The following is a 227,159-nucleotide window of genomic DNA, read 5'->3' on the forward strand; positions in this document are numbered from 1 at the left end:
ATACAACCATCAGAGAGGTAGATCAGAGACAGATGTTTCCAAAGCCCCAGCTCCTCCCTGTGCAAAAAGCTCTTCTAAACACTAAGTGATGCTGGTTCCCCTTTGTACTTGTCTGAAGCCCAAATCATTTCTGAAACTCTAATCTTCTGTTTAGCTAGCATGAGACTTCTTAGTAAGGACTGAGGTTTCTTCCTAAATCTAAAACAGCTTAAATCACTATATGATCTTTAGATGGCAGAAATTTGCATCTAGACATTTGTACCTGCCAGCTGGTAGAGAAGCTCCTCTAACACTACATATAGTTAAAAAAAAAAAAAAAAAAAAAAGTCTTAACTAAGCTTCACAGTGCCTTTATTACAAATAAACATCATGCTTCACTATATCATCTTTCCCACCACAGTCCCCTTCCTTTCAGCTCAGTGGGACCCTTGAGTCCCTTCTGATACCCGATTCCTACCAGGAGCTGTAACTTACCATGTCACCCAGCTGGAACCCTGCTTAGGATATTAAAAAACAAAAATATATGCTTCTCAATAGCACTCTCTTGATTACCTAATTGATTTTTAGAAATTAACAATAATAATGCTAAAACACCCAGCAGCCTAATTATCAGCCGCTTTTCATTTACACTCCCATTAAATTCACAGCTGCTTTACAAAGTGACAGGCTGCTGTATGAAGACTGCCTTGTATGCTCTTACTCAAGCCCCTTCCATTTATTTCATAGAGAATGACGACACAAATAACTCAAATGTCTGCTCGGTATTTGGCAGATGCCATTCGCATATGACACACTATTCAAAAAGCAAACAGCAAGAATAACATGACGTTCTAAAGCAAAAAAAGAAGGGCATTTTCTTTCTCTCATGCTAGCAAATCAGTTAATTTCAAGTATTTGCTAATCTCTTCCCTATCCAAAGGAATTTTACTTCGAGCCAAACCTGGCAGCTTACCTGTCTCGTAACAAACCATAGCTGAAAAGTGGCTAGCTGTGAATACAGCAACTGCTGTTGAAGGGTGGGTGGAGAAGAACCGACGACAAGTGAGGTGTCTGGCATGACTGGCACACTCTAGATAGGACCCTGAGGTGTTGAAGTACCATCTTCTAAAACCCACCCAGCTGGGTTCCTTGGCAGAACACCTCAGAAAGATGAAAGAACCTGCAATTACATTTTGTTGGCTTTGAAACATGCTAAGTTGACTGAATATGTGTCAACTTTATGCAGTGAGATGCTTCAGCATCTTTAAAATGCATTTGCAGGTGTACTTCTAATTTGCCAGGGCATTCTCACGCCAAGCATGTGGGCATTTAACTGACAACACAATCTACACCAAGAACAAGTCTGCATCATCTCAAACTAAGAACTTGAGTAGTTTTGCTAGACAGAACTAGGCCGATTTCAGGCTGGACGTCACAAAGAAACATAGAGAAGTGCATTACGTTATCCCATGCATTACACAGGTACAGCCTTGGTGTAACTCAATCTGCTGCTGCTTTGGCCCCTGAACTACTGTTGCCCAAAAGATGGTCCATCAAAACTGATTCAGTTTTTACACAGAAAATCCTGTCCACTAAGACACAGGCTGGGATTTGCCTGCCTGTTTCAGGTTTAGCAAAAGGCTCCCACTGTAAAATTTTACCAACTGTGTATTCCAGATGGAATCATGCAGATGACCTAAGCATAAATACTTTAAATAATGCACTGACACCCTGAGGCATTTTGTTTTCCAGGATCAACTAATCACACTCCGCTTGATAGCTTAATTCAGTGTCTCTAGTGAAAGTGAGAAGCACAACTGAGACATCTTCAAGTAATTACATATTCACAGCAACCAATTTTATCACCATATAAAATGAAGTTATTTCTATCTATTCACACTACTCATAACTAAAGAACCAGGAAAAATACAGAACATACGAAATACTGTTTTTAGAGCAGCCATTAAAGGCCAAACACAACCTTCGGACTCAGCTGATGTTTGTCTATTCCTGATTTAAAACAGTGAGAAAATGTGATATTTGGGCCATATTTGGTTTGAAAGTTCTCTTAAACAGACTTGATTCTTCAATGCCAGTCAGGATGGAAAACAAAACATATAGGCTAAAATGTTGGACATGATCAATTTCTGAAGACATTGATTGTATTTAAAGAAACGTCTGCCATGAAAGAATGAAGAAAAGGTGCTGGACTCGAGCAGGATAGAAAGTAATAAATGAAAACAGTCTGGCAGTATCAGTTGAGATGAGAGGTGACAATCCCACATTGTAGTGGTTTAAGAGTTGCATAAAAGCATCCTCATTTAGATCAGGGACCCCACACAGACAGCAACAGTTTCTGTACAAGCATCTGGAGCAGAGGTTGCTACATTTTTTGCACAAAGATCTTGGGACAGGTGCAGTTTATAAACCATAAAACAACCCTAAACAACATGGAGCCTTAAATACTAATCTGCTGTAAATGCCACAACCTGAGCTGAAAGGAAGGAGAAAGAAAACTTGCACTTGATATTTTAGGAGTTGACTCAGCCAAAAAGCCAACAAAATCACATTGAAACTGTGACTTTTGTTAAAATTTTTTTAATAACTCATTTTTGTCTTATGTTATTTTCAAAGACCAATTAAAAACCTGAAATAATAAAATATGGAAAAGCACAATAAACCTAACAGCCTTGCAGAAAATTGTGATAGGATCTGCATGCCTTGGTTCATGTTTTAGAATAAATCAGATGTCAAGTTTGGACTCAGCCTAGAATTTTGTGGGTTTTTTTTTTTTTTTTTATTATGGGGTAACCAAACTGTGAATAATGTACTTATTTTAAATTCTGTTAGCAAGTCCATCAAAAAAAGCTATGTGTTTTACAGTCTCTTTTAACTACCCTCAGCCAACATACACAGCTTACCGATGATATAAACCTGATGAATTACATATGGTTTCATCACCATGCAGTCCATAAACCACAAAACAGACCAAAAGCATGTTTTTACAAAATAATTTGGAGTCAATCAGGTTTCAGAGTTTTAAGATTTTGAACTTGGAAACAGAGCAAGAATCGAGAGGCAAACACATGTGAATTTAAGGCAAAGGGCATGTTTACTATAAATTATGTTCCCTCTCTTGCATGGCTATAAACATTTGGGTAGCTTATTTTGAAGGCATAAGGAACAGGCAATGAAATGAGATTCAATTATTCTGTTTGTTACAGAAAACAAGATGTTTTTATTTATTGGTTTATAACCGAGTGCTCTGAGATCTTTCCTGATAAATGCTTCACTAGCTGAGTCACAGTGTGCGCAGGATTAGTCACGGCTGTAGAAGTGTCCCAAGGTTTCATTTACAGAGCAGATTTACCTGATGTATATTTGTTTCTTCTGTAAGCTGAAACTCTCTGAAGTTGTGTGCTTCAGAAGCTCCTGGCTCCGTCATCTCCACATCACTGCGCACTCCACTTGCACCGTTTGAACACGAGGGTCAGCTGTGCGAGCACGCAAGAAGGAGGGCGATGTCTGACGGCCGTGGTAGGGAAGAGGAACGGAGGGCTCGCAGCTTGTACATCAACATATGCTATGTGGGCCACAACAGAGCAGAGCATGCGTCATGCTGACTTGATGCTATTTTAAGTGGCAATGGGTAAACTAAATGACTTAGATGAGTGAACAAGCACTCTCCTTTCATATATGCTCCAGCAGAGAAGTCTGAGTGTCTGGCAGTACTTCTGTGCGTGTTAGCTTCTACCCTGTGGTATTCCCACTCTGCAGATGGGGAGCAAGGACAAGAGGTAAGTAGCTTTGCCCAGGGTTAAACTGCAAATTCCTGGCAGAATAAAAGTCCTATCAATACCTCAGGCCTCTAGGTTTTAAGTTAATCTCTTCATGTAGCCTCTAAAAATCCTCTGCCTGGAAGATATGAACTAGCAAAGCCTGGCTCTTCTATGAGATGTGTCAGTAACTGCCTACATTGGAACACCAAACAAGCATCAGGCATCTTACCTCCATTACCTTTCCTCACAAACTTGACCAAAGTCTGGGCACAGGTTCCTGCACGAGTTAGCTGCATGTCCTCTGTTTGGAGAGGTGTGCATGAAGCAAAAGGAAGATCAAACCTGACCATGCAAGCAACACTACAAAACCAGAAACTTAGGATTCCTAAAAGGCTTAAATGCATAGCCAGACTTTGAAACCTTAAGGCACTCAGCTTTTCTGCACCTTACCTCCACCTTGTACATGGCATTATTTAGCCGCTGAGAGCTCTTTCAATAGTGCCCCCACCCTTACACTACCTATGTAAATGATGCATCTTTCTCAACGGGCAGTTCACTTTCTGCCCAAGGGACATCTCAGAGACTTGTCCCCCAACCAAGTGAACTACAGACAGACTTGAAGGTACCTCAAATGGAAGTCTATCTTAATAAAGATGATAATAAAAAACATTAGAAAATATAAACATATTTGAAAAGATAAAATTGTAAAGTAAAAATTATTTAAACATCACTTACATGGTATGTTATTACACGAAAAGCCCCTAAATAAACTTACAATCTCTGTTAAATAAATTTTTACACAAAAGCAAATCATAGTGAAGTCTAAATGATGGCAGTTAGCTGCTCTATTCTGGCTTACATTGCTTACAGGTTCTAAGACAAATATAGAGGCCAATTTGTCTAATGAAAACAAACAGCTCCACAGGACTATTCTGTTTCTTGTGAGGTGAATATACATTTTATTCAGTTTAGCATGTCCATGTGGTATGTGCTATACATTGACTCAATTCTGCATTTCTTCCTGCAGCAGAACCCAAGTTGCTAACTCTCATCTGTAGGTTAAACCACACCTAATTTCCTTCCTTCTATTATTCTATATTCTCCTTCCTCTCTTCCCGTTTCTGTGCTAAGGCTACTAATATCTACTTATGACAAAATTTTCCTCCTTATTTTCAACAATTTCTCCAATCAACAAATTGCCATGGAAGATTCTTAACTGGTCTTATTAGACACACAAGTCCTTTAATACCATGTAAATGCAAATATATTTTCTGAAAGCTTGACTAGCTCCAAAAGCGAAGTGAATCAATATATACAGAACATTCTGTACCAAAATCACTTATATTATTAATACAGCTGATGAAAGGACTTGTCCACAGAGACTTATGCAGTGATTTAGAGTTTCAAAAACAATAGTGTTTTTCTGCTCAGATCTATACAGATGTTCCAAGGAAATCTAGAAAGATTATTTCCCAAGAGGTTTCACTACCAAAAAAAAAAAAAACAACAACCAGAGATTAACATAGCTGTTCTAATATTTCAACCACTCTGCACCACAGATCCTGACAACAACTCCCTCAAGGTTAGCCTTAAAATTGTATCACAGCCTAATTTGGCCTTGTTTTACATTAGTCTGAAACCATGTCTATATTTTATTGAACTCTGATTCTGTTACTGGTTTTACATATTATCCAGATTAAATTTTTAAGATGGTTTCATGGTTTGAAAAGCATCATCATCTACTGGTAGGGAGTTTTTAGCTCAGCGGGAAATGGAATTAGTAAAGATCTACTGATTTAATTGAAGACACCACTAAAAGCTTTGTCAGCTGCAAATATTCTGCCCTTCCAAAATCAGCAGTGATCCTGGGAGGAGAGTGTGGAGCAAACTACTCTCCATGCACACAGCACCACCACTGTAGAGAAGTCTGTGATATAAAATGGGACTGCTTACGTACATCAGACCTAGGGGTGCATTTATTGCCTTTGGACCCACTAATGTTATCAATATGATTTTCGGATGTGCAATAATTTGATATGATAATTGTGTCATGTTGTGCTTGCTCTCTAGCTCCATCTCTGGAAGAAAAACATAATTCAACTCCACAAAACCCTCTACCTTCTCCACTGCTGCAATGTATATCTGAATCCCCAAAGTGACTAAAAAAAGGAGAAATGTACTATGAAAACTCAGCTAGAGGTATTCAAATGGTATTTCCTATGCTCACTATCCTGATTTACCAGGCAGTAACTGTCCTCATTCTGTTACAGAAGAGGGAGGTGGATAGCTCCAATGAATGCCCTAAACCTCGAAATACTAACACCATGAGTTTTAGTGAAATAAACCTGCTTGGAAATATCTCAAAAAAAAAAAAAAAAAAAAAAGGCAGAAGAAAAAAACCCTATGCTTGAGTTTTGCTACCATGTTTTCTCACTGTGGCTTAAGATATCAGTGTCATGACTCACTCTGAGGATTGAATTGCTCCCTGGGTGACATGACCTCCTCATACCAGCTTTGTTCCTCATACTAGTAGAAATTGGTCATCCACAAACACTGAATGAAGAAACTTCCTTATTAGTCATATCTGGATCTATAAAAGTAACACTAGAAAATTATGTTTAAACAAGCCCACTGCTGCTTCAGGTATGTGGCCTTCCAACATTTCAAAGCTAAATAGTTTCATCAGGTGTGGGAGGGAGGGTAGAAAAAGGAAAAAGAGTTAGATACACAAGACATCTGCTTTGTGGCTCTAGATAAAATCTGTGGATCAGCACTGCTTCCAGCAGTTTGGATACATATTTAGCTTTTCATGTTTATTTGCTTGAGTAGCAAATCCCAAGGAGATTTTGATAATGATGCTTAAAGAAATAAGCAAACATAAAAACCCACCAAGCCTTCAAACTCAGAAGGCTTAGCTCTCAGCTGCACTTTAGCTGATTAGCTGTCCACCCTTACTTATGCTGTAAAACACTGTGCCTTCCCATATCCAATTAAAAACTACACACTAAATTCTCCTGCCAAACACAGGAAGAAAGGGTATTTGCCTCCACGTGCTCTTGCCTGCACCTCTTCTGGGAAAGTTCAGTACATTACTGTCCTGGCACAAAACTGAAAACTCAGAGAAAAGCAGGCTGCATTTCAATAATTAGTGTGATTACAGGCTCAGTTGCTTAATTCAAGAGATACTGCAATAGTATCAAATAATACCTGTTATAATGGTCACTGACAATAAACATCATCTTGTTCCCACTGACATTGGTTGCTTTTAGTTTTAAGCTCTCTCTGCTGATAACAGTACAGGGTTGAGTGCCACTGAACAGCACATCTTACCCTCTCACCAAATTACATTAATAGGTTTGACCAAGATGAGGGCAAACATCTGCAAAATTTCAGGGGACCTAATCAGAATCCATCACCTATCCCTTAGTCAACAAAGTACTAAGCTAAATTCTAAATGCTCCTGCAGCTCTAAAGCTTTGGAAAGATTTTGGATCTGTAACTACACTGAAGAACTGAAACCTTCTCACAGAGGAAGTATGGCATGGGGAATCAAGGTCCTCATGGAAAAAAATCCAGCACGTAAAGCCAGCACAACGTATCAACTATACCTTTCTCCTTTGTAATTAAAAGATGTAGACAGCACTGCACTTAAAAAGAGTAAGATGAAAATGCTTAAACACTTGAAAGAAAAATTTTAAAAAACAACCAATCAAAAACCTCCCATAGATTTTTAGCCAATATACAATGAGTAAAAATTATCCCAGAGTCCAAACATGGTGTTGATACCTCTATGTGAACACGAATCATGCAGTTAGGCTTCCAAATCTCCCATACCTTAGTACACTCTTGATAACCTGTCATCTTGGTTTCCCCGTCACATTAAGATGAATACCACAATATTTTTTATATGAAATTTAGCATTTAAAGAAATCTGAACCATTAGCTCCCAATTTTTTTTCCTTCAAGTGACATATAAATAGCAACATTAGTAAAGACAGTTCTAAGTGCCCATCTGATATACTCTTCTTTTATTAGTAGCCTCTGCAAAGCACCACTTGCTGGCCAGGGATCCAAAGTGACTTCATTTGGGGAGAGCTGCAAGGATGGGCAAGACAATTACTGTAAGAGACATTTCAGTTTCATTTTCAGAGGAAACATCTGTAGAAGGACTTTCAGTTTCTTTAAGCATTGGATCAGCTGTAGGACATGAGACAACACTGATTACCAGGAACAGGATGCTAAACCACATGAGAGCAGTCTCACTGCTCAAGTAGTGACTAACATGATATAGAAGGGAACATTTAACAAGTTTGTTCATGCAACATGATGGGTGGTTGTCATCTCTCACCGCTACGTGCATACTCCAGAAATTCTCTCACTTCAGGAAAATGTGTCTGAAAGTCTGTCAGAAAAATGAAGGATGGAAAAGTTTGGAACAGGGATGTGCATATTTTGCATTTTATGCAAACTGTACATGTTGTTTATACTGGTAAAGAAAGCACATCGATGCATGTGAATTCTGAAGCTACTATAGCATAGTCAATGTTTTTAAAGGTTCATGTATAGTGTAGTTAGTAAAAATAACCTTACCATAGCTCAGCATTAAAACTGTGGGCAACTTCTAGGTTCACAGGATGGAAGTAGAACATGGCATGACAAAGTCAGACTTCAATAGTCCTTGACACTGCTTTGATCCCAGACATTCACAATCTGGTTCTACGTCAGCAGAACTCACTGTTTGCCATGGGCTCCTCAAATTCTGTTTTAAACAGAGAATTATTATTTTTCTTACTGGCTTTCATTTGATATTCATCAGTACTATGTCACAGCATTTTTTAAGTATTCATTTCTACAAGATAAGGTAACTTTATTATCCCTTGTTCTACAGGAGGGCAAAGAAACAGATAAAGAGGTCCAAAGGTGTCTGAGTGACTTCAGAAAAGGTAACAAATAATCAGAACCCTCTTTATAAATAAGTACCACTGTCTCAAGTTGCTTTTTTTTATTTTTGACCGTCCCCAAAAAACTACTCATATGGCCTAAGTAACGCTGATCAGGAACAGTAGCTGTCCCAAGCCAAGATGCTTTGATTTTTCAAAACCTAGGAATGTATGACAGTTCCTAAAAGCAATCTAACCATGCCCCAGTGGCAGTAAAATTATCTCCAGCTGAATCAGAGCTTCTTTGGTCAGTTTCCAGTAACAAGTCTCATGGGGCAATTAGCTCTAAGTTTAACAGCTGATCCAATGCTTACAGAAACTTTGAGTTTTCTTTTTCTCCATGCATAGCTCTACATTACTCACGCTATGCAGATACTCCTACACAGGAGAGTAAATTCAGATCTTTATAGTGGTATTCAGTAGCCCTCTCGCAAAGTTCTCTTCCTCTCCTTTCAGCTCACTTTCCTTTAAAATTCAGCAAGCAGAGATACAGGACCTACAAACAGCCTATTTTTAACTACACACCCTTGCTTACTGTAAATCCTGTGTTCTGAACAGAGCGCTTAGACCAGGAGCGTGCAGCTCCCCTGTGGATGGACCACTGAAGTCTGGCTGCCAGCACTGAGCTGCAGCTGCGGGACACAGCAGAGCGGCTCACCAGCGCAGAGCAGCCACCCAGCTCCTTGTGGGTGACTGCTAGCCGCCTGCCCCAAACCCCAGCCAGTGTGCCGCGCGTGGCTGGCAGAAACCCTGTACTGGGGAAAAGGCACATGGTCATCACTGCTGTCAGCTGCACCTAATATCCCCTTTCCCTCTCCTTTCATGTACTTATTACAAGTCTCCCTTTCCCTGCCGTACAATACACTTCCTTCTGTCTACCCTCACTACCACAGGCCTGAGGTAGGTCTCCTCTCCCCCACAGCAACCTCACAATCCATCACAGCAATCTGCCTTGTTCCTTACTTCCCAGGTCCCTCCCCACACACAAACACAAAATACCCCCACGCTGTTCCCATATTAACCTCAAGTTCCTGCTTCCCAAACCTCCCACACTGCTGGCTCGCTGCTTCAAGCTCCTCTCCCAATCCTCCCAGGCTCCTCTGCCCACTGTCATGGCCCTTGCTCCCTACTTTCCAAACTTCCCTCATCTTCTCAACTTTCCTGCCATTCTAACCCTTTCTGAGCATCAGGAGTCTCAGCAACAGACTTTCTGGCACCCCAATAAGAAGAACCAGCGTCTCCAGCTGCCGCCTTCTGAAGTCCCCAGCCCTCCAGCACTGACATGCTCCCTGACGCAGATGGCAGAATGCCTCAGAGAAAGAAGTCGCACCTTGACTTGGCATATTGCTCCCAACCGGAGACTCACGTTAAGCTGAAAATACCATCTGACAAACTGTATGTTGTGTAGGCCTGATTAAGACCCATCAAACCGACCTGCTGCTTGTGCCAGCAAAGTAAATGATCACACTGGCAGGTTGTCATTTCCCACGTAAGCTGGCATTTTGTCAGCTCTCACAAGCCGTCAGTTGCAGGGGAATGGAAATCCAAGAGCCTCAGACCCTTCTGAAGTGGATGACGTCCAAATGGACGCAAGCTTTTGGTCCATTCTTCCTAATTCTGACATTTTCTCCTTATCTCCACACTGCCCCACCCTGGCTCTTATTCCTCATCCAGTTCTGATTCACTTTTCCTCCTCAGTTTGAGTCACCATGCCTTTTTCACGGACGGGACATAATTACTGCAATCATTCAGAGCACAGAACATGTTTGAGCTCTCAGTTTCTTTGCTTAGCACCACAATCCATGTTGACTACCAGGGTTGTATAGAGTTAAATTATGTTCAGAAATGTACACACGCTCAACTGACTTCAGTTCCACACAAATTTCTGTGTAAAGGGATATTTCAAAACCTTACAGTTAGGCCAAATTTCAGGAGTAGAACAGCAAAAACTGAAGCCTTAGAAGAAGCGGAACTTCTCTAAGAAATTTTGAGCCCATGCTTTAAAACAAAGAGGCACTTGAACCTCTCAACAGAATAGCTGTATATTTTAATCATGTGCCTGGCAAACTGGCTTTTCTTCCTATAACTTGATTTTGTAAGTGTCCAAATGCTGAAGCTCTCCAAAGTTCAGCCAGAGACAAACAGCCAATGCAGAAAAATATTCAGCCTGTAGAAACAATTTTTGCAGGAGCAACAACAAAAAAATGCCTCATAATGGGAAATACCATGTAATTGAGTCTATGGACAAAGTTGACAGCTCAGCTCATGATGAGAAATGGTAAAAAAAAATTTAAAAACAAAGCCAATTTTGCTTAGAAGCACAAGTCAACTGAAAGAAAAAACCCCCCACATCTTCAGGAAAACAACCCTCAAAATTGAAGTATTAATCCAGTATTTTCTTGATGGTTTGATCCAAATGAATATACCAATGCCTTTGAAGCCTGACATACTGCCCTACGAACAGGACAATGCCTGCCAGGCAGGCAGCCTAGCAGAAAAGCCTAAAAAAATCCAGTGTCTCCATTTTGGACTAGACTTGGATTGCAATTTCTGTCATGAGGACAGACTGTTTTGTCTGCGGAAGCCAATTTTTTGCTGGTGACTAGGTTCCTATACTGAGCACAACAATCCATCCATACAAAGTTGAAAAACAGGGCATTAAACCATTTGGATATAATAATGTCTTCATGGCATTAGTTGTTGCTGAGCACTCCAGTAACTGATCCTTAGCTGCTTTAATTTAAATAATGCAGAATAATGATGATTTAAGTGTCCTTATTCACCTTAACTCATACGTGTTTCAAAAGACTGTATAGTCATAGCTATCTTCAAAAATAATATATATGTATTACGTTCCCATAAGCTCTAGCTATAAAAATAACACAGCAGACTGTAAAAAAGAGACATAGTCGTGGACCTACAACAAAGTTTCCTGTGTTGCCAGTTAAACATGGCTGGTGACACAGACGTCTTGTGCAGCACCACTACCACCTCCTGGACAAGCCAAGCACCGCTGTAGGATGCACCAGTGTCTCTTCCAACAGTAAATTAGTTTGCCTTAAAGACAGGTAGCCCCTTTACGAGCCCCAAGGCATGCCCAGCTATACAGGTTACTAGAAACCTCACCTTTTCAACAAGCTGTGCCATTCACTAGAGCATCAGCGCTATCGCTGCACTACCCGCCGCCCCACAGCACCAGCATGGCGAGAAAGTCCCCAGTTACGTCAGTTTTCTCTAGTTGTTCCCCAAGTACAGTCACATCCACCAAACGGCTTCCCACTGGGAATCACAGCTGAAAGCCTCAGTGCTAATAATGGCAACAGAGTTTTGCTTAGGTAAAAGCTGGTCGAGTTGCCTTTTCTTTCTGATACTAAGGTAGGGGAACACATTCTACAGCATTTGTGAGGAAATACTGTCTTAAATTTACATGCCTTCCTTTGGCAATAAACTACACTAAAATTCTATGTATCACGTATGCTAAAAGATGATAAAGTCCCGTAACATGGTATTGATTACGTTGTAGTAATTATATAACTGTAGTTTATAAATAATATGGCTCAAATTTATGAATACACTCTAATATCACACTACAATGTGTAAACATCTCATAAAAAGCAAGGACTTATGAAGAGATACAGTTCTGGTAGCTACTCTGCTGCCCATGAATAAGATGAAAGTACTGGATGCAGCTAGAAACATTCAGATACAGCACAAATGTACCTGAACTTGCTTTGGTCTCCTAACAAATATAGAAAGAACAAAATCTTGACAACAGCTGGATATATATTGTTTTAAATAGCGCTAATGTGCCGCTATGTAGATATCCCTCCAAGCACCTGCCATTTAATGAACTGTAAAACACTGTTTAAAAATTGCAATCTGTAAGATAGCAGGAAGACGTCCTGCTTATATTGTGTTTCTCCCCATAGTATAAAAGAGCTTATTTAGTCAAACATAGGGAAAAAAAAAATAAATCTCTATTTCTGGGTGAAGACAAATCCAGTTTTAAGGATTCAATTAATGAGAATTTCCAATTTATAAGAGTTAAATTTCAGTGGTTTCAAGATCTAACTTGTCTTCCTATATGTAGCAGCATGTGTTTGAATGACACCAAGTGTTTGAATGATAGCATGTGTTGAAATAGCATGTAAAAAGGCGCCACCCTGAGCTGAAAAAAACGAGGAAAAAACCCCCAAAACTCTTAAAGGTGATTGTACTGGGTATTGCAATGTTTTTATGTTTTGACTACTTCGTGTTATTTTCCTTTTAAATTAGTTACATGTTGTAATCAAGTCAGCTCTCAGTCTTCCTTTATGAGCTAAACAGATTAGGCATTTCAGCCTTGGTGTTCTCTCCAGCCATTAAATGTTGGTGGCTCTTTTTAGAAGTCTCCATAAAACTCCAGACTCTAGAACCATACACACTATTTCAGTATTATCTCTCACCAAAACTTTTATAGAAGTAAAATACCTCCTTGTGCTTGCAACCACAGAAATGTTCTCCTTTTTGCTGTTGTTGCCTTTGGACATACCAGGACACTGCATGCCTTCACAGTCCCTATCCATCACATCAGTCCTGCGGACACAGCCTACATTTGTTGTTCTGAGATGTGAAATTGAAATTGATCGCACTAACGTGCATTTTAACTCACAGGTACACTCACAAAGTCATTAAGATTGCACTGTAGCAATAAATTCGTATGCCTTTTCAACGGTCATGGATCTGTCCATGAAGTCTTATTGGAAAATGTTTTCTGTATCTATTTCTAGATTATTAATAAAAATACTAAAAAAGATACTGTTGCTATTGTTACACTTGCCCTCATCAATCAGTCTGTGAACAGTGTCTGCTATTTGATCTATTTTAATTATCAAATCATACACCAAGATACAGGAATGTGTTTTATCCTGGGTCAGGACACCCTCTGAGGCCATAAACCAAGTACCGCAGAACAGAGTAGATCTAATTCTCCTTTAATGTGTAAACAAACCCCACGAGTCCCGGTGAAGTATCTTCCTGTGAAGCCCTGCACGCTGACAACCACGAGGCGCAGGATGTTTGCCGGAGACACCAATCCCCCCGGTAACACTAAGAAGCCTTTCGGATGACTGCTTCAACTGGCTGGCTCACAGGCTCAAGGCCAAGGTAATGACTGGCTTTCCACCAGGAAACAGCTTTTTCTTCCTGCGACAGGCTCGAAGAAGCCACTGACCTTTTCCTTCCCCTTTCCTCTCCTGTTGTAGGACCCAATATCTTACTTACTCTCCTCTACACTGTGTGGCAGTGAGTTTTGCTTATGCCGCGTCAGGCCCGCGAGTGGGAGCGGCGCGCGGCCCCTTCCGCGCCAGCGCGAGCGCCGCAAGCCCCGCGCGGCTCTGAGGCGACCGCGTGCCCTTCCCCTCCCTTCCTGCCACCACCCCCCCCCCCTCACGTGACTCGGAGGCCACCGCGTTGCTGGGCGCCGGCGGCACGTGACCGGCAGGGGCGCTCTCGCGAGGGCCGGCGCGCGCGTTGGCCCTCGCCCCGCCCGCGGCGAAGGAGACGGAAGCGGCCGCGGCCCGACGGGACCCAGCGCGGCGCCCCCCGCCCGCCGCCCCCCCGCTCCCCGCTCCCCGGGCTCCGCACGCCCGCCCGCCCGCCGAGGTGAGAACTGGCGGCTGCCTGCCGCGCCACCCCCACCCCCCCGCGCTGTGCCTCCCGGCGGCCTCGCCCTTCCCGCTATGAGGGAGCCCGCGCCTAGGCCTCGGTGTAGGCCCCGAGCCTGGGCCCAGCCTCCAGCGCGGGCCCTTCCTCAGCCCCGCTCCCTCTCTCTGTCGCCGTGCCCCGCGTCTCCCGGCGCGGTCCGGCTGGTCCCGGGCCGGGCTCGGCTCCGGCGGCCCTGCTGCCGGGCGGTTGGCTCCCGGGAGGGGCCGGGCCTAGGGCGCCGCACAGGATTTCGCTGCTGTAAACGTGAAGACTCGGGTTTGGGGCATCGCGGGGGTGGAAACCGGTGCGCGGCAGTTTGCCAGAGATGCGGGTAATTATGAGGCCGCCTGAAGGGCCGCTGATCACGTACTGTAAGTTACGCGTTTTCTCTGTGCACGCGCAAAAAAAGCTTTCTCTTTTTGAACTTGCTTGGGAGCAGTTGAACACTACAAAAATTAAGGTGAGTGACTACTTATAGTCACATAGCGCGTTACTGAAACTTTGTGAGTTATATTCTTAATATTTTACTAACAGCTTTTCTTGTTACATGTTTATTGGTTTTGCTTTACTTGCACCACGAGAGGTGATTCAAAAGCAGCAAGCCTGGTGTTTTGATGTGATGTGTGTGAATGTTTCTTGCAGATGTCAGAAGACCTTGCTAAGCAGTTAGCTAGCTACAAAGCTCAGCTTCAGCAAGTTGAGGCAGCCTTATCTGGGAATGCAGAAAATGAAGATTTACTGAAACTGAAGAAAGACTTACAGGTGAGAACTTGAGGGTGTGAGTAGCTGAAACTTTAAGGTCTTTAGCAAGTGTTTTATCTTTCCTAAATATTTGCATTGCAACAAAAATATATACTTAGTGTATTTATTACTTTCTTTTCACATAATTTGATACAGTTATGGTAGGGTTGGTTTGAAAAAATCCAAAGTACAGCCTATTTCAAACCTGTCTTGTAGATTAGTAAAAAAAGATGAACTAATTTATATAGCAAACTCTTCTGCTAAAATCTTTAACAAGAGTGCTGAAAGATATGCCAGTGCTGTCTTTCCTATCTCTTTTTCTTTCCTTTTTTTTTAAGTATTTCTCAGAAAGTTGTTATTTTTTGTTGCTTTTACTATCCCGAAGCCTGATGCTTCAGCTTAACATTGTGCCTTTCTGCTTATTTTTGAGTTGTCAAATCACTTGATCCAGAATCTGTTTATTCATTGCATGCATTTGCAATGATAAAAGCTTTAGAGTGTAGTTCTGTATTCCTTGTACATCCAAGCCTTGATTGTGTTCAGGTTTTTATATAAGAAAGGAAAAGAATTGTGTTCTTGATTTGCCACCTGCAGTTTTTTTAAACATTTGAGAACATACCACATTCTTAAGAGCTAAAAAACATTTCTGGCCCTTAGGGTATTGTTTGGTCACAGGAAGACCACCAGCATAATTTGAAATTGATAAGTGGTCTCTAGGTTCTTATGTGTATACAGACACAGACACATTGGCATATAAAAAAACCCAGCAGTACTGTTAAAATTTGTCAGGAGAGTGCAAGATGCTGCTTCATTTCTGTTGTGGATTGCTTTAGCCATCCGATCTAAAAATACATAAAACTACCCAGTACAAGATTCAGTAACCACTATTCTGTATGGAAATAACAGCAATAAAAAATGATGCTTCAACCAAAATATGAGTAGTGCCTCAAATCAGTGATCTGTAGAATTCCTTTTAAATTACAAAGGCTTTGTGCCCACAAGGCACTTTATAGATCATCTTAATGTCCTTTGTTGTACACTGTTAAAAGCATGTGTATATTTTTATATTTTTAAAATGCACAGCAAAACCCATATGGGATGATATTTCCGATACCAACACGACCTCGGCTTTGATATGCAGAGATCATTGATGTGAAAGGACAACTTGCAGACTTTTTTATAAAAGCTTTCTGCACAGAATGGGGAAGATCTTTACACTTTCGTCCCCAAAAGGTTTGCTATCCATATGTTCCACCTTGAAAATGACGTACTGTTTTGCAGACTTAATATATGCCAGCCAAACAATTGTAAAAATGGGTTCAATGCTTCAGTGTGCCAACTAAACAGCTTTTTGTCTGTTCAAAAAGATTGCTACTATATAATTGAAACTTTTTTTTTCCCTGTTGTAAGTAGTGATGCACTAGTGCATTTCATATATTTAGCTTATTCCTGAGTAACAAGATTAAAATAAATACTAGAAGAAAATGTTATAAGTACTTAGCTTTTCACTTTTTATTTCACTGAAGCACTTCTGGGACAGTGTCCGTGCACCCAAGAACCAAACTTACCTTTTGTATCAAGTAGAATTGATGGCAGCTGTCATCCTCTGTAATTGGAGATGATATCTGTGGGTGTTTTGTTCTGGAGTGTAGAGTTCTGTCTGGCTTTGTAAAGAGCAGTTGGTCAGGAAGAATCTTGGCAAACTAGTGTTCTCTGTGGGTCACACCTTCATGTCACAGCGAGATGGCAGCGAGCCATACTGTTCAACCCATTTGGCTGTACTGAGCTGCCGTGGTAGTCTAACTTGTGCTTGGAAATTTTCTTTGAATGATCTGTTTTGCTGAAGACTAGAACCGTCCCGTGGGTTGCAATAAAATGAATGGTTCTATCTTGTGTGCCATGATACTTGAATATCAGATGAAGATTTTAACCAAAAGTTTGCTGTTTATAGCCTGGCGTGTAAGTGACTTTATCAAATTCAAAGAATCCTTGGTAGACTTGTCTGAAACTATTTTCATTGGAGTTCTGCAGTAAGCCATCTATGGCTACTACGTGTCAAGAGTAAGTCAACAGTTTCCTATTACTGGTAGTCTACATAGCCGAAACATTCTCAGGTAGCTTGTGCCTGATACATTGTATTTGACTTGCCCATTTCAAGATACCCATTTCAAACCATGATGCCTCTTGGATTTGCAGAATACAGCTATCTATATGTTGAGGAATAGTTAGAGAGGAAAAATTAGGCTCATGCTATGTTCTGCGGTGCATCCTCAAATTAGGTAACTTGATAATCAAAAACTGTTCTGATTCAGCTGTAGTACTATGGAAGATGGAGACGACAGTAGTAGAAGAAATTGTGAGCATGTTTCTGTGCTTGCAGTTGCAACCAATTGTGCTTACTGTTGCACTTATTAACTAGCAGCTCCTCTAAAATGAAGAGCGAAACTTTTGTTAGGAAGGTGTTGGAAATTCAGACATTAACAGCTGCAACAGAAACAAACTTAGGCCATTCATGCCAGATGTATAGTTTATCAGATAAAAATGCATGTAAGTTTATATTGTATTAACTTATTTGGGAATTGCTTATGAGCCTTCAGGTTCTTGAGGAATGAAGAACAGCTTCTTTACTGCTTTTTCCCAAGCTAGTCTTTGTATACCCATAGCTGAACTGGGATGTGAAACTGGGAGGAAAGTTCAGGCTCCACTGAGCCTCAGTTGAACATTGTTTATCTGTGACCCTCCCCTAATTTAAATATTTACTGTTAGTTAGAGTGACAGTGGTTCATGATGAGATACTGAAAGAACTGAAGACTTTTTCTTTAAGGACTGCAGAGTGGCTTTGTCTTACACAGAAAGTTTAAACGTCCTTTTAGTTGCTGGTTCCTTTCTCTTTAAACACTAGTGAAAACCAGTGGTCTTGATTGTGCAGAATAAGAATATGATATTGACAGGAAGTTGGGGAGGGTCTTTTGCATGCAGCTGTCTGTGAATTAATAATATTTAAAGGAACTGGAAAAAATGTTACTTGTCTTGTTGGATTAGCAAGGTAAGGCCTGACCTGAAATCTTATTAAGGTCAGGGAATTTAGAGAAAACCAAACACTTATATCAAAGTGACTTAAGGAAATCCATTTCTTTAGTATGCACCTGAATGCATTCTATAAATTAGAGGGTTTTACAGAGTGGCAGTTATGGAAGGTACTCTTCCACCCTGGCTCTGGGTGCTTCAGTTCAGCCAATCCACGTTTTCGAGTAAACTGAAAAATGTTTCATCACTTAGAAATGCTTCAATTATACTGTAGTTGTTGTGTATTTTAGAGCTTACTATCTATAATATAGCCAACCAGTCTGAAAGAGGAAGGGATGGAAGAAACTGCTAGCTACAGAGATAATAGAAGCATTCTTTCCTTTCACATTTTGTCTTCACAGCACTGTCCTGCTGAATACTTACTCTGTCACATGTTTTGTGATTTTTTTTTTTTTTTTTTTTTTTTTGGTCAATAACCAACATCATGTGCAGCCATGTGTACAGAGTCACAGCGTTGGTTGTTTTGGGTTTTTTTGTCTTGTGTTTTTTTTTTTTATTGAGACTGTCTAGCTGTGTCTTTGTATCTATTGATAAAAAATCTAGACAGAAATGCTATAAAAATAATAGGCTACTTTTTGAAGTTTTGAGGAGGGCATGAGCAACTTTACTGCAATACAGTGGTGACCATATATCTTTTTATCTACATTGGCAATGAGTGATTTTAGTTAAATGATTAAAAAACTAAAACAAACTTAGTCCACTTTATATCAGCTATGAATTTAATGCAGAAACTTCAAAAAACCCAAACCAGTAAGCTTGGGGTGAAAATATGCATGGTAACAGAGTTTGAAAAATTATTCTGTGGGGGTTTTTTGTCTTTTATAGGAAGTCATAGAATTAACCAAAGATCTCCTTTCAACACAACCTTCAGAAACTCTTGCAAGTTCTGACAGTTCTGCTTCTGCTCTGCCCAGTCACTCCTGGAAGGTTGGGGATAGATGTATGGCGATATGGAGTGAGGATGGACAGTAAGTGTAGAAAACTTCTCTAACAGTTACATGAAATAGTTCAATGGTAAGAGACTTTCATTCAGTTTGAACTGCCCCTAGGGTGACTGAAAGCAAAAAGAAATTAGGGAAGAACACAAATATTAGCTATTATTGTACTCTTTTTTTTATTAAAGGTTGGTATTTTGGGTAAAAAGCAAAGAGATGTGGGGTCATTTTCTAGTAGTGCCCTGCCTTGTAAAAGTGTAGGGTAGTGTCGGTAAATTACCATTTGCTAAAGTAATAAATGGCAGGCTTCCATGAACTGGACTGTCAGAGCAGTCTTTTGTAAAGGTTTTAGGATGTATAATTCATAATTTGTCATTGCATTCATATATATATGTAATTGATTGCCATCAAGAAAAATCCATGCTGTATCTCAGTTTGTGCCTCTAATTGGAAATTAATTTTTAATTGGAAATGCTCTGTTTTGGCTATGAAATAACTAGCTGTGTAATGTAACTATAGACTTAATCAACCTTTTGGATTTAGTCTCCATTACATTAATCTGTGAAGTTTTGGGAACCCGAGCAGTTCATTCTGACTTCATAATCTTTGAAATAAACATTCTGAAATTACTTTCCATACTGCAAAATGTCTAACTGTTGCAGCTTTTTAAAAATTACTGTTTATGTGAGGCTAATATCCCAGTCATTACCACTTAGAGAGAAGCTCTGTTCAACGAATGTGGATCTGTTAACAATGTAGTAACCGCATAGAGATTTTGGTATATCTGTTGATGTCTTGGGTAGAAAACAAACCTAAAAGTGAGCAGTTTTTCTGTCACAGATTGAGACAAATACTTTTATGTAAGAACTTAAAAATTTAATCTTACTTGTCTTAGGTCACCATTGGGTCATTCTCTGTGCTCTGATCTCTGGGTTTACAGGATCAGAGCTTGGGGAAGAATGTGCCAGAGTGTCCACTGAAGTGGATCTCACTGAACTTCACTGTATTGCTTTTTTTTTTTTTTTTAAATCCCTGCTGCTGTTGCAACATTTCTTAAGTTATCAGTGTTTCATTAACAGCTAGCTAGCGATTAATACTTTTTACCTCCTGCAGTTTGGGTTTTCATGTATTTTCATCTGGCTCAACTCAGGATGTTGTTGGCCCACTAAAATGGCACAAGAAATTAATTTAGTAAATGTTAACTAGAATATTGTCTATGAAACATCTAAGTCCTCTGTTTGTTTGAGATGTATCCCTTTGCTCTGAATTTAGACTCAATTATTTTAAGTATTTCTGGAAATGCCGGTTGTCTTTTCTTCCTCTTTCCCATTATGAAGTCAGTTTGACCAAAATGTTTCATACACATAAATATGAAATGGACTGATTTCTGCCAAAATTTCAAAATTGCTGTTTTAAATCATTAAGAGAACTTTTAATTTTGTAAGTGTCAAGAGGGAATATTTTGAAACCTTCAGTTTTTCTTAATTCTTTTTCATATGGAGGAAAATGGAACCAAAGCTTTGCTCTTGTGAGCTGACATTTTCCAGAACTCCTCAGTGAATTCCCTGAAAGCTGTTTTCTGTGAATGCAGTATTTTGTTGAGTCTTTTTTTTCAATACTATGACCTGCCAGAACCAGAATCAAATCTAGATACCTGATTAGGTTGGCCCCAGCATTAATCATTAGTCTTGATAACTGTGAGGCCATTGCTCATTGCTTCTTGATGCTAAAGGTTAAATACAGCAGATTCTGGCCTTTGTACTTTTGTCCCTTTGACCTTAAGAAAATAACCTCTTTGTTTGATTTGTGTATTAACCCTGAAAATGAAGTCTGACAGTTGCAAATTTTGTACTTAATGCCATTAGCTGGCTGACAGTATAGGTGTTGATGGGCTGAGTATTAAAGCTTTACTCACATGCTTACAGCCATGATATCTTTACAGGTGTTATGAAGCTGAGATTGAAGAAATAGATGAGGAGAATGGAACAGCTGCGGTCACATTTGCTGGATATGGCAATGCTGAAGTTACCCCTCTGTTCAACCTCAAGCCTGTGGAAGAGGGAAGAAAAGCAAAAGAGGACAGTGGCAACAAACCCATGTCCAAGTAAGTAATACCCAGGCAGAATTCTGAAAGCTGCTTTGTTGGGTTTGGTGTTTTTTCTTTTTTTTTTTTTTTTTTTTTTGTTGCTGTTTTTTGGGTTTTTTTGTGTTTTTTTTTGGTTTGTTTTTGGTTTTATTTTTTTTTTGTTTCTCCACAGCTATAAAAATTGATGAAAAATAGAAAAATGAATTACTTTTTTTTTATTATTTTACATCTCTAATATCATGCTTGCTTTGAAAAGGATCTTAAATCAATCTAGCATATAATGTTTGGTCGATTTTTGTTGCTGGTATCGTGTTTTATGTATACTGGCAAGGTAACGTGATAGACTTTGTTTTACTCATACTGTGCTATCTCAAGATATCAAGTACATAAGCAGCAGATTTTAAAAAAGTTAGTACTTTTTCATTGAGAGCAGAGACCCTACAAGTTGCAGCCCAGATCTAGTGCAGGCTCTTCTCAGAGCTGTGGTTTGGCTAACGACAAGTGTACTCACCAATATGAAGGACTTTGGCTTCTGCCCCATCCCTGTTAGGATAGCAGGGGTGACCCCATCTCTGGGGAGATGTGCTTTACTCCATATCCTGCTGTGTCTGACACAGAAAGGTATTTTTAAGGGCTGAAAATGTGGGGTTTTTGGGTGGAAAGGTGGTACAATTTCAGAGTTTCTTATAGGCAATGGTCCCTTCCCTAAGGGATTGTTCTGAGGGGCGCTGTGTTGTGGCATAGACTGACACCTTGAACTTCCTTATCTTTACTAAATTAACATAAGTTCTTTTCCTTCCATCCCTGTCCAATACTTGGTAGCATGAGAGTCCTGCAGACCTCTGAAAAAGTTTGGGCTTTTCAATTGAATGGACTATTTATATTTGCTAAAAGCTAGATGTTTCTGAAATGTAGAAGTGCTGATAGGTACCTTTTCAGAAATGAATTGCACCCAGTCCCATGGATTGCTGCATTTGTCGTGGTTTAATCAAGTGGTGGTGGTGGTTGTTCTTGTGCATAAATATATAAATAAGCAATGTAATGCTTATGCATGGAAAGACTTGTGGTTTTTTGGTTTGTTTTTTTTTTTTTTTTCCTGGAAGTAAGGAATATTTGCAAGCTTTGTTTTCTGTCACGGAAAACTACTGTGCATGTCTGTCTTACAGGGGTTTTAGCGTCTTACAGGAAAAGACACAAACATAAAATGTTTTTTTTTTCCCTTCTTTCCAGAAAAGAGATGATAGCCCAGCAACGAGAGTATAAAAAGAAGAAAGCTTTGAAAAAGGCTCAGAGAATTAAAGAACTTGAACAGGAACGAGAGGACCAGAAAGTCAAGTGGCAACAGTTTAACAATAGAGCCTATTCTAAAAACAAAAAAGGCCAGGTTGGTTTGGTTTTGTCAGTATGTGAATAACAGGGCACAGACTTCTATGCAGTGGTTTGGGAGAGAGAAGGAGGTGGTTTTTAGAGGGGGATCATCTTCGGGATTCTGGAGTGTGTGGTTTGGTATTTTGAACACTTTCAAAGCTTGGTTTTGTACTGGATGATTTTGAAAGAGTGCTTTTAAGAGGCTGAGCTTGCACTCCGCGTGGAGAGCTGGACTCGCTGTCAGTTGCCAGGTAGTGTTTGTTGGAGCTTAGAACCTGAGGGCCTGTCTAAACCTCCAGGCCTGACTTCTTGCTGTGTTATAACGTGGCAGACACAGTGCTGTCATGGCCCTGGAATAGCAAACATAGTGCAAAAAAGGTAGCATGGACATTTTAAAGCCTTATTTAATTTTTATCATGGCTTGACCAAGAGCTGCCAGCCATTGTGGTAAAGCTGCAGTCTTCCTTATGAACAGTTATTAGAGATCATCTTACGAGAGGTGAATTTTATTCATTATTGGCCTGACCCAAGGTCCCAAGTACCACGATCACATCCAGTACCTAAGCGCCAGGAAGTTCCCAACTCTGTTGTTTCCCTTGCTGGTAACATCTCACGGATGAGGTAGCCTTTAGAAAGTGTCTATAGAGTTAAGAACATGAGGATTTTGAAACACTTAAAAGGATAGTATTTGCTTGGTTTGGTTTTTTTTTGAGCAAGTTAGTAATTATTCGGAAATGTTGTTTTCTGTTTCATTTGCAGGTAAAGAGGAGTATTTTTGCTTCCCCTGAAAGTGTAACTGGCAAGGTTGGAGTTGGAACTTGTGGAATTGCAGACAAACCTATGACACAGTATCAAGATACCTCTAAATATAATGTCAGGCATTTAATGCCTCAGTAACAGGGGGAAAAGGTGGAACTTCATCTCTGCAGGGCTTTACACTTATCTTTTTATCATTATATTTTTCTAAAAGTAAATTATTTGTTGGCACATAGTGAGTAGTCCATTTTGTCACCATCACTTTGGCTTCTGCTGACATGAGCCTTAAATCTCCAGCTATTGATTTGACCCCTCCAATCATTAAACTTTTTGTAGTTGCATTAAAACACATTCTGCAGGTAAATGCTTTCATGAACTGCTGTTACCTGTTACTCTGAAAGCAGTAGTTATCTGCAGCTTTGATCTCTGGAACCTTCCATTCACACTAGTAGTGAAGTTTTTTTTCCTTAAGAAAAGTGGTGGTATAAAAATGGCACCTTAACAGCCTTCCTTGTTTCTGTAGTCACAGTGCTGGCGGAGTGACAAGCTCAGCGCTACCGAGCTGCTGCAGCTCTGGGAGAGCTAGGTGACACCGCAGCTTGGATGTCACAGGGAGTTGCTGAGGAGGTTCTAAATTATTCCCTTACAAATCCACTGAAGATCGATTTGTACAGCTGTAAATGAGGGCAGAACAGGGCCAGTAGGATCTTTACTACTGATTCATATGCTAGAAACAATAAATCTGACTTTAATTCCAGCCTGAATTGCCTGCACTAGAAGTTAAGCAGAGAAGATAATTTTTTTTTTTTTTTAAATAGTCATCAAATTTTCATAGGAGGTTATTGAAATGTAACCAGGAAACCACAGGACAATGTATTTAGACTCCGATTTCAAAGTAGAGAATTGTACTTAAAAATAGCCCCCCCATCCCGCCCCAAGGGTCGGCCAGTTGAGCAGAAACGGTTGTGCTTTGGGGAGGAGCCATCATCTCCTCTCTTGCAGAGTGTGTAGGTGATGGTACAGTCACAGACCTGGAACACACAGCGACAGCTTGTCTCTGGGCCTCCCTCCAGTCCAGCAGAACTGCAGCACAGCAGCTACAAATGCCTAGATCCCACTTAGTTGTGAGTACAGGTTAGTCTGAAGTTCCTGTCCTTAAATAACTGACTGGCCCTGGTATTCACTGTAACTTCAGCTGTATTAAAGTGCTGCTGAGCCCCTTCGATTTTATTCAGGAAACCACGTGTAAAAGCTCTTGCTTTCTTGTATTTTATATGTGATTTGCTTTCCTCTGTTACTTGTCTCTCACTTACGGTAGTGGTGCCATCTCTGAACCCGTAATGTGTTAAAGAAGTTAATGGGTAGCCCTGTATACAATGTAGATATTATTTTTGTAAAATCTAGGGCTGAGTTAATGGACAAGAGTACATCAGCTATTTCCCCCATTAAATAATTAAAGGGTGTTTCTTGTCCATTAACCCTGACCATTATTTCCCTGTATATTATGTTAATGTAGCTCATTTTGTAATTTGTTAACTAGATCAGGTCACGTCAGCAATTGTTGATGCACTGATTGGTGGAAATGTCCATCAATTACCTGAGTCACAACTCAAGCTAAACTCTACAACTGGTAGTTTAGAATCCATACATAGAAAAAGGTTTTCCCTATAATGGGAGAAGGTGATTTTTATGAATACAAAGTGTGTTAATTTCAGTTTTGTATGTTTAACTTTTATTAAATAAAGTGTTTAAAATCTGCTGGATATATTTGACAAAGTGAAAGTATACCTGGTAGGGGGGCAGTAAAGGATCAGGAAAACAGTAAGTATAGAATCTGCTGGGCAGAAGGTAAACACTCAGAAGTGAATCAAAAGTATTTCACTCTCACTGCAAGATGAAGTAGATGTTGCCTAATTCCTCAGCTTCACGGGTAGCAGGGGGTTAAATTTTCTTTTGCTTAGAAAGATCTTAATTGAAAGTAATCCAACCCTACTGCTTTTTAGAAAGGGAGCTTGTACTGCAGCCCGCACCCTGCGGGGACAAGTCTCAGCAGTGATGTTAAACAGGTGAGTCCTGAAACACACTAAAGTAGGCTCTACCTGTTCTTTAAAAAAAAAAAAAATAAAGTCTTTGGAGAAATAGACTTAATCCATACCTGACATGCATTACATTTGCCCATCTTTTGATGTAAAAGACCATTTATTGTATTTATCACAGGACCATTTGTTCACTAGTCCCAAAGAGAATTTAAGGTACAGTGAGTCAGACTGCAACGGGTGTGTGAGCCTCCCATATGGTAACAGACTTTCCAGCCCAAGTTAAAACCATTTGGTCTCATGGACTTCAATTTTGCTGAGCCTTTTAAAAAAAAAAAAATTTAGCAAAACCAGTATATTTCCTTTGAGTAACTTATTCTCACCTCTTAGAACATGGGTTGCTTAATGTACTTAGCTGTAGTTCTTCTGTTGGCCACTGCAACAAAATGCTGAAAGAAAGTTTTGGTAACGTAACTTTTCTTAAATGCCTTACCTGGAATAGGTAGTGACACAGTGATACCACTGTGGCTGGGGTGGTTGATCTATGGAAGAGAGAACACTTTGGAGACAACTTGTATAAATAAAAATGCCACCAAAACTGCCATCCTGGCCACACAGCAATTCCTTGTGCCACTGGATTTTGATGCTGTTTCTTCATCTACAGGATGGGGCCAGTTGGTGTGTAGTCTGGCTTTGGAACACTGCCTTGGTAAGGTGTCTTGAGACATTCACATAGGAAAAATAAATCCATCATGAGTTAAGCAATGCTGGTAATCACCAAAAAACCCCAAAAGTTCCTTATTTTACAAATGCTGATGTGACCTTAAATTTGTGGCTGAAAGCGTTTTGGTATTTTTTTTTTTCATAATTTATTTCCCACTTTTATTAGCTGCTCTAACCAGTAAGAAAGCTGATTTTTCAGAACTCATGCTGTGCAGTGACTTCTGGGCCTCTCAGCAAGCAGAATAAGTACCTGCCCCTGTGCTACCAAATGTACTATAGAGCAGACAGAACTTGGAAATACCGAAATGATAGAGGAAACGTAAATTAAGTGTAAAAGTAAAGAGTGTAAAACCACTAAGCTAGAGCCATCATGGAAAAGATATTTGTTAGAGAACACAGATTTGTTCCTTTCAGATAAGGATACTGTGCAAGATGACCAGTATGGGCAATATGTTTCCTCTTTAAGTTATTACAGGAAATGGTTTACTACAGCCTTAATCTTGTACAAATTATAATCTATTGTGGAAATTAAACCAGCACAAATCTGATTCCAATCTGGGACTGCTCCAGTCAGTTTAAGTATTTAGAACAGTCTTAAGAGTAGCAACTTTGAATTGTCATGGTTGTGGCAATCTATTTCTCTTGCTTTCTATTATGCCAGAGTGAATGTTGTGACATTTCTGCAGATGCTTGGTCTCAGATGTTGGTAAATACAAAAAAGTACTTTAGCTTAGAAGACTGCAATTCAATGCTGGAGATGTTTAGAAGGCAAAACCAATAGCAAACGTCTGTACTACCCATTGATGCTCCACTCACCTGCATCAGCTCTGTGGCAGTTTTTTGTGAAATAACCACCACTTGCATGTCTCTCAACAGTTACACTAATCTTGGGATTACAGAGACCATTCTTGGGCCAGGCCCAAGAGAAGGATTGCTACCTTGCAACTGGTGCTGCTCTGTCCGTTGCAGTTTGTCCAGTCTTTATCTGCTCCCTACAAAGCTTCACTTGGATTGCAAAATAAGGAAGGATGTTTGCATCAGGACTATTATGGTAAATACCCCTGCCATATACCCAAGCTAGTGACCTGCTAACATACAACCTGACTAAGCAATGGCACCGACCCGTCAAAACTCTGGTCTTCAGCTGAAGGCTCTGCTGCACAAAAGCGCTCACGTTATTTCCCCATGTAAAGCAATTACCCCTCTACATTGAACTCACAACACTTCCTTGGTCCGTACAGAACTGTGAAGGTTTCCCACGCTGGACGCTGACAGAAAACGTCTTGCTCTCACCTGGACTGAAAGGTGATGTTACTTCCCAGAGAGACGCTCTCTGAGGGATACAAGTGATGCTAAGTTCTAAGCCTTACATTTTTAGCAGACCTGCTGAACAGGTATTCCCTAGGGCGACGAGTTCTATTTTGTACAGTTGTTCACCACTCCAGGAGAGGAAAGAGCTTTTTATATTTCCCCATCAAGCCTCCCAGGAGGAGATCCAAAACAATGAATTGTTTTGAGACAAGTATTTTTGAAAAGAGAAAAGAATTTCCTAGCCTTAGCTAAACTGAGCACTATCTTAGAGTACTGTTAGCCAAGTCAAGTTATGAACTAGGTCTGTGTATATTCTGACTAGCAACCACAATGTTAAAGCCACCATAAAATGCTTTAAATTCCTTGATGGTTTATCTGCTTTGCTGGAATTTCCTTCAAGAACAAAATTAATCCCTGCTGAAATGCAGCCCTGCTGCAACATTCATGACCCCGATGAGACCTTAAGGAAGGGGTGAATTTGGCCCAAAGCTGACTGCATACACATGGCGTAGCCTCCTGGCTCACTAGCATTTCTTTCAGCAGGAATCACAGCGGGGTAGAACAGATGAATGCTCAGTCTGTCTTCTGTCAAACCAGCCCTCTAACTCTCATCTCGTGGAGGAGGCACACTGGAGCTATTGCCTGTTGGAAGGCAATGCCAGTGCCCTCCAGCCCCATACCTGCTACAGTCAGATCTGTGTGACGAAACATCCCAGGGGACCTTACTGCAGAAAATCCCAACCCAGGAGCATCCCCGGAGGGGAGATTAGCATTATTACTAGTGCTCAGAGCCACTTACTCATCGTTCCTGTCTGCCCGATTTCTCCGAATCACCACCTTTCCAGTATGTGAATGCTCTTCATGGTCTTAAAAGAGCTGGCCGGGGCCACCCTGTGCTCCCCAGGAACATACAGCAGCTGGCTGCCTTCCCTTGACCGGCTGAAGACCAACATCAGTCCTCTGCAGCACAGCAGACTACAAGCCAAGATGCTGAATTACTTGTTAAAGGTCAAATTAACCTGCTCACCCCACCAGCTTGCTCTGCGCCTCACTGGGGTACTACAAACTAAGGGGCTGATTTCTTCCAGTGTGGTAAAAATAAATCAAAATATTACCCACAGCCCTTACAGCATGGTTAACATTGAAGATCTTTCCAAAAGAAAATGACACTTCACAGCTTTGAGCTGCATCAGTCAGGCCAGTGGCAGTGTGGCTCAGTTGTTCAGGTCTGTATGACCACACCTCACGGGACACATCCACCCTTCCCAGAGGTGCCTCAGCAATTCCTGATCCTCGATATTTTTGAAGGGACCTCAACACGAGTGCCCCTCCTTATGAAGCAACTCTTTAGTTTTAATCAAACACAGCAACACCCTGAACATAAACCTCAATACTACTTATTTAGTACCACAGCCACAGTACCAATACCCACAGACTCCTTATTTCTGCTTCTGCCTAACAATTAAAGGATCAGTCCTCTTTTTGGGAGGAAATGAGCAGAGAAGCAGGGGTAAGTGCTGACGTTTTATCCCCAATTGAACAACCTGTCTCTCTCTAACGGGTCACTCCAAAGGAAAGCATTGTGTATGCAGATAACCACTCTCCTCCCGTGTTTATCCTCCCAAACATCACTCAGATCTGCTGGCCAATTTCAAGCAAATTTGACAGCACATCAGTATTTTCTAGGTCTTTTGTGCAGATTGGTGAACAGAGAGGAAGGAGGACACACTCCTCTTCCTGGGAGTCCCACAGGACAATCCAGAGACTGTATCATGGATGCAGGGGAGTTCCAGTCACTATCAGGTCACAGAATATATCACTCACCAGAGAATCTGTCCACAGGACAAAGCCCCTGGAGAACACATCAGACTTCATTCTGTTATTTATAGACTTATTTTTCATTATTAATATTATCACCCCCCTAACCTCAGGTTGAAGTCCTGGTTTTTACCATTCTCTTCCAGGAAGCGACCCCAATTTCTCTTTCCAATGACACATGGTCAGTGCCAGGAAGTATGCAACGAGAAAAGCTTATGATCCTGGGGAAAAAAAAAAAACAAAAAAAAAACCAAACACAAACTATCTTCATTTATTGCACACAATGGATCCTACTTCCACTGAAGCCAAATGTTTCATCCATTTCAACAGAGCAACACAGAAAGGCTACAAACAAGGAGCAGCAAGTACAAGAGAACAAAGAGTAGAAAAGCAGGAGGCTGGAGCTCACAGGCCAGAAAGAGATGGTAGCAAACAAACAAAAGGAAAACACAACCACAAAACCAGGAAAATTATAGGTCTGTATACTTAATCCCATTTCTACTGACCTACAGATTTCTTGAGACAGCCGGATTTGACAGCACCTTTGTCACTGACATGCCTCTAATGGACTGGACATTAAAATGACCTTCAAGTGACAACTCGCCACAGGATAACCATGACAAATGCAGCCAGATAGTCACCTGCACCTTGTCTGCAGACACGAGATGACATACTGTAATACACTTCTGTCAAAAGAAGGAAAATGCTGGATGGTCTTTTTAATGGGTTTGTCCATAGCAGAAGGGCCCACCTGGGATCTAATTTGCAGAGGGAGGACTTGACAGAACGAGCTTACGAGGGAGCTGTGCGTGTGCGTGCATGTGTCTGCTGCGTGGGCAAGTTGCCTAAGGAAAGCACATCCAATCCTGTTGCTGCAGAAAAAGTCACCGTATTCTTGTAAAATTAAGCAGATAATAGATTTAGGACTTCTGTTACTCTACAAACACAAAGCAGAAAAACAGTAGCACCCATAAAGAACACCATAAAACCACCTCCCGCAGTTTTGCAAAGATGAAAATTAAATGTGATTCCATGCCCAAATTACTGTGTGGTGAGAATAAGTGGTATTCTGGATGAAATCAGAGTTAATGAAGTGGGCAAAACCTAGGGCCACAGAGGAAACGACCAGGAGTGAAGTGTTTCACTTTACTCCCTAGTTGCAGAGGAGCAAAACGAGGCCTCAGAGGCAACACAAAACCCACAAAGTTGTGGATTAAAAAATGCTTCAGTTGGGAACCCAAACAGCAACATACTTTCAGTGTCTTCTATTTTGGGGTGAATGAAAATAACTCTACTTTCCCTTTTTTTTTTTTTTTTTAAGGACAGAGCTTGGACAAAACAGCCAGTAAGCTTCTATGAACACTTTTCTGAGGAAAACCAGTAAATCTGACTTACTGGACTGCTTAGAGTTCCGTAGTGTGAGGGACCATCTCAGCTTCCAAAGGGTAAGAGAGACTTAACCCTCAAGGGTTTGGATCTGCACCTTTGGATAATCACTCTCTTTTACAAGATTTCAGGGTGGCTAGTAGGAACTTTGATGGTACTTTGAAAAATAACATGACCTTAAAGCAGATCTGGCACATGGGACTATTCTGGCTTGCTACAACAGGGACAATTCAGGAAATTAATGCATTTTTAAGCAAAAGGAACTATTATGATCATCTAACTGATGTCTTGCATAACCATATGTACTGATCTGTACAATCATCTAGAAGTAACTTATAGCAACTTCTCTAAGCAAATTAGTCATCTTAAGCTTTTCGACCCAACAGACCAGACCAACGAAGGGCGATGTGAGGAGTGTGACAGGCCGGGCCGTGTGAGGTACAAGCACACAGCAAAGGCCAGAGTCCACAAAGCAGTAACTGAGTGGTGGAGGACAACCAACAAAGAAATGTTTCCATCACATGAGAAACTATCCAAACTCTAGCTGAAATCTGCTCAGACCTGCCACAAAGAACCCCCCAGTACCGGAGCAACCAACCCCACGTCTAGCAGTTATTATAAAGGCTCTTAATTTTCTTTTATCCCTGATCCTCTTCCTGGCTAGAGCACTGCTGCTAGTTGAGTGGTCAGGCAGGTGGCTAGCAATGGAAGCTCACCTCCTGCTATATTTTCCCCATTGTATTTTCTCCTGATATCAAGACCCCTTTGAGTCCACAATGCTAGAAAAGGTAGGAGATACCAAACTGGCCCTGGAGCATACAAGCAAACATTTCAGACACATTTATTCCAACCATGTTTTATACCAAGGAGGAGAGCCAAGCCATTCTCCACCCCTTGAACTTCAGTATTTCTCAGCTGTGATATTTCTTTCCCAAGTGGCCATTTAAAACAAACAGGAGTAACAGGAAGGAGGAGGTGCTGGGACAGCTACAGAAAAGGGGTCATAAATAAATAAATCCCACTGGTATTCAACCGTTCAGCACCAGGGCTGCCAATGGTCAATACTTTTAAGGAGAATAATAATGAATAAATAAATAAGGCCTTGCTAGAGCTGAAGTTTCCACTTCTCACCACTCAGAAGACTGTCCCAAACCTTGTGTCATCCAGAGATTATATGTACCCCAAGCATAAATCCAAGCAGCATTTCTTCTTTGAAAACCCTCAGGCCCCATTTGTTGACCCAGAGCTCAACTCAGTCTGTGGCAGACTCCTGCTCCCGCCAGGTCACCGCCCAGAAGGAGTAAGAACAGAGGTACTGAGCCACTGTATTACATACACACAAGTGAAAACAGATTTAACAACAGCAACCTGATCCAGACTTAGTAAGCAAATTAATTTTAAAAACCAAAACCAAACATAAACTGTTCATTACAGCCATGGAAAGATTACTTCTCTACTCAAGCATGTGTGCTGCGCCTCTTACAGGGGATGACACATTGCGGGGGAGAGTGGGGGAAACATCAGAATATTTAAACACAAGCAACTTATCATAATGCAAAAGTCTACAGCAGACTGGCTCAGGATCTTCTCATTGCAGGATCGAAGGGCACAAGAACAAAGAGTCGGCTAAAGTGATACGAGTGACCAGGATGGAAGAACACGACTCACTTCAGATACAGAAATGTTTAATGGCGTTAAAGTGCTACTTTAATGGGGACCATATGCTAACATTTAAACACAATTCCACTGCACTGCTAAATATGGTTGTCTTTATTTTTTTATTTTATTTTACCTCTTTTTGCCCAGCCCTACCTAAAACAATAAAATAAAATCTAAAGGACTGAAATTAACAACCCATTCAAATCAGCAATAAGTTATGAATTTTATAAAGCATTTTTTCCTCTTTTTTTTTCTTAGTAACGAGGGGTAGTTAAATTACTTAAGGATATACAAAGTTTCAAACAATGCCATAGGTGAGGACTCTATTAAGGTTTTTAAAACTTGGAAAACAAAATAATTCTGGCCATTAAAAAGACAAAAATAAAAAAGCAAAGCCCTCAAAGTGCAGGTTAGAATGCTCGTCTCCGAGAAAATTAGAAAACATTTGCTATAACAGCTCTTAACAGCACCTGCACAGATAAGATGGCAAGGCCCTTGGGAACAGGACGTGCAGTCAAAACATTACATTAACATGAGAGACGTGCTGAGCTTAACTAGGTTAACTACTGGACTGGAACTTCAAAAGTCAGCAAAGGGAATGATTCTAAAAAGAAAACCGAAGAAACCCCCACCAAACCTGGCCTCTTCCAGCAAGCACAGCCTTCATCCATTGTGTGCATGGCAAAAAGCATCTTTGCATTTCATTGGGTCAAGTGCTTCATCAAAACAGAGATCTTTTCATGGCATAAATTCATATAAAAGACATCTAAGGTTTCATATGGACAAGCTCTAAAAAGACGCATCAGACTTGGGGTGTTTTCCCTCCCAACACATTTACAAATGTTTATCAAAAAATCTCTTCAAATAAAAAGGTCATAGTGGCTCAGTATCTGGGCATGACTTTCTGGCATATCACCTCTCGTATGTGCTGGTTTCTTTCTGTCCTCAGCTGGTTTTGTGCCTGCGTATGAGCACGCATCTACCGGGAGATCTGCTGTCAGTGTCACAGCCTGAGGCATGACACAGCCCACGATGTGCTGGTAGATTACAAGTGTGTACCTCTTGCTTTAGCCACGCATCAGAGGTACTTGCTTTTTAAATGATGTCCAACAGAAAGCTGAGCTGAATGGTGTTCTCTCCTGAACATCTCTCTCTGCTTCCCCTCTCTCTCTGGGCACAGAATGAGATCTTAAATCATTATTGTCATTGTTATTCTGAGGCTATGTAAGCCACCTTAGATTTCCTAGTACATTACAACAGCATTGGATTGTGATAAACTGTAGGACACGGTTCTTTTAGGACCACAGAAGCTTTCCAGAAGGGCCTAAACTAGGTTGCTCAACCTGAATGCAATATAAGAAATTCTGACATTTCTCAGATCTCATGACAGAAAGAGAGGGATGAGTCTCTAGTATCCTCTTTCAAACAAATAAATTCAAAACAAAGTATTTCATCACTAAGGTCTAGATCCAGGTCCCACAGAAACAAACGGATTTCACTGACTTCAAAGGGACTAGTGTTTGGTCTAACTTTTTGCCAGCAGGAATTAGGATTGGTTGCATGACCAAATAAACACATGTGGGTTTCTGTGGAGGCTTCCCTTACCCCAAAAGCTTTATATACAGGTCTCTTCAAGACTAGCTGTCAATGTGTCATTTCTGAAAGAGGATACTGGCATCTAAGACCCAGTTTGATCACCCCAGTGAAATCATTCGCCCTGCACTGTTGTCTCACTTGGTTCTAGGAAGCAAACGAGAGCTTGACACTGGCGCTGGAGTAACCTTCGTCACTCCCAATACTCTGCAAGCTGCTGTGATCATCAATGTCACTGATGCTGGTTGTGCTGATATTGTCCACTTCTCCATGGGAGAACTCTGTGCTTTCAACGTCCACTTCAATCTCTTCTGAAAAGGAAAAGGAGAGAAACGCACACAGGTTAGCACCACAGACCCAACTTCTCCCTTCAAGTCAGTGAGCTGCTGGGGCTCCCCCGGTCAGGGATGAAGCAGCAGTCCAGCAGGAAGACTTTCAGTGTTCTCCCTGGAAAGGGATGCGCTGTGGACATGATTTATAGAAAGACTAGATACCAGCTTGGAATTTTTCTTAGGGACTTGGCAAAGGGGTTTGGCTCCTCCAGCATGCAGGCCACGCTGTCAGGATAGGTGGGCCACCCCACACACTGAATTTGTCCCGCTACCTTTCTTTGGCACTTTGCTACCCCAGTGTTGGAAACAAACAGATAAACAGCGGGCAACAGAGAAAATGGAGCATGAATTTACCCCAAAACATGATACTTGCTTGGTATTACGTTGCCAAAGCTGGGACTGCTCATACAGGGCATTACAATGCATAACCACGGGGATCTGGGTTACTCTCAGAGACACTCAGTAGACTTTAGAACACACATCTTATTTTTAAGAAAGACTTAGAAAGCAGAAATCTAGTTAACCAAATATCTTGGTTCCCATACTGTTTAGGAATTTTCCAAAAGGATTTTTTTTTTTTTAAACTACAGACTCACACCCAAATTATACAGCATCTTTGGGGCTGTCAGTAAATACCAAACCACGTAGTGTGCCTAAATATCCATCCACAGCAGAGATATTTTTAAAAAAGAAAATCATCTGTATTCAGTTAGCCATTCAGATCATCTCTATCCAGTTTTAACTGAGGAGATTAATTCTATAGGAAACTTAAAAAAAAAAAGGCATATGTGTGTGTGTAGAATGACTTCAGGAATTTTAAGAGGCAATCTGCTTGGTTCTGTTTGCTCAGTTATAACCATATCCCAAAGCCAGAATGAGAAGCTGGATTCTGCTTTGCAACATCCATTCCAGTCCCACTAGGATCTTCTTAAATTCACCTCTCTCTGTTGCCAAGAGATTCAGTTGACCAAAGAGCACAACCGATAGCTCAACTTTACCATCAAGTATTTAGCTACTGTCTTGTGATCACATTATTTTTCCTAACTAATGCTTTGGCATTTTGGAGAGCTTTTAAGAGAAACAGGTCACCTTAAACACCACAGAAATCAGCTCAAGTTGACAGTAACAACACTTCTTCCAGATTTAATTGGAACTCGTGCGAAATACTAAAATCTTCATATATATGTGTGTCAGTGTGTGCGTATGTGCATGTCTGTGAGCAAAATCAGTAGCCTAAATACCATAAAAAGTCCATAAAAAGGGGGTAGCCGAGACAAGAAATGGATGAATCTCATGCCCTCACTTTGCAGAGTCCTGGGGATGCAGTGCTAGTTCAGAGACACCCACCTCGCTCCGAGTCCGAGCGATCCGAGGAAATGGTAGATCCAATGCTGTCCATTCGTATTCGCTCTATCTCCTGAGGACCCTGTAATTGTTCCAGTCTTCTCTTTAGGAATCTTTGTTCTCGTTCCAGATTCTCAAGCTGGTGTTGGCTTCTCCTCTCAGCCTCTTCAAGTTTCTGACATGATCAAATATGACTCAGTAATTAGTTTCATCCTTTTTTCCCCTCCTACCTCCACTGCCCAGCCACCTGCTTTGCTTACACCTTCCCAGGGCCCAGAAGGATTTAAGCTGCAAGAGCCCTGAACCAAACTGCTTTGCAGTTTCCAACAACAGTGCCATCTCCTCACATATTTTCCACCTCCCAAGTCCTGATAAATCATATACACATTAGTATGAATATATACTAGTATATATATTATATATATATATACACACACACATGCACACACATTAGTATAAAAAGTCTCTGAGGACAGTCTCTCTCCAGGGCAAGCAATTTGAATTGTAGCAGTTTGTGGGCCATTCTACATGGGTTCATGCACTTGCATTACCAAATTTGTCCACAAAGTGGCCTCGATTCCCTTAACCAAATGAATTCAGGGTTTGTTATGATCTGCTGTAACATAAAAACGTGCCCTGGGAGTTCCGTGTTCCTTGCTGCATGGTTTAGTAGGATTTCTCAGAAACAGTTTTCTATTCAGTAAGTGATTCATATAACCTACTACAGATTTCTTTGATCACAGCTGGGAAATCTACCGGGGCACTGTTCTTTGTTTCCTACGACAACCACATTGCATAAGGAAGAGTCACTTCAGGCTAACTCTGTCCCTTTGGCAGTGGTTTTTCCTTCTTTACCACCCACCCTCCCTCCTGCTAACCTGACCTGCAACAAAGTATTTCCGCCTCTTCCAGCTACTGACAATGCTGCATTTTCCCTTAGTACTTCACTTTGCCAAAAGTGAATCTAGAGGAGTGCTGGGCTAGCTGGCAGGTTCACACATGAAACCCCAGCAAGCCAACCCTGTCTCATACTCTTGTGGTTTGTGCTAATGCTTTGACAGTGGAAATTCATTAGCATATCAGAAAAAAGCTGCATTTCCCATCAAAATGCAGTCATTCAATAGTAGGTATGTTTAAAGAGATGTGGCTGTCAACAAATGATCACAATACAGAACAAGACGCCTGCTCTCCAAATCAATCATTTCCGTACTCAACGGAGTTCATTATGGACTCTTATAACAATGTGGCTTGTAGCAATGATAAATGTTTAACCAAGGGGGAAAGGCTTGCTTGGTTTGTTTTTTTTTTTTTTTGTGATACTTTGTTTTGTTTTGTTTCTTTTTAAATTAAAAAAAAAAAAAAAAAAAGGTGTTAGTCTCCTTCAACAGAGTTACTTCTAGGCAGCAAGAGTGAGCGATTGAATTGCAGTTCCCAACAGCCCAGACTGAAAGCAGCTGGGAAAAGCAGCTCTTACCTTGATATGTGCTTTGGCTTTGTTGAGCAGCCCAAGAGTTGTGTGCCTGGTGCAGTCTGGTCCTAGTGGTATCAGAACTTTTAAGCGTTCTAGACACAGGCGGAGGTGAGCTCGGCTGCAAGGGGAGAAGAAGAGGATCAGAAATATGCTTTCAGAACAGGAATGTAATTTCCTTCTCTACTTCCCTCTTACAAGGCAGTTTTCATGCCTCCCTCTTTCCACACAAGATTTCCCACAGGTACCAGGACAGACTGCCACTAAACCATTTACACTGCAAACATCAGCTGCTCACCAATACCTGCATTATTGCTAACCTCTGACAGACACTGTTTATCTTCTTGCTGTCTGAACTGATAATCTGACTCATCTGGATGAACTTTGTGCAGGGGCAAGGCACGCAGGCCAATGGTACAAGTGGGTTTCCTCTCTCAGCTATTTGCTGTCTCTTGCTGAGAAGAACTTTTGTGAAACCAATTTTAAATGACTGCTACCCTCTGCACACTTGTGCATTGCTGGCTCAGGGCCATTTGCTATGAACTGATCTAAGCACTGTCTTTTTGCACAAAATTAAGATCAATGAGAAAAATGGTCAGCCCAAAACACCCAAAGAATCCCTGCTGGCAGTTAAAGGAGCTAGAGGCATGGTAGCACTCAAGAACTACACTTTTATTCCTTCCTGGGCCAAGGTCCGAAATGCTGCCAGGGGTGCAAGGTCTGTGGAAACAAGGGAACTCAAGACCTTCCCTTGGCAGTCTTCTGACCTTGGCTCACATCTACAAGAACAGGCTCGAGCATGACAGTGTTCCTGGTGATATGAGCCATTTTCTGCAGAATATGGAAACATGGGGAAAATGGTTCAGGCAGCACTTTCAAAGCACGTGGTCCTCAGGCTACACAGGAAAACTGTTCCTGTTTTCTCTTCCTCTGTATCATGTATGCTGGAATGAACAGCAGATTTATGGAAAACTATAAAGCGTGGGATGCCTTCTTCCCCTCCCTCTCTCTTTCCCAGACATTAATGATTTATGTCCAAAGTTGTCATCCCAATCAATAACACAATGACATCAGCTCCACCATTCACATGCAAGAAACACCGGTGCAAAAGAGTCCTGAAAGCCTATCCCAGCCCCTGCTCGTGCACAAAGAAACTGAATCTCAGCCTGATCCATCTCAAAGCAGGGGAATCAAAAAAAAAAAAAAAAAAAAAAAAAGAGCACAGACAGTTCATTTCCATTTGTTTTTCAAATTCACTACTGCGCTCAGTTTGAAAGAGGTGGGGGAGAAGAGTCTGTAATCAGGCAATTATGTCAGTGACAAGCAAGGATGATTAAGGGTGGAAGGGTCAGGGGTTTTGCTGATGAACTGTCAGTGCAGGGGAGTGTTCACTAGCAGTGCTGGAGTGTGAGTTCCTCACTGTTTCTATTGTAAATCTCTCTATGAAGGGTCCATCATTCTGTCTCAAGAACAGCCAAAGGGCTACATATGACCAGCAAGGGCCTTGAAGTACCCCCGTTTTTTTCATTAAATAGTAACAATGAGGGGGTGGGGAAAGGGAAATCATAATCCCAAAATCAAACTGAAAAAACAGTAATCACTTCAATCTTATCTTTTACTTCTCAGCTTGCTCTAGAGCAAACCCCACTGGCATTAAACCCATATGGCTGACATAGGGGGGATTTTTTTCTACCTGGGGGATTTTTTTTCCACCTGGAAGCCCATTTTCAACATCGAGCTCGATCAACAGGAGTTGTGTGCACCCGCTACAGCTGTTTGCCCCATGTTCCATGATGACCTGTAAGGCCACCAATGAAAAAGCACCACTGGTTGACACTGGCACTACAGTTCATGTCATCCCAGGGGACACTGGACACTTCTTGCAGCTTGAGAAAGGAAGAGGAGGAGGATCTTGTGGTTAACGACATTCTGTGTTTTGAACCCATTTTTCACAATGCTACAGGTTTCCTGAACAGCCACAGAGGCAAGTCACTAAGTTAGAGCTGTCAGAGCAAAGCCATCAAGCTACGGGACAGAGCAGCACGTGTCTCTTCACAGCACGAGTATGAGCACCAGCCGTACACTTCAGCTCTGGGATCAGCCCAAGTTAAAACTGCAGCTTGAGTGGAGCTGAAGACGTGTGCACAGATCAGGGCCAGTTCCACCTAACAGGGGACTTGCTACACAGCACCGCGCACAGGTGCCTGCCCAGCTGGGCAAGGACAGCTCTCAGCCCATGGTGAAGACAGAATTATTTGCGTAGCAGGAAACAAAAAGTTTGGGGAATCAACACCTTATCAGTGTAAAATGTATCACAGACTACTCCTGAATGCAGGGAGAAATGGATGACACATCTACAGCCTGAGCTTTGGGCTGAGTCTCAGCACTGGAGGTTTTACCAGGAACCAAGGAAGGTGCTGCACCAGAAACTGTGATTCCTGGAACCAGCGAGCAGCTCCGGGCATGAGTGAGCACTGGCGGATTGCTGAGACAGCGGTTAAAAGGATGGCACAGATCTGCCATGGCAAAAGCCAGGTTATGTACAGACTCAGTGAGATCAACTGTGTTAAGCACCTGAAAGCTATATGCAAAGATCCAGCCATGTAATAAAACCCTGGACACTGAAACACTTCCCACTGCACCCAGGACCGTGGTGGATCAAAGAAGGTTACTGTGCTCTGTAGGCCCAGGCAAAGGCAGGGAGAGGAGAAAGCAGCCAGAAGGTCTGTCCTCAGGAGGACACTGGAAAAGCTGCCAGAGAGTTACTTCCCCAGCACGCGTGGCCGAAGGGGACATTCCCTCAGCTCTGGATCCCCACACCCTGGCTCTCAAAGCCCAGAAGACTGGCCCAGGCTCATGCAGACGGTTTTCAGAGGAGCCACTCCTGCCAGCAGCTCTGCTGGCCAGTCGCCAAAGGCTGTGGCCCGCAGCAGGGGCGATGGCCTCTGCTGGCACACCAGGCATCGGGAGGGGACGCCTGCCTGTGACAGAGGGTGTGAGCACGAGCTGATAAGCTCAGACAGCACGTAGCATGGCTGGGACAACGAGCACACTGCAAGGGCAGGTGGCGTTGGCTGAGCCAAGGCAGGTTTGCAAGAGGTTTGACCAGAGCAATCACTTCTGTGCTGCTGTTGGATTTTCCCCTTATTTTGCACTCAGCTGAGCCCCACTGAGTTTTGACGCCACTGCAAACGTAAGTGCATTTATATCTCCTACTGCAGGCTAACCGAGGGAAATGCACAGGGCTTTACATTAGCAGAGAGCAGTGGGCCAGCCGTGGTGAGCAGGCTGGTGCAGACCAGGGACAGCCAGGCCCTGCAGCCCCAGCAGGCCCGGTGCGGCTGGGACAGCCCGCAAACCACCCTGGCACATGAGCCTGTTGCTTTCTTTCAGAGAGATCGAATCAAACAGCTTCCCCAGCTCTCTCTCCTCCACAGTGTTCAACATCTTGCCTTTTTATTTTTAAAATCTTAAGCCGGTCACAGTCCCTGACCTCTCTCAACTTCCAACAGCCTGAGCAGACCACGATGGGCTCTTAAACCACAGAGCACACCGGCAGGTCTGATGCACTGATGGGCGGCTTCCGTAAAACCCAGAAATAAAACTCCAGAGCCCAAAAGCATCACAGCAAACATAGCTAAAAGACCATTTCAGAGAGAAAGCAATCACAAACCTATTAATCTTCCTTATCAGGTTCCAGAGCTGTACCTGGACTGCTGTAATCCCACAGGTCAGGCCATGATACAAATGTCTTTTCCCCTTGTTTACCTGGACTCTGTTGCAACGTGGCTTTGACAACGCTGCAGGCTCTTGTATTCAATGAAAATACCAGCATTGTGCAGGCTCCAGACAGAGCCAGACGGCTTTCCATGTAAACCACTGGATTATGCCAATATTTGACGCATCTGCCAATATCTGGAAAAACAAGTCTAAATGCCCATATTGTTATATAACAGAGAAACAACCCGGGCTTGGCGCGAAGGGCTGCTGCCTCTCGCTGCCTTGATCCTGGGGAAAACAGAGGATGACAGAAGGAGAACTCCAGTTTCAGCCAAGGCCAAGGCCTTTGCATGCTAGCTGCAGGGGAGATTAGAGAAGCTGGAACCCTTTCTCCTACCTAAGTGGCCTTGGAAAAAGTCAGGCTTTCACAGCAGCATCCTGAGCACACTGTAGGTTCTGGATGTGCTGAAGAAGGAATCCATGGAGGATTTAAAAGGACGGGGCTCTCCTCTTCCTCAAGAGTTCACCCTGGCGCCCCCCTCCTGTTCAGCCTGATGAGGGGGAAGACTCCTGTCTGAGATTCCCATGTGGGCATCAGGGTAGTCAGAAAAGGAACAAAGCACCTGAGAGGCTTTGGAAAGCCAGAGCCTAACACACACCTCTCTGTCCCAAAGAGCTGAGGACAACCTTCTATCCTGTTCCACCTGGCAGCTCTGGCTAGAATAGGGCCCCTCTGCTGCTTCTGCTTTCTCCTAGAGGAGAGGAGCCTAGAAGCGAGTTCCTCTGGAATGTGGAGGGCAAGCAGAGCGGGGATGCCCTCTCTTCTCTGCCAGGAGCTGCTGTGGGGAAGGGTACACCAACTCCTAAACAGACAGGCTAGGAGACTGAAGCAGAAGAGGGATGAGTAAGCTCAACAGCCCCACAGCCCTGCCAGCTGATCCACAACATGCCGTAGGTGGCTGCATGTGGGAGAAGGGGGTGCTGGTCCCTGAAATGGCAAGACCCACTGCTGTACACTGGGCACATACTGTTTCCCCCCTCCACCCCCTCTTTCCCTTTGTGCCTGTGTGAGAGCTTCTGACTGCATTTGGATTATCTACTTCCACTCCCCCCCCCAGCTCCCGCTCCAAGCCTGAGCCCCTAGGCCCTCTGCCCTGAGCCTCTATCAGAGAGGAGAGCCTGGCCCTTGCTCCATGCGGCCCCTCCTTGCACTTGGCTCTGCCTGGCTGCAGAGGGCTGTAATTTCACAGCCTGCTCTCCTCTCTGGCTCCCAATGACATCATCCACTCTGATTATATAAAGCACAGGGAGGAAGCCTTTATTTATGCGTGCTTTTTGCTCATAGCTTCAGCTGCCTCACCGTACAACACACACCCAAATCCCACTGCGGGAACTGGGCTCCCTTTTGCCTGGATCAAAACTGCAGTGCTGAAAAAGATGTGGGTGCAAAAAAATTCCCCATTTCCTTCCCCCACTCCTCTGAAGACGTTTTTGAGGGCTTTGGGTAGGAATCAACCTACCCCACCACTCTGCACCACGGCAAGCTGGACACAAAGCCACCAGCCTCTTCCCTGCCTAGAAAGTCCCCAGAGAGCTGAGGGACCTGCGGTGGCAGCTGCAAGCCTTGTGTCTGCTGGTCACAAAGCGGCTACACAGGGGCTAGAAACCTACCCACCCTCAACACCCAAGGAGCCCCCTGTGAGGCCCAGCCCAGGGCTGGAAGGCCACTGGCAATTTCCCTCCCCGAAGCCTGGTGGGCTCAGGCAAAATCCTGTGCACCCCTAGCCAAGCGGGTAACACCCCCCTTGCTTGGGTCCATCCTCCTCTTGCAAATGTTACAGCAATGGCTGCTGGCATGACAGTCAGGGAGCCATCCCTGAATGTAAACATCCTTGGAGAGACTGCAGCTTCTTTGCTACCACAGGGTGTTGTTTTTTTTTTTTTTTTTTTTTTTTTCCCCAGCTTCAACCATGGGCAGAAGCAATGGAAAGGGAGACAAGAAACTTTCTCTGCTGAGGAGTCAGTCAAACACACGTGCACACTCAGCTCTGAAGCAGCAGGTTTACCAGATTCAGCACTATCCCCCCAGTCAGCCTCTGCTGATAGACTTTGCTGAATCAAGGCCCAAACATCTGCAACACACACACACACATACACACACTCTTCCCCATCTTTAAAAGATCAAGACTCCCTCCCAGCAGGAAATGACCAACTTGCCTCCAGCAGCATTTCAAAATGCTGAATTCTGATTTTTGTTATGTTGAAAGAAGAGAGCATCTGAAGGAAAAGAAAAGCATTTCCCAGGTATTTTTGTACTATGCCTGAAGGTCTATAGGGCTTGAATACAACAGTGGATTTAAGCATGTGCTCAGCATTAGGAATATGCTCAAGTCCCACTAAGGCTAAATCAGACACTTGATCTCCACGAGATGTTAAAAAATCAGAACCAAACCAAACCAAAAGAAGTACCAAAAGAACCAGCAGAATGAAGATCCTAACATGGAAAAGGTCATTATCATCCTTCCCCTTTGCCCTCCTCCTCTTCCCTCTACACCTTTTCAAAGTCGAGTCTAATTTAACCCTGAAATTAGAAACCACCAACTTTGTTTGGATTTCAGAGCTAATAGATTGCTTAAAAAATTCAGGAGGGATCACTGGTTAAAGAAAGCAGTTCCCGGAGAAACGCGAGTGACCCCACATCAATAATTCACTAGATGAAAATGATTTTGAGATAAAAGTAATGAGAAACACATGCAAAAACCACAGGGCAGGGAAAATGGGGGAAAATATGGTTTCCTTCTAAAAGCAATTCACAGGTCAGAGGTGTGCTTATTTCTAACAGCCACCATACAACTTGATGGTTTTTTCCTTACTCTCATCTCTGACTACCAGCTCACCGTTCTCTGCAATGGTATCTACCCCCTGCTTTACTGAACACTTGTCTTCAGCAAAGGAAGAGGTTTTGCCAAGCACCTGGATCAGACTGGGGGCTGAGCCCGTGCTTTCTCTGCTGCAGAGCGTTATGCAATTGCTGTGAGCCCTCCAGCCACGCACAATAAAGCTGCAGTGGCGTCCAGCCAGCCTGCAATAAACACACTCACACCCGCTCACCCCAATTCCACAGGACACCAGAGACGAGGCACATCTTTTAGAAGGAAATGTGGCTCAGAAATATGCAGTTAAAAGTTAATATTCTCCACCTGAGCTGTGAAATCATTCCAAACAAGGCTTGCTCTCTGATTTTAAATTGGGTCTCTTCTCAGTATCATTTATTTTCCTGCGTTTGCTTCCAGTTGAAGGAGATACTTGCTCATTTCATGCCTCTTTGTTTCCAGTCAATTTCTACCAATGGCTCCCTGGCATGTAGGAGTATTTGTATTCCAAATGCTAATAAAATGTACCGTGAAAAAGTAATTGAAAAAAAAAAAAAAAGCCTTTAGATCTTTACATTTTTTTAAGCCTTTCTATCATTTAAAATAAACAAAAGAAATGAAAATTTAGGACTGACAATAAAAAGACTTGACAACATATTATAAGTAGGAATTTAAAGGAACAAAAAAGTTCTATGGGCAACATTTTCAGCCTGATCTTAACCATACGAGATCTGTCTGCAAAACCTAAAAGATGAACATGCACCCAACTGTATTCTCAAATCAAGGGCAGATGAAAAACAAACCACAACTGAAGATACTTATGATTAAACAACAGTAAGAACAGTAATAGTAATAAAAACAAAACCGAGGCATTATAAAAATAAAAACAATGCAATGCAGCTTTTCGAAATCACACAAATCAATGCACCTGTGCCTGGTGACAAGCTACATAGCAGAGAGATAACGGGTGATACAGTGCTCGAGAGAGCAGCATCCTGATTCAAACCCGTAGGTAGACATGAAATACAAACAGCAACGTATTGATGCACTCTGCAACAGCAGCATTTTGTCCAAAGGCCATGTCAGTCACAAAACCAAGACAAGGTACACTGGGAAAGGAGGTATCTTACCAAACAACTGAAGTATTTGGAAAAAATGGCCAGTTTTGTAGCACACAAACCCTTCTCCACATCCACAACAGAAGCTGCAAGCCTTAAGGTAAGTGTAAAGCATGGATTTTAACTGAAAATACACTGCCCACACTCTCCATTGCAAACTTTGAGAGAGGCTGTCCTAGAAACCCTGCCCGGACTGTCCCTGAGCCCTGCGTGGCCTTCCACTGTCCAGCTAGCAGCACACCCCACAGGCACACAGAAGTTACTTCCATCCCCAACTCTCCTACACGGGAAGACTCATCACTGATTTCAACTTTGGAAGAGCTTCAGGCTCTTGGCAAATAGAGGCTACAAGATCAACTAACCTTGTGCCAAGTCGTCTGCTGCCATCCCTGCCACGTGTCAACATGGGTCCTTCAAGCTTACTGTTGCAGTCTGGAGGGAGACATGCTCTCCCCACCTCACAAATGGATCCCTTTCCTGGGATCCTTCTAAGTATAAAACTGAATATTACTGAGAAGGCTCCCCTAATTTCGTTATGATTTTGAAGGCAAATTAATTACTTCAAGGCTTTCAAAAATCTGAATAGGGGAAGAGAGAGTGGGAGAGAGGGGAAATCAGGCAGTTTCCAATCTCTTGGTGAAATATGGGGAATCTGGCTAAAAGATTTGTTTTTCCTGCAGGACAGGTGTCTCCCAGACAGCAATATGGAGGAATAACAGACATTTTTATTTACCTTTATCTCCCACAGGCTGATCAGTCTGTCCACACTGTTCAGACATTGTCAATCATATTCAGTGCATGCAGGGGTTGTCCTACAAACACCTGGAGTTTTGTGGATGTGTGAGAGCTTCCACTTACAGGATTCAAGGTCACAGCACTGCAGACACATCTGTGAACAGGACACTTCTGGAAGACTTAGGGTCCCACTCTCATCTCAGAGGGCACTTCAGGGAGTAAGCAGGCTTGCTCTCATCTCACACTGAGTCTCTATTACCTTCCTTTTCACTCTGTCCTCTGACCAGCACTGCAAAGGCTGGAATTCTCACTCTGCTCTGCTGTCACTAGCCATCATCCTTCAGCCTGCCTAGGTTTTTGTTTCTCTCTTCTTCTCCAACAGTCTACTGGATTGGAAACTCTTTGGAACTAGAATACACTTGCCAAATGCACTGATGTCTAAACAGAATCCCATGACTGCACTCAGAAATCCTAAATCAAGCAGATCCCAAACAATTAGTCTAAAGCAACGTTATGATTCTGAAGCTGAAGTGATATGTCTGGGGCTGTTTTTATTCACACAATAACTTCTGGGACTTTGGGTCCTATTTGTTGCATATCTTGAAGTTTTTCTCTTTGAACTAGAGGGCTAGAATACAGAGGCTTCATTTAAATGAATAAAATAATAAAAAAGAGACCTTCTCTAATCCCATGACTTCCCAAACTAGGATGCTTAAAGAAATTGCAAAAAAATTATGAATACTGATGCTCACAGTAATAAAAATGATACCATTTTGGAAAGTGCCTCCTCCAGAATGAACTCACAGCTGTTCAGTAACATGACTGCTCATCCTTTCCTAACCCCTTTGATCTTCAGAGGCACCAATGAGACAGACTACTTCAACTCTGCAGAAAAAGATCAAATATAACAGCCTGTGCTTCACAATGAAAAGGTGATGAGAGCAGGATAGGTGGCCATCTGCCCAGCAGAGGAATGGAGTCAGTCAATGCCTGCCATTTTCTCTCACCCCTTCATTTTCATCCAGATCTAGCACCAAGCTCAGTGCCTGTTCATCAGTTTCACCTCCCTCCTCCCAGCTCCTCCATGCCTTTCTTTGAAAGCAATTTGGACAGTTGTTAAGAGATGTCAAATAGCAACAGATGCTCTGGAGCAGTGTGTATTATTATTTATCAACATTAATCCCCCCTAAAATTGTATATTGAGGACCTACTATTATTGACCTTGGCCATTAGCCATAAAGTATTTTAATCCCGGGTAAATATAATTAACTGAACTTTACTATAACACAATACATGATGTTACCAGCTAAAGCCTACAGCCATCACAGGCCATAAATGCTCTACATCCCATTCTCCTTCTGACTTAAAAACATAGCCTAGTTGCCATCAGTATGGTCACATCCAGGCATGTCTTGCACAGTATCATTTGGCACCAACTTTCTAATCATGCTCACTGCAGACCATGCAGGTATCGCAGTTTTGCTACCCTGGCAGTCAGATATGGTTACAATCCTGCATTTAACTGTCAGGGAACATGCAAAGCAAGCTGTAAACATCAACATGCAACCCAGGCTGGTTAATTATAAAGCCCTGACTAGCCCAGTCTAATAAAAAACCCATCTTTGTTAAAAGGTGGTTAAAAATAGACCTGCTCTTTAAACAGCCAATGGTGTCCTGTGCCCTCATTCTCACTAATACCATTATAATCATCCTTCTAGCGATACGCAGTGTGCTCACAGCCGCAAAGTCTGGCGATGCTGCTCCAACCAGCGCAGTGTCCTCCTCCACACCACCAACATGCCTGCAAAGCAGCTGCGCCATTCATCACAAACCTGCCTCGCCGAAGAGGAGGCAGTAACCTGCTTTGCGGCGACCTACGGATTTTCAGCTTTACTGCTAGAATTAGGTCACCGGCAAAGATAGCCAAGATTTTCCAAACTCGCCAGCTATTCTTGATTATTCTGCTCAGAGGTTTCCTGGCTAAGCACCATGCCTTTGAAAAGAAATGAGGAGGTATTGCAGGCTCCTGCAAGGTTTCTGCAGTGAAACACTGAGAAGCAGGATGCTGCTCTCACCCCATAATCCTTAACTGCCTCTAAAATTGCCAGGCGATGGGAAGAGCTCTCCAGTTCGGATCTACTATCACCAAGTCCTCGCAGCCTCTCGAGGAGAAATCAAAGATGGTGCACACCAGAAACCAGATGAATTGGCAGGGGTCTGCAGAGACCCTTCAAGGCCCCCTGCCTGCAGTGAGACTGGAAGAACCCGAGATATCAGGCAGCTTCCCACCAGGCTGGAGAATGTCCCTGGACTGGGCTCCTGGCTACAGCAGAAAAGCTACCCATGGTCTGCAGGGTGTCACAGCAGTGCAGGCACAGACAGTACCCCAAATCAGAGCCTCTGTTTCTTCGTAATACTACTGAAAGAGACCCTGGACTTTGGTGACGGCCACATGTAGTCAGGTTTTAACCTAGTAACGCCACTAACCAGTTGAAAGAAGCAAGGATTTGCTTTGTAAGACAGATGGTTGTCCATCAGTGAAAGAGTAAAGGATGCTACCAACTTGCTATTTGGGAAAACATATTTCCTGTTTTCAAAGGAATGAGCGGGGAATATGCTGATATCAAGAATACATCCTGATATGGTACTATTCGTTATTTTTGTCACTAACATTTTTTTTAAACTACACAGATAAGCTACTGCTACTAAAAGATATTTTTACTGTTCATTAAAATAGGACAGTTTTTCCACCCATACATTTATTTTCTGAAGCTATATTCCAGTTTCCTCACCTAATGGAAGAAAATAATAATTCCTAGTGAAAAAATATTTTAAGAACGTGACCATTTGGAATACTTGTTTACACAAAACCTTTTATGCCAGAAGGAAAGCATGTGCTCTTCATCTAGTACGTCTTCACACTGTCAGAAATATTTAAGGAGTCATCAAATATCTACTGTACCTTTCAGGTATAGAGGGCACGCATCTGGAACAGAGGAAGCAGTGCATGTAATTTCACCTTGTAAAATTATTTTAAATTTAACCTCAGACTTCCCAGGAAAAAGGAGTTACCAGCCAAGGTCACTATCAGCTGTATGTTTGGAAAAAAGCACTAGAAAGGAGAAGCTAAGAGATTCTAGCACAATTTTTTCCTATTGGATATGGATTTTTGCAGAAAAAGAACAGCAATATTGTGTTTCAAAAGTCTAGGAGTTAGCTTATGTTAAGTGACAAACCGTTTTAACTCAAGTTAACTATATATGCTACTCAGCAGGGGAAACTGAACAGAGACACACAGCTCCCAGCACGATGACACAAGAGGAGTCACATTCTGATTTCATACTTGCAGAGGTACCAGGAAAGAATAGACATTTTGAAAGCAGGTACCAGGGAGCATGAGAACACACCTTGCTTCTGCTTAACTGGTGTGATGTGCTAATCTAAACTCATTGTCAATACAGTTCTTCCAAAAAGGAGCAGAGTTTATCACATAGAAAATTAAAACAATGTAAACTTCGGGGGAAAAAAACAACAACAAAACAAATCTCCATCTCGCCCTTTCCTTTTAAGTACCCTTGATGCCTTTGGGCATGTGTGAAGGCCAAGAGATGTAAGACTGCTCAAACCTCAAACAAGGAAAAAGCATGAAGCTAGCTACTTGGAAATCATTTCCTTGGGCAGGAAGCAAGACAAAATATACCCACAAGACATGAAAATTGATTGACTTTTTCAGTTCAACTACAAAATTCCTAGTGCTTCCAATAGGGCTCAAAAAGACATTATATTAAGCACAGGACATCCTACCTAGCGAACTCTTGATCAACTGGAGAAGCACATTATGACCCCTGCCTGGGTCAGCAATGCTACAAACGGATACAATTTTAATTCCCCAAACCAAGAACAGCTGTAGTTAAGTAAACTAACATTTGTGGGAGGATTAGCTGCCTTACACTCACTCCTTCCAAGTTACTTGGTAGTGCTTATGCCACCCAGAGAGCCTCATGAATTTAGGCAAGATAAATTACTGCTTCACGGTCAGGTTATTTTCTATACAGCGTCCCATTCTGGAACCATTCCTTGTTGGTTTCAAAAACGACTGGTGTTAAAAGTAATAATAATTAAAAAACAAGGGAAAACGACAAAAAAAAAAAAAAAATTCACTGTTAACCATTCACCTGGGGAGAGGCTGTGGTGAGTTTCCTCATCATGAGAGCCAAAGGCAAACCAGAAGCACAGAATTCTTGATTTTCCTAGTGCTGTGCCAGCCAGGAACTTGTAGAGTTTACATGTGCTGTCAGGAAGGGCGAAGTAGCAACCAAATGGAGCTGACATTTCAGCTCTCTCCACGAGCAGGAAAGGGTTATGCAGCAGGCAAGACCACTAAGTGAGAGTCAGGAGACCTGTCTGCAGACAGCTTGCATGACCTCAGGTAAATCCCCTGAACTGAAGCACGCACCACTCATCCACAAAATGGAGCTAATCCTAATTCCTTCACAGAGTACCGCACAGATAAATCCACTCTTGGTTTTCAGGTGCTCACATAGCTCAGCAATGATACTGGTATGTGAAGTGCCTAGAGAGTACGACACTTTGGGAAGCTAATTCATTCAGCTTTCTCTAATAGTTAGTAATGCCCTGAACACAAAATGGCCACATTTCTCAAAATGGATCAATAATCCCTCACTGCTCCCCTCATATATGAAAAAAAAAAAAAAAAAAAAACAAAAACCACCAACCAGACAAACAAAAAAAACCACCAACAAAACAACCCCAACCAACCAACCAAGCCAAACAAAAAACCCAACAAAACTATCTGAGGTCTCCTCTTACCTCTGTCGTAAGAAATTCCCAAGATGGAATTTCATTGACATTGAAAGTTTAGTCACAATCAGGACAAGATGAAGGCTGTATTACTGACTTTGCAATCAAGCAGTCATAAAACTTTTTAATTCTTTAAAACCTTTAGTTTATGTCCTACTGTTAATCCCATGCATCCAAAAGACTGCAATTTAGGCCCCATAAAAAAAAAAATACACCAGATTAGCTCAAACTTCACATCATTTAAAAAAAGCAAAGATAAACACCTACATAGGATGCTTCCTCCTCTTTCTGTTTTTTTTTTAAATACATAGGTTACACTGGCTTATACACTGGTTTTATGTGGGGGATAGAAAGCACTTAACTCTGAGTGCTAGGATTCAAGAATCACAGAATATCACCAGAATTGCACTGGAGATTACAAAACCTGCCAAGATTAATCATATTTTTCACTTTAAATAACAGAACGGTTTTAACAAATGCTCCTTTAAAAAGAAAAAAAACAACAACAACAACAAAACCCCACTTAAACTCATTAGGTCTGCTTTCTTTGAATAGCTGAGGGGAAATGCAAGGCAGCACTGTCTGCACAGACTTAAGAGTCAGTTTGGAGGTCTTATGGGAGTCCCCTACTTCTGTACAACATCCTTCTATTCCGACTGCTGCTAACCATTTGCAATGTGCCCAACCAACAATATAACCCCCTTCCCGCTCTGCTCTTTCACCACCACATGTATTTTTCTCAGAGATCACTAAGAAAAAAAAAAAAAAAATACAACTCGAAGAAACTCCAAGAAACACCCATGACTCCAGAGGGCCTTCACATATTTTTCTGAAGTATATGATACCAAATGTAAGATTTCTCTTCTTCTCCCCCTTTGCAATTCCTTCACTGAAATGCATCCCCATATGTGCGTTTTCCAGCGAACACCAGGCCTGTAAGCTGCTTTTCCAAGCCAAGAAAAGTTTAAAAGCGGTCATGACACAAAGAACAGGCTCTGCACATTTCCTAAGAGGGTCATATTACGTAGAATATCCACCAGAGACAAAGTGTTCCCATCCGGTTTCCCACTTCTTTTGGCATCGAAGTTGCTCTTCTGGATAGGTGAAGTGGCGAACACGTGCATTTGAGAAAGGAAAGATGAGTATCTCCCCCCCATTTGCTTATCTCTGCCAGAATTCCTCTTTATACTTCTAGGGTCTAACAGAGCAATTCTTGCTATGAAAGCTCATTACTATATTCAGCATTTGAGACTCTCCCCTTCACACACACACACGTGCCCAACTTTTGACAGAACAATGCAGAAATAATTTTCTCTCAGTTATGATTAGGAAAAACTTCCTAACAGTAACAACAGTTAATCAGGGCAATAGGTTGCACTGCCTCCCTAGGCAATCCTGCTGTCAAAGGCTTTTAAAGCCATCACTAGATCGGCATCTGTCAGGAAAGGTTTAGATAGAGCTTATTACGTCTTGGGGTGAGGGTACAGACCAAATGAGCACTGCAGGCCCCTCTCAGCCCCCATCTTTAACAAAACAGCACAGCTTCATTAAACACCACGTAAATCTGAAGACTGCAGTTGCTTGCCCTCCCTTAGGCTGGCTTCAGGCCTTTAGGGCCTGAGCCCGATGCTAGGGCAGCATGCTGAGTCTCTGGAAAATGAAAGGGAGTTTTCCTTCTCTGAGCTATGATCCTGGTGACAGAGCAAAAGATGTGCTCTAGAGTGGCATCTGTAGCTGCTGCATACAGCTCGAAAAGGACAGTAATGCCACACATGTGGGAGAAGGTAGGCAAAGTAAAAGGGAGGATCCCAAGGCATCTGCAAGGCACAGTTTTCACTACCAGAATGAGACAATCCCCGGCGTTCAGGTTGGCAAGGAAAGGACAGGAGCAAAGCAAACAACGGGAGGGGTTGCAGGAAAGAGGAACCCCCACCCCAAGCCGCTGAAACCAGTTACACCCCAGTCACCCCAGCGAGCTTCTCTGCATGCAGTTATGCAGCTGCAAACACAGAAAAGAGCAGCCAGCTCTGAGAAACGCCAGGATCCAGCCTATGAGAGACACTGGAAACAAACACAGATCAAAGGGAAACACCAAGCTGTATACACAGCTGGGGTTGTCTTCCCCTGTTAAAAAGAGATAGGCATGTAGATTTTAACTGCAAGCTCTTTGTGTGTGCTTGCACATAACTGCGTGCATCTGTGCAAATGCGAGTACTCACCCCACATTTGGCCTCTTGACATTACCGAAGGGTAGCTAATGAATGGTATTTTCTGAGATGTATGGAAGATTCACACACAGCTGGGCAAAATCTCACTGGGCAACCCACAACTCAACCCACCCCAGGGAACAAGACCAAATAGGTGGGAATGGAAGACATGGAAAATACAAAGCAACAAGTTTTTATCCTCTGATTTCTACAATAAACCTGCTACAGCACTTCCCTTTTCAGAGTAACTAATTTGAAGAATTTCTCTGAGTTTCCAGAAGGAGCAGAATGCTTCCCATCTAAGGGCTGGACTTTGGCCACGTGGAATTACAATGAATTACCCCAAGTGTTCAACAGACTGTGTCTTTAAGTAGCATTGGAAAGTCCCTCCTGCAAGGAAAGTGTGGAGGACGCATCACCCAGAACTTCCTGGGAGAGCCAGAACAATCCCTCCCGCACAATCCAGCTCTGAGTGAAAAGAGCAGAGGAACACACTGCGGTGGCAGATGAAAACACTGGCAGTTGCCTGGTCTCACGTCCTGAGACACTCCTGCCTGACCAGGCTCCTCTTCAACGCTAGGGACAGCTCCTCAGGGCTGATCTCACTGCTGAACCCTCCTGTTCTGTTCCTTTTCTCTCCTGGGCTGCTCACAGGGAGATCCCCCCATACACAAATAAGTAGTAAAATCAAGCCTGGCATCAACTTCCTTTTCCCTTCCACATATCCCCTCTGATGGGCGTGCAGCTTTGCCAGCCTTCACCCTTGTAGAAGGGTCCTTATCCTTTCTCTGCAAACACACATGCTCACTTATTCACATGAAAAGCAGCATCTATAAAATACCATCCTTTTGTTGTTGCATTATTCACTGTCCTGGACAGTAAGCTGTTTGGTGCAGGTCCCTTTGCACACCGAATGACTAGGAATAACTATAGCACTGTAGAGACAACTAGGGAGGAGCAACAGTCGCCCAAGTGAAGGAGCAAGTGTTCATTTGAGAGTCAGAGATGTGCTTCTAAATGATTCGGGTGCTTTTAGATATTCCACCCTAGCTCAGCAACCAGCTAACTCAGAGATAGCAGCCTCCACTTGACTTTATAAGCATGACTAAGTTTTGTGCAGCTGTTTACTACCTACCATGATAAAAACCACACCCTTATCATATGAACTGTTATCAGCCTAGACCATGTGTGAACCCACTGATACCATTTGGAGTCTACTTCTATGAAAGTAACACTGCATTTCAAGCTTACGTCCTGTTTCCACTGGAGATTTCAGTGCGTAAGCTTTTTTGTACCAATTCCTGTTATGCCTCTTTTCCCTCAGCCCTTCCTGGGCAGAAACCCTCACACAAGCAGTTACAAGATCACTATGCAACTGCTACATCCCCTTTCCTGCCTCAACTTCAGTGAGCTGAACATTCTCATTTGCAAAATCTCCCATTCACAGCAATCCCTTCTTCATCTGGAGTCTTAAGATACTCAAACTCCTGGGAAAAAAAAATAAGAGCAAAGACCATCCATCCTTTGCAAAAGCTTTTCATTTTTCCCTAAGTCATGTTGCTTTAAGAATGCACCCTCAAAGGTAAATAATTAACAAGCAACAGGGACAAAAAACCTTATTACACAGTTAATGGGAAGTGATGCTCAGGCAGCAGTGTACACATAAAGGATACCTTCAAAGGACAGCCTTTAATTTTTTTTTTAATGGAACATCGGGCAGAAGACCTGACTCATCCCCTTGCTCTGGGATCCAGGGATTCCTCTGTGTTCCTCCAGACTCAGAAAAATCCAAAACCTTTATGAGATTCAGCCTGCATCTGACAGATTCAAGTGCCACCTATGAAAAAGGGGATACTCCAATTTTGCAAATGCACTGTAAGGATTTACTGAAAGCACAAGGAGCACTAGGCAGAGATGACCTGTATTTCTACACAAATTCAAGCTTCCAAGGCACACAGAAATGGAGGCAGGTAGATGACACCACCTACTGCTATGTTCTGCCAAGATCCTGACTTAGCCTTGTCCACTTTACCTGATGGTTTCATGGGAGGACAATTCCTGATCCTTGATTGCACATTGCCCATTTAATTGTTTTATGGTTGTCACATGGACTGTTTGGGAGGAAACTTGCCCGGTCTGTTTGCCCACAGCTATCCAAACTGCTTGGGGTGACCAGCACCACTTGCAGCCAGGCAACAACCACAGCAACTGTGAGATGAAGCCCTTTGCTTTCGTTTCCCAGATGCGGCTATGAACGCCTGTTACAGACTTGCACTACCCACCACAGCACCCAAAACAAAGGGCTACCATACTCCACCAAGCACCACCAGCCACCCACAGGAGGACCTTCACTTTCTGCCCCTCTTCTCTTTTCAGACAGGAGAAGGTGTGAAGGCAGCAAGAGAGCATCACACAGCATGCCCTGGACTTGGGCAACAGTGACAGGGAGAACACTGAGGGGGACACATGGAGTGAGAGTGAAGTTTTGAAGGAAGCAGAGATGGGACAGGGGAAACCTGGGAAAGAGGGAAGAAGCAAGCAACTGACTGGAGATGTGGATCAATGAAGCAAAAGAGTGGGTCCAGGCAAACTTGGATCCCACTTGCCCATTACTCCAGGCACTGGATCCGTGTGTGTTTCTGCTCCTCACCTGTTAAATGGGGAGTCTGACTCTTTCCACCCCACCTTGGCATATCATAAGGTTACAGGTGATACTTCAGTAAAAATAGGCCACATACAGAAAGAAGAATGAGACACTTTCTTACCTACATTTCCTATCTCATGCCAAATTTCCTTTTGTTATCACAAGTCTGAATGGTCTATGTTGTTATAGTACCCTCAACATACCAGATATAGATCAGCACATACAACTCCAGCTTCTGCCTCAAGAGTACAAAGTCCTGAAATTTGCTGTTAACAGGTAATCTGTCTCCAAAATTATATTCCTATTACCTCATCTTCTCTAAGGCAGCAACTCCCCAAGTGGTTTTTAGCTAGTAATGCTTTCAGGCCCATGAGCAATGTTAGTCACTTGAACAAGAAAAGTTGTTGCATCAGAATTTTTGGCTCTCAGCACTTCAAACAGCAGCACCCCCCAAGACAGAAAATAAAAAAGCCTCCAGATTCTCCAGAGATGCATTTGGGAGAGAGATGGCAAGTACAGAGCCCTGACATGACTGAAAACTGAGCCAGGAAAGTTGAATGCTTGACTTCCTATCTGGAGCCAGATTCTTCCCCAGTCCAAGCTCACTGATTACAGAGGGGATTGGCCCAGTCTTTATTTTTTTTCAGGACAGCCATAAACATACAGAACTGGAGAGGGTTCAGCCTGAAAGAAAACTGCATCAACACACCCAAGTAGAAATTTGAGGATGGAAGTTTGGGAAGAGATTCAAGAACCAATGCTGGCCATGATGAACTCGAAATCTGGTATCATCAAGGTACATCGGACTGCTTTCATTACACACCCACAGCAGCTACCAGACCCCTCCTGGCTCCCTGAAAGCAGTAAATAACCAGTAATGCACCATTTGATACCTCTTCTATTCACTACTCTGGAAATCTTAAGTACAGGATGCTGAATGCAAGAATTCAGCCAGTATATGGGGAGACTTGACTGCAGAGCATGTATCTTTCTAAGATGAAGGTTTCCTCTAAAGTCACCCTTCTGGGAGGCAAGATGACAAAAGGATTCTCAGCATCAGACCATTATGGCAAAGCCAAGCAGATTGTGCTGGCAGTTCTTTCTATACTATAGGAAGAAAACACATCAGAAAGTGTCCCTAAAACACATCTTAGTTGAGAAGGGCTTTGTGATAAGTATCTGTTTCTGAAAACTGCCTTATAACAGTGATTTTATTGTGCAACACTGTTGAAATAAAAACATTTTGCTTTGTGACAGTTTATGCAAAATAGTAGTATTGTTCTTTTTCCTCTTCTTTCCCCAATTGCTATTGAATTCATAAGGGAGGTGCAGAGATCTGGGAGCAGAAAGGAAGGCAGGCATGCATTCGCTCTTCACTGCATCACTCTGAATAAAAAAAAAATCATATTGAAACTAGAAATTCCAATATGAGCCGTATTAAAAGACTTCTATCAAAACGAGCATCATTTTGTTTCCATCAGATTTTGGCATGGAGATTAACTGTCCCTTTTCAGCAGCTTTACTCAGAGTTCAAAATGTTCTGCTGTCCAGCCAATGTGAAATAAAGCCTTTACAGACTTTCGATTGCAAGTGAATCGAAACACTGCTCCTGCACAAGGAGGCACTTCACATGAACAGGCGCAGTGGTCAGCCAAAGAGACTGATCCCAGTTTTGTAGCATCTGACGGTCAAGTTCCCAGAGCAGTGCAAAGCAATAACCACAATATAGCAAAAGGCAGACTGACATGAAACAACAATGACTGAATCTTAACACATACAGAAAGAACATCTCCCCAATACACTTACTCGACAAACTACAGAATTCACTCACTCCAGGTTAAGCAAAACCAGGCACAACAGTGTAATAAGTTATCCAGATCTAAACTGGAGGAACATGCTTCAGCTCTGCTGAAAATTGTTAGTCCCAGTCAAAAACAGAGGCATCTGTCATCCAAGTGAAAGAGTTGAAGACAGCTAGCTACCTCCAGCTCTTGTTCCACACTGGCCATGGAGACAGGAGGGTTTAACTCTAATTCCCACAAGGAGCAAGCTGGATCAGTACATGCTCTGACCTTTGGATGTGTCAAAGAAAGATGCATGCTCGGCTGTGTTGGACATGGTTTGACTGTGGCAGAGAACATCACAGGTTCCAAGTTTTATTAATGAGGAAAACAATACGTACTGTCAACGTTTGCTACATGAAGTTAACATGAAAACAAAGCCCACTCCAGAAAACAAATTAAATTTACTGGATTAGTTTCTTGGTCCAGCTCTCCTGATAAATAGCACTGAACTCAACACCACATTGATTAGTTAGTTCAAGACAAACACTGATCAGATTGCCTTGGCAAGTATATATAGCACTACAAAAGCACAATCATCCATGTCTATTCAGAGTAGCAAAGATTCACTATACTTACATTCCCTTTCCCTCTATCTTTCCCAGCCTAGACAGCATGTCTGCACTATTTAAATGCCCCCTGTTAAATGCTTTCCCCTCCTTCTCTTACATTTTGCTAATAGACACACTCAAGCCCCTGTTCTGAAGAAACAGAACCAAACGGTGCCATTGCTGTGGAGCCTCAGAAGGCCCCACGTTTCAGTGCAAGCTGACCCAGGTAATGGTTTTCTCCTAAATGTTCAGCAGAGTTTTTCCTTTATCTCATCTGCTACCTCAAATATGCAACCCAGAGTAACAGTCAGCTCTTCATGAGAAAAAACACTCTGCAATAAGTCTCTCACACGAAAGAGAGAATGGGTGGGGAATCACAGAAGATAGACAGGGGATCCTGGTAAGAGTCAGAAAGTCTAAAAAACACACTACTCTATCATCTGTGTTTCTCTCTCGCTTTGTTTGAGATCATCTCAAGAGATATCGAAGGATCTGACATCACTTCACTCTGTGCCTTTACACTAAACACAACTCCTTAGCAACTTTGTTTAGAAGTTTTACCTCCTTTAGACTTTGTCCCTTTTCATTTTAAATGAGGTATTTTTGCAGAGCCACAAATTCTGTGGGTTCTTCAGAAAATTCTCATTTCAGTGATTATCCCATGGTCTCTTTTCTTTCTCAGATCTATCTTCTGTTTGAACTAAATTATTGTTACCATAAGCAAAATCTGCCCTAATAACTTATTCTTTACCAAATTATTCAGCTTTTTTTTCCTTTCTTCTGCTGTATTACAATGCAATCACTACCAAAACCAAATAGATATAGGATATACACAAAAACTTTTTTTTTTTTATTATCCGATCAATGGCTTTACAAACATCTTGTTCTATGAGGAGATGTAACTTTTCTGACAGACACCACCACCATGTTGGTCTACCAGAACTGCCACTTCACAGAGCAGTAGGAAAGTCATCTCAGTGTCATGTACCTGCTCTTTATACCACACCGACCACATCCTTCCAAAACTGGCATGTGTCTAAAACGTTCACAGACAACAGTTAATTCTGCTGTCTGTATAATACACACCATTTAACTTAAGCCTGAATTTTACTTACTATCCTTTTTGAGAAAATATTACACTAGCAAAGCTCATCTTTCAGTCACTTGATTTATCATGTTTTCATTTAGAAAATGATGGGGTGTTACATACCAATCAGTTTTTGGGTAGGTGTGTTAAAGGACTAAAAAGTATTGTTTTAGTGATGCTGTAAAGCAGATGAGAAGCAGAATACTGGTTTGTTGTTTAAATGCAAGCTATGACTCATCCTGGGCAGATAAACTGAAACACATACCCATTAAATAAAAAATACAAACAATTTTCCAACATGAGGATTAATGACAGATAATAACTATAAATTAACTTTAATCTTTTATAAATAAAACAAAGCCCCTTACATAAATGTCACTACAATTGCTTCAGATAAAAAAAAAAGGCAAATCAAAGCAGAAAGAGAAGTCACTTAAACATTATAGTTAATGTTCAGTACCAAACCAAACAGCTCCTTAGCAGAACCACTGGAGAGCTCATGAAATATTTCAAGACTAAGAAAAGGAGTGGACCTTAAACCATCGCTTTAATTTTTTTAATATATTTTTAGTTATTTTTTGACATCAAAGAGGTACAAGATTCTTAATCCTGATACATTGAAACATCATCAGCTCTGCAATATTGAGTCCCAAGTCAAATCATATATTCAAAAAGGAGGACAGCCTTTTGTTTTTCTAGTATGCACTTGCTACTGCTTGAAAGAAACTCTGTGTAATTGTTGAATGGGTTAAGACAAAATTTAACTGAATTTAAAAAGGCTGCTGTTCGCAGACAAGAGGGGAAAAACCAGAGTCAGAGACCTAATAGTGGACAATTTTGAAAATTATAGTGTATGTCAATAATGGAGATAACAGTGAGATTCAAAAGGAATAATCGCAAATAATAGGGAAAATGAGCACCTGCCAGCCACAAACCCATTAGTATCAGGGCTTTTATCTTTGTAACAGTTAAATCTGGAGACACTGACAAACTTAACGACACAGCAAATAAAACATGGCGAAAATCTAACTGGGAAGCTATCCCCTTCACTCCAAAAACACGGCTGTGGAGTTTGAAACTAAATGCTTCCAGTATAAAACTCACTCTCCAAATCATTGGTAAACACTGTGAACCCAACCTAGACACTACAGGGTCTGGCTGGGTTTGCAGATGTGTGTAGCTGATCAGGCCATAGCATCTGCATTAAGGGACAAATAATCCCAAACCAGAAGCAGCAGACTCCTGACCAAAGATCCCAGATACAGGAGTCTGCCTGTAGAGACCACCCGAAGTGATCAAATGTGTGCCCTTCCCAGAAGGATGAAACCCAAAGGCTTGTAAAACCGTGTCTGAGACACAGATGTGGAATACAGTGCCTCTGGATGGGAAGCCCTTGAGGAAAGACTTTGTTAAGGTTAGGCATCTTCAACCTGGGGCAGCTGAGGACTAGGGAGCATAACTGAGACAGGAGAGGGAGAGAGAGAGATGGTATTATACCAACTGGGAATGGGAATACAAATTCTGTAGCAAGCAAACAGCTTGTCAACGTTCAGAAAAAGGTGGTATAAAGGGAAGCACTGGTAATACTCCTCTCACTACTAACATATATAACAAAGTGCTGGACAGTAGTCAGTCCTCATGATATCCCCCCCCTGGTAGTATTATTGTCCTCAATTAAAGACAGGGAATCAAGGCAGAAACTTCCACAGCTCACATAGAGAGCTGGTATCTGGCATATCCTAAACCCACAAATACTTGCCAGTCCTCAGCCGGACAGTAAACACGTAATGCTCGCTGTTGAGATCTCACCCACAGAGAGTTTAAAGCTTCACTGCCTGACCCACAAGCCTGATGGTAGAAAAAGATGGTCACAGATCCACACAAACTTGGCCAGTGTGAGAGGACCAAGTTGGTATGGGAGAGATGGAGACAGCTCTGCTCTAAAGCTGTATTGAGGGCAAGCAGCATTTGCAGTAACAATTAGATATGCAAATGAGCACATTGAAAATTAGCGATGGTTTACTGTTGTCATGGAGAAAAAAAAACCCACCCTCCGTTCTGGGTCAGATCCAAGCACTGCATTTTCTTCTCCTTGTTGGTAAATAAAACTGTAGAGGGCACTGGAAAACTCAGGATCCAACACTTAACACAGGTCTACCTGGGACTGGAAAGGTTGAGACTTGGAGAGCAACACACCCCCCAAAAAAAACTCCCTGCATCACCCCAGAAAGACAGGACAATGCCAACTCTGTAGACCCTCAAATCTACCAGGAGGTAGAAGCACAGCCTGGAAGGGAACACCCACACCATGCAAAGGCCAAGCTGCTTCCCAGCACTGCCGCTGCTGCTGGGAAAGGCAGATTTGGGGGAAACTGAGGGCAACATGATGCATGAGATACTTGCCTCCCATTCCCTTGAAGCTACATGGGAAGACCTTGTCTGAATGGAAACATGCACTTGGCTTGAAGCCTCTGTGTATCTTTGGCCATCCTTATAGGGCTCCTAGCCCTTGTTAAATGATGGCTGCTAAGAGGGAAGTGAAGGCAATCAACCTATTTAGACTCAGCTTTCCCACCCTGGGGGTTTCTTCATAGGAGCAGGTGGCCAGAGCACTGCCTTTGTTCCAGCAGCCACAGAAAACACATACGCCCCCCCCCCCCGACCCCCCTAAACTCCCAAAGAAGAACCAAGATAAGTTTATAATGGAAACCCTGACACAACCTTAACTATAGCATCCTGAATGGAAGGTGATAATCTGATCTGTGTGTGAACTAGCTCCCCTTGTCTCAATGGTATTTATCTTACTTTAACTCCTGTTACAAAAGGGTTGAGTCATATAGCAGAGCTAGCCAAGTAACAAAACTGCAAGGCTTGCTAAAACTTCAGATTCAAGGATAAACAGATGCAATCCTAAAACAGGTTAGAAGAGAGAGTCTCCACAGGAGTGCTGGTAGCCAGACCTCCGAGCCTCTGGACAATGGTATTTTCTTCAGCGCCGCAGAGATTATCAAAGCCCAGCGGAGGGGTGGGAGGGAGAGGGTGTAGAGCACAGGGCTCTGCCCTTCGGTTCATGGTAACACATATTACCCTGGGCCCAAGAAACCTGATCCCGTAGCAACCTCATGTATGGAAAGTGCCCCAATCAGATTTCACTGTGTCAGGAGAACAACAGTATTTACTCTGCATACAGATTAGTCACAAAACTGGGTCACTTCTTGCCTTTTCAGAGAAAGAAAAAAACCCAACCAAAAACAAGGCTTCTTTTTCACATCTTTTTGTGTCTTCTCCCCTGACTTTTAAAACTACGTGATGCAGTGTGGTCATTCACAGCTGTCTAAATTGACCAAACAGCACCTGCATGTGTAGGGTTAAAATACTTTACACTCACTAGGCTTGCATTTCTTAGAATTCAGCTCATTGGCTACTTACCGGTTCTTTTCTAGTTCATTGTGCGTAGACCTGGAAGATAAACAAAAATTTGGATTAGCCACCTTTGACCTCTCAGCACAAAGTTCAATCGCTACAAGCTGTACACATCCCCAGTGGCACATCACACCATAAAGTCAATCAACTATATACGTTAAAATCTATAGCTATAACCTCAATCTACCTGCTGACAAGAGATTCCTCCCCTCCAGTATTTACCTGCTACATGCAAAGCTGGTACTTTTACGGGTGCTATAGAAAATGTTCCCTAGAGACTTAAATGCACACAAAATCCTGAAGTGAGGCAATGATTGCAACAGCAGACCAGAGTCAGACATTTCCAGGCTACTTCTGGCTCTGCCACCAACTGAGTACAAGACTGCAGTTACGTTTCTTTGTGCTTTAGTTTCTCCATTCACCATGTAAAAATACTGGTATCATCTGCTAACACAGGAGCTCATGGAATATTAATTTGTGCACATCAAATACATGAGAACCTTCCAGCAGAATCGGGTCTGTAAGGACAACCCTCGAAGCCCTTCAGTGGCCACATGCTAGATTTAGCAAACTTAGTAGAATCAGGTATGGCCAGCATTTGGACATGAAACAGGATGGCCAGTACTGCCATGTTTGCAAACATGAGCGGCACTGAGTAGCACTTTTAGGATGCCTGGAAACCCCCTCGGGGATTGAAACAGCACTGCCACAGTGCTAGCTTGCAGTGAAGCAAGTGACCCATAAAGTGGCACTGTGACCACTTGACAAAGGAGGGGGCTTTGTCTTTATACCTGCCTGCCACGCCAAGCATGCTGCCAGCACTCCCTAATTTAGAGCTCTCAGCTTGAAAATGAGACCGACTAGAAACAAAAGGGAATCAGGCAAGTTCATTCTCCTTGCCTCTGTGATGGCAGAACAAGTTGCAAAAAAAGCTTAAATCCTTTCAGGATTTCTAATCTAACAATGTTATTAGTAACCCAGGTAAGGTTGTTGAGGATTATTAAAAAAGGACAGCCATTTATCCAACATTTCTCTTTAACAGAAGGTCACCTTAAAATAAGAGTAAAAGGAGCCCAACAGCTTAATAAAAAGGATCTATTTTCTGTAATTTGGCATCACATTTCTTCCGGAGCTCTGAGAAGATTATCCTCTATCCTCCATCTGGAGAATCCCACAGAGAATTCTACAATTAGGGAACTGAATGGAGGATGTGCTCCAAGGGAAACCCTGTCATAATTAAATGTTTCTCCAAAAAAAGGGAGGAGGAGCACTTAACAGGTGTTAGAATCTCATTGAAGATGACGAATAAACCACGGATGTCTGCGAAAAACAAGGTAAATGAGTCTTAGCTAGCCGTGACTGACAGCTGCGGGTGGCCAGAGAAAAAACCAAAATATTACCATATGTCTGTGCAAGGTACCCTGTGCAGCAAGGTATGGGATACCCTAAAGGCAAGACACACTAGAGTCAAACTCCTAAAGGTGAGGGAACTCCCAACGCAAATCCTTCCCTCCCAAAAAGAGAGGATCCCTTAAGTCTGGTTCCCAGGAATAAGAAACATAAACGTAATATATAGTCCAGAAAATCTCCCAAATCAAACCTATGTCCCCCACAGAGTCTATATCAGCAAACCCCATTTGTCCAGGCAACTTGCATGCAAATTAACTGACCAGGGCTGAGCTGGGGCCCTTTAAAACCACAGCTCATATGTTCTTTGGAACACGCTTATTGTTCTTACTTACTGTATATTCCTGCAGGAGACTTTGCACTCTTCTTGGCTATGACATTAGCAGTTATAAAGCCAAAGATATGAAATGGCTTGAATTCCTATATTATATTGAGCCAATTATCAAGGCCAGCACTGAAAGAACAAAGTTTGGCCCACTGCTGTGAACAAAATTAAAACAGCAGGTTCTCCCTACTCTTCTCACACAGGAGACTCTTTATTACCTATCTGCCTTCTGATGAACAAGACAACTGAGAGGGGTCACAGGCTTTTCACCAAGTCAGGAAATTTATGCTGTGACTTTTAACCATATTGGTGGCAAGGAAAAAAGCAAACCCCAACCGCTCCTCCCCAATACTTCCCCACCGAAGCTGAATGCAAAGGAAAGAATCTCAGTAATGCTGAATGAATCCTATGGGGATGTTACTTCTCTCACCTGCCTATACTTTGTTTAGTCTTACTGGGGGTATTTGGAAAAGTTTTAATTTTTCCCTTATTCTAAATTTAGGAAAAAACCCACAGTACCGCTCCACACTACCACCATTCACTAACTCTTATTTTCTGTGCCAGCTTCCCTTTGCTTGGACAATGGATACAGAAAAAACCCCTCTCTTCTGTTCGCAATTCATTTCATTTTTTGTAGCTCCTGATCTAGAGATTAATTTTCTCTCCTCGTCTTTGCACTGCACATGTTACTAAGATTTATTTGGAGTTAAACAAGGACAGTGCTGTCAGTGAAGTGGAAAAAAGTACAGGAACCTTTATTGATACTACACTCAGAAAAAAAATCTTCTAAATAGGTTCCAGAAACAAATGTAACTGGACCTCTTTAACTGAGCTGGTCTTATCATCAACTGAGAACCTAGAGAGTTATCACCAGACTGAAATCAAAGCTCCATCCTTATATGCCGTCGTCAGCTTTTTGATGGGTACAGGATGAACGCCACAGCTGTGAACTATTGCAGCACTCGGGGAATGTTTCAGTGTTCCTTGTAATACTCTGCTTTTACAACAGCAAGGAACTGGTGCGTTCAGTGTGATGCTGCTTCGCTGCTGTTGATAGTCAGTCACAGCCTGTGTCACCCAGTGAAATAAGGACGCCACCACTGAGCATGGACCGCAGACCAGGAGCTCACATCCCCACTGTCAGGGGGATAGGGCAAGCCGGTATGGACATGTCCATAGAGGAAAACAAAAGCCCAAGCACACATATACTGGCACTGCTCAAAACCTCAGCTGCAGTTTAAAAGTAGTTCAAGCACAAAGCATCTGCAGGGTTCTCATTTAAAAGTCAGGTTTCTATAGCAGTCAGTTCTTTAACAATAAATTTAAAACATCCAAACTGATAACTACCCCTAAAAACTGAAGGAATATTATATAAGGAGGAGGATCCTGCTGCCCACATTTTGAAAACAGCTTGGGAAAAGATCAAGAAAGAGTTTTAGAGCTTAACAGAAATGAGCCAAGCAAACAACAACAAAAACAGCAGAGCAGTCCCCTTTCAACAAAAAGCTGAGAGGAAAAACGGAAGTTTATCCCTCTTTACCTCAGATACTTGAAACTGAGTACAAAACATGGAGTGACAGGGAAGCAGCAGTTGTCAGTCTCTCTAATGTCAGATGCAACAACCTTTTTGCACCAGTTACTGCGATTCTGCCTGCAACCTCGCTATCCAACACTGTAATGTGTTGCCGAAACATTAAGCTACACTGAAGTCCCCCAGTGAATGAGACACTGTAAATAATTTGTCACTTGATAACATTTCATCTAAATTAAATCTCTTCTACCATAGCAGATGCAGCCAAACTTTCCCTGCATGCAGGTAAGCCAACAAAACAAACTGCGTCAGGGAGGAACAAGCTCTAAAGAGCACAGAATTCATTTGTCATTGGGTTTTTTACTGTAATTAAAATCACAAAGCTGCCACATGACATTAAACACAGCTGACCTTTCTGGTTTACACATTTAATATTGATAAATACTCCAATAAGTGCATTTGCAGCATATCTGCATTTTTGTTTGACTTCTTAGTAAGGCAACTATTTTCTATTGGGAAAACATAGCAATCGAGAGTCCCTGTCCTCCGTGATACACAGATGGCATTTAGACCCAATGATCCTGTCATCCCCTTGTACGTGGTCATCCTCCTGTCTGCCTCTGGCACCAGCTCCTGGCTCCAGAGGAGCCGAGGACTCCAAGAGCTCCATCTCCATCACAGAGCTACTGGTGACTCAGGAGATGCCACTGGCCATAAGTATTGCCAGGTAAGGGGTCTGGGAGATACACAGATTACCTCTTCCAATATATGTCCTTAATGCCAACACAGAGCCAGTGTTTCTCCTCCAAATTCACTCACCCCACTCTGCTTTAACAGATTAATCAGGAAAGAAATATTCCATCAGCTTGTGCAAACTAAGGCAGAGTTACCTGAATCACGTTTAGCAAAACAGCAAGAACATTTATCCACAGATCAGGCCAAACACTTTCTTACTTCCCTCTACTGCTTATGCACCACCACATCACATCCAATTTCATTCTTCTTCATTTTACAAACCTTTTCCACCTTCTGGCTCTGTCAACACCCATTCACTTGGCCACCAAATTCCCCTGCAGGAAATGCCTTCTTCCCTTCTCCAAGCCAAGACCAGCCACCCTTCTAGAACCAGTGAACTACATCACCAGCCTTTTATGCGAGATTTTCCTCAGAAATGATTCCTATTCCAAACAGCCAAATGACAAAACGGAACAAACGAAAAGGTGATCAACAGCTTTTATCCACCTGAGTCCACAAAACAAAACTTACCGGCTGAAGAACCCCACTGTTTTGAGAAGGCTTCAAGCAGCAGTGCATCAACACCATAAGTAGACTATGAAACCAACTGCACAAACCAAGGTCTGGGAAGCCAATGGAGAAGCTCCACCAGTAGCAGCATGTGAGGCTTTCAGCCCAATGGTAAGACTAATGATAGATGTGCAAGAGTCAAATCTTCCTGCCCAGATGGAGCTACCCAAGGGCTGAGTTTTTAAGGGAGTTGTGAATCCACCTCACCTCTGGGAGGCCCAGGAGCCTGGCTCTGAGGGCTGCACATGAGCCTTGGGAACACTGCAGTTTATGGTACTCAGTGCTGCCATGAGCTCCTGCAGTGAGGAGCAGAATGCAGCTGAACAGGAAAGGGCATAGCTGGAATAGTAGTCCTTCTACTGCCATCCTTATGTCCTTTGCAAGTACCAGCCCCAAATCCAACAAGAGCTTCACTTCAGCCTTGCATATCAACAAAATCTAACAAAACATTTCCCTCCACTAAGTACTAGAGACAGAAGTTATCTTAGTCATTACTATCCCATGATCCCCTGACACTGTCTGGCCTCGAGGTCCAGAATAAATGCTTCTCCATGAGGAGCTGAGGTGGAGACAGAACAGATCGTTCCACCTTCTCACTGACGTCAATGGAGATGCACCAGATTACCCTGGCCCCAAACTCTGGCTAGTTTTTCTGTCGCTCTTAGATGGACATGGTATCAGATTCCTCTCAAAGCTCTGATCAAAGCTGTTTTCCCAGGATCAGGCCAGACCCTTTCCAAAGTTCACATTCTCTGACTCCAGTAGAGAAGGGGACACAGCCGTACTGGCATCTGTTTGTGTTTTTCATCTTTGGAAAAGGAGAAATGGCCCCACAGTCTGTTTTCAGCTCAATGAGGGGAAGAGCACCCCTTCATGCAGTTCACAACTACAGAAAGTCACCTACCCCTGGGTTTCTACACAGTATCCTGAAAGCCTCCTGCAACACTCAGTCAAAAACAACTTTAAAAAGTATACTGCATACATCCCTTGAAGAAGTAAATGTCTTGAAAGCCACGTACGGTATTTACACAGCCACTCTCAGTTTGATATCTGCTCCTCACAATCATTATTTCAGTTGGTAACATTTCAGAAATTAACTCTTCCCTAACACTTTTTACGCAGTGGGGACAACAGCAACACACAGAAATTCTAAATGGTTTTCCCAAAGTCACACAAGAAGCCTGTGGCAGAGCAGGGTACTTAACTTGGGTTCCCTGAACCCCAGGATAAGGCTCGCATAAGTGGGTTGCTGTTCTCAGGCATCCCAGAGAGACATCTAACAAGGACATTTGTGCCATCTGATTCTTGGGTCAAAGACAAAAAAAAATGACATAATCATTGTAAGCTGCAAGTGGGTAAGTGGAAAAAAGCCACAACCAACAAGGCAAACCTAAACCAGCCCTCATGTCTTGCCCACTGTCTGCCAAGTGAGCCAACCCTCTGCCAAAGACCACCGTATGAGGTGACAGAGAAGAATCTAAAACAGGAGCCAAGAGCAAAGTAATATTAGTTTACCAACAAAACTCATCCAATAGACACATCAGGCATAACGCTCAGGTGGGGAAGGAACTGCAGCTGCAGTCCCAAACAAGGCAAGCTGTTCTGTTTGTGCATGTTCTGCTTTTTCAGCACAAGGGAGGAAAGAGCAGGAAAAGAGCTCCTCCTTGCTGAGCACCATGGGTCTCTCCCAGTCCCAGCACTGGGCTCCTCCAAACCAGAGCAACACCATGTCAAACAGTACAAGGTGGCACTCTGCAGGGGAAGGGTTTTCCAAGCCAGGCCACACAAAAAGAATGTTGTTTTGCATTCAGTGCTGCAATCTGGGGCCAGCAAACAAGTCCAGAGCTGGCTTCCCTCCCTACTGTACAGGCTGGGAGCAAGCGTGCTGCTGTGGGTCCTCTCCTGTACCACCTGAGCCCCTATCATACAGAGGCTGGTCCTAGCCCCAAGTGCTAAGGGAAAACTGCCCCATCTCAAACTCTCTCTCACACAGAGCCCTGCACGGCCAAGAAGAACTGGGTTTGCTGAACAAGCAGCTATTCAATATTTTGTTTTCTCCTCATTGTTCAACGCATGGCCTCAAGCCAAGCCCTGCTCTGAATACAGAACCGGTGGTTTCCTTACAGGCTTTCTGACAGGCTCACCGAGAGCAGCAGCTAGGCAGTTCACAAGCATGTTTATTGTCAAGCATCCTCGCTTTCCAAATCAGAAGCTAAGAAAGAGGGAAGTCACAAGTTGCAGCTTCTGGTCCCTCCGAGTGCCTCTGTGAAGACCCCTAAGGGCCTGGTTTTCTGGGCCACTTTAAACCTTCAAGGCACAACTCCTGCTGGTGCCCCTTGCAGCTGTGCATCATCAGCACTTCCACAGCTCAGATCTCAGGCTCATACTTTGGAAAAAAAACAATAAAAGTCACAGTATGAGGAATAGACTATTTGGGGGTCTCCTATGACAAGCTGGTCTGAAAGGGACCTGCTGCATGTACACAGGGCTGCTGACAGGGACCAGCTATGAAGCAAATTTTCCAATGTGCTATTCACTGCTCCATTCATCTGCCTTCTAACTTCTATGGCAGGTGAGCAAAGATCCTACAGAAACCAACTCTTTCCCTTCCTAGCCCACAGTTAACCACATCAGAAGGGGCTCGTGCACACAAATCAGACACAAAGGCTGATGTATGTTCATTATGGGAGGTATCTCCCAACATCTATAGCCGACATCTATAATGATTCAGAACGTGGCCAAATTCAGGTAGATCCTCACAGGTCAGGAAAAAGTATATTCTTTGCCTTCACCAAGGTAAGATTCCTGTCTATGATCCATGATGCAAGGGAGTTTGAGCTTCTTCTAGATAAAGTCTTGACTTTTTTTTTTTTTTAAATACATTGACAAAATCATGTTTTCAGAACCTGGTGAGGAGAAATGTCAGGTGGCTTCACCATGGCACCTCCAAGCTTCCCCATGAGCTGAGAGGAGTATGGCACAGAATGACAACAACAAAATACAGACACTTCTTCACACTAATGTCAGGTGTGTGCTGTCCCCCAGGTCTCTCCCAAGTGCTACTTGGGAAGGACAACCTCCCTCCACAATCACCATAAACAGATAGCTTGAAGCAAAATGAATTATTTAAGTAAAATCAGGCACAGACTTCATCCATCCTCTGCTAGCACCTTAGTACCTCTGCTAACAAAATTTTTTCTGTAAATATTCAAGCTTCAATTCAACACGGTAAGGCTGCACAAAGCTCTATGCAGTCCCTGCCCCGCTGACTTCCAGCAGGCTCCATGAGGCCATGCTCAGGGACTCAGTCTCTTCCAAGGCCACACCAGAACCAGTATCTTAGTTGTTGGTACCTGCATGGTAGAGACATCACAGTGATTCACAAAAAGAGGATATAGGCACAGGAGGCAACTTTCAAATCTACCTAGAAAACCTAGGATCCAGTCTCCTCTTCTTTCAACAGCCACGAGCTCCAAAATACCGATTCTACTTCCTGACAACAGGATTAGAAAAGTGTGTGCATTACCCCAACGTACAGATGGTAGGAGCCATGTAATGTACAGATGGTAGGGCCCATGTAGGTCATCTGACGTGCCCAGATCTTGTAGCCTTTCGGCAGCAGACTCAGGAAATGATCCAAGGGCCCAGCATGTCAGCCCTCTGCCCTATACCATGCTTCTTCCCACACATAACGTTACCCTTTTGAAGAAGATGGTCATATCCAGAAATAGCCTTAGCAGTGTAATCTGCAGAGTAACAGTCTGTTTGGGGAACATGTACTTCTCTGCAACGCGCATCTTCTGACCTAAAGAAACTGCCTTCAGATGCACTGGGGGAAATGAGCTTTTTGAGTAAACGCCACCTGACTGAAACACACTTTGTTAGAGAAGAAACTGATGGCATTTGTATGGCTGTGGGCCAGGCCAGACTTTCTTCACTTCTATTTAGCCTTGTTAGTTATCGCTCATGTTACAACTATATTGCTGCAATACTGTGCCTGGAGACAAAGGGGAGGAAAATATACTTGAAATTACATTAACATCACTGTTAGCTACACACTGTATTAGGGAAACTGAGGCACAAAGACTTATACAGGCTGTAACAATATCAGGAAGAGAACCCAGATGTCCTGATGTTCAGGATTATATTCTGTCAACAAGGACATACTCATCTAGCATCTGCGAGATCCATGAAAAAGAAAGGCTGAGAAAAACAGAAGAGCTCTGATTTCTTCTGTTCTTACAGTTCTGGCTCATAAGCAAAAGCAACTAACATGAAGGCAGCAAGGTGGCTACCTCCCACTGCTCCCAGATGGCCAAGCTACTTGTGAAACAGTTCATGAACTGCTACAGCTTGTAGCCTAACTGTTAAAGGCAAACCATAACCGGTGTCATGCTACCTTACCATACATTACTTTACAACTACCCAAGCACTCAGGCAATGATGACTGGAGTAATAGTCTCAACAGCAATCCCAATGTCTTTTGCCCCTTCCCATAACTTCTCTCTTCCTGATGGCTTAACAGATGGAAGGAGATAAATGAGAAGTGTTCAGAAAATAATCGACTTATTTATGCAGAGGAACTTTAATCAAAACTGAGGCAAAAGAATTGCTTTCAGTCCACATGCCTGCTCACCACAGAGCAAGCAGCAAAGTATAAACAAGTAATTAAAATAATGTTGGAGATTGTCTAGGCTACTTCAAACTGGATATATGAAGCAACAGAACTGAAGCGAAATCACTTTCATATCAGAGAATGGAAGTACAGTAGGGAGCATAGAAGTGAGAGATGGGAATACATCCAGCAGGATGGAAAAAGCAGGCCTGTTCCCTTTGAGCTGATCAACAAGGCAGTGTCTCACAGAGAAGAGATCCAGGGAAAGGCCAGCCAAGTGCACAGCCCCAGAGACCCACAGCCTCTGATCAAGAGGGCCCAAAATAGTCAACAAAAATAAATCCTATCTTTGTTGGTTCAAAGGGGATAGGAAATAGGAGCCAACACTCTCAAGAGGAGAACAAACAGAAGCCAGTCTTTGAATTTGGGCAGAAGTTTGTCAGGAGGGATCAGGAGATGACCAACAGTAAGAACTCCCAACAGGCAAGACAATTAACTCAGCAGCATGACATGGACTGGTCTGTTTGGGTCAGAAAGAGAAATGGATTTGAAAGTTCAACCAGGAGCAAGAAAGGAGAGAAAAAGTCAGTCTTACCTACACACAGCTGAGCAGATGGAAACAGTGCTACAGGTGACAACCAATTCACTGTCAAAGGATCAGGTCAGGTTAAACAAAAACATGAAGGATAAATACCTGCATGTGTTGTGGATGAGGCATTACACAGAGAAGATAGAAATGGGATACAAACGTGATGAGAAGGGAAAGAAAGCCAAAACATCTGACAAATAACGAATACTACTTAAACCAGGAAATTGACTGTACACTGAATATAATGGGAAGAGAAAATAAGGGAATTCCAGGAACAGATGACCGGATTTGGCCCAAATATCCTCCCTACCAGATCTCTCTAAGAGCTGGGGCTAACAACCTTCATGTTTCAGTAGACCCTAAGCATCAAACTCTGAAGTTTCTTTTCACTGCACCAGCACTGCTATCAGTGATGCAAATCAGCTCATGGCAGTTGCAGAACAGTTCTACCTGGGTAGAATACTGCAACCTGAACAGCACAAGCCCTGATTAACAGTTCCACTGCCACAAAACAGCAGACAGATGCTGCAGCAGTGAATTATAGCGAAGTCGCAGATAACATCAACAACTGGGCCTGCTTCTAGTTTACACAAAGGCCTCTTTGCACAACTCAGAGACTATAAATTAAATTTTACACCTACTGAATGTATCAAAGTATAAATTCAGCCTAGAATCATGGGTTTCTGCCACACAGATCTCCCTATGCATGGCTATATTACTAACACAAAAAGGAAAGCATGAACTACAGCTCTGCAGGACCTTCCCACTTGGAAGGCTATAAAATAAACAGGGTGTCAAAGGGGAACACAGCGGGTTCCCTCATGGAAACTGCTACATCAGTCCTAGCACTTTTGGAGGCCTCATTCCTCATTAGGGAATAGGGTTTATGCTTCTCATGCCATTTGCTGGGTTTAGCCTCACTTTCTGTATTTTGCCTGTTAACCTGCCAATTGTAGTACTGCAAAGCCAAGCATCACTGAAAAGACACTGAGTACAAAACCTCACCTGCATGGGGTGGTATTGTTTTTGGGTTTGTTTTTTTGTTGTTTTTTTTTTTTTTTCCCCCAAATTGTTGGCTAGATCTCAGTTTCTGACATCGATCAGCAGAGATAAGGAAAGGCACAACCTAGTGCCAGCAGGTTCAGAAACTCCAGCATCACTGTGACTGCTTGCCTGCACTTGCAGACTGCATTGGGGCAAATTACATCAAATGGGCAGATGGGATGTGCTGAGGCTGAACTGAGCTATTTGAGTACAGCCCTACCTGCCAACCTGATCAACTGTACTCCAGTCCAAGCCTACAGAAGATAGTGAGATTTTAAGGTGATTCCGCCTCTCGTGCATGAACCAGCAATCCATTTTCCCAGCCTAACACTCTAAACTGTCATTATGCTTTTTCAAAAAGAAGTCATGCTCACACCCAACTATAGTCAATACTGCTGGCCAGTCCCTCTCAATGTCTCTAATAGAGAAGCAATCCCTAACAGCTCAGCCTTGTCTAGTTTTCCTTTCTTGAAAAATTAACTAGCACATTCAAGTATAGTCTTTACTGGAAGACAAGATCCCATCGCCAACTATTTCTAGACAAAATTTCAACAGCAGCATGAAGACCTCAGATAGTAATCACACTGTTTGTACATTATCAAGATCCAGCATAAATCAAAACATGGCCCAGCAAATCTCATCCATTCTCTATTTTACACATGTGGATTTGTACTCTGTGAAGCAAAGCCAAGTCCTGAGCCATGAATAGAGCAGCTCCCTGGCACTACAAGGCTTGACAGTCTCTATCCCCGGCATATTACACAAGGGCCAGATTCTAACCCACCTACACACAGCGAGCCAAAACTCAACTCCCACTAGCTGTGGAGTAAGGTGTGATCCAGCGTGATTGCAAGTGGCTAAAAAGAAATCCCACAAGCAAATAAACAAAGTATCATGCAGAAACAACTAACAACTGATAGAGGCTAGGAAACAGCAAAGCTGTCAACAAAAAGCCTCAGAAACCAGCTCTCAGGGATGTGAAGAAAGGGGTAGGGGCTTTGTGACGAAAAGTAGACCAACAGAGGCTGACACAGCAATTTGCTCTTTCAGGATTTTCCTACATAAGACAGGCAAACCGCTCAGCCCCCTGCACCTCCTCAGCCACAGTAAAATCAAAATTACAGCACTGTCCTAACTCTGGGGGCTATAGGAAAGACCGAAAATTTCCAGGTACTCAGTCATCAGCACAATGGGGGGGTAGTGAAATCCCTCTGACGCAGAAGACACGTTATATTTAAAACTGCGCTTAAGCAAGTGTTCACCAACCCCTCTACTCCTCCCCTGCACAGCACGGTACAGCTGCACAGCACTGCTGTTCTGGTAAATCAGGCTTTCTTGTGCACCAGCCAGCCAGGGTTGACTTGCAGCTACACATGCCACATCCTTTCAGCTTCTGCACCCGTGTTTGTGAACCTGTGGCACATGAGGTACCTAATATACACCTGCCTGCCCCCCCCGCCCCCCAATCCTTGCTCAGAGACACTGTGAGCAAATTAAGCTTAAAACCAAGAGTACCTGAGGGTTTCAACAGTACATCCCCCATTCCAACCCACAAAAAACAGCTTCAAAGGTTTTAAGAGTGGAGGGCTACAGAGAAGATTAAGCACAAAACCAAGTGATGGGATTTAGAAGTGTAGAAAAAAAATTTCAAATGGTGCAGAGGAGAGTGCAGCATCAGAGAAAATGAGGAGCTACATCACTAGAACAGCCAGAAGGGCAAAGAAACCCAGACACCCAGATTTTCAAGATACCATATCCAAAATGCCTTACCATACCCATTACAGCTGCTGATTCCAAGCTCTGCAGGCAACCTGCTACCTGACTGTAGATGTCTGAAAGGCCCTTGGGAAGCAGCCTCAGACACAAGGGAGGATAATGGGAAGAGAGGAAAATGAAAGGAAAAAGAAACTGGACAGAGATCAAACCCTCCCCCATGGAACTGAGCAATAGATTCTTCGAGTGCCCTTAACAACACAGGCCTCCCCGGAGAGCTGAGGGCTCCTAGCACCTCTGGGAGGGTGCCTGGCATTTCCCCAGGATCAGACCGAAAAATGACAGGCTTTTCAACATGCCTGAGGGTCTAAATAAAAACAAAATACAAATGACAATCTAATATTACTATATAATTTCAGATTCTGTTATAAATCTTAACTTCATTAAAATGATTGTATTATGGGGGGGGAATCATTTAGCATCCCTGCTGTTTATTTCCTGCTGACACAACGATTTGAATTGATTAAAAAGTCTTCTCAATTATCTTCCAAAATATATAAATATCAAACCAGTCTAATCCTAACTAACTACAATGAACCTTTCAAATAACGGGATCTATTTAGAACTGCATCTGTAGGGCCTGTAAGAGCAGTTTTCAGTGACATCAAATGCAAGTTAACGTACCCACAGAACTGTACTCCCAGCACAGACTACTTCACTCCTCTAGCAAGATTTCAGAACTCAGCTTCTGTCCCAGAAACATCTTCAGAAGGAACAAACATTAAATAAGTGATACTGTATGTAACAATAAATCTCTGCTAATTTTTCATCCCAGTCCAATAACCAGAAGATACTTTTGTCAAGAGCAAGTTTAAAAAAAGCAAAATTAAATTCTATTTTAATATGGGTTGGCTAATTAATTTGCTTGGTTTTTTGCTTTTAGCTATGTTTTAAATGGGATTTTTTTCAAAAAAGTTTCTCTTGTTTATTATGAACTTCAGGTCACAATGAATGTGATTCTCCACATACTTTTACAAGTGGGTAATTTTCAGTACCTAAATATCCCTGACTAAAGCAAGACTGCATATTTTTAATGATTTTAACCACAACATGCAACACTAGGTCTTTAAAATACCCATGCAAAACACTACACATACATATAGTTAAAGTCCAGAGGATTGCAGAGGGGAACCCCTCTGCAGTAATCTGCATTCTGTCACTTGCACAGTTGGGACAAATGAAGGAAGAGAGAACCTGAACCAAAACATCTTCCTTTAAAAATGCATCATGTAAATTAGAAACAATGAAGCAATGTTTTCCCTCTTATCTGCACACCCCTGTTTGGGGTAGAAAACCACTATTTTGCTGGGACTGGGAGACCTTCGTAGTTCCACTAAGAATAAGATTTACTCCACCACTTCCATCCAGAGCTGGGATGCCTGTTCCTCAGAACTTTCTAGGTGTTTGTGCCATGACAGCACAGAGCCTGCTGGGAAGAAATAGCTGTCATGTCTGGCCTGCAAATGCTGAAGGGAAATACTTGAATTTCAACTACGAATTAAAGAGCACCTAGGCTCTGTAAATACCCTGTGCCACATAATCGTGGATTATTTGGTTCAATAAAGACCAGCAACAACACACACACGTCAATTTCTAAGTGTATAAATAAATAAAAAAATCCCAACAACCAAACGGAAAACAACTGTGCTTTGCCAAGGTTGCTTGAGAGACATTTTTACAGGAGCCTTTTAAATGACAAGATCTGCACGAGATCTCAATGCATAATTTCTCTACACTAATTAAACATTTTGAAACAAAAGCTATTTTAGAAAATCTCTTCTCCACACATCAAATGTAAGTCTTACCCCTCATCAGAGGCTTGATATTTAATTCAAAGTCTATTCAAACTCCACTAAACAGAACTTACTGAATCGTCCCTTTGATTTTAACAGGAAGGGATGATACAGAGCCTTCCTTAAACAAGGCTGATGCTATACTCAGAGTCACGCAAAACACACTGCAGCGAATTTGGAGGCACCCTGAACTTCACAGTTGTTGCTTCCCGGTACTGCAGCCATCTGGAAGGCCTTCCATCTCCTACAGCAAGTGCAAGCTGCTACGACTTGCGTTAAAAGAAACTTCCATTTCCAACTGTGTTTGTAAGGTCTGAGGTCCCCAAAAGACCCGCTTTGGCCTCTGCCCAGACCAGACCTGACGCTGGTTGCTCCCTGAGACTGAAACAAGCATGGGAGGCAACAAACTGGGTAACACCCTAAAGATTCAATTTGTCCTCAGTATTCCTTGTATAATGAAGGTTCTAAATGACCAGAAAGTATCTTTTCCGCTTCTCTGTTGCCTTTCCCCCCACATCAATATATTCCGCCTGTCATGCTAAAGGGCCCAACGGGCTGGTCTCAGCACAGCACGGTGCCCCGTGACAGCTGTGCCTGGGGCCTCTGTGCTGGCAGGGCACGCTGAGCACCCAGGCCCCAGGGACGGGGAGTGCTCTGCATCCCTCTCCAGCCTACAGGCTGCTGGATTCGGTGCTAAGGAGCTCCTGAGGTGGATGTGCTTCCAGCCCTCCTCTGGAGAAGGGCAGGTTGCCATGACAAAGGCCTTTGAGAGACAGAGGTGTGGGATGGAAAAATAGCATGTGAGAAACCTAGAGAGGAAAAATACAGATCTCAACTCAGTATTTGTCACCATTTCCCACCACAAAGTCACTGGGATTTGGGACTTTGGTTCATGGGAAACAGTAAAGAGCTACAACTGCCCTGAAATCAGGAGCGGCTGGATGAAGGAGGGAAGCAAATATAAACATGCAGCATACAAAGAGCTCAGGATATGCTGATCCTGATGAAGAAGTCTTCCCCCACAGCAAGGTGTCCTAACATCACTTCCAACAACCTTTATTATCAAATGCTGCTGAAGCAGAATCCCTGCAAGCAAAGGCACCTTTCCCCTAGGCCTTTACAGGTCCTTCCCAATGGCCTTACGGAAGCTTGAATCACCTGAGCCACCTGCCACCATTTTATGGATTGCACAGGCCTTGCTGCAGTAAAAGCAAGCTTGCAATTGCCTTTTCAAAACTACACTTTATCTTTCTAAAGTTTCTCTATCCCAGAAGGTCTCAACAAGGTCTGAACAATTCTACAGAAGAGAGCAAAAGAAAACAAAAAGACCAGGAATGAGAGAAGAGAGGCAGATCCTACCACAGCACCAAGTGATGGGCTTAATTCTGTTGTCTCTTCTAGACTTCAGAAAACAAGAAGTATGGCCTTGCATAATAAGAGAAGTGTCAAAAATGTAGAGTTCTACAATTACCAAGCAATCAGAAAACCAGGAAATCCCACTGCCCTGAAAGGCAGAGTGAAAGACAGCTTCATTTTCCTGAACCGAATTTTTAACACGTTATACGTAGCAGCCAGTCATCTCTCTCTCTTTCCCATTTGTTGTAGGGGATCCATTTCAAAACATGATTTCCTTGCTTCAAATCATGACTGTCATTACAATCCCAAAGCACCCAGGCTGCCTGCATGCTATCCCTTAAAAGCGGTGACTTCTGGGTTGGAAAGACATCAGCTGTGTATAATGGGAACAGCTATTGCCTACCTCCTCCCTAAACCCTATGAACAGATCTCCCTATTCCCCTTCCCTCTGCAGCATCTGAGCCTTGGCACAGAGTCAGCTGGCAGTGCCACTTCAGATACAGCTCCCCTGTGTCCCCTCTGCTTTCAGTGCTACGGATCCAGAAGGGATGCTGTACTTGTGTGTCCCAGCTCTGAATCCCCTTGTGCTCAGACTCTTCCCATTTTCCCCTCAGGGTAAGTTTCTCTCCCCTGCCTCCAGTTTTATACTCCTGGTCAGCCCTGCACCCCACACTTCCCAGCCCGCACCGTACCTGTTGGCAATACTCGCATTGCTGCCACTGCCGCTGTGTTTTCTTGCCCGGCTCAGCCTCCGTGTGGGCTTTGGGTCTTGTAGTCCAGGACTTGGAACTGAGGGGAAGGTCGAGGCATAGCCATGTTCGCACTCTGCACAAAAATCAACAGGCAGGGGATAAAAAAAGGGTCATTTAAAAAAAAAAAAAAAAAAAAAAAAAAAAGTCAGCAGGCAGGCCTCACCACTAACCCCGTCAGCCTAGCTGAGGAGGCCCTTAACCACAACAGCTCAGGGAAATGACTGATGATGTATTCAGAGGGAAGTGGACTGGGAGGTGGAGAAAAGAGAGGAAGGGGAGTGTAAAGGCTCTGCCAACCTTGGCGGAAGGACACCACTACTCAAACACCTGAAAACATCAAAAGAAAACATGACAGCCCACAGAGAGCCTTGTCCCTCTCCTCCTATCCAAGCTATCTGAACCGGGCAAGGCAGGCATATTTCACTGTGCCGTCGAGGTCTCTGCAAAGCCAGAGCCACCCACCACAGTCCTTTGTGCCTGGTGGGAAACTTTCACACCAATCCCCACTTTTCCTTCCAGAAATCGCATTCACCTCAGTCTCCCCCCTCTCTGCAAAAACCTTCCACCTCAGCCACTACCTCCAGGAGGACCTATCAACCCTGGCCCTCATCAAACCCCTCATTGTTGGGGATTTATCACCAGCCCACCAGCAAACACTCGCTCTGATCCCCTCCTCCAGGGCCACTCTCACCCCTCAGCGGGGATCTGTGACCCCAACCCCGCTCCCCCCGCCGGTGGGCTGTTATCCCAGCACCCCTCCTCCCCCCATTACCTCTCTCCCTTCGCTCCAGATACTCGGCCGCCTCCAGCAGCCGCTGGATGTTGATCATCTGGACCCGCTCCATGGCCCCCAGGCCGGCAGCCGGGGGACTCCGCAGCCCCGGGCCCCCCTCCGCCCCCACGCTCCCAGCTCCCCCGTTAGAAACGGGGGCGGTTGCGGGGGGGGAGGAGCGAGGTTCTCGCCGTCTCTCCCCCGTCCCCGGGCCTCCACACACCGACAGCCCTCTCCTCCCGGGGGGGGGGGGGGGGGGGGCGGCTCTCCAGGGAGGGCGAGGGGTGGGCGCACGGAGGTGGCAAGGAAACACGCGAGGAAATGCCGGAGGAAGGAGCGGGGCCGGGATCCTCCCTCCGAGGGAGGCAGCGAGGCGACAGCTATTCCAGAACCACGTCCCAGAGCTGTCCCACACAACCCGTAACCGCCCCCCAACACACACACACCCCCCCCCCCCCGCTCCGGCCCGGCCCGGCCCGCGGCCCACCCCCGCCGGTCCCGGCTCCGACCCCGGCCCGGATTTACCCCCACTTCGAGCCCTGCCAGGATCCAACCCCCTCGGCCCCCGCCTGGGCTCGCCCCCCTCCCGGCTCGGCCCGGGACCGGGACCGGGACCGGGACCGGCCCCTCAGCCCGCCCCGCCCCGCCTCGCCGCGCGCCCGCCGCCCCGCACCACTTTGTTTACCTCTGCCCGGCGCGCGCGCGGGCGAGGGAGGGGGGGAGGGGGGGGGGCGCCGCCGCGGGGCCGCCTGGGAAATGTAGTTCCCTGCCCGCCGCCGAGCACCGCGGGGTCGCCCGCCCCGCCCCGCCCCACGCGTGGGGGCCCAGAGACACCCTCTCCCGGGGCAATGGCTGCGTTTGCCCTCACGCCCGACGTGCCGGCTCCGCGCCCACTCAGGCCCTGAGGTGCCGGTGGTTTGCCCTGTCCTTCCTCCCCCGCTGCCAGCTCACTGCCCCCGCACCCTCCGCCCCGCGGGAAATGGGGGGGCGATGAGTGGGCACCGCTTCCCCCCCCGGCCATCGCCGCTGCTCGCTGGGGCGGCCACCCACGGGCAGCAGCCGCGGCCACGCCACAGCAGCCTGCAGGCCAGAGCGACACACTCCACCAGCACCCCCGGGGCAAGGGGGACCTGTAGCCGCTTCATCCCTCCCCCTTGGAAACACCTGGGTTTTCCACATAAACGTTCTTTTGTAGCCTCTCTGCTTTATTCTTGCCACAGTCCTGACACTTGTACCTTGCGGAAAAAAAAAAAAAAAACCAAAACAGAAAAGCTGAGATGATCAATTAATGGCTTGTGTCTGGTAGTGAGAGCTTTAAGCAGAGCACAAAGTATCAGGAGACTCGTGATGAAGTTGCAAGAGTCGGCAGCACTCAGCTTGAGAAGGCCTGGGAAAAAAGTGGATTCAGGGTAGCTAACTTTTCTTTAAACACATTTCGCTGATTCACCATTTCTGAGGTTTCCTCAGAAAACTGCAGGCTTGCAGCTGATGGAGGTAAAAATAATACCACTATTCAGTTCTTACACAGCCCTTTTCATCTCCAAATCTCAAAGGGTTGATTTGTTTTGTTTCTCTTAAGATGGGACAGTTGAAGAATAAAGGAAGCCGGGACACCTTCAGGGACATACCTCCCTCATCCTGCACTGCGGAATAGCAAGCCTCAGCCCTCGCACAGGCAAGACAGCCTCAGTTCACGTACTTGCACCGAGCCAGACCACAGCACTTGTAAAAAGTGGCTTTTGTCTGGGGGAGAACTCAGGAAGTATCTCTCTCTTCCCACCTCTTTTTTCTACACTGGCAACTGCCGATAGAGCAGATTGTTAAAAGCACATGGAAAGTTTCAAATCTGAGCAATCTCAGGGAGTACCTACATGATCTTGGATTACACACAAAAGGAAAAAGACACTGGTGCACATGCCGCTCTGTAACAGTGGGGTTAACGTGTGAACATTTCTGGGCTCTAGCGGTGCTTCCTCTAACCTGCTTCCAAAACCAGGGAGCCATCTGCCTCTCAGGATTAGCAACACTAAACACTAAAAAACCTGACTCTGCAACCCCCCCAAGAAACCCATGATGGAGCCCCAAAATCACTGCAAGACAGGTTCTTGTCAGCATCCACTACCACTAGTTTTTCTGATGGCATATTTGGAGATACGTGGTGCCACTTTAGGGATTAAATAAGGAAAGCCATGGCTGGAAAATGAAGAGGTAGTTTAGGAATATATCAAAGTGTCAGCCTCCTGAAGCAAGTTTAAGATACAAAATAAGAGAGTATGAAGGAGGGGGACACTGATACACACAGTGAATGAAATCAGCACTGGAATGAAGTAGCAGCAGGATCAGTTCTGCATGAAATGATGTAGGATCAAGCTCTTCCATTTACACACCAGGTCAGCTTCCAAGTCTTTGTTTCTGAAGTAAACACTGTACAATTAGAAAAAAAAAAAATCTGTGTGAAACAAAGACAAATTTGAGAATAAACTATGGGACATCTTCCCAATGAAGGAGCCCTGAAGAGGCAGGCAAGACAAGCACAGAGCCACAACAGATCTGCAAAACTTTTCAGTTGTCATCCCAAGACTCATGTGGGCAGGTCAGCCTGCAAAATGCCAGTGCTATATGTGACGGAAACAAAAGTGGGTGGAAAGTGAATGGCATGAAGAGGCCCGATACTATTCAACTGCTGACCAAAAACCCTCCAAAGTCACATTTTAAATGTGGTTGAGCAATCCACAGGCAATGCTGGGGAGGGGCTAAGGGAAGAGTATTTTAGGGGAGAATGAGATCATTTAATTTAGTGGCTCCGAATGATCTGTAAGTACAGTTTTCTGATTATAAGTGCTTGCTGCTTGGCATCCCTTCTGGCAGCTGTGATTCACTTTCATTGTGTGTTCTGCTGCTTCGCCCTTTAGAAAGGGGCTTTTTACATTTTATTAAATGGCACTTCGGCAGCCCTCCATTTCCAGCCTTAATAATGGATTTGTTAATCTCCCTGATAGCCTTTCCCTCCTCCTTAGCAACAATTTAAATATCCAAGAAGAAATCTGCAGTGCAGAAATCAATTAATATTTACATCTGAAACACTGCTGTACTATTTTAATCAAGTAGAACAGATGTGGTCTGTTTTTTACCAACATCACCATCACTTGCATTAAACTGGCATCTTCCATCAGGGAAATCTTCTAAGAGCATTCCAGAAAGTAATGTTTTAAGCTTCTCAAACCTGCAACGACTTCAGCACTTTTCTTTCCACTCTGCAGGAAGGGAAACTGAGGTGTAAGCAGCATAATCACTCACATGAAGACACACCCTAAGCTAGAGGTGGAACAGGAACACAGCTCACGAATCAAGATGCCCAACCCTCTGCTTTGAACACAAGACTTAGAAATAACACAAGGCTTTGCAACGTGGAAGTTATTTTCAACAAGGGCAATCCCTTTGGCTAAATTGCCTAGTTTCACATCCCTTCTCTGGCTTTTTCTAAAATCTTCCTATCCCAAACTCCTTGCAAACTTGGAGAGGAACATAAAGATGCAAGAGCTTCCTTTGCCCACCTTCGCACAAACCCTGCAAATTCTTAATATCTCTTTCAGAGCCTTGAGACCTAACACCGCTGCAATCAAGGCATAAATAGAGATCCCCAGTAGGAATCATTCTCTGCTGTTCTCAAATTAGTGAAAAGATTAATCAGTTCCCCAAACTTCTGTGGACAGCAGATCCATAAAAGTCCTCAGTTTTTCTAGCCAGGGGAACAATGGCTCCGGCATACCTGAATATCCCACCTAGCAGTACACACCGTAACCAGGTCTCTACTCTTATAGTCATGACCATAACAGCTCAGCATTGGAGGACTTGTAGCAGCAGGCTGGAGAACATCCCAAATCCCACCTACTCAACACCCTTCCAATGCCTGCAATACCTTCAGTGAGGGACCTACACCGCCTATAGGACCTGGCCTCATTTCTCATCCGGGAGCCTCATTCTTTCACAAGGCATCAGATAATCCCTTTCAGCACTCCCACTGGTGCCTGGAACCCATCCATGGGTGAGGACAGACATTTCTCAGAGCCGAACCACCTGGATATCCAAGAGTTTGAACAGGAGTAAAGCACATGCTGTATACCTCATTCTGATTCAGAGACCAAGCTCTGCCAATCAAACAGGCAAAGGCTGCAAGCTCACCAGCTCTTAGGGCTACTTGTTCCTTTCCTCTCCCCAGTTTATTCTGAGTCAGTGACTTATTCTGTGACTTTGGTCAAGTCACTTGACTGACCCAGCTTCAAAATTAAGTAAAGAGGACCGCCCATGAGAAAAAAATATATCACATACAGGATGGGGTCCCTCAGCTAAATAACAGGGTAGGATGCTCCAGCCAACAGCAGAAGGTGCCTCTCCACCAGCTCTCAGGATGCTCAGCTGACAAAGGATGTGATCGGTTCTCAGCAGTGCTTCTGGCACAGTCCCACAGTTTTACCTCTGCCCTATCATTTCTCCTGCTGAGGCTTCCTTCTGAATTTTATGCTGAGGTCCAAACAGCGTGAGTCAAAATAACCCAACCTGGAAGTGGCTAACACATGAATCACTGTGGCCAGGTCACGGACCAGGAGGAATGAAAGAGGTTTATTGTGAGCTGGATGAAAAATATATAGATAAAGGAGTCCTGTACTGCTCCATATATCACATCACCATAAGATCCAAGACCATCTATACTGACCTTGAGGGATGTCTTCAGTTCTCATTGATTCAATGGGAGCTCTGCGCACAGACTGAAGGCAGTCTTGGCTCCTTCTGCCCTCCACTAATTATACATTTCTGATACTTCTTTACTTTGGCTTGTCAAAAAAAGACCCCAAACAGCACATAAACAACAGAAGGAGCCACATGATGAAGATACTGTTGACTCACCCTCAAGGCTCAGTTTTGCTCTCCTTCAGAGGATTATTCAGGAGCAAAGGACAAATCTAAGGTCACCCATTTGCTGTTCCTGGTCAGATGGTCAATAAACATAGCCAGCACGAGAAGAAGATCTAGCTATCTCCTGAGAGGGGCCAAAGTCCACTGTCCCACACATGCACACCTCTACTAGACTTGTGAATAAGGACACCGTTGTTACATTGGCTTGCTTGCCTTCATGCTTTCAGAAGAGGAAATGGCAACATACATCTGTATCTGTAGTGAGATCAGTATATATTACATACCATGTCTATTACAGGTAAGTCATCGTATCCGAAGAAATCATCACGTGTTTATGCAACTCCTACTGACAAAAGCCTGAGTCCACACACACAAAGGGGAAGCTTGGCACACACTAAACCTCAGCTGAGTTTACTCAAGTCCCTCTGAAAACATCTTCCAAACTCCAGCATTTCAGCTGCTACAGATTTCCAGCCATGCTTATTCATGAAGTGGCATTTGCAGAGGTTACAGATACACCAACAGAGCTGCCCTCAGCACAACTTCCATTTCTGAAAACAGCCACTGTAATTTTTTTCATGTGACGTTTCTATTACTTAGATACCAAGCTTAAATTTCTAGAAACAGGTCATTTGGAAACCTGTACATGTCAGTTAGCAAGGTGTGTTTGGATTGGGTTTTGTGGTTTCACCATAAGAACTGCAGCAAGCAGGCAGGCAGCACTGTTATTCATTTCCAAAGGCTCAACTGGAAAAATAATTCAGTTCTATTTCAGTAGCTAAAATACTCCAGTTTACCCACGCAGTCTCATAACAGGACTCAAGCCTCCCCCATCACTGTACTGTAATACAGATAATTTTTATTCCTTTTTTTTTTAAAGGTGAGTGAACACTCCAATGGTAGATTCACTGCTGATGCTGAAAGGGCACTCCTGAAGCATGGTCTCCCCCTGCCATAGCCCTGACAGCACATCCTACTCTGTCCTGTGGCTCTCAGCCCTGTGGTTCTGTCTCCACACCATCCAGCCAACCCACGGCCCCTCTGCTATTATTCATGACCACAACGATGGGATGTGGGACCCATAAACTTAAAAAAATTTTATTTCTCCCTCAGCACTGAGCAGGTATGAAACTCCTGCCTTAACTGGAAGTCCTGCCCTAGACATGGAAGGCTCCACCGCCCACCTCACACCACCAACCAGCAGGCAGAGGTGGGAAACTGGTGTGTTTTGGGGCTTGAAAAGGGCCTCATAGCTTTCTCCTCTACTGCCAGAAGTTGTGACATGCACACTCTGGGACATCCAAGAGTTTGGATCCACAAGGGTCAGGGTTGCCTCTGCCTCTCAGGGGAGCCCTCTACCAAATGGCATCCACTCCTGATTGGGACAGTGTTTTTAAAAGGTGAACAACCTGGCTCAGCCACCAAAGACTTGGAAGAACGAATGCAGACACTGAGTGTGGTTTATCAGAAACTGTGTAGAACTACTAGGAAAACCACTTAACTCATCCAGCCATAATAGCCCTTCCATAAATTCCTGCCTTTGGCTCCCAAAGCCCTTCAGCTTCCACACAGCTGTGATGCTGATCCCAGCCAGCATCCCAGCACTTCACCCGGCCCCGGCCCCTGCCCCCATCCTGGCCAGGAGGAGACAAACATCTGCCTATTACCTCTGTTTTTTCAAGACCGCATTTACTTGGGGCAGGGCACTGTCATTCCCCTATGTGTACAGCACCTAGCACAACAGGGTGGTGACTCAGACACCTTCCTGATGGGAGTAACACCAAAATAGCTCGTTACAGCCCTGAGTAACACCGCGGTCGAATGACCTGGGCATCCTGCAGGAAGCCGGCGAGCCCCGAGCCTGCCTGCGACCAAGTTTGGCCACAGTCTCCATCACCAAACTTTTTTGAGCCCATCGCCTCTGTCACTGTTAATTGCCCGGTGGGAGACTGTAACGAGGAGTGACCAGCCATGAGCAACGTCTCTGCCCGGCTGCCAGCACGAGGTGCGCTGAGCAATCACTCCTGCGCTGGCAGACGAAAGGGCATAGTATCCTCTTGGTGCAATAACCGCAGCCCCGCGTGCAAATCTCTTCCCAGTAAAACTCTGTCTATACATTAGTACATAACCCTTCCACTTCTGCAGCTATTTCTTAGTTTAGATAGGGTCTGTAGCTCTCAAAGATTGTTTTCCAATCCCAGCAGCATTTTTCTTTGTTTGGGAGCAACATGTAAAAGCTGCCTGGTTTACGATGGTCACGTTCTGAACAGCACATTCAATAGTTGAGCCTTGGGTTAAATGGGACTTTTCAACCTAAAATGTCCTGGTTGCAAACTGAAATATTGAAAGGTTTTGCAGAATTGCCTAATAAAAGTGAGGATTTTCAGTACTATGACCATGACGACTGTTAGCGAAAGCTTCAGTGAAAAAAAGTGCTCGGGAATGGAGCTGTTTGGATGTAAACACCTCCTTTCAAAATTCAGCAATAAAAAAATCCAGTATCCTCCTGACCTGCTCATTTTCCAGTTCCAAACAAGGAACGGCATAAAATCCTGCATTTTTATATGGAGCATATGAAAGATCAGATACTATCCACCTCAACAGCAAGAAAAATTCTATCCCCTCCCCCCCCCAAAAAACACGGTTTTGACAGTTCCCCTTCAAGACAGAAGAACTCCAAAATAAAAGAAAAACAAACAAACCCAAACCAGCGGTCTCACACTCGATTTCCAAAGCAGCGGTGCTGCTGCTTTCACATGCAAACCCGATTTTTGCTGGTAACTCCTGTCATTTCCCTGCTCGCAGCCGCCGGCCGCGGTGCTGCTTAGCTCCTCAGACGCACGGCTTTGCAGATTCATTACGAAACAACAATTAGCACGTGAGGAAGAAAAACCCACCCCAATATTCATTCAACTTTCGAAAACAGGAAAGCAGCCTGGATTTGTTCTGGGCGAGCAGAAAATAAGGGCTGACGGCCCATCACCCCCGCGGCATTAGCAGCGGAGCAGCTTCTCCGCAGCGGGATCCCTTTCCCCGGGAGTCTGCGTCCACGCGGCTGTTCCCGCAGAACAAGGGCACCCTATGCCGTCACCTGCGTGGGACCTAGGGCTGCCATAGCGGGGTGAGCGGGCAAGGAGAGGGGTGGTGGTGCGGTGGAGAGGCGCGGCGTGGGACTCGCTAATCCCTTTGTAAAGTTAAAACGGAAAGGAAAACGCAGCACACGCTCCACGAAGAGGGGGAAAAATGGGAAAACTGCGTAAAAAAGAGGAAAATAAAAGAAAGGATAGATAGATAGATAGATAGATAGATAGATAGATAGATAGATAGATAGATAGATAGATAGATAGATAGATAGATACAAAAGAACCAGACAATAAATCAAACTAAAGACTAAAAGAAAGAGTAACAGGGAAACCCGAGGAAAACAAGGGCAAAAAAAGAGGGGGCTCAGGGGGTCCCGGCAGCGCTTGGATGTGACACCCCCGCGGGAACAGCGGCCCCCGGGCCGCCCCCTGCCCCCCCCGCCGCTCCGCGCCGCTCCGCGCCCCGCTCGGCAACGCGTGACGTCACGCGGGGGGGACACCCCCCCCTTCGGCGGCGAGCATTGGCAGATCGGGGCGCACGGCCCCGCCCCTCGGGAGCCCGCCGCCAATGAGCGCGGCGGGCTGCCTCCATGTGCGAACCATGTGGCTGCAGGGGCGGGGCTCCGCCAGGCGCAGCGCCGCGGGTGTCCGCTCCGCGCGTGGGGCTCCGCGGGCGCGCAACGCCGCGGGAAGGGGGGGGGGGGGGGCGGGCGCGAAGAGCACGGCGGCCTCTTTGTTCCCGACGCGTTTGTTCCCGTCGCTGCCGCCGCCCCTCGCAGCCCCGCTCCCCGCTCGGCAGACCGCGCCGCGGGGGAAAGGCGCCGGCTCCGCGTATCTTCCGCGCCCGCGGAGCAGGAGGCCGGCGGAGCGGCCGGCCGCCACCCCGCACCGGGCGCTCGCCCTGCCCTGCCCTACCCTGCCCTCCCCGCCGGCTACCTGGCGGGCGCTGCCGCTTGCCTACGTGACTCTGCCCATGCCCCGGCGGGGGGAGCGGGGACGTGTCACCGCCTCCTCCCCCCCGCCGCCACCCCCCCGGCCCCTCCTCCCCGAAAAGCGGAGATGTGCACCCCCACAACCCACACCCTCCCCCGGTCCCGCTCCACTCTCCATCCCAAACTTTCCCCCCGGGGCCCGGCCTCCCCGGTAGCGGGTGTGTGTGTGTGTGTGTGTGTGTGTGTGTGTGTGGAGGGGGGTGTCCCACGCGTGCCTCCTCTGCGGGAGGTGCGGGCCGACGCCGGCGCCCTTTGTCACTGTATCCCCGGCCCCTGCAGCCAGCTAAAAGTTTGCGTTATTATTTTTTTTCACCCCTTCCCCCCCCCCCCCCCCCCGCCCCGCCACCGGTCACGCACACGCGCGGCCGCGGCCACAAGCCCACACACTTACTTTTATTCTCCTTCTCGATCCGCTCCAGATAGCTGGCGGCCTCCAGCAGCACCTGCACGTTGTAGAGGAAGGTGTCCATGCCCGCCGCGGGGCCCGTGTTACAGATGTCCCCGAGGGGGCACCGGGCCCCGCCGGCCGCCCCCTCCGCGCCCCGCGACTCCCTCCGCGGCCGGCCGCGTTTCCCCATGCCCCTCCGCGCCGCCGCCTCCCTGCGCGGCGCTGCGTGCGCGCCCGTCCGTCTGTCCGTCTGCCGGCGAGCCCGGCGGCCGCCGCGGTCCTAGCGCTGCCGCCGCCCGCCCCGCCGCTGTGTCGCCCCACGGGCCGCTGTCCCGCCCCCCCCCCCCTCCCCCCCCCCCCCCCGCCTTCCGCGCCCCGGCGGGGCGGCCCGTCCGCGCCTGCGGAGTGCGCGTGCCGCCGGCTGCGCGGCTCCCGGGTGTGTGTGTGTGTGTTTGTGTTTGTGTGTCCCCCTCCCGTGCCCCGTCCCCCCCCCCCCCCCCCCCGAAGCCCCGGGATGTCCTGCCCCCCTTCCCCGCAACGGCAAACGACCCCCTGGGAACGGGCGGGACTGTGCCACCCGCGGTAGTGGCACCGTGCCCCCCCCCCCCCCCCCCCCCGGGGACCAGTGGCACGGCGCTGGTGGTCCCAGAGTGGCGGTGGGGGCCCCGCTGCACCCGCACCCCGGACGCAGAGGCACAGCCAGGCCCCTTGTCACCCCCCTGTCACCTCCCGGCGCTGCCCCAGGGTCTCTCCCCACGCAGGGACCGGGGTGACGGGCGGGCCGGGGGCCTCTGCTACTCCCAGCCCCTAGCTCCAGCAGACACCCCCCTCCACAGCACAAAGCACCAGCAGTTTAATATCAAATTACTCCTCTTTTTTTGCATAGTGCCCCCCCCCCCCCCCCCCAAAGCCCTCTCCGCGTTCAGATTCCAAAAGCAGTTAATATATTACTTTTTTTCCAAAGCAAAACAAAACCAGGCAGGGGATGCACAAGCCTCCCCCAAGCCATGTCCATCCCCGCGGACTCGGGGTCAGGGCGGGGCACGCCGGGACTGGGCAATATCCTTATTTTCCCCTTGTTTTGCGGCCAGGCAGGTGGAGAGAGAGCGCCTGCGCCCCGGGGAGAGAGTGCAGGACCTTGCCCAGACTGAGGAAAAGGAGGAGGAGGAGGGCGAGTGTTTGCGCTTCCACTACCCATCTGTCATTTCAGGTCTGTGACTTTTGGAGGGGGCAGCAGGAGGGGACCCCGCTGGCACCGGGCTGGCAGCAGGCGCCCCCCGACACGCTCCCGGCTCTGCTTCCATCCACGGCGGCAACGCCCGAGCCGCGCTGCCACACCGGCAGCCAGAAACCCCGCTCCAGCCCGGCCGGTCGGGTTGGTCTGGATCCACCGAGGAGCCCTGTGGGAGCAGCCGGGGTGAAGCATCACCCCAGAGATGTGCTGAGGCGCAGGGACCTACTGGAGCCCGGCTGCCATGGGGCTCTGCCAGCCCGGCGGGGTCACCGGCCTCACGGGGGCCAGCGCTGGCAGGAGGTACGGAGGGAAGAGAGGTCACGGTGGTGTTTAAAAGATGCCGTATTAGTAAAGTGTTAATTGGCACCTGGAGCCTGCGGCATCACGGGGACCTGAATCATCCGAGAGGGGACGATGCCCCAGACGGCACCACATGCAATGAGGTCCCTCCGGCTTCCAACTGCTGGAGGCCGGCAGGCTATTTTTGGGAAGCATGGCTACAGGATTTCCTTAGTCACACGCCATTCCCAGGGCATGTGCCCAAGCCAGGCCGGCTCTCCGGGCGGCTCAGCTCAGCCCAGCCCCTCCCGTGGCTGCGTGGCACCTCCACGCCAGCAGCACCCGCACGGCTGCTGCCGCATCAAAGATGCCACAACTTGTCACCGCGTTGGGCAGAGTGCCCCTACTGCCACCCGGGGTGGGCTGATGGATGGCACGGGATGGACCGGCAGTGCCTGGCGATGGGGAGTCCCTGGAAAATTGGGACGAGGCAGGGCATGAAGGATCAGCTCGATTTTGGCGTGGCCTGCAGAAGAGTGGGGAAGGCAGGGGTGAGAGCCTGGTGTGCTGGGAGCGGAGCGGGACGGCACGCTGCTGCCAGGCTGGGGTGTGCTCAGCACCCGCAGGTGCCTAGCCATCTGCAAGAGCAGGATTTTGGCTGGAAGAGCAGGGCCTGAGCAGAGCAGAGGGTGGAGGTGGGAGCCATAAAGTAGATCCAGGCAAGCAAAGGACTCAGAATGTACTTGGCTTTTATTAACTCCGCTAACTAGCTGAGATAAGACACAATTCCCTCTTTACAAGTGTACACTGGCAAACATTAAAAGATCAAGCAGAGAGTCTCTGGCTTTCTAATTGTGCAGGGACTGAGCCAGAGATGCAACTCGTCTCTAATCAGCCCTGGTTGCATCTGCTGGAAACCCGGGCACAAGCGGCTGCCCAGTTCGGCTGCCCAGTTCGGCATAGCGCAGAGGGCATCTCTCTGCCTGCTCCCCAAGGGGGAGAAGGCTTTCTGTGACTTTAGCTTGAAGTAAGAGAAGTCATTACTGAAAACACATCAAAGGCAGCAGAGGCAGCCAGCATCAGATTGCTTAAAAATTGCATGATTTAAAAATCTCGGCCCCTCTCCCAGAAGATGAGGATGCGTATGGTCATCTGGAGTCCATACTGTAGATCCTGTGCCTAATGGCAGCATCCTCTGTTACCTACTGCTTTTCTTGATCCTCCTATGTACCTATGCAACCCTTCTGGGATTTTTTGAATTCTTTGTATGAATCGGTGCTGATTCAGCCGTGAGTAGTGGGTACTGCGTTTCCCAATGTGACGTCCCCAGGGTTTGAAGCCAGAAAAATCATAATTTTGTTTTCCTTCCCTTCTAGCTTTATTCTGAGATTTTTTTTTCCTTTAAAGTTACTTCCACAGAGAAACGTGTTCTGAATTATAAGTTTCCCCAAACAGCTTGCCCTGGAAGGGTTTGAGCAGCTCTGCTGTGTCTGGCCAGGCTGCAGGATGTCCCAGTCACCCCTGAGAACTGTGGTGGGTCTGGCCCAGCTTTGAACCCCAGCTTTGAGCCCCAGAGCTCCTGTCTGGGACAGGACTGTGCCCTGGAACCTTTGATGCTGTTTCTTCTAGCATTTTCTCCCTGGATGTCCTTCCTTGTCTGCCAGTGGCAGGACAGTGAATTGTCCTGGCTGTCCTCATGCTTTGCTGCAGCAGCCCCAAATCTGAACCCTGGCAGCCCATGAACGGCTGGGTCCTTGGTGGAGAAGTGTTGGAAGCTGCTCCTGGACACTTCCCACGGGGACTGTCCTTGTCCTCATGAGATCTGTACTCAGAGACAATCCAGAGCAAGGCACGGCTCAGGCTCTCACCCACTGGTGATGCCCAAAGGTGCAAGAACGCTTGCCTGTCCTGTCTGCTCCTGGGACAGTGGAGGGTAACGGCGTTTGTTCGGGAATGGGAAATACCATCATTTCCAATGGAATGGCCCAAAGGCAGGATTTGCAAGGGAACTGTCTCAAGGGAAATGGGGTTTCTAGGAGTTACAGGCTGGGGGGAACACTGCAAAAAAAGCGGTGGGCAGAGGAAAGCACATGGACAGATCAGAGAGGCAGCACAGGAGTGATAAGGGAGAAGGTTTTACAGTATCACCAGCTCCACACATCCAACAGCTGTGGTTCAGCACCCTCATTCACAGCAGCCTTCTAAATACAGCCAGTTAAGGGCGTGCTCTCTTTATTTGCCCTCTCTTTTACTTTGTTTACCCTTTGAGCTCACCCTGAAGTCTTACCATCAATTTTTTTCTCTTCAAGGCAATGATGGAGCTGCTTCCCGGGCAGAAGTGGAAGGATGGAGTGCAGGTCCGTGGGCCCATGGGAATGGGAGATGGGGTGAGCCGGGGTGAGCCGTGGCACAGCCCCGCCGCCCCCGCTGTCGGCACGGCTGCCACTGCCCGGGCACATCGCCAGAGCATCGGTCACCGCGTGGGAGATCCCTGGAGCTTTTATCAGCAGCCTGTGGCCGCATGCTGCCCTCGGTACGGCATGGCACGGCGAGGGGAGGGTGGCCCGGGGGTGCAAAGGCCGGGTGCCCGCAGTGCTGCTGCCAAATTCACCCTCGTGGAAGTGGGAAAAATATCCACCCCATCATTTGGGGGCTGGGCAAGGTGAGAGGTAAGATTGCTGGAGTGCTTTTGTTTTGCAGTGCTCTGTAACACAACAAGATGTGGGTTTAGGTGCAAAGCTGCCTGGCAGTATGAGCTGCCAGGAGAAACCCTGGGCCAGGGAGTGAGCATCCCACTCCACTCTGCCATGGGTATCTCGTGCCTGTGTGTTGTGCCCTTGTTGGGCTGAACAGTGAAAAGTAGAGGTACAGCTCTGAGCATGAATTAAGTCCCCTTTGATGGGTGTATTTTGTCATTGTTCTGGTGGTATCATGCACCCACAGCCACTATTTCCTCACATTGCAGATGTTATCTGTTCAGTTTGTTCCAGTGGCAGCACCAGTGTAAATCACCCCTTGGACAGACCTGGCAGGGTTTTGAAAGGGTGGGGGCCAGGACAACCCTGGTTTTCCATCTGTAAAGGCTCCTGGAGGCACCTGCTCTCTCTCCTTTCCGACTAATCCCATTGTAATCCTTTTATAAAATTTCACCTGCCTTTAGAAGTCTGCTGCTGCTGCCCTTTTGGAAGGGCGAACCTGTTTTCCAAGCGATAATTGCACTGACCATCTGCCAAGGGCAGACATTTCTCACTGCGCAAGAGTGATATCAATATATTAAAAAATTGTTTGGAGGGCTATCACATCTCTTTTTTTTTTTATTTTTTTATGGACCCAGTTGTTGTTGTGGTGATGGGCTAGAGCTGGAGCAGTTGTATGCTGGAGGAGAGCAGATCTCTGACGGATCCTGAGTGACTCCTAAAGGCTCGACTTCACTGTTGGACTCAGGAAGTTTATGAGCTCAGGCCCGAGCCAAGAAGCTGCTGCTGCTGCTGCTATGAGGATGGTTATTCCAGCAGTGCTAGTGGGCACTGCTAGCCCCCGCAGCCCTTTGTGTGCCCACGTGGGATGTCCAGCAGTGCCCCAGCAACTGCTGTGCTCAGGTTGGGATCCCGCCGCACCACCTCCTTTACTGGGACACGCTGTGGGTTGCAGCAGGAAAGTGGAACGCCTCCATCCCTGCTCAGAAGCACCGCTCTGGGGAAGAGTATTTTGCTTTTCAGCATTTATTTTCCCACTCTGATACCAACCTTTTCACTTCCAAATATCCAGGCGCTCATTTTTTCTTTTGCAGCCTGGTTTGCCAAAAAATCAGCTCCTGGACTTGGCACTCAGTGGTGTGCCAGGCCACAGGGGCTTGCTTTGCAGATGAGCCCCATTCCAGGAGATGTGTTCCTAGCATCACTATTTGTGGTCAGCCAAGTAGCCCCAGCCCAACAGTGAGTGAAGGTGGTGCCCAGCTCCTCACCCAGGTGCCCAGGCACGATTTAATTGGGGTACAGAAATCTGCCAGCACAGAGCAATGCACAGAGATCAGTAAAATCTTGTATTTCATCTTTTCTCTTTCCCATCTTTGTTGGAGACAATTAATGATTCTGCTAAGGCCACTGCTGAAAGTCGTCTTCATCATCACAGATCCAAAGCGTTGTCTCTATAGGGTAAGACCAGCCTTGGGGTCTGGCTGCCAAGGTTTGGGGTTTAGGAGGTCAGGGAAGATGTGGCTACCAGCGTTGGGCTTCTCTGCCAGCCTGTACCCCCTGTGTGCCTACAGTACATCCATAAAACATCTCCCGAGCCCCCCAAGTGTGGGTGAAATGGTCCATCAAAGCACCAGCATTTCTCCAGATGTTGAGGACCCCACCGGGTCTCAGACACTTCCCAGGACTCCCTCTTTCCTGATGACATTCATTCCATTGGTGAGTTATTTATGGGGAAGAATCCAGCCTTACCGACCAAGTATTTCCCTTGTTCAAATAAAAAAGGCTCATGGCAAAAGAAAAAACAGGAGGAGAGGTTTAAAGAAGATGTATTTCTTTGTGTTCCAATCAGACTATTTTTTTCGCTTTTTCAAAGCACAGATAAACATCATGGGCCATCAAACACATATCCTCATTTTGAAGAGGAAGGGCAGAAAAGGAATGTTGCTATTTTCATTTCCTCTGTGATAGTCATCTGATTTGTTTCAAGCTTTTAGATTGAAGTTTCCAATTCAACCCATGGATTTTGCAAGGAGTCGGTTGGGAAGTTCTGTGGGAAACGTTTTAATGGCCTGTGAGTATATCTGCTCCTGAGCATCCTTCACTAGTCAGTAATTAATGAACCTAACGCTCCCCAGCACTGGCTGCAGGATGTCCCACCAGGCCCTTGGCTGCTGCCTGCTGTTGCCACCCGTTGTCCCCGGCATTGAGGTGTGACACAGGACCGGGATTTGCAGCAGGGCTACACGTCCTTCTGTGAGGCAGGTAGATGTTTGCAGCCAAGGGTTGTGTCTCTCCTTAGAGATGCTGTCAGAGCCTGAGTCTCACTTGGCCAGACCCGGAGTGGGGGGGATGCATCCAGCCCTCGGTGACGCAGCCGTCGTTACGATGACCCTTTCACTTCCCCAGTCGCTCCCTACATTGAGCCAAGAGATCAGGATGACTTAGAGGTGCCTCAGGAGAGTGGCACTTGTCAGCGTTCTGGGTGCCTGCTCCAGCAGCCCTTATGCACAGGGTTGCTCCTGAGCCTTGTGAGCGGCCCTGAGGGCTCCTTGCAGGGGCTCGGAGAAGGGCCGTGGCTTTTCTGGGTGGGCCGCAGGCTGCCCGGCGCTGCAGCGGGCGCAGCAGGCAGCGGGGGGGTGCGGCGCCTCTGTGAGCTGCCGTTTGATGCTCTTTCTGTGTGTGTGCTAGAAATAACTAAGCTAGAAATGGTGATGATGTTCCCTCTTGCTTGCTCCTGTCTTGCCCAGCCGTGCTGTTTATCTCAGATCCATTTATGCTGCTATTTTTTACGGTTTCATCCTTCAAGTACCTCTAAAGCTTCTACTTAATTTCCTTTGAAATCCCTCCTAACAAGCTACCTGTGTGATGCCTCCCGATATCCTCTAGCATTCACTAAGCAAACTTGAGCTATGATCTATTCTTTAACAATAAGCATTTTTTGATTTCCCCCCCGGCCTCCTAATTGCCCACCCCGCTCTCCATCTTTACAAGTGTAAGTTCTCTGCCTCAGAGGCTGTGAGCTGGCACAACCTCTTCTTGGCTCTTACTAGTTCTTCACCGTTTGTGCTTGGCCTTTCACAGTAGTTGCTACGCAATAGTGATATAAAAATAATAAAGAATTTTTTCTTGCCCACCCTTAAGGGAAAGCACACATATGGTCTAAAGTTGTGTTGTGCCAGCAGAAAAAGGCACATCTCTTGGTGGGTGGTTTCATGTCTGAATATTCCCAGCAGGTCTGGGTGGCTCCATAAGGGGTGGATGGGATCTGCTGAGGCGGGTGGGAGGATGGACATGGCCAAAGGCCCGAGAGCATGTCCCTGGTGAAATGGGACAAGCAGAAGATCTAGTTCTCCAGCTGCTGAACTGAAAACTTTACACCACTTCTAGGAATACACTGACTGATCCTCGAGTCTTGGCTGGCAGATAAAGAGGAGGTCATTTGACATTGCTCCAAGCAGGAAGAACTTGTCATATTCATAGTGTGCAGTTTTACATGCTCTGGCTTTGGATTTTTATGTTAAACTCGATACCTGTGACATCCAACGCATTGCCGAGATTTGTGCTTTCTGGGCTGGGGCCGAGGGGCTGTTAGGACAAGCCCTGCAGGATGCACTGTGGGACGAGCATGGAAAAAGGGCTACACACCTCTTGACGGATGGTAGTTTGAGCTTCTTCTTGCTTTTGAATACCTTGTGTCCCTCCCCCTAGCTGGCCTTTTAACTGATTTCATAACAAATACCCTCCTGATCCCCCTGTGTTTTGATGCGTTAGCTCAGGACAGGCTTCCTGAGGCGCTGACAGCTATGAAACCACGCATCCACGGGACCGTGCACAAATTTTATCAGCTCAGGTGTCTTATTTTTCCCTTTCATGCCCCCTCCCTCCTGGTTCTCATGCCCCAGCAAACTGGATGCATAAAGACTAGAGAAAGAAAAAGGCAGCGGCTTTATGAGGAGAAATGTTCTGGGAGGTTTCCAGCCCTTCTCCCACAAGAAAACAGAGTGCATGGAAATGATGCCCAGGGGTTTGGAGGGATGGGGGGCTTGTTTTTGCCCTCCCGAAGGCCATCCCTTCAGCAATACCTTATTTCTGTTTTGTAAAAGCTTTCAGAGCTTGGACTTATCACACAGCCTGTACAAAGAGGAGATTCTGATGTAGGCACAGACAAGTTAGTTCCCTTGGACTTCGCAGCTAAACTGGGCTTTGTAATAGCTGGTGCTGGCATTAAGTTGGGAAAATCCATCAGGGCACAGCTGATACTTGACTCTAATAATGGTAACAACAAAATAATAGTGAAAAATTACCTGCTGCCCTTCAAAGGGGCTCTCTGGTTATTCTGAATAAAAGGCTGGATGAAGGTTTAATTTTAAAAATTAATTAGATTTTAGAAAAAATGTTGTGTGCTAAGGGGTCATGCCCAGACTGGGTATTATTGCTCACCTGCAGCCAGGACAAGGGGTCAGTGCCCGGGACTGCAGGAGCCTGGTGGGCACAAGCTGCTGGGGTGGTTTTGGGGGCCGAGGAGGGGGGTTGGCACATGGAGGCTGCTCTTGGCCCTGCTGCTATGCCACAGTGATCAGGGGAAGGCAGCTCCCCGGCCGCGCTGCCAGCAGTGATGGAGGGGGGCTGGGGAAGGGTGCACGTGGTGGGGGGTGACAGCACTCCCCGGGAGCCCCGGGCCCGTGGGGGCGACGCCTCCAGAGCCAACTGGTGAGTCTCGCAGTGTAATTACAGTTGCTTCATGATTTCCTTCATTTCTCTCCACCAGCTCCGTGGCTTGCAGCACGGCTCGCCGTGCCTCTGTGGGGCAATGGCAGGCAGGTTTTGACCCCAGGAGCTGATGCAGGAGAGTTTCCTGGCACATCCCAAGGACAGATGAAGCACGGCAGCATTTGGATGGTTTTGCTCATCTTTACTTGTTTGACATCCTAGTATTCAGATACAGATAGACTGGTCCTGCTGCTACTCGGAGCAACTCGTGTCACAAGGGGAGGGCAAAACCAGAGGGGATCTCCTGGGTCATTTAGTCCAACTGTTCTGAGCAGCCACGTCATATAATCCCCTTCACAAATTTCCCAGCATCCTGGCAGCCCCCATTTGTTTTTCTGCCAGCGTGATCTGTGGTTTAAAAACTATTCTCTCTCTCCAGTATTTCCCTACGGCTTCCTCCTCATCTTCCTCTGCCCCCTCTCACTGTAACTAAGGAGAAGGATTGGACATCCTCCCAGGTTGATCCCACCCGGCATCTTCTGCCTTCACCCTGGCCGTGGCCGATTGTCGCACGGGCAAGTCACGGCATCTCAGCTCCTCGGCTGCTGCCCCCAGCCACGCCACATGGACGGCTTCTGCTTTCTTTCCAGTCGACTGAGATCCCTGCATCTTACACCAACTGTGTTGCAGCAAACCCCACTGCTGCCGGTCCCGACTCCCCCTCTGTTCAGGTCCTGGCTCTGCTGGGGTCGGGGGGTGTGACACCCCCAGCACCCCCCGCTCCCCTTCACCCACACGTTGCCCACTTTGCTGCTCATTCACTAATCCTCACCTGCTCCAGTTCCACTGACAACTTCTCACATGGTGCTGTCAGATACATGCTTGAAGAAGAGATTTGATCTGTTGCATCACTTGGCCTAGAAAAATTGTTGGAAAAGCAAAACATCAGCGTCACCTGTTCATTGCACATGTTCATTGAACTTTTAACCCTTTCCCCATCCCCTCCAAGCCTCTGACAGTTGTTTCCTCCAGAACCCCACATGCTGTAGGATGCTCCAAAGAGCAAACTGCTTGCAGAGTAAAACCAAACAAAATGCCTTGAAATGCCCCATCTGCCCCCAGCCCGACGTGCAGGACAGGAGCGAGTGGCCATGGGTCCTGGTGGGGCCGGCCAGGCAGCACCTTCAGCAGGAACATGTCTGCTCCGTGACACCAACTCGCTGCCCTGCTCTGGGTATTTCCCTTCCCAGGCACTCCCACAGCCACCCTTTGTTCAGGGCTCTCAAAACACTCTGCAAACCTGCAGGTGTTGACTCTCAGAAAGCCGGCAACAGAGAGGAATACGAATGATATCTGCTCTATTTTTCAGACTGCTGAACTTGGTGGCAGATGACTCGGTCCACACCAGCCAGTTTAAATCCGTGGTTGCAGTGAGACTCCGACACCAATTTTCCCTTTGCCCTCTCCAGCGACAGACTGCTTGGCCACAGGCATCAATGTGGCGGTACTTAAGATGCTGTTTGCAAAGGTCCCCCTCTAAATCCATCCAGAAATGCTCTCAGCACCTGCAGGAAGCCAATCCCAGAGATCCTGGGTCAAACCTATCTGCATTTATTTGAAACAGTGAGAAAACACCCCAGCCCACAGCGAGATGGTCCCGTCTCTCAGAGCACTCGTAGCCTCCAGGGAATGGAGAAAAAGAGATTTATTGATGATTAGTAACAGGATTTGTTGTCTTCAAAACATTGGGGTTATTCAGTGTTGGAGGCTGAGGGAGGGAGACATGAACGTGCTGTGCATCATGGCAGGCAGAACAGGATGGGGACAGCAAATCCTGCCGGGGGCCGGTGCGGGAGGCTGGCGGTGGGATGGCACCGGCACAAGCTCGGTGCTGGGGGCCGGGGCACATGGGCGCTGAAGAAGATGCCACTGAAAACCAGGGTTGGTTAGATGGGCAACCGAGCTGAAGCGCTAAATCGTACGCGGGCGTACAGGACGTGGCCACCCGGCACCGCTGCCAGCAGGAGCAGCCCACAGGGCTCAGCAGCCCGACAGCAGCCAGAGGAGGGCAGAGACGGGGGCTGCAGGGCGAAAGCAAAGAGTCCCGTGGCCACCGGTGAGCCGACCCAGCACCGTGCAGGGTGGGCATCACCGGCGGCTTGGGCTGAAGGCAAACAGGTGAAAACTCACTGGATCCAGGCGCCATCCTCGCTTGCTCCCTGCCAAACCCTGCCCGGCGCAGGTTTCACCCAGCCAGACACAGCAGAGGTTAGAGTAAAGGCATAAATAAAAAGGTTAATATTTTCCACCCGTCTCTCCCAGCTGCCATGCAGATTGCAGCTGTTTCTCCCCAGTCACGTTGGCCACAATACTCGTTGGGTTGGTATTTAATTGCCTCTCCCTAACGACACATTAGGCAGGGTGTAATTTGCTGGCGCTGGTCAAACAATACAGATAAACTGGGTTTGCACACAAAGGCAGTGGAGCGGGGAAACTTCGTGGTCTGATTCTGCTCCTCTTTGGAGCTGGAGACTCCAGACATGGGCGGGATGCGAAGAGACAGACATCTCAGCCTTTGGGAGGAGGAAGGAAAATGTCAAATAACAGGAGACACCCTCTTGTGCTGTGGTGAGCTGGGGTGAAGCTGTAAGTGGCCCCAACGTCACCAGGGCTGGGCTGCCGTGTGCCAGCTCAGGGGCTGGCCACGTGTTGCTACAGCTCAGCACATCCCTTTTATTGGGCTTTCTTTCCTTTTTCCTGAATTTCAGGTGTAAAGATATTTCAAGTTTTCTCTGTCTGCTATTTTTTAACATTAGCGGCGTGAGCACATATATGGGAGATGGCAAGTTCACTCTTGCTTGAGAGTCACCCAGCTGGAAATTAAAAACCCAGCAGGTCTTTCAATTAGGAGGCAGAAGGGCTGCCCTAACACCAGTGTGGGCCCTCAGTGTTTCTTGTGACCTTGGCTTCAGCAGAAGCAGGTAAAAAAGGAACAAAAAAAGGAAAGCTTCATCCCACAGCCACAACTTCTCATCCTGGCTCTGCAGCATCTCTGTGCTCCCTGGCTCCCCTCACACCTCAGGCTCCAGGCAGGGGAGAGATATTTCACCCAGATGCTATAAATAAATGAGAAGGAAGAAGTTAAAAATTAGCCTGCCCTCACAATATGAGTGCTGAAGAAGCAAAACATGCCCTTCCTTGTACTGGCCCAGGTCACAGACCTGTGTTTATGACCATGTATAATACAGCCATGTGTTATTAAAAAAGATAGAAACGGGCAATCCCCAATACTGATACAGGGAGAGGGGCAGTTACACAGATCATGGGTGGATTTTAATGTTCCTTAAATATTTGCACAAACTATACTGTTAGTCAGAGTTTCTTTTAAAGGACTGCAAATTTCCAGCATGCAGTGAGCTTTAAAATGCTCGGAAATGTAGTATCACCATTAAAATCAATTAGGCAATCACCTGGGTTTGGACACCCCGAGTATTTTTAGGACGGTGGGTGCGCGATTCTGCCAGCGCAGCAGTGACTCCCATGGGTCACCCACTTTCTGTGAGGGTCTGCAGGAGCCCGACTGCTCTGCCTCACCCTGCAGAGGGAAGATTTGTTTGGGATGGCACCAGGCTCCCACATCCCATCCCCGGACCGCTCAGCACCCTCCTCCTGTCGCTAACACACCACAGGCACACGATGAAACTGGCTGCATCGTCACCAAGTTGCCCGTTAACGCTCACACCTACAACGTGGGGTAATTCATGGGAAACTGTCAGATAACCCCGTCCCGGCGCCCGGCATCCTGGCACCTGGTACCCGGGGTGCGCCCGGGCGCGTGGGCTGCCGCCGCCGCCTGCTCGGACACAAGCTGGGAGGAAACAAACAAACAACAGCAACAACAACAAAAAAAGGACTGTTTGTTTGAAAGTCTCTGGAACAGGAGGAAATTAAGGGTGCGCCAAAATGGAAAAGCACAAAGCCAGCAGGGAAACAGGGTTTATTTATAAACTCCTAGAGGACAGCCACAAACAATGGGGTGGGCGTTTTTTATCCCACCCAGAAATGGAAAAGGAGACCAGGTCCGTCTGCCGCCGGCACGGTGGGACAGGCTTTTGCTGGGGAGCCCTGGCTGAGCACTTCATGCGGCTCTGCTGCCCGTCCAGAGCCGTGCCCTCGGCGGCAGGCGCGGGATGCTTCCCGGCTTTCTCCAAAGCTGCACCGTGCCTAAAGCTCTGCGTTGGTAACGGTAAGGAGCCGCACGGCACCCACGGTGCATGTTTCCTCCCGGGGTGAAAGGGAGCACCCATCGGCAGGCAGGTTTGGGGGTAGGTCCCCGTTCCTGTGCAGCAGCAGCCTTGAGCATGTTTCAGAGCAGGTGATGCAATGGCAAACCTCTCTCCTTCTCACCGGGAGTCTCGGAGCTGTTTGTAACTTACTGAACGTCCTCATTTCTAATTATTTTTCTCTTGTGTACAGGGAGGGTGCAGGTGAGCCACGGCCAGTGGCAAGTCACATCCCGGTGTTGTTTCCCAAGTGTGGGAGCAGAGGCAGGAGCGGGCAGAGGTTTGGCAGCGCTGCCGGAGCAGCTCTCGATCGCTGTGCTCCCAGCCAAGGGGCCCTTTGCCTCTCCACACATCCTCTGTGATATTTTAAAACAAACCTGGGAGTTGCGGCCAGCCAGCCTTTAAGCCGTGGTGGATGGTAAATTAAAGAGCACCCCATCAACTCCAGTGAATGAATTCGATGATCATGTCAGCCCTATCTTATGTTTTCCTCCCTAGTCAGAAGGAACATCAATATCTTTTTCAGTCGAAAGACTTTTGGGAAAGCACCCTCCCCAACTATTTAACCTGGGGGTGTCCCTCCCCAACCCCCTTGCTGCCACTCAGCCCTCGGACAGGAGCCAAAGCAGGTGCCAAACCTGAGCCCTCTGCCCCAGCCCCCTGAGGACATGGGCTGGCAGCACCGGGTCTAGACCTGCTCAAGGATTCAAGTGCTCCACTGCCTTGGATTTAGGGACAAAAGGGGCACAGCTGGAACCCAGCAAATCAGTTAACCAGGGGCTTAAGGCCGTGCGGGTAAAGCTGAGTGCTTGGGTGAGAGCCCTGCAGAACGAGGCCCAAGCAGAGAAAGTCTGTGACTGCAGCTTGGACGTGGGGGTCGGCGTGATACCCAGGTGGCAACTGCACAGTGTACGAGACAGCCACCCCTGACAACTGTATTGCAGATCTCAGACTTCTGTTCAAAGTTAGTTAATTTCGGTAAGAACCACTTTTCCTCTCTCAAAAACTGCCGGAGCCAGGCTCATCAGGCAGGGCTAATTTGCAGCCTCTCCTTCAAGCACCTACTTGGGCACGGAGGAGCTCCTGGTGAGCAGCATCAGTTCCCTGCCCAGCTGAGCGGGAGGAGGGCTGGGGGCCGCCTCTCACAGCATCCCCTAATTTATTAGGATTGAAAACCAAAGCACTAAAGATGCTCAAGATCACAAGTTTGTGTTAAAACATAATGGCATTTCACGATCTCGCCGCTGCAAAGAGCCACCTAATTTATTGACCCACGGAGATGAGACTGTGCGAGCCTGTGTCCTCTGCAGGCTTGGCACACCTTTGCATTGCATACATATCATTCATTTCCTTAAGCCCCTCTGCTCAGTGTCTAGGGCTCTGTCGAGGCAGGTGCTGCTTTGCCTGCGGTGCAGACGACATTTATATGGACGCTGAGGGAGCACGGCACCGTGCTTCCATTCACCCAGATGCCACTTTGGTTCTCTCTTGTAATATTGATTTCTCCAAGTAAATGGTTTTTCTGAGTGTCCAGTAAATCAGCAGTATTGACAGCCTTGATTAGATCTAAATGAGAGCAGGGTCTGTATTTCGGGGCAGCAGCGCTCCCCTGCTCTGGGGGGCAGCACCCAGGGAGCACTGGGATTGAAGGCTGACTCCTGATCTCGCGGGGGGTTAATGCAACATGGGTGGCTTGCCAAAACCCACCCTGGAAAGGAACTGGTGGTGCACAACGAGCCTCAGCGAGCCGTGCCGTGCTGATGTGGTTCGGGGGGGCTGGAGGTGCCCTCGAGGAGCCCGGTCCCTCCAGGGTTGCCTCTGACCTGCTTGAACGAGCCCTCTGCAGGTTGAAGGCTCAGACGAGGTAATTTTCTGGTTATAAGAAAAATCACTCCAATAACCAAACAGTCTGCTTTTACCCAGACCCTGACAGAGCGAGGTCTGCACGATGTGCTTCTTCCAGGTCATTTGTGAAGTTGGCCCCATTAAACAAATCCAGGAAGGACCAGCTGCTCCAGCTGAAGGTGAATGATGGCATTTAGGTGACATGCCAGCCAGGAGATCAATGCTTAAATGGATGTGGTTCCTTATGAGATGTAAACACTGTTGAATAAATCTAAATAAACTCTAATTATTTATACAGCGTATTCCTAATGCTGGTTGAATGTTGATTCTTACCAACTTTAAAATAAAACTGAAGCAGGTGAATGATTTAATGCCTCTGTAGACATAATTAGCATGTGTAACATGTATATACAAATATACATAATATATGCAATTATAGGTATTGGTGTTTGAGAGAGTTGTCTAGCCAGATGGAAAGAGTAAGTACTGAAAACACTTTGCTACTGCCTGCTAGGGAGGGAAGGATGTTTAAAGTCACTGCGATAATAAATTGGTAGTTGATATTTGGGGAGAGGAGTTATTGCCCCATGTTCCTCTTCTGCTGAGTGAATTTGACAGCCAACTTCTCCATTTTGTCCATCCATCTAAAGAAGAATTGGGGCTGGAAGTGTCCGACATCCAAGGGCAAAGCACTGTGTGTAAACTATTGCAGTGCATTCACACCATCTTCTGTAGGTCATTTTTGGCACCTGGAAGAGATGTAACTCAGGAAACAGCGAGGATTCATTCCTCTGGAGAACCTCTGAGGCCCCAGCACAGCATCTTCTGGGGTACACGTCTGCACCCCTGCAACACCCAGGTGATAAAGAAGAGTCTGGGCTGTGTTTGTCTGCCAAGATCCTGCTTGGCCCACACATCCCTGTGCACGGGTGCTTGTGCTGCAGCCCCCAGAGGCACCTTTAGACCAGCAAACCGTGCTGAGAAAGGCTTACCTGCTGCTACTGCCTTCCCTTTTCCATCCCAAACACCTGGCAGGTGGCACACAAGGAGCAGCAAAGTAAACACCCTCCATTTCACGACCCATCTGGGCTTCAGGCTGGAGGTTTTTAGTGTGGGAAAGGCAAGAATTAGTCCTTGTGCCTGGTCTTGCTGACAAGGAGATACCATGCAATTGCTTATGCAGGTGATGCATGTGCAACCGCACATATTAAATGCACTTATCTTCCAGTTTTCTCGAGGCACTGGCTGCAATTTCTCTTTACTCAGGTTTGATGTTTGGACTTTTGTGTCTGAGAGTGGGGTTTCATGCCCAAGGAGCCTGCAGGCAGACGGCAGCTCAGCACGTGGTGGGGCACGGTGACGGCCTCCGACACGCGGGCAAGGCACGTCCGTCTCACCGCCTCAGGTTAGAGCTAGATTTCTTTACGAAAAATATTTTAAAAGGAAGTTACCTTCAGGGGCAGGCACAGCTGGGGCTGAGCTTATACAAGTTTAATGAAGTTGTGAATGTTTGCAGAACCTCTGTTCTTCAGCTGTTATGACAGAGAGAAAAGGAAGGAGGTGGTGATGTCCCGCCAGCTGCTTTACTGCACCACGTGGCCATCGGAGCTGGGACTTGAAGTGTCCTCATGCCTTAGTGTCATCGCAGCAAGTGCCACCTTGTGAGACATGCTGGGGCAGGTCGCTGCACTGCCATTAACACTTGGAGACCCTTAACACAAAGGTGTGTTCATTAAAGGTCAATTAATTGCTCTCAACACCTTGGATACAGAAAATCAGCCATCTGCAGCAACGTCCCCTCCCTGCGGGTGCACGGAGGAGAGGGCAAGGGCTCGGCTGCCGGGTTGTTCACCGGGAAACTTGATCCCTGCAAGGTCCTCGAGCATGACAGCTGGTTGCCATGCTGCTGGGTTTTGGGGGGCCGCTTTTCCCCTTGCAGCACAGTGGTTATTTGGCTCTTGATACATCAAGCCGAGGGCTGAAAAAGCCATTTGCTTTCCTGCAGCTCTCTCTGGCATTGGCAAACATGCTCAGTCCTTTGAGGAAAACCAGGCTGTTAATTCAAGCACCTTGTTTTAGGCAACCTTTGAACTTTCTGTACCTTTGGGAGGAGAGGGATGTGTGCCCTGCCTGGTGAGGACGTCAGAGAGCAGCCAGCAGCTGACATGTCGGAGGTCAAAACCAGCACCAGCCAGCAGTGTCTGCCGGGGAGCAGAAGGCTCCCACTCAGAGCTGTGCCCAGGACAACGCTGCTACCCCAGAGCACTTCAGTTACTCCTTACAGAGTTTAACTACTTGCCGTCCTGATAACCTGGAGCGCAAGTTTTGTTTTTACAAGCAATATTTGTAAATTAAAAATTTGCAAAAGCTACAGCAGCATCCCGAGACACGCAGTCACAACAAGGTGCTGCTGCAAATGCAAAAGGAAAAGCACCTGGAAATTGTGACAGTGAAGTAGGCGAAACAGAAAGGTGCAGGATCCTTCGACACCAGTGGGTACTGGATAACTCCCCCCAGAGAGATGAGGAGCCCTGGGAAGGGCCTTCAGTGGCCCCTGACTCCTCTGGACAGGGCAGGTGAGGGGCCGGGCAGGTCTGGCACAGCTGGGATGAAACCTCTCAAATCAATCCCTACCCACGCTCGCATCCCTCCAGCATCCCACCTGGGATTGACACGAAACACTCCCTCCAAACGTGGGGGGACAAGGACACAAAGCCAGGAGGAGACGTCCCCTTCCCCGTGCAGCAGTGGCAGCCGTGCGCCAGTTACAGCAAATATTTCCAGGCCAGGTGCTCATCCCCACCTGCAGCCGAAGCCAACACGTCCGCTTTCCCTGGTCCCAAAACCCTCCAAAACAAAACAAAAGCTCCCCTAGGAGTTCGGCGAAACGTCGCTCAGCACAGACCACAGACATTTCTGTGGCAAAATTTAAACACAAGAGTAGCTTGGAGCTCCGAAAACATGAGACTGAAGTGAAGGAGCTTCATCACCCAGTGAAGCCCGAGCTCGGCGCAGCTCTGGGCTCTGCAGTGCAAACACCCCAGCTCCGCCAGGCTGGCGGAGGGTGTTCAGGATCCGTCCCTGAGCACCAGCCCTTGACTGCAACACTGGCATTTGAATCACAAACCCCCTCGCAGAAACCCTGGCAGCATCTTAATGATGAAAAAAAAACGAAGCAGGGTCAGCCTGAAGAGACACTTGCAGGGGAACCACCGCGCCGCTGGCCCCGCGCAACTGCAGCGGGAAGCTTTTGTGTACACGTCGGGAGCCAATTCAGCCCCTAATTGATTTTTCCCCTCTTTTGCCTTGATACGCAGCCATTCTCACACAGCTGTAAAGGACAAGGCGTTTTTCACTTAACTTCTTTGGCTGGAGGAGACAGGAGGGGAAAAAACCTAAAAATCAGAGCAGAGCCCCGCAGCATTGGCACTGGGAGGGCCCTGCAGCCAGGCAGGTGGCCCGCTGGCCTGGGCAGCAGGATTTGGCCCGTTTCCACCGCTCTGACCCACGGGGATGTGTCAGAGCTGACACACATCTCCTGCAGCCCGGGCAGCCCAGCACAGCTGGTGGGGAGGGCAGTGAACCTCAGCCCCATGGTTGCTGGCTGCCAAAATTTATTCTCTCCCTCTTCCCTTAATATAACTAACCTTAAAATAAAACAACAGCCGGGAGCTGCTGGCAGCAAAGGGACGTGCATGGTGAGGAGCAGCCCTGGTTTCAGACGGAGCTCAGCAGCAGCCAGCACCTTTACCTCCGGGCACCAGCGAATGGGCACCAGCTCCGGGCCAGGCGGCTCCGCTGGGGCAGAGGCCCCGTGCACTGACCCTGCTGTGTGGTCAGACCCTGCAGGAAGTGCAGCCCGCGACTCTGCCGGGATCACGCCCTGTGTTCTCCCTGTCCGGCCCCTGGCGTGCCACAGCTTGATTTAAAGGATAAGCTGAGGACCTGCGGGATATGGATGCACTGATGTCACACCTGAGCATACGATGCTGGTGGGGAAAACGCCGGCTTCTCTCTCATGGGAGCCTGAGCCTTTGGTTTTCTCTCCTCAAGTTTCATCCAGTACAAATGTTGATCAGGGATAGGGAGGAAAAGTCAGGCAAAACGGACCAGAAAGGAAGTTCTGCTTTTAAAACTTCCACTTTTAGAAAAGTCAAACGTGCCTTTTTTGGCTCTTGAACAACTCGAGGCATCTGTCCCTTTGACCACCATCTCTCTTTCTCTCCACCCCCTACCCTCCTCCCCAATTTTCCACGCACACAGTTAACAGCACTAACAGCCACGTCCCTCCCTTTCCAAGTTTGACTAACACAGAAAACTGTAACAAATGAGAACAAAGGTCCAACTTGCCCAATATCCTACTTCCCACAAGGCCGAAAAGACGACACTCGGAGAAAAGTGTAAGAAGAGGGCGAGCATGCAGTGATGCTTCGCGAGACCTTGCCCTCAGCCTCCAACGCTGTGCAGTTCAGAGACCAAGACCAAGGTGCCCAAGCACGCCCTGGGCAGAATTTATCTGCTGAAGAGCAAAGAGCCCCAAACGGGTTGGCCGTGGCAAAGCACGCCATTCCCTTTTGAAGAATTATGAAAATTTAGTACAACCCTCCAAACTGATATGGTTGAACTTCTGAAGCAGCAGGTTTTTCTAATACTTTTAAATCGCTGCCTTCACTGTAGACCTTCCTAGAGACACAGCTGCCATGACTTCTGGTTCTCCATTCACATGCCCACAGCTCACCCGAGCGGGAGAGCAGCAAGATTCCTCCCTGACCCCGAGACATCCGAATCTCTGCTGCTTCTCAGCCCTGTGCCCCTGCACACCCTCCACCAGGGCCTCCTGCCCTGCTCCAACCACCCAGAAATGGCGAGATCCCTCTGGCCTGTGTGTAAGGTTGCAGGAGAGAAAAGATTGAACATGGGGATATTTTTCTGCTCAGTGGAGTGACTTTACAAGTGAAAAAGGAAAAAAAGTTTCTTAGCTAGTTGCGAAAGTGTGAGAGGATCAAGGGGAGCGGAGGACTCTTGCCTCCCGGACAAAGCCCACTCCGTTGCTGGATTTTGAAATGAAGCAATAAAGAAAATGAGTCCAACAGCCAGATGTCTGCTTTCATCTCTCTGCGCTGGAACTGGAATAAAGACCACAAAATCTCCACCAAAATACTTTCTTTGAAAGCTCTTTGTTAATGGCTTTCTGACTGCAGGGAACGAAGGCAGCGAACGTGAAAGTCTGACGCCATCTAAAGGCTGCTTGAATTTTCACCTTCCAAAGGCTGTGTTTGAATTCAGGACTCAATCACAATTTCAGTGTGAACTGTTGAATTTACATTGCTCCCTGCTGACACAGAAAGAAGAATGGTGCAACCAGTTGTAAAGGGACTTCGAGGAAATATTTTCTCTTCTCTAACTCCTTGGCTCAGTATACTTGTCCTGCGTAGCTCCCACCACTGCTGAGGCAGTCGTGTGTTTAAAGGATTAAATATCTACATCGGTAACACCAGAACTGGGGGTGTAAGATGCGCCCAGGTTTGCCCTCCAGTTCTTATCATCAGGCTTTGTTTTGTTTGCTTACAAGTTGATCAAACTTGACTGCAACTATCCACAGAGTGTTGGTCCAAGTGAAAACTGCTTGGATGTGTTTACACGTACTGCTGGCATGCGTTAAAAGGTAAAGCTACTGTAATCAAACACTTCCAAAGAACAAGGCTGTAGAAAAATACAAGTTTCTCCACATTACATTTTGCCAATCTTCTCTCTTGGAAATCTAAGTTGTTGCTGGCTTTGCAACTGAGATTAGAAATTGTGGCAAAGGGCCGAGCATCCCTTATATTGGGGATGGACTTTCTACTCTTCCTTTAAGAGTCTGTGTAAGTTTGGCCAATCTGCGAGTCTCTAAAAATAGGAGTTTATACAGGCTCTGAGACAGCTAAAACGCCAGCAGTGCCCAGCTCCCCTGAACAGCCCCTGGCCCTCCCCACCGGGCTGCTCACACCGTTTGAGCCGTGCACAAGGCAACGCCTGCAGAGGGGCCGACTGCGCGCACCGCGCCAGGAAGTTTCCAATTAGTGGTTTTCAGCGAGTCCTCCACCTCCTTTAACACACTGGATCTCTGAAAGAACAAACACCAGCCCATGCAGTGACCCCGTGGGCGAGGGGATGCATTTCCCCGCCAGCTTGCAGGAAGGGAGAGGAAGAGCATCAGCGCTCACGTCAGAAGTTTCCATCAGACCTGCGTGCCTGGCCTGGGACACAGCGGCCCTTTCTCCTTGTCCTTGGCCACTCAGAAGTACATTGCATTTGAGAAGTTTCCACAGGCTGAAACAGTGAAAACTCAACAGTTTTGCAAACTGGACATCCAAAAAATAGAAAATCCTCCACTACTGAGCACCAGAGAAAATGGCAATTGATGCTACGTGCTCAACAGCGTATAGTGACTCAACTGGCAAGGCAGCCAAAAAATTGGTCAAAATGGTCTGTTACAGCCTTCACCATGACATAATCCTGTCTCCTTGCGGCATCTAAAGTCTGGTCTGAAGTATACCTTATTCTGCAATTGTTGCAAACCAAGCAAAAAATGCTTTGCTACATAACATTCCTCCAGAACAGGTGAGAGTCTGTAAAAGAAGTCAGCAGGTGATCACCCAGATCACAATAGAGAGTTTAGTATGGCCATACACGGACAAAAGTGGGGTAGAAAGATGCACACCTTTATAAATCCTTTGTTTTCTTTTATAAGGTTCTTAGGTGGTACCTTGCATATAATTCCTCATAGCATATACTGCTGCTTCTCTGTATTGTCCTTTCTTGGGTTAAGCATCCTAATGGCAACAGTTATTTCCTGTCATGTCAATGGTCTGTTTTGAAGCTCATCTTTCCAAGGGCTCCTACTTCTCAAGATTTAAGCTTTAATGTATGTTATGCCTGTTGTGAACATCTACTCTATTTCCATGCTTTCTCTTGCAGAATCTCAGATCCTTCTTGTAACGTTGTGAAAATGAAGGGTCTGTTGTGGCTCACAGACTCCTGGGAATAAAGAGAGTTCAAAGAAGAGAACTATAGATGCACTCAGTCTTACAGTGAAGCTCCTCTGTGTTGATATAGTGTCTGCTTTCATGTTAGTGCAGCACTAAGCAGACTGTAGATGATCCTGGAGACAAACGATAGCAAGAAAATTACTTGAATCTTGGTTAAGATTTATTTAAAATGCTGAACCAAAATTATCCTCCCACACAGGGACTGAGTTCACGAAACTGTCACCAGACTCAGAGGGATGGATTTCGACTTTCTTGTAAACAGAAACAAAAGACTGATTTGTGGCAGGACAATAAAAATAAACATTTGTTGAACTCCTTAAAGACGTTTCACAGAGCTGATATAGCTATAAAAACATAACATTGCAACTTCTGCAGCCTCAGAGACTCTGAGGTATACCATATGGTGGCAGGGCGTGACACAGATGTCTTCAATAACTCCGCATTAAAAGCCTTCTTTACCAAAAAACCTTTGTTTTCATTAATAAAATGAAAAAAAAAAAATTAATAGTAATTCCAGAAGCTATTTCCTTGCTCTGTACTTACGCTGCACTTAAACCACCCAAGCCCTGCGTCTCAGGCTCTCATACGTAAACCCGTGCTGCAGAGCAAAGACACAGCCCAGGAAGATGGGGAGGGATGCCCCGGAGAGGAAAGCCTGCAGCACAGACTCAACCGGGGCTCCCAACAACTGCTAGGACAACGCCGTGTATTTTACCACAGGCCTGTCCTCTTTCATCTCCAGGATCTGTGACAGAAAAAACAACTGTTCTCTGATCGGATCAGACAACTTCACAGCATAGCTTTCAGAATAAGCACAAGCAAGAAGCCATCTTCAGAATAAATCCTTGAGAAACAATGTGCAGAGTCAAAGCGTCTTTTCTACAAGCAAGAAATGTAAAAGCACTGTATAAACAAAAGGCTGCTATACAATATCTATTTAAAATACTGTTTATTTGTGATTTAACATTAATTAGCATTACATCTATGAGCAATTTCAGATAACATTTATATATTTTCCACAGGACACAAGAGTTGGCTGGCTCATTCTTTATGCCAAAGCAAGTAAACAGAGGCATTAGCAAAAGGTGCAAATAGTTCACGGTTGCATTTTAAAAAATATTTATGCACATTGCATTCATTTAGATATATTTTTAAAAAAGTTATGAAAAGCGTAGTTCACAGGTTACTGTTTCTACATATGTTGTAATACAACACAAATAATGTAGAACATAAAAAACAAAGTAAGCAACTGAAAGTTTCCACTATGATTAAAAACACTGATTCCAGTATTTAGTGATAGCTAGAAAATTGTTTCCAGGATCCATTCCAACATTGCATTATCACACTTACACGGTCAAAGCTAACCAGCCCCCGAACATGCTATAATCAACATTTTTGCATGCCAAACCACTCTCCAGCCATATTTAACAATTATATATTGTATAATATTTCAACCGGCAATTTGGGAATCACATGGATCTTTAAAATGTACTTCCTATTGCGATGACTGATTTACAGACGATTTGACACAGCGAAGAAAACCCTATGTTAATTTCTATGTTTAGTTTGTATTTACAATACAGTAAAAGTACTAAAATGACAATACCAGTAAAAATGAGTAAGTGGCAGTACCACCCTTACCCATGGCACTAGGCTCTGATTTGTTCTGGGTTCATCCAAAGGACAACACAGATTCAAGAGACCCTTTTACAATTCAAATGAAAGTGAAGAAAAACCCAAAGTGTTGCACTCTGTATGAATCCATACAAATTATTTAAAACATCTAATATGGAAATGTCACTTTTCTGATTTAATAAAAATATCCCACAATCCGTATCATATATTTAAAAAAAATAATCACCGAACTTTTACTTTCTTTGTCTCCTCCTATTTTCTTACTATTTCACTTTCCCTTTTAACAGTTTTGTTTCCTTCATTTGGTTATGTTAAGAGATTATTTTTCTTCATTCATTAGCAATACCATGAGAGAAAAAAAAAAAATTAACCTACAAGTAAATTTTAAACATGAATCCAGTTTAATTTTATATGCTTTTATCCTTTGATTTCTAAGTCTCTGGATTCCTGAATTATATTTAAGTATACTCTAAACCAAGCATTCTTAAATACACTCTACTATTAAATGCTTGGTTCACATGCTTATAATACCTTTATACTGAATGGTATACAAACATTTGAACATATAAAATCTTCTTTTTGTTTTGCCAGTCAAACTAAATTATCAATGTTAAGTGTATAAAACCCCCTTTCTTGAAAAATAAAGGGTTTCCCCCCTCCCCCCAACTGATAGAATAAAAAAGAAGTCTTCAAAAATTATATTTCACTAAAATGAAATATTTGGCAAAAAAGTTATTGAAGAATGGAATTCTTTAGACATTTTGTATAATTCCAAATAAACTTTCTCTTACACAGTTTTTCCCCTAATACTATGTGCCAGTGTATAATATTTCTATATGATCTAATCTTAAAAAAGATTTAAAGGTGTGCTGTTAATATGCACCCACTCAAATAGGGGTACAGAAACATAAAATATATGGTCAAAATCACAATACAAAAATGTATGATCTGGTTACCAAATGAAACAGCAGTTTTAAAAAGTCATATGACCACCCAACAGTAACTTTAAAGACTTTAACTGTACTGAAAATTTTAAGGTCTGCAAAATACTCCAAGCAGAACTTGCTGCTGCATACTGTGATGGTATTCGATCTTGCTATGATGGTAATTGAGCACCTGCCAGTGTAGTTCTACATGAAACTAATGAATGTTTCCAACTCTCACAGCAATTTTGGACACAGTTAAGTGAGAGATGAGTTAATTTTCCATTAACATGAAAAGTTTTTTTGTTTTTTTTTTTTGTTTTTTTTTTTTTTTTTTTTTTTTTTAAAGCAAAACCTCTTCCAGTTCCTTTTTGTTTAGGTTAAAAGTCCAGTTACTGCACACCCCTACCACTACGCTGTTAATGGTCAACCTAAATGGTTTAAAATGTGCAATGTCTCCTCACAACAAAACTGCACTTATGCTTCTACTTTCTCCTTCTTTTTACTCTTTTTCAGGAAAGACGGGGTGCGGAATTTCTTTTTCTTCTTCGATGGGGATTTGGAAGGTGACCCTTCAGGGGACAGGGTCTCTTCTATCTTTTCAGAGCTTTTAATTGTAATCTCTATGCTTTCCACAGTACTAGTGGTTAACTGACTGACCCTCTTGGTGAGATCTTCTTCCACATCATGGGCATCTTCCTTGCCATTCACCACCACAACTGGCAACTCCACAGATATGAGGTTAGCATTCTGGATATAGAGATCTTCATGATTTTCTGAAAAAAAACAGAGAATTTTGCAATTATTTATGTACACTATCATGAAAAAAACAGTACTGAAATAGCCTGTGAGTCTGGACTGTGATCCAAATAATGAAACCCGAAGTGCTTAGATGTAGGGTTTTTTTCCCCACTTTATCTGCACTCTTACTCATTGTAAACAGACAAATGCTGTGAAAATGTCATTAAAGCAAAATGGGCTGAAAAACATAACCTTATCTCTGCCAGGTACATATACAGCTCAAGCTGTGCACAGTATATAGAAATACACTCTACATAGCATATACATATACAGTCTCAAGCACACTCAGAATTACGTTTTACTGCAAGAGACTAATTTATGAAAATGCAGCCATTTCATACAGAAGTCTTTAGAGAACCACTATTTCCAAATGACTTCTTAGACTTTGCTGGAGAAAACTTTGGCAAAAAAATCTAATTTTAACACTTTCAGTAAAATCAAAATATAGTATCTATTTCCTCCACCTCATTAAGATCTACATTTCAGTATGTCCTGAGTTATTTTCTCTTTGTGAGAATTCTGTATTAGAAAAAATTGGGGAAAGTAGTTTTCTGGACAGAGTCCCACCCAGACTTGGTAAAAGAGGGCTCTTCTTGGCTCAGCCAACTTCATGCAGGTGTAAAGAATGCAGCAGAAGAGAGGATGACTTAGGTTATCAGAGCCATTGGCAGTATACAGAAATTGCATGAAATACCTTCTAATTTTTCTGGGACATTTTGCGGGGATTGAGTTTGTGACTGAATTTGTGACACAGATGAACCGTCATCTGAGAATAATTCCTGTTCAGCATCTGCAGGACAAGATTTGAATTAGTAGCCATGCAAAAGTAAAAATCAAGCAAGAATGTCAGTGCTTAGTGCTATGACATTTACAGCTCTGCTGGCATTGCGTTGCTCATGCTGACAACCTCAATAAGTTACAATATGCAGTTTAAACTCTATAGAATTACAGATTTACACATTTTATCTGCTAACAGTTATTACATATTAGTTCCTTAATAGAAAGCATTAAAAAGGGTAGTAGGACTGCATTCCAGGTTGCATGCTCCATGGTTTTACCTAGCTGTAAGTCACACAGTTTGCTGTTATAGTAAGCTATTATGCTATACACTGCATGTGATGTATAGCAAAGTCATTTTATTACACAATATTAGTGAATAAGAGTGTACAGTAAGTGTTATTGTTAAAAAAAGAACAACCCTGAGTTAGTTGTTCCCTATGGAATAGTAGTATTGGAAGAAGATGTAAAAAAGTGAAAGTAGATGAGTCTTGCACATTGGGAGAATAAAAGTTAAACAAGCTGAGACCAAGCTTCTCAGTAAACTTCTGAAAATACGTTACAAATGCGTACCCAAACCCACTGGAATTCAAGGGTCAGAAAATGGAGAACCGATTAACGTGGTTGTACCAAATGTAAAAGTATTCACGGCATATGTAATTTTCCAAGTGGGAGTCCAGCAGCCTTTTTCTATGAATTCTCATATCAGAACAGGTATGAAAAGAACCCAGACATCACAGAGCTTTTTTCTACCTTGCTATGTATTTCAGAATCAAAGTGGCAAAGATCAGTTTTCAGAGTCAACTATTCCTTTATCATCTAGATTATTTAGAAAAACTTCCACAATGAGGTGGAAGGTTACCAGACTGGTTGTGGAACTGTTATCCTTACAAGTATTCAATGCTCAGCTGGACACAGACCTGAGCAACTTGATCTAACTTTGAAATTAACTTTGAGAGGAAGTTGAACTAAGATAGCTCTTTCAACCTTAGTTATGCTATGACAGAAAAAAAGTAATTATGTTAAAGTGTGTTTTTGCCAAGCCCATTTCTGTGCAAACTTTTCATTACATAATTTTAGCATGAACCAAAGTAAAAACATTTAACAAAAAATTCTACCATCTCAAGGAACGATTAGTTCTAAAGCAAAGCAGTTGTCAACAGTATATGCTAATAATTAACACGTATACATTTTTTACAGTAGGTATTTTCAAACTAGAAATGAACTCCTTATTAGAATGTAAACCCCAGCATTTAAAAACACACCACTGACCTTCTAACCCTTGCTGCTTGCGCTCAATTGTTTTCTTGTACTCTTCCAGTTCCTTTTCTGTGAGATGGCTGAATGGGTTGGGTGGTGCTGGTGGCGCATGCTCATCATCTTCAAATTGCATTGGCTGGAAAAGAGAAAACCACAAAATTTAACAGTTGCATAAAAGAAGCAAGCAAGATGTACATTGTTAATGTATCTTTTTTTCCCCAAAGTTTGGTGACACCAGACTGGCAGGGAAAACAGAAGAAAACCACACGTGCATCCAGACTAAAATTACCCCATTTAATAGGCATTCATGTAGTAACGAACATTGACCACTGAGCTGTAAATCATCATCCTTTTGCAGCAGCACAATCATTACTTGAGTTTGGTTTTTGTATGAAGTGTGACAGCTTCAGAAGCAGACACCTGCCTCAAGAGCCTACATTTCAGGGACTAATATACTCTTCAGAGAAGTGTAAGTTCTTTAACAACTTTGAGTCCCTTTGAAGGGATTAAAAAAAAAGGTTTCCTGTATTTTCTGCAAATGCCTCAAGTTCTAGGAATTTTTTTGTAGGAAAGTAACTGTGCTCATGCTCCAGTTTAGGAATCTAACTGGAAGAGCTCTTCTGACATGAATCTTAAAATGACAAAATTAAAATTATTTTCATATTGCAAAAACTCATTTGAAAAATATACTTTTCGCCTGAAATAAATAAGCAAACTCAGTGTCATCTCAAAAGAATGTTGGAAACCAAAATGAGGAAACAGATGCACTAACCCACGGATGGTGTGAAACTCTTAAAACTATAGAATTCCAATTACAGTTCAGCACAGTTTGTTAGATAACCTTATTAGAGACATCTGGACTGTTTGTAAGTAAGTATGTTTTACTCAAGACAAGATGGTGTGGACAGGTAAGAAACTGGAAACCCTCCCTCCCAATAAGCAGCCTATTTCTAATGAAAGCTGCCTTCTACATGGTCTCATCCCACCTTTTAAACTCAGCTATTTCTGGGCCTCAATCATTTTCCTTTAGCAGCAGTTCCACAGACTGATGAAAGGATTATTTTTGGCACTATGCATTGCAAAGTTCATCACTCATTACCTTCAATAGTCTTAGACAAGGGTCCTACTTCATTAACATTAATCACAGGCAAACCTACCATGCATATCTCCATTTGAAACTAACATTTTGAACCTCTGAAATGAAACATGAATAATATGTATTGCACATCCAAAACCTGACATTAAAATAATCAGTTCTAACAAAGCATTTAGGAAGAAAATGGCTCAAACTGATGTTTGAAAGACAGGCAGCCAAATAATCCAAATAGTTGTAAACCAATTAATTATGCCCGACTCACTGGACTTGGCTTTTTATCCACAACAATCCCAGCAAGCAGTTGAGACTGTGGTCCTGCTGTCTTTAGGTCATAGCGGTTTTGCTCCCTTATCTATACAGAGAAAAGAAACTGCGTTAGAAACAGGTATTTCTCTTTAACAAAGAGGAATAAACTATCTAATGAGACAGTGACATGCATGAATTTAAAAATCATTGTCTAGGACTTGTATTATTAATCTCTAGATGATTAGAAGGTGCCTTTCCAGTTCTAAGGAAGGGAGTTGCTCCTTCTGACTCCAGTTCAGTCCCCACGGACACTGATATGGTGCTTTCCAAGAAAGAAAAAAAAATTATAATCAAATGGAAAGTGTCCTGAATATCTGTTAATATAGTTATGCCTAGGGTGGAGTATTTGGTCAGTCTGAAAGTCAATATCTTACGTGCTGGAAGGGAAAAGGAGAGATATATTTGCATTTACAGAGGTCCAACAAAAACCTCTAATTTTCTTTGTTTTTTACTGCCATTAGGAAGCAGATTGGACCACAGATACTCCATCTTAGTAAGTGCTAGGAAAATTAATACAGAACAGAGTGAGATTACTGTCTGAGATTGAATCACACTGTAGACGACGCACAGCAATTCGATTCATGTTGACACCTTACTATCCACTAAAAATAAAACTAAATAGCAGCAACTACCATTTCCAATCTATTATTTTCAGAGTTAATACTCATCCTTCATCAAACTACTGCACTCAAAATTTATAGATACATATATAGTGCATATGTATCTAAAGACTTCATGAATATCATACATTTAAATACGTTTTTTTATAGCCAAAAATCACATACAATGTAAGAAACTTCTTAGTAAAATCATAACACTTGAAAATGTTATTTTACTGCTGTGTTGAATCATTATTTGAACACACAATTTTATCTGGAAATGTAATAATTTACTTCATTACACTTCTATTACCTTATTTCTCTTTTCCAACACTTCACTTGGGTTTGTGTTTAGAGGAACAAATTGGTTTGGATCTTCAATTTTGATTGGTGTTCCTCCACTAGTCTTGGAGGAGTCATCAGCTTTCATCCACTTAAAGAACAACAACAACAAAAAAAGCTAAAAATCCCAGCACAATGGGGAGGAACAATTCTCAGTGTTGTTTTAGTGTTAAAGCAAAGATAAAGGATTTTCTGACTTTATTCTCAATTCCACATGACACCCACAAAATAACCCCAACTCCTTACAAGTTTGTATGTTTGCCCAAGAGGATTTAAGTCATCTTAAACACATATCATCACGATTAATTTTTTTTAAACACTGAAGTACATTCCTGAAAAATGCAGTACTCTGTACTAATAAAGTCTTACTTAGAAAGGATCACACTTCCTAGTAACTGGCATAGAGATTCACCAGCACCAGAGTCGTCGTTCATTCAATCAACTTCCACCTCTGTCTGTAGTTTTTTTCCTTTGTAAGCAGGGCTTTACATCAGTTGCTGAGGGTGTTTCTCCCAAACTTAAGTTCAGAAACTCGCTAGACTGCCAGCAGGAGGAGCTGATGCTTTTACAATTGTACTATGCAACTGGGAGTAGCCTGATAGCAAATAACATGCTTCATAGTCCCAGGAGAGCCACCGGTGGAAGAATCTTGGTGAGTCAAAGGAGGAAAAATCTTGATCATCATTAAAAGTGGTAGTATGAACAGACTCTTTGAAGCCTGTTTTCAGTCGTCTCACAAAGAGAAATGGAGCAGTTAGAGATGAACTAGAGCTTGTCTCTTCCTTGTGTAGAGAAGAGAACAAACCACGGGTGATTTAAAACCTTACTATGTTTGGTGGATAATTAATAGTACAAAAAAGATATGTTAGAAAAGCTGTTTTCTGCTTCAGGAATCAGAGGAGCTAGTAACAAAAGGGAAATCATTGTCCAATTTTATCATAAATTATTACTCTTCCAATCAGGTAAACCCTCCTTCCCCAAACAGAGGGAGCCCTTAGTACTAATGTCATTAAGCCTCCCCAAAGCCTATTTTTACTTGCTTGATAAACTTATTTTCTAATTCTGTTAAAGTTTTCCTCATATAAACTGTGCGTAATTTACTTTCAAGTATTGCAAAAGATGACTGCTTGCAATATCTACCTACCGTGATCTTAGTCCTGGGACTGGTTTCCCCATTCCAGGACTCCTCAGGCACATTAACTTTCAAGTATGTGTTTGGAGAGTTCAGCCATCTTGTCTTTTCCCTCTGTTGCCTCTGAGCCAGGAATTTCAGGGGTGAAAGCGGGATTGTATCATCTTCAAAGGAAAAGGCAGTCACAGTGGCCGGGATCTCAACGTCGCTCTTATGTCTTGGTTTTTCCCTGACTAATGGTTGCCTATAGGCATAGCCAGTTCTGTATCCCTATGGAGAAAGGAAAAAGAAAAAATTGTTTTAAAAGAATTAAAATAAAATATAAATCAGAAAAAGGGTGTCCCAAGTTATCATGGAAGTTTGTGCTGCCCTATATACATTAAGCAGGTCCACTGAGCTCTTCAGAGAAGAGACTAGTGGTGTCATCCATCACTCATCCACACAGTACAGTAGGAGTTGGACAGGACCCCACGCACCCTTCACCTTCCTCCCACCTTCGTGACTGCATGACCACCAAATGAGCCCCTGCTCGGGTTATCTATCGCCTAGGTGGCGGTCATGAGGACGTTTATCTGTCTTGCACAAACGGCACATCCTAGTTCATGACACTCCCTCATTCCTCACTCTATTTGTATTGAAGGCTGATCAATTCATAGTGCAGTGAAATGGATATTTCAAACAAATAATAAGTTATCATCTTATTTCCTAAGATTAGAGTTAATAACAAAATACAGAGGGAATCTGCTATGTCGATTTACTAGGTGGTGATTAAAATACATTTTTACTATTAAGCTACTTTAAAAAGGGAAAATATGTGAGATGGGTTGGACAAAATTTAAGTACAAAACATAACTTCTTATCAAGACAGAATAGTACTATCAGATACAGTAATATAATAAAAACTAAACCAAGCAGAAGATACTTCGTATATGATAAAAGTTACTCCATCTTAATTTTTAAACTCACAGAGAAACCAGAAAAAAATCATTTGCTTTGTTAAAGCTAATCCTACACTCAAAACCTTACGGAGACTATATGGACAACACCATCGATGTGCTCTCACCAGGTTGTCCAGCATTCGCATGAGTGCCTCAAATTCTTGCTCCCCAACTTTCCATTTTTGTTGCGAAGCCATATTAACTCCACCTCCTCCAGTTGCTGCCACAGCGTGTGTGGAAGGCTTGAACTTCTGCAGATCCAGTAGTAGAAGATTGTCTATCCCACCTGCTCCAGCTAATGCATGAACCTAGAGACATCAATGAATGTTTTTCATTTGTGGAAAAGCTTTTGGATTGCCTGCTCTTCTGAATTCACAGGAGAAACATATGTAAAACACATGCTGCAGTTATTTCTCAGGCTAGTTTTCTACTGTGCAAAAACATAATAAAATATATAGCAAGTGATCTTTATGGGAAGATTTATAGTATCTGCTAATAATTGGACTTTAAAAGAAGTAGACTCAAAGACTAGCTTTCAGAGTATCTTCAAAATGTCCGTCTGCATCACTAGACTAAATATTTTTCATTTTTATATCTGTTTCAAAACGAATGAGCGATAGAACTCAAAATGAATGGCAGGGCAAGGGAGGAAAGGAAAGGAGTGGGAGACTGCCATTTGCACCTCCAAACAACTACTTGGGAGGACAGGATCACTGGAGAGGAAGTAAAAGCAAAGCGATGAAGTTTCTGCGGATGGGCTTAAGAGTTATGGAAGGTGAGGACACTTTCAGTGGTCTCTCTCCACAGGTTATAGATAATATCTAGCTACCTAACTAGGTAGTTAAAGTTAGACAAAATGGAAACAACTGATTTTGGGACTCAAGTTATTTTTAACCCTCTACCATTGCCCCAAAGACCTTTTGTTTATTTGGTTTTACAAATCTCTGTGATCACAGGAAGAAGCTTTTTTTCTTGTCACAACATTCAGCTTTGATAAATGAGCTGGATGTCAAGAGATCTTAAGTCACACTTCCACATGCAGCGAGTACCACCAAATCTATTATCCAACAGATTCTCTGCATGAAGCTCATTCTCCACAGCATGAAACAAAACTTTGTACCCTTCAGAGTGTAACAACACTGACGCTCATTCTAGGAAGAGTGATACAGTATTTGTGCTCTTCCTTCTGTTTTCCTCATTATTCCAATTTCTCTGACTTTGACCTGGCATATGATTACTGGATTCCACAACCTCAAGTATTTTATAATATTAGAGATCCTCCCACCTGGAATATAATCTGTAACTCAGCAGCACAGGTGTTTGAAATTAAATACAGATAAATTGTCTCTCACCTGTGTTTCACAGGCCAGCTGGACATTGAAAATGTAGTGGAATGCTTCTTCCAGTGTCTCTCCTAGTGCTACCACACCATGGTTTCTCAAGACTAATACCTAGTAAATGGAGACACTAATGTTAAATGGTAGAAACTGGCACAGTACATGAAAACTGTTTATGAAGGGCGTGAATGAGGTTGAATACCTTGCAGCTGGGTCCAAGAACTTTCTGAAGCTGAATTCTCTCTTCCTGTTCATCAAGAGATCCCTGGTAGTTGTAATAAGCAACATCTCCCAGTATCAGAGCCTCTTGTGATATGGGAAGGATGCCACACTTCATAGATGAAACCTGTTTCAAAAGAATGAAGTACTGGTAATTAGGAGAAAATGAAACTCTCAAAACCCACACCTCAACCACCAAAGACTTAGCAGGATGTACTTTGTATCTTTGCTAGTAGAGAGACAAACTCTCCATAGTGAAAGCTTAGAAAGTAGACCTTTTTTTCCCCATAGTCTAACTTGCACTAGGGTGAAAGAGCTGCTGCTACCCAACCTAGGAAGAGATTAATTATAGGAAAAGACAAATTATCCCAACGAAGTTAATTTTTGTGAATTTTATCCATGTTTAATTCTTAGCATAAGCCTACTTAATGTTTTTTTTTTCTTATTTCTTTTATTTTCAAAAAGCTAGTATAAAAGAAGTTATCCATTAATTTTTTTGTCTGTAGTCAAGGAATGCACATATATGCATTTATATATAAAATAATATGAATTTATCTATTTATCTCAAACCAATTATTTAAAGTCTCCTTACATTTTTAACTTACATGTTAACCATGACCTTTTTAATAGTGAGGTAAAACCAAACTGCACGTAACTACTAATTAAGCCACTTAAAAATGGAGTTGTATAATGCAAATGATGGTGTATACAGCATGTTGTATAGTCTAAGATGCTATAAATGAAGCCTGTGTAAACTACACATTTTAAAGTCTGATCAACCTGAGTACAATAGTATCTGAGCATCAGTTTACTCCGATCTATCTCATTGCCATGGCCCTGCCCTTTTTATCTGCTTATTTGACAACCTCACACATTTCTTTACCAGTGTAGCATCGATGTAAAAAATAAAACTGCCATGAGTAGTGACTGAGATTCCAAAATGTGCTCTAAGTTCATATGGTAAACCTGTTTCCTTTCTCTCTTTATGCTAGAAGGAAGACTTACAGCTGCTGTTGCAGGGGTATGTATGTGTATCACACATCTGACATCAGGGCGTGTGGAGTAGATGGCCACATGTGGACTGAATCCTGCATTATCAATACTTAGGGTTGTACTTCCCTGGTCAACCACATCTCCCAGGATGTTTACTTTAACCTGGAAAAGTCAAGCAAAGGAACAATATCCATAAAGTTTGTGGCAACTGTAATTATCTACGAACTATCCTCCCCTTCCTACTTGGTACCAAATTTCCCCCAAATATCCAGGACTCAGAGCATGAAAAAAAGCAGCCACGAATCTGTGTGCCCATAAACCATCCTGCTGTCCAAGCCCTTGATAGTTGTTGGAAGTCCAGCAATGGAAGAAATAAAGATAGGACCCTGATACAGTGGTCGAGGTAATACTTGATTTAGCTGACCTTTCCTTGTTTCTGACTTTCAAAAATGAATTTTGTTAACATTTCCCACATTTTAAATATGAAGAAATTTCAGCCTCTGAGAAATTTCCAATAAGAAAATTAAATGCGTAGCAAATTATCAATTTCATGGGAACGTTAAAATAATAATTCCAGGATCAACAAAACAGAACAGGGTCATATCAGGTCTTGTTCTCATGTTTGTATTTTGGTTCTGTGTTTGCTGTAATGTGCTGTGTTTGTTTATAATGCTATCAAGCTCAGTCTGCTGCCCCTTTCAACTGGAGGTAGTTTCTTTAGATATGTACTGACACGAAGAACATATGGCAGGTTCCGCACCAAAAGATGCGTGACTTAGCAGTTACCATTGCCTAAATCCCAATCTGTAACTTCACCCAGCTCCTTTGTTGGGCCTGGGGAAGATTATTCAACTTTATTTTCCCACTTAGAAAGGTAAGAGCTGATTCTACTACTCCTACAGACTCATTTCATATGTATTACCATATTGTCAGGTTACAAAAGGTTGATGTTACACTGAGGCTATTTGATGAGCTTCATCACACAGGAAAACAAAACTCTGCTGCTCCACATTGAAGCTGAAGACAAAGCAACAGAAAAAAATGCTAAACCCAGAAAGAAATGCTGAGGACAAAGGATGATAGCATCTAAATAGTTAAACAGCTTTTCATCTGGTAGGTAAAGTTTAAAAAACAAATAACAGCATGATTATAGTTTAGAAGACCATTTTAGCAGCCACAAAAGTCTTTTATAAAACAAGGTTTAGCCTTGCTGATTATGAGAGCAGGTGAATCACGTACCAAATTAGAAGCTGAAGCTTCAGAAAAGGACAGACCTCTTGGAATGATTAGAATATGGTCATGTTCTTTGCTTACTCTTACCTGCAAACGAGGAAGAAAATGGATTACCGATCTATTTTTGAATTTATATTACTTGAGGGAAAATTAATTTGAATGAATATGTAAGAGTCCAAATAAAAATTTTTATTCTCTAAAATACTTACTGTGATATAGGCACTTGGCAAATGTGCCCACCCAAACAAGTCAGCCAATCTATATAAACTGGCTAACTTGCAACGAGTAAGTTTTTCTCCCTTAACAAATGAGGAGGTATCTACCCCAGGAAGATCATTGATGGGTGTAATCATTCCATGGCCTGAAAAAACAAATAAAAAAAGATGATGGCCAGTCAGAAAATTAAATAACTTCTAGCTATGCCACGATCTTGCAGAAGAAGTGTATTTTAATTGTTAGCACAGCAGTACCAGCAATTACTTAGACTGGAACTGCACTGCTGGGATCTCCAAGATCTTTACTGAAACCTCTGTTATGTTAAGGCAGTAGGAACCATACCCCAAATTTAAGTCTTCATCTCTTTTTCAAACACAAAAGAGGTGAAATAAAGGTTTTCTTTCAAGTATCACATGGATTTTGAGCTTTCTCCTGATTCAAGGTCCTATACAGTACTGGAACTGCACTTTAAGACATTTGCCACTAATGAATTTTTATATGTTACTTTGAAAATTACAGGAGAACACATTCCTGCTGGACTTCTGACACCAGTATAATTAATTTGAAAACACGTCTCAGTCTTAGCACTTTAATTTAGTCCTAATGAAGAAATTAAGAATAGTGAAAGAGTTCTCAAATCCTTAGACAGAAGACATCACCTCTTAACAGAGAAATCATCAAGATCAGTTTATCTCTGACTTGTGACAACACACAAACATACCCTTTTCCTCTTCGTGAATGCATGATACCCCTTCGAGAGCTACAGCCTTTGCTTACAGGGAAAGTTATGTCCAGAAGAGGTAAAAGTTGTTTTGGTTTGCAACAAAAAAAGTATGGACTTTGAGATTAATCACCCCACCCAAGTCCCTGGGCAAAAGCAGCAGAGACAACGGTCAGAGGCACAGTCTCATTAACCAACCAGAGACATGGAGATGAGATTCTTTGGGCTTTTTGTTGTTTTCTTCCACTTGTTTTGTTAAATTAACTCTGAAGTGCCATTTTGGGACCAACTCTCAAAAGCTGCTGAATGCTGACAGCTGCCACTGTACTTCAGGCTTGTAAGCTCTCATATGATGTCCACCCACAGAACTTAATTCCACTTTAATGTTTCAGTGCTTCATGACTTGGAAAGAAAAACTTGGGTGTTAACATAAAGATTTTGCTACAATCTTTCAAACTAGAGTACATACTACAAGCCGTTTTTAACTGTGGGAGCTGTTTGTGTAACGATTCAGTTTGCCAGGCTATTCTCCCCCTTGTTTATTTTTCTACTCTTGAATATAAATTGTTGTTACAAAAAAAAAAATTAAAAAGTAATCTAAATAGCTATGTATTTCACATCTCACTTTATGCTCATGTTAAACTGCTAATAGTAACAGGGCACAGCATTTTGTTCCCTAACGTGGTTGAACTTTTATTAGCAAATTCAAGAATAACTGAGTGTGAGGACTCCAAACATTTTGGATATCATTAGAAAAACCAAAGAATTTGAGAAGCAGCAGCCTAAAAAGGAAAGTTAAGGCCACCATCTGGACTATTTCACAGCTGAAGAAAGCTCTTCAAAAAAAAGAGGAGATCCCAGCATTGCTAAGCCCTGGTGATAATAAAAAAAAAAAGGAAGAGAAAAAGTGCAATTATACGTATAATTCACTTACTGAGTGAAGATGAAGAAAAACCTGTAAAAGAGCTTGCTGTAATGTATTCAGCAATCTGTTGTAACGCAAGCAGTCCAGTGGGGTTATTGCCCTTCTTCATCTGTTCTTGAATAAGGCATTCCAGATCTTCTCTAAAAGCCTGTAGAAACATTTGAGAATCATCAAGGAAACCTGGCTTTGATAGAAATAAGACTGGGTTGGGCTGGTAGCTTTGCCTGTTATTAATGTTACATGAAACTTCCCCTTAGACCTTGCTTTTAGCTGCTTATAACTTTGCCAAACTTTAACCATCTGACCTAAACTTTGTATGCTAAGTATTGGCAATTTGGGGGGAGGGAGGAAGGAGTTTGGTCACAGAGGGTTAACTGTTCCCCAGAACAAGACAAGATAGAATGTATTTTTGAAAATTATACAAATCCCCCACATTTTTATCAAAAATTAAAGAGTTCTCCATATTTTGGAAGGGGCACCTGAAATTCCATCAGGACGTGTTGCTTTTCATGCTAAATATTTTAAAATTTTGTAATCCCTCTGAAAATCTATCCAAATTTGATAAAATTATAAACAACTGGAAACATGGACCTCATCCATGCTTAAATAGTAACACAGACATGCAAAAACTAGAAGGAACACCGGGATGTCACTTCCTCTCTATTTCTTTCCTTCTCCCAAAGGGAAAAATACATTCCCTCTTCTCCTGTATAAAATGTCCGCAACCTCAGGAGATAAACTCTTGCAGAAGATATAATGTAAGAGGTTTTCACCGTATCAAATTTAATATATCATGCACTGTGGACAAAGCTTGTTCCTTCTAGATGAGAGACAGATGAACCACTGTCCACAACAAATGCCTGTCCTAGGACTACTTCAGTCCTGACATTTCTAGACTAAGTAAATTCTGTTCCTTCAAACTTACCTTACAGGTTATATTTCCTAACCTTCTCATTATTTCTTGGCAGCACGTTCCAGCTTTTGTCTGAACCAGCAGTACGCAAAGCTGCACACACATGAGCTGAGGTGTATTGCAAATGCTCTTGCTGCTTCATTCCAGAAAGACATTTGGTGCCTTTATCACACAGCTGACTCCTATTATAACTCCAGGCTATTCCCTGTATGTAATTGCTCCTTTCAGTCTGCCTTCCTTAGCAAACTACTTGCACTCAATTAAGAAAGAAAATAGTTTTCTATGGCAAATGTAATTTCTTCACTAAATTTTAATTCAGTCCTCCAAAACACCCACTTTGTTGTTGGATTTTACCCAATCTCATGACATAGTCTGTTCATCAACAGAATTTGACTCTAAAAGACAGAGTGCTACCAGGCTCTCAAACCACATCCTTAGTACTCTACTTGATATGGACTCTCAGTTGGACAGCTGAGCATCCATAACTACACTTTAATTTCCAAGTTTTCAGACACCCGTGATCTTCCTTAGAGTAATTTTGTCAGGATCATGTGTATGTGAGACTTGACAGATTTCCACAAGTAAAGCCTCTAAAAACTCATGTGACCTGACTACGCAGTGCTCTGTTACACGGATCTCTCTGTAGACCAGTCTATGCACACAGTATTCCCCAAACAGCTGAACAACCTCTTGCTAATGTCAAGATACATGGGCAAAGTCAGATTTTTCTCTTTAGTGGCTGCTGTAGGTAAGATCTATGCGGCAGGGGAAGGGAGCAAATGGGGAAAAAGGAAGAAATGGGGAATCAAGTAAGGAAAGGAGCCTAACTAGGACTGGGAGAAAAGAAGTGGAGGTATGGGAGGTGCACCATCCGTGGAAGCCCGTAAGGGAAACTGATGGGACGTAATTATGGGGGAGGTAATTGCCAGAAAGGCAAACAACGATTTGTGGAAAACAGCAAGTGGTTAGAGAAAATATCCTGACTTTCATCCTTCATCTATCAGCAGATGAGTGTGAAACCCACTCCCTGCAATCTGATCCAGCTCAGAGGATGGCTGTCATCATCATGACTCCATGTGTTCTGGTGGCAATGTGGGTGCCACCCCTTACTGACAAAATATGGAGCACTGTCCCCAGCCTGGAGCCCAGATGTGGCCACAAACCCAGACTGATGGAAGTCAAATATGCAGAGGATGTTTCTTTGTCCCTCTTGCACACAGATAATAATCTAAGTGTACCACAGCTGTCTTGTCCCCATGCCTCATCTGGCACACAGTGGCTAATTCTCGCTAGAAAAGAAATTCAGTATTTTTTCCTCTTCTCATGGCTGAGCACGTGGCCCTGTGCCTTTTCTGCATGCTACTCATACTCAGTTGAGATGACAATTATTATTTATCTGACAAGATTTTCTCTAGGCAGATAATTACTGTAAATTCAAGTGCTTCACAAGCATTAATTTACTAATCCCCAAAACATGCCTTTAGGGTGCAGCAGGGCCCTGTCATCATTTCCACGGAACAGCAGCAAGGAGGTCCAGGTCAGATGCTTCCACCAATTTGGGACATTCAGAGAAGCCCAGAGCCCCATTTGCAGAGCACTGGGCAGTAAGTAGCTTTTTACATATTCAAAGCACAACTCAGGGAAAATTCAAGTGCAGCACTGAGTGTTTAATATGCTGCTATACGTCAGGATAACAAGGGGGATACACAGAAAATCATAATCTGAAAAATTAGGAAACAGATGATTCAGCATCACCCATTTCAGCCTGGTTTAAATCCTTGAGGTTGGTTAGTACCTCAATTTAAGCATCTTTCACTACAAACAAGGTGGTTTTGAGTGAAACTCAGATGCACAATTTACACAATCCCCTGTAGAAGACGTAAGGATTTTCCCCATAACTAGAAGCAAGCATTTTGGTGGTCAAACAGCTCACAGTGCATAGAAAAAGGATCCAGGGCCAACCCTTATGTTCTACCAACCATCTTGAAAGGGTGAAAAATGTACAACAACAGAGGTACTTCCTTGGCCCATTTGCATATCATATCCCTCACATTACAGAAGGCTTTCTTTCCCCCCTTAAAAGCCTCCAAAACCTGTAAAACTTTCAAGTACCAGCCATCCAAGCACCAGCTTGCTTTTCTGCTCAAGGTTTACCATTAGGTTATTGTTTCATGGCACTTTCTCCTTCTGTTACTGTGATCTATTAAGATTGCAGAGAAAATGACTGGTTAATAGCTATTAAAAAAAAAAAGCTATACTAACATTTATTATCAAATTCTGTCTTCCAAGATATTCGAATACTTCTCAAGTATTCCTGAAAGAGGCCCCCTGCAAGAAAGCTCTGCTATTTCACACTCTGTAAGTCTGAAATGCTCTTTCTCTCTTGTTTACAATATGTATACAATGAAACTGTACATTTGTAGTCTCCTAGGGGCCATGTGGAAGTCAAATTCATTAAATTCATGGAGTATCTGCTTGGGACGAGACAGAGAAAAACAGTTATCTGTATTATATGAAATCACTCTCACTGCAATCCAACAAGGACTATAAGAAGGATCTGCAAAAACATTCACAGTAAACTCTTATTAGTCCTATTCAGACTTATTTTTTTAAACCTGTATGAGTAATGTTAGTTCTACAGCAGTAAAAAGGTAATGTAATGCATTTCTGGCAATTTTTGACAGAAATATTTTTGGGTTTATTTCTTGTTGTATTTTAAATTCTTATGATGTCTGATCATGCTATTTTCGTTCTTCTGAGTTTAGTTTTGCTCTCTGATGCTAACAGTTATATACTACACACTTCTTGGGGCTACTACAAATGAAGATTTAGTGTTGTTTCAACAATTTTGTTAAACTGAACAAGCAGCTGTCCTTAAAAATTATTTTAGAAATAACAGAAGATAGGTAAGGACCAGGGCAAGTAGCAAATACAGAAGTTTGGGATGAGCTGTAAAACAGATGAAGATATGGATGAAATACATGAAGTATGCAATTTATCCACACGCCAGCGTGCAACAATGTTTTCTAGCAGATTGCAGCCTTCAGTGTGTCACACACATGACTCATGCACATTCCTCCATGCATATTTATGAACATTTCAATACCTTTCATTTACTGCTACAGACCTTTAAAACTTGGATCTGCAAGTCCTCAAATAACCATCCCACACGCGCTAACAGAACCTTGCTCCGTTTCTGGTAATTCCCGATGAGCTCATATGAAGGGCATCACCACCTTCTGGATAACAATTTACCTTAAATATTAGTCATTAAATGAATATTTATTGGAGCTTTCACTGTACGGCACTGATTTCCATAAAACTACTACCATGCAGGGCTCCTATTTTGGGATCTGACCCATTCAGCAGCAGGAATCTGCTTCTGAAAACCTAGCTGCAGCCTGGAGACGAAACGATTTCATTTTGCTTTAATTCACGAGGCTGTGTTATACATGTGGGCAGCTGTAGTGTAATGCCATATAAGTGACCAAGTAAAAGTCATACTTGAGAGAGATGTTTTCAAAAAGATGACACTGCTCTGGCACAGAGCAGATATTTTTCAAGTGGAAAGGTCACTAGTAATTTCAGATGTAGTATTCGACAAGAAAATGCTGGCAAAGGAAAAACTGTACTATCAGATGAATGAAAAATTATGTTATTCAGCTGTATGCTCAGCATTGAAAGTTTCAGCTCTGGGATTTAAATAGCTCTTTGGGTACATGTTTTTTTGTTTGAAAACACTAAAACTTTGGACGTAAGATGATACAGGAAGAGCAGTGACTTTTTATAATGGGGTACTGAGTCCCAAAGCAAGAAGCACAGCACCTCATGGCTGTCCATCCTGCCCATCAATACAGCTGCACCACTGCTGGAGTCAGCCAACCTACCGGTGCTTGCACCCGTGCTACAACAAGGCTGCCACCTGGATAACCCACCCTGCTGTAGCTGAGGATCACTTTGCATTTGCACAAGCATCCACCTGCCTTCAGTGAGCTCACCTGCCCAGTCAAGCACCAGTGCCCCTCCTTGTTTGTGCTGGAACAGCACTTCAAGCAGCCTGCTGAAAGTTTGCATAGAAAACAGCCCATGGTATTAAAACTGAGCCCCTGACAGCTATAGGAAAGGAGGTAAAGCAACATTTCAGACAAGATGCACAACTAGGATGCCAAATAGAACTTTCATTCACCTGGCAGCAGACAGCCACCTAAGCTAATAGCCTGATCTCAATATACAGCAGGATGCAAACTCCCCTTCCACTACTGCCAGCTGAGGTTGTTCTTTTCAAAACTGCAGTGAGCTGAACTACACTAGGTTACACCAGAAAAAAACCCATAGTTTTGCATTTACACCATGAACCAAAGCATCCCTGGCACAGCCAAGCCTGCCAGCTGCTGACCTGCCAGCCCTGAGCTGGTAGTGCCCGGCTGTTCTGCCTTCACCTCACCCTCCTTTGGAATACCACTCCACCAGCTTGCACCGAGACATGAATTTCCCCATTACTAACCAATAAAAATATACAGGGCAGCTCAGTCTGCTCCTAAAACTGTTTCTAGGACTCCACAGTTTCTAAACTTTCTAACTTTCTACAACTCCAGCCAGCTCTTTTATACCATCTTAGACAGCCTTACATGGTACTGCAGCCTGCAGAACAGATAGAGCTTTTCTTGACAAGAGTTGTTAGTTGCATCATTAGGTCAAGGTCTTTCTAATATCATAAATTACTTCACAAATATTTGCAATCATCTTCCAAACACACATCATAAACTCAAGCAGCTTAGATGCAAAAAACTTTCATCTTAGACCTGCAAGGGCTCTCTGTAACTCAAGAGTGAAGTTACAAGCCTCAGTTCTGACTCATTTATTTCCATTTTCTTTCAGGACAGTCTAAGTGTGAGCTGACAGTGTAAATTGGGGCTTTTAAGAATCAAAGCAACATTTGCATGTATCATTTGACAACTGGTATTTTTCAGTCAACATAAGCAAAAAAACTAGAATAACTAACTTGCTAGAATAACCTACTTTACATGTATACACATCTATATATAGCAGAGAACAATAATGTTGCTAGAAAATTTTGGTATTAATCTCTTAATCTTGGTAGGCAGCTCTCTCAGGATGTTAAGAAGTATGCAGGCTCATAAGTATTTTGACTATCTTTCTGTGCTACTGCTTGTTTGTTTACCATGGATTTCTCCATGTAGTTCTTATACACTCAAAAAAAGTAGAAATAAAATAGTAAGAAACAGATTTCCCTGTAAATAGAAAAAAAACCACAACGGCATACAAATCATCAGCAAATACTCCACACCATCGCACACCTACAAGAGGAGAAAGCATGTGCTCCCATCAGGACTAGGTGCAGTAAGGTCTAAACAGTTTGATAATGTCAGTCTACAGGAAAGTAGCTAGAAAAGATACTTGAGGTCCCTACACCAAGAGCAGCACTGCTATTAGTCTAAAAGCTGCAGAATAATACAAGAAACCCCTTCACCCTTTTTCACTTTTGCCCATTTTTGATCAGAGTTTATATTTTATGTCCATTTTCAAAAGGCTCTAATTAAAGTTATCTACATATAAATGCGCCCACACAGAGTCTCTAAGCCAAATCACCACCACTGAAGAAAAGTTTCAAAACTTAACTGGTATTTTATTCTGGAGAGTGAAGAGACATTAACTCCAGTGCTGTAAAGGCAGCTGCCTGCTGAGAGGAAGACCTTCACTGAAACTGCTGATACAGCTTCGTAACAGGCTCTTTCAAGACTGGAGTTTAGACACAAACAACCGGTGCCCTAAGTGGAAAAGGGTGGAGTCGGCCACAAAAAAACCGCCAGTGAGTTAAGGCTGGTGGTGAGAAGATAAGAGTCACAAAAAGTGTTTGTTAACACCATGAAAAAAAAAAAAGGGGGGGGGGGGGTGGTGGGGTGGTGGGTAGAGCTTCTGTGTTAAGATAGAAGGAAACAAACTCAGTAATAAATATGGGGAATTAGGTGAAGTTGTAATAATGTCTTCACTTGCAGTGAAGCGTGTGGGTATCTGGGCTGGATTCAGCGACCCGATTGACAGCAAGCTGGTCCCATAGAAAGCTCAGCCAGCACCGGTTTTTCCAGCTCCTCTAACCTGGTACACACTAGCTTTCCTCCCTGAGCTGAAGCGCTGTGTTTACTCCTGCAACAAGCAGCCTAGAGATACTCTCTGATTGAAGCAAAACGTGAAGCACTGAACTCCTTTGCAAAGGCCGTCTTTAGCACACCCAGCCCCCAAGTCCCGGATCCAGCAATCCCCACGTTCACACAACCGGTGCTGTGCGTGTGGGGTCTGGGCCCCTCCCTCCTGTCGTCTTGGGGAGTAAAGCCACACTACGCACCTCGCTAGATGGACTGTAAGCGCTGAAATTTAAAATCCTAGAAGAAACCGAATTTCAGTTTGTCAGTTTACACATTTCTGAGCATAAATAACTGCCTCTCCAGTAAGCGCAGGGGTAGGGAGGGTGGGTGCACACGTGGAGGTGATGCACCAGGAGAAACGACAGGCAGAGCTCTTGCAGGGTGTTCTGGATGCACATGTTCCTGCAGCCAGGGAAGAAAGTCATCAGTCACAACTTTCTAGGATTTTCCAGGAACTGTTAAGAGCTTGTACAAAACCAAAAGATTATTTAATAGCCGAAGAAATACAGCTAAGTTAAGTACTTTTAATTGTTATTCATTACTTGTATTGCAATGGACAACTTTCTTCCTGTACTCACCAGACCAACATGATGCCTTTATTGGACAGAATTTATAGGACTAATGAATGAAAGAAAAGTGGTGGATTTCTTTACAGTGCATATTATTTTATATCTTCCTATCACTTTCCTACAGAATTAATTCTGAGTGTTATTTACAATTAATAACTTCAAATACATATAGGGCCATAGGAAAGTTTTCAGGCAAAGGAGGATGAATCTGTTTAATGATTTGAATAATCTAAAGAACATGGTGCCTAAAGTACAACAGGATCTACAGACACTCCCCAAGATGACAAAGTCCCAAACCCAAGCAGTTCAACAACCAGCAGGAAGATTAGAAACAGGAATGGAGAAAAAAAATAATTTAAATTTGGAAACTTGGCATTTACATCTAATGAAAACCACAGTTTAAACTAAATGTAAAGCAGCAAGATGGACATAGGAGAGGAGTTAAAGGTAACTTTTAACATAAGAAGGCAGGGAACAGCACAAACCTTCCAATCACACTTGTAGTTCTGGTATGTGTGAGAACATGGATATGAATTGACCCTGCAGTGTCACAGCTATAAAAATGGAATTTTGGCAATAGGATTTCTTGGTTTCTCATATGGATCTAGTGGATGGCCTGGAATTAACACGGCATTACCGTGAGCACACGTTACCCCTCACTTAAAACACTGAACTTGTCCAGCCCCCTCCAGTCTGCCCCAGGCTCAGTGGGATATTGTCACGGCTCAGGAGGGATCTTTAAGAGACATTTCCTGACAGATCTTAAATGATGTGCCAAGTTGAGCTCATCTTCCCCAGTGAATGAAATGCTGCACAGGTCATATGACAAAAGTATGAAATTTAAAAAGCCATTGCAAGGAAAGGAGAGCCATGACTCCCCAGCAGGAAGTCATGAACATGTCAGAGAAGACAGCCAGAGAAGGGAGCTGCAATGCGAGAGGCCTGCCCCAGGGGGTGTATAAGGTTGTGAGCCCTTCCCAGCCAAAGCATGATGCTCCTGAAGGATCTGAAAAGCTTTTGAACTTGTGGTAAAAGAGCAGTGGAAGCTGAAACATATGAGGAACTGAAAAGACTTTGATATTTTAAGAAAATAAGCTTCCCCAAAAGGGAGTGGTGTTGTGAAAATACTGCATGTTCACTCAATACAAAATAAAGCAAGATAGACAATTGCAAAAGCTGGGGAAAAAAATAAATCAAACCATCCTTCATCTCTGTTCTTATGGTTTGAAAATAACATATCCAGAAAAAAAAAACAACATTCAAGTGTGGGTGGGTTTACTTGTTTTTGAGGAGAAAAATCTGCCTGCATGCTGCATGCTAAGGCAGACCTCTGAACAGAGGAGTTGCTAAGCAGGACTGTTATCTCCCCACTTTTTTGGGCAAGACCAGCCGGTGTGGGAGGGGGAGGTGTGTGTGCATGTACAAGGCAGGAAGGAAGAGAGGCACGGGAGAGAAGTACATTTTTAACCACAGCATAAAAACCTGGTTTTGCAATCCAGTGTCCCCATATAATGGCAGCACAGAGCCAGAATCACCTTTAGCACCCTGCAGAGCTGCATGGATTGGTATGCACTCTCTACATCCAACATGAAATTAAAGCCAAGTACGATGAGATCCTGTCAAACAAGCACTAAATAACTGTGTGTTTCATACGTAAAAATGGCAAGTACATACTCCATGGGTCTCAACAAGCCACACAAAACTTTCCCTGGTAAATTTAAAACATAAACCAGGCGTTTGAATTCTAGTATGCAGGCATTTTTATGTTTACATATTTCATCTGTTCCACTCAACACTTAATTATATACAAATTTGGCTACACCAACTTTTTCTTGGATCCGTAAAAATAATTAAATATACCTCATATAACAGTGTATCTTATGTATAAATTAAATAAGTGAATGCATCCTCTCCCCTTTCCACTCTGACCTGTAGTTTTTCTTCAAACACAGTGATATAAAGTGGATGTAAGGTACTCCTCAATGCATTTTAAGCACCGATCCTAATTTCCTGTCAGGTTAAACACACAGTCCTGTTAGCTAACACTTGTAGTTAGCTTTCCTGCTGGTTACATAATTGTTTCACATGGTCTCACTTCCCTGGAAGCAGCATGGCACTGCAGCCTGCCTGTAGAAACACCCAAAACCTTCCCTGGTCACTCTGGGAGGGCTGCGAGGAGTTTTTCCCTGTTGTATGTTCATGCAGTTCCTTGATGCTGAACTGACTGCTCAGTCTTCACACACGATAACTGTGCAACCGCTGCTTTTTTTTTTAAAGTGTTTTCAAAGCTTCTGGTTGCCATGGTGAGGGCGCCAGAGAAATGCCAGAAGCAAATGAAGACCAGAACCTGCATACCATAACTGAAATAAGGGTTTTGATGACACAGCAAATCAATGTTTACTCTTTGAAAGATGTAGTTACTTTGTGTAACAAGCAATATATGACTCTTTAGCATACGAAAAGACAGAACTTTTTAATTTCAGCGTTAAATTGGAAAATCTGAAAAAATCCCTCCATCTTTTCAAATTGTAGATGTATTATAGGTCAAGTATCTCTGACCCAATGTAAAGCCAATAAAATTAGTCTACTGCACACATGTAGTACTATTCCTTTAAAGATAATGACACAGTACCTGAACCTTCTGAACTTGGAGACATTACTGAAATAAACTAAAACAGCTTTATCGTAAAGATTGGCCAGCAGTACCTCTGGATGCTATCAGGCTGCTCAGACCCAGCTGATCTTAATTTCTTTCCACCCTTCTAAGACACAGAACAACACATATGCAGGTCCTATCAGATTCTCCAGGCCAGATGCTCACAGGTTACATGCAGTATTAAGCAAATTTCTGAGAATTCACTTATAATGTCATGACATTCTTCATGGGCAGCAGTCATACAATTCCTATAATTTGTTTAAGAATCATTATGAACTGAACAGACATTAGCAAACACCAGAGGTGATGGGAATAGCTTTTCAGTAGCTTTTAAATGATTTAATTTAGGAAAGGGAAATTGCACATCAGAGAAAAGTAGTCAGATTGCACATCAATATGTGCATCAAACAGCACATCAGAGATGCAGAAGTTTGATGTCTGAAGATGTCTGGTCAGGTCTGTAGCCCTTACAGTAACATGTACTACACAAGTATATACCATCGTTCCTGAAATATATTCTCTAATTTATTTTCTTGCTAAAGCATTTAGATTTTCCTACTTGAAAGAAAAAAAATGCTTGTTAATAAAACAGATTAAATCAGTACCTAAGCTTTCTAGTATATGACAGTGATCAACCCTTTAGTTTTACACTATAATTCTTTGCTCACAGAAAGTGGATGTTCAAAGAAGCTCACCTCAAGTCCATACATGCTTGTGTATTTTTAAGAAAGGTATTATCCGTGCTACATACACTTCATACTTACTAATACTTGCCAGAAGATGAGTCAATGACTATTTCTCTGATCTGAATGCATATATCAAGACTACTGGGTGAAGATATGAATGCATATATCTAAGACTGGGCCAAGATTTACCAGCAAGCAAGCTCTTCTCTAAGATGTGTCTGATAACCTCTCTTCCTCTTCTTCCAAACTGTCTCCTCCAGGTTGACTGGAATAAACCAGAGAAGCAAAGCTCTATGCAAACTTCTAACGCAATGTAATTCTGCAGCTACAGAACAATAACATTACGCACAATACTCATTAATTCAATACTGAACCTGTGTTACGCAGAGTGGTAACAGGAAAAATGCATTCTGGCCCTTTTGTGACTAATATTATAATCAGGAGGAGACAAGGTAATCGCTTTCAGTCCTGACTCTTAAGAACACTATGGAACATTGCAGCTGGAACCTGAAAGAAATAATACAGTTTGTATCCCCAAACCAGTTTTGAAATTTGCTTCATGGACATTCTGTCACAGATATTGTATTAAAAATGCTTTTATTTCCTCAGACAATAAATCATAGCAGATTTCCTCTAAATTTTCTATTTCAAGAAAGAGACAATAAAAGGAGATACTTAAGTGAGGGGAACTGGTAGCTCGACACCTCCTCTTTGTGCCTGATCACACACTCAGCTCCCACGTTCCGATTTCTCCCTGGAAGATGCCAAGAGCTGAGCAGGCAGCAGGCCCCTGGCTTATTTGGACAACTGTTCCCTTACACAACAAAAACTTGCAACTTATTGGCAGCTTCAGTCACTTTCCAAAAAGTGCTGGGCTCAGCTTCTCTTGCGGCAGGACACTAACAGCAGCCCGGCAGCTCTTTGTCTTCCAGTCTTCTGTTAAAACAGTTACCTAGGCTCAGGGGTTGCCCCTCTTCATCCCCCTTCCTAAAATCTGCACGCTGACACTGCATCTATTAAAAAAACCCACAGAGGCTGCAGCAAAGGGACATTTATTATGCTTGTCAGACTTGGCAAAAGGTCCACCAAAATGTTAAGGAAATACTTATACTCATCAGATTCAATACTGCTATGGAAAGGACCAAAAAATAACACACATACAAACCCAAACAAGAACTCTGTAACTTATTTTTATCTGTTAAGCTAAAGATCTAGTCTTTGCTGTGACTCCTGGCTACACATAACATGAATATTTTAACAGGAAGGAGCAGACTCTGATCACGTTTTACAATCGAGTGTTTAACATAAAATTATCATGATTAAAGCATTATGCAATACCTCCTTAGAGTATTTTCTTTATAAAAAAGCTTGGCTGCAAAACCAAGCTTGCACAAATTGACTTGAAAGTAATAAATTCCTTAGTCAACAGGTTCACATTATACTCAGAGCAACACACAGATCCAAGAGGCACTCCACGACAACACTAGCAAACAATCCTGTTATTCATGGATGACTGTAATAGGGTGATTACTAACAGCTGTTTGCAATCTTATTACATATGGAAAAGCTTCAAAAAAAATTACAGAAGAAGCACCCCAACTTAGCAAGGGACTGAAGAGAGAAGGATCTGTAAAGCTGCTTAACCCTTTCCCAGTCCCTTTATCCTCATTACTCACACCCCAACGGCCCACCTTCGCACAGTCCTTACTGACTCCTACGGCTCCAAAATACTCAAGGCAACAGTATTACTCACAGTGTATTCATCAAGTTAAACCCAAAGAATGTATATATTAAAATATAAGTTAAAACTACTATGAGAGTGGTTTAATAGATTTAATAATTTTATATGTAGCCTACACAAGTACAGAACTTACACAACCAGATGGTGCTAATGTGCCCAAGTATGGGTATGGTCATCCCCAAGGACATGAAAAGAACACATAGCCTAGCTTTTAAACAAACTTAACCCAATTAAATATGTTAATTAAAGCATTCCTGATGCAAATGATAGGTTAATATTTAATCCCAGAAAGCAGAACACCACGTAATGTCCTAATTTGTTCCTATTTGACCAGTGACTCCTTCACTCTCTTCCCTGCCCCTGAGATTTAATTAAGTACCTGGCAGTCAGCCAGCTCTTTTTGTAATACTGGAATGAAGCACAAGAATATAAAAGCATCAGGAGAAAAAACAACACAATAAAGGCTGCTTGTTCGCAGACAAAAAACCATGCAAACAAAATGCTGGATAATCTGTTTAGTGACTCTTCTTAGAAGATGGTCCAGAGTTATTCTAGCTAGCTGTGATATAGATTTCTTTTTTAAGGCTCAAAAAGTTGATCAGGAATCTCAGAAAATAACACTCTTTCATTCTCGTCCCCCCTTAATCCCACTCACAGGGCTCTGCAGGATCTGAGTAACCCTCTTCCTTTGCTCCATCATATTGAAGTCCTGTCTCAGGTCAGGAGACATGTTTCTCTCCCGAATATATTCTGGGTCATTCTCGTTGATGCGATCGAAGTACCGCTCTTTGTGAGGCATCGTGGCTGCGGGAGGAGTAGTGATCACCACCTGACTGGCATCAGTACTCATGCTTCAACACTGTTGAGGGTAGGCTTCACCTGAAACAAAAAAATAGGGAAGAACTATTAGCTGCTAAAAGGAGGGGACTTATATAACTTCCAAGTCTGGACACAAATAATGTTCTTGTTCATCTCTGCAGAACAACATCTAAAATGAAAGGAGAACAAGCAAATAATTATAATAATCAGAAAACTAAGGAAAAAATTCTATGAAAGTGTTTTGAAAGCATTAATGAGTTCTTTGATAGTGCATAACCATCTCTAGTCCAGTACAAATAAAAAACCAACCGCATACAATTGAAAATTATAACATTTGAAATGACCATAATATATTTTACGACAAACTTTCCTGTATTATTTTACATTGCACTCATCACCACCCCAAGGTTTTTATATAACTCTTCTTCCTGATGTGTTCAGCCAAGCACACCCAGAAGACGGGGCCTCTGTTTAACATCTGCTCAGAGCTCATCTCCCAACCTGAATGAAGACGTTCCTCAATTACAGCATTTCCGAAGCATCTCATAACCCCAGCTTAAAGCCGAGGCGCCGGGCCGCTCCAAGACTGCTGGGGGATCTCCGCAGAGCGCTGGCTGGTGCCTGCGCTTTCAGGAGACGCTTGAGACACTGAGGGAACTGTAGAAAAGGTCATACGTTGGGTTGCACAGGATTGCAGCTGCATCCACAGCAAATACCTGAGTTTTAGCTTTTTTCCTCTTGTGTACAATTGTAGATATAAAGTTCCCATTGAAGCTCATTACATTAGGATTAAAAAAAAAAAAAGCTTATTACATTAAAAAAAAAACCAAACAAAAAACAAAAAACAAACCACCACAACTTTCATGTCTTAGTAGAAAGCTACACTTAAACCTTCATATAAAAAACCTGATAAGCATTTGTAAACACAAACAAAACTAGATGAAAAGCAGGCACCTGAATTTTCATACAAAGAATCAGGCTCAGAAGCATACTCAGGAACACCATTTCTCAAATGGGTACTGAGGGGCAATGTTTTCTCAGGTTTGAGGAACAAAGAGAAGCAAGATTTGTAGGAAGAGATAGTGTATTATGAAAATACATTTTAACATGCAAATATCTACATTCAATAATATATTTAATATAAAAATATTTGCATGCAAATGTATTTGGTATGTAAATAATTCACATCTTCAGAGAGAAAAAAAAAAGCCCAACATGAAGGAACGAAAGTTGTTGCGCAGTATTAAGCAGCATGGTTTGACAGTATGGTATCAGTGGTTTAAAGTGTCCTTGTTCCATGGTACAGTTCACCCATCCCTCGTTTGGGTCAGTGCAACTACTGTCTGGGGTGTTCTGTGAGCAGTGAACTGACATAGAGGATCTGGGCTCCTCCAACTATAACACTGTGTCATTTCCAGATGAATCACCTGGAAGCCCTGCTAAAACCAGCTTCAGCAGCCCAAACCTCCTCCTGCCTGTGACAAGCCCTTTCCATCCTTGTGCTGCACCCTCTGCTGTATAGCCACACCATGAACCAGGCTGGCAGGAAGATGCAAATTGGTTTTCAGCCAGTTTTCCACACTAACACCCAAACAGCTTTACTGGCATGTTGAGAGGGAGAGCGTGAGGATGGAATCCTGGGGCACTGCAGCCCTGTTACTAACTATGAAACCCCAGGCAGAAAACAGACACCACCTACAGAGCTGGGAAAGCATTAGCAAATAAGGTACAAAAAAACCCACATCTGATTTTCTCATGTATTACAGATTGTGATAAAATTTGGGATTGAGATGAAATACAACTAACAGCCTTCTAAAAAACAATCACTACCAGTTGTAATTGTTTTTGTTCTCTACACCCTCTCTTTTTTTTTTTTTTTTTTTGAGGGAAAAAACACGACCTGGAATGCAACATTATCCAGCTGCATGCACAGAGCTTCCAGGAGGTACCTGGCATGCTGGATGAATATACCACATTCTGGGATGTGTAATTTGCATCCTGGATACAAACTCTATGAACTCTGATGGTTTTGTTATGGAGGCTGTGGAAGCATACCTGTGAGTTTTGCATTTGCTGCTCAGGTGCAGCACGAGTTCATTTAGCATTTGCTAACTGACCACTGGGAAGCCTGCTGTATGTGATCAATTTGAGGATGCTGGGAAGAAGACAAGGGACTTGCTTCAAGGAAGTGGAGGTTTGGGAAGCATCCAGTAGAAGTATAAAAGGAGCTTGCCTAAGTTTTTCTAAGAATGAACTATTGTCTTTTCCAGCTGGAAGCATTGAAGCAGAAGGATAAAACCCCTTCAGACAGTGCTTGGGTGTACGATCACAGCTCAGCTTCCATCTGTTCAGGTTAGAAGAGATACTCTTATAAACTTAACCATGTATTATGTCTCCTCTCCCCTCTCTCCCCCTCTGAAAAATGGTGGGGTTTGAGAAGCTCAAGAAAAAAGCATTATAAGAAGACAACACCATGAGCTCACTCTCCAAAGGCCCCAAGGTATGAAGAGCTTGAGACCAGACCTCTCAAGATACACTGTTCTCCATCTGTATCAGGGTAAATACCTCAATCTGAATCAGAGCAGACACCTTCCAGCACCTGCTGGTGACTGAAAGCAGTCTAGAAATGCAGATGGAAAGAACCTTGCTTGAACTAGCAACCAGCTGCAACTCCTGCTCTTCAGTTACTCCTGCCCAGGACTTGCCTCATCCAACCTTTTTTTTCCTAAAATCCCGCTAACCCCGAGTGGAAAACTTCCTTAACTGCTGATCCACTCGGTTGGACCAACTACATGCATGTCTGAACTTCAAAAAACTTTTATTGTTATTATTATAGGTTTACAGGTCATAATTAGTTCAAGTCCGTTACTTTACAATTAATTCCTACAGTGACAGAAAAGCCCATTCATCTGTAAAAAGACACAAATGTGGCTGGCAATACCTAAAATCCGCAAAAGAGATTTTTCTAATTGCTTTGGACTTAATTTTTTTCCTCTTTCCTTTCAGACTGGTTTGTTACCTCTAGCCATTAAGATTACAACATTCAAGTCCTTGTACTACAAAATAACCCTCCCTTACTGAACATAATATGGGTATTGGGTCCAGTTGTTCTTATTAGGTCTGGTTCAATGCCCACTCTGTTGGGCCCAGGCTGACTCTCATATAACCCCTACTGTTCAGCTGGAAAATTTTCAAACAAATCAGCCATTCTTCTATTATTTATTTGCATTTTGCACTGATTTTTTTTTAAAAAAGAGGACTTTTGTTAAACATGTGCTCAGCTTTGAGGGATCTAAAAATCTGTACCTCTTTCTCAGCACAAGACTAGCAACATCATAGAAGTAACTATTTACAGAAAATCCAGATATCAAAATCTATGAATTGTGAAAGAAAATTCTCTCCCTCTCCCCATTTTTTGGTGAGATAGTTTTACCTAAAAGAAAAATCAGCTTTGCTGCAAGGCTACTTTTGGCTTCCATCCCTTCCAATGTTCATGAATTACAGCAAGTGAGCTACCATACTCCTGAGTGGAACTAGCTGCTGTTTCTTATACATGCTATACTGCATAAGTGTAAGTGGTTCCAGAGATTGAGGCACAGGTGGAAATAAGAGACTGTATGCCCCTATAGCAACAGGACACTATATCTAGACTGGTCAGAGAAGACAAACATACACAGGACAATGAAACTTAAACTAGGATCTGATTTTGTCCTGGTGAAAGCTACCACTCTTGCTCAGCTGAGATGCACATTTTAGTCCACATTTTGGCCTAACATATACTGTCATGCCAAAAAGAGGTTCAAAGTATACAGAAGAGAGGTTCTCCCACCTATGGTTCAACTACTCCAATGAGAGTCAAAACAAACTATGAAGAGGAAGTCAGCATGTGTAAGCTTTTGTTATACAAAATCCCCACGTCTGCTGAAAATACTTTTAGGGACCTATGAAACAAAGAAGCTCAAGAGCTCTTGCTACAGGGTAACTTGTTAATCTAACTCTGCTTTCCCCTGTCCAGGTATGCCCTCCTAGTCCATGCTGAACTGAACTCTGATACTTCTAAAAAAGAAAACAGATCTTGTCCTCCTGTGCTTTGATGCCTTATATAGCTCATGGGTTTGGCCTCCATATTCTGTTCTGTATTTTGTACTTGTAACTGGGCTACAGGGAGAAAGTAGAACATTCCAACTCTGTCAGGAGACTATGCATCTCTCTACCTAGAAGTGAGTTTTATCTAACAAAAGCTTCCAATTTATTCCAGGAATTTAGAACTGCTGATTTTAGGCTGCAACATTAACTCCTGAGCATCGCCATCTGACACTTTGTAAAGTCTAAGTAACATGCTGCGCTGCTTTTGTTGGAATAATTGTTTTCAATGTCAAATCACAACAGCTCAAAAATAATAATGAGGTCAGAGAGACAAGGAGTACTGAAGAAAAAAAAAAAAAGGCAAGTGACCAAATGCAAGAATATCATCTAGCCAAAGAACACCCCAGAAAGCACTGACTTGATATATTTATCTTTTATAATGTACAGAATGTATGTAAAAATAAATACAACCAAAAGAGAAAGAGCAACAGAAAAAGGATCAACTCATTAGATCACCTAGCAACGAATCATTAACCTACCTTTTATGTGCATTTTTTTTTATGGCTGGCTTCAGACATCCCCATTTTCTCTATGCAGTACAGTTTCCAGCACTGCAAACCAGCAGCGTGCACACTGCATTGTTAACCAGTATGACTGATTTCAGGTCTGAACACTCAAGCTAGACTATACTGCATCTCAGCATTTCTTTTTTAAGGAGCATGTTGTGTTATTCTGCTCTTGCTGTTTCTCTCCTGCTTGTTTTTAAGGAACAGTCTGGTCTTTCTTCCCCCCTCCAGTATCTTGTCTGCCAGGAGACTTATTGGAAGCAAACCGGGTGTATCTTGATCTCAGTTCCAGTCTCCCTATGAAACATGCAGGTTCCAGTCTGAATCAAAGACTTGGCTTTAGCCAACAACGTCAGCTACATTTAAGGAATATGAGAGAAGGGTTAAGAGGGATAGGAAAACATGTAGGAGAATATGGACTGAGACGAGGGTTACCATTGCTATCTTCTGATATTAGAAAGTCAATTGTTCATCCTTCCTCCCACAAATTTTAGTAATAACATAATCGACTAATTGCATCTGTTCTGAGGCAAAAAAAAAATATTTGCCTAAACACCTCAAAATTAAATTCATTTTTTAATTCTCTTGAAAACATGTTGACAGATTTTCTCCTCTTCTTTTTTTTTTTTTTAATGGTACAGTGGGTTTGGGTTTCATTTATTACTCTTGCCTCACACACTGGTAAGATGAGTAAGATGTCCATCCAGATGTTAGCATTTTCAAAATGCAGTTTGTGGAACTGAAAACAGTTCTGCGACACTAGCATTTGTTCAAAATTATATTAATTAATTTTACTAATATACAGTAATTCTGTACACTACTACTCACATCAGACATTCAATCTCTCTGTATCACCTCTTCAGATTCATACTAGCAGATGTCTGTACTGTCAGATGGTGGAATGGGTAGGAGAAACTACTCTTTAGCTGAGTTTAAGGTTTGGGGGTTTTTGTTCTTTTCCTGGTGTTTTATTTTAAACTGGGTTTTTAAAATTGATTTATTTTCAGCTGTATCAGTTCCCTCAGCCCATTAACTGCGTTTCTACACAATTGTTTGTTCTGAAACAAAGATGTTGATGATACAGGGGTGTCTAATACTGCTTCTTCCAGTAGCAGTTTAGCCATAAACAATTTGTCATACTACAGCCCAAACTGGTTACAAATCAAACATTCTAATCCAGCACTGTGTATTTAAGTCCTTATGCTTTTAAACAGAGTAAGCTAATAAAATAATCATCATATCCTTTCAGACACCACATTAAAGAGACTACGTGGCAGCAGTATATATTTTCTTAATAAATAAGAACTTGAGTGTATTTGACCTTGTTTTTGTGTTTCTGTGTTAAATCTAAAAGCGTTATTTTTGCCCAATTATATAGTGCAATATTAAAGTCAACATAAATATTCAAGCTCCGCAATGCACATTTTACTCAGTGTAAACTGGAACTAAGCCAGCTACTCTTCACTGTCAGAAAGAGGTAACATAGTGTGTTGCTGACAGCCACCCAGAATATAAGGGCTATACCTTTACCTTTAAATGAAGATGTGACATTTTTTCTCAGTTAAGGAAGGCTCCTTATAATGCACCCAGCCTGTAGCAGGTGCAGTCTGCACCTCCACATTTGCAGGCCAGCCTGCCAACATTTTGTAGCACAAGCAGTGGGAGGGGGGAGGGGAAGTCTAGAATGATGGTTTGATGTATCCAATATGCTCTGCCACATGGCCATAAATGCTATTTGCATGTGTTAAGCCTCATAAATGAACTTGCATGCTTAATCCTGTAGACTCAAACTACTTTAATCATTCACATTTTGGTATTCCTTCACTGCTGTCTGACAGTTTTTAAATGATAGAGAGAACACTTGATGAGCGAGTTATCCAGTTACCCTTTCCTGGGTGACAGTGTGATAAAAGACAAAAGCAATCTCAAAAGGACAACGTCTAGAGTTCAGATCCAAGGCCCATCTTGCCCAGTATTGAACATCCTGTGCTGAGAAAAGGCTGTACATAACCGGGATGTTTCCATTGCTATACTGAGTGACCCCTGAGCAGTCAGCAGCGCAGGGACTTCCTTGCTTCACTCCCTCAAACGATGTTTTCTTGCTTTACTAGCAAACTGTTAAAGTTGTGCAGACAGTAAGAACATTTTGAGATTACACTGTTCTTTGCACAAAACATTCAAGTCAGAACAAACCCAGTCACACAAGCAAACTGGTTACAGAGAAGTAAAATAGGAGGAATTCAGTTTGTTGCTGAAGTGTTGCAAACCGGTACTCCTGCATTGCACCAGGAAGGGGGCAGCTGCCCCACAGGAAACACAAGAAAGCACTGAAATGTCAGAATGGCAAAAGAGGGATTCATGTCACATGTTGATTCTTCACTATAAATCCTCTTTTACCGCCAGACAGTCTGCCACACCAGTTATCTGTAAAAGTATGATACAAGCAATTATGAGCTAATAATTTTCAACTTAAGAGACACAGTAGATTGTGTCAGTAAAACCTCTCTTTTAGAGAAGGAGGTCTGTCACTCACAGGTATCACATACTGGTTTGATTTTTCCCTTTCCCTAAACTTTTTCCTTTAAAAAAAAATATTTCTCTTTGGTAGTTTTATTTCCTCCTTTCATTTATTTGCTGGTTTTAATAGCTACCTGGTTCACTGCAATTTACCAAAACCAGTTGTAAAACTAAGTTACGTTTTGCTCAAATGTAAGTTTTATTTACATATGTAAATTTATGCATATATTTTGAAACAACATTAAGCTGCACTTCAAAGTGCTGATGGTTGTCCCCTCTGCTTGGGTAGACAGGGTGACTATGAAATCGTATGGAGTCTGTGGACACGGACTATTTCTAAGGCAATTTTAAAACATCACCTCCTTACACTGAATAAAAACAGCAGAACAGCTAATAAATTATCTGTTAAACTGTAAATAGTTTCTGTACTCACTAGACTTGAAAAGCATGTCAGTCCTACCTCACATCCACTTTTCCTGTGTTTCTCTTTCATCTTCTGTTATACTGAAGTTCATGAAAAAGCACAGTAAAAATGAGCTCTATGATGAGAATGTAACTTTCTCTTGGTTTAAGCTGTTTTTCTATAGCAGCATTAAATTAAAATTTCATGCACAGTATATGAGATAACTCAAAAATATCTGAACACTGAGCTTAAATAACCTGCTTCTATCCAAAGGCAAGACTGCTGTCTGGAAAGAGTGTCCTCACTGTTCCAGACAGGCAAGGAGCTGCCAGGGAAGGGAAAACTTCCTCCCCATGGCATATGCAAAAAGCTGCTCTCACACAAAGCACAGATGCTGAAAAACAATGACAAAAATTAAGTTACTTCCCCCCTTTAACATTTTCCTGCTCATTTACACTTTGCTCCAGGGTAAAAATTCATCTGCTGCTCACAGAAAGCCTCCTCCCACCTCCACTGCTTCAGAGAATTTGGTAAGGACCACAGTAGCATGAATTGCTACAGATTTTAAAGTTGCAAGCTTTCTGAAGCTGTATTCCCTCACAGCATTTAGGACTTCTACAAAGAAGAAGAATCTGAATGCAGAACACCCCTGGTAGAGGAGCCAGCCAGCACAGTGATGGCAGCAGTCCCACTGCTTTGGCCCCAGGATTTACTCGTCACCACCCTCAGCCAGCTCAGGGGCAGCAGGAGTGCTTGACCAGCAAGAATTCAATCAAGTCTCTTCTGGAAGTGGTTTCTTTTGGCAAATCCAAATGAAGATAAAAGCACTGGCTCCTTCCCAATGCCATCTCAAAGTTTAGACATAGAAACATACAGCGGTTTGGGTTGGAAGGGACCTTGAAGATCATCTAGTTCCAACCCCCCCACCACAGGCAGGGACACCTTCCACTAGACCAGGTTGCTCAAAGCCCCGTCCAGCCTGGCCTTGAACACTGCCAGGGAGGGGGCAGCCACAGCTCCTCTGGGCAACCTGTTCCAATGTCTCATCTCGCCCACAGTGAAGAATTCATTCTTTATATCTAATCTAAATTTACCCTCTTTCAGTTTAAAACCATTACCCCTTGTTCTATCACTACACTCTCTCTGATAAAAAGTCCCTCCCCATCTTCCCTGTGGCCCCCTTTAAGCACTGGAAGGCCGCTATAAGGTCTCCCCGGAGCCTTCTCTTCTCCAGGCTGAACACCCCCAACTCTTTCAGCCTGCCCTGATCAGGGAGGTGCTCCAGCCCTCCGATCACCTTTGTGGCCTCCTCTGGACTTGCTCAAGCAGGTCTGTGTCCTTATGCTGGGGGCCCCAGAGCTGGACACAGCACTGCAGGTGGGGTCTCATGAGATCAGAGTAGAGGGGCAGAATCCCCTCCCTCGACCTGCTGGCCACATTTCTATTGATGCAGCCCAGGATACAATTGGCTTTCCGGGCTGCGAGTGTACATTGCTGGGTCATGTTGAGCTTCTTGTCAACCAACATCCCCAAGTCCTCCTCCTCAAGGCTGCTCCCAATCCACTCATCGCCCAGCCTGTAGCTGTGCTTGGGATTGCCCCAACCCACGTGCAGGAACTTGCACTTGGCCTTCTTGAACTTCACGAGGTTTGCACAGGCCCACCTCTCAAGCTTGTCAAGGACCCTCTGGATGGCATCCCTTCCCTCCAGCGTGTTGACTGCACCATGCAACTTGGTGTCATTGGCAAACTTGCTGAGGGTACACTCAATTATAGAAAATAAGCTATGCATGTAAATATAATCAATTTTAAAAGTCTCTTAAGAACATACCTATTACAGCCATCCCTAAACAGTAGTTCTAGCTGACAAAAGCACATGCACATGTGTGTAACTCCAGTGTACCAGCAGACCATGGGACCACAGGAAGGTCCAGGCACTCCTGAGCAGCTGCCAGCAGCACAACCCTCCCTGAGAGCTGGCTCATGGGCCAGCACAGCCTTGATGAGCTCTCCCAGACTGGCAGTGCATTTTGGCTCTTGTTGACCCTGTTTTCTTATCCCTCTTTTACAGATAACAGCATTTTCGCACCCAAGTCAAATCCTGGAACAAAATTAATAAATATTATTAGCAAATATTTACATATTTCCAAGAATTCATCGGTGGTCTTAGCACTTACTGAGAATTAATGTCCTGTATTTATCCATTCCCGACACTGATATCTTGCAGTTAGTATCAACAAGGGATACTGCAAAGTAAACTATACTTGCAGAACAAAACCCAGATTATTTATGTTTGACCTTACTTAAGTCAGTGAACCCCCTCAGAATAATGTCAGGGAGCTTTAACCCCAAATGCATATTTCAGTTTTATTATAAAACCAGGAATGAAGATAAAAGACATAAGTATCAGTTTTCAATAGGAATAACTGCTTTTCACTTTTGGTTTTAAGGATTCTGATGAAACGCAAATGTTGCAGCACCAAAGCAGCTTCATCTTTTGGTTCTCACAACCCTGCTTATATTCCTACTACAAAGGGACTGAGTAGATTACACATGAGAGGGGAAAAAAAAAAAAAAAAAGACAGTATTTTGAATTCATCTAGTTTCAGAGATATCTGGGACCTTGGTAATGGAAAAGTAGTATTTTCCAAAATATTACAACTTTAAGAAAATAAAAAGCTTTTTTTCTTTTTTTTTTTTTTTTTTAAAGACTTATCTCTGCTTATCCACATAATCACTTGCGGCTAAGTTACCTAAAAATATTTCACGAGTCAGTAGACAACAGAACGCTAAATTAAAAGGTTACGTTCTGTTAGTACTTATCTGTATTAAGCCGCAAAAGTACGCAAACACAAAACTCCCCCACATAGACAAGCAATGGCTGAAAAATCTCCCCAAATCCTTTGAAAAAGATGAAATCTAGGTTCCTCCACATATAAACTAAGAACTTATCTGTGAAAAAGCGTGTAACTGGAAAAGCTGATTGCAGTCAAAACCTTTCACATTTTGCAACACTCTTCCTCTCCCTCTCTTGCAATGCAAAGCCTCCAACTTCCCCTGGTGACTTTTTTCTTAGGCTGCCTCTGAAATAATTTCACCTTTTATGCAGATCTACACAGAGTTATAGAGCAGAAGAACCAAATCTGTTACGTAAATAATTTTTAAATATCCCACTGATTTACACCAACATGGAAAGCACCATTTGGAGTAACAAGGCCTACTCCTGGCAATCTGCAAGAGCCCTCCTCAGTCACCGGTACAACATGGGACATGACATTACATAGCAGAGAAAACTCTTATTGATCCCAGGACACATCAAAAGCCTTCCTGATTTATGGCAGTTTGATTATCCTGAGAAATGTCATGGCCAAAGCAGCTGCCTCCCGGGTTTTGCTGGAGGGTCAGAGGCTGCGATGGTGGGCAACCCAGATGATCGACACAAGGCAACTGCGGGATTTCACAAATGTTTATACGAACAACTGATCTCATGTATGGCAGCATGCAGCCAAACCTTTTTATAGCCCAAACCCCTGGAGTTCCTCCTCTTCATATCAATTCCTGACCTTTACCACCACCACCAGCTCAATGCAGACCCCATGTAAGACCGCCATCACGCACTGACCATAGAGAACTGCAGCTCAACGTCCTCCGTAACTTGTCATCAAGGAATGGGAGACCCAGCCAACAACTAATCTCAGTGGGAACATTTGTAACTGGACACTTGAAAAGATGAAATCGGGCCAGGCCTTCGATCATAAAGTCTTCAGGACAAATTGTATCTTTATTTCTATTATGCACCACACCCTGCACAATTCCCCCCAGTTTATCTTGGGATCTCTGAATCACTCTACTATAAATTTTAAATAAGGAGCAATAACAAGTCACATTAATACACCACTATCAGCTTGACCATGCCAAAATAAGTCAGCTAGCTTCTCAAAAAAGGAATTTTAACATTTTACTGACCTGCACATACATTCTCACTTTAAACAGAAAACAGTATTTCAAAAAAGCTGATTTATAATAGTTATATTCAAGGACTAAGAATGTTTTAAATAAAAAAACACAGTTGCGTATATTGATTTCACCTATGAAGAACAGGCACAGTGGGAATCTTATGGCTGTCTTAAGGATTTTAATTGTAATTTAAAAATAGTAATTTTAGGGATCAGTGAAAGTGTGAGACAAATGATGCCAGCCAAGCCCAGGCCTGACTGTGCAGCAGGCACATTGACTCTGATTGGCTATGAGATGCATAGAGAAAAACCTAGGCATCTTGAGAAAAAAGCTACACATTTACCCCAGTAAATGCTCCAAAAAAGCAAGCTACAAATTGAGGTGTAGTGGGAAGGCTCTATTAGTAGGACTTTAACAGTTTATGTCAGCCATGGGATTGCACAGGGGACAAAAACCTGTAAATCAGCATTCCCAAATTATGCTGACAGTGTTTTTTCTCACTTCATTCAGTCTCCAAAGGATCTTGCTTTTTTTCTCCATTACTGAAATTAGTTTTGCCTTAACATATGAGACATTTTTTCTTCTCCTTTCTCCATTTGCAAACATGAATGCTAATGTATGTTAAAACATAACATGAAAAAAATTAACAAACTTGCAGAATTTGATTGATGTTATGGTCATATGCCTAGTATGTACAAAATTATCATCTTTAGAGGACTTAGGCATACCTTATGCTACAGTTTTTCATGTTTTACTGGCTGACTTGATGCAATCCTGCCCTTCCCAACTCCCAATTTCCAGCTCCTCACCTCTTAAAATGCCATCTCCAAGCTGTGCCAGCACACCTCTCTATGAAGCTAGGGTCTAAACTGGATACACAGAGAGATAAGGTTTTAAAATAATTTGGGGTAGGAGAGCAGGGGAAAGTATGGAGCAGAGAAGGCCCACATGGAAATTTAGGGTGCAGCTGGGCCCTCCTTGAAAGCTGAAAAGACAGCTACTTAGTAAGTTGTGTTCAAAGCATGTTGCTTTAATTATTCTTCCCATGGAATTCCCTAGGATTTATGGTGGTGCAGCAACACTCTGTATTTGCCCACATTGCTAATACTGTCTTCAGCTTGTTTCAAAATAATTTTAAAAATCCAACTAACTACCTAACTAGTAAATACAAAAAGTTTCATTTGCAGTCAAAATTTAACCTATATAAATAGGCACATTAATCTCAACTGACTTGACTTGCGCTTGACCTGCTTCTTGTCTCTGCCACCCTTTGCTCATGGTACTAGAAAAACAAATTGAATTTAGAGCCAAAGGTCTTCAACACCTTCGGGAATGGAAAATTACTCCACTGAATTTCAAGCAAGCCAGTCTGAAGTCAGGGGGTCATTTTGGACATAGCCACATAAGTGAACAGACAAGCAGATGTGCCCAGAGCAATAGCCAGCATGTCGCTGAACAAGTGCTAAAGATTTACTAAGAAAAGCTTTAGTAGGACACACAGTGAGGGGTATGGTGAGTCACCATTAAGCATGGTAGAAAGATTTTTTTTTTTTTTTTTAAAGTCAAAAGCATAATATATAAGCATTTCATAATTAGGTTACTATTATTTTTCAGTGCAAGCAAGCAATTATCTACTTTCATTATTCTCCTTCTCCATCATCACTCATAAGCACTGAAAGGCTGGATAAAATAAAAGGCACTCTGCAATAGACTACTACAGTATCACAGAGCATGGATGCATTCTGAGATGCTACACAAAATCCTGGAGACCTGCAAACATTTGTGATGGCTGTTTCTAGAATGCAAAACCAGCCTGACACTGAACACTTCGAGATTTAAACTGTCCTCTCTTTTGTCCTAAGCAGTTGAATGAAGCTTGAATATTTTCATGCCTGAAGAGGAGCCCATCCAATGTACCAGGGACAGAATTTCCTAGCAGCCAAGGTGGCACAAACACACACCATCCACCACAGACACCTTCAGACACTTACTTTCTACTAAAGCATTGTCATGCAAGAAAAGAAAGGCTTCTAATTGTTTCTCTTAGAGTGGAAACAAACCAGGCACTTGAATAAATTGCAGCACCAGCAACTCAGAAGTCCAGTTGCAAAGACCTCGGTTATAATTTCGAGGGCACATGCAGCCTTTGATCAGACACACATGCAACATGAAAGACTCTCTCTCAAGTCCTTCCCCAAACAATTCTTCCAGTTTTGACTCCTACTACTTTTTTGTTTGTAATTTCAAGAATACTCTGAAGCCAACAAATATATTAAATGGATCTGTCTCTTGGATAAAACAATTTTGAATGGAATGTATTATGAGAAAAAAATTTATAAAATAACACATAAGTTGGTTTATTTGAATTTCCAAAGCCCATTTGTAAACCTGGCCTGAAAGTGATATTTGCCTGCTTGCAAATAAAGCTGCTTATGTTTATACTGAATACAAGTACCAGACATGTCACCCACGGGCTGGAGTTGAGAGTCTGATTGTAGAGAGATGTGGGGGTAAATTTTTCTCTCAATTATATCATTATGAATCAAAAGTAACCAATTTAAAAATCAATTAGCAATTGCTGTAAAAATGACACTTTGAGCTTTGGTGATGCTAATTTTTGAATATTTGAATAACTCATAGAAATCATCCTCGGTAAACATGGTATTTCAGTTTATACCATAAGAAAATTACTGATGTTACAAAAAGATGTCTGAGGCTATACAGATTACATCTCATTGAGGAGTGAAAGTAAATCACATCTTTTTTATGGCTTTCAACTATGTTGCTCACTTACAGGTTGGGTGGTGGGTTTTTTTTGAGACATCTGTAAAAACCTAACACTGTTCAAGAAATTAATGTAAGAACATGTCAAAAATTACCACAAAACTTGATTAATAAAGTGCTGAATAATAGGTGATTAGATGCTTGCCAAAGGCTCATTCATGACAGCTCCCACAGACGTGCTGGAATGCTGCAGAGGACAACACTGACCCAAGACAGGCGGAGCTCTGCATTAGCCACAGTGGGGATGCAGATGAACCACATCTTTTCTGGAACTCCTAATTCAAAAAGGAAAAAAGAAACCTGCAAGACTAATCTGGTCTCAGAGGTTTCTGGAGGAGTAGCAGTGGATGCTGATTTCAGAGTTGGGCAGTATTTAGATATTAAAAAAAAAAAAAAAATTTATTTTTTAAAGATGCATTGTTCTAACTTGTTAGTTATTGCATTATTTTGGACAGGTAGATAGCTGGATTTCTCTTTTTTTATCTTAATTATGGAATGATGCTTCCACAGTATGCTCTGGAACAAGTATTTAAGATGGTATTTGTGGGTTGCTGTGGGGTTTCTGTTTTGTTCTTTTTAACTCTCTAGCAAATTTCTATGGGATTTTAATTTCTGCTTACCTCATCACTATTATGTTCTCTGTGATAAATTATCAAAACTGATCAGAGTTTGTACTGAAAAACAGTCAGAAAGAAGTGATGAAAACCACACAAAGTTTTGCGCTGTATGAACAGACCTCTTCTTGAGACTTCTGGCTTCAAACTCAGAAAGCTGTAACTCATAATGCAAAACACTCCTACCTGGTGCAGAACCCCTGCCCCTCATAGAGTGCAATTATACAATTATGCTATATGAAACATTAAAATAGATTTTTGTTATGTCTATGTTCACTTTCTTGTTATATTTCAAGTGTTTGTAATCAGGTGATATTGGACTAGAAGACTAGTGGTTTCTAGAAGACTAAGATGGAGGGAAATAATTCCAACTGGTTTATTTTTTTTGAAGTTATTTTTAACTGTCACATTCACGAGGCACTGGATACAAAGCTTTTAATAATTATACATCTGATATCTAAATAACAAAACATGAGAGAGAGAAAGCTAAATAAGTAAATAAACAAATCCGTCCCTTCCTGGCTCCTCCTGGCATGGTGCAAATTCAATAGCTATCCTAACCTAACTATGCCATTTTACCTTTCCATTCTGTATTAGAAACTATTACCCACAACAGTAACTATTAAAAGTCAGCTGTTTCATCTTTGTATGGGACATACACAAAAAGTAATTACTAAGTGCTGCTTCATGGATTGTGACAGCACAACTGTGAATGCTTTCAAAACTACGTTACTTGGAAATGCTATTAATGTCTCTAGGTTACTTACCTATATTAGATGGGAACATCTTATACATTTAAGAGGTTTTTGTACTTTTTGCAGTAGAACACAAAACACTTTGAAAATTTAAATTGTCTCTCGGTTCTGCAAACTTCATCACAAGTTTGATTAATTATATATACCTATGCTTTTACTTTTTTCAGTTATTGCTTTATATGTTCAGATAGAATGAGCAACTTTTATGTCTGTTCAACCTCAGCATCAAAATCCTACCAGATATCCACTTTTATAATGCTTAAGAGAATTATTTTTTACCAAGTTTGGCTGAAAGTAACCAATAGGTTCAAAAGTGAAGTAGCAGGAGTGAATACATGCACAGTGTGATCAGGTAAGATCTCATTTTCAATTAGTTCTACCTGAGCAATAAAAAGCACTCAACAGAATTGGAAATTGTACCAATAGGGGTAGAATAGCTTGAATTTTTTTCTTTCATGCCTTGTTCTTCCATTTCCAATTGCATCATTATCACGAACAAAAAGATAAATCAAGTAATGACATTTAAGTGATTTGAGGAAATAAAAACAAAAAACAAAAAACAACCAAACAAAAACCAAACAAGCAAAAAAGAAAACCAACAAACAAACAAACAAGAAAACCATATTTTCACTGTTATTCTTGCAGCTCATCTGATTTCTTCTGTAAAAACACAAGAAATGCTTGGTAAAGAAAAAAGAAAAAAAGAAAAAAGCCCAAAACAAAGCAAAAATCTGAGCTAATTGTTACACAGGCTCAGAGTATCAGTTAAAAAATATAGCTGCTCTGAAACATTTAAAAAGAATACAAAAGGGCCTCTACAATAGTATAACCTTTGCCTCTATCTGCTAGCATCACAGTTTACACGGTTTCCATGGAAACCCTCTGCAAACATATGAATGTTCTTGTTGCATTAGATGTCGAACAGAAAATCCTTTGTGGCAACTCTGGAGGGCCATGGCCAGTGCCAACCTCCCGGCGGAATAATGCCCTTCACTATGCCTTGCCCAGCAGGCTCATGACACACTCGCTCACATGGCACAGCTGATTCCCTCACTTGTTTTCACTCAACTGTTAAAAAAAAAAAAGAGGTGCACATCTTAACTTTTAAATATTTCTTCCTGCATGAAGCACCCTTCTTGCCACCCATCAAACTGATCCAAAGTCTCCAATACTGGATCCTCAGATGCACCCAAGAGCTGCAGAGTGAGGGCACTGACTGGGAGGCTTCCAGCAGGCTTCCAGTCAGGGCTCTGGGGAATACATTTACATAACGAGTAGAGAGCTACCCAGAAAGGGAATGCCACAATTCTTCATTATTACATATTTTGAGAAAATCACATTAAGAAAAATACGTAAATGTCTGAGGATGCAACAGGTACCCCAGTCCAGAAGAGAAAATTAGTTGCACCACCTTGTTGTTTCTCATCATGGAAAGATCAGCTGATCTACAAATAACTCGCATCCTGGGTGGGCTCCTCCTCCAGCAAGAGTCAGGAAAACTCTACCCTATCAGTCTTAAATGTCATCAAGAGGGCTGTTTTCTTTTGTGGCAGTTAAGGGTGTATGCGTGAGTGAAAACTGAGGGCCTAAGAAACTTGTTTCCATTTTACAAAGGAGGAGCTACTGTCAAACATCCGAAGGTTGCATCCCATCCGAGTTTCCTCAAAATGCATGTCCATTCTGCAGCTTTAAGTGTTCTACCAGTATTGAAATAAGTGTTTCTAGTAAAGTGACTTAGAAGTGCGCCTTTAAGACTAATGGCGCACATAGCTGGAGCACCCCTTGTTTGTAGATTGAAGTATTCCCTTATATCCTTATTTCTCTGAAACAACAAATTCCTAGTACAGCAAGTTTGACCCTAATTTTTGAGATATTAATGGCATAATTTATCTAATTGCTTACAGATGTGCACAGTCTCAGGAAGGACAGCAGCTCCAAATGCTGCATTCAAGATACAATCAGGTCTTCAGACTCTGCATGCAAGGTGAAAGCCTGTCTGTCCCGTTCCATGTAGAACTAGAGAGGCCTTTTTAATTGTGATTGGACACTTTACCTGCAATTCAGCCATTTCCAGCCACTCTTACTGCAAGAGTGACAAAAATCAATGATGTAATAATTTTGTCTGCTGCAGAATGAAGGAATACAGATTTTATACCAGGGAGGGAAAAAAACCCCAACCAACCAACCACAAACAAAACCAACCAAACAACACTTAGACATCACTCTCGATTTCTAAGTTTATTTCTGTCTCTCGGGGGGGGGGGGGGGGGGGGGGGGGGCAGCCCTGAGGGGAAGCCCTCCAGGCACTCTCATGGCCACTCTTGCCTCCTACCCATGACCAGCCCAGGACCCCATGCACTGGCCACCAAATTAACTCTGACAGTAACCAACCTCTCCTTTTAGCGTCACCTGCAGAGTGAAGTAAGGACAGGGTCAGCTATAGCTGGCACAGTTCTAATGCTTTAATAGCCTATTGTTCCCTTCCGCTAGGCAAGATAAAACACTGAAAGACGATGTTTCCTGAGGGGAAGTGAATTCCCGCTGTGTATTGGCCAAGGGCTTGGCTTCACGGGGGGCCAGCCCACCCCATGACTCAGGGGGGAGAGAGCGGGTTTGTTTTTGTTAGCAGGAGGTTTGCAGGAACATCTGCTCAGCGAAGAGGTGGTGCGGCTCTTGCCCATCTCCCCCTGTGGGCTCTTCCCCACAGATCTGTGCAAAACCGTTCTTACTCCCTCTGCACGTGGCTATCACTATAAAGGTACTACACTGACAGGCCCACGGCTAAAGTTTGGCTCCTACCTGATCAATATTTATGATCTGCTCCCTGCCTTAAATTGAAAATGTAAGGGTTGCTGCTGAGCTGCAGTAACTTTCCAGGGAGAGGGGAGCCACGGCATGGGCTCAGGGCAGAGCGGCCTGACAGCAGGGCTGTAGTACCCCCGTGTCACATCCACCAGGCTACAGGTAATAATGTTTGAGTACTGGGATGGGAGAAAGGACACAACAAACAAATTAATCCAACAATACAGAAAATAAGATCAAGAAGTCATTAATTTTATATTTTTACCACATTCTCTTGTCTAATAAAGAAGTGCAGTGAACGTCATTTATGTCCCGCTAATGAGACATCCGACTCCTCAGAACACGGCAATAATGAACGTGAGCTCTGTTTCCACCAAATCTACCAGAAAGATTTGCAAGGGTCTGCTTTCCCACTGACACAGACACATGACTCCCATTAGCCTTAATAAGGACAAGTGCATTTAGTGGGAGAGAAATTTCCCAAGCGCATAACTGAACTGTGGCATGCTGAAGACACAGCGTAGACTGCTAAGAGAACAGTCATCCCAAAACTACAGTGATACATTAAATTCTTTCATAATTTTCCCATTAATTTGTTCAATTTTTGTCATAGTTAGAACCTCCTTGCTTTAGGCCAGCAAAAATATTCAGAACTTCTTATGGCAGAATTACAGAAAAGCAAATCAGATAGTGGTGTGCTTAGATCCTATTCTTAGGCTGAAAAACATAACTTCAAATATGCACTTTCCTTTTTATCTTAATGCATTGTCCCTCCATACTATTCTTGACTCCACTGTATATAAATTCTTATTTCTGTAACAATGCAAATTTGTTGACAGGATGATAGGTTAAAGTTTATCTTTCAGGCTGCTTCCCTTGCACCCGTCAGAAAAATCCAGTTCTGTCAATTTATGTCCCTTTCAGTGCGAGGTGAGGAAATGGAGTGCCAGAATATGGAAACAGTGCAAAAAACCCTAATGCCAGAACTGAATATCTGACTCCTAGGCTAAGATCTGCATGCCCTCACAAAACTTTGAGATTAATACTGCATATCTCAAAACTGCATTTAAGAAAAATCTTAATTCCAGATGCTGAAAGCATGACTAAACTACCAAAAGTTAAAAGCTTCTCTCCACCTCAAACTTACATATTTTAAAGTATTTGGGTGCCTTGCCTTTTTTTTTAATTTCATAGGCAATTTAGAAATAGTTGGTCATGTGTTTATCAGAAGAAATCTGATGTAATCTGAGACATTCAATGCTATTATAGTATACATTAATGAAAGCTGCTTCATGCATTCTGCTATAGCTTTAAATGAGAATAGACTTCTCTATCATCTCCCACTGCAATGAATAATACAAGAGAATATCTCGTCTGCTACTACTCATACACATGATAAAAGTCCATTAGCACATATACTCACAGAAGTTAAACTACTTTGATACAGTAAACTGAGATAGGGAACTACAGTGCAACAATTGCTGTAACTGTGTGACCAGTGCTATGCTGCAGTTTAGAGCCAAGTGTTAAAATGTATTTTCCAAATTAAAATCAAGATTACCTACCTATTTGTGCTCAGCCATAAAACAAACAAAAAAACCCCTAACCTAGCCACAAAACAAAACCAAACATACTAGATTTTATTTCGTAGAGTTGAAATTAAAACCTTGAAGGCCAGTAGAACAAATCATGGTACTGCACCACAGCAGAATCAGCCCTGTGCCTGATATGGTTGCACTCACTTTACCTGCCAGCATGTAATAAAAACCCTGAGCCCAGTCCTACTGAGGCTGGCATTCTCCTTCACTTAACTAGAAGCAATATCTGATTATATATTCTTCAAGAAAAACATAATATGAAGAACAACTGAGGCAAACTGAGTAACCAATTTATGGATTACACAGATACTACACTGGAAAACCCCATTCAGACACAGAAATTTGAACTCACCAGTCATGTCACGACATTGATGATAAAAATCACACAAGTCTGAAATAGAAGACAATCATAATACAAGACAACTTTCTGCTGCGTCCATCCCCAACCGTTCTGCCAAATACACAACGGCAATAGGACAAAGCATCTTTATGACAGGAATAAAAGGCTCTTTAAATGCTCCTTTTATTTTTTTATTGAATGAACCCACTCTTACACAAAGTTCATGCAACGATGTCTCGAGCTTTAGTACTGCTAAACTGTGTATCTGATTAGTAAACTAAGGCTTGTAAATCACATGCAATCTGAAATATTTATTCATTGTATGTAATTCCTTCATGTAGCACATCAGGTGTTTGATTAAGACAATGAACTTAGTAGTATATTGAGATATGTAGTTATCAGGAAGACTAAAATCTTTTCAGTGTTTCACCATAAGTGACCAAACACTCCTCTGCTCCAAGTCACTGTCTGGCAAAACCCCAGGGAGTTAAGAACCAAAGCCACAGACTCCTCCCAGCTACAGTATTAGTATTTTGTGTGGTTGACTCTTCTCATAGAATTAGTAATCTTTACTAACAGTGTTCTTCCCTCCAAGGAAGCACACTGCACCACACCTCCAAATTGTTTTAGAAGTATGTATATACAGAGACCATAGTAGAAAAAGATATCATCAGATGTGGCGAGTCAAGAGAAATCTTGTCCTAAATATTTTTCAAATTTATTCATGAGAAAAGGGTGGAGAAAGAAACCACAGCTAAAAGATCCACAAACATGAACTCATTTACAGGTTTGCAAAGCAAATCACGCCACCAACCTGTCACGTAACCCATAGGAAAGTGCAGCTGCAGACTCTCTAGATCAAGATATTCACTGGTGGATGAAATTAAATTGCTCAGCTACTATATGCAGTTCTTAAAAACTGTTTTTGTTTGTTTGTTTGGTTGGTTGGTTTGTTTTTTGGTTGTTTTTTTTGTTTTGTTTTGTTTTTTTTTTTTTTTTTTTTTGCCACACTTAATCTCTCGGTCAGACAGGCACTAGATTAAAGTGAATTAGAAAATACCATGAAGCCAGAGCAGAGAGCAACCAGGTTCTAAACTTTAACAAGTTCTTGCATTACAGGGCAGTTAAGAGCACTGTTCTCATACATGTTTAGTGCCTTGAAATGGACACAGTTGGCTACTAGCCATAAAAACAACTGCAGCTCTACCACTTCTTAAATATTATTAATAGATACACCAGAGTACAAAATGCCCAACTGGATTGCCGATATTCAGACCTTTCTGTCAAAACACAAATTGACAAAAAGATTTTCTGGTAAAAACACCTCACAATGCTTTTACACTTTGGTTTTAAAGTACAGATCTGCTTTTTTTTTTTTTCCCTTCCCCCCAAACATCACCCACTCTTCCAAACAAATAAGTAATCCAATGTTGCACAGGAATTTTAATTGTTTCCATAACTTCTGTTACCTGCCAAAAAAGTACTTAGCATGACATATGCAGGACAGTGTGTGTATGATACATGTACATTTAAAATAAAATATTAACATACATATATATACACACACATATATACATATGTATGACATACGACTTACGTAATAGTTAACTTTTGTATAGCTATAAAAACTAGAAGCCTTTGAAAGCAATACTTGACTCTGGCTCAGATTTACAATTGAGTTACTAGAGCTGAACTTCCTGTGTGCCATGTGAGCCAGGCTTGATTTGGTGTCTTCTTGTGCACTATTAGCCGTGACAGATGCATGTTTGCAGCAGAAATCCCTTGCGTGAAGGGCCAAAAAGCTCGGACGCAATCTTTTGTATTTTCTACAAGTACAGTCACACAGATCTCTGCAAGTCTGGCTGATGTGGGTGCTGTGACTGACAGCCTGGCTGCTTTCAAGGGGTTGGATAACTTTTTATTCTCTTTTTTTAAAAAAGAAAAGACCCATCTCAATCTGTCAACCCTTCCTCACTCTGCACAGTACTTCTTACTACAAATAATGGCCCTGGTTTCAGTAGGACCTTTGAAATACTCATCTTGCGGTAGAAGTAATTGCACGACACAAGCTGGTTGGGACATTTTCAGCATTTTTGTACAATTTCATTTATTTAGTTATTAGGACCAGGTCTTAAAACAACAAAAACTGTCTCTAGCATTTGTTTAAATAAACAATCCATTCTTCATATCAGACTATTTATAAATATACAATATGCAATTACAGTGTATCAGTAAAATCTCTAGGATAGTTGTAGTTATTTTAGCAAAGAAGCTTATAGATGCTCCCCTGAGTAAACTGCATGGCAGTATAAACCTGCTAGCAGGGGAGGCGCAACCATTCCATAAAACAAAAGTGCATTTAGAACAGCTTAATAAACAAGGGGAAAAAATATCTGTGGGACTTACAGGGTGGAAGCTAACAAAAAATTATCTTCAACAATAGATACTATACATTTTTCCACTTTACAACTAAACCCAGCAAACTGCAGCTTCTAACACCATTAGTGCTCAGAATCTATTTTTGACAGCATTTTTTGATTTGTGATGGGTGGTTTGTTTTTGCATTGTTATGGACTGGGTGAAGCCTCGAGGCAGACACACAGCCCTGTTGATAACATGAACATTTTCCAACCCCGTGATAAATTTCCCATAACTCCTGGCCTGGAATGTGACTTTCAGCAACTTGACTGTTTCACATTTGGCTAAGGTAGCATCAGTCCATTTGATATAATCGCTCCAAGACTATAGATGGAAGACAGTAATTTTTAGAACACATTACTTTTTAATGCTTGACTTCAGATTCCTATTTTCAGAAAATAATGACTGTTTCTTTCAGAAAGCCAAATCTTCACTAACAGATTTTTTTCAAGCTGGAAATTCAAAGACAGAAATTACTTTTTGGAAGATGCAGTTGGAATTTGAATACCAACGTAAGCAGTGCTGGTTGTTACAGCTTAGGAGAAGTTTTATTTTGTATGCAAATCCTAATAAGCGTATATATTTCAGTACTTTTGCATCACCGTCACTGAGAAGGAAAGCATAAAAGACTTGTCTTTCACAGCTGCAAAGGAAATGACAAGAGAAGAAAAACATAGCCAGTGTATATCAGCAATTAATTCCATCCACAACTGCCCAGCTGTTTGCACATGGAAGAACCGGCCTGTTTCCTCTCGGAGCTTTTGCCACTGAAAGCTGATACGGCGCTTTCAGAGACGCAGGCTGTTGGTAACGCATTAGGAATGCGCACGAGATCACATGGAGCTGAGGAAGAAGAAATGAAATCCAGACCAGAGCACTGCCTATCTGTATTATGAGGATAAAGTTATCTGGGGGAGAGGGCGGTGGGAGGGGGGACGGGGAGCTGCTGGCAAAGCCAGGCTCAGCGTGCAGAATGGACCCAACTGTCACTTACTGGCAGAGACGAGGTGGGAAAAATCTCAGAAATCCACATGTCTAGAGGCTCTGCCAGGATGTTTTTACATTGGCTGATGCTAAACAGGTAGATCTGGGGGCACCTCATAAAAGCCATTACTTTTCATTGTAAAAGTGCTGATCCCAAGTAAATTGCTACAGACTTGGCTTCATCTATACTAGAGCAAGAGTTATTGACTACTTATTGGTATTTATTACTGTTAGTAAGTACTCTTACAGATACTTGCAGCCCTGAAGCTCCAGAACTTAAAAGCAGAAATTCAGCCCTTTAGAGTCTTTCCTATGAATAAAACCCCATCATGCCACACTTCGGATTTCAGGAAAGGCATAAAGAATATAAGAGGAGGATGCTATTGATAACATCTACAAACCACACCCTGTCAAGCACCTGAAAATTTCATCCTACTCCGGAATAAACTCACCAGGTTACACGCACAGCTCATCTTTTTCCTCTAACATATCTAAAAAACAAAAACAACATGTACTTTTTCCACCCTTAACCCAAGCCAGCCCCCATTTAAAAATTCCAAATTATCCATATGGATTCTTTTTTGCTAGGTAAAGCCACTCACACCAAGATTCTTCTAATATATATTACTGGCATTTTTTCCCTTCAGCTCGAACACCACCAGTTAAAAAGAGCTCCTTTGATCTTTTGTAACAGCAGGTCACCTTTTGATTTGCTGGACCACTCAACCAGGGGCAACATCTCAAACTACACAGGTATTCAGAAGAATAACACTAATAGGAAAATATTTGCACTTAATTTTCAAGAGCAGTACCTAAGGTAAGAATTAACTATTGAAGGGCTATTCCCTTCACAAAAAGGCATGCTGAAATACCATCTTGAATATTTTGCTGAATAAATTGGATCTGACAGAACTACAGGCTTGCAACCCAGTCTGTGGAAAGAAAAACACTCTGCAGAAATAAGACTGTGATACTGTGTCCATATAGTAATGAAACAAATATAAGAAAAGTATTCTTTTAGCAAACAAGATTGATGAAATGTTTAAACACTATCTTTTTAAATATGGATTTCAAGTTTAAACCTATGCTTCTGGAAGACTGGTATCATCTCTGAAACACCTACACAAGCGTTCAGTGTTATCACTGGGAAAATACAAAAGCAGAGGACCTCCAGTAATTTATATTTTCCCAAGGAAAAGTAAAGCCAAATCCTACAGTTCACTGGAAAGTATGAATTTGCATGAATGGCTTAAAACACCCTTCTCTCTTTACTCCCTTAGAACCAATGACTCAATAATAGGTAAACAGAAGAGGCACAACTTGCTTAAATCAGAAGTATAGCACACTTTAGACTACAAGTAAGCTCACTATATTGTTGCAAGAATAGTTCCACCACTGCTTGAAAGAAAGAACAGCACTCATCATATTCTTCCCATAATTTCACTTTTAGCTGCTCAACATCAGGCAAATCCATTGGGGGATGATTTCTCACATTGCTTACCGCCTGCCACAGCAAAACCTGACTTTCTCACATATTAGAACACAGAGAAAGTTTCTGCATGTGATCAATCCAGTTTTATGCTGGGTTAGAAGGCATGGGAGGAAGGAAGTGGAAGCAAGGACACACAGCAGAAGTTGCACTGAGAAATGCCAAGACCTCCAAGACACATGGGCCAGCTCTCCAAGACTGATAGTTCTTTCCACATGAAGTGCTGCAAGGCAAATAATATATATTACTTAATTAATATATTACTTATCCTAAATATTGGACAATACAAGGAAAAACTATACTTGAACAGCAAAACATCGAGAAGTTTTTAATCTAAAAATCCCATGATTAAAAGCTTTATTAGACCTACCTCAAAATCTAAGATATTTCAGCAAACTAGGGGATGGTAACAGTGCTGTAGCTGCTTTAAGAAATCATGTAGTTTAGATCCCAACAGATGCACAAAGGGCTCCAAGCCTGTGTACCACTCAGATCCCAAAATAGATTTATAGGTGAATAGTGGTGAGGTTAAGTGGTGTGCAGTGCTCAGATCTGCTACACAGCAAAGAATTTCACACTAAAAAAAATGCAAAAGGGGTTTAGAAAATCCCTAGTTTTCACATTCAGCCATAGCATGAGCAAGTTGCATTTACTCATGCTGACAAAGTCCCCACATGAATGAACAGGCAACATGTATCACATATGTTAGAATAATTACTGAAATATAGAAGATACTTGAAAGTTCCTAGAAATATTTACATTACATAATGGTTACGGATAAATAGCACCCATCTGAACTTGCAAGAGGAGTTCATACCTTATCACTAAATAATTTGTGAGTCACTTAGGATAATTTAAGTTTTTCTCTCTCCAGAATTTGCATCAGGAACAAAGTTGCTCAACGTCTAAAAGTTCCCAGTCTGAAAGGAAAATTACTAAGTCCTAAAGTAAGAGTTTTCATTTATCATTTATATTATGTGTGACCTCCTGAAACTTAACATCTTCATGTTCAACATTCGTGTTCATTAATTCATTAGGTCCTAGAGTGTGATTCTTTTTGCCTAACTTTAGATATTTACATAACAGTTGAATTCATTGTCTAATTAAAGTCTTCCTCTAGGATGAAGTGAGTCATTTTCTAGACTTTACTGGCTGCACTGTAGGCTTACAGTGATTACAAGAGGCACATAAGTCACAAGTAGACATCCATATTGCACACATATCAAGTTATGCAAGATGCATGCTGCTCTAAAACACTAGCCAGCTACAGGCAAGGCCAAGGAAACACAGGAGAAGAGATCACTTAGCTCATTTAAATACCAAGGGGAAAAAAAATGGCAAATGGTGAATTTAAAAACAAGAACCTACTCATTAAATTCTTGCAATTCACACAGCATGATGGGTAGTACGTTTTTCTTTGCATCTCACTAACTTCAGAGGCAAAGGGGTCTTTTACATTGAGACATACTAATTTTCTGCATTGCAGTACAACACAGTGTAAAATGAGTACCTAGCAGTACCAAGTAAATACCAAGATCTGGCAACAGTAGTGTGAGTGTAGACTAAAATATGTTGTGAGAAAATGTCACCAGGCACAAACAAGCTTTCAGAATAGCAAGTGCAGGAGCTGCTAACATAACAAACATTAAGTGAAAAATACATGTCTGATTCCTTAAAAAATATAAATTAAAAAAAAGTCAACATGGAAGAAATAGAGCAGGGCGAAAAGTGAGGGGAGGAAGAATGGTGGAAATGTAGTGGATTTAAATTTTATTGGGCTTGTGATTGAAATACAAGTTTACTTGAATAGGAAAATGTACATCCACGGAGACTACTATAAAGCAAACAAGTTTAAGAGAAAATGGTGTTTAACAAGTTCCGTGAAAGATTTTTAAAGCAACAACAATGCTTTCCCTCCCACTCCCAGTAAATGCTTGAAGCTAATGGACATCTCAAAGACTGTCTTCTGTATTTTATTACTGCTGTCAAGAAAGAAAAACGAGCCAGAAAGTTAGCAAATGTATTATACAACTCACATTTCTGAACATCAGCATGGTACTAAAGTCTTTACATTTCAATGTTAGCGTGACATGTAAATAAGCAAAGTACTCCTTTATACTACAAATCCTTTAACAGTCCATGCTGAAAGCTGAATTAAAGCAACAAACCCCTCACATCCATCAACCCACTACAAGCACCTTGCTATACCCACTGAAATAGAGTTTATTGCAGTGAAATGTATTGCACTGAAATATATTTGGTAAAAAACAATTTAAGCTCACCTCCTTATACGACAGCTGGATGACCTAGAGTTGAATTGGCATGATTCACGGCAAACATGCGACATTGTAAGTTATAGTGAAGATGAAAGAATTTCTGAATATTTTTCTAAATCATGCAAGTACCCACCTACAAACATATGCTTTCTTCCATATGATACAACGTGTGCAAAGTAACAGCGGTGCAGACTTGGTGTTTTATGCTTTAAAGAGAGCAGCATGAATTTATCTATAGTGTAACTCCACAAAGCCTGAAGGACAGATTTGGTCAAAGAAAATGTTTCTATAGAAGTAACCTGACCTCTCTGGTAACCTTTTGTCATTTTATGATTCCTTGGTACAAAAGTGGTGTATAGCTGACAGATGCAGGAGCAGGCCTTTCAGCTGGTCTAGTAAATCTGTTTCACTTTAAAGCTACTTCACCACTGTTAAGGTTTTAAAATTTTTTTGCACACGTCAGGATTATTTTTCCCCACAGTTACTTATCTTTTCAAACATCCACAGGTCATCAGCAACTTTACACACAATTGGTGAAATGCAAGTTCTTCCTGCTTAAGATAAGTAGCTAAAAAAAATCCTCACAGCACACAGCCTTATTGCTTTGTGCAACTGTCTACTCCTTCAAAGGAGACATCATCGTAACAAGTGAATCAAACAGCTTTCTTTCAATCATGTATTTTTCTCATTTGCAGAAAAAGTGAAGTTCATAAAATGTCTTTCAGTTCATGAATTCATATGGTTATGATGAACTAAGAGGAAAAAACTGATGTTTAATTCCAATGCAAACTTTTTTACACTGAAGAAACTTAAAACATATTCAGTCTACATGGAAAGTTAGACACCTTAAAGAGGCTGTATCCATGGAAAAACTTGCATAAACCCACTCTTAGTCCAAAGAATCTTTTTGCCTGAACCCCTGGCATCTGATGCCAGGATGGCATTATATCTCATTCCTTTTCTATCCTCTTACCATGTTATCAGCAATGTAAAAAAAAGTCACACCATACATGATTGGCACACGTCAGACTGGATGCAAGACAGGAGAAAATTCAGAGTTGGCAGATTTCATACAAGTCTACTTAGTGACCATGGCACTTTCATCCTAAACTAAGCTTCACATACATCCTGTGTTCAGAACTTGACCAAAACTGAACACTCACATCTAAATGAATGTATGTTGGCAGTGACAGATTTTGAATATATATAGGTCATTTAGCATGCTTGACACAATACAGTTAATTTCAGTCCACTATTCTTTATTTACATCCATCTAATTTAACAAAATGTTACATTGCCATATAGTATACTGTTTCTGGTTAAGTATATTTTTCACAAAGTTATATGATTACAGAATGATATTTTTTTTTTTTCCCCTCTCTTTGCATTTGAAACCACTGGCAGTTTCAATTCTGCAAGCTGAAGGAGAGGACAAAGAGGAGACCCAATTAACTGTATGTCCCACCGTAAGGCTAAAGACCATCTATTTGAAATGTACATGTGCACTTCTATCAAATCAGGAGATAAATGATACATGCTCTCATGTTTACCCATTCTGTGGTCTTTGTTCCTAATGGAACATACCAGCTTGCCTGTGCAGACCTGCTGGTCCATGGTACCCTGACTATTTCTGGAATGCTTTTAATATATTGAAATTGTGTTGTCTGTTTTCCTGCCTCTGATCCTGCAGCAGTTTTAGGTAACAGATCACAGTTGCCTGATCAGCAGTCACATGCAGTTACCTTAAGATCTCTTGGGCAAATGTTATCTACTCCTGGCAATTTGATATTTTTTCTTTTTGGTTCTAATAATCTTTTCTACCAACATATCAATTTGAGACCAATTCTCAAAACATGACCTACGAAGCAAAGTTCCTGCATTAAAATCTCTCAGGAAAGTCAACTGGGATACAAATGATTTAGCTTTCATGCTGCTCCTTATCTTCACTAAGCACTTCTTTTACACTTCAGGCATCTATCAGCTCTCCAGTCTGTCTGGCAGGACATTCATTTCTGATGTACTTGAAATGATTCAATTTAAATGATTCATTGCAGGCTCTCATATCTTTAGCAAATTGTTTCTCAGAATATCTTTTGGCCAGACTTATCATACTTTAAAATTTAATTTGTGAGATGGATGGTGTTTTTTTTTTTTTTGTTTGTTTTTTTTTTTTTTGTTTGTTTGTTTGTTTTTTTTTGTTTTGTTTTTTGTTTTGTTTTTTTTTTCCTTGCCATTTTCTTTGGAGAAAGCTTCAATTTTTGAAAGATGTCTCCTTGCCTCTAAGAGATTCTGTAACTCCACTATAAAACCCTCCTTACCCCTTAAAAAGTAGCAACAAAAAGTTGGAAGTCTTTGATAGGATATATTTTATCCAGCTTCTAATTCACAGTCTTTAAAGAGCTGCCTTACCACCTGCAACCTTCAACTTCCTTATAAAAACCATTCTCACTTTTATAACTAGCAACAGGAGAAGGCTGGCATGGGAACTGCAGTGTTCAGTTCCCCTGCTCAGATGTTACCAGTGAACTTTCACTTCAACCATGTAAACATACTTACTGAGAGGCAGGTAAGAATCAGCTTTGCTATCTGAGAGCCCATACACCAACTTACTGAAAGCAACACTTGTACTTTCTGAAGTTACTGCCATCTACAAACTTAAGACTGGTATTGGCAGGCATCATCTTTTGAAAACACTCATGAAATTACCTCCTTCCATACCTTCATGGTAGCAGGCTACTGCTCCAAACATCAAGGTGATTTGTTCAATATTCAGTTATAACCAGGATTGGAGCTCTCATGAGTTACAATATGTTTCATAATACCATGTGGTTCGTAATTTACTACTTTTTTTTAAGGAACACATTTTCAAAGACTGCAAACAGAATGCAAGCAAAGGGTTTTGGTTTGCTGTTGTTAAATTGTAATATCTGGGGGCTTGACTGTTTCAGTTTATTAGAAGAATTAACTCAATCTTAAATTACAGCCCATGTCAAGTATAAATGGCTATCCTTAAAGACTGTTAGCTAAGAATAAACACATTTGATTCAGTGATCATTAATCACTGATTTGTGTAGCTGCACTACTGCTAATTCAGAAATTTAGATAAATTGAACTTAAGAGAACTAATTACAGGTTACTCCAATTCCTTATACAGACAGACTTCAAACTGAACCGTTTGGCATGAAACCCTACATACCTCTATGTTAAGGTGTAGACACTGAGCAATAGTAGCAACTGTTGACCACTGAAAACAGTTACTGAATGCAGAGCATAAAGAAATCAGACTTGCACTTACTCTATGTTAGTAATTTTTCTTCCCCCATCCCCCTTCAACCAAAACTCTCCTCAGCCTACAGATGACACAACACAAATCACATTTCCTAGCACTCCACGCTGATAACTAGCAAAGACTGTAGTGTTGGAAAGTCTCAGTTAACAGCATAAACCCTTCAGAAGAAACAGAATTGAGAGAACATCAGATGCAAATAACTCAACTGACAGTTTTAACCTGACATGCCAAGGTACACAGCTAAGCCAAATCTTAAAACTAGTTCCACATTTAACATTCTTTTCTATGAAGAGTCACTGGTCATTAGCAGACAGAAAACCCTCATGTTACTACAGCTGAACTGTTAAGAAGTAAATCCAGCTTCAGCAGAGGGGAAACAAAAAGCTGTATGTTTATTAAACTGATTTTCTAAATATCAATATTTGCTAAAGGAGGTCATCATTAATGAATACAGTTCAGTGCGTGAAGGGGAAAAAAAAAAAAAATCCTAAAACCACAGACTGTTGTTGAAATTATTAAATCAGTATTGAGTGAGAGAGTTTTAAGGCTTAGAACTACTTTGGAAAAAGTTCCATTTTTAAACACTTATTCATTGACTCCACTCAGCTTATGAATAAAGCCAAACCAGACTGGGCTGGATAAAACCCCAACAATCTCCACTTTAAAGTCACAGTGATGAGCTGATACACATGTAGGTACATATTTTTTATGCTCACAAAGATTCAACATTTCTAAGCCATGAGGGACAAACAGACTTATAAGCTAAGGAGCAGTGTGAAAACTTAATTACAATGTGGTAGAGATAGGGTGACACATTTAAGCCCATTTTTGTTAATAGTTATAATGATGGCAAAGAATGATTTTGCCCTTTGGAAACAATATTTAGTTTCATGCTAGAACTGTTCTCTTGTAGTTATAAGCTTACTGATTTAAAATATGCCAGTCTGCAATTCTGAATCAGCATTTTCAGCTTTAATTTCAGCATCACATAGAGAGAGCTGAAAATCCGATCACCATGTCACAAGCTACTGAATAACTATATCAACTCTTTTTTGCAGAGCTGTTCTTCATTAATTTGTAATTAACAGGATTTGATAACAGAATCTGTACTATTAACTTTTAACAGCCTGCCTGTGTCAACTGAAAAAGGACAAGTTTTTTGTTTGCTGAACTCCAGAGCTCCAGTGCTTCTCTCCCATGAACCCACTCCCTATAATTCCTTCTGGAGATGTTCACCAACCTACTCCGACCACTGCTGCAATCAGAGAATTTACATGAATGTGGTCCTCTTCCTCCTGCTGCCTCACATGAAACTGCTTTATCGCACAGACCAAGGAATTTGACAGGGAATGAGATACAAAAACTTATCTGCTGCCAGCAAACTATTTCCATGATAGGGGCATCAGAAAGTAAAAATGGCAAAGAGCAATCCAACACTCTTCAACACGTTCCAGGCAGTTGGGGGTAAAAAGGGCAGCACCAACAATTCAGGATTTTAACATAATTAAAAAGAATGCCTTCAAAAGATATGCTGGCTGGGAAAGCCTGAATGTCTTTTTCCCAAATCCACAACGGAAGTAGTATCTACAGAAATTCTGAACAAACCCAAGGATAAGCAGCATGCCTCGGGAAGCAAGATCTTCACTTCAAGCACCCTGCGCACATTTTAAAAGGCTGCATGAACTTGGATAAGCCTTCCTTACTACTATGGATCATAGAAGCAGCAGCAATTCTGAAAGTACCCTAGGGTAATGTTTTCCTCTTTTACTTTAAAAGCTTCCTCATCCTCAACTACTAAGCTCTCCTCCAGCTTTCCATCACAGTAAGAGTAGTAGTGGGTGTTCACGCTTAGATTGATCATGCCGGAGAAACTTTTGAGTTTGGCTCGAGACAAGACAATCATCACCTTGGTGCTGAGGATACAGAGAACAAAGTTCTATTTAGTAATGGCAATCTATGTTGAAAATCATGGCATTTTTAAAATAATAATTAAAAACACAATCAACCACCACACAACCCTTTCATATGTGTAATAAAGCAACAGGAGCTACACACAAAGCAAGTGCTTTTTCAGGAGAAAGGCAACTGTAGAAACGAACAGGATCTCCTCTTTTTTTTTTTTTTCTTTTTTTAATATTCTCTTTGATTACTTTAGTTTGCACAATATAATATCCCACATTGTATTTCATTTGTTTATGAGCATCTGGGCAAAGCTCCAGTGCTTTGATGCAACTGGTCACACTGAAAAGCTCAGTTCAGCATGAGTGCTACCACCAGCAGGGAAAGCTGGAGAGGTGGAGGAGAGACAGCACCGTTGTCACGTCCAGTACAGGACGGGGTTGACATCAGCCAAGGAAACAGGAACTGAATTCCAGAAAGTTTCTTCACCTCAACAGGAAAGAAGGAGTCCAACAAATGAAGGACTCCAGAAAAATACAATCGTCTTCACAATGAATGTAGTTATCTTTTTACAATCTGAATGAGAAAAATGCAGAGTGCAGATACAGTATAAACAAATATTACTGTCTGCAACTATAAATATTTAGTGAGAAGATTAAGTCAGAGACTCAGACTTTTCTGCACTGAAACTTCTCACGCTAGGAAATAAAAAAAACTTCAAACCGGTTCACTGCAGAGAATGAGCTATCAGATTACATGATTTTATGAAATCTGCAAGAGCCCAACTGTGTGTTTAATTTTGGTTTTGTTATCAGGCTGCAAGACCAACATTTTATGAATAGTTACTGGAAACTGACATTTAAGGCAGAAATACACTTGTATCACATATTCTGTTTTATCATTCATGCAGACGGGATTATCTAGAGTCACTGACATTTGAAGAACCCCACCTGGGTGACCTAAATGACCCCAATTAAAAAAACTGACCAAAATAAGAAAGTTCACCCTGACCATGGGGCTTAGAGGGGACAACAGAGTCGTATTTAATAGGAGGATCCCTGGCCTCTAGGATGCTCAAGTATGGTTCCATCAGGGCTGGTAACTGACAGAAAATGGAGAATATAACTTTCCACATTCACGTGAAATGCTATATATCCAGGAGTAAACACTTATTTAATAGTTTCCCTTGCTCAAGCTTAGGAAGGGGTGTGCCTAAATGGATTTTGAGCCAACATTCATCCCAATTCCTCCTTGCTGGACTGGAAGGGTGAGGGCTGATAGGAAAATGGAGACAGACATGTTGAAAAATGCACTGGGGGGGTGGCGGGGGAAGAGAAGCACTCAAGAGCATGCTTAAAATAGTCCCACAAACAACATCCACCCTCTCTCTAGACTTAGAAAGCCCAGAGTCTCAAAAGCACAAAAACTACAGTAGTCTGGTTAGAAATATGACCTTCACCAGTGCTGCTACAGTCATCCTGCAAAACATATGTCCCTGTACCATGCATGCATGCACACAGGGGGGAATGGGATGCTAAGGAATGACACTTTAAGTAGGGTAGAGACAAAAATTTTGGTCAACTATACATTGGTAATATGTAAAAATACTTTACTAACTGTCATACTCCGCTCTACCTTGATCTCTTCCTCAGAACTATATGTAAGGGGATTTTATAAGTCTAATTTCCAGCAAAATCAGTATTGCCAACTGGGGCAGAGAAGTGTGCTTCATATCAGAGAAAGGCGTTAAAAAAATAACAACTTTACAACCTTGATGAATCTTAAAGTAGAATTTTTTGTGTCATAGTTTCACAAAATGGCCCCAACAAGCCTCCTGAATGTTTTAACAGTTCAAGGTCTCAGCCCTTGGGACAAGAGAAGCTGAAGGGAGTGCAGCTTCTCCAACAGCCAAGATCCAACACTGAATTTTATTTAACCAGCTTAAATAGTTGGGGGTAATGAAGCCAGCCTCTCTATTTCATGGAGAGCTTGGGGTTTTTATTATTATTTTTTAAGAAAAATCAATTCAGGTGATAAATTTGAACACAGATTTAGATAAATCTTCTATCTTAGTATATTTTTGTATCATTTGCTTTTAGATTGTTCCTTAGAGCAGGAAATAAAAAGGCTGTTGTTTTACCATGCTCTTCCATCATTATTATGTGATGCACCAGATTGGACTTATTGAAAAAACTCATAAACCCCCCAGGTTACAATCTTCTTCATCTGCAGTCTTGCCTTTCAAGTGAGCTCTACTCTTATTAAAAGGACCATAGGCTGCCCTCAGGCATACCCTGTCTTTGAAGATGAAGCCCCAGCTAGGTTTTATGGAAAAGACCTCTCAGTTTGTACCTTTGCCAAACTGCGTAGCAGGTTTAAACAATTACGCAAGACAGTGGATTTCGATTCCAGGCTCAAGTTTTAAAAATAATGTTTTTTATTTCTGCTAGGGTACTCCTGAAATAAATGTTCCAAACAGTGATGATCCAAAGGCATTAAAGAAAAAAAGTTACAGCTTAGACAGCGTGACACAGATTATGAATAAAGAAACCCTTCCCATATGGAAAAGTTTTTAAAATTTGACATTTCTTTTCAATATGTGTTAATCAGAAAGACAGTAGTGAATTCTGACTGCTTCAGACAGAAAAGAATCAAAACTCTTGGGATACATTACACAAAGGAGCAATTGGAAAGAAGGAAGAACAGTCCTATAGTTTCTTTTAAAACTTAACTATCAACAGTGTTTTCTTAAATGGCTGGGAAAGTCTGCAGTTTGGAGCCAGCCACATGTTACTTATCAATGCTTCAAATGCAGGGTGAGTAAGAAAGGCCATGTCTGGTTCCTTTTGCAATAGGGGAAAATCTCTTTTGAAGTCTTTCTGAGGGACTGATGGGGGAGAAAGTGTCAGGAAAAGGATCTGACAGGTTTTGCACAGTGAGGGGCAAAAAAACGTCTGGAGTAAAATCTCTTGTCTAAATTGGGCAGAGAGATAGAAACTTCTCCTTCAGCACTGGAGACGCCAGATAAAAAGTCTGAGACTCCCTTGTATCTTTTTTCCAGCCACACATTAATTCCTTTTTATGCTCTTTGCCAGCTTCTCATCTTACCAGGAGCCTGCAGGAGAAGCCAGTCCAGCACTGAAGGGAATGCAGCCACACTGGGGCTCCATGTACAGCAGTCAGCCTCCCAAGATCTCAGGAAAACAACAAGCATCATAGAAGACCTCAATTCAAAAGGTGAATGTGATCACCTGAATGATCTTAAAGCAAAAGTCAAAGGACCAAGAAGTTACTGTTTGCTGAAATGAAAGGCATTATCGATGAACACATCACTGCCAATATTGCTATTTCGCTCTGGGACAGGATTTTGCTTCTGTATTTTCAATTCTGTGCAAATAACTAACCTTATAAATTCTGCATCACCTGTAATGTAAGCGTAATTATCCACCATCAGGTCAAGAACTAGACACATTTCATTCTTACCAGCACTGTAAGTTACTCTGCACTTTCTTTGAAATTCCCACACTCTTGAAGACACCAATCAAAAACACAATCACAGAGATTTTTCCTCAATCACAGAGATAAATACTTGATATAACCAGTCTCTGAAAGCTGTATTAAAAATAGAAATTTGAGAGATTCATTCTATATAAACTGTACTTTTACCTGTAGCAAACTGGTTTTGCATGTGTTGCATGAGCAACCTACCCAGCTAGAAAATATGCAAACTTAGCATTAACTCAACAGGACAGAAAGCTCCAGAGTTCACTACATCATCACTCCCAAGTAAGAATTTCTTGCTAGTGGAAGAAGGCAGCTCAGCACTATTCAATTTGAAGTGCACTGAAGTATGCAGTAAGCCTTTATTAATGAAAGCCACTGTCTTTACATTTTGATAAAGTCATGTTTTGAATCCTTCCTTGATTCTGCCCCCGAGTTGCATTTGCAAGGTATGTGCACCATTTCAAGGGTAGTATTTCACAGCAAATAAAGGAGAAAAACTTTCTCCAACTCAAAAAACCTCCTCAATAAGAATCCTAGCCAGATGTTAGCAACAGAATTATTTTAATATAGTCTTTTTAGTTATACAACAGGCATGAAAACATAGGTTGTAACACTCTCTCTTATTTTAATCAAGGACTGGGGAGCTGTAGACAACACTGGAAGAAAAAAACCCAAACAAACAAAACAACCTTCAGATAAGAGATTAGGCACTAAAATCCCTAATAGACTGCACTGCAAGAATGTTTGCTGACTATTATAAAGATGAAGACCACAACACAATATATTCTAGGTATACCACAGTAACACTTGTTATAATACTCAAAAATGTCTGAAAGGGGCATGAAAAAAACCAGTTCCTCACTTGTAAAAATATAGGCTACTGCTCACATTTTGCTGTCTTCATATCCTTTTGCATCTTTAGGAACTGTATATGTAATGGTTAAACATCATGCTGAAGTCTGCTAATTACTGTGATGAACGTCGAAGCTGCAAGCAACACATTCACTTATCTTTGATGATACTTATCAGCTGGTCAGTGTACTCAGTTGTACAAATAGATAATATCCACCTCACTGTGGCTGGAACTTGCAGGACACCTAAATATCCTTACACCTAAGAAGGTCCATTACATATTTAGAGCAAATATTATGCAGTGTTGTTCAGACTCTTGTACACACACTAAAGCTAAGGTACAACTTCATCCCACAAAAGTATTTTATATAACATTAATGAGATTAAAGTTATTGTGTGTTTTTTTTTTTTGTCTGTGTTTAATAAAACCACTTTAAAGTGGCAATTTGATGATGGAAGAGCAGAACTGACCCCTCCTCCCCCCTTAAAAAATCATTACACTAAATGAAGAGCAAGAACACAGCCAATAATTCAGACAGTAAAGTGTTTTAGGTACCTTGATTTTTCTTTTTTTCCACAGCTCTCCTTGTTCTAGTAACGTAGTTGACCTGTAAAACAGAAGAAAGAGATTACCGACTCCTGGTTTTTCGACATTACTGGAATATACCACACACTTAAGAAAGTATTAATACAACATTTAGTTTCTTGAACTCTTTTTCAGATTATTTAACTGTATTACTTTTTATTTTGTTATCATAATGCATTTTTCAGATATAAAATTTCAATGGGAAGTCCCACTTAAGAGCGCTTAGCTGGGAATGTTGACATTTTGCCTCATGGACACCCTGTTGCAAATCAGAAAGTAAAATTCAGTATACCTGCTGCATTTTTAAAATACAGCATAACAGCCACAACCCATAATTCCTCTTCTAGCCCAGAAGTTGAACTCTAGAGCAGCCGCTGTGCTGTGGAGTGGGCAGGCTCTGGCTGGGTGGGGAGCCGGGGAAAGGAACACAATACCTCTCTTTGAAGGTTGACAACTGTTGGTGTGCAAAGTTCATACGGAAACAACTGCCTTGCTCTGACCCTTTCCCACCACTAAGCAGCTATGGGTTTTCATCATGCCTTCATCTTCTAACATGAAAGTAAAACGAGTAAGTAAAATAGCAATTGTTTACTTCTATCATCTTTTGTCTTCTCAGTCTTTGAGTACCAGTTATCTCCAATCAAACCCGACAAAGCTATTTCCATCATCTTCCCTTTTCCCTCAACCACTCCTCCAAGGAAAAGCAGTTATTTCCTGGGGTACGGAGGCCAGACTCCTTGATTTCACGTATGCATACAAAACATATGCTACATTTTATTTTTTAAGATCTATACATTGCAAATTAGACATTTTATGCATTGTGAAAACACTGAGCTCAGCCTACCATCAGGCACAGGCCATATTTCTCACCAACATGTTAAGCCATTTTTATTCATCAGGTTGTAACAGCCTCTTTCAGTCAACACTGGCTTTTCCTTTTTACTCTTTCATGACCTCAAGACAGTATCCTCAAGCACTACTGTTCAGGTCTTCTCAGTATACTGTACTACAAATACTTCACCAGTTTCAACATTTCAGCAGGATGGCTCTCTCATTCCTCATCATCACTAAAGGCTGTATTATTCACTGTTCTCTATGGATTTCAGCAGTAAAGAATTGAAAAAACAGCGTGCACAAAAAGGCAGTGAGTAGAATGATGCAAAATTACTCCCAGACATTATTGTCACAAGAAACTCTGAAGCAAAAACCCAAAACTTTCAAGAGAATCACAGTTAAAATAAGATGTTATTTCATGTGTGTTCAACTTGTCTATTTTCCCTGATTTATTTTGTTACAGAAAGTCTGTTCCTTACTCACTTGAAAAATAAATGTTGCCATAAATATGGCATTATTTTCAGCAAGTTTGTATTTAGGAATGAACAATGTACTTATACTCAGTGTTAATACAGGAAAACAGCCATAAAACTATTTAATCTACTTTTAGACCTGACAGAAGTACAGATTTAGGGGACAGAATTGGTTCTAGCCAGGTGCTCTGTGTGGGGCTTGGGCATATTTGCTTATTTTGCTGTCCTGCCAACTGCTCTCTGGCAGAGCACACAAAGTGATGGCAGTGACTGGGGAAAGAGGAAGAAACGTATTGGCATCAAAATGTCGCGTTAGAACAGGAGCCCCCCCACAGCATCAGGAATTTAAACACTTTAACGTGACTGTTTATTCTTGGCACGAGTACGGTTTATTTTTCATCCACTTCACATTGCTAGAGATAAGGGAATGCTATTTCTACGCAAGTTCCTGATATGTTATTTTAAGCATAACCATCACCCACAAGAAGAGATCCCATCTTTCAGGCTAGCAGCTACTGTTTCTAGATGGGCATCAGTAAACCACTCTCAGACATGAAAATCCAATATTCTCTCCAATTTTGACAGCTCTGGGTGTGATAACACTGGTTGTCAAAACACAGAGGTGCCCATTTATGATGGTGTTTAACACTACACTTCAGCCCCCCAGGAGTCTCACAGCACTGCTTGCTCCCACAGGGGCCAGCGTAGCCCCAGGTAAGCGATGGCCAGCTTGGCTCGGCCGCGTTCCCACCTCTGGGCACTGGCGAAGTTGCAGACCCTACAGCTCTCAGCGGAAGGAAGCAGTAGGGGAAAGAGCTGAAGCCATGAACTGTGACAATCCAGGAATCATATGCCTTTGAGCAGAACTTTTTTCTGCCATTTGTCACAAGCTCTTTGTTACAATCCCTTTCTTCTTCTTCTTCACATCCCTTCTTAGTATCACCTAATGCACTTTCACAAGCTCCTCCTCCCTCCCCAATTCAAAATTCTCATTATTAAAAACAAAGAAAAACAACAAACAAAAACCCCTTGACCATTGTGAGACTACTATACCATTTGGTGCCATTACCCAATTCACTCTGCTTAATCCATCATAGTCTTTTCATCCCACTCCACCCACCCCTTGAGTATGGGCAAGAAATTCTTTGACGTAGGCACTGGCCAGCATTTGTCTTCACTGCACTTAGTATTGTTTAGGCCATATTCTCAGCTCTTCTTCATTAATTAAATGCCTCTATGGCCAAAATAAAATTATACATCCAGTAACAAACCATGCAGATTGTATCAAGATTGGGGAAAAGAAAATCTGAAAAGGAGTAACAGTCACACGGTAAAGAACCAACTCAAAGCTATCTCTCAGATCAGGGAAAATAGTAACTGAAAGACATTCTTAGATTAATAAATTAGGAAGAGAGATGGATTTTAACTCAAGATATGACAGCAGTAAGATGAGCATTGAATATGAACAGCTTCAAAAAAATTTGGAATACATCTGAATTAATGCATACGTCAAAAATCAGACATATTACACAAATCCTAACAGGATACTGAAAATGCAAGTACAAATTAAACGTTAAATGAAGGTTCTAGCCTGTAGGACAAATAGATTTGTGTGTTAGAGATACCACTCATTTCCTTGAGAATTAAAGCGCAAAAGGCACTTGAGTTATTTGAGAGCTAGCTCTCCCTTGCTCAAAGAAGCAGCATTTTAGAGCTGCATCCAGAAACTATCAGTAATTACAGTGATGGATAGTCAGGGAACTGGTGGGATATCCCAAAGAAACACCTCCTGGAATGAAAATATAATCTTCTTCAACTAGTCATATTACAATGGCTGATCAGCATATATTAGAAAAATACACTTCTGATTTGAATCCAAACCTTAAGTGTAAAAAGCAAAGCCCTAGTAAATATTTAAGAGAATTCTGAGTTCCAAACTGAAGAGAGCTGGCAACCAATTTCTTTTTTTAACAAACAAAACCATCAAAAGATTGTGCAACTCTAAGAGCCCTTAAGGAAACAATTGGGAATTTTTCATAACATGGTATTTCCTTATACCACTGACCACAGGAATGCAAACAGTTCCACCAAACAGAGATTTCTTCATTGGAAACAACTGACAGTCTAACCATGTTTCCATCTTTTCCACTCTCAGTGTTCAGCATACAAAATAGATGATATAATAGGATACAGAAGTATACCAGGGCCACAAGATATCTACTAAAAACTCAGCACCTGAGAGAGCTTATAAGAATATATTTCCTGAAGGTTGGAGAGAGAACTTATGCTAAATTATTGCGCATCTTTGTCTAATCAAAATCTATTTTTCTACTGCAACTTCTACTTATTTGTTGGATTTTCCACAAAATACTGTTAGCATCCCTATCAACTAGAAACAAACTCCTAGCCCCAACCACAGCTCAGTGTATCAGTAGCAAGACTCGGTCCTGCAGCATCCCCTGACAGCAAGGCAGGTGATACTAGCAAGCAGCACTGGCACAAAAACATGGGTTGTTACTTAACTTGCCAAGTGGAAGAAAAAGCAGTACTGCTAGCAGTATAACCCCCATACCTTATGTAGTATCCCCATGTTAGACTAATAAATAGATTTCCTCACAAACTTCTCCCTTTGGGATTATTATTTAAGCAATGCCATATGACACTATAAATCCTCCCAAAAGAAGCTGGTAATGTTGGTGTATCAGTAGGGGCAACGGCACTCTTGGTACTCACAGTCTACCAGCCCTCAGACCCTGCATGAGGAGACCAAATATCAGACACACTCCCAGGGAAAGGCAAGACAGGCCTTACAAACGGATTAAATTTTCTTGACAGCTAATTAACAAGGCACTATCACGGAGAAAGCAATTTACACCCTGTGCCGACCTTCATGCTGTGAAGAGAGAAAAAGAGAAGAAATTAACATAAGCAATGGTAAAAACAGAGTATCATCAGAATTTAGGAAGGCACCAGCAATATTAAAAGGTACTAATCATCGGCACCCTGACAAATATCTGTCATTGCAAATTTGCAACTCAATTGAGCCAAGATTTTAATCAGGGCTACAACTGTATTTAATTCTCTCCATTGCAGCTGAAGGAAAGCAAGGGGAACAAGTCATAACAACAGAACAAAACTGAAATGTGCTACAAAGAGACCAAATTGTTTTCAGAAGGAAAAATGAAAACAAACAAAACCCATGAAAGACAAAGCTTTATAGAGTTAGTGTGCCAAACAAGTCAAGAATTTTTGATGGTAGAAGACTGACAAATGTCTTAACTTCAGATAGAGATGTTAAAAGACTTTGCTTGTGTGGAAGAGTGTTTACAATCTATGGCAGAGGGATTATTACTCCAGTAGTCAAGGAAACCACTCTTACAATTACAGGATTTCAAATTTTGGAATTCCCGTTTTAGGAGGGAACATGGAAAAATCCTCCATGCTCTTCAAAAAACAGAATGGGATACAGCTCTTCTGTCCCATGTGTGGACAAACAGGGCCAAAAGCTTTGACAACAAACTCATCCCAAGGGCACTGTGGAGGAAAAGGTCACCATCATGAATGAAACATGTCCATACTGTACTTTGTCTAAAATGATAAATGATGTAGCCACCCTTGCAAATCTCCCATCACAGTTTCACATACAAAACCATTTACCAGGAGTTACTGAACAGGAAGCTAAAAATTTCAAGCCAGTCTTTATCTGAACTATTGCATCTCTTGATCTTTTCTTTCAGAGATGCACACTGAACTCTCAAAGCGCTGACCTTTCATCACAGCACAGTCTTGGTCTTAGAGAATTCAACTTTTCTAAAGTTACTAACATATTAATCCTCCCCTCCTTTTTAGATGATGCTGAAGATCTAAACATAAATTATATAAAGAAGCAGCTTGGTTAATTAGAAATAGTACAGCAAGATGTTTTTCCAGTTATTATCATAACTAGATAACCAGAAAACCACATCAGCTGATATACCAAAGTCCGTGCTGAGATTTAGAAGACTACTCAAAAACTATTTTCTATTTTTATTCCTGTTAGTGTCCTAGAGAAAAACATGCACCAAAAGCTTTTCAATTTAATGTTATTGCTGATGCTACAGAGAACTACCCAAACTCTGCAGACTGTAAGGCAAGGCAGTAGTTAGAGCACATCACATATTTCCACAATTAGAACATAGTAATATCAAGTTACGCAAGAAATGATTTGCTGGTTTTCATTAAAATACACAGTTCATTTTTATTTTTTCCTACAGTTGCTGCACCAAGATGCACGTTCAGAATGGCAAGAAAGTACTGGGCAGAGCCTATGTAACATTCATACTCGAGTTGAATTGGCACTACAATCAGTAGAAGCTTTGGTGTTGATAAGGAAGCAGATATTGATTTTAGAAAAATGTTACAAATCAAAGCTATTGAAGAATATCTAAAAAGCTTTCATTATGACTTCTGGCTGAACTAAATACCGATGTAAATGAAGACGTTAATTCACACTTACCTCATAGTTTATAATAATACTTGTTATTCCATTTTACCTTTGTCATCTGATAAATCCTACTACTAAAGGCTCAATGCTCAACAATTCAGTGTTGTAAAGAATACAGCTGCTGTTATCTAATTACTAATGGTTTCTCAGCAAGACTGTAAAAGTAGTTTCAGATGGGGTATTTTAAGTACTACATTACTAAATTTTCACGTAAATACAGTCCAAGCAGTGGGAAATGGCAGTTTAAGAAGTCATCTGAGTGGCTTTAAGGATCTGGATGCTGGGTACAGCTCTGCAACAGGGATCCTAAGTGGCCTCAGGAAAATAATTTCAGCATTACATACTTTTTACCTCTTAAAATGAGTTGAAGTCCCTACTGAGATCGGAATTAAGCTGTATTCATTCATACTTGTTCAACATATTGCATCTCTTCCAGTGACAGGTACTTCAAGCTTGACAAAATACAAGTGGCTAACTATGGCTTCAAAAAGCCTGTGGACAGTGCTCCTTTAGCCTTCATTATGACAAATTAAAAAGCGTATGTTAAAGCCACACACAATGCATTTAAGCAAAACCATTTTCAAGCTATGTCCAAGATTTGGGTAATTGTGAACAAAAAGTAACCTATCATTTTCCAGCTGCTATTTAATGCCCCTGAACTTGCATCTTAATCTTTCTTTCCCCCTCTACTTTTTTTTGCTGCACTCCACATATATTCTGGTATTCAAACTCTTCAGATTTTAAAACTCTACTGGAAGGAAAATAAAAAAAATAAAAAAAAAAGAAATCTTGCATTACTTTTTAAAAGAAAATGAAATGCGAAAGCCTGGCATAACTCTCTTCTCACCTTTTGTTAGCACAGGTTTCCCACTTTCTTCTCGTCCCTGAGAAGAAATCTCTTTCTCATTTTCTACTAGTCTTTCAGTGTCAACTCAAACTCATTAGCTTTTGCTACAATCTCATTACTGTCGTAAGATTTCACCCACTAATATGTCATACTCACTCCACACTATAAAAGTTACTCTCAGTTTCTCACCAGAAACCATCCAATCCAACCACTCCTACCTAGTGGTTTGCAGGACCCCACCCTCAGCAATACATACTTGTTCAAAAATGCCAAGACTGCTAATGGTTGTAAGAAATCCCACGCTTCACCCGGTGCAGCTCCCTCCTTCCATGCTTTGCTCCTACATCTGCAGTCAGTTTTCAGCGCCATCTCCTGCACTTACAACACTTCATCTTTGGCCTGCTCCTCCTCTTCCACTGCCATGGGTGCTCTTGGTATGAGAATTTCCCATAAGCGTTGCTTTGGCTAACTGCCTATAAATCATAAACACACTAGTTTACCACTAGGAAACGACCCTGCATCTATCTAGCCCTTTTTTATTCTTAGTCTGACATCTACAAGTGAATATTTTTATGTATTTAATCGCCTCAAATTTGCAATTGGAAGCAACTTATTGGTGCTGTATGAGGACCATCTACTCCTACTCTGCCCAAAACACCCATGACAGCACAAAAGCTTCAAGAAAGTAATGGGCACTTCAGGGAGCAAGACCTCTCCTCCCTTGGGCTCCATCTCACACACAAGGAAACAAGACCAACTTCCCAACTGACAGGTCTGTCCATTTGATACACCATTCTCATTAGACTTGCATTTAAAAAACAGGCATTTGCAATTATAGTATTGCAATAGTGGTCTGCCTAAGGATAAAAAGACAAGTTTCATAGGGAATCTTTCCATGCTTTTTTGTATAAAGTAACAACAATATCCAGCACATTCTCACACTACATTTCATAGCATGTTTTTTTGCAAACTGTCTTTGCCACTTCACTCCTAAAAAATGTCCATTCAGGATGTTTTTGCTAAGAAGCGATGCTTACTAACTTGATGCTTTGACCACCTGAGCAGCCACTGATTCCTTTCTAATCTCACCTTTTCCTTTCATAATATGTTGGTTTTATTTCTCAGCCATCAAATCTACAGAACTTCTACACCTGCACTAGCACACAATTTTCTCTTTCAGCTACAAAGCTGAAAAGTAGGACTCCTGTCCTACTTCAGCAGCATTACTTCTGAGCATTTCCAGCAAGGTTACTGGCATTCTGCATCTCTGAGACCGTCCAAACCTGCCTCATACTGTGCCCAAAAACGAGAACAACATAAATAAAAATGAAGCCCTGCAGCTGAAGTTTTGAGGGGCTGGAGAGGATTTTCCCCATAGTCCCAATAGTGATTGAGGCAATCAGCCCAGTCACATCAAGGCATGGCACAACCTCCCATGAGGAATCTCTGTGCCTGACAACAGATGATCAGAAGATATTTCACAAATGTATGGTATTATTTTCTTCCAGTATTAATTTATGGACAAAGACATAGCTGGATTCACAATCCCACTATTACTGCAAAACTAATAATGATCAGCACATACAAATCTTTAAACTTCCTCAGCCGCAAAGTACCAAACCCCTTATTGAAACAAGTTGTATTTAGAAGTTAAGATTATGATTTGTTTACAAACTGACCAACTCCATTGGTGGAAGAAAAACAGATTTTTATCAGTATTTTTCCTAATTTATTCTGATACTATGAACAAAACCACTGCCTCTTTATATTCGTTAATTTAATCACTCATGAAATACTCAATCCAGCCCCGCAAACCTAAGAAAGAATAGGAACCAAATACACTTTTTTCCCTTTTTTTTTTAAAAAAAAAAAAACACCCACACAAACCTTTATTTCACTTGTTCACTTTTGACTTCTACAAAGCTTAATTCATCCAACCTCCACCCTAACCCCTGGGAGCATCTTGTACTTTCCAGCCATCTGGACTGTATTTACAGGGAAGAAAGTTAAATTTATTCATGAACAAAGAAAATCCCCTTACTATCTTCCCATCTTGTCTGAACAGTTATTTTCTAAGTTCTTATTTTCTCAAAAACGTTATTGGGCCCTCTGGGGAGCTCACAGTGTCTTCCTTGTGACCTCTACTGAGGTCATACAACTTCTTCATTTACCATTTTTAAAAAGGAAAAAAAAGCAGCACTAGAAGAAGTGAAATTACTATCTTTCCCCTCAGTTTTCACCTTCTCATCACAAACACCCTTACAAACATCATGAAAGTTCAATGTATGATGGATTAGGACAGTAGTAATTGTATCAAACTGTTTATTTAGACCGTAAAAAAGTGATAGTTTTGCAAAAGTTAACTATTGCCAAACTAAGATCAGAGACAAATTCTAAAAGAAACAGTGACAAACATTTTTGAAGTTGTACACATTTTGATGGTGTCCCTCCCTCCCCCTGGTAGCTCACTGCTAGGGCAGGACTGGTGCATCTCTGTTCTTTCACCTTTTGTCAAAATATCCATGCTGCAACTCCCCTCCCAACACTGTGGATACAAATGTACTGAGAAAGACTTGCAGAAAAAGTGCAAACTGTGGAAGACACGCAACTACCTCAAACTGGTTTATACTTTCAACCACATGTTCTTAAAACCCAGCTACTTTTATCTGGTTTTATCTGAACTGCTGTATAATACTTCCCTTTCAGTGCATTTTATAACCCTATTTTTCAAAGCACACTATCTCTTTCGACCAAGAGGTAGTCCACTATAACTCATCATTAAAAGCTATTTTGCAGCTTTCTTCTACTGCACTTTACATGCACCAGAAACCTGCATCAAGTTTCAGTGAAAGCCAGATTGGCCCCTTTGTTACAGAGAAAATGGATGAAAGCAATGAGCAATACGTGACATGCCCCTAACTTTTTAATTAGGAATTGAAGATTCCCGATGCTTGGTGATGCTTTACTCAAACATCTGATTAATTTCAAAATTTAATTCAGTTTAATGAGGTAATTTAATACCTGAGATAAGGGGAAAATGTCAGTGTAGAACTATACTGTAACATAAGTTAGAAAACAAATACTAGAAGAAAAATACCTCTCTAGAGGGAAGATTGCTTAACTACCTGCTGTTGTTTATTTTCAGGTTGAACTTCTGAATTTAATTCAAAGAAGTGACCCTTCAGAGCCATCATAATTTTTAATGATCACATAAAGTATCTTAATGTTTCTTCAAAGACTCTTCTGGAATACCAAGGAGTAGAAATTCAATCACAGATGTGCAGGCGGCTGCATACCACAACTACAGTAAATTCATTAGAGCAGGAAATACACAGTATAGAGATAACTATCCATTAAAAATGTAATTGAATGTGTCAAAGTGAAAAAAATAACTACTCTATTTTGCATAAAGTTCTGTGGCCACACAACTGCTTGGACCAGAATAATTAAGGGGACAAAACCAGGGCAGACATACTTCCATTGCCAACATTTACCTCTTCCACATCTGTGAAATGAGGACTTAATGCAACACTAACAAACTCAGACATTGTGCTTCATTGCATTCACAGTTGCCAGTTTCTAGACTCATTCAACATTATCTCTTTCCAGTTTTTTGCCTCCTCATCTCCAAAACCCACAAAGGACCATCAACATGGATAAACACATTTTGTCATTAAAATTAGCTGAAACATAGTGAAGATGCAACACATCTCTGCTTCAGGGAAGCACTGCCAAATTATTTATCAGAAACAAAACCCCAGGAGATCTGTTACCAGTTGAGCAATACCTCTACTAAGGAGGAGTTTTTTCCCCTCTTCATGTGATTTCAAGCTGTTAAAATTTTCCCTAGAATTTGTAATATTTTTTTCTTTTAGACATGAAGACATAGACAATAATCAATTAGGCAAGTGAGCTTCCTTTTCTTGAGACACAAGCTGAACATTTCATGCAAGCTACTAAAAATAAGTTCTAGTAATGATGACTCCTCACATCTTATAGGAACAGCAATCACAGCCTAATGGACTCTGTTCTCTAGAGCACCCAAGTTGGAAAATGATCAGTAAGAGAAGATTCGCTGCAGAAAAGAATCTACAAAGAAATGAGGACCAATATATTTTCACTTCATGTACATCAATTTGATTCTAAATGTCTCTAACAGAGAGAATGTGAAGCAACTTGATTCTCAGCCCACGGTTACGGTATGAGATTAGTTTCTAAGGAAACAGGGCAGAATCTGAGGAACAAATTTCTGGGTTTGTTCTGCTTCTGTAACAAACAGCATCATCTGCAGAAGGTGTATGAAGCAAAATCCTTCCTAACTGATTAAGGAATTGAATCTTGAGTATCCTGAGCTAGCTGGTGAGAAGCCTCACTGGTGAGGTACACCCATTTATTCGAGGATGGAAAGCACAGAGGTGTAAGCAGGATGCACATCTGCTCACCACCAGTACCAACCTCCTCCTCTCAACAACAGTGCAGGAAGACACACTAAAAATAACCTATCATATAGTTGTCACTTAATATAGTTTGCTCATTCATGCATGCCACAGTTCCCCTATGACTTTTCTAAAATGTGACTGCCCACATCTCACAGTTGCTCTTTCAGATGGAAAACAATTTTTTAACCAGTGAGGCAGCAAACATTTCTTTCTTTCCAAGAACTCAAAGGGGCCAGGTAAAAAGCGCTGATTTTCAGGATTTTCCACACCGTGACCCCCAAAGTGGGTTTCCCCGCCACAATGAGTACTGGACTTTGGAGAGGGTCCCCCTGAGTCTCGCCACCAGTGGAGCTGATGCCATGGGGCTGCTCTGGATGCTCTCTCCATCCAGTGCTGCACTTCACATGCGGGGATTGCACTCAGGACAGACAGACCCAAAAGGCAGTTACGCCAGAGAACTCCACAAGATTCGTTCCTTCAGGCCAAAGTAATCAGAATTCTTTGGAGAATTTAAAACTTCAGAAGTATGTGGTGAACTTCCGAAAATTTGAAATGAAACATTCCTTCTACCAAACAGCCACATAACCCAATGCTTAGCAGCAGAGGTTGCACATGTATATGAATCTGCAAGAGGCAAAACAAGTCTTGTTATTCATCATTCTCACAACACAGCAAGACAGTTTCTCTCTGGGTATACACAGGATTTTAAAGGAAAACGTCTTAAATTCACATTTGGAAATAATTCCAGGTCTCCTTTACATTCAATAAAAACTGGACTGTGAATTGAAAATAAAATATTTCTAAAGCAGTTTCAATACAGGTGTCCAAGCAAGGCTAATTTCAACTCCAGAGAATGCTCCTCAGTTTGCATACATGCTGCGCTGGTTTGGGCAGGGATGATTTTTTTGCACAGCTGTCCACTTTTCAAAAGGAAAATGCCAATGCAACTCAAAACATCCCTGTTAGGAACCCACTTCCAAAAGTGTTTGCCTGAAGGCTAACAGCCCAGAGATAGCAGCCCAGGCCTGAAATCCCAAATACATCACACCAGAGGCTAGGATATTACTTCACTATGTTATTCCACAGCAGACAACACATCAATACCCATCTCTATCTATAAATCAGTGGAACCTATTTTCAGCACAACAGCTTCAGAATAAATCTTTCTGACCAACCACCCAAATTAATTATGCAAATGCTGTATGAAAGTGCACAGATCATTATTTCTTCAAGTTCTTAAGCGCCTTTACAGATACTCTGAAAGGAAAAGAAAGTAAATGCCTAATTATACATATTGAATAATCCAGATAATGGCCTGTCACATGCATCACTCTGAACACAAATCAGAATGATGGTGTTAGCTGCAAGCACAATGTGGAAATGTCAAATAACTTTGATCTTGTCTTTGGCAAGAACACGCTTCTTTAAGAGACCATTCTGTATTCAACGGGATATATATTTTTAGCATTTTTTTCCTGTTGAGTTTCAAAGCCTTTCCTTACTAAACATACTCTACAAGATATTCCAATAGAGATGAACAATTATATTTCCCCAAACAGAACACTGCTGCTCATTGCCTTGCTAAAAACACTAGAAGCAACAATACTTTCTTTATCACATTACTGTTGTTCAAGCAAAGCGTGATTGGTTTTGTGTTCAGAATGTTCATAAAGGAAGGCTGTACTCAAAAATTCTTGTGCTGAGGGGAACTTACCACTTTGGAGAGGAAGAAAGCTGTACCCACAGCAAGTAACTAACCTCCTAACGCAGGCCACGGAAATGAGTCCCTAACAGGTGTTCCAGGCAGGTTTAGCAGGTAGGATTTTCTTAATTTCAAACTATGCCTTTCCTACACAACATGCAAGCCATGCAGAAATCAAGAGACATATGAAAAGAAGGGCTAAAACTGAACAGGTAGAAGTACATGAGAATGCCCAGGTTAGACATGCCAGGGAGGCAGCAGGAACCACTGCCATCCTCTTTGTGCCTGGCACTAGAGAAATTCCTTACACCACTGCCCATGCTATAAAGCCAATTTTTGCATTTTTTTAAACACATTTCAAGACAATGTTATTAAGGGGAGATTAGGCTTTTAATGAGACATTTCCACAACTAAAGAAATTTAGGCTATTAGTTGGAAAAGAACAAATAAAGAATTTCGGTGGCTACATAATGACATTAGCTATTTCAGGTATAAATGCAACAAGAATGTCTATCTCCTGTATGGCACAGCAGTCTTTGCTTCCCCCCCAGGCTTTGCTTTCTAAAATCTTTTGCCACTTACAAGTAAAACACAAGATGTTAATTTTCATGTTAGGATTATACTAGTTTTAAGGTATGAAGAAATTCTATAAAAATAACAATACAGGAACATAAATCCACAACTTCTTAAATGATAGATAACTGGAATAGATTTAGGGGTCAGTCCGGTGAAAATACTGGTGCTGCACTGTTTGCCTGGTTGGATCACCATGTTGTGGCAAAACAGAGATCCTGTCAAATATTGCTGCAATAGCTACTATAACAAAGTTTACTAATGCAATCCTTGTTTGTCACTCACCATAGGGATTCCAGTTTTCCAAAGGGGGAAAAAAAAAAAAAAAAAAACAAAAAAACCAGGACCATTACAACTATATGTAAGCGTTACAGTAAGTTTACAGAAGATGTAAACAAGAGCAATACCCAAATTTACTTACATTCAGAAGACAAATCCCTACTCTGATGAATGCTTGGACCGTGCAAAGCTTCAGAAAATTGCTCAACTAGTTTAAGTTATTTTGCCACCAAAAGCAAAAGCAAATACTTATGTTTTTGACTCTGGAAGAGACTTCATTTCACAATACACAGGTCAAGCTTTTTTGAAAGTGGATTTTATCAGGGTATAAGAACATTACCAGTTAACCTTTCTTCCCCCTTCAGAAATCAAGGGGTTTTTTATTTTTTCTCAGTTGAAACAGAACATTATTTGCAACTTATTCAAACTGACTCACTTCCACAGGCTCCTCCAGCACACTTCTACCAGAGTCCTTTGGGAGGGGATTGTTTTTCCTACTTCAAAACCATAAGTTGAAATGATACTCAAGTATACAGTTAGAACAGTACAAATGTAAATTATTGCTATGCAAAAAGGATGCTATTTAGTTTTATATGTTACTCCATCAAGATCTCATTTGGTTTTAATTCCTCCCTTCCAGCTCTTGAAAAGTTAAATCAAACCATGCCATCATCCTCCTCACCTCTTAGCAGCCGCCTTCCTAACAAGGTCCTCAACTTTGGCTATGGGTATTTATTGTACACATTTTGATCCCTTCAACAAAAATTACTTAAGAAAAGGGAAGAAAACATGTGCTGATCAGAGGGCTACATAAAGTGGTGATGCAAGACTGCACAGGAGAGATATCCTGAAGGCCAGCAGTATTAATGCAAGTCCAGGTCTTAATCGGAACAGTACTACAGAAGTGTAAGATTTCCTTAGTATGCTCACCTCAGTCAGTTTACACCAGCCCTTAATGATCTTTGCAACTCACTTGCTTCCACTGCTAAACTTAAGAAACAAAATAGTCACTTTTCTGCTTCTTCTGCTGCTTCTACAACACTGACACATTGAAAACTTGTACATCAAATTCAGTAAGAAAAGAGAGCAAAACTAGGATATAATTAATTGACATCTTCAACTGGACTCCATCTGTTGAATGTTTAAATGATTCAAGTCTAATCTTGTGGTTTTATCTAAGCCATTCTTTTTACTCTTTCATAGTAATATTTGCCTACTCAGACTGGGTTTGCAAATGTAAATAGAGACTTGTTACATAGTTAAACAGAAATCCTGTCCAGTGTGACATTTTATTAAGTCAAGACACTACTTGACACATGATCCATATTCTCCCTTCACTGTCTTTCCAGCCATCTGCTCCTTCCTCATTTGCTATTCCATTCAAGAAGCTGCTGTTGCTTGTTCCATTTCTGTTTGGCAAAATGCACAAGTTTGGGTCTTTATATGAAAACAACCGTAACTGCTTGACAAACACCTTAGGAATTGCAAGTTGTAATATCATAACATCTCATGACCTTTCTCCTGAGTCTGCATCAACCTATAGGCTTACTAGTGAAATACAGTCATGTACTCAAGTTTCCTGTTTTAATATTCCCCCTCCTCCTTTTTTAAGAAAGATTATTCTCATCCTTAGAAACAGGAAGTCATTAAGTTCAAAATGTTTATACTAAATGAAACCATACATATTGCCATGACTGCTATTCAGTGACTATTGGGTGGTCTCAATCTGAATCCACTTTCTGACCAGCAAGTGCTTCCCTTGAAGAAATTATCAAAGCACAGCCTTGGAGACCAAGGATTGGAAAGGTAGAAACAATCTGCTATTATAATTACAGTTCAGGATTTTAAAATTATTTATTTTTTAAAGACTAACATACCCACAAAAACCTCCCAAACATCTGTTTTCAGTAAGTATTTAAATAAATGTTTTCCTCAAGTTGTATCAGAAATTGGCTAGCTCTGTACATTTCTTAGGATGAGGTCATTAATGTGCATTAGTGCAGTGCCTTTGTTGCAGTAATTAGCAAGTTTATTTGCATCAGAGTGTGGCTGAATAGGAAAATTCAGAGTCCACTGGCATCTTCCACTGATAACCTTCAGAACATGGTCTGCAACTGCCTGTGGTCAGCATCTCCAATATGCCAACTTCTGGTCATACTGTTCTTATTCAAAGCCCTAAGCCATTTTAAGTTTCCTCTTAAATTTGATATGCATTAAAAACCAAAAATCTTCAATTTAGTGTTTTGATAGTAACACATTAATGGGTGGCTAATAGTACATTAATGGGTGGCCCACTAAGAGAAAAATCTGTCACTCGTGATTTGAGTTTATTGTCGTTCTAATCCCTATTTATTATGGCTTGCCTTTTGCAGATCTAAATTAGATTCCAGGAGAACTCAAACCCCAGACCATCAGCACAAATTTTAAATTGCTTTTTCAACACCATCTGTCCTTATTACAGGGAAATAAATGTACTTCCTCCTAACCTCAATATTTTAATTATTAAATAATATTTGAAAGAAGTGGAGAACTCTCTTCTCAGAAGAGAGTTGCAAACCGTTCCTCAGTAATCATGAGCACTTTAAGGAAACTTGAATGTTCCTCCAGCACACCCACTTGCTTCCCGTGAAAAAGCAGTGTTCAGAATTATCTGGAGAGGTCTTCCAAAGTGCTGAGAACATGATTTCTGTGCATTTTGATGCTGTATGAATCACCAAGAGCAGAACATGAAGCCAAGAAACAGTAAAACATGCACATGTACAAACAACAAATATGAGCCGCTAAAACTAGTATTAGACCTACCAAAATATATCCTGAACATATCAGAAAGAGACCAACAGGAACTTACATATTATGCCACTTCCCCATGAGACTCTTTACTTTTTTTTTTTGACCCACAGATCAATACGAATGTCAGGAATTAATAAAGCTAGCAGTACAGATCAGCTCTCCAGAGACCAGCCACATCTGTTCAGCAATGCCAAGCTGCCAGCTGGATAGAGTCCCGAAAGCCTTTAAAGGGTCATCATGCACAGCAAAAGCTTGTACTCGGCTAAAAACCTTTTAGCCTAGCAACTAAAAAGGTAATAGGTATTCAGTTAATTGCATTAAGTAATTAAGTCATGGTTAGCTATGTTAATTAAGATGCCTAATTTTAAAAGGTCTAATAACCACAGTATTTAAATTCCTATTTTGTTCTGGTATTGCAACAAAAAAAAAAAAAAAAATCTATTAAAAACCACTGTCATTCTCATGATCATGACAAAAAAAAAAAAAAACCAAACCAAACCAAAACAATGTTATGCTGTTAACAGATAAGCTAATCACTTGAAATTAACAGAGTCAAAGAAAGTATGATGTGTCGAATACTGCATATTCTAAGCAACTTTAATGTATGAATAATCAATTAAAATATCTAAAATGAAAGACACCCTGGATCTCAGATGACACCGTTACCCACACAAGGATATGTTACCTAGGTACAAATCGTCAAAACGTCCTTTCCTTGTGCACATTCAATCAGAGCCTGTTAAGGGAAGAAATAAACCCTACAGTAGATGACATTTGCCTCCCTCCCCAGTACGTCCCTCACTGACACACAAGGTCTTGCAGCTCCCATCAAGCTTTTAACACAAGAAGCTATTTCTGAAATAACTGCCTGCTGGCCTACATGGAAACTGCTCCTTCCAAATATCTCAAAATCAGAAGTACAGTACCATACATGCTCAGTTAAACACTACTTCATCTACAGCTTTTTCAACAGCTGCAGGTGTCCCAACTTTCATTTGGGAAACCCTTAAATACCTGGGTAGGCATGGGCTGAAGAGATCTGTTTTTAGGATTACAACAGCCAAAGCCCCACTGCCTAGCTCCCTCTGCTTCGAAGGCATCACAGCCCAATACCCTTTTTATTACAGGATATCATGCCTCTGATGTCTGCAAGGTATTTCCAATTCTTATCTTTCAGGTCTTTCCCTAGTTGAACTTAAATGGTGAAATCCAGGCTAGAACTCTTCACAGGCCCCACAGACAACTCATAAGTGAAGACACCACTTTAAGAGCCTAACTAAGATCAAGCTGCTGAAATTAGTGTGAATAATTAATGGGATCCACTGCTGTGTAGTCTGTTTTATTAAAAGCAAATAATTTCTCCCAAATTTTACTCATAGCAGTGAGCAGTACCAGGGGTTTGCTATTAGTCCTAAAATGTACCATGTCTGTGAAGGTTTGTCACTGCACAATATTGCTCTTTCTGACCCCATGCAATGCTTCAGGAGTGCTATCAGCATCGCAGGGCCACTACAGGATGTACGATCCTACCCATGAAGGCATCTGGAATTATTAGCCCCCATCTGATTAGCAATTCTGCTACTAATTTGATATCCCTATAATCAGGGTTTATCAACCACACTACACAGTACCCCAGACCAGCCATCTGGAAATGCAGATGTCATTTGCTCACCTTTGTAATCTGCTATAAGTTTATTCAGATGAAGACATATTTCATCTTGTGATGCTATATAAATAGAAAAAAAGTATTATAAACAATCATTTTTACCTGACTGGGGTTATGTCATATGGTTTGCTTTCCTTATGAAGGAAAACATGTACATAAAATGCAACCAGATGCTGTTGGCAGAGAATCTATTTAATACGGACTCATTTCTAAAAACATGATTACAGATGTGGCCTACATCTTGAACCCAATGTTTAAGGAAAAATTCTCTCTATGTATAATCATTTCACTCGTCTTCTGTGTTTTCTCCAAGCCTCTTAACTCACAAAAAATTGTTTCCTAGAACTAGAGAAGTTACACACCCTCCCCTTTCACACATCCACCACAAAAATAATTCAAGAATAACCTTATTAAAGAAAGCTGAACATATTACTGAGGAAACACTGCTTTGTAGCAGCTCATTGCTATGCCAGCTGTGAAAAGGCAGTGCTGCAGGTTAGAACTAAGTCTAGACTGAGCTTCTTCACTACAAACAATGCTTACCTAGGACTGCACCTGACCTGTATTTTGATCTTCAAAGTACAAAACCAGTTACTACAACTTTGCTCACAGGACTGTAGAAACTTAAGACACTTTAATCAATTTTTAGTATTTTGAATTAAAAAAAAAAAAAAAAGAGAAAAAAAAAATCAACTGATATATACCCATGTTTTTGATCTCTAACAACATCCTTAAAAAAATCTTACCAATTTATAGAGCTCTTAGTAAGGTAACTCAAATATATAATGAAGATTTCATTGGTGTGCTCTAGCATTGCTTAGAAAATAAAAAGTTCAATCAAATAAAAAGGAATAGAAGTCACAAGTTTTAAATTAAAAATTAGTAAAGTCTGAATAAAATCTTAGTTCTTTCATGATTGCTGATTTATGAAATCCTATCACCTTCCCTCAAGAAAGTTTGAGTAAAACTCACTCTGTTCAAAAAAGGATATAAATGGCACAGAAAGACTGACTGTATCATTCTACATCTAAATCCAGAAGATTTTCGCCATATTTGATACCCAGGTATTGAAGTATTTAAGAACAGTCCTCTTAACAAGTGCACTCCTGAATTAGATCAGACAAGTTCATATTCCTATCAATACAGAATCCACTGTTTAAGAAAAATTCTCTCTATATATAATAATTTTTCTCTCACCCTACATTCATGCTCATATAAAACTAAACTAGTAAAAACCCCAAGTGGTTCATGGTTACTGAGGTTACTGCCTTGGCAATGTATTTATCCAAACTAGGTTAGCTAACCACCAGTGCCATCACTTAAAAATCATCAGTTAGAAAAAAACCCAACCTCTTCCCCAAATTATCTTTTGATTAAACTTTTGAAAAATAAAAGTAATTAACTCTTTCAGAGGACATCATCACTTATGAGTGCCTATATTTACCAATAAAGCTCAGGTATTTGATTAATCTAGATTATCTTTTCCAAACAAGGTATTTAAAAGAATATATGAAATTACAAAAAAGTTGAATAAAAATCAAAGCAAGGAGAAGTCCTATTTTCACCTAAAAAATACAGTGTCGGATGATGTGAACAGAGCTTCAATTTTCAAATCCTTTCACAACCAGCCAATTTCTAATCAACAGGTATGCTACTGTGTTTGCTTCTGGAGGCAGGAAGATCGGACAACTGTATTTTTTCACAACTACTTAAAATTTCCCAACCTACCTTTAACAAGAACTTAAACATCCATGACATCCAAATCGAGCACAATTTTCAACAGGATTAACAACAAAAAATTATATATATATATACACACACACACATACATAGTTGTATAAACACTGTCTTTAGTGGTGGAATCAGATTGATTTAAAGTACAGTCAGACCTAACAGCTTGTCCAGAGAGGAAGCTTTGGCAAGGATGGATAAACAAGGCAATGCGAGCCCAGAGGTGAGCAAAGCACTTTTTTCTGCTCCACAAGGAAGAGGTTATTTCAGCAAAAGAGGTTGCTGGAGCATCCAAGCACTGAGGCTCAGCTATGCTCGCACCCAAGCATTTTCAGCTGCTTCAGTTAGGGTGGGTGATGCAGGTGAACAGCTCTGCCCACATGTAGCCTACCTACGCAGTGCCTAAGAATTACTACCAAACTTCAACTGCTACAGCCTCACTTAAAAAAAGCAGCCCTTCTGGGTAAGTGTACTTACTTACTATTTATAGAAGAAGCCTTGTTAGCAAAGCTATTTCTCCAAGCATAAAAGAAACCCCAATTTGAGAATATTTTGATTTGATTGATTCTGAATCCTAGCTATGGATGGGGGCAGGAGAAACAAATAAGGATGTGTGTGCATTTGTTTATTTTCTTAAGAAGGAAGACAAACAAATTGAACTGCTTGAGAACCCAAAACATACAGGTGGTTTTCTGGACACATTAATAAATCAGCGGCAAAACCTTCATTCATTTACTAGGTGCCAACTATTTCACGTGAAGGGTTTCACTGTGCCCAGAAAGGGTGAACACCAGCAGCTCTCACATCAGTATGGGATTAAATATCTTAAAAGGATAAAAATAACATACTGCAGCATTTACGCACACAGCTTGTATTAAAAAGTTTTTTAAAAAAAAATATCTCAGTCCAAGTCTTTCCAGAGGTTAAGCCAATATGCAGATGGGATATTTAAATATGACAGCAATCTGAATAATGAGCTGACAACTAGACAGAGAATTGTTATCTGGGTGTTATCTGCATGTTGCCAAGAGGACCCACAGATCCAAGCCCCACTTTATAAAGAATTTGTATGCAGGCGTAATAACCTAAGTGCGCTATTCACTATTCTACTGGGGCACCTTAATTAGCCAGCCAAGCCCGAGCTGAGTTTGCCTTGTTTTAAGGCTTCCGGCATTCATAGAGAGTTCTTCAAAAAGCAATTCAAAGCTGGAATGTGATTAAGGGGAAAGCCTCAGCTGGCCGAGCTGAGTGGCATGAACGCCTCCTGCCTTTCTGCTCCTTTTTTTGGCTTGGTCCATAAAGATGTTGTGGCTCAAGAGAGTCTCAGTAGCTGTGGATCTGAGTCCAGTGCAAACTCCCTGCCATGAGATGCTACAAGGAAATCACTGCATCTCACAACCAAGACAGTTCTACTTTTCTGCTTTTATACCCCACCCCCCCAATCTATCAAATATGCTAAAGAGAACGCTCTAATTAGAAAAGTGCACAATTGCACACTTTCAGTCAAGTCTGTGCTAGTTCAGTTTACTGCAAAGAACCAACAACTAGAAGATTGCATCCTCTTACACTAAATACTGTCACTCAGACCTCTCAGGAAACTTAATTTCACACAACCTCAAGATAAATAATTTTAAGATATCAGCTGTAACCTTTTGTTTTTCACACAGAGTTACACAACCTTGCAACCCTCAAAATCCACAGGCTTCTGTAGATGACTGATTTCACAACACATCCATACTCATCTCGTCTCTGGTCAGAAGTGGACACTGCAATAAATTTCTAGACAGACAAATCCTACTTTTACAAATGCTTTAATAAGTTAGGCACTTCAGGGCAAACTTTATTTTTTTTCTTTCTTACGTAATACCCATTGCTGTAATCCGCAGAAATATTTCCAAAAGTTTATCCTTGGGGCAATATATAGTTTTACCCCTTCTATCAGCTTTCTTTTTTCATCAAGCAGAATCCTATTGTACCACTTGCATATTACAGTACACAAAAAAAGACTGAAAATACTGTGTTCATGAAATTTGACCATAATGCACAGTACTAATGCACTGCAAATGCTAATCTCAAATCATATAGAGCTTTTTGGAAGATGAAAACTGGATTCCTCATGGAGCAAAGTGCTACATGATTAGCCACTGTAAGGGCTGTCATTTTTACCAGACAGTGGCTTCTGACACGGTCAGGAAAGACGTAAGACTAGAAAGGAGTTAAAATTACGCAGTTGAACCCGAGTAAGAGAAAGAGCATCAGGAAAGTTTCTCCTAGATTTCTATGAATAAAGAAGTGGATAAGGTATGTTGAAGAGCATGTGTGTAAATAGATGGGGAGAGGAAATGGTTTCATATATCGAGTATGATTCAGTTCTTGTACCCAACTTCATTAACGTGCAAACACATAGAATTTACTGAGAATAACAAGGGGGGGAAAATACCTTTACAGTTTTGACTTCAGCAGCTTTACTGTGGTATCTAGTAGTTTGCAAATGTCAAAGCTAATACTATGTTTTCTCCTCCTCCTCCTCTCTCCTTGAGAAATATCTGCAGAAAACTGCAGTACTGCACATGCTCTACCCTAAAAGATCAATGTTCTGGCATTGCAGAGGCAGTGAGAAACAGATTCAGCATCATCCCTCTTCTGTCACTGCTCAACATCAGAAAGAGAGAAAACCACCGGCATACTCTGCCTTCTTGCTTCACACTGTATTTCTGGCTGAGAAGCACAGTCATTTATTTATAGAATCTCTCAATAAATCTGCTTGCATCCTGAAGTACATTTTGATGATTCTATCCCTATTTTAACATATTACAATTAGTAATATTTTATAACTGTACTAGAAGGCAAAAGAAACAATTAACAGCTAGCAGATAGCTGCACCAAGTCAGAGGCAACAGCAATGACGGCCAGGTACCCATTGACCCAGGAAGCAGCACTGCTTCTCACCCAGCATGAGCTGAACGCTTGGAACAAGCTTTCAGGAACCTCAGGCACAGCCAGGTCTATTATACTGGCTTCAGTTATAGTCCTTTCAATGACTGTGGATGTCTCCCATTGAATTTACGGCTCTAATGGCATTTGAATCACGGAGACTTACTGAGTAAGCCAGAATTCAGGATAAATGCATGAAGATAGGACACAGTGATTAAAAGTATTGCCCGAATCATCTGCCACTGGTCTTTCAGCTACTTCAGCCACTGAGGCCACCTCAGTCTTAAACTCTGCTTAAAGCAAAATGAACAAATGCCTATAAAAAAGTTTGTTGGAAAATCCAACATCAGCCAAATCTGGCATTGTTTGTTTCAGTTATATAGAATCATTATATCCAGTCCTTGGATTCTCTTTATTATGCCCTCATTTCCCCTGACTGAAGGAACCTCTGTAACAGGAAACCTTCCGGAGCCATAATTTAACAAAGACAGCATCCAAACTTGATACAACGACAGTATGAATGAAGCCAGTAATCTGGGTATGGTTAGAGTTTAAAAAAAAAAAAAAAAAACAAAAAACAAAACACAACACACAAACAAAACCCTCCGATGTACAAAATGAAAAACTACATTTGATAATAAATCTTCTTTTTATGACTAAGCTTAATACCCTTCCTTTTGGTACAAGAACGTAATACTATGTTCCTTGCTAAGAAACAAAAAAGGACAGAAAACCCACACAGAACAAGATCCACAGGAAACAGAATAAACATCAGATACACATACTTTTTTCAAAAAGTTTTACTTTTTTTTTTTTTTTTTTTGCATGTGGCCTATATCTCATTAACCAAGACTTTGTAAGAACACCAGTGCTTGAAATGAGTCTTCAAAAAGGCAGAAGTCAGAGTCAGATCACAGCTGGGGTGAAACATGACAATTGCATGGGAATTACTAATGGGCTCTTCCACGTGCTTTACTATTACAAGTAAGCAACAGCGTACACAGGTGCAAGCTGGCAGTCAGACAGATCCCAGGCTAGTAGAGTACACACACCACCTTTTTCCTACAGAAATGTGATGGCCAAGAACCCAGAACTACTGAGTTTACACAAGGATGGTGTTTGCACCCAACCTCAGACACCCCTGTTCTGACAATCTGAACAAGAGCAGAAGTGCTGCTACTCTTGTTTGTGCATTTAAAAAGTGCCTGTTACAAGCAGCTCTCTCTGAAGCCATTTGGCTAATCACATTTAAAATTCAGGGGCTCTGTTTTTGTTCATCTAACACCTAAATGCTACCAACACAAAAAAGTTCACCCTGGGGGTGATGCATACAACAGGCAAAGTAATTTTCAGAAGCTCTTTCTGTTGAAGTCAGTATCAGGTCGCCCAATGCACTGACACAGCCAGAGCTGTTATTTTTAAACACAGCCATAGTATATTTAACTAAAGCATCTTTACTCTGACTGAGCCAGTATTACTTTGGTAAGACTCCTTAAGTATCTACACTGAAGCCTGTACATCACATCAAACAAAGAAAATACAAACTTTCGAAGACAGTGCTTCACTGCAGTTAGAAAAAGAGAGAAAAGGGAAAAGAGAAAGGTCCAGGAAAACACTAGGTGGACCAAGCACTGAAGATCATACAGTGCTATCTGCAGGACAGCTATTCACACTGTGAATTTGTATCATTCACCACCTGCACAGAGACTAACTGGAACAGCTTCAGTCAACTTAAAACAGCAAACAGCTTTCTGCTGTTAGAAACTCAGCATTACACTTCTAAAACAATTCTTCTGCCAAATTTATTGGTAGCAACACTAGGTTTTCTTACATGTCATTTAATTGATCAGAACATGGATGGAAAGAAAAGAGGCAATACCATTTTCAAAGGCATGTAAGAAATTGCAAATTATAGTCACACAACATTGAGAGGTAGGCTGAACTATGCTAAACAACTTACTTGTATACATTTTCCTCAATGTATACAATTCTTCTTTATGTATAAAGCTGTCTTGTAAGCATATGTATAAGTTCATTAGCAGAACCAAGCACAACCCCATCCTTTCCTTTCACCAAAGAAATAATTTGTTCTATATGTTCCTGAACACACAGACACTGTGGACTACCTGACACAATGAAGTTTTCATGTGGCAATATTTAGCTTTGATTTCTTATACATAACTATGAAATACAACCGAAAAATATAAGAGCAGCAATGGTACACACTGTTCAATAGTGAAAACCTTTTTATTTTACAACAGAAAATTTAGCTGTGCGTCTTGTGCTGTGCATGTATACTGCAGGCTCTGGAGCAAGGGAAGGCTGTTACCAAAAGCAACCCCAAGCACCCGACACCTCCACGGCACCCAGGACTGGCACTGGCCGCCTCATGGAGCTGGAATATGGGTGCCTGACACAGGAGCCAAAGAGCAGCTCAGCCCAGCACGCCGAGATTATTTTAATCAAAATACTTCTGAAGTCTATGTAGTTTCTCCAAAGCATCGCGTTTATCTCCCTTTAAAAATGACTGTTCCCTTTCAGATTTTGAGAGCAGTGGGAGGGTAGAGGGAACCTCGTAACCTAGTAGCTGCCACATCATATCTCAAAACCTAGAGAAACGGCCTTTTCTTTTCTTACTTTTCTACAAACAAATCCCCTTGCAGAAGGCTCATCTCACAGACACCTTCCACTTACATTTTCGCATTGCCTCCCAGTACTGCAGGACCCTGCAGAGCTGCCACCCCTGAAGGATTAAGGGGCTAGAGTTAACCTGAAGCTTGGCGCTGACAGTCCCGCACATCCCTCCTTCCCCCACAGGTTCTCAGTGCTGCCTTTGACACCTTGCACCCACTCTAGTGATCACTCAACCCTCTCCTGAGCTAATTCAACTTACTAGAAAGGGTTAATGCAGATGGAGGGGTGGGGGGGGTGGGGAGAGGAGGTATTCTGCTGCAATTCACAGTGAATTGCAAGAGTTCAACACAAGCAGCCCAGCTTACACAAGAAGGGATGAGGCAGGACCACACCGCCAGGAAGGAAGAAGATGATGCCCCCCTTTAGCTTTGTTGTAATGTACAACCCAAGTATTTTAATCAGATGGAAATCAGAATCCTAGAGAGGAGCAACTGTATTAGAGGTGATTATATTTATTGCAACAGCAACATTTTGACTTGGTTCTTAAATAGGATTACAGGGTTTTAATTCGTTTCTTTAAATTAGTTTTGGAGAGAGAGAATAACCAAAAAGAAGTTTAGAGAGAGGGAGGAACAACCTTGGAGGGAGTACACTACATTATGCCATGTCAACCATAATAGTTTCCCCGGCACAAATATATGCTAGTACACATTCTTCAAGTTAACTAATAAACAGAAGTCGTAAAGAAGAATTACTTACACTATGCATTTGCAATTTGTACTTGGAAATTAAAGCTACAGAATTACATCTTTGAACTATCAGTTATATTGACAAGTAACAGTGGAAGCAGTGTATATTACAAAAAGAGTAAACAAATGACCTTTATCTAACTTTATTAAAGTAATAAAGGGCAGACTTTTTTTTTTTTTTCCCAACTTTCTTCAAAGAGAGTTTTATAGCTAACTACCAGCAGGGTGTGGACTGAAGCTAAAAACTTTGAAATAGGTCCCTGTGAAATCTGAAACCAAAATACAGCAAAGGTCACCTCTCTGTGAAGAACCGTCTTGTCTGTATACCATAAGCAAAGCCCTGTTAGCTCAGCCTCAGTAATAATGTAATTCAACTTACCCCCTGGGAATAGCAACAACTTTAGGTTTCTACTACAAAGATAAAGTTACTGCACACAATACCTGTTACTATACATTTGCAGCATGTTTGATAGTAGCCAGACACTAGTGCTACACGGTATACCTCAAGCTATTATTTCTTGTTAAAGGCTAACCCACGTTATAAATGACAGTTATTCTTACTCCCACCGTTAGATAATTCTTTTTAGTCAACATTGCACATACAGTAGAGTCTTATGCAACATATACTAGCCAATATGAACAGGAAAGGAAGCAGTACATCTGATTTTTGAAAACTTTTACTTCCCCACCCAAAGGAGAGTATTTCAACCCTTTTCAACAAGGAAACAGAGACTATTTTTCCAGTGGAGACAAGATCTCCTGACACAAGTATTGGGACAGTAACACTTATATACTTTGTTCTGTCTTGTGGGCTCCTGTGAAACAGTTCACAGACCCAAGCTTAAAGACAAGTGCCATATAGCTACTGAGGTTCTTGGAAAGGGTTGCCCATGCACACATTGCTCTGAAGATACATATCTGCTAGGCAGTCTATTTTTCTAAGCTATGGGAAAAGAGCAGGCAGCTGAACCTGCTGGCACTGTAACCACTAGGTGAGCTTGGGCTCCTGCTCGCCTTGCCTATGAAGCAGAGTTCTCCCTCCTGTTTGCTCCAAGTTGTGTTGTACGTGTTTGCCAACCGAGGAGAGATTTGGCCATCTTCACATCCAAGAAAAGATTTCACACGCTGTAAGACTAGAAGGTTGACTGCCCTTACTGAAGGACACTTCTCTGGTATAGAAGACATCCCACTACACTTAAAAGTGTTCATTGGCCACTTTGGGTCCATTGCTGAAGAGATGGTATCTTCATCCAGGCAACTGGAGACCTGCAGACTTAAGATATTTTGAAGGACACAGGATCCCACCTGGCAATACATTAGAAGTCACTCGATTTGATTAGAAGCGCTGACATGCAATAAATCACTTGCATTAGGAACAGCAAGAAAAAGAACATTATCTGCTGACCAGAGAGCAAAACTCTGCATTTTGAATGGCGCAGTGCTTGAGAAGAAGTAAGCAGTCTTTGAAATTCAGCCTTAATGATGAGTTGTCTTAGAGCATGTAAAATTAGGGGCATTGCTGTTTAAAAACATCTAAGCTTGAGCAAACACACACAAAGAGTGCAATGTGTATGCAACAACCATTTAAAGAGGAAGCAGTATTTCAGTTTCTTCCCACCAAGTCCTTGTCTCATACAAAAACATCTGATGTAAAAAGAAAACCCACACTGCTCCTCTGCCACCTAAGGGCAAATTATCCAGGTAACTATAAAAAAAAAAAACAAACCCTCCTGATATTTTACAGCTTAAACATTTTATACAGTTAAATGGAGTTGTCTTGAGTTCACATGCTTTATGTTATTTGATATGTTTTAACTAGAAAGCTACCTGGATTACTTTCAAGGTGTTGGTTTTTGGTTTGTTTTTTTTTTTTTTTTTTTTTTGCTAAACTAACCTGGTTTTGAATACAGACTCACTCCTGCTAGCACTACACAGATGTATCCAATCTCTTTACATGCTGCAAAACTATTTAAACAAAGTTCAAAACAGAGTAAAAAATAAACCAACCAACCAAACAAACAAACAACAAAACAAAACAAAAAATCACAAGAGGGGGGAACCTTATTGCCAGACCACTGGGTTTGGTTTCTGGTTTTGTTGGGTTTTTAAATTTATTTTAGAAACCCACAAATTTCAATGTATTTGCAAGCTCTTCTGCGCATTTCTTATTTCGCTCAATACCAGACCCATGATTTTGATCAGGTTGATAAGGAACAAGCCAAACATATGAAGAGGGCTTTGCTGGTTACAGGCATACTTTGTTTTACAAAACATTTTACTAGCCATTATTAAAGTATGCATCACAACTTCATTTTTCTTCCTCAGCTGCTCAGGATTAAATCTTTGCAATAAAAAAGTTTGTGAAAATTTGACTGAGCAATCTACTTGGGACACTTTGTCTTTGAAGATGGAGTTTTCTGTTCCAAATACTGCAAATGCAGAGGTATCCACCAAGCTCTCCAACTGTGTCACTCCAGTCCTTAAGCCATTTAACACATAACATGCACATGTCCTTTGAATGCCAAATCATCTACGCATCAAATAGCTCTGGATAGTCAATCCATAACAATCAGCGTGTCAGTAAGAAATCTAATTTGTGTTCAGTATTATGTTCATCGATGGGAATGGAAAAAAGAGGGAAAAAAAAAAGAAAAAAAAAATCAACACATACTCACAGATTCTTTCAGAACCTCAATAATTTTAGGAATAAGAAAATTACACAAACTTTGGTGTGAAAATACAGCTTGCTCTAAGAGGCAACAGCTTTTTAGTAAATGAATTAAAGACTATGAACATCATCTGCATTCTACTCTGACAACTGGGTCAAAAAAAAATTGAGTGACCATAAGAGTTTCGCCTCTGCATATACTTCTAGACAAAAATACATTAAAAGACATCTGCCACTGAAAGACAGAAATTGCACAGATAAACTGTGAACATTACAAAGACAACTACTCCTTAACTGGGTATTTAGTACAATGCTTCATATGTGATCAACATCTGAAACAGGATGATAGGATTGTTGTGGGCACTATCACAATATAATCGTGATAACAGAAATATCTACTTCACTAGATATTGATTTATTATGGCAGTAATACTTCATCAGAAGGGCCAGTGTTGTATTCATTTAACATGGGAGTGCCAGGTATTAGTTTCATACATGGCTTCTTGCACCCCAAATGTCAGCACTGTCACAGAAATTGCAGATAATACAGCTGAAAACAATCACAAGAGAATACTTGATCTTATTCTCCCCAGGCTACTATATCATGCAATCTCCAAATAAAGTTTTTATGTTCTAAGAATTAAGTGTTTTGGTTCAGTTTTGGTGGTTTAGGATACGCAGCAAATCCAGCAGTCTGCCTAGTATGTAGCAACAATTGGTATGTTAAAAGAGAGCTGGCTTAAATTGTGCTTTACTTCTGGTTTAGCATTGACCAGGTACCTGAAGAGATTGTTATGCAATTCATTAGCATTCCTAAAATTGGTTTTGTATCAGTCAGGAAAACACGAAGGTAATTGTGAGGTCACTACTTTTGTGTCATTGTATTCAGTTCTAGACAGAGCTGCCTAGTATTGTCCGCTGTTTCCGTCCCAAAATGCTATTTACAATTTCACCTAATTTTTCATACATTAGGCTAAAAGTTGCTTCTGCTAAGTGTCTGCTAGACCTGAAGCATATGAGCCAAAACACTTCTACTCTTCCTGGCACGAGGGCTTGTAAGTATACTTTCCAATGCTACAGTTTAATATTCATTTTTAAATCGAGGGTATTTTCTTTGGAAAGCACTACCCAGCTTTCAAATACCTTACTGTGGCCTTACTGATACTCTTTATAAATACGGAGGGTTTTTTTGTGTATAAATCCATAAAGACTAAAGTGTCATAAGGGTTGCTGAGGAAGTACTGGATTATATGAAACAACTTAGGTTAATATCAGCAATCTGTCTGAACCCAGCCAACTTATTATTTTCACTGATCTAGAAATTATTTGAATCACACAGAGAGCTTCAGTAACAAATTGCTTCCACAGCATTCTGTCAAGACTTCTAGCTGTCAAAAAAACCATTTCTTCAATAAAAATCAGCTCACATTTGAAGGGGGGATTTTTTTTTTTATTCCAATTATATTTTCTGTTTCTTGTTTTTATTGTATTAGAATGCGTAAAGCAAGCTTTATACAGTAAGTATGCTTTTCTCTTTTGCACTCTATTTACCATCAGAAGGACTATCACAGCAACACTTGGTTGGGTGGTAAACACCCTGCTTCCAGAACTGACATTAACAGTACATCCGCAAACACCAGATGCAGATCCAACTGGGCTCTAAACTATGTAGTATTTAATGTAATAGCTGTGGATGATACACATTGGAATGCTTGTTTTCTACAAAAACCCACATTATGCAATAATCAAATACATTCAACAATTTCAAAAAACAACCCTGAGACCAATTATTACAGGTATAGATGAAAACAAGCACAGATTTTTCAAAGCAATTCAACAGAATTCTCGTACTTTGGCCAACACAGCAGATAGTCTAGCTCTTGGCTGAAATGCCAGCTACCATTAACACCAACACCATGCTAGGTACTTGTGCAGGGCAGTGCAGCCACAGTAAGAGCAGCAGTAAGCTTCAATCAACTCAATGGTATTCAAGATTGCCACATACTTCAGCTGGAGAAGTAACTTCAGGAGTTTCCAACTGCACAGGGGGAAAAGGGATTTACCAGGTGTCAGCTGACATGGGTCAAGAAAACACAATGTGAAAATCTACAAAGAAATCTGGAGCTCTCACAGCAGTTTTCGATTTACTGATCTTCACCTCAACCTGCTAACTGGCATGAAAACTACCTGCTGCTTTGATGTCACTAAGGTTTTAACACATTCAACAATACAAGGCAAGAAAAGAGTTTCTTCCTAGCCAAGACCAGAACAGTTTAAGAGACTGGAACAATGAATGAGGCTATTATAATATTTCCCTAATTAGTCCTTTGTAACAGCTGATTGCATGCTTGTCAAGCAGGATTGACATCGCATTTAGTAAACTGTGAAAATCCAAGGAGGAAAAAAACAATCAGAAGCCATCATCTTCACACTGAGGTTTGAAGCTCTCAATGAATGCAAAGAAAATCTCAACTTTTTAGTAGTAAACATTTTCTAGTTCACTGATGGTTTTGAAGTGACACCCCCACCACAACATAGCCTAGATTAAGAGCACACCATAACTAAAGATACTTTCTTATCTATTAAAATTTATTTAAAGTGGTTTGTCTTAACTAATAATCCAGACCACAAATTATTGACAAAACAGCCATGTGCTTGCTAGGATATCTTTAAAAGAAATACCTCAAAATACCATTTGTGATGATGCACAATGACTTGTGTTATCTTGAATACAGAAAAGCAGCAAAAGTGTTTCCCCATATGCCAAATGACTCAAAGTTAATATAGGAAGCAAAACAGATCTAACATTAACACACAATGAGTAAGTTACTACTTGTTCCCTAAGGGTCAAGTAGCTTTTTTTCAGCTTCATCTGCCAAAAAATGCTCCACAAAAGACAAATACCCCCCATGAACCCTACCAGAAGCTGCAGCACCATCTACCACCATCTCTCATATGGCAACCAGCATTTCAAAACATAGCTTGAGGAAAAGCCTGTGATGTAATGGGAAGCAATGTTATTAAATAATATAGATTGCATTATTCTAAGTCAATACCAAAACAGTGACCAACTCTGTTTCTGAAACAGCAGCACTATGAAAACGTGAAATTGATTTACAAGGGAAAGAATAGCCAGAGGTTGCTATGGCTGCTAAAGTTACAGGACAATTTATAAAGAAACAAAAAATTGTATCCAGTTCAAAAAAAGCTAGCAAAGGCAATTTTATACACCAGCTCAAAAATCACACAAAATGTTCTCCTAAATTAAAATTGTTTTTTTAAAGCATTATCATTCCAACTCCATTCACAGTGTGACAAGGACGTTTGTTGCAGTTTTAACTAGCAACAATGCTTTTAACAGGGGAAACACTAGCAGCCTTCTGCCTTCTTTCATTTCAGTTTTTGATCTTTAAAACATTCTACTTAAAAAAGGAAACTAACACTGGCTTGTTTAAAAATATTTTTAATTTTTCAACTCTTACGTGTTAATTTCTGATGAATTTCATGGCAGATAGTGTCTTACACCAGGTATTTGGCCTGTAAAAAGTTGAGCTGATCAAAAGCAGGCAGCCCCTCCCATGCAATGTCACCTTTAACATCACATGCAACAGGGGCAGTTGCAGCACAGTTCCACTGAACCCAGATCGCTTTACCCAGCCCTGTCGAACAGCCAATGCTCATTTCATAACCAGCTGCAGTACACCTCGCTGACTGACCGCAAAATATCCTCCTTCATCCAGATTGCTCAAGTCTGCCCTCTCTATAAGTAATGCAACGTCTCTGATGTGAGGCACCACCTGGACCTCCTCTTTGGGTTGAATGATCACTGTGTATATGACAGCCTAACTGCACCACCTTAAAATCATCATTTCCTTAAATAAAAATGTCAGCTGCCTCAATCCTCAGGCAAGAGTCAAGGATAATGACTGATTTAACCAAGAGACTATTAAATCCCTAGATGTCCTAAAGCGTAGCAGCACTCCATCTATTGGTCAAGAATTAAGGACATGCTCAATCATTGTGCACTAACCTTGATTGTTAAACACTCAGCCCCTGAATAGCTCACCCCTTCCTCCCTGCTTAGGGCTTCACGTTCTACCAGCGAAAACTAAACGCAAGTTATGTCTTCTGAAAGGTAGTGTGAGTATCACTAAAAGTGTTAACATGAAGACTTCTAAAGTTAAAACTGGTGTACACTATTAATCACACAATTATCAACTTGTTTCATTGATGAGACCATGCAGTTCTTAATCAAAGTAGCACTGAGGAGCTTGTCTGGTAACAGCCAAAGAGCCCATGGCGCTCCCAGAGTTCACATCAACTTTTCCCTGAAAGTACTGGATGCCACCAAGGAGACTTGAATGAGCTGTTCCCATGCTGTTTCCAGCCAGGCCACGTACGTGACGGGGTGCAGACCAGTCATCTCCGTGGTACAGGGGATGTGCTGGCAAACCCTGGCAGGGAGGCGAAGGGGAGCCTTTCGCTGCAGATCTGCCTCAGATCACGCCGCTCCCCTCCAATGCCACCGCTGTCCCTTCCCAACAGATCACACACTGCCATACGTCCACCACAGTTGTGCTTTATTCCAGTCACCAGCAACCGGGCTGGGAGGCAGGTGAGATAGCCTGAAGCTGCCCAAGGCACAACAAAGCCCTTTTTTAAAAGCTAAGGTCACATTTATCAGCTTCATTCCTCTGGTCTCAAAGCTGATTTAAGCAATATCTTCTCCCGCACAATTAGTAATGCAGCAGTTTCATACATTCATGCTTTTATAACCCTTGGCCAGTTATTTTTTTGCCAGATATTCACTGCTGTTGATTTTATCTATTTGTTTTAAAACTTAACTCCTCCACATAGTGGCACCACACAGACGAAGCATAGTCCTACACGTTTTTCCTCTGCATGGTATCACATTGCTACTCTCCAGATATGAGTCCAGGACCCATGGATGAAAACCAGCAGATTCAGCCTCAACCTGCCTGTTAACATAACAATACAGAGAAGACAGAAGCAACTCACATCCTCGACCGGCTGTGGCAGTTGTTGCTTTTGAGGCATGCTCAACCCCCTTACAGAGCCAGTCCAAGGCTTCCCACCAAAAAAAAAAATCACATCGTTCAGCCATGCAGACCCTGCAGGCTTGCCCAGAAGTCCAGGATGGACACTGACTGATAAATCTACTCTGAATTCCTAAATAAGCTTTTTAAGGTGAGATGAAAATTGTCTTAAAGTAAGACCTAAAAACTGAGGAACTAACTCCCAAAAGGCCCATGATAATCCTCACTTCTGGAGCCTAAAGTTCAAGGCAGCAATCTTGTATTCTGTCCTCGCTAATATAAACGCACAGCAAAATAATCCCAAACTGTTAACAAGACACGGCGCTGCATGAGCACGGCGAATCCCCTCGGAGCGAGCGGCACGGGGCAGATGCTGGTCACGCCGGTGGGTACGTGGTGCCGTGACCAGAATGCGTGTGCCCCCACTCGGAAACCGCACGCCTGGGCTCCCCGCACCATTATCGACGCCAAAGGTGGAGCCCTGAGCGATTAAACATAGAAAAAGCCTAAAGGATATAAACGTGAAGAAGTTTTCCGAGACTCACAGGGAGTCCGGAGCCTTGCAATGGACCAAGGGCTGTCCACAATTATAATAATTACTTTCAAGGTTTTATTTGGTTAGCAGAGTTCCCGAGCAGGGGCGCATTATTTAAAGCCCTGTCCTTTCTCAGCTCAGCGCTGAGGCAGAAAAACAGCACTGCAGCATCTTCCCCCGGCCGGAGAGCTGGCGTATACCCACGCAGAAGTTCCCCCTTAGCCCCACGACGACCGCAGCCCCCCTCCCCTTCCCCGCCTCAGCCCACTGGCGGCCCCACGCTAGCCCGGCAGCCGGGAGGCGGCTGAGGGAGCGGGGGGGGGGGGGGGGGGGGGGGGGGGGGGAGCGCGTCAGGCCTCCAGCCGCCCCTTCCCCCTTCAACAGCGGCAACGGTTCGGCCGCGGCCCCGCGAACGGCCGTTACCGCCCGCGCAGGGCGGGAAAGCAGAGGATCCCCCCCCGCTCCCGCTTCCTCCTCCTCTCCCCGTACCGCGGGAGCGTTACCTCAGCGGGCCCGCGCCTTTGTGCTGCAGTCCATCCCTCCTCGCCGGCGGCGGGAGCCCCAGCACCACCGCGGCGGGCGGGGAAAGGGGCGGCGCACTATGTGGCAGGAAGGGACACCTGGGCTCCTCCCCCCGCGGCTCACTATCTGGCAGCGAGCGGCGGCTCGCCCGCCGCCCTTCCCCGGTGGCCCCCTCGGCCGAGTTTCGCCCCCCGCCGCCCCCCCCACCTCACCCTCCCCCGGCTTCCAACTCGGCCGAGGGGCGACGGCACCGCTAGTGTGTCCCCCCCCGCCTCGCCCCGGCCGCCCTCCATTGTTGTCCCCGGCCCGGCTCCCTGCTGCTCGGCCGCGGCTGTACCTGCAGTGCGGGTCGGGCAACGCCGCCGATCCCCGGCGAGCCATCCTCCGGGGGGCATTTTATCTCCGACAGGCCATGGCGAGCCGGGTCTGACGTGAGGAGATGGACTCCGCAGTGCCCGGTGCGCAGCTGAGGTGGCGGGGGGGGGGGGGGGGGGCGGAATAAAAGGAGGCGTGTGTCGGAACAGTGAATAAAGACACACATGCACACACACCCCCAAACCAAAAAAAGACCTGTTTTGAAATGAAATTTTGAGAGATTTAAACGGTCTCGGGGGCTGAAAGGCAGCAGAACACTTCTCCAGATGGCTCGTGCTGCTGAGGAGAAGGATCTCGCGCCATCCACGGGGAGAAAGCGGCCCTGACTAAAAAAAGCTGCACGAAATGCAAATCTCATTTTGGCAAAAGCTTTTTTTTTTTTTTTTTTTTTCTCCCTCCTGGCTTTCTGTAATTGTTCTGCTTTGCAGCTGAAATCATCTCTGTCTTGGTTCCCCACCCAAAGTTACTGGTTTCTTGGTTTCAGGGCTGTTTTGCTTACATCTGAGTGGTTCTGACCAGCTGTTTGAAGTTGCAGAAGCACTGGGTGATAGTTGTCCTTTATATGCAAAAAAAAAAAAAAAAGCCTGTATTTTAATTATATTTTTAATTATTTCTAAAACTCAGAAGTTGTCTAAAATATGCTTGAAAGGCTCAAAAGTTCCCTTTGAAATCAGCAGTATTGCTTACAGGTGTAAAATTACTCACTCCATGTAGGTTCGGGGACAAGACCTTTTAATTCTGTCTCCTGCTTGCTTTTAAGGAGCCCCTCAGGGACTGTGATCACTGAGAAATGAGCAGGGCTGGAGCAAGGGCAGGGAGAAGACACGGCGTGCCTGGGCCCCTCTTCTGATGGAGTCACCAAAGAGGCTCCAGCCACCCCATAACATGGGAGCTGCAAGTCCCGCACAGAAAGGTGAGCAAGGCCCCTCGGGAGCTAGAGAGGTCCTCAGAGAAAAAAATGCTTCAGGCACCAAACTATCCAGCTACAGGGTGTTTGATTTGGATAGGGAGGGGACGCAGAACATGTTTTAACTTTGCAAATTTATACCCAGCACTCAGATGGCTCCACTTGACCAGACCAGTACTATGGGAACTGGTAGGCACTGGCCAATAGTAATGGGATGAGGTGATACAGCATCTGTTATTAAGATGTTATAATACGAGACCTCTAACTATCTGGTGGTTGTATGAAATTAAAGCTTACCTTGGGCACAGGAAGAATATATACCTACATGAGGAGTTTGCTATGAAGGTTGAAGCAATTGGCTTTCTCCAATTTGCGTATTTATTCAGTATAACACTAATGGAATTAGTAGGGTAGTTCCTTGCATGTTCATCCCCTCTTTTTTATTTTCTTTTAGAAAAAATTACAACTGCATCATGTTTTAATAAACTTTCAACCTGAAAAGGCCAAGAAATTACAAACTTTAGGTATGGTTTTGAAAGTGAAGGTGATAGTGCAGTGAGAATGGTGGATTGGGACTTTGGCGCTCTGGTCCTGACAACTGCTTTGCTAGATACAGCGCTGGCACAAGAGCAATTGGGTATGAACTGGCCATGCATAAATTTAAGCTGGAAATAATACGAGGGTTGTTAACCATTACAGCAATCAAATTCCACCTTTTCCAGGGTGGTTATTTGGAATGGAAAAATCTCACTACTTTTGAGATGAAGTTTATTAAAGTCGTTATATGATACATTGTCTGCAACAGCAAGGGACAGACTTGATGTCTCAAGAGCTTGATGTGAGTGCTAAAGTGCTGCGTGACCTTGATCATGCACCTTGAGATTTGAATTCCAGAGGCGGCAGTCACTTATCCCAGCAGAATGCTTTCAGGCATGTAAAGATGCCTTTTGTGTTTATTGTAGGGTGAGTTTTCTTCTCCTGGGCATGTGGATGAGTTTTACTTTAGTCCAGGAAAGATTATGGAGATGTCAAGTCCTCATAATTCAGGCCATAAATGGATTACAAACAGGATCAGGAAGAAACTTTCCTGCATGGGAGAGACTTCTCCCATTAGTTCTGGAGGATTTGTTCCCTCCTTTGAAACAACAGCCAGGTGCTGCTGGAGATACACTGGCCTCAGCCAGTTCTAGTTAGGCAAGTCTCCATGCTGCAGCTCCTGCGGATGATGCAGCAAATGGAGTTCTCTGCCTGGCTGTGGGCTCCTGTGGTGCCTGGGGGCTGCTGTATAGACATCCTTCTGTGGAGTAGGAGAGGTAACGTCTAGAGCAGGGAGGACAGATAATAGCCAAGACTCTTCTTTTGGGGTCAGACTGTAGCTCAGTATTGAGAAAAAAAAAAAAAAAAAACAACAAACAAGTGAAACCAAACCCACAGAAAACTACCACAGCATTGCATTTTTGGAGAGTGGGTCTTCAGACATACATCTGGTTCTCTTACTCCCTCTGGATCTCACAGTGTTGCTCCCTCTCTGCCACGTCAATGAAACCCTCTCTTTGTACATTTCCTGCTAAATGCATTGCAAAAAGCCCACACAACAGGTAAAAGCGTTTCCTTTCTGGGGACCTGATCTGGCAGAAATGCTTTGCCACTTTACATAGTACTGCAGCCTTTTTACCTTCCATGAAGCCATGTGTCTGATCAGTGGACCTAGCTGAGCTACTCATTAGAAACTTGGCCAAACCACAAACATTTGTTTCCTTGCTTTATGCCAAACTCTGAGAAAGGAGGAGGGAGTGGCATGGAGCTCATGTTAATGAGTTCTTCATTCCCCACAGAGAGATAATCAGAGCGCTGCTCAGAGATTCATCAACATTTTTTATTAGCACTTTAATGACCTACATGTTGGTTTGGTTTGGGTGTTTTTTTTTTTTTTTTAAGGAGTTACTTCAGCTAAGAGCTAGATAATTCCTCATGCAGCTGTGGTTTAGGAAGCAGCTCAAGGGACATGCATGCCAAATTACTTTAGCTCTAGTTAAAAAAAATACATATACCACAAGGTTTCCTGGGTGCCTCCTTTTTCAGTCAAGGGCGTTATGTCCTCAATCCGTCTCCTCTGGGTTATGTGTGGGGGTTTTTCGTTCCTTTTGCACTCTCTGTAGCTTCAAAAGCTGAACAGCAAAATGCCAAACACTGGTGGTACTGCATGTTCCCCCCGGACAAAGGACCGTAACAACTCCCTGACCCTGGTCACTCTGGGAGGCAGGCTCCCTAGGGAGCAATGAACGGCATTTCCAGCGGCCAGTACTGATCCTACAGACCATGAGGAACAAAGTTTCTAAATGCTGAGGGCTGGAGCCTCTTCCATGCTGCTGCTGGGTGAACCTCAAGCCAAGGGATTCCCCAGTGCCTGCTGAGGAGTCTGTAGCCCAGCGCACGTGGTGGGAGACCTCGCCACAGCCATCTGTACATTACGGAGAGAGCCGATGGTGAGAAAGCGCTCTCACGGGCTTGGTGGAGGCTGCTCAGAAACTACCCAAAGTTTGGTATTTGCAGCTCTCCTCCTGTAAAGAACTGCTGTGGTGGCAGTCAATAATGGCAGCTTCTGTGGAGTCCCTTTGGTTTAAAGGGGAGGTTGCTGCTGGACTTTTACTGTCACTTAGGAGGGCTGTTGGCTGGAAATTGCTGCACAGTCTCTTCCCATGCCTCCCCCGCTCCCCAGTGGCCAGATTTCCTTTTGGTCTTCTGGAGAGAGTTGTGAGAATATATAAAGACAGGGATGTAGTAGGATACTGCAGGATAACCGGGGTTATGAGAATATTATAAAGGAATACTATTTACTTTTTCCTGAATCAAACCCCAAGTGTTTCCTGTCAGGCCTCAGTACAATAGGACACAAATGTACAGTCCATTACATTCACATTTCCTCCAAACAGCCGTCTCTTTCCTTCAAACGTAGGGGACAGGAAAGGATGCTTTCTGCCCCCACTTGTGTCTCTCAACTGATTTTATCTCATTCTAAAAGGGATTTGAGACATTCAGCATTTGCTGTCTTCGGTAGGTTGCCTCCCTTCTAATGCCTACTACCTCAGGATGAGAGAGGTTGTAAATATGGAGGAATTCCTTTGAAATCAAAGAGAGTTTCACTGGGGTAACATCAGCATGAATGGAAGCAAAATTAGGTCCACGGGGAATAAAATGCTAAGGCTGGGGGGAAAAATAATCAAGATTCACAGCACCAGTCCAAAAGAATAGTAGCTCATATCATATAAAAAGCCCATAGTTCTCATTTCCTCCTTATCCCTTCAGGACAGGAAAGAACATCCTGCTCTTCTAATATGAGCAAAATACAAGTTATTTTTGGAAGCAAAACCTCATGTTCAGAGCACATTTTTAAAAAGACATCTCTAATCTGTGATTCTGATGATGCATTTGGAGCACAGCACATCCTTATGCATCAAGAAACCCACGTTTGGCAGCTCAGCACCTTCTACACTTGGGCAAAAGGTTTATGTTGGTTGAACAAGAAGGTAGGGATTCTTTGTCAGCACCATTAACTGTGACTTGAAGCTAAATTACCACCTCTGCCGGGTGTGTGCTGTCACCAGACCCACACCTGGTAGGAAGCCCACTACAGCTGCCTGGAGCAAAGGAGTGTGGAAGTACGGGAGCACCACATCACGGGCTGGAGGATGTGAGTGTTGATTCAGTAGCTCTGAAAAAGGCTTTCGACACCTATCCTGGACTCCAGGTTAAGTACCGACTCTCTTCTTTGTTATCCCAGGACAAATTGGATATAGGACAAAGCTAGAGTACCCCCCTTGCCCTCAGTGGTGATGTATCTCTGCACGCTGTGCTTGTTGTTCTAACTCTGGAACCACAGAGGAGCATGTGGTGTAATTTCCTGGACAAAGGTTTTGAAGTTTAGAACACCAAGTCAAGTTCGGGGCCTTTTGGGCAAACTGTTGCTTTTCATATTGATGGATCACTTGAAAGGACAGCACAGAGATTAAATCAGCCTCAAATTTGTTAATACACATAAACAATATTAATTCACAAATAATGTTTGCTTTCGGATTGTGCATGGGTAGCTGTTATTGCCAAAGCCTGTTTTGAAATAAGTAAGATCGAAGAATGTATGTTAGTGCAATCTCTAATGATAAGGGCAAACAAATTGTAGAGGACTTAACAATTTACCAATGCAAGATTAACAAACAGCTAATGTACTATAAAAGGAGTTCCACTTTCCCTTTAAAAACCATTCACAGAGTGTAAGATTTTAGCTCCTCTCAGTGTCAAGGGCCCCAAATACCTTAGCAGACTCTTGGGAATGACCTCATCTGTAGTTTCTGAGTGTATTCACAGGGACGTGTAATGCTAGGAATGGCTGGATCGAAAGCTGGGGGGCAGGAGCTCACTGCCCCAGCACGGCAAGGTTCCCCAAAGAGCAGCATGGGCCAGCAGCACCTACGCGGAGCTCCCTGGCGCTCGCCTGCAGCATGCAAGTGTGTGCCCAGCGCAATGTCCTTCTGTCGCTGCGGCCATCGAGAGCACGCGTAAAAAATCCTTCCAGAGATATTCCTATGAAGTCAGTGGATTACTTGCATACTTAAAGCACTGATTTCCCTGGCGGGACAAATTGCATTCAGTGGTTTTCGTACTAAAGGACGTGAGATTGCTTCTGCTGACTGTCTCGGTTTGTTCTCAGACAGGAAGCGGGAGAAGGGCAGCGGGACCGATGATCAGGTCTGTGCAAACAGACACTGGAAAGTCAAAACAAATCAGTCACAGAGGTATGTGGATAGTGTGTGAGAGAAAAACGTTTGCTAGTCTTTGCCCAGTAAATCTTGGTAATTCATCAGAATGTGTTTTAACCAGCTCCAAGTCTCTCTTTCCCTGCTGATGACTTATCCTAAATCGCAAAGTCAGTGGTTTTAACTGGGGTATCTGAACTTTCTGGGACTCCACAGGGGAAAGATAAAGGAATCTAAAAAGCAGACTCCAGTGCCACAGCCGTTCTGCTAAGGGAGATAAGGAAACTGTGGAGGGGTAAAAGCACAAATTCCCTTTAACAGCAGTAGTGTTTAATTCTATGTACCATCATAAACTAGAAAATAATACACAGATCCACTATCTAAGTAGAGTTTTGAACGTGTGTATTACACAGAAGAAGCAGCTCAAACTACTGTGCAGAGAACAGACCTTGAATTGTCTAAAGATAGATGGTGAAAAGATATCAAGCATAACAGAGTTCCCTAGGCTTCACCGGAGTGGAAGATCCATCAGTACAAATTGAGTGTCTGGCCCCCTGTAGCTCTGCAAATCATCAAAAAAGACATTAATGTCATTAGCAAAACCAACAAACGTGCCTATACTTATTACTTGTTTGTAATAAGATTTGGCTAGCGTATAATTAGCAGGCTGCAGGAGTCTTTTATGACCTCTGAGAAAAGTCTCTCTGCCATGCTGAGGTTCACTGGAAAATTCCCACTCTTTCCATGCAGCTACAACTTCCCCATCAGTTTCTACCCCCTCAGATGGACTGACATTAGCATATGCAATATGTCATGTGAACTATATATATATATATACACACACGCCTGAGTTTGGTTTGATTATTTATTCTACAAGGATAGTCCTTGATCAGGAATGCTTGTATCCCAAGAGGCAATAACAGTCTTCTGCCAAGCAGCACAGTGAGTTATGTTGTGGATTTGTGGTACGTACACACAGGATTACCCATTAGCTGGCTTGAACACATCTCATTGTGTATGGTTGACAGAGCTGGTTCTCTGTCCTTTTGCTGGGATACTTTTTCTCAAGGCTTAAGCATGGCTGTAGTGAGTTATTTAAACATGTGCCTAACTAAGGATACGCATAGCCCAAGGGAGGCTGGAATGGGACATGTCCTGGTGTAGCTGCTGAACTGGGGTCCTGATTTGGATCCCAATCTCAAGAATATGAATTGGGTGACAGCAAAGGGCACTGTACAAGATCACAATTTGTGCCACCACTCCTCAGAAAGTTTTGCAGACTTTAGGCTTAGATATAGGCTTAGATGGTGCTGGATGGGAAAATGGCACACAAATGTTCAGCCAACATTAAAGCAGATGAGAACAGTGATGTTGGAGTTGGCCCTCTGTCAAGCCAAACTGCAGCTATGGATCCAGCATCCTGCCCGGCTTTCGGGTAGGAAACCAGCTCCAGACCACGCAGCTCTGCTCCGTTTTTCTACAGTCGGGGGGCTTTTCAAAGCTGTTGAACATATACATGAGAACCGGCTGTTTCACTTCCTTTTCCAACACCAGAGGTGTAAAGAGGCCAGCACGCAGCCAAGAAATGGGGCCATGAGTCAGCTGGGAGTTTCTGAGCATCTGACTGATACCCTTACTCAGATCGAGTGCTCCAGCTGCCGGCTGCCGCTGCGGGGGGCCAGCTCTCAGGTTCCTTTACAGTGATACAAGTGCTTTGAGAAACTGGCATGGAGGGATCTGTTTTGTGATCCACCCTCTGACACTTGCACCAGTGCTGTACCACCCCACCCCCCCACCCCCCCCCATGCTCTGGGAAAGCTGCTCCTGGTTTACAAAATGTGTAACTCAGACCTTGCCTCGCTGCCTTGCAAGCGGGTGATCAGGACGGCGACGTGCTGGGACTGTGGGAGTGGTTACTCCCCATCTCATGGACAAACAATATGGTCCCTTCACTTGCGATGTTGTTATCAATGATTCAAAATGAGATAGCAAAAATATTTTCCATGCTGTGTAACTAGCTTCCTAGCAGAGAGATCCAGCTGCAGATATGATACTCACACTCTGGTGCTTTCAAGGACTATCAGTGTAATTTTGGACACTAATGGAAAGATAACACTGAGTGTTAAAAAAAAAAAAAAAAAGAAACCAACAAAAACAATAGCTGTAATAAAATGGGACTGTAGTTCTGTCGCTGCTACGAACTTTGTGTATGAACGGGGTCAGGTCTTTGGGAGAAAACATCAAATTTGCATCCGCACATATGAGAGTCTAAGTTTTCAGATGTCCCGACGGATGGTCTTTTAGATGCCAGTGCAGCAGGTGTTGCCATAGCTCATAACCTGTCTTCCACCTGGGTGTTCATTTTCCCAACCCTTGTCTGAAGTTTCCTGAGCTACTGATTTCTCTAATTGGATCTGACACTTTGTGCTTCTGTTTTGAAGCCTGCATGCAAGGAGGCAACACCAGCCAGCTTGCAGAGTCTTTCTGGTTTGTGGGGAGCTTTCATTTCTCTCAAACAAAGTCAAACTGGTGATTCAAGACTAATGAACTGCTGTGAATACTCTGCTTTATCAGAGGAAATAGTTGGAGGCTGAAGTCTTGGTCCCTAACAAGTCTTTGCGAGGATATTAACATGTCTTGCCAAGACCTAGTAATTCCCTCGCAGCCAATGCAACATTCCTCAGAGGCCATAAGGCAAGACTGGAAAAGGGGATCATGTGGCTTGATCCAAGCTGAATTAGCTACTCCAGAGAAACACCCTGAGCACATGACTTCTTTGCAGACACAGACCTAAGGTAACAAAACCCACCAGATTTGGGTGAATCCATTCAAGACGTCTATTGTCATGATGTCTCATGTAAGAAAGAGAGAAATAGATTTTCAAAAAGGAAATTAAAAACTGCCCATACAATTCAATATTCTTAGGAAAACAAGTAGCCTTGATGATTGGGGTTAAAAAAAAAAGGAATTGGGGAAGAAGAGATTGCCCAGCTATGACTAAATTTTGTTTGCCTGCTCTCCTATGAGGAAAGTATCAGGAGAAGAAAAACAGAAAAATGCTAAACATATTCCCTGCAATGTAACTGATTATGCAAAACACTGTTCTTCTGGGAGCTGCCTACAGTAGGTTAAACCTGACTTTCAGAAGATGAACAGCAGGTTTTCAATTATGGCATTTGAGACCTCCAGAGTGGGGATTATGAGAAAATTGTCTAAGTCAGATGGCTCTTTTAAGACATGCTTTTTGTTCAGCAACAGGATGAGCCCTCAGACCAGTTCTCTTGCAAGCACTCCAGGTATGTACAGTAAAGGGCAATACAAAGATCCCCCGAACAGGCTCCAGGAGCATGTTTTGGGCTTAGGGTGGGGGGAGCTACCATCACTGTGGCCTTGCTAAAATGTCATATGGCTAATTAGTTGTGGGAGTAGCTTTGGTGCCTGCTATTTGGTTTACTTCTGTGCCACATGTTATTGCTGGGCTATTTCTCCAGCCTGAATGGCAATGGAAATTTTACCAGGAGCTTCAGTGAAAACAGGCCAGCAGGCAGTGCTTTGCATCTCCTACGCTAAGGATCTTTACTTGGTTCACCACTCATTGTTCTGACAGTTGTCTCATTTATTCACTTTTTACATCAAAATCCATTCCTCTAAAGCTTATGTTCAGCCTTAAGCTTCAGCATGTGCTAATTGTATTAATCATTCTGGAAATAGCTCTGTCTACTCCGCTATCAGTAGCTATCTTGATGACACAGTGTCCCACCTCCATGTTGCTTGCCTGCTCTCTCTGCGGGTGGCTCTTGAGCAACTAGATAGCTGCACAGCAGGGGAGAGGGGTAGGAGGCAGAAGAAAGGAGAGGGGGATGCCCTTGGCCTGTGCCTCCGTGTTCTGGAGCACATGCCAAGGTGCACTTAGCTCCAGTGCGATTCAGCCATGGTTTCTTCTGGGGAGGTCTGAGTGTTCCCTATGCATCCCATCTGTCTTGGAGGAGACATCACACAACGTGCTCAGGGTGGTAAAGATGGTCTAGAAACCTTCCAAGAAGAGTCCTACTGTCACAGGCATCAAGGGCAGATGGGACCTGCAGATAGGAGAGCCAGGTCTTGGAAATGCTCTGGGATCCTGCAGATCAAGTAAGTGTCAATGTTGCTGCATGACCTGCCCATATGGTTTTGCCTTTTTATGAGCCAGACTTTTGTGTATGAATCTCTTCAGAAAAATGAAGGTTATTCTGGAGGGTTTTGAAGACTTCTCCTGGATATATTAAGAAGTAACACCATGTGCGGCACCACCAGCAGAGAAATTCAACTAAGACTAAAAATAGAGTTTCCTTTTGCTTTCTTATGAAAAAAAAAAATCTATTGACCAGTTTTAGGATTCTCATGTTTATCTAATGGACAGTCTTCAAATAAACGCATCCTGTGGGCCAACATCATATTGCCTTCAGAATTGCCTGAACCAGGTTTTCTCTTCTTTCTGATCATTTAGTACCTCATAGCTAGCTATGGCAACTGTGGAATAATGCTGGTAACAGTAGTAAGGTTGCAAATAACACATTGCTGGCTTCTCTGAATATAACTTAGCTACAAATGATGGTTACAAGCATATGACCAAGACACCTGGCTGCTTCCTGGCCCATGGCTTAGGAACTTCAAATTAGTGCAAAAATATTTCAGTTAATTAAAAGGCTTACTTTTATGAAGGTCAATAGAGATGGTCCATAATTGCATACAAAAAAATTTCCAGTACAGTTGGCAAATTATTTCCCATGTATTTGTTTTCCGTTTTTAAAGAGCGCATAGTACTCACAGACCTGACTTTTCCACAATCCACAGCAGGTGCCAGGAGAACAAATTCCCCCATAGGGCATTTGGTGGTCTCAGATATACTACTGTACACTGCTGCCGTATTGCAAGATGCACATGATGAAATAGCACTTGAATAGGAGAATGTGAGGTCATTTTTAGCTATCAACAGTCCATGAAAATGTAAAATGCATGGGGTGTAAGCAGGAGTAGATCAGAATAGTGCTATGGTAATTGTTTATTATTTATTTTTACTATGCTTTTACTCACAAATCAACAGGCAAGTCAACAAGTTCATCTGAAATCGTTGTGTATCTATCTGAGTCACTTCAGTAGCACTTGCATTTTAGTACCCTGGTGTCCCATAGCACGTGTCAAAATACTGTATTGGTAGCTGAAATTAATTTAATTACTCGACTTCTTCAGCACTGATCATCTATTTTGACTCTGTGGTCCTTGGGGTAGTACTCTTCAACGCAGAGCATACTGTCAACATCAACAGTGAATCACAGTCAGGAGAGATTAATCAACATGCAGCCTCATCTCTTTTCCAGCTAACATTTTGCCATGAAACATGTTTTAAAGGCTGGAAATGAACATAAAACCGAAAGTTAACTGAGCTACTTCATGGCTTTCTCTATGGCAGCAACAATACCCATGTCACTGAACAAATTTACTGAGAAAACAATTTTTGCTGTCACTACCGTTGGGAAGAAGCCAAAGTTCCAAATCAAGTTACAGTAGTACTGCCCGAGTTAAGTAAATGTAAAAAATTAGAATTTTGTGATTTTTTTTTTTTTACTTCCTCCAAAAATGTAGTGCACTTCTTGCATTACAGGCTAAGACATCCTATTGAGCCACGTAGCTTTTAATCAAACACTTTCTTTTACCTGTTGCTTGACATTAACCCACTGCTCCTCTGGATCCTCTCCTCCATCTCCATGCTCCCCTTTCCCTTCTTCTGCTGCTGCACTGTTTATGTTAACATTACTTTCAGAAGTTCCCTTTTAATCAGACCAAGCCTGCTAGCATGAGCTGTCAGCAATATTCATTTCTCTAGGCTCTTTCCTTATGTTGCATTGCCGTGGCAACAAGATTTAGCAGCAAGGCAACAGCCTTGAACTTGTCAGAGTCTGTTGCAACGCGCTGAGCATGTATTACTCTCTGGCACCTTGGGTTGCTATAACAACTACTAACAATAAAACTCATCTCCCGGCTTTAAATACAGGAACTTTTGCAGTCTGTTTCCTGGCAGGGCTGCAGCGATATTATGTGAATCCTGGCTGTGCTTGTTTTGTCGCCGCCTTCCTTTTTGCACATGATAGCAGCCCCCAGGAGCGAGGCGCCGAGGCGTGGGCAGGACTCGGCAATGGGCAGCGCAGCCCGTGGCAGCGAGCGTGGGCGCTGCCAGTGCCAGGAGTGGGGCTGGGTGAACAAAAGGCTGAGTGACTACAGGGACAATGCAAGGCACAGAGCCCCAGCAGCAAACCCCAAATGCTGCAGACTGCAGGCTGCGCCCGGTGATGCTCAGGGCCTGCCTGCACCAGGCCTTTGGCTGCGGCATTTTGATTTTTCCCCTGCTCCAGCAAAATACACCCTGTATGGCTGGTAACTGCTGGAGAGGAGACTGCAGCCATCAGAGAGGCACTTTTGGTCTCTATCAGCACAAGTGCTTTCTCCCACTCTTGTAAATATTCAGCTGGTGTTACTGATGGGAATAAAGGAGCAATGCTAGCGTAGAGAGATGTGCTAGGGACAGATGATTGTTCTCATGTCGTCCAGTCCTGCTCAGCACAAGTTGTCACCACACAAATGTCACAAATTAGGTCTGAATCACTGATTTTAGGTATTAAAAAAAAAAAAACCAAAACCAACAACTTCACGGAGACAAGGCTTTCAGTGCCAGAGGAGCCCTTTATGAGGAACATTTTCAGTCTGTCAGTCCTTCATTCATGAAATGTAGGGTGAGGATGTAAATTGAGCCAGTGCAGCATCAGAAACGGTGGAAATTTCCCAGCAGCTCACCCCCTGCCCTCTCACATCACCTTCCTTTGGCTTCATTCATTAGGACAGCGCATAGCACTCATCCTTTTCCTGTATGTCACAGCCATGTGTATCTTGTGCAGATTTAACATCATTCTCAATTTTCCATAGCATGGGTCATATTTCTTCAAAGGGACAGAATTCATAACCCGTGATATGAACAATGGGAAGGCTTGTTTAAGAATAACTCAGGATACAGCACTTTTCAAGCACGGTGAGGGATGCAAACAGGAACAGGAAAGAAGCAGCAGATCTTTCCTCCTTTATGAGTGGAGCTCAGCCCCTGCAGCCAGGAAGCACTGGCAGTGATATGGTTCTTGGTGAGATATGGGAGGAGGCAGAGCTCTGTCTGAGAAAAGGCCTGTTTAGACAGATATTAAAATGTAAAAATGGTGCTTTTCACTTTCCACAATTGCTGCGAGCTCACAGACAGTGGTTGCAGGTGGCAGGAGCAGCTGGAGGTCTGGTGTCACGCTGCTTTCCAGGGACTGCCACCCTGTGGGGCCAGAGGCCGTGATCCCTCAGGGATCCCAAGCACAGAGCACTGCCTGGACCCACAGGTCTTTTAGAAATGACCCCAAATAGGACCCATGTAGGCAATGATTTCCTGCTGATGACAAGAGAGTTAGTGTATGGCAGAAAAGTTGCAGGCAAGGAGCATCCCTGGATATGCACCATCTTTCTGCAGGGACCCTTTTCATTGCTTCATTTGCTTTTTCAGGCTCATGCTTTCTCCTGCACAGAGTTTTGAGTAAACATTCCCTGTACTGAGTTGCTAAGAGCCAAGCAGCTGATCTGACAGGGATGCCCCAGCCCCCAAACTTCTCTGGAGCTCCTCACATTTCATGTTTCATTCAGAAAAAAAAAAAAATCAGCCCAGTTTTTCTGACTCCTAATCTCGAGTTTGGTTTCACAGATAAAAACAACCAATCATAAGCATTTGTTTTAAGGAAAACACCTAATTTGAAAAGCCCAGGGCTCAGTTCTGCAGTTAGATCTCACGACAGCAGTGTCCAAAGACCTGAAATATAGGTGGGGTCTCAGATGGTCCCACACCTCTCATGGATATAGGCCATGGATCAGCATCCCTTGGGCATGGAAGTTAAAAAATGTGGCCAGGCACCGAGCTAAAGCACCCAAACAGCCTCAGAGTTTGGTGCAACGTGGAGAGCATATGCCAGCAGCCTGGCACACGGCAACTGCAGGGTTTGCTCCCACAAGGCCAGTTACAGGACCTGGGCTACATTTTATGGTTTACAGTTTCTACCTGGGACACATGTAGAATGCTTAATCCTAACTTTTCCGCTTTGTCCCGTTATTTGAGACAGACAGAAACCCAATACTTTGTCTGGAGTCCTGCACCCGCTGGAATAAACATCTGTTTCTTCTACTGTGATTCGTTTAGTATATTGCACAGCATGAGACACCAAATTATTTCAACGCATTTGGGCCCAAGGGATTTTTCAGCAGGTGAGCGGGCCTCACTCACAAAGGCTGTGACTTCAGGTGGGATTTGGGTCTTGTAAAACGTGGCCATTATACATATATTTACAAATTAATTTATACTATACTGCAAATGTTAATTAGAAACAAAATCCATGTCTGGTCCCTCACTGGGACTCAGATGCCAGAGACTCAGGCTAGTGTTGCCCGGAGATGTGTCACTAACCCAAGCCCTGCCAGGAGCTCGCAGGAGGGCTCCCGCTTGCCCCCCGAGCAGACAGGGAGAGGAGCTGGACCTAGCAGCATTACAGAAGGCAAAGACACCTGGCTCCATTAGTTTTATTTCTGGAGCAGATAAGGAAACCTTGTGTAATAAAAATACTTCCCAGGTGTCAGGCCAAAACACAGGCAGGTCACTGCACCCTGTTAATGTTTGTGC

At 42.6% G+C, this 227,159-nt stretch overlaps 3 protein-coding genes across 11 annotated transcripts; 1 reads left to right on the forward strand and 2 right to left on the reverse strand.

Annotated features, from left to right (window-relative positions):
- Positions 1–14,201: 14,201 nt before the first annotated feature.
- Positions 14,202–32,679, forward strand: SMNDC1 (survival motor neuron domain containing 1). 2 transcript variants are annotated; one of them, XM_042798659.1, is made up of 6 exons: positions 14,202–14,341; positions 15,026–15,145; positions 19,037–19,179; positions 21,089–21,250; positions 22,463–22,616; positions 23,360–32,679. In XM_042798659.1, exons 2-6 carry the CDS (start codon positions 15,026–15,028, stop codon positions 23,495–23,497), a joined length of 717 nt encoding a protein of 238 aa, XP_042654593.1. In that variant the 5' UTR covers positions 14,202–14,341; the 3' UTR covers positions 23,498–32,679. The 2 variants fall into 2 exon arrangements, with proteins under 2 accessions (XP_042654593.1, XP_042649365.1); XM_042793431.1 differs by lacking the exon at positions 14,202–14,341 and adding an exon at positions 14,658–14,843.
- MXI1 (MAX interactor 1, dimerization protein) lies at positions 32,299–88,992 on the reverse strand. 2 transcript variants are annotated; one of them, XM_042806139.1, is made up of 6 exons: positions 88,689–88,992; positions 78,477–78,609; positions 62,053–62,082; positions 37,033–37,147; positions 35,562–35,733; positions 32,299–34,193 (listed from the first exon to the last, which is right to left on the reverse strand). In XM_042806139.1, the coding sequence occupies exons 1-6, from the start codon at positions 88,873–88,875 to the stop codon at positions 34,030–34,032; spliced, it is 801 nt and encodes a 266-aa protein (XP_042662073.1). In that variant the 5' UTR covers positions 88,876–88,992; the 3' UTR covers positions 32,299–34,029. The 2 variants fall into 2 exon arrangements, with proteins under 2 accessions (XP_042662073.1, XP_032844520.1); XM_032988629.2 differs by lacking the exon at positions 88,689–88,992 and adding an exon at positions 79,309–79,748.
- Positions 88,993–111,695: 22,703 nt separating this feature from the next.
- ADD3 (adducin 3) lies at positions 111,696–212,886 on the reverse strand. Of its 7 annotated transcripts, none has more exons than XM_042793964.1 (16): positions 212,736–212,886; positions 177,453–177,504; positions 139,601–139,824; positions 126,226–126,364; positions 124,564–124,715; positions 124,361–124,441; positions 123,134–123,283; positions 122,112–122,255; positions 121,925–122,023; positions 120,698–120,880; positions 119,647–119,904; positions 118,474–118,593; positions 117,518–117,607; positions 116,172–116,295; positions 114,817–114,912; positions 111,696–114,097 (listed from the first exon to the last, which is right to left on the reverse strand). In XM_042793964.1, the coding sequence occupies exons 3-16, from the start codon at positions 139,793–139,795 to the stop codon at positions 113,799–113,801; spliced, it is 2,130 nt and encodes a 709-aa protein (XP_042649898.1). In that variant the 5' UTR covers positions 139,796–139,824; positions 177,453–177,504; positions 212,736–212,886; the 3' UTR covers positions 111,696–113,798. The 7 variants fall into 7 exon arrangements, with proteins under 7 accessions (XP_042649898.1, XP_042649366.1, XP_009969642.2 ...); XM_042793432.1 differs by lacking the exon at positions 212,736–212,886 and adding an exon at positions 212,380–212,496; XM_009971340.3 differs by lacking the exon at positions 212,736–212,886 and adding an exon at positions 195,575–195,597.
- Positions 212,887–227,159: the final 14,273 nt, after the last annotated feature.

The sequence above is a fragment of the Tyto alba genome, unplaced genomic scaffold, assembly GCF_018691265.1.
Source record: "Tyto alba isolate M040663 unplaced genomic scaffold, T.alba_DEE_v4.0 Super-Scaffold_1, whole genome shotgun sequence".
In the NCBI taxonomy this organism is placed as follows: Eukaryota; Metazoa; Chordata; class Aves; order Strigiformes; family Tytonidae; genus Tyto; species Tyto alba.

Excerpts from the sequence above, each read along its gene's own strand:
- MXI1 (XM_042806139.1), bottom strand. The coding sequence starts at position 88,875 with ATGGGGAAACGCGGCCGGCCGCGGAGGGAGTCGCGGGGCGCGGAGGGG. Across the intron at positions 62,083-78,476 it reads AATGCGAGTATTGCCAACAG|GTCTACGCACAATGAACTAG; the intron begins GTACGGTGCGGG and ends TTTATCTTCCAG. Across the intron at positions 37,148-62,052 it reads AATGAACTAGAAAAGAACCG|CCGAGCTCACCTCCGCCTGT; the intron begins GTAAGTAGCCAA and ends CTCCCCTTGCAG.
- SMNDC1 (XM_042793431.1), top strand. The coding sequence starts at position 14,709 with ATGCGGGTAATTATGAGGCCGCCTGAAGGGCCGCTGATCACGTACTGT. Across the intron at positions 21,251-22,462 it reads GGCAACAAACCCATGTCCAA|AAAAGAGATGATAGCCCAGC; the intron begins GTAAGTAATACC and ends CCTTCTTTCCAG. Across the intron at positions 22,617-23,359 it reads CTAAAAACAAAAAAGGCCAG|GTAAAGAGGAGTATTTTTGC; the intron begins GTTGGTTTGGTT and ends TTTCATTTGCAG.
- ADD3 (XM_042793964.1), bottom strand. The coding sequence starts at position 139,795 with ATGAGTACTGATGCCAGTCAGGTGGTGATCACTACTCCTCCCGCAGCC. Across the intron at positions 126,365-139,600 it reads CTCAGATCCTGCAGAGCCCT|GCTTTTAGAGAAGATCTGGA; the intron begins GTGAGTGGGATT and ends ATGTTTCTACAG. Across the intron at positions 114,913-116,171 it reads CAAGCAGCAAGGGTTAGAAG|ATGCTGAACAGGAATTATTC; the intron begins GTCAGTGGTGTG and ends CTTGTCCTGCAG.